Raw genomic sequence first — 288,358 nt, 5'->3', positions numbered from 1 at the left:
TTTTACAATAAAATCAGTGGTTTTCCACTGAATATTCATATTCACTTAGCAATACTTGTTGCACCTAAAATTCTAATGGTTCTTATATGCTAAATTTGCATTTTATTATTACATGTACCCATTAATGCAGCTTTTCTTGAAGAGTCAACCAGGTAAAAGTGCACAGGATAAAAATAGAGGATACAGGACTATAAACCGTTTCATGTTATTTGTCAGTTTTTAAATCAGAAAACTTGAAAGAAGTGATTTGTAGTTCTTTGCATCATGGCAAATGAGTTTTAAGTAGGTCAGATGGGTTTTCAGTATTAGGGGGTCTGTGTAGTGTGGTTTAACTGGCTGTAGAAGGGGGCGTGATTCATTATAAGTTCCACATGGCTTCCAAATATAACTGCTTTTTTTCTGTGAGAATCACTGCAAAAATAAGTTATTTAAAGTAGACTTAATAATAATAATATGTTATATTTTCCTGTATTGTCTTATATCAGTTTCTCCATATCCAGGAATAATAATTCTGTTTATTAATGATGTCTTTTTTATTGATTGAATTTGTAATCGATCATTATAGATGCATAAATGAAGTATCTTACTGAAGACCACATAAAATATAAAAAAGTTTCTCAATATCTGCATCAATATTTAGATATCATGAGTATACAGATGTGCCTCTGTATGAAATAGTCATGAACAAAGAGAAGGACATGTGGGGAAATAAGGAATTGTATTTACACTTGCCTGAAGAGCAACATACTTTTTAAGCTAATTTGCAATTTGTGGGGCAGTTCAAGAGCAGGAATGAACATTAGGAATAAGCTAGGAAGGGACATAGATATTTCAAAATAAAAAAAATATTTTTAAGAAGATATTTGATATTAAAATAATCCACAATATGAAGGTACTAGCGTAATATAATCTGATTTTTTCTATGTAATTTTTCTTATTTCAGTGGTACTAAATATTTAACTTGATAACATATTTTAAAAATATTTTTAAATGTTTTTTGTCAAGGGAGATGAAACAAATCTTAAGGGAATATAAATGACTCCCTGCCCATCTGGAAAGAAGGATGATATCATCTCTGTGGGTAATTTCACACTGAATTGGGTAGCTGAAGAAGGAAAGCAATGCCTCTGGGGATAACAATCCATAGGGAATGACTGCATAATTATTATATTTGGGTTTTAATAATTTTTTGTCTAATAAGTGGCTATGTCTCAAGTGGCTGTGGGCTTCATGTTGGAAACGTTAACTCAAGAAGGGAACCCCAAATTTCCTGTGGCCTAAGACTCTATGAACAACATTCAAGAACCAGTGGAGAGGAGAGGAGATCCCCATTGTTTGTATCATCATTTACAAATGGTCCCTGAGTTGCAACTTTATGAGTTCACATTATTTAAATACATTGCGCCAACTTCAGAAAGGCAATGGCCAATTCTTATAATTAGATATGAAACTGAAGACAAAGTGAAGGTTTTCAGATAAAATTAGATGGGATAGTGGAGAAAGATGGTGAGGAGAAAAGTTGATTTAAGTTATAAAATGCAAGTTGGTGAAGTTAGGAAAATGTTTTCTGGAGCTTCATGGTAAATTATAAATATTAACACTGTATTAGTTTGTTGAACAGTTTCCATGAATAAAAATATCCTTTGTCCTCAGTTCTTATCCTACTGTAGCATTCACCACGTCAAATACTTTTTATGAAAGATTTTTGGTGGTTTTATTATTTTTTAAAATACTGTAACCACTTACACAGTGATAAGGTTTTCAGAATGTTTACATATCTCAAAAAGTGTGTTGCAAAATACAACTCATTGGTATGTAAAAAGTCATTAGCCAGCTGTATACTGTTTTTATTTGGCTTCCCTTTTACATTTTATATTATTTTATTTTATTTGGGGCTCTGTGGGTTTTTTTATTTTTGACTTTTCTTTGCAATAGAGTGTATATTTGAATTATAGTGTATGCTAGCTGAGGACTAATTTAACTGCCAAATAATTTCCTATTTAATATTGTAATGATGGAATGAATATTTAATTGCAGGAATTCATGAAAAGACTTAATAAAATAAAATTTCTTTTGAAAAGGTATTTATAGCTGAGAGAAGAGCTGTTTTTTCCCAGTCTTAAAAAACAAAGTTGACTCTAAATCAAATTGGAGAAATATCCTGAGGTTCCTCACAGGCTCACACCCAACCTGTGATTTCCCATGATCTTACCTGAAAAGCTATTACCTATTTTCAAAATAAAGTAAGTGAGAAGTTGCAGAGTTGTTATTGTATATTCTAAATAAAACTAGATAGGTATTTACTATATTTAGGTAGGTTACCTAAGAGACTGTTTTTCAAGAATTATACTTAACCGCAGAATAAAAATGAGACTGGGATTTCCTGCAGTGTTAATAATAAGAATCACACTGATGAATAACCAATGTGATAACGCAACAATGACAGCAATAATAATGATAATAACGATGGTGATGTTTTTGATGATTTTGATAATACTAATGTAAAAATAAAGTATTTCTGAAACAAATCTCCAAACTCTAAATACCTCTGTTCATCTGGAAATTGCCACATAATTACAGTATTGTTTTCCCTTACCTCTGGAGAGCAGAGAAAAGGTCTAGAACTAGGTATCTTCTCCAGTAAGGTGCCAAAAGGAAGATATGTGCTACATGAGAGCCATCAGTGTGGAACTGGAGGAGGTGGCTGGAAGGAAACCAGGTGAAAGTCTCATCTGAACATCTGAAGGGAGTTCTGTCTTAGAGCAGTACTCTCACAAAATATAGTCATAGTTTGTAATTTTCATTTTATACAACAGCTTCCTCTGGAGAGGAAAATCTCTAGTAATATTAAATCACTTGAAGGGTAGGAAATTAGAGAGATCTATGTCCTCCACCCACTATTTCTAAGGCATTGCTGATTTCCTGTTCAAAGGTTAATGATAATGCTTACCAAGATGAGGATTTTTTTTTTTTTGGTCTTAGGACTATGAAAGGTTCACTGTCATCACCTACTGCAGAGTCTGTGTCTCAGAAAGAGTGCAGTTGCAACCTAACTTCAGAGAGGCTTTGTGATTACAGTTAACTTCCTGGAGGAGAGCATATTTTTCACAGAAAGGCTTGTCCCTCTAACACAGTACATTCAAAACAAAACTCATGCTGAACTCAATCTGTTAACTACAGCAAAATAAAAACATTACAGAAGGAAGAAATTAATCAGGTAAAGACCTCTCAAAGTGATCATGCAATTACATTTTGTAACCAATAGTGGTAATAGATCAAAAAGAAAAAAACAACGTCTGGGTCATTTTAACACATTTGTAAATGGATACATGCACATTTTACAAAGGTCACTAACGTACCTTCAGATCTTTCTGAGTGTCATTTAGCATTAAATAGGCAAAAAAATGGAACAGAGCTAGACTGCAATTTCCTCTTTGTAAATGCTTTTAAAAAGAATAAGAACTGTTATCTTGGATATCAGTCCTCAGATATTCCCTTAAAAAGCATTAATTATGAAATCTGAACAGTTTACAGACATGGAGATGTCCATCTGAAGCGTGTGTAAGCTCAAGCCTGGTGTTATCACCCTTAAATTTGAATTAATTCAAAACATGAAAGTAACTGAATGCATTTTGTTGGCCATTTATGTGCTTCCATTCATGAGACACCAGTTTACTTACTGCTTTTGTAGGCAGAAGCGAAACACTATGAAGAAAAGAAGTAGCTTTTACCCTATGTATGAATTCATCAACAATTTCTACTTGTAGGTTTTCCTATATTTTCAGCTTATAATTTACTTTATTGTCCTCTCACATCATTTCCTGCAGTGCTTTCATGCTGGATGATTGTCAGAATTCCTTCTGGAAAGACATAAGTCTAACTAAGAAAACAGAGCAATTATTCCTGCAGGCACTAAGAACCAGATGATGTCAGATTTCAGTCCTACCTACCTCAGTCTTCAGGCTTTCTTCCAGCATTACTTGTGTCCTAACATATGTTATGTATTGTGTGCTAGGAACATAGTGTCACAAAACCTGAAGTCATTTAACCACCTAGAAACTCTTCTAAGTGCTTTGCATTGTGGGCACAAGTCAATGCCCAGAAAAATTCACAGGTTTTTCACAGGTTTTTCTCAAAGGAAAATTGAACCCTAACACCTTTCACTGTTAGGAAAGAAATCTTAGCTATAAGGATTGTTGCTATACTTGTATTTATTATGCAGAGATAGTATGTGACAATTTAAAAAGAATAATGATAATCTAATTATTTCTCTTTTAGCATATTCTTATTATTATTATCATTATTGACATTCTGATATGATTTGTCAACAGATAAAAAATGAACAAGGATACAGGATAGAAGAAAGAGTAAAACCATTCCAACTGCTGTAGATAATACAGGAAATAATGACGTAGGCTGGGAAACAGAGAACTTCTAAAGGGGAGGATTAATATCCTGGAGAGATGTCATTCTCCTCTGCTACTCATCTTCACCTACCAACCACCTTTACAAAGGTATCATGAGCAGAAAGATCATATCTAAAGTCTTTCCACAATGACATTGTTTGATTTGTTAGCCAGAGAAACACATGTGAGGATAGGAGCAGGTCATGCACTTATTTCAAGTTATGCTGTTTAATGCAAGATCAGGGGCTAATTATTTTAGTATTATCTTCCATTATTCAGGCATGGCTAAAGCTCTGAACTCGGTATATAGATATTGCTAAGGGATAATACAAGGCAATTATGGCTGTAGCTTTCTCTCTCATAAACATAGCACAAAATCATATTCAAGAGGGTGTTAATTATACAGAATTAAAGCCCAAGATCACAGCAACAGGAGTATTTAGAGCATGTGCTTTCAGTCTCAAAGGACCTTGTATAACCCTACATAATTTACAGGCAACTTGGAGCACTTTAAGACAGGAATCTGCAAGTAATCCACCTTCCATTACTAGCTAGGCCTTCAAAGCTCATAAGAAGAAGGCTGGAGATGATGCCTGTTTTAACAATGTGCTGTGGATAACACACATATCTTTTCACCCATTATTTTAGCAGGAGCTGTGACTTCCGTCTGTATTTGGAGGTATCTTCTTGTCCTGGGGAAAAAAATAAAGAAGAAAAGGATTTATGAATATTTTACACTTAAATGTAAGATGTGGTTAAACACACTTTTTGTACATATCAGAGCTACTCTGCAAAGTTTCTCAGCCAGTATTTTCCTCACAACCAGCTGGTGCCAATACCTGTACAAGCATTCTTCTATGCCAGTTCCAGTGGCTCTCCTCCCTCAGCACTGATTCACGGTATTGTTGTGATACTGTTCTGTGTTTTTAACACATATGTTAGAACTTGTGTCTCAGCATAGCCAGTGAGCTGGTAGGCTAAATGAGAGCTCAGTGGCTTGTCCTTGTTATGCAATCCAAAGCAGATGAAATCTAGACCTCTAAAGTGCAGGTACTCCTGCTAAATTAGAAGTTCACAGTCACACAGTGGGGTGCACAGTAACTGAAAATGTGTATATTCATTACCATTATCAATTTTATTATTCATTACCATGAATAATAAATCTCCATGTTTGCCAAGTGACCTTGAAAGCTTCATGGATGCCACAGGGCTGCTGAGAAGTTGAAGCTGTCTGTGGAGGCCAGAACTATTTTTGGGCCTGCATTGAATTTTGAGAGCCTTTTGGTTAGAGCTCTGCAGAAACATTCATACATATATTATTTTTAATGCAATTTACCCATGGTAAATGATGGGGTTTAGATCAACACTAAAAAAACCAAACCAAAACATACTGAACTGAACCAAACCAAATCAAATTAAACCTAATTAAACTAAACTAAGCTAAACTAAAGAACAACAACAAAACTCAACCAGAAACAAAACAACCAAAAAATTCAAAAACTACTAAAAAAACAGAGAAATCCTTTGGACAGATTGGTGTGCAGATTTAATAATATAACTCAAGTTGTTTAAATAACTTGTTTTTTCCATTGTGAGAACAAGAGAAATTACCTTGGAATTGCTTCACTTTTAACAAAATATATTACTTTATGCAGAGAGGGGCTTAATTAATTCTTGATATTTTATGACTTTGTTAGTTTTCCTTATGTTCTGAGTTTCAGAATGCTATTTATTCCATTCCATTTGGATGAAAATAGAATGTCTCATCTTTTATTTTTACTTTCTCGTACTTCCTTTCCCTCTGGGCCTTTTCATTAGATTCACATATAATTCAGGAAGTCATAATTTGGTTAATGCATTACTTGATGAATAAACTTCAGACTCTAAATTTCATCTATCTGTAGTCATAACCTAAGGAACAATAAAAACTTAAGAGTGGTCACTTTCCAACAGGGGAGTGTAATACACAGACTCCAAAGATTCATAGAAAATAGAGTATTTGTAACTGGATACAAAATCTCACAATTCTAATTGTACTGGTCTACATAATATGTACCTTCTACAGCAACACGGTTGAATGTAGTACTATCCACAAGGATACTTTTGTCTACTTTTAGGAAACTGCATCTGTGAGAATTTTGGACATTTAAGCTGTAATTATGTTTTTAATTCACATTGCCTCAATTTCTTGATGTTAGCTATTGAATTTTTGTGGGTCTGTAAAAGACTGATTTATTTTCCTAAATCTCAAATATCACAAGAAAGTGGTGCTAAAAGAAATTCTTCATTTGTATGATGCTGCATTGCAACTTCGAATTATACATACTATACTTTTTGCTGTGCTATTCCCATTAAAGAAAAAAACACAGAAAGAAGAAACAAAAAGTTAATCATATCTGAATGGTAGATAAAACCTGGAAAGCTGTAGATAAAACAAGAGAACTTGAAAGATGATGATTCTCTGGCATTACTGTGATCAGGCATTAAATGGCTTTTACTCTGACTGCTCACCGAACATTTTGGTTTTTAAAATAAAAATTATAATTTCTATTTCTCTGATAAATTGTCTAGTTTGTGCACAAGCTATTTTGCTTATTCTATTTATAAACTGGGCCTTTTGACATTTATGATGGTTCAGGTTTTTAATACTAGGTATAGATGTTAATTTCTCCCTAGGAGAAATGAAACTAGGGATTTCATATTTTGTCATGCTTGGAATATTTACGTGCATATACATATTTAAATTGTATTTAAAAATATCACTTTTACTTGTCATTTTATTTTCAGGATATATGAATCAATTAACATGAAAATTTATTTGTTGTATATGATGGGGAAAACTTGTAAAGTGTATGTGCTTTGTTTTTTTAGACACAAAAAAAGACCTGAACAGTAAATCCTCAGTCTTTTATTATCATATAATTTAAGTGCTCCTGACACAGATGTTTCTATTTATAATTGAAAATTGAATTTAGCTTCAGATTTCCCAAGAGAATGTACACAATATTCAGACACTTGGAAAAAGACAAGTTGTGTTTTAAAGTAATTATAAAAAAGAAGCATAAACAATTAAAATACCCAAAACTTTGTTAAATTGTTTATGATTCTTTTAGACCTCTAATTGATGGCTGGCTCTCATTTAATGATGCAACTTGCTTACTAAGCAGAGGATTCCTTCTTTCAGGCTGAATAAAGATTCTAAAATGATATAGCAAATATAATTTGACTACAATAGATTCAATTGCTCATATTGTTCTTTTACTTTATTTAATTTAGCATCTTAATCCTGTTAGAGAGTTCTAATCAATACTGTTTCCTTTTGTATGACATAAGTTTCTTTCACTTTATGCTGAGGCCAGTAAAATCAACATTAAGCCTTCTGAATTGGAAGCTACCTTTTCCAACTCTCATTTATATTCTTTCCATAAATATCTAGTCTTTTGTTCTTAAATGGGACCACAACACAGAAGCAGTGTGGCCAGCAGGTTGAGGAAGATGATTTTGCTTTCACAAGACCTTGGCTGGAGTACTGCATCCAAATCTGTGCTCCTCAGCACAGAAAAGATGTGAGAGCGAGTTCACAAGAGAGCCTTAAAAATTATTAGAGAGCTGGAAAGTCTCTGAAAAAAGATTGAGTTGGGGTTGCTTAGCCTGGAGAAGAGAAAGCTCTGTGGAGACTATGCTGCAGGCTTTCAATATTTACAGGGGACTTAAAAAAAAATGTAAGCAGATTTTTTTTTTTACAGAGGCAAAGGTTTTAAACAGAAAGAGGGTAGGGTTTTAGAGGGTAGCATTTTATGAGGTATAAGGAAGAGATTATTTTGTGATGAGGATGATGAGACACTGAACTAAGTTACATAAAGAAATGGTGTGCACCCTATCCCTCAAAGTGTTCAAGGCCATGTTTGATAGGTTTTTGAGCAACATGATTTAGTGAAAGATATTTCTGCTCTTAGACGGGGGGTTGGACTGCATGATCTTTGAAGTCCCTTTCCAACTCAAACCGTTGTATGATCCAATGATCCTGTTCATTACTTCCTTGGGGTTATGCATGAAATGGCGCAGAAACTCTTTTCACCTTCACCTAATTAGTGAATCATAAACTAATGTAAAGTTGATGTCATCTTCCACTTCTGTCTTGGTGACTTGCATCAATCCTCAAAATGATATATGTGTTGCAATTCTTAATAAATGACTGTCTTTCTGGCATACTGCATTGTATGCCAATACTGAACAGCTGCAAAATGCCAAAGGACAATTACATACTTAAGTATAAAATTCACAATTGCTGCAAGTTACAAAGGCAAATTCTTACAGAAAACTCTGTCATAAGTTTTCAGTTAAAGGCAGATGAAGAGCTTAGTTCATTATTCTTAACAATTTTCTCCAACTGCTGGACCAGGAATATTACTATCTTTACTTCTATTTGACCTCCACGTAGACCATTAAGGTACATATATAATTCATAGGCTTTTTTTTCTAATCTTTTAATAATTGCTATGCTAAGATCACAGAAAGAAAAAATTAAAGGTGTTTTGTTGATTTGTTGCTCTTGATTTTCATAACTCACAATAATTTACAATTTAAGTACTTATGAAGTCCAGTTCTTTTTAGGTATTATTCACTTAACTTCCTTCATTTTTTCCCCATTTCATGTATTTCTAAAGCAGTTGTTAATAAAGCATGGACATAGCCCTGGTGAAATGTAGTCAGCATTCACCACTTGAAGATCTACTTAACTTACTATACAGAAAAGCATAATTTCCATTATGATCTGAAGATATTCTGTTTCAGTCTTTTCTTTTGAAGGTAGGATTTCATAGCAAGTCATTTTCAATATTTTTCTGCACTAAGAGTCTCCTTGAATTTTGTTTTGAACCCATTACTGCAGTGTCTCTTGGCAATATGGCCCATGAGCTGAAGAACTGAGAAATCATCTCACATGTAATAAGTGCTGAAGCTAGTCAAGGGTTTTGAATATTAATATCAAGGTCATTAAGTATCATTACAATCAAGTAAATCATCAGGAACTGAATAAAGCATTATTTTGAAATGTTTCCATAAGCTGTTTCTGTTTAATCACAGGTTATTATGTGCAGTAAGCCAAAGACTTTTCACACTTTATACAAATGATAAACTAAAGATATGTAATTCAATACAGAGTGAAATAAGATGTAACCATTTTGAAGGAGGGGACTGGTAAGTGGTTAACCAGTGGATCACTTCTAATGAAAACTGGTAAATTGTCTAGGATAATCCAAAAGAGCAAAGGAAACCTTTGTAATTTTATTACTATTCTCTTCTAAAGAACATCACTATCCCAGGGTCTTTTATTAAACTGACAAGCAGAGGAAGTAGATATTTGAAGAAAATGCTCTTTGATTACTGATACTTAGTCAATGTGTAATTATGAAGACTTTTATCTCAAAGATTCCTTCAATTCTTTCAAAGGTGCTTTCTTTCAAAGGTTTTTCAGTTTAAGCTTTGAAAGATGAGGGGTTTGAAAGTTCATAGATCATACACTGAATGAAATAAATTGCAGAGTAGAGGTTTTATTTCAGCTACTTCCAAAACATTTTAATGTATAAAATGAAAAAGAAAAACCAACAGCCAATCATATATATATATATAGAGAGAGAGAGTGAGGGAGAGAGAGAGAAAATAGAGGTACTTTAGACCTAAGGAGGTTCTTGCAGGTCAAAATATTAGCCTGTTTTTCCAGGTACATCTGGTGGTCTATTAATTACCCCCCCAAATTTTGAATTACTAATTAATTTTGAATTACTAATTAATTTTTTAATAACAAGCAATAAGAGTTAACTTTCTAGGTAAACTCTTTAAGCCTGCCTAAAGTGAGGGCTTCCTGAGAAAAATCAGTGAAGATGTAAGAACATTCAGGAAGACCCTGAAGAATTGTAATGAGTTTTAGCAGACCAGAGTTGAGAAAAATATGTAAGAGTGGTGATATTTTTCAGCATATACAAAATAACTATCACACTCTTGCTGTAGACAAGGAAGTCTTAGACATTTAAAACAGGAAATATCTTTAGTGCCCTCCCTTTCTGTGATAAATTTAAGATACTGCATTTTTTTCATTCATAATACTGACAATCTTCCTCATTTTCCTGTAATGAATCCATGACTGGATTGATCTATCTGCCAGGGCAAGAAATCTTAGGTGACAGGAATATTTCAGTAAATTTTATTTAACAGACTTTAGTCTTTTTATGAGGGTGCTAATGGGTCAAACAACGTTTCATTTAATTGCCTGTGATTTCTGCATTGCAGGTTTCTGGGAGGAAAAAATATCATTTTTTTGTCTGATATCACTTTTAATAAGGTTGGACCCAAAATGGAGATTAACTCCCACCTTTTGTTTGCCAAGGGCAGAATTTTAGCAATCTAAATGGCTGCTAAGAGTCATGCAGCTGATTTGGAAAAAAAAATGACAGTCTAATCACAAACTTGACTGCATGATGAACTTTTTTCTGACAGAACATTTGTCTCTGAACCAGGATCAAGGTGGCAAACGTACTACTGATGTCAGTCTCCCAAATACATTTTATATCTAATTTATATCAAGGATACATTTCTGATTATGTCCTTAGTCCATCATCTGCAGTTGTACAATTGGTGCTTGTCCCCCTTAATTAAATTTGGATTCTTTTAAATTTGATAAAATAACTTCCAATCTAGCACCAACCTGTGAGTAGTGCTAGATACAGTTCTTGAATGTGTACATCACAATGCATAATCATGCATTCCCTAAAATATCTGTATATATATACATGGTGTATTATCAAGGGTTTTTTTAGGAAAGGTAAATATTTTAGTAGAAAATTTCTCTTTGCTAGAATCTGAAAAGACAAATTGAATGGCAATATTGAGCATAATAACAAATTAATAAATGTCAGCATCCACAATACTAGGTGCTTTTGGAGCCATAAAACTTCTGCTAAAATTCATAACCCTTCTGAGACTCTCTCTAGTTTGAACTTTCAGAGTGCCCAATGACAGCTGTCATGAGTTAGAGATGCCCTAAATGAAGCAGTGCTTTTTTTTCTTTAAAAAATTTAAAATCTGCCTCATAATTTATTTCTTCTACTTCATGTATTTTATAACTAGCAAATGAAATCTCCTGTAAAGTTTTTACACACATTGTGTTAGAAATTTCAACAACTCCCCATTTCTGACAAGCCAACATCTACTCGTGTCTTTTGTCCCTTTGTAAGACTATCAGTTCCATCCTACATCCTCCTGAGACACAGAAATCCTACCTCAAAGTATGCATACAAGGTGGATGCCAATTGGCATGTCTTTATTTTGATCTTGTTCTCTATTCCAATATTATAGGATATTTTTCTTCTCCATCCCTCCCTCCCTTCCCCCCTACCCTTCACCACCAACCCCCTTCATTAGTGAGGATGCAGATGTTGTAGTCAATGTTGCAGTATTGGCCTCTCGACTTCTTTCCCAAGAAATCAAAGCTCATTTGCAGTCTGTCATGGTGCATAAATAGTCATAGGTGTATTATTTTACACTTAGTTAACACTGAATTTTACCTACTAATCATGTTTAGATCCTAAACCAAGGTGTGACATTTGCTCTGTTGCTTCATTTTCCTTCTTCTTTTCCATATAAAGTAGGGCTTATTACATATTATGAGCTGAGTTCCAGGTTGTCATGGTTGGACACTGGCCAAACAGCAGGCACCCACGAAAGTCACTCACTCATCCTCTCCTGCCACAGCTGGGCAAAGGAGAGACAAAAATTTAGTGAAGGCATCATAAGTTAAAGACTGGAGGAAAACACTCCAAGGGCAAAACAGGCTCAGCCTAGAGGTACAAAGGGAATTTATATTTATTACTAAAATCAGAAGAAGATAATGAGAAGTAAAATAAGCCCTTAAAATACATCCTTCCTTCCTCCCTCAGCCTCTCCTTCCTTCCCACTGACAGTGCAGGGAGACAGGGAGTGGGGATTTTGGTCAGTTCATCACCAAGACTTTCTTCCCATGTGAGACTGTGAGGTCCCTCCCACAGGAGGCAGTTCTCTGTGAACTCCTCCAGCATGGGTCCACTCTTACGAGCAGCAGTCCTGCCACACCTGCTGCAATGTGAATTCCCCCCACAGGCAAAACTGCTGAGCTGTGGGTCACTCTTCCATGGGGTGCAGTCCTCCAAAGGCAAGCTGCTCCAGCCTGGGACCAGGACCTCTCTCTCCCCCAGGTCTCCCACTGGATCACAGCCTCCTCCAGGCATCCACCTGCACATATGTGGGTACTCCCCCATGGGCTGCAGGTGGATCTCTGCATCCCCCGTGGATCCCCACAGGCTGTGGGTGCATCTCTGCATCCCCTGTGGAACCCCAGGGGCCATGGGTGGATCTCTGCATCTCCCGTGGATCCCCAGGGGTTGCAGGAGAACAGCTGCTTCACCATGGTCTCACCACGGCCTGCAGAGGAATCTCGACTTACTTAGTGGTTCCTAAGACTGTCAAAGGAAAAAAAATTCTCTGTAAGTTACCAACCAAGATGAGGCAACAAAAGAAACTCAAATCCAGAATCCATTCCAAACTGAAGGCAGTTAACACTTAAAAAGATTTAGAACTTACTATGGGGGACAAGAGGTAAGTGCATTTTGGACTGAGTAAATCTTATTGTGGAATGTTTAAGGGAAGGGATGAAGGCAGGGAAAAGGGGAGAACAAGGTGGATAAGGGAGGAACAAGTATGGGAAAAAACAGGGAAAATGAGATAAAAAGGTCCAGATATGTATAAACTGGCTCTGGAAAGTACACTTGAGTGAGAAATCTGCATCTGGTCTGTGCACTCTCTCTCATTTTCCTATCAAATTCTTGTCTTACCTTTCTTCTGTGTGGCTGCCCTCTCCATTCTGAGCATGTGTCAACACACTTGAACCTTGACATAGAAAGTAATAAAGAAGGTCTGAACTCTAGTTGCTGGAGTAGGACCATGAAATACCCTTGCCTGGAAGATCCATGTATCAGGAGCTGAGATACTGGGGGCTAGCTGCTAGATGGACTGTGTATCAAAGACCAGCTCCCGGAGAAGTACATGTGTGTCTTAGAGTGGACTTCATTTCTGACCATCTGGAGAGGAAAATCAAGACTACAGCATCTATCCTGTTTCTGTTTACGTAGATGCCTGTACGGGTTCTGTTCTCTGCCTCTGTCAGCTCTGTGGTCAGCTGTGCTATTGCAGTGTGTGTGTGTGTGTGTGTGTGTGTGTTTGGCTGGGCTCACCATTGCTGCTTGGTGGACTTGGACACATGGAACTACAACATTTGGCCAAGGACCAGTGAACATCCCTTTGCCCTCAGTCCCACAGGAGTTTGCAGCCTCTAAGATTTTCAACAGTTTTGTATTATTAATTATTCTACACACAATATAAAACTTCACTAAAAATAGTAAATTAATTGCTGTTTTGCAAGGCCAAATTATTTCACAATGTTATTTTAATCAGAATTAATATGTTAATTAAAGAACAGGAAGAAATGCTAAAAATGAGAAAATATTTTTAAATTACTGTACTGTTTCAGTATTATTTTGGTCAAATGGCAAAAATATAGGTAACAGGTTTCACAAACAGCATGGTTACCTATGAAGGTTGGAAGAGTTGGAAGGAGATACTAAAGTGAGAGTTATCCAGGGAAATTCAAAACAGTAAGAGAGAGATAACAAAAAGAGAGAGATGTAAAATGCAAGAGAGTCTACAAAATTAACTACGATAGTGAAAAAATTACAGCATACATATTCAAGAAGCTGCAGCAGAGTATAAGATATCAGCCAAAAAAGCCCATGGAACTTTGGGTTACAAATTAGGAGTAACACAACAGCTGAAGCACCACAAAGAAAGAGCGTTCCTCTCTGCACTGAGGAAAACATCCAATGTACAAGATTGAGCAGCTCCACATACAAAATGATCCCAAGAAACTGAATCAAATTTAGAGGGTAGAACAAGAAGTCTACAAAATTAACTACATATGATCTTTTTTTTAATCACTTATTCAGAACAGAATTTTTCCATAACTGTATTGTCAAATATCTATTTCCTATATACCTTGTTATTCCCAAGACAGTGTTCTCATCACGTGTGAGGAAAGAAAAGGATTATTACAAAATTAAATAGCTTTTACTGCAAAATGTATGGTCTTGTTAATAGGTCACTCTAGACATAAAAAGGTAGTTTTTCTGTCTCATCATATTTATAAACTACTCTAGTAAAAATATACCACTTGTATTTTCTGTTATTACAATTGCTATATCCTCCTATATGGGCAAGTATTTTATAGTACATATAAAGGATAAAAATGAAAGGAAGTGTCATAAGAAATTCCTTTAGATAATGTGTAGAGAATGTGGATGACCCATCCCTGTGAGTGTTCAAGGCCAGCTTGGATCGGGCTCTGGGTACTCTGGTCCAGGGGATGATGTCCCTGCCCACGGCAGAGGGCTTGAATTCAATGATCTTTAAACTCTCTTTAGATCCAAGCCATTCTATGATTCTATGACAAGAAAGAGGAAACAACATGGGGATTTGTGATGTTTGAGGGGAGTGTCAGTGGGATTATGTAAAACTTAGGTGGGTGAAGAGGATGGGGAGGAACAAGGGGACCTGGGGCAGGCATGGCTGTGTGTAGGAGGCTCTGGCTGTGTGCAGACTCTGGCCAGCCAGCAGGCTTGTCTGACCAGCCCTGAGCCTCATGTGCCCAGACTGGTCTGTCTTCTTCAATCCTGTGGTACCTCTCTGTGCTCCTCCTCACTCCTCCTCACATTCCCTTGTCAGTGCTGTAGGGGTGCAAGGCCAGCTGCTGGACAAAGTGTGAGTTGATTTGAATTCAGAGAGCAGCATCAGCTGAGGCTGCAGGTAACCTGGGCAGCTGGCATCAGCAGCCTGCAGTGAGCACGGGGAGTGGGGCTCTCCAGAGCACATCTGGAGCAGGGCAGCACACACAGCCTGAGACACTGCCTGGTGCTGCCCTGGTGTGCTGGGAGTGTCTGAATCATCTCAAAAACAGCTGGGGAGGGGTGGTCCATATGTGTTAATTGCAGCAAAGTCCATGCAAGATCTGATGATGAGCAGGAGGTGCCAGATCAGAGCTTGAGCACCAGGTAGGCAGAGAATCCTTCAGAACAAAATATGATGGTAGCTATTTTCTTGTTATTAGTTGCATCTATTTTCACTACCTTTGAAAATTATCATTTGAAAAAGTAGGAGTAAAAAACTTAGTCTATGTAAAACATTTATTCTAGCACTTGAGGGAAATTCATTCATCCCTTTGTTTTTCTTTAAGTTATTTATTACATGATTTATTAGGTTATATTTGAAATATTTTTAACATTAGTTGATTTCAAAAGCTCAAATACATTATTAATTTTAGTTTTTCGTTTCCTCAGGTAATTTTAGATATTTCAAAGTCAGTAAGCATCTTAGTGTATTCCCAAAGTCCCATCAGCTAGAATATTTTTCTAACATTATTTTACTCAAATTCTAGGCTTTACAGTGGAATTAATTTAAATTTCTAGCCAAAAACCAACCAAACAAAACCCCACAAAAAAAAAAAAAGAATCACAAAAAAAAAACCCCAATCAACCAAAGACCCCCCAAAGACCATTCAAGTTTATTCTAGAACAACTAGTAGAAATTTGCCCCGTTTGCAAAGTATTGGCAGCAATCACATCATAATCTTGCATTGTTTGAGTAAATCCCTGAATTCTCTGACTGAGCCTTTGCTCACATGAATCTATTCAATAACTGAGGTACTGAGAATTATAATTTAGTAGATTGTTAGAAACATCCCAATTTCAAGCACCAATAAATAAAACTTTGATCTGGTGAATTGTTCCTTTCTGAAGTTTTCATAATTCAGTAAAGAAACATATCCAAAGTCATATCTGTTTTCAGCCTGGCACAGGTTCCAAAACCAGAACTCCGCAGATGTGATTCCTTCTTATATTTCCTATTCTGACATTTTCTTCTATAAAGAATTACAACAGGAAACTAGAATATATATGTATTCCTTTCTGTATCAACTAATTTTGTTACTGGATTAAACAGACCTGGGTGCTTTTTGTCCATCTCTTATTTCTCCTCAGTCTATTCTTTCTGCAAAGGTTCACAGAGGTCTTGATTCCTACAACATGCACACATGTAAATAACTGTAAGTATATTAGTACAAGTAAAGGTCCTGTGCTTACCTAAGATTTTCTTTGTCCATGTACTTTCTGTTTTGGGGAAAAAAATGGATGGCTTAGAATGCAAGATATTGATCCAGAGGTGCATGAGATCTGAGGTACAGGCAAGATTGCTACTGAATATTTTTTTACTAAAGTAGATTTCTGTCTTGTACCTGGATTGAAAGTCCGATCATTTATCTGTGCTTTCTGAATTTATCTCAGAAATTAATCAAGATGAATACAGACATATCTTGACTCTGGAACAGGAAAGGTAAACAAATTTATTTTAATAGGCTTATGTCTGTGTCAATACAATTGTTAAATGCTTCTGAAATAGTTTTGTACTGAAGAAGTATAAGAACTGGGTTATTTAATTGCTGGCATTAGATTTCTAAAAAATTAGACAGTCAACTTAACCTTACTTAAAGAAAACATCATGAACTAAAAATTATTAAAGAAAAAGATCTCCAAGATTATATGCACATATTTTATGATGAGAAGAATAGGAATTAAGGCAGTTTACAATGATTAACATGTTTACCCTCCCAGGTTAGGATTACATTTTCAAAGGAAATTATGGGCATTTTAGCCTTTAGTATATTCTCCTAAACTATTCATAACAATTTCTGTATTCTCTAGTGTTCACATTCTTTATTGTCATGAACTCTATTTTTAATGGTTTTCTTATTCAAAACTCCTAAATTTAGTAACCAAAGCACACATTTTTTTATTGTTTGAAAAAAAACATATATAAAATGTTATGTTTAGCAGACTCTTTCAGTAGACTTCTTTAAATAACATCTGTTCAGCCACCATCTCAGAGAATAAATTGCTCCTCTCCTTTTCATTAACAAAAATAACTTCAGTAAAACTCCTTCATTTCTTGTGAACCTAGTATGTAAAGCTCATAATATATTTACATTTCATTTCATTCATATAATTAAAATGTTAATAAATTCTCGCTCAAAATAATCTGTCAGAGAAAGAAACATTGATTTAGTTTTCATGGAGCACTCTGTAAGCTGCTAATCTTCCATTTTAACAATAAAATAAAGAATATGCATTAGAAGGCTGAAATGTTGGTAGATTTATCCACTCACAAAAAGCTAAAGCACCTCCTGATGTGCATTTTAATAAGCTTTCCTATATGGCCTTTTGTTTTCCTTCCCTTATTACAATATCACATCTTTGAGGTACAACCAAATATGCTAATTAGTATGCTATCAATGCTATGGATAGCAGAAATACATAAAGAAAATAAATATTGAGCTTGAGGCATTATGATTTGATGTGTTTTCTTTAACAAAACAATAATGTGAAGAATTTACCAGACTGCTCTTGTTTTTCCTGTTTGGTAGTTGATTTTGAAAGGGTTATTTTTGTTGTTGTTGTTTTTTGGGTTTTTTTTTTTTTTTTTTTTTTCAATTGGTTCTAGTTCTGGATTTTTTTTTTCCTTGATTTAAAATTGTTCAGCTGAAGTTGTTGATGTCCAGATATGGGATTTTCATTTCCCAGAGACTCTAAAACTGACCACATGGTTAATTAAAAAAGGATAGGAAGTTAAAAAGGAAGCAGGGCTTGCTTTTAATAAAAAGAAGTGTACCAGGCTAAACAGAGGACAATGATGTGGACAAGAAGGAATAAAGGAGACAAGGCCATCAGACAAAGAGAGTGACTTTTAACTCCCACAGCAGATTCCAGTCTCAAAGTGAGGAAAATGTGAAGTTAACACTTCAACTTCATAGAAATAAGCAATTCACTAAAAAAAAAACAAAAAAAAAAACAGTAAAATTCTTAAACAAAGTAAGCGTAAGCATATTTTTTTTTCTATGCAATTTTATACTTAATGGGATTGGTCTTTATCTAGTCATATCAAGATCAAGGAATATTTAGATTTTACTCCTAGTCTCAGGATAGACATTTTCCAGTTTGTTCTTTTAATAAACTGTCTTACTGCAGGAGGAATATTGCAATCAGAAATACTGAAATGTGGGAAGTTATCCTCCTGCTTGGGCTGAAGACGTCAAGATAGTTTGTGTCTAGAAGTAGCACCAACTAAAGACTCTAGATGTAGTATCTAGTCTCTTTTGAGAATCAATATTGAGATTTTGTTTTGCTTAGCTTTTTCAGTCAGCATTTAGGATCAAGAAGTTTAAACAAAGAAAAGTAACTCAAAAATGCATCCAGTAGAAGGCTGTGACAAATAGGGAATTCTTTGTTGGTCTCAAAAAAAGAAAATTCGTTGCAATCCAGCTGCCTTATCTTCCAAGGAAAATTAATGTCTATTTATGTGTATTTTTATTTTCTGGGTGAAAATTTGTGTGGCAATATTTTGGCTTCCTGGGTTCGCAGATGGGAGTATCATCAGTGTTACAATTATCTTTCAAGATTTTTAGGGGCTATACTGAAAAAAGTAAGATAATTCCTTACAAGCAAAAAAAAACCAAAAACACACCCAGCACAAATTGGAGGACACGACAGAAATGCCACTTTTAAAAAATGCATTTCTAACCTAATTTCTGAAAGCAAGTCAGATTTCTGTCTGCTGATACTGGTGCTTGAGTAGTTAATCTCTGCAGCAATAAATCATAATTTAGACTATTTGTAACATAGTGGTCATTTGACCCTGTAGCGTGCTTTTTATTTGAACTTTATGATTCAGTACCCACTCAATTCCATTGTAAAATTTAGGTACATAGAAGAAAACAAATACTGTCTTTGTAAAAACATATAATTCTTTCTATGTAAATGTTATGCAATGTTCCTGCTATTCTTAGCTTATTTTTCAGGGAAAATATGCTAAGAACCAACATAAGTGTGGACTGCTCTGAGAATGTGGACATGAAGACCTTCACATTTCTAATTCTCTAGATATAACTGAGATGGCACTTCAGAAGAAAAAATAGTTGATTTTTTTTTTTTTTTACTTTTCTGCATTGCTGTTGTTTTCATGCTTATATTTTTTGCATTCTACAAGTTTTTTTTTCTTTACCTTGAGAGCGGCAAAATAAAAAAAGGCTTTTTCAACAATGATTTTCATTAGAAATTCCCAAACAAATTCTAAGATAGAATTTGTTTCATAAGCATACCAACCAAATTTGTGAATTAGTCCTGTCCAAGATTTTGCTTTTCTGTAAGTTTAGAAAGCAAAACAAACTTGGCATATTTTAGTGCTTTTTGCAATTTGCATGCTGGGTCCAACATCTCTATTTTTTTATTTAAGTTCTGCACGAGTTCTTGTCACTTCCAAAACAAATTATCCCTTAAGGCATGACAAAGGATTGATTACTTGCTTTTCTATTTTTCCCTTTAAAACTTTTTAAAGGAATTTTCTATGACATGCCATTCCTCCTTTAGTACCTCTCCCTGTACAATAAAGTATTTAGCCCCCATCCAGTGGAAAATGGAAATGGAAACCCCGATTTTCCCAAGGAAGGAAAGGGGGTCAGCAAACCCCTTCACATTCTATTTTCCTTACCAGTGACTGATGACTGACATTCCTTGGCCAAGAATGACTGAACTCCATTTCTCAGAATCATGCAGGTTGGAAGTGACTGGTCACAAAGCATCGTCCTTGATTGGCACGATTGCCACCCTTTAAAGATGACAGATTTCCAGTGTCATTATCCGGGCCACTCAGCTCTCTGAGTGGTCTACTCCAGGTCCCATCAACTTTTACAAGCTTGTGTCTTGTGATGTATTACTCGTAATTTTTTAAGTACTCCTTTTCTGTCAATAAATTAAGCCAATTTCCCCTGTCAAATCTGTTTTGCCAGTGACTGAGTTTGCAAGTGAGTGATTTTCCCCTGTCCTTACCTCAACCCACCAATCATTTGTTATATTTTCTCTCCCCTGCCCAGCTGAGGAGGGGAGTGATAGACTGGCTTGGGTGGGCACCTGGTGTCCAGCCAGGGTCAGCCCTTCACAGGTCACATGTTCTTCAACTTTAGCTTCTCTGTATTTGTTCTGAGGACACTTTCTGGATTTATGTGTTTCTTTCCTTCATCTTTTTACATCCTCTAGCAGTTTCCCTTAAATTTTGGGGTTTTTTAAGAACAGAGGGATATGATAGGATTCCTCTATAGAAAAGGGGTGAATTGTCTGAAGAACTAGGTACACGGCAATTTCTCTATAAGTACACAGTGTAAAAGATGGGAGGTTTTATTCTTGTGTTTGGGGGAGGGGGAGGAGAGTTCAGTGGGACTGCTTGTCTGATTGTTTCTGCTCAGAACTAAACCTGTACTGGATTTTTGGGTTTTTAAAAATAATATTCATTCATCATGACTTCAAAAAAAAAAACAAAACTCAATTTGTCTGAAGATTTTAGAAAAAATCTAGCCTAAAAAATGAACCTCAAATATGTTAATCTTAAACTATTTTAATTTCTTTTGAATCAATTTGTGCTTATGATACCTTTTTTTCTTCTTATCCTTGATTATTACTCATAGATTTATTCAACTGGGCTTTGAAATTATTTGCCTAGAAAGATATAATTTTGTTTTTTCTTTATGTGGTTTATCACATACATGATTTATGCTTCACTTTGATGATAGAAAGAAAGCCTTCACATAACAGAAGTGATTGTACAGTATTGCATTATTTTACTTGGAAAAAGGGATGTCATGACTGTTTATCAGCACACCCCCAAGAAACAGACTAACTTTTATGCCTCTCTTAAGGTTAGCAATACTGTGGATCTGCAAAGATTATTAATAAATTTACAATTGGCTTTAAATCTAAAAGTGCTTTATGTATCATACCTCACCATCGCTGTACCCATGGGAACAGGCTGATGATTTGGAGCAAATGGCTACCCATCTGAAAACATATTAATTGGTGAAAAAAAAAGAAAGCCTTACAGTCAAAATTCACTAAGATACAGTGTTATGAAACTTATTTATTTATATATGTCTACTTTCATTTACAAAACCTGTTCTTATTTAAAATCTAAAAAGAATAAGCAAAGCTTTGGATGACAATGGTTTTCAAAGAGTATTAATGTGTTTTTTAGTCTTGCAGCTACCAGATTGTCTTGAGTAAGTTGGACTGAAGCTGGGTGATATATGATATAAAATGATTGCAGGCTGGGAAATCACTGTCTGGAAAGAACCTGAATTCAAGAGACATTTTTATTTAGTAAAACACTGGGACTCATGCTTGAAAATTTATGCTGTGCTAAACTGAAATGGCCTAAGAATTTTCCCAGTGGTTACCCTAATCTATGTTCCAGTAAATTCCACTCTCCAAGGGCTAATAAACTGCAGCCTCCTGGTATTACTTGTTATATTAATTTAAAGTGTCAAGGTGTCTTGGTGTGAAGGACTCTATATGAAAAGATCATTAGTCGGCTTACATTCAGATAAAGAAGTATTGGTGTGCAATTCTCTTGACTAATAACTCAATATGTCTTCTGTGAAAAAGACTACATATTCTATGCAAGAAAGAAAAAAAAATAACAGGCTACCCTCGAAAAAATTAAAATTGACAAATGTTACTGCCATCAATTTCTTGACTCATATAAGCAAATTTTGTGGCTATTTTTCCTAAAATATGTATGTAAAAACAATAAAATATGTGATGTGTGATATGCTGCTCTTCCTTTACGATTTCAAAACAGGAGAAATTCAGGTTTGAAATAGAGTGAAGATTTTAAAAAAATGACAGCTATTAACCATGGCAGGTATATATTGTCACTGATGCATTATCAGACTGTGCTGGAACCCATACCAATGGTGAACTTAATATCATTAATAAATATCTTCTTCTGACCTATTCTCACTGAAGGAAGGTTTAATTCAGAAAAGTGTTTTACCTCTTATATAGATCAGAAAATGATGGTAAACACAGGTAAATCACGTATCAGCAGATAATAAAATGACTGTAGTTATATCTCAGAACACAGTATATATTCCATTGCTAGAGTCAATGAAAGGCTTGTTTCAAAAATTATATAGTAAATAGATACTTTTAAAAAAATGTTTAGCTTGTAATTATCACCCTGATTTAGCAGAGTCAAAAATATGTGAATAAAAAACAAAAAAAATCTCATTTGTAAAAATAAATTCCCTATCTCCAAACTATTATAAAAACATCTGTGTGTTATGTATGGTGGAGATGGCTTTAAAGATAAGAAAAGCAATGATAAAAATGAGGTCAGCGCACCCCATCAAAGTGGTAATCTTCACATAATGACTACAGTAACACATCATTATAATTTTAGGCATCGAGTGTTCAGAGTTCCCCATAGTCATTAGAAATTACAGTGTAATTGACTATTCCATATCTTTAGAAAGATATTAGTCTGACTCTTTAATAAAATCTGCATAAACAATATGGCTAAAATATCCTAAGCTGAATGTTGTGATTTTAAAAATTTGATCATAATTTATATAATAAAACACATGATTATTAATTATTCTTGTAAGAAAATATCAGTACAGCAAACTGGTGTATTGTTTAAACTAGAAAAGAAGCAATTCTGTCTCTGGAAAGAATTACTCTCTGTGTTATTCAGGTGTTTGCTTTTTCTGTTTTAAACATAAGCAATCAATGGGATTTGCCCTTTTTCAGAACCCTTTAAAGAACTCATTTTATAAATGGCGTCTGATAGAGGATAACATAAAAACCTATTACTTGCTACAGTTCACTTGCAGGTATTCTTCTGCCAAGCCATAATTTAAGAGTACAAAAAGAAATTATATGGAAGGTTTGCGTAAGACACTAGTGATAGCAGTCAGTTCCACTTGTGCATTTAGAAAGCTTCTTTCTATCCATTTTCCACTTAATTCATTGATGAATTTTTATTTTTACTCTTTCTAAGAATAAAATTCCATGTAAAATGGACATGTGCATTAATGTTCCTAGTCCCACAGCCTCACATCGGTGGCTGATTTAAGGACATGTTGCACTGTGTCTGGGGCTGATTCAGAATAAGAGGGAGGTTTAGTTCTGATTGCAGCTCAGAAACGTCACAGAGCAGTTGTTTTCCTGAGGTTTTTTTTACATGATGGGTTCAACAGTTTTATGACTACTGCTTATGAATTTCAAGCCTGTATAATTATCTACATGATATGGCTTATGAGATAGTATAACTGAAAGGGAAATTGGACTTTTCAAATTATGAACATATATCATAAAACCTGGGTTTGTTCCAAAGCCTAATGTAACCGGTGGAAGATTTTCAGTTTATTACAATCAGCTTTGGATGAGGCCTTCTCCTGTACTAATCGTTGAACTAAAGAAAGCAGTGGAATTCGGAAACTTCAAAATCTCTTCTAAATTAAAATACGTTTTGGAAATATGGTCTGACATCTGTTGTCACAGACTAATTTCATTCTTCTTCTTCCCTGTTGCCTGAGAAGTTTTCTACTTCCTTTTCATCTAAAAAATATCAGCTCTGTTCTCTAAGAATTTGGTTGTATTTCCTGCATTTCTCTTTTCTTGTGTTACAGAGTAAGTTGGTGGCTCTCTGTCCACTACATACAGTAGTAGTTAGGATTCAAAATAAAGGAATCACATCTACCTTGGTGAGACCATGTGTGATGAATTGACTCTGGCTGGATGTCAGGCGGTCACCAAAGCCACTATGTCACTCCCCTCCTCAGCTGGACAGGGAAGAGAAAATATAATGAAAGGCTCATGGGTCAAGATAAGGACAGGAACTCACTAGTTACTGTCACAGGCAAAACAGACTCAGCTTTGGGAAATTAGTTTAATTTAGTGTCACTCAAATCAGAGTAGGGAAATGAGAAATAAAGCCAAATCTTAAAAACACCTTCCACTGACCCATTTGTTCTCTTAGGCTTAACTTTACTGATGAATTCTCTAATTTCTTCCCACCAGCAGTGCAGGGGGCCAGGAAATGGGGGCTGAAGTCAGTTCATCACAAATTGCCTTTGCTGTGCCTTCCTCTTCAGGGGACAGACTCCTCACACTCTTTCCCTGGTCTGGTGTGGGGTCCCTTGCACATGAGGGAGTGGGAGGGAAAATTATAATAATAATTACTATATAATTAAACTCCAATAAATTCTTCAATGTTAGTCCTTTCCAGGGGCTGCCTTTTTCCACAAACTGCCCCAGCTTGTATCCTTTCACAGATTCACAAGACCTTCCAGCAAACCAGCTCCAGGTTCTCTCTCCATAGATCTACCAGTCCTGCCAGGAGTTTGTTTCAGTCTGTTGTAAATGCAAATAAAATCAAATAATTATATAGTGTGGCATAGTGCTATTTGTACAAATCCTGATTTGCACTACTATGCTAAACTACTAGGAGGTTTTTGTAGCTCAGCTGTACAATTAGTTGTGCACAAGTCCAAATACTTGTCTGCTAATCTAAAATCATTACTTCCAATTGTTAAAAGCTATCTGCCTGGTTCTTGGAGAAAACTTCTAAAATTCTGAGTTAATCTTGTGGGAAAACCATCGCCAGATATTATTCTATGAAGAATCAGTTTGAAGCTTTGCAGACAAAAGTATTTTAAAATAACAAGAGCAACAGAAACCATGTGATATTCAGAAATATGTTCCTTGTGGTTAGCAGAATAAATCTGTGACACATCTGGCTTTTGCAAAAGAAACTGTGAAGGTATATTTTAAAATAGCATGTAGAAATGACAGGTGTTTAAAAATAAGTTAACAAATTGTCTGGAGTGTCTACAACCAGTGAGTATCCACTGTTTTTTCCAGGAAATAAATAATATGAAGTAACTGTTAAGCTGTTTTTCTTCCTTCCTTCTTGTGCTATATGATTCCCAAGGAACATTCTGTTTATGTCAGAGAAAGAGTACTGGGGACACTGGATAATAATCTCATTTAGATGACCAAGATGAGGACATCAGTGTTTCTAAGTAGTCTATGGGGATCAGGTCCATGAAAAATTTACTTCATAGAATTGGTAAGGGCAGAGTTTAATTAATGTATTGAATGAATACATCTTCAGCTTCTGCTGTACCATAGTCTCTTCACAAGCAGGCAACAGGCAGGAAGTTGTTCTGTAGCCAGGGCATCACTATCAGCTAGTAATTGTCACTACAGTCTAAAATCAACAAATGGAATAAAAAGAGTGGAACATTTTATTCCAAAGAAGGAGACAGCAGTGATTTATTCTAGTGGTATGATAAACCTTGAAATCTGTTGTTAATTACTACACTACAGTACTTTTTGAGGAATACTGTTCATCAGAGAGCTTGTGAAATTCTATGCTTTCAAACAGTACAAGATAAAAAAACTCTTCTTTCACTACTGCTGTTTTGCTTTTTACTCTGTAACGCGTGCATGTCTACTCCTTAGTAATTTCCATGCTGACCTATTGAAAGTATTTTTATTTTATTAATACAAAGTTACTTAAAAGTCTCTATTGATAAATGATCCTAATTTCCTCACAGACTTGAATTTGCAAAATTGAAAAAAGAAACTGCAACATGTTAGTCAAAATAGTGTTAAATCCCAGATTATAAGAACATTAGAACATAATCTAAATTATATTTGCTTATTCTGTAGCAAAAAAATCTCAAAAAAGGGATATAGATTGAAGTTAAAAAAAAAAAAGAAAAATGGATCTCACTATATTTTTGGAGAGTAGGGATAAATACAGTTCACTTGTTCAGCCACGTCTAAATGTTCCTTTTTATAAGATACTCAAATACAATAGTTATGTTCACTCAAACAGAACTCACGTATACAGATCTGAACTTTTCTTGAAGGGGAAATGATTGATGATGTCTGCCACTACATGAAGGATGGGTAAGTCACTGTGAATGTTGCTTTATTGACAGTGTTTGAACCTTGACTGATCTCAGAGGAAAAACAATAGATGTATAATGTCACTTCATCACAAAAGGAGCTTTCAAGACACTTCATAAGTGATTTGTAACAATGTTTTATCACATGAATTTTTGATACTATTTTACTATTATTTATTTCTTGTATTCAAATGCAGATAACTTTAATAAAGCATTAATTAACCATTCATGTCAGTTGCTTAGAAAACTAAACTCTTTTGAAAACAATCATGTTATATGTTTTTTTTACATTGAACTTTTAATGTGTGCTTTGCAACAGTGACCACTACTAGGACTCAATTGCCTTTTACATTGAAGTTTCTTGATACAATTCTTACAATATGAAAAATGGATTAAAGTGACAATTACTTCATCTTATTTTTAGATTAATCTATTGCTTTGCCAGTGGTACAAATGTTGCCGAAATTAAAAAAAAAAAAAAAGACAATTTATTTTAACATAACCATGCTGATTTTTGCAGTATTAATTTAGCTTTTAGTCTGGACCAAAAAGACTGATTAGAAAGTTTCTTTTTAGCTAAGATCTTGGCTGTACAAAACTAATTAGCATATGGTGGGACTTCTAACAAAGTCATACCTTAAGTTCATGCCCTCCACCCAAGTTAAGTTTCATTTGAATCAAATCCTAAGCTGTTTCAATTTCTCTTATAATCTTTCCAAGGTCTGTTTGACTTTTTTTTGATCCATGAAGTGGACTCTAGCTGTCAGAAACTTATCTAAGACCAAGCCAGCCGGCTGTGAAACACAAGATGAGGTACTTCACTCACTGGTGGAGGAAGCAACCTTCTCAATGTTCTTGAGTGATTATCATCTCAACTGCATGTACAAACATTGAATGTGCAAGGCCAGATAATGCTCCATATCCTAAAACAGTATCTTGCACTTCTGAACCAGTAAAATGCTATTCTTAACACAGTCATTGCATTTAAAAATTCATCCAAAGAGCAAAAATTTAGTCTTTTTTTTTTTAAATTTTAATGGTTAGGATTTTTACTTTAGTCAGTCAGAATTAATTTTGATGAGGAGATACTTAGAATTTTGTCAAAAAGTTTTTTATTGCCTTACTTTGCAGTTCTTTGCACCAATGAGCATTGATCTCCATTTATTTTGGGTATCTAGTAGGCTTTTTTATTGAATAAGAATTTTGGCTTCAATTTTAAATGACATGTTCAGAAGATTTTGATCTTTTGATGCCACTAAAACATAATCTTCAGACAAAAATGCTTCAACTTATTTTAATTTACATTTGTTAAAGTTGTAGATCTCCACATCAGTCCTCCCCATCTAATCTCTGCCATAGTTTTGGCTCAGGACAATGAGTTCTGTCCCAGAGGGTACCTAGAAGAGGTATTATTATAGATAAATATTATTCTATACCTTTTTTCCCCTCATTGGGAAGAATGGTGAAAAGAAAAATGAAGTATGGTTTTTGAAAGCAGGTGACTGGCTCATTTCAGTAATGTAGATGTAACCAATAGGAGAAATTAGGACATTTATATTAAATTTAGATAAAATGTCATTAAATTGGTTTTGACCATGAAACAAGATAGTGACAGGTTTCACAGTGTGTGAGAATGATTTTGGGTTTTTTTGTTTGCTTTATGCTTCTTTTTTCTTGTTGTTTTTTCCTCCTTGTCAGACCTACGAATTCAAACTGACGTTAGAAAATTGGTCTATTTTGTCTCTTTTTTCCTGGACTCTCATCTGTAATAAGGATTTTTGAACCACAATCAAATGTAATATCAACAAAAATAACACCTACATGAAATAGAGTGAAATACAATGTTCTCTATAGCTGGGTTAGTACTTAAGTGTTAGTTGTTGTAAAAGCCTACTTTAGACATGAAAGTAGTCATGATTTGCCCAAAGAATAACTGATATGTTAAATAACAAGCTCCACACTGACAGCCACTTTTCTGACTATAACCACAGTTTTAGCAGTCCATTCCAACACTTTTGACAAAAAATTCACCTAGCAGATTGAGTTTAATAAGGCAAGAACATTCATTTTATTCTGAAAATATCACTTGCAGTGCCACCTGCATTCATATCAAGGTGGTAACAGAATTCTACCTCTGATACCTTTTCATTATATTTCATAGTACATAAAATATCTCAGAGGCAGCAAAGATTCTGTCAGATTCTCAGACATCAGTGTAGGTCACCAAAAAATCAACATGTTTATTAATACCCTTATGAAAAAGGCACAGTTTTTATCTTTGTACTTTCCTATCCCAGCCAAAATCCCTACATAGTCCCTGAGATGGAAGCAGTTGAGCAGCTACTCTGGGTGACCCAGGAAGCAGCATGAGCAAGACATCAGGTGGCTAACTAACTTACAGAACTTTTAGTTTGTGATGCCTTTCCTGTTTATTATGTGACAGGGGAGAACACCTGACACAGACCATTTTCCCTGATAGAAATGATCCTGCAGTGACACAGTTTTGGCATCCTTACTTTACTAACCCAGATTTATACCAAAGAAAAGGGAAGAAGTGCTGCACCATATATAATGTGAGGCAGGGTGCACAGTGCTTGTGACAGTTGGATTGTTCAACAGAAAATTCCTGTACCTGAGCAACAGCCAGAAGCACAGTTTCTCCACTGTGCCCTACATTCAGTGCAACCTATTTCTTCAGCTTGAATATGCACTGAGGGTTAGAAAAGTGCTGTTTAAAATTCATCATATGCTGAGAAGTTTTCCATGCTCTCAGCTTTCTAAAACACTGCAGGTTGCAAAGAAAATAATTCCCTCTTATAAGTGGTTTTCTGCCTCATTTGATGCATACAGGGTTTTAGAATGCTCACCTGAAAAACAGGTGCTTTTTTAAAGTGGCTGGCTTGCTGTGAGAGTACTGATACATAGCATTGAAGGGCTATGTTTCTGAAATGTCAACGCCAATTACGATAGACGTTTATAATGCTGATCTTCACTAAACATCTTTCAAACAATGATTTATAAATTTGTCCTTTTTTATCCCAAGTGTAAGAAATATTTTTAAATCCAAACTTTGTGTTTAGGATTTATTAGCATAATTCAAAATTCTAGAGTCAAAAATGCATTTTACTGAATTATAGAGCTGAATCTTATCTAGAGGTTCAATTGAAACAAAAAGTCTAAATGAAATTATTCTGTGGATTTCAGCACAAGTTTTTTTGAAACCGAGGAAAAATATATTATTCAGACTTTTAGAAGTGTCCATTTTCAGAATACAAAAAATCATCAGGAAGACATTGCAAAAATCTATGACATCCATTTCTCCTTTATCTGTCTAATTTCGGGCAATATTTTTCTTTACATTTTCAAATATTTTACATGAGAACAACTTAGCATGCTCAGCAACCTAAGAAAATAAAATAACCAAAAAAGGATTAAAAATTCAGATTCTGCTTCAATATGGCATGCCTTTCTATTATATTTAAATAATCAAGTTAACAATGTAGTAAGAAGCTACTATCTTAATTACAGCTTTCATTTTATCTTAATTCAAGAATACAAGGATGTTACACTTCTGTTGTTCTACATGAGATCTTTACAAAGCTCTGATGAAACTATGTTTCTCTAAGCAGATTATACAGCAACTCAAATAGCACATTAGGAATTCATATTTTCTAAATGCATGTAGACAAACTCCCACATATACAGAAAAGCATCATAAAGCCATGTCCTACTTAAATCTCCCTCTACTTTAATATATTTGCATAGGACTATATAATTATGTAGTTGTTAAATCTCAGTAATATCAAAATGAATTTATGAATATATATTTTCTCATTGTTAAGAATAAGTCAATGACTTAACTATTCCTAGATACATCACTTCTCCTTCTTTATCCTATCTGAATACCAGTATTTGAAGAGCTTTTTTTCCTGACTGTAGAACTATATCTGGTATATAGTAACACCTGGAACATTAAAAAAAAAGGAGGCTTTTAAATGCTTCAGGATTTATTTGTTCTTATGATTTCCAATCTATCTTGTCCTTTGATTTTGTCTCTCTACAAAGTTTTCTGAATTCCTATGAGTAGAATGTTAACATCTATGTATTTCAAATTCTAAGTCATAATGTCACAGAATCGTAGACTGCTTTACGTATGAAGGGACCTTCAAAAATAGTCTAGTCCAAACTCCATGCTATGAATAAGCAACATCTTTCAAAATTACATTGTTTGAGGCCTTGTCCAACATGATTCTGGACACTTCCAGGGATGAGACATCCAAATCTTCTCTGGGCAATCTGCTTCAGTGTCTCCCAACCGTCATTGTAAAAAAATTCATCCTTCCATCCAATATAATCTTTTTTTCCATTTTAACCAATGACTCTTGTTCTCTAGCTACGGGCCCTGGTAAAAATGCTCTCTTTATATTACTTATATTTAAATATTGAAAGGCTGCAGCAAGGTCTTCTTTTTCTTTTCCTGGATGAACAACCCTAGGTCTCTGAGCCTGTTCATAGGAGAGATGTTAGAGCCCTCTGATAATTTTTTTGTCATGCCTCTGGATTTGCTCCAACACATTCATGTCTTTCCTGTGCTGAGAATCCCAGAGCTGGACATGGTACTGCAGGCAGGGTTTCATAGGAGCAGCATAAAGAAGGAGAATCACCTTTCTTGACCTGCTGGCTACACTTTTGTTTGGATGCAGCCCAGTGTATGATTCCTAGGCTGCATGCACACATTGCTGGATCACATCCATTTTTTTTTTTATACATAAGGATGGCAAACATCAAGTCCTTCTCTTCTGGACTGGTTCCAATCCATTCTTCCTCCAGACTGTACTGATGTTAGGTTGACATGACCCAGGTGCAGGACCTTGCATTGGTCTTGTTGATATTCATGAGATCCATACAATCCCATTCCTCAAGCCTATTAAGGTCCATCTGGATGGTGTCCCTTCCCTCTAATATATCACCTGTACCATTCCTCTTGGTGTTATCCAACAACTTGATGAGAGTGCATTCAATCCCATTGTCTGTGCCATCAATGAAGATGTAAAATTGCTTTGGTATCCATACGGACTCTTGAGAGACACCAGTGATTACTGGTTCCCAGTAGAGCATTGAGTCATTGACTCATTGACTGTAATTCTTTGACTGTGACCATCCAGTCAGCTCGTTATCCATCTAACAGTATATCTATTAAACTCATAATATCTCCAATTTAGCATAAAGATTGTGATGGGAGACCATGCCAAAGGCCTTAAGAACTGACCATCAGTTGATCTTTCCTTCTTTACTGATGCAGTCACATTATCATAAGAAGGCCACCAGATTAGCCTGGCAGCACAACTCCACATTTGCCTTTGGTGAAGCCATGTTACTATCTTTACTCACTTCTCTATCTTTCATATGTTTCAATGTGACCTCCATGAGGATCTGTATCAGAAGAGGAAGTTGTTAGTTGTGAGATTCTAGAATTAGAGAAGTCTTGATAGGAAAGGAGACAAATAATTATAATTTGTTCTTAAGGTGTATGGTGATTACAGACAACTCTAGCCATTTAACTAGTGTGCTGCTTTAAAATCCAGATAGAAAATTAAATCCACTTAAGCTGCTCCTTCTTCCCCTCCCCACCCCTTCCAATGATGGAGGAACACTAGGAGATATTGTAAGTTGGAATCATAATTTATTGAAAAACCCTAATAACCTCAACAATATTAATAAAAGAGTATTCAAAAGAGAGTTTTACAAAAGGATATTCACTACCAAACAAACAAAACCACTTCTTAAAGACAGTGTCCAGCATGGTTTCCCAACAAAGGCAAAATGGCCACTGGCCCTGTGCTATGGCCACATGGTATTCAGGAAAACAAAAACAAAGTACCAGGGATGCTCTCCCTGGTCCCCCAGCCTGAAAACAACAGAAAGCAGGGACAAAACACAACCAGGAAATCTAGTTTATCCGAATGAGGAGCTGTGCTGCTGAAATGGCAACTCTGTGTGGTTCAATCCCTGCAGGCTCTCTCCCTGGACACAGCAACACTGTGGGAAAAGCAATGGTGGTCCAAATCCCACACACCCTCCAGAGCAAGACCAGCAAGCCCCCCACCCCCCCCCAAAAAAAAAAAAAAAAAAAAAAAAAAAAAAAGGCAAACTTGTGGTTTCTAGCCTTGGCTTTTTAACCTCAAATACCCCTGATGTAGGCAGTATTGAATACATTGTGCTAAAAGCTCCACCCCTTGTCTCTGTACCCAGGGCAACTAGCAAAGAATAATGAATTTAATTTACTCATGTAATAGTAGCCAGAAAGACAATTAAGACAGAGTTCCATTCCAATATGCACATATAGCATCCCTGAATACTGAGGGCAGACAATGTGTGGCCAGGCTTATGTCACAGAGACATAAGGGTGGCTGAAATAGTAATCCAAGAAAATTTCTTTAGATTTATTTCAGGTCCAACAGGAATACTGAAATGGTTACTAATTGATTTGTGTGAATAGCAGTACAACCACTGATAGCCAGCATGGATTTCTTAGGAACTCTAACAAATCTTTTGAAAAAAGGAAAACCAGTAAATCTAGAATTTATCTGACAAAGCCCAGATGATTCTAGGCTGCTTACCCAGTCAATAAAGAACTAAGAACTTGGAGGTCAAAGTGTCCAGTTCTGTATGTCAGACTTCAAAAAAGATAAAGATGTGATGATTTGTTGTTCAAAGTACAGCAGAGAGAATGATCAGAGGTTTATTATATACAGCCTATGAAAATAAAATTCATGAATTATGTGGCTTTAGTTTACAGATGGACACAGAAGGAAAAAAAATCAGATGACTACATAAACATGTAAAAGGTATTGTCATAAGCAAAGATTAAGAGAACAAAGAACAAGAGGTTTAATTTAAAGTCAGTGAGATTTATGTAATTTGAGAAAATCTTTCCAGTAAGAAGAGCAGTAGATTATTAAAGTGGATTGCCTAAGGAAAAGTTCTCATCATTTATGAAGAGGCTGCATAAATTTCTGTCATGTAACACATAGATATGTAAGTCTGTCCAGAAGCAGAAGACCAAAGTAGGTGATCTTCTGATGCGAGCCCTAGTACTCCATGTTTCTGTTTCTCTACTACTTAATGATGAAGCCAACTGTTCTGATAAAATGGTGTATTAAATTAGATATATTCCAATCCAGATTGAATTAGACATGTATATCTATAGAATGCTTTCAGTGGTAACACAGAGATCTGTTAAGCAAAATGAGCCACAGCCTCTGTCAAACTGAACTGAATCTCCACTATCCAGCACTAATCTGATTTAAAAGTCTGTTGCCTGCATTTTTGTCTCCCCCATCTCCTTTTATTTTATGAATTAAACTTTCACTGTAAGAAAACATTCCTGATTAAATTTCTGTGAGAGAAATTTTGATATAGACTGATCTCTGCTTCCTTTCTTAAAAATTTTATATGGGAAATTTCCTACCCATTTCTGTCTACAGGTTAATATAATCAAATTCTGCTGTTTGAGTTTTGAAAGAACATTTTTTTTGTGCACTTTTCTGAAGAAAAAATTGCATAGAAGATGAAAGAAAATATCCTGCTTATACCAAATGTCTATAAAATAGTATTCATCTTTAAAGATCTCTGAATTATTTAATATATGTGGCTCTAGTCTTGAAATTATTAATGCATTTCTTAAGCCCTGTACCTTGTGTTCAATAAGGCTAATCACACCTGTAATGTTAAAAATATGTTAATTTTAATTGAACTGAGATCTACCTGAACAGCTTTATGCCTATAGGTAAAACACTGAAAGTTACTTAATACTCCTTACACACATGCCACTATTTCAGTGGAGAGCTTGGATTTCTTACCACTGTGCCTCCCACATATCTTTGACTCTATTTGGACAACAAGAGGTAGACTCACTTTTATACAACAGACATCTCACCTTTTGTGTTTTTCCCAGCATTTTCTTCCCTTTTATGAAATTTCCCACATAATTTAACTGATGGGGTGCCAATATTTATGATCATAATATGATTATGACACTGTAAAGGTTTAAAAGGAAAATACTTATTCTTGAAAATGGTCAGAGAAAAAAAATAAGTAGTCTGCATGAGGTAAGACATTTCCATGATCAAGGGCAATAAGTGTTAGACTTTTGCCCTGAATTACCTGTAAAGAAGAAGATTTTTCATATGGCATTCATATCTGTTAGTTAAAAATAAAAAAAAAAATCAAAGTCTTTAAATATGAAAAACCTGGTTTTGAATGTTTGAAAAGCAACAATTATTATTTCTAATTTGTGAAAATAAACAAAATTTATCAGTGTTTTTTATCAAAACTTATTATAATTTTATAGGCAAATGCCAGAATTTGCAGTCACTACAAGACTGTGAATTAAACTATAGCTGCAATATTGTACTTTAAACACTGCTTACTTTGTCTGCTCTGATTCCTTCACATATATTCTACCACTTCCAAATTAGGGACATTAGCTCCTCTTTCCCTGGGGATGTCTTTAACATATTTTCAAAATTTCCCTTTACAATATATATCTGCTTGGAAGATGATAAGAACCTATTATTTTTGTCCAAACCAAATACTTGCACTATTAGAAGAAAAAAAACATACCTTACACCTGCCACTGAGTTCTTTGATATTGGAATGACAAAGTGTAGAACCATAAGGGCTTGTAAAATTTAAGGTTGCCTGGAGATTTTTACCTTTTCAGCAACAACCTATGAAAGGTTTCCTGACTTTTTTTCAAGGCAAAAGATATTAGCAAACCTCCAGAAGGTAAATAATATTACTTCCACTTTCTCTGCACTAAAAAAGTTTAGTTATTAATAAGGCATTCCTGAAAAGAAAAGATCTTCAGAATGGCAAAGTCTTTAGATTTCAACTAATATGAGTTTCCCTTGAAGGAAAAGAAGTAAAAAATATTTTAAATAATTTTTTTAATGATTAAAAATATTCTTGATCAGTAGCAGTATCCACATAAGATAAATACAATTTATATTTATTTACAATTGATTATATCTATATTACATTTTTTTATATTTATATTTATATATATTTAAAATATATTACAAATGCAATATATTTTATTAAAATGCAATAATTAAATATGTAAATTAATTTATCTCTTCAATTAACAAAGTATGACAGTTCAGAAACTAGTATTGCATTTACAGATAATTATTTTGAAGATTATATATTATTTTAGGAAACTCATGTTAAGATAACAATCAAAAATTATTCAGGATTGTGTAACAACATACATATAACCAATTTAGTTTTCCTTATTCAACTCCAGTAATAATTGACTCGTACTTCAGGAAAACCCCAAACAAATATATCTACTATTCATCATAATTTCTTAACAGGTATTCTGCAAAACAGGTAACACTAGTCAGAGTTTTCACCTTGTAATTTCAGAAACCTTTTCTACTGCCATTCAAACTGAAATTTGACCATCACAGGCTACTCAGAGGGAGTTGGGAGGAGTGAGGAAAAAGTAGTTAAATGACCTTGCGTTTAGCTGAGAGCACAAATTCATCAATCTTTTATTCCAAACATTGCTGTAGTTATCAACCACATAAACACAGCAAGACCATTGTGGAAGCAAGCCAGTGAATATCATATTTCCCACTCAAAGATATCACAATGTTATTATGTTCAGAAACTTGTAAAGTAAAAGCCAGTGTCAAAATACCCACTGAAGAGAAATGTACCATTTAGCCAAAATGGATGTGGCCAGGCTTTTCACCAACAGTTTCTCTGATTCTTTCTGAAACGGAGAAGTCTTTCTAATAACCCTACTTTGGACTTTAAGAATCATGGGTAGAAAAAACTCAATTTGTTCCAAATTATTGCTGGATACTCTTTTTTATAATAGAAATAAATCAGAACCTTCCATGGAAGTTCACTTCCAATACTGCAAATCTAGTGTTTTATTTGTGTTCCTAAAAAGGACAGATATTCTGTCCTTATCTTATTGTTAGATTCTATGAATGCCTCACCTTTTCCACTGAAGAATTATATTTATACCCTTTTTCTTGTGTATTTCATTATGTTTTATTTTATTTTACATCTAGGAGGTACAACTTAGGTCCCCCATGACCCTAAAGGCCATTTAGTTTTTAGGAGCTAGAGGCAGCACTGTTTCATCTCTCACTACTGAATATTTCAATTGTTGCTTAATTTTGTTTCTTCTGTTCCAGAAGAAAAGTAGCAAATCCTTACCAAGCATCCTTGAAATAATGAGAACACATTATTCAAAGCTTTGCTTTTCTACAGATACTAAATGCATCATTTTGGAAATTACCTAGCTGCATAATAAAAATGCTTAATTTTAATGGCTACCTATCTGTAGGTATCATAAAGTCTATAGTAAAACACACAGAGCCCATGACAGGTCTAAACTATCAGTAATTGCTACAAATGAATATGCTCTATTTTAGGGGTTAGGAATTTTATTAAATAGGGCTTAGATAAGCCTCAGCAAATTATTTATTAGGCAATAATCCTTAAAACACATTTACTTCTGCTGCTGGTTGACCAGTCATAGCCATTTAAAAAACCATTCATAATAAAATAAGTACAAGCATAAATGCTGCATAAACATCAACCAACCCATTTTAAATTAACATAATAATCTGCTTTAAATACTTTGATTCAATGATTATAGCAGTCCTTTACAAGAAAAGGAAGCCAGCCAGTGTTATTTTGTTTGATTTAATTTTGTATATGTACTTGTAGGTTTGTGGGGAAAATACTGAGATAAGGTCATGCAATGAACTTTCAAGTAAGAGATTTTAATGGGTGCATATTTTTACCCAAAATACATATATGTTAAACCTATTACAGGTTACTCTTCTGAAAAATATCGTGAAAGGAGGACATTTTCTTGGCTTCTAAGGGTTAGCTTTTCTCAACTTTCACATCATCACTGCAGACAGTGAATCCCCAACAACTTCATTTACCTGATAAGGAGCAGAGTACTACTATATTAACTATCTTCAGATCCAGCCAATTAGAAGACCCACTGAATTTACATTAAATGATAGAAAATGCCAGATGATGAAATATTTCTTAACACTTTTTGAAATCCTGAATTGTAACCATTTGGGTGGATATTTTACACAGATAAATTTGTTTCAAGTTTAAAATTTTTTTTTAATGTTATTCTAAATTTATTTTGTGGATCTGTTGTTGATGTTAACAGCTTTCTTTATTTTGCCTTTGAATTTTGAAACAGGGATTTGGATTTTTCCAGTGGATTTTTCCCTTCAGAAATTCATGAAGTTTTGTCTCTTAGTGTTTGCCACCATAAAATTCTCTAAAACTTAGTGCTTGTGCACATAATCATCTTTTGTGCTAAGAAAAATGAAGTAACTGACTTCCAGAAGAGAGCAAGGATGAACATATATAAGAAAGGTTGATCTTGGCTTAAACATGAAATAAAATTCAGGATTTAACTTCCCAATTGTTTCACAGTTCTTTGATTTTTTTCCAGTCATCACTGTGAGAAGAGTAATATGGGAAAACAGGAAGCAAGTATTCAAAAATTTTTTGCAAACAGGACAACTAAGAAATTGCAAAAGTGCATTTGATTTTAAAACCAAGCAAGCAAACCACAAGAACCTGCAAAACAAACCAACAAATACACAGACTTCTAATTCAGCAAATTGTGAATGAAGCTGAAGCTAATGCTTTTTTTCCTGAAAGATTAGCTTATGTTTTTTCAGGGACAAGGTGCTCTGAAATACTACAAAAACTTTTAAGAACCATACCGACTGCACTAGACAGGGTCATTTAGTCTTCTACAGTATACAGGAGATATTAAGTTTATAACCACAAGATGCCAAAAATATATAAGCATATGTTTCCTCTGTTGCTTTAGTTTTCCTTCAGACTTTGCAAAACATAATTAATAAAGTTATTGGTCTATAGATACTGAATAGAATTTTATGCATAAAATTGTAATACAAAGAGGAGACATAAAAACACTATAAAGGCATATCTTTCAAACTGAATAAAAACAAATAACAATAAACGCTTCATACATTTTGGAAAAAAGAAGAATGCATGACATGAGAAAGATAATCTAGGTACAATTCCAAAATAAAATTGAACAGTGTTTTTATTGGGACTAATGTGAAGAGAGAAAAAAAAAGTGACTGATTACAGGTGAAGTAGAAGGAAAAGAATGTCATATTTTCACAATATATTAAATGACAATATCCTGTCAGGATTTTGAATGAGAGGGCACTTGAATACTCAGGTTTCTGAGCTTGATAATATGAACGACTTGGAAACATTTTCTTGAAGACAGAATTATATATGTAAATGCATACAGGCATTTACAGGGTTTTACCTGTAAAATCCATTCTTAAAACCAAGTGTTTTAAGAATGGCAAATTATATTGCTGTAACATGGCATATTTCTTTAAATTGACTGTTTTTTGAAGTGAAATTAACTCAGAGTCATTAATCATGAATCTAGACTTAAGGAAAATTGGAGGTACAGAATATTTACTAGTTCATCTTGAAAAGAGTAGCTCATTAACACAGAGAAAACTTTTATTCATGCATTCATTGTTTAGAGAAGATTCCAACAGGTTTTGTGACTTTGTGTTACTCAAGGATCACTTTAGAGATGATTATGTTTAATTATTTTGCCTAACAAAATAACTAGGATCATGTTGGTGGAATTTGCTAATGGCACAAAATTGCAAGGGATCAAAGAGTAACATAAAGTGGATAACTGTGAGGAAAGAAGAAATCTGCTTTGTGAGAGTAAACAAATTTGGCTTCTGTAGCTTAATAAATAGAGGCTGAAAGGGAATACCTGATTTTCTTTGATGATAGAGAATGAGAAAATTTTGATGGAAGAAGGCATGAGTTCAGATGGAGACAGGTCAGAGCTTTCTCTTGTTATTGCTGGTTTATAAGATGTTGGAAACCTGAGACCAAAGAGAGGAAATTATCAAAGATATTAACAGAGATTTTCCTTTCTGCTGAAATTATGTTACAACCCTCCCCCGGGGTTGAATAATTGAGTTCCTTGTTAATAAATACCTTGAGGTGGATTACAGTGAAAAGAGCAATGTTGAAATATCTGGATACATGGATATCTAGACATATAGATACATATATAAATATAGCAGGTTTATTTTAGAACAATCTGGTTGCAACGTAAAGGAGGTATACAGGCATTTTGGTTATTATCTACAGAAATAATTTGGTTATTATCTACAGAAATATAGCAATATAAAATATAAAAATATCACTTAAGAAAAAAAGGTTAAGAGTAGATACCAGAAATATATCTCCATCCATAATGTTTCATCAGTGATGACACTCAATAGATGCAATTTGTGTCCATTGGTCACTGTCTTGATACTTCAGGAGAAAGACCCTGACACACAATGTTATGTGGCTCAAATCCAAGTGGAAATGCCTAGACACCTCCCCTGTAGGGAGGTTTTACACTGCCTGATGCAATGCTGTGGATCATGCACAATCTTCTGGTGGAAAGCACCAGAAATGAATCTGGGGTTGTTTCAAGAGTCTTTGATGGTTTATGACTTCTTCTAAGACATTATGGCTATATGTTCTGCTTAGCTGAGCCAGTTAGGCCTTATAAGAAGGGATATCTTCAGACTTACATGAAACCGCCTTGGGGATATGATAAAAAGCACCTCACAGGATTTGCTTCTTATCAGCCTTTTCTCTTATCTGGCCCAAAAGACAGCTTGTTGCTAAATAAAGGTCACTTTGTTGAGGTTATACTCTGGTGGTGGGTTCACATCCCTCGTTTTATGCAGATCAGGGGTTTTGCCACCACACACCCCAAAACCCTTCTGGATGTAGGGTGCAAACTTCACGTCAGCAAAATACCTTCTGCTTTTAAAACAGCAGATTATGTGAGTTGTTAACTGCAGCATTTCAGTCTCTCACACACTATCACCCCCCAACACTCATGTCCTTTCCTGTTGTATTAAATAATGCATAGCCCTGCCATTGTCCTTGTGATTTATGATATTGAAATTCAAAAGAGCTTCAAAGAACCTTTAGTTCTGTATCAAATAATAGGTCATGATAGAATCACTAAATTTTTCAGGTTGGAAAAGAGCTTTATGATCATCAAGTCCAATTATTAACACAGCACAGCCAAGTGCAGTACTAAGCCATGTCCCTAAGTGTGACATCTACAGAGACTTTAAATTCTTCCAGGGATAGTGACTCAACCAGTTCTCAAGGGAAGGCTGCTCCAATGTTTGACAACCTTTTCCATGAAGAAAATTTCCTGATAGCCAACCTAAACCTCATTGTGTGCAGCTTGAGGCCATTTCCTCTCATCCTGATGCTTGAGGCATGTAAAAAGAGGCTGACCCTCACCTTGCTACAACCATTTCAGGATGTAGACAGCAATAAAAATTCCCCTGGGCCTTTGTTACATTGCGCTCAGGCCACGTTGTCCCCATATCCCAGGACCCCTGTGACTCTGATCAGATAACCCTGGTCTCCTCCTTCCAGCCCCAACAGGGTTGGCGGAGAGCCAAGAAGCCCTCCCTGTCCAGAGCCTAGATAAACCCCTAACCCTTCCTCTTTGCCTCACTCGTTCCCCTGGACATCACAGAATAAAGAGAGCTGGACAACTACATCGGGGTAAGAGCCTCTTTTGGAAATCTTTGCTTATCTCCTGATATTCCTCCCCTCACAGCCTCGGATCTCTGGGCTAGCCTGATAATTTAGGGGCTGAGAGGGGGGAAATGTCAGGCCTTCTTTTCTCCAGGCTGAACAATCCCATCTCCCTCAGTCACTCCTCATAAGACTTTGCTCCAGACCCTTCTCCAGCTTCCTTGCCCTGAGGAGCCCCGATCCGGACACAGCGCTTCAGATGTGGCCTCACCAGGGCTGAGCAGAGAGGGAGGGTCATCTCCCCACCCCAGCTAGCCATAATCATTCTGATGAATCCCAGGATACTGCTTGTCCTTCTGGCCAAAAGGGCACACTGCTGGCTCACAGTCAGCTTGTCATCCACCAGGACTCCCAGGTCCTTCTCTGCAGAGCTGCTCTCTAGTAAGTGAGCCCCCAACCGGTACTGCTATTTGCGATTATTCCTCCTCACCTGCTGTATGTCTTTCAATGGTTTGTTTTCAAGCTTTTTTTTTTTTAAGTAATTATATTCTTACATAAGTATAGTCTGTGAATATACTATTAAGAAAATCCCTGCAAAGCTGTAGAATTAGATGTCTAAATCTTATAGTTAATTAATAATTAATTAATTTACATGTATTAGCTGAGACTTTAGTAAGTCTCTTAAGATTTTATCTGGGAACCTGCAGTACTTTTCACAGTCAAAAAAATTACCAAAACAAGAGAGGACCCTGCCTTTAGAACAAGGAAATGTTTTTGTAGCAAGCAAATTGTGCCTCTTATTTATTTAATTCCACCATGAGTTTAGAATCATCTGTAAGGAGGTCAACAGAGTTTTGCTAATGTTAGGTAGAGCACAAATGGAAAGTAGCTAGCTTTTCTAGCTGTTAGCATTATGACTAGAGTGCAGTGTGTTTTGTTTCAGTCACATGGATTGTCCATGAAGCACTCAGAAATCCAGGAGCAGGGCATGATCTCTAGCAGAACCATCTCTAGCATAAAAAGTGAGAAAACTCCCACCCATTTCTTTTTACCCCATTTTCTTATTCTTAACAGGCTAGACTTCCTGGTAGAACATGTTCCCCCATTCTGACTTGCTTTTAGGCTCAAGAAAAGAAAAGTTTGGTTTATTATCTTTATAATAATCTTGCAAGTTAAAAATGGAACTGTTGCAATTAATGCAAAACTACAATGTATTTTCCTAATTTAAAATAATTGTATGAAAAAAGATATTAATTTTTTTTAATGTTGACTTACTATAATGCCTGCATGTATTTTATTTATGTCTACATTGATACTTATATAAAACTCTTTTCTTTATTTTTTTTAAACAAAAGATGATGGCATGAAATTATGTATCAAAAAAAATGTTTTAATTTCTAAATTAGTATTATAGTTCTTCTACTAATGTCTATACAAGGTTTTATTCAGTTATTTACATGGAAGCTTCAGAAATCTTTTAGTCTGCCTGCCCTGTTGATGTAAGGTTGCCAAAAATCTCATGCTCCTTCTTGGAACGCAAGATGAAAAGGTGGTGCAGACATCTGAGCTGGCTCTGCCTTTCATCTGGAAACAGAATAGCCAGAATTCCTATTATGACTGATCTGATCCATTAAGGCTTCCACGAGAACCTGTGAAGAGGCTTATAATAATTATTTGGAATTACAGGTACATTGGATTAGGTCAGTAAAAGCTCATGGACATTCACAAGTATAATCCAAAGTGTTTCCAGATCCATATGTTTATGCCTAGGTGCATATTCAATGCTTAACAAAAGGCTATCAGGTCAGAAAAGTAATACCAAAGCACCTTCAGTTAATAAAGTTCTAAGATAAACCTGTTGCCACTAGAAGAAATTACTGTTTTTCATTGAATCAAGTAAAATAATGATTTGAAATTTTGTACAAAAATTACATGGGTATTAAATTCTCACTCAACATTAAAAACCATTACATTTCAGAGTGTAGGGGAAATTCAGTAGGAAAACAGAACAAGTTCTTGTGGTGTGGAACTGGATAAATCCAAACTATTTAGAAGAAAAATTGACATTTCAATAAGATAAAAAATATAGAAGAGATCTTCAGATATTATAAACATGATTAATTTATATTAGCTATATTCTGGAAATGTTTCAAACACTAATCAAAGATTGAGGGTTTATAAATATAGCAGAAGCCCTTCTTGACTGAGTATTGGTTGCTATGACCCATAGGGTCTACTTGATAAAACGATAAAGAAGTCACATAATTTGCGTTTTGTAATGTTTTATTAAATACACGTAATTCAGAGTTGTTGTGTTAGAATGCAACATTAAGAATGGCAACTGGATCCCCAGAAAAAAAAAAAAAAGTAGTTTTTCCAGATCTGTCTTTGCAGAAAACTACAGTGAAACATTATCATAATGTAGATTTCTTGAAAACTCCTCACAATAGGGAATTAGTTTCTGAAAGAATAACAGAATAGATAATGGAAACAAGATTATAGAGGAAGAATTGCATTATATTGTTTTACAGTTATCCCTTTCTTTTAATTTTGGCTTTCTTTTCCCCCTGCATCTAACTAACTAAATATTGACAGATTTAGCTTGTGACAAACTTCCCTACAGTGACTGTTTTTGTTGACAATACACCATTTTTTTCCTGGGGAAAAGTTTCTCATCCATTTGAAGCAAGAACTTTAACAAGAAATTAATCTTGTCATAGAAGTTTCCTTTGTATATTTCTGTTTGATTGCTAATACTGTACATATCAGTGAATCTATCCAAACTGTACCACAGTTAGTGTACTTCTCTTCTGTCCACCAAAAGTTTTCCCTTTTAGTGATCATTTAAGCTTGTGCTCATCTGCTTGATGATGAAGAGATGCAGTCCAGAGTCCTGAGAGTTTTAGATTATGTAGTTGCCAAGACACTCCCCATGATATTTGAAGTCATGGCAGTCAGGTGAAGTCCCAGCTGACTTCAAAAAGGGCAACATCGTACCCCATTTTAAAAAGGGTAGAAAGAAGAATCCTGGGAACTACCAACCTATCAGCATCACCTCTGTGCCTGGGAAGATCATGGAACTGGAATTATGATAAAGGCACATGGCGTACAGGGAGGTGCTTGGAGGCAGCCATCATGGTTTCACCAAGGGCAAGTCCTGTCTATCAATTTAGTGGCCACACAATGAAGTGATATCACTGGACAATGATTTCCAGTCATTTTCCTGGACTTTTTTAAAGCCTTTGACAGTCCCCCATAACATCCTCCTCTCTAAATTGAAAAAATATGGATTCAGTTGATGGACTGAGAGATGGATGAGAAAGGGGTTAGATGGTCACACCCAGAGAGTAGTGGTCAATGGCTCAGTCCTGATGGACATGAGTGAAAAGTGATATCCCTCAAGAGTCTGTACCAGTACCAGTGTTATTTAATAACTTAATTTATGACATAGATTATTTGAAAATTTGCAAATGAGACCAGCCTGAGTGGTGTGGTTGACACACCTGAAAAATCAGATGCTATCCAGAGAGAGCTGGACAAGCTTGGGAAGTGGACCCGTGGGAATCTCATGAGGTTTAACAAGTACAAGGTGCTGCACCTGGGTTAGGGCAACTCCTGGTATCAATAGAAGCTGAGGGGTGAACTGATTAAGGGAAGGACTTGGGGTGCTGGTGGATGAGAGACTGGACATGAGGCCAGCAATGTGCACTCGCAGCTCAGAAAAGAAGTTGTACCCCAAGCTGCACCCAAAGCAGTGTGGGCAGCAGGGTGAGGAAGGGGATTCTGTCCCTCTGCTCTGCTCTGCTCTGCTCTGCTCTGCTCTGCTCTGGTGAGAGCCCACCCACAGTGCTGCCTCCAAACCCGTGGTCCCCAGCACAGGGGATCATTTGGAGCAAGTTCAGAGGAGGCTACCAAGATGATTAGAGGGATGGAGCACCTCTCCTGTGACAAAAAGGCTAGGAGATTTCGGGTTTATCAGGCTGGAACAAGCTTTGTGGTGACCTAACTGTGGCCTTCTAGTACCTGAAAGGAGCCTACAAGAGAGAAGAAGGAGACTATTTACAGGGACGTAGTAACAGGACAAGGGGGAATGGCTTTAAACTGAGAGTAGGTTTAGTTTATACATTAGAAAAAAATTCTTTACTGGGAGGGACATGAGGAACTGAAACAGGTTGCTCACAGAAGTTGTGAATGTCTTATTTCTGGGATTGTTCAAGGCCAGGTTTGAGCAACCTGGATCAGTGAAAGATGTCCCTGTCCTTGGCAGGGGGCTGGAGCTAAATGATCTTTAAAGCCCCTTCCAACCTTACCCATTATATGATTCTATGATATAAGTCCTGACGTTCCCCCCTGCCTCACACAGCCCCCTGAATAAACAGGCTATCCCAGAGATCCGAGGCTGTGAGGGGAGGAATATCAGGAGATGGCAAAGGTTTCCAAAAGAGGCTCTTACCCCAGATATGTTGGTGCAGCTCTCTTTATTCTGTGGTGTCCTAGGGGAGTGCGGAGCAAAAGAGGACAAACAGGAAATGTCAGGGGTCTATATAGACTTTGGACAGGGTGGGCTTCCCTGGCTCTCTGCCAACCCCATTGGGGCAGGAAGGAGGGGTCCAGGGTTATCTTGATCAGAGTCACAGGGTCCCAGGGAAGGGGGCACAGAGTGCCCATGAGCTCACTGTAACAAAGGCCCTTTCTCTTGTTTTCAAAGAGTAATTAACTGTTCACATCCAAAGGAAAAATCCCACAAAATTGATGTCTTCACTATAAATTGTCCACATGCAGCCAAAAGAGAAGGAATACAGTGTGAAAATTCAGGGGGAATGAGTGGAGAAGTTGCAGAGAAGAGCTTTCCCAGAAAAACTTATTCCATTTACCATATCAAGGAAATTAGAAGGGCTTAGAAATAGTTTTTGTTTTCTTTCCTGTACAAATTACAAAGTTACTGCTGGAGTACGTGAAGTTATACTGGAGTATATGAGCTATCCATTTTGTAATATTAAAAAATACCATAAAGTACCTGTTTTGAATATTTTGCATAAGAAAAGATGGTGTGTACTCTTGAGTTAATTTTCACAAGGTATACAGAATATGAACCTTTTGGTGAATTTGAAAAATCTGATGTTTTCTTGAAAGTGCAATAACCTCAAGTACATCTCTAAACCCTTTAAAAGTCTCTTGAAGAATACAGGTGTCAAAAAATTGCATTTATATTGCATGTTTGAAGTTGTGTGAAATAGAGGCAATAGCAAATTGTTAAGTTGTTTTGCTTCTAGAGTAATTTTAGCTCCTTGAATGTATTGAAGCAACTGGAGATGATAAAAAACAAAAATAGCAGTGGCTACTATTCACAGATTTGCACTGCCCAATAAGACCTGGCCAGAAGAAAAATTGTGATAGTTATGAGGTCTCCTCTTAGCAAAAAATGGAGTTAAGAACTTTTGGCAAATTAGGTGAAGAAGAAATATAGGAGAATTGCCTAGGTACTGAATATTCTGTAGAGCTAAACTCAACAGCATGAATGAAGAAATTGTCCACTTTTGTTATTGCTTATCTAGGGAAACAAAGTTCATGTGTATGTTTTTTTGCATAAGGCACTTTATCAGTTTCTCCTATTAGATCAACCCTGCTAGATGCCAAATATTTCTAATCATTGTGAACAAAGAAGCAGTCATGTGCAGAGGGTAAGTTAAAATGGAAAACGACCGTGGATGTCTTCTGTGCACAATATGCCATGTTAGCAGTGACATCAAACTGTTACGGTAGCAATTGCCAGGTTTGTACTGTAAACTCCCATTAGCCAGAGATTGGTTTCCTTATCCTCTTATGTATATACCCTCTAGAGGAATAGCATCTTTAGGAGCCATAATAGGCACCTCTGTGAAAAAAAAAAAAAAAAAAAAAAAGAAAAAGAAAAAAGAAAAAAAAAGTTGTAAAACTGCAGCTGACCTGAATGTCTGTTCATGAGCCTGATCCAGTGTGAGTGTTTCACAGAGACCACCAGCTTCTCCTGCATCCATGTGATTAAGGAATCCAAGGTTCTTCTATTTTCAATTTTCACTCTTTCATACAGATCACTGTTTGATCTTCTCAAATATTGTCTTTCTCTATTTCATGTACTATTTGAGAGAGAAAGGATAGAATTTAAGATGTTATATTTTAGAATATGTTTGTTGGCAAGCAGGCAGATTTAAAGCCTCCTGGGTATGCTTAGAGGAATAGTTGGAGTGTTATATCCATGTTCTCTTTTTGGGACCCTCTAAAACTAGGATTGCTGACATAACATGAGACTTTAATTAAAAAAAGTCCTCTATTTGGCTCATCAAGAATAAAACATATGGCAATTATAATAAAGTTCTGTAGAAATTCTGTTCCTGGGCCTGTGAATCTGGTTATTGCCAGCAAAAATTAGGGCAAAATAAGTTTTGAATTTTTTAAAGAACAGTTTTCATCTGAGACTTAGATAAAACACCTGATTTTTACCGAAAAAAATCTAGTAATTTATTTACTCTTTCTTTGATAATTTTATACTATTTAGTATAATATATATATTTATACTAAATAATATAATATATATAATAATATATAGTAAATAAATAATATAATTATATATAGTATATTTTATATATATTTATATATTTAAATATACCATATATTTAATATTTATTTGTAGGATAAATTAAAACATGCATGCCATATCACAGAGTGGGAAACTCTTTAGTAAAGTTTGGTAACTAAACAACTCCTTTGTAATAACTTATAAATCTCATCCCAAAAGTTATAGAAAGAATTATTAACTGTAGCTTATCTTATCTTTCAGTGAAAAATAAAAAAATTGTGGGTCACTGCAGAAGGCTGAATGTATGTGGCATTATTATAATGTATTCTACTAGCTCCACATAACAGAAACAAAAAGCTGCAGAATTTTATATTTTGGGGAGGGGGTGGGGAGGAAATTGAAGCTGGAGAGCAAATATCTGCAAAAAGCATGAAGACTGGGAATGAGGTTTCAGAATAGGAATGAACTTTCAGAAGATGACTTATATGCAGACTTCCCTTTGGTGGGATTTACAGATGAGCACAGAATAGGAAGGCAAAATCAATCTGATTCCCAAAGAAAGCCCTACATAAAAATTACTATTTGTTCCAAAAAGAAAAGAAAGAGGTTGCAGGGGAGGGGTGAGAAGGGAAGCACGGTGCTATTCCTATCAATATCTCAAAAATAGGCTTTTATTCTTGATTGTACCTCATGTTGGTGTGAATAAAGAAAGCAAAAATCATCAAGGCAAAGATTTCAAGAAACAATCTACATCATTCAGCCTTCCTGTGAGTAGGAACATGGGCAGAATATTAAGAAGAAAAATGCTGTCATTAATAAGCTACAAGGAAGTACATGCATACAGAGTACTTCTACATTCACTGTCCAAACAGGTGGGTGGAAAAGCATAAGTTGAAATATTAAGGATCAAAGGATCTGACCATAGATGTTACTTAGGAAGTACAGTACTGAACAGAGGAGGAAGGAGAAGGGCATAGGAGGAGTGGTGGGGGTGAGAGTGTCAATTTTTTGAAGCTGTTACAGATAAATCAGCTCTTTGAAAACAAAACTGCTAATAACAGTGTGAAATGCCCAGCTGGATTTGTGGTGTGATGTGGGAACCCAGGGCACAGGGAATCTCTGTCTGCTCTGAGGAGTCCTGACCCCCAGGGAGGCAGTGCCTTTGACCTTCACCCATGGAGAGAGCTTCCAAGACTTGGAGATAGACTAGAATCTACCAGAGTGTGAAATAGATAATAGAGAATAGTGTAGTTTGTCACTGGGCAAGAAATTTGTTTTGGGGTTTTTAGTATGGATGTAGATAGGAAGCAAGATGGAGGATCTTGGGTGTTGTCTTGGGCTTCTTCATCTACTCCATTTTCTGCAGTGTTGGTGGCACAGAATAATTGGGTGAGGAAGGCCGCAATGCAGAGGTTATGTGGACAGACAAGGGATGAGTTATTGGTAGATAAGTGGAAATAAAGTATGTTTTAAGAGTTAATTGGATTAAACAACTTTAAAAGACCTTGAAACTGTACATCTTGTAGCATTTTACTTTTCCTGCATACTAAGTCTGGTGCAGAGGGTGTGCCAAAGTTTTTGATAACAATAAACAAGCTGATGACCGAAAAAGTTCCGTGTGTCTCTCTTTCCTGGAACAGAACTGTTACAGGACAGTTTCCCCCATCAGGGAAACCCCCTGTGGGGCCCAGCAAGAGGGACAAACACCCATAGAGTCCCTAAGATAATTGTTATGAAAAATCATATGCATTTTGAGCCTGGAAGAATGCATATGATGAAATGGCATAAATCACACCACAGCAAGCCACCGAAGTCCTCTGCTGTGAGAACATTTGGAGTTTATTAACTTGAACATGGGTTTCATTTGGTTCCTGTGTCTGACTCTAGACACAAAGGAAATACAGTCTTAAGAAGTAAAAAGCAAAAGAGCTTTTGGGCATAATTTGTTTGGAAGTACTTGGTTTGACAGCCTTAGGACCAGGAGCTATTTTGTAGCCACATAAACACCTCAGCAAAGTGTACAATAGCATGCCCTGAGAGGAGGAAGATGGATGCCTTCCTTTTCTTCCTGATTATTCATGTACCAAGGCAAACCATCACATTTTTAACAACATAGCTATCTGGAGAAAAATTCTGAAGATGTTTTTGAGATGAGTTCTTAGAACTCTGTTCTTTTTTACTTTCTGAAGGAGTAAAACTATTATTAAGCAACCTGGGTGCTTCAGGTTTTGGAAGAAAAAAATATGCAACCTTAAATGTGTTCCCTCTCTATATTACAGAAGGGATAGCCTTTTCCCCAGGAGAAATTATTTTCATTTGCATGCAATTACTCTCATACTTGTTTATGTTGCATGTTTTAAATGTTCACTCTGAAATCTGTATCAACAAGGAAATCATTCTGGATTCAATTAACGAGTGATCCCACACTGCTTGGAATATTGCCATATCTGGCCAAAAATATTACTATTGGCTAGATATACATAACTTAAGACTTTTTAAAGTAAAAAAAAAAAATGCTATTATATCTTATGGCTGAAATGATAAGCCTATTGTTAAAAATCTGGACTATTTCTTAGGTTTCTTCAATAGAGGCATTGATCTAGATTTAGGATTAAGCATTGTCGTTTGCTCTGTTGTGGTATGTCACTTAACCTTCTTTACACTCTTTTTCTTCAGTTCTCATAGAAGAAAATTCTCCTGAGAAAAGATGCCTTGGTATGGATCTTTGCTGATATTTGTACTTTTAATAGACTAAAAGGTGCTTTGCCTGCATTAGCACAGCTAATGACAGCTCAGGATCTTGGCTTGCTTTTTTGCTGCTTTCAACAGAAGTTCAAGACTTTATCCAAACTGTGTCTTCTCTTTTCTTATATTTCTAACAGTAATTTGATTTAATTAATTAGTTTATTTATCTATTTCAATATCTACTAAAATATTTAAATATTTACTATCTACATTCAGGAGAAGTCTAGTACTTTTGTGTTTGAACTATTGAGTGCAAAGGGAGGCAAAAGAAGCATTTGCTGTGGAAAGAAAAAAGTTTGTCTATTGAAGAGGATATGTCTGTTTCACACTTCTTTCATGACCCTGCTCAAATGAAGAGAAATAGATCCAAAAAGCAATTAATAATAATTCTGTGGGCTTTACTACCTCCTAGCCAAGATGGTGAGCAAAGACATGCAGGGTAAGTAACTCAGAGTTGTTGATCATTCATATGTAAAAGATACTGTAGTAGTGACTTGATGTTGTTTTATGTATTGTTGGTGAATGAAGCTCTAATGGGAAATATTTTATTTCTCTTCCTAATGGAGAAAAAAAATCAGATTTTGTGGCTGCTAAAAAGGACTTTTAGATAGACATTTTGTACTGAAAGGAGGCAGAAAGTGTATGAATAAAACAATGTTTTGTATGGATGTATTTTTAAGCTTCTACTTTTCATCTTAATGAAGAATAGGAAGGAACAATAGTGTGGTCAGTAATATTCATGTCATTAATTTAACACATTTAGGGGATAACTGTTACTTGAGATCAAGGAAGAAGTAACATATAGTAAAAATATATTGATTTCCTTTGGCCCTACTACAATGATATCCTATATGCCTGTTTAAATAACATCTTACATGTGTACCTATTGTACCTATTACATATGTCGTACAGAAATTCAATAATGAAATTTCTGTGATCGGTATTTAGCACACCTTATGATGAAATAAATTGTGCTTTAATGCATATTAATCTTATACTTCATAATGAGTTTCAAAAATATTAAGATATTAATATGGTAGGAAGACTTGAATGAGATTTACCTGTCAGAGTTTTCTGAATTTGTTTTGTTGTGGTATGGACTGGTTCTTCAAACAGTATAGAAAATCCTGCCTAGATTCCAATTGGGTTGTTTCTGGATTTTCTTTTCTACTAAGTTTGCAAATAGGAAACATGTCTCTGTAGTAAAACCAAGTACTTTAAGAATGTCAGAGCATCCATTGCCACTACAGACTCTTAATTTTAGGGTCTATCGATTGTAGGGAAACTTTGTACTTAAGCAGTATTTTAGTAATGAAAGTTTACTCCTCCTGATCTTTTTTTGTTATCTCAGGACTATGACATGAGCTAGCAGAGGCTCTTTAATGTCTCATTCCATAGTCATTTAGATGAGGAACCTTATGGTCTCAATTGGGAGATTGAGGTCATTAATTTTACTAACTATGGGCTATGTAGAAAAACAAAGTGCTGCAAACATAGAAGGAATTAGGAAAGAAAAAAGAATGAGTATCAGAGATAGTTTCTGCTGTTTAAATTTGGAAAATATCTTTGTGAACATAACTGAAGTTTATATTGTAATTTGTCTCTTTACTGCTGATAAGAACAGTGAAGTGGTATTAAAAAGACGGGAACATCAAAATTTTTTCCCTTCATTTTAATTTCAAAGACTCAATATACAGTCCTTGGTAAGGTATAACAGAAAGCACAGTCTTCTTTCTTAATGCTGCTAATATCAAAAATAGTTTGTGATATTTGTCATTATTCTTTTAGAACAAAAAGCAAATTAAACTACTGGGCATGTAAAAGTAACCTCTGAAAACTAAATATAATTTTATCACAAATTGTTTCAAAGGAGGAAGAATGAATGGTGAATAGCTTCATCCAGATAGCCTGTCACTTAGACTAAAACAAAAAAAGGAAACCCCTGCTTCCCAAAGCAACCAAACACAAATGGACACATCTTTTATTTTGCTATGCCTGAAATTGCTATACAAAAGGCAGTGTGGTGACTTCTGCTCTTAGCCGTGATCATGGCATCAAAACGTGTCATTGTGAGAAATTGGAAAAGCACACAAATTCCATCAAAGACTGAGTGGACACACACAATACAGAATGTGCTTGTTACAGAAAAAAATGTTTGACACATTATTTGTAAGATAAATGTAACCACAAGGCTGCCACCTGGTACCCTGCTTTTTAGTTTTATCTTTTTTTCTTTTTTGTCATCTCTTCAGATGCTGTATAGCTTCTTGTCATCTAAATTTGAACAGCTCTAAACACTGAAAGGAGTATATATATGTATCTATAAATATATATATAAACATAAGCTAACACACATGAAGAAGAGAGCTATAAGTGTGCTGCTAAGACAACGGCTTGTCGGCTGCACTAGGGCTGTCTAACACTCTTGTTCATTTATTACTTGGAGACTGTGCTGTAACAACACCAAGAATAACATATCAGGGATAGATAGTGGTGGTACCGATTGTTGTTGCCAGATACTCATTTACATTAAGCCAAGCCACAGTATAAGTTGTTCATGAATTCCAGGAAAATGGAATTCCATTTTCCTAAACCACCTAAAAACCACTAGGGTTTTGAAATGGCATTTAAGTACACATTACGCTAATATTTGTCTTTTATTTGTGCTGTACAACCAGAACATTTTTAGGTGTTGCCTGATATCCTGTTCCTTTCATCATTCATGTATTGAACATTCACTCCAAAATTATATATATGCTTGCAGTACTGAACTTGTATGACCATTCCCTAAGTTAGCTGTCAATTTTTTTAGACTGGATTGTAAAATCCGCCTTTCTGAAGATTGAGAGTGTAACAAAATGCTTGAAGCAATCAAATCCCTATTAAGAATAGTTTTCACTGCATCTTTACATCCTTTGGTCTGACACTATTTTGTTCTGTAACCTTGACATAGGTGTAAGTATCTTTTACTAGTAGTGCATCTGAGGTGTATCAGTACATTAAAAACATCTCAGAAAAGTGCCAGATGAAGGCACTTGTCACTCACTCACTGATGAAAGATTTTCTGAGATTAAAGCAGTGCTTAAGCAGCATCGCTGGAACCCTCTAGTCACATAGAATACAGCAGAAGGAAGTAGTGAAGTCTACTTTCTCTGCTGCCGTTGCTCTAGTTAGCAGTAAAAACAAAGTGACTGTAGCATGCTCAGTCTTCAAAATATTTTTTCAGTTTTATAAAAATGCATGAAAATATGTATTTCCAATGTATAGAAAGTCCTTAAAGAAAGCATTAGTGTATTGTTAGCATGAATAATCTTTATCTGCCTTATTGTACAGAACTGTATTGCATGGAAATTGTAGGGGAGAATAACACAGCACATAAATGTGCAGACACATTTGGGCCTTCAGTCATATTTGCCGGACATCACAAGTGTGACATATATGGTATGGAAAATTGATTAACAGAACTGTCACTATAGTCACTGTGATCAGTTTCTAGATGGAAGATGAACTGGACAGAGTTTGATATTATTTGGTATGTTTAGTGGAAAAAGATTAATAGAAATACTTACCAAGGGAAGCACTATCCACTGAGTGTATTGTATCATATCCTTTGCATTTTGATTCTGGATAGCCTTCCTGCCTGTAATAACTTCAAATATCATCTCCATGGTCCTATTAAATTTATTCCTGCTTTCTAGTGTTCTATGCACTTGGGAGGGTTGTGAAATTCACTTGGTGGCCAAGATATAGTTTAACTTGTTAGATTTTTGATAGGGCAGAAGGATGCCCTTATTGGGGCTTGGAGGGGCTTCTCCAAGGACTTTTCCTATCTTGTTGACACTCATCTGCCATGAATGTTATTCATTCTGAAGAGAAGGAAAGATTCTAACTGATTTGGCTGATATTTTATTTCCAAATTGATCCATTCAAGAGGATATGATTACTAAAGATTTCTTTCACAGTCAAATACCACTCATTTTAGAGTACAGCATGGGAATTTGGCCTGTGTCCTTAATATTTCTCCCTTTTGATGGGGAGGGGGAGGGTGGGGGGAAACCATAAACATGGCAAACCTGATTACACCAACATTGATATTTCTCATTAGAAAATGTGAAATACTTTCCACAGATAGTAATATCTAAATGGTGAAACTAAGAATTTCACTTTTTCCTACCCAAATGTTAGTATTTGAATCAGATATGGTGTTGTCATATTTTGATGTATAATGTGACTTACTATTCCTTAAATAGATACATAGTCTGCCTTCAGGGCTATATTTCACTCAAATCAGGTGTTATGTCAGGTGATTTCAAAAACAGTGAAACAGAGCTAGCAGAAAAAAAAAAGCAGGAAAAAAGCAGAAGAAAAAAAAATAAAAAAGCATCTGCTGCTCTGTTGTTTGGTGTTCTTTTTAACTTTTTTTTATATAATCATGCACTACTTTTTTTTTCCTCTGTAGTCACATGTATGAGAGAACTATTTCTTCCATAGAAAAGCAGTGGAAGCTGAAACACACTGTGGGAGAAGGGAGTGCTAGCCATCACTTTTATCACTCAGTTGCTCTGTGACCTGAGGTACCCTTGTTCTGTACCTTTAATCTGCTGAATGAAAACCCTTTAACAGTGGATGACAGCTGTTGTGTGCTTCATGCTTGCACTTAAACAGCGAGAAATGCCACACTTCCACTGCAGCTGTACAATCTGGTTATGGGCTTATTAAACAAAACACAACAAAGTGAAACAAAACAAAAAATGTTCAAAAAGCCTCTGAATGAACTGTCAGGAACTGATTATATTAAAAGGAGATGTTTTAATGGAAACCAAATTTAACTGTACTGGGAACTTCCATCAGAAGATTAAGTGATCCCTGAAAATATGAAACTGGAATTAATCTAGGGCTAGCTAGTCAGATGGTTAGGCAGTAGTAGGTGATGTCACCCTGGGAAACAGAGCAGAACATGCAGCTTTGGAAGTTTATTCCTAACAGTTTCTTCCTAAATTTGTTTACATCTGCCTTTAAATGACTGGTTTTGAAATTGCATAATAGCTTCAGGACAGATGTAACTTTTTATTCCCCCCATGTTACATGCACACAAATACAATCTTGCATGTCAGCTCAAATGGAAGTTCATTTATCAGTTATACTGACTTATTCAAAACACAAGTTTCTGGAGACACATTGAAACTGTGCAAAATTTGAGATATTCCCATTAGTAAGCAAAGAGACTCAAGTATGGAAGTTTCTGGACCTTTTTTAGATATTATCTTTTTTTACAGGTGTGTTAAATATCTGTCTAACAGATCTTAGTAAGTCTAAACAGGAAAGCACAGGCACCTGAGATAGAATAGGTCACCATCCTCCTTTTAAGTGTGCAACTGCCATTCTCAACCTTTTAATCTATGATTAGTCATCTAATTGTGCGTCCAAATTTAGTTGGTGCACTTTGCATGCATAATTAATTGATTTCCTGAAGATCTCTCCTAATTTTTAATTACTGCTGAAGCTAGCGTTAAATATGGAATGAGCCAGTCTGCACACCAATTTCTTTAGAAACTGGATGCAGACAGCTTGTGACAGGCATGAGTATTCGTGGAATACAGAAACTGGCTGCTGTCTGGGCTGGGATATGTGAACTTGACCACAGGTCCAGGTTAATTCACTTACTGTCGAACTGAAGCAAAGTCATTCTGTCTTAATTGGTAACAGAGGCATAGCTGGAATATTGGCATAGAAGAAAACATCACATTTAAAGGAATTCTTCTGAAGCTCTTGCCATTTACTGTAATTATATGAAAATGTAAAAGCATAATACCAAGTGATAGAAACCCTTATCTAGCCTGATGTTTGGTGCTGAAATCAGAAAATTTAGGACAGTCTATCTGCCTTACTGTGATGTGTATTTCCACACTTTGTTAATCAGATTAAATTCTCTGCATGCAATAATTGTCGGAGTAGCAATACCACTGAGACAAACAGGAGCTTTGCCCAAGTAGAAACTTAGGGATTTGGCCTACATCTTTTCTCTAACCCATGCTTCTTTTTGAATATGAAGAATTTTTCCTTTAGGTGTATATTCTAAAGCTTCACAGTTCAGTTACCATACACTGAAAACAGTCCTAAAACTAAAATAATGCTCTTAGTGAAAGAATATTTCATTTTGCTAACAAAAAGGTCATAACTTTGTTGAATATTTTGTCTATTAGCAACATCATATTTCATTGCCCTTTCTTCATCATCTAACAACAAATGGCTTTAGTAATAGCTTTGCTGCTGTGTTCCAATTTTCATCTTAAGCCTCTGTTTTGCTTCTATAGAGCAAATCTTTCCAAACCAAAAATGGAGGTCCCAGATCTATTTTTCTTTTGTTTTTCTTGCCTCGTTAAGTTAAACTCTTAGTGAGTAAATTACCTGGAATATGCTCCACTAGCCTTTTCCAAAGCAAAGGGGTCATGTTGGTTAAACACAAAAAAACAGGACTTGTTTATTTATTAACCTGTAACATTCAAAAGCATTTCAAAAAGTTGAACTGCACTAAACCTCCTGCATTGTAAAGGATACATGTTCAAATTCCAAGGAAGAAAAATATGGAAAAGGAACAACTAGTCCCATCCTCTACAGGAGAGCTGTAGGTATGGTTTAATACAGGTGATTACCAAGTGATTTACTTATATTCTATATTTCCAAGACTGTACTGGGATTTTACTGTTAGGCATTTTCTCACTGTAATAAATCATCAATTTTATTTTATTACCACTGTGTTGGCAGATGTTTTCAGTAGGGTCATAAAGGAACTAGAAAAATTTGTGTGCAAGAGATCAATAAATGGACGTGGAAAGGACCAGCCTGCAGTAACCCATCTAGATTGTCAAATACAACAGATAGAAATTTTGGGTAGGTACAAAGCCAGTGAAACACAGCAAGTGACCAAGGTCATATGTTTAAATGAGGTTTCCTCTTGCTACTGCCAGACATAAATATTTGGCCACAGAGACTATCAAGATGATCCAGTAAGGCATTTCCTGATTTTATGTCTAGGTTCTTCCTATTAATATGCCCAACATCAATTCTTCTGTCTTGAGTAACAAAATCTGATCTAGGTATTACATAAGGTATTAAAAGAATTTTCTTTAATTCTCCTTTCATGAATGCACTACATATGTTTGTCACTTAAACTTATCAAATATTAATACTTTGGGTTTTTTTAAGAAACTGTGAATATTTTTCAAACAAAAAATTTTGTAAGGACTGCAGGTTTTGTTTTGCTGCAGTTTTTTGATTTTATACCACATCAGGTCTTTGACTGAAAGAAAATTAACAGCTTTAAACTGAAAAATTATTCTGGTTTTTAGATGAATGTACAATCTTGATACAGTTAATTTCTGTTAATAGAGATGTAGCTATTAAATATTTCCTCCCACTCATCTCTTGTGCTGATATACATTCCTTTCACTCAGCACCTCGTTGTACCCTCTTCTGTCTTTAAAGAAAGTTATATCTATTCACATTTAATTATATTCTTGTAAAAGGAGTCAAACTTTTTAAAAAAGTTGAAAGTTCTTTGAGGCACTTTTGACCTCTTCAAACAATAAAATCTCCTTTGTCCTCTCATGGAGCTTCAAAACTGCGCCAACAAATATTAATATACTCTATACTCTTCAGTAATTAAATCCTTACTGAGGTGCACATTATTACACCTTCCTTTTTGATCTGTGTTTTGCTGATTATTTACTGTATTCAGCTCCCATATTTGTGCATTCACTTATGATTTAGGAGAAAACATATGTAGGGTACTTTGTGTTCTTATAACTATATTGATGAAATACATATCACATAAAAAAGCAGTATCTTGTACTGACAATTAGAAGTCTAACATTACAGCCAAGAATATTTACTGTGTTAAGACCTGCAGTGCAATTCTAACTGACATGAGAGTAAGAGTGTTAATATATCTAGAGGATATAATAATATTAATTTCATCTGCATGGTGTGAAAGCTTTTCCACATGTACAATAGATACAGCTATACTAATTTCATCATTGACTTTGGATATTTAACTTCAGCTGTGTAAGAATAGGGACTTGTCCAGATGTTTTATGCAACAGTGGGGTTTTGTGCTGTAGACAATAAAGTTTATCTTGCTGTCTTTTCTAATCTGCTTTCTTAAATTCCAGAGAAAATTCTAGTGTCATTTTTCACCTGAAATACATTCTACACCCAGTAGGATGGGGAATTTAAGTTGATGGGTTTATTTAGGTTTCCAATTAGTGCAATTATGAGATTTGGGATGTCTCTATGATGACCAAAAAGGAGATAATGCACCATATTTGTGCATAGCTATCATTGCTCCAATTTTTATGTACTTAACCCTTGTTCTGAGTTTGCAGAAAATCCTTCCGGACTGAGACCATGTCTGACTGATATTTCACTACACAGTGTAAAATGATGTCGGTTTTAGGAGGCTTTTAGAGAGTTAGCAATATTTTTAGTTAAAGTTTTCTTTGTAATGTCTTCTAATTTCTGGTTTTAGCATATAAATTCATTAGTGTAACATCATGAAACAGTTACTGAAGGAAAGTTTCAGAAACTAAATGCAAGATTTTCTTAACAGCTGCTGCTGGTTACACAACTCTGATTCTACTAAATTAGGACAAGATTATATGTCCTGCTAATAATGCATCTCCAACCAGCTCTTTCCACATAGATTGGACCACTAGTCATACACTGGTTGTGACAGGGTAAGGCATGAGGAGAAATTTAGTTGGGTACTTTCCATGTCTTACAGAGTTCTACAGTGCATTTCAATGATTTCTGAAGTCATACTCAGAAATCCTTCTAAAAGTTTCTGAAACAAGTTTACTTCTCCCCCTATAAACAGAGGTTTTATGTACTTAAGAAGAAATGCTGTATTGTACAATGGGATGACAAGTTTTTAAACCCCTGAAATTTCATACTAGTTATAAAATATAATTTTAGAATGAAGAATAATAGGCATCATGTGTCAAATTAGTATTATAAATAAAAATAAAGTTAAAAGCTGAAAGAAAAATACTGCCTTTGCTATAGTTACTCTTTGTGACCAATGTCAAACATATACCCACTGTTTGGGATGAAATTATTGTAACTCTTAGATTCTCACTCTTTTCAGACAATAAACATTAATTGTTTTTTTGTCTGGTTGCTTTTCTGCATTCATATCTTACCCTTAGTGAATAATCAAATTAATTGACACAGGCACAACACTAAGATTCAGAATTGTTAGATTATTTTACATTCAAAAATTGAAACAAAATTGGTGCAATTCTGAGTTTGTTTATGTATCCACACACACTCCTGCATATCTATAACATGTATATAATTGTTTTTAAATACATGACAATATCTCACAAAAAAACTATTCAAAATATTTTCTTTTGAATTTCCTACCTTAATATAAATAAAATATTAGATCTTTTCTTCTATGAGAAAGAACAATAAGAACAGTGACCATGAGTGTCCATCACATTACTGATACATAAAATATATAAACAAGTCTATATGTGTATGTGTATATGCATGCATATTTGCCCATATTTCTGCTTGTCCAACTTAGTAATACATAGAACACCTTAATGGGTAAAATCTGCTTGTTCTTAAGATAGCATCCTAAGGATCTCATTTTTGATCTGGGAGCTCCTTGTCATGATGTAATATGACTAGGTTCAATTTTTTTCCAAATAATGTTTGCCTTTACTTTTCACTATTTTATTAATTATTTTGAGGGCTGGGCAATATCAAGCCAGCCTGTGCCGAACCAATGTGACCAAGAGAGAATCATTTGCTCTAAAGAGCTAGCTTATAATGCAGTGACTAACAAACTTAGTATTTATTTCAGGGGCATGACCTTAAAGAAATCATTTCACTTCAAAAAATATGTTTCTGTGTACTTAAACTCATGGGTCATGGTGGTGGATTGACACTGACTCAAGGCTGCTGGCAAATTTAGGTTGATATTTCTGAACTGGGAATCAGAAACATGCTATGAATTCCCTAGTCCATTTGGCTAATTGAAAAGTCAGCATTTTATCTTCTGATACAGCTGTAAAATAGACAGAATAGAAACTGTCTTGTGTTTGCTTTTAATTTCTGCACATTCCAAACATTAGCAATGTCCTGTACACTTTGTGTAATTGGGAAGTATTGCAGTAAATGAGATTCCTTCATCAGTGGAAAACATCTATATTTGTCAAACAACTTTTGAAAGCTTCTGTTATGAAAGAAATGTAAATATTTTGGAGGATTTTATTTTTAATATAGTGTAAATACTTCTTCACACACAGTTGTATATGCTGAATGATCATGCACTGAGTACAACATTTTACTTTGTAGAGAAATATAGTACATCACTGATAATGAGGAAGCAACAAAAATGGAATTTTATTTTTTCTCAGTGTTTTAATGACATGCACTCTGCTTTCGTCTGAAATACTGGGGTACTAAAAAGGTTGAAATTCTCAATAGCTACTCATCTAAAAGGGTCATTCATATTTTTTTCAAGATTGAGATTCAATGATTAAATATATTTATTGGTTAAATCTGGACTCCAGGAGCACTAAGAGAAGGACAAAATTACAATATTTCCCATGGGTATATCTTGGCAGTGAAAGCCTGCAGTATCACAAATATAAGTTGAATATAGTAACAGTCATGAACCTTTCTCTGTAACTTCCTTAATTTTAAGTATCATGGCCACTTAGCAGACACCCATCACCAAAATTAAAGAAACGAAAAAAGAAGAATCATCACAGTATGTTGCTACAGAAGTCAGTGAAAAACAGTACTTTATAATTTTCTTCATTTGTGACAGTGATTAGCCACAGCAGGATCTACTGAATGGATCTGACCAATCTTCTTTTTCTTTTCCTTTGTCAATCCTCTATCTCAGCTTTTGGAAACTTCTGAGAAAGGAAGAGAGTATAGCTGAAAGTTAAAAGAGTAAACTTGTTTTGCCTGAACAATAATTATTCAATTACCCTTATCAGGTGAAATGAAAGACCTAGTGATCTGGGTACATATTTAGTTTTAGTGTCACCAAATCCCTATCATAAATATCAGTTGATCATCATTGCTTTAAATTTTTATAAAATGAGTGATTTCTATATTAAAAGTTTTTGCAACAGGTTTGAAATTTGGTGGTGAAAAATAATTAATTATATCCAGAATGAATAATAGTGTATCACAGATACTAATTTGCATATTCTTGTCCTTTTTTTTTTTTGAGTCCACAGATCTATTATATTTTTGACAGTCATAACAAAAGAACAAGTGACAATATTTGAAGTCTTATAATTATTCATGACTTAGGAAGAAGCAAGGCTTCTTTCTCAGTCTGCGTTCACAGGCCTGCCAAATCATGCCCTGCTAAATGATCAAATATTCCAGTCATACTTAGGGAACAATTTGATGTCTGCAAAAGTCAAAGGGAATCTTTCCACTACTCTTTGCATTAGCATGTTGGATGATAGAGTTTTTAGGATAGGGATTGTCTTTTAATTAGGTATAGACCATGCAAAGCAAATATGACCTCAATCTTGACTAATTAATACAGATACTTTTATCATAGAAAATACTAGCAGGTTTTCAATCCAGTGTGTGCCTATGTGAGGAAAAAAATATAATAAATAGCAGTTACTTAAAAAATTTCCATTTTTTCCTCCTCTTTTTTGGTGCTAGGTGAAACACCAATCTATTTTCCATTAAGTTGCCCTTGATACAGACTTTAACAGTGCCAATATCAGTTTAACAGATAATCCTACAGGATTTTGTCTGATACTATAACATTCTTGCTTCTTTGCTAATATGATTCCCACTGGTTATTTTCTAACAAAGGTTTGAATGAAACACAGTAGACAGGCTGTTCAAATAAAAGTATTTTGCAATGCTTCAGACTTGTAAGTAATCCATAGGTTTCCTATAGATTGGAGTTTGTTTACTGGCTAGCACCAAATGTTTACTGTAAGGTGTATTAGTTAGTTTGGTTTTTTCTTTTTTTCTTTTTTTTCCATACTCTGAGGAAGTATAACCTAACAAAAGAATATGCCTTTTGTCTGGAAGTCTGAATCTTTTTAGGTCAATTGATTCACATATATTGCTTACTGTGTGTTATTAGATTAGTCAGCTACTGACAAATGTAGCACAGATTCTAAATAAGATTATTTTTATATCACTATTTACAAATCTGAGTTCTCATCTGGGATTAGAGAGATTAGAAAACACAAACCATTAAAAAATCATGAAGATGTGTCAGTTTGTGGCAAATCAGTGAATCTGTTATCATCTTCAGTTATTTTGTCTGTGTTTAGAAAAGTTGCCTATGGCTGAAATTGCTCAGTAGAGGCAAAGAGTAGACACACATGGCACGTGCATGCCATGCGCAATGTTCAACATGCAAATTAGATTTTGGGTGCTGGCTGGATGTAGCTGGCCTCTAGCACAGCCTTTGGGTTTATGTCATCTGCACTGACAGACACAAATGCCCAGGGAGATACTCTGCCAGAAAGAAATACTCAGTGACCACTGCTCAAGCCCCTTCCACCTCCGACATATCCTTACAATGTCTGGTGTTGGCAAAATGTCAATGATTGCTTGCATTGAGAAAGTTCTGCCTGAAGATATCCTTCTATTCCCTTACATTGCCAAGTGAAGCAAGCTGTATTTGTGAGAGGCAAAGCCCGGATGGATTCAAAATGGTTTTGTGACAAGAATGCAATGTTCCTGTGCAAATTGAGTCAAGTCCAAAGGGATCCATAAATGGGAGGTTTTTGCCTTGCTCATTCACAGCTCAATGTATACAGGTAAACTGCTGTAAACTTTTGTTAGCAAAAATAAAATCTGCCACTTATAAAAAAGAATGCTAGTCTTGGTTAACAGAAAAACAGTAAACTGAAAACTGAGGAGCAGATGTGCTACCCATTCTATTGACCTTGCAATGATGTGGCAGCACCTCACAGAGTGGCAGGACCTGTAATAATCTCCTGAACAATCAGATCTGGTAAGACAGAGAACTTAGAAATTACCTTCTGAATACACCTTAAGAGCTGCTAGAATTCTATCAGCTCCCATCTGTAAACCTGATTCCTCCAAATCAAATGTGCAAGAAAACACACTTTTAAAAAATAATTTTCTGTGACCTTATCAAGCCACAAGTCACTTCATGTAACTCAAGTCTTCAGCTTGATTATTTTTTTTTTTTATTATTATTCCTCTAGATGCCTAAAACCCCAGCTATGCTGACTTCACTCTGCACATTAAATAGAACTAACAAAGTAGTACACTGAGATCTAGGACATCTCTCTCTTTATAGTTCCCTCAAATTATTTGATGATAATTCAGATCTATAACATAGAGTTAGTATCAGAGTGTCAGAGTTAATACAGAATTACCATATTCACTATTTTCTCCCAAACTGCAGAGGTCAATCCATGTGTTAAAAACAGCAGTAACAGCATGAATGCTAGATGTTGTTTTATATTTCAAGGAATCCAAGTTTAAGAAATTATTTATGTTAGTTATCATCTCTATCTATATCACTATCCAAAAGAGCAGGAGAAAAACTTTTTTACAGTATTGAACCAACAATTGTTCAAAATGTGTAGGAAAATTCATGCACACTCTGATAGCACTTGCCACAGTGCATTTCTTTCCTACCTTGCTACCCTGACTGACTTAGTCGAAGTAAAGGCAAAAACTTCAATTTTTTCCACTTTTGGTCCCAGTGAATGAACTTTTAAAGGTGTAAAATGTTTTGTGAGTTATGAAAAAACATGATAGAAATCCACCACCTTCTCTGAGGTCTTTTGATTCTACAGAATGATCAAGAGTTGCCAAGAGACAGCTGCTTTGTCCCTCCAAAAGATATTGGGCTGGTTGAGAACCAGAGCTTGTGAACATGAGGCTCTCCTAGCTGTCCAGAGACAGCTGCACCTACTCAGTCTTCCTGGTCAGGCAGTCTGTAGCAGACTCCCCCTGTAATGCCATCTGCCCCTGCCCTTCCTTTAAACCTCATCCATGAGGTCTCAGTCAGCTCCTCATCCATCCCCAGGTGCAGCCCCAGGGAGGTCACTGACAGAAAGGGTGACACGTCCTCTTTGTCTCCTCTTCCTGTCCTTTCTAAAAAGTATTCTTCCACACCAACACTTCAGTCATAGGAACTATCCCACAGCGTTTCCACAATGCCAAAAAGATTGAAGGTGGGGGCACATCTCTAATTTCCCCTCTTTTATTCTCCATCGCTGCAAAGAGGCATTTAAGGTGGGCTTCCAGTGAACCTGACTTACAGGCTGGAGTGGCTGGAATTCCTTTGTGCTGCTATGTAAGACAAAGAAACCAGTCAACCTCCCCTTTCCATTACTTGGTATGAATTTAACACAGTTTTAAGTCAAAGCAAGCCACAGACCCATAAAACTAATGTAACATATGGTTAAATAACTCTGCATAGCTACTTTTATTACATATAGGTATATAAGTTTTAAACACATATTGTGAACCAGTAAAAGCTAAGACCTGAGTGGACATCAGGAAGAAATTATCTCTACCAGAGAGTTTATATTCTAAATATCACACAAGAAGATGAAGGTTGAGAAGGATATGGCCTATAATTAAATGAACACTAAGCTGACAGACACAGTTTCATTTTTTAATTATGTTTGTTGTAGCTGCTTTTCTCTAGATAACTCATCCTGAGGAATTTTTTTACATAATTGCTGAAAATAATTAGCAGGAAAAAATCCACAGCAGATGTGGCTTTGAATGTTTTTGATAGATCCTGTCCAGGTCAGTGGAATATTTTGCCAGTGAGGACTGTGGTAGCACTAATGGAAGTCTACCTGAGCTCCAACTGATGATAATATTACCAGCAGACACACTGATAAATTAAAATGGGCACACCACAGCAGCAATCACTCAAAAAAAAAAAATCCTTAAAGTGAATTTCCTTTAATGGCTGGGAAGACAAATGGCTCACATTTTATCATTGGATTCCTCCTCTTTCAGAAAATTGCCAATAAACTTCCTGTTCTTAGCTCAAGATTTGGCAGTGTCTTGGATATAACAAATTTAACCCATTCAGTAACTTTGATGTGTTTGTTTATTTATGTCAGTTACTTGTACAAATTCTTCTTCTTCAGTCAACCAATATTACATATTTTCATATCTGAAATTAAGATAATTTATTTTTTAAATGGTTCACAAACTGAAGCAGTGTTTCTGAGGAAGTTGGAATCCTTTAAAATTGTAATTCAGAAGAGTTTTCCTGTACTGTAAGTACCTAAATTCACTAGGTACTTCCCATTTAGATGTAGGAATTTCTCTCTGCTTCTTCCAGACTGACTCTGCATGAACAGCCTGTACCTGACTCTTCCTAAACTCAGCCAGAACCCCAGAGAATTAGGTGTGGGCACACAGATAAATGTTACCAAATTTCTGTGGCTTATTGACCCACATCCCAGTGGCTAAGCTTGTGTGCTCTGTTAGCACTCTGATTTTCTTTTACTTAGAAAACTCTACCAACAGACACAGTTTGAGATATTATTCCCCCACACCAACTCTTTTTGCTCTTTTTCTGCTGCAGAAGACCATCCTTTGCAGTCAGTGTGGCAGAATAAATACTCCTTTTCTCCTACAGGTTAATTTAAACTCTCCACTGCTCATTTTATCTAGTCTGTTGCCTTATGATGAGTGGCTAACACATATGCAAACTTTTCTTCTGCTTATTTAATTTCAGGGAATTATGACCTCTGTCAGAGGTATGGCACTAAAGCTGGAGTTAGTTTCACAACTTGTCTGTAAATGCCTTTAGCTCTTTTTTAGCTCTTTCAATTACAAAGTAAAACACTGAAAATCTGCATTGCTCCACGTTTGGGATGGGCTAACAATGTGCTGATGAATAGCTGGCTCAGCTGACAGGCAGAAATTGACAGCGTTCTCACAGCTTGGGGTCCTTACACTCAGATCTGGTAAGTGGTTTGCTACTTGAAGCATTTCAAAGAATATTTATGTGTAACCATATCATCTTATAAAAACACTGCCAGAAACATTAATGCATCCAGAATTGCCTGGTAACTATGTAGTAGATCTTTTTGCTAAAGTATTCAGTGAGAGAAGTTTTGAGACTTGGATTCAATGCCTTTATCAGTCTGTGGACTTTCAAAAATATATTCTCAATAGACTGCAGCACAATAGATGCTGGTTTGGATAGAAAGCACTCTCCACATTCCAGCTGAAACTCTACCTTGGGTAGCAAAAAAAACCAGGATAATTTTGACTGGGAAAAGCATGAATAATATAACTCAGTGAGAAAAGCATTTGGAAATAGATATTACTACCTACTACTGAGATTGTGTTTTATGTAATTGTCTTGCAAATAGGAAAATCGTTCCAACACTACTGATCTTCTAATTGTCTCTTGTTGTAGTCCAAAAGTCGAGATTTTCTAACAGCTTCTAAGAATGATTTTTTCAGAAAATTTACTTGCTGTTTGAAGCTTGCAGCTCTAGTGTTCTTTTGAAGTTCACAGGTCTATGAGCAACGTCTTACAGACCACAAGTTGTCAAAGGAATTACCTGCAGAGCTATTATATTTGGTTTTGAACCTCCAGATCCTTAATATTGTGGCTCTAGATTAAAAGTTGTTGAAGAGAGCTGACTTGTGAATGAATGTAAGCTGTGACACATGCCTTAGGTATTTAGACACTGCATTTCATTTCTCTCTAATGATATTTCTGCTCTCCTTCCTGTGCTGTTCAAATGCAGTTAAAGATCCACATGTATATTGGTAAACTGATATCTTATACAGTGTTAGGCATATGATTTTCTGTAATCCTTAAATTATATTATAAATAATTCTTTCTAATATTAATCAGTCTGCATTGCACATTAAAATTGAGAAGGTTGCACTCAGCTTGTAAGAGCTTACTCCAAGATATTTTGTACCCATTATAATATAAAAGACAATAGAAGCAGGGATGGATTACTAGCCTTTGGTTAGCATAATCTTTTGTATCAATGAATGTTACCAACCACATTTGTCAAGATGAAATTAAGATTTCCATGGGTATGTAAGGGAAACTTCACTTTCTGTGTTTATTTAAGTGATACATGAAATTGCCCCAAAAGTGTTAATCTGAATCAAAATCTGACCAAACCCCTAAAAATCGGATTATTATATAGCACAGGGAACAATTAGATCTACTACTGAATGTTTTTGTTTGTCTGAGGTATAAGCTTTTTCAATGCTATTAATCATTTTAACTACCATAGCACTCAAGGAGCCTGATTACACTATACCTGTACGATGCCTAATTCAGAAGATACATGGGTTCATCCTGCAGAGGTGCAGACCTAAATGACAATAGGGATGTAAACTGTGGGCAGAGGGATTGTCTTGACTCACTACAGCTATAAATATCACCTCAGGCCTTGTGCTGTGTTGATTAGATGCTATGGTTTCTGCAAAAATTGCATGGGTGCAGCAAGGTTTCAATTGTTCAGAATATACTACAGAGAAATTCACTTTATATAATTTTGCATATATCCAAACATGTAAAATGAAAATAACCATTAAATTTATCCCACAATTAACTTACCTTTTTCTGAATGGTATTTTGAAGAATAAAGACACTACACTACAGAAATACTGGTATTGTGGTACTGTTAGATATTGATCGGAAGTTAATTAGGTCTTGTTTCAGATGAAAGCAAGAACCTCATTTTGAGTGATCATCAATGGAAAGAAAGGGTATGCAAAAACAGGAGTCAGTTTCCAGTTCAGAAAAACATTTTGTTAACTTAGGGGCAACCTTCATAAAACAAGTATTAAATTATTTAAATTATTATTCTCTTTTTCTTCTGGAAAAAAAATCAGCAATTGTTAAGGATGTAAGATCTTATTAAGGATCTCAATGAAAAGGCTAAATAATCGCAGGAAAAGTTTGCAAATGTTATCTCTAGTGAAAAATATCAGTGACAACCAGTTTTCTACAGATGTTAGGGAACATTCTTGTGAATCAATCTCTTTACAGAATAACTGTGTTAAAACTGAGAACATAGATCACACTTTAGGATGCAAGTTGCTTTTTTGTAACTCAAGAAAAAAAAAATTTAAAACATAATTAGTAACCAGGAGCATGAGTTCTCAGCTCACACAAAAACCAAGTTCAAATGTACTCCTTTTAAAAATAAAAGTGAGAGTTTGGAGTAAAATACAAGGATGACTCAGCCTGGAAAGACTGCTTTGTAGTAAGAGACTAACAAAAGAGAACCTAATTATTCAACAATAAGAAGGTAAGAAGATTGGCTAGTCATGATCTGTAAAGTATGTAAGCTGAAAGAAGAAGAAGGTATAGAGCCAAAGTGAAGTTCAGTTTTTTAAGACTACAAGCCAGGAATGCGACTTGGAGTGTAAGAATAATTAAGTATTACTCTTATTAACTCAGATATGTAGAATCTGCACAATAAGAAATATTTACATTTAAAGAACCCCAAACCACGTCATTCACTTTAGTTCAACAGTAGGTGAAAGGCTTCATAAAAAACAAAACAATAACAAAAAAACCCCACCAAAAACAAAAACAAAAAAAAACCCCATAAAATCTCCCCTCAAAAAACAAAAAGAAACCAAACCAAAAACCAAACCAATAAAGCACTTGGGCCAAATGATACAAAATATCTCAGTAGATAATTTTAATGGTATTTTTAAGCTTTGTGGACAAGATGGACCAGAGCCCATCAACTGCTTCCACTTTTCCAGAACTGAAATATTGTGTCTGTTAAAATCAATGTCTATACCTGCACCATATAGTTGAAGGTTGCATCTCAGAAGCTTTTTAGTACAAATTACCATATTTTGTTATCTTAAAAACATGAAATATGTGATCTCAAGGTGCTATTTTCTATGTCAGTGATATTTTGGGTTTAGACTTTTGTTAGAAGGAGAAAGTGACACTGAAAGTTTTAGTGAAAAACTGCAAGAATGCAATTAGAATGTACCTAAAAAGGCATGTATCATGATGTATATAATATCTTTGGGAAACTAGTGAGTATTAGTTCTCACAATACACTACTCTGAAATTGTCTCATTGACCATGCAGGTGAGACTCTACAGTGCATTTTTGATTTACCTGGAATGTAGCAGAGCCAGTAGTGCATTTAATAGCCAAGTAAGCATTTAATTTTATTGTAAATGAAAGATTTTGAATTTGAAAATATAGATGTGACTTTTCTGTGTTGTAATTTTGCTACTCTTTGTAATTTTTTGTTAAAATAGTTATCAATCAAGTTTCTCCTTCATGAGCAAACCCTAAGAGAATAAACCACATAGGAAACAAATTTCTTTATTGAAATTTAATAAGCATAATTTTGGGGATACTCAACTAGGAGACATTTATTATTTTACCCAAATATTAATTTTCTGCATGTTCATTTCAAAATAGTCTCTGGATTTTTCTTGTTTACTTGGTGGACTTGGTGAAGTCATTCTATTTGCTTTTAATTTGTTTTATGTCCTGCATTAGTTTGGCATTAATTTATTTTGTAATCCTTATTTGCTTGGAGTCTTACAAAGGACTATGTCTGCTGTGTGTTATCACCCTTGTACCCAGGAAGTGAACTCACCCAGTGACCTGAGTATGGGGTTCATTCTGGTCCACTGAAGATGAGCCTTTTGCACCATGAGGCTAGTGACACATAACATTACAGCTGCATAAAGTGTATTAGGACCATACTGGCTCATCCTTGCATGAAAAGAAATCTAAGTCCATTGATGCTGTGCAATTGGAATAAGAAGACCAAGCAGGAAATAGAGAAGGGTAAGGAGTCAATTTCTGTTCATGCAACTGTAGAAAGCCCCTCTTGTCCTGCATTAGGTTAGTATTTTCACTCACAGAACCAGCAACACTGAAAGAGATCTTCAGGATCATATTCAAAGAATCACAGAACATTCCGAGCTGCAAGGGATCCACAAGGACCATCAATTCCCACTGAATGGTCTATGCAAGGATTGAGACCCCAAATTTGGCATTATTAGCATCCATCTCTAACCACCTGAGCCAATCTCAGGGCTATCTAGGCACCCAGCACTACTAAAATACTCCCCAAACCATATCCCCAAGCGCCACATCCCAACACATCTTAAATACTTCTAGAGATGGTGACTCCACCACCTTCCTGGGCAACTTATTCCGATGCCCAACTACTCTTTCAGTGATTTTTTTTGTTTTCTGATATCTAATCTGAGCCTCCCCTGGTACAATTTAAGACCATTCTTCTTGTCCTTTCACTTGCGTTATGGCAGAAGAGACCAACCCTTACCTCACTACAGGCTTGTTTCAGGTAGAAAGCAATGAAAGTCTCCCCTGACCTTCTTCTTCTCCAGACTGAACACCCCTACTCCCTCAGTCACTCCACATAGGACATGTTTTCTAGATCCTTTACCAGCTTCATTGCCCTTCTGTGGACACACATCACCTCAATGACCTTTCTGAAGTGAGCAACCAAAACTGAACACAGGATTCAGGGTGTGGACTGATCAGTGCTCAGTACAGGCAGACAATCAATTCCCTAGTATTGCTGGCCATAGTCTGAGCAATTCCCAATACACTCTTCCCCAAGACAGTAGCTGTGTATGGAGCTGTTTTAACCCAAGGGTAGAACCCAGCACTTTGCCTTATTGAACCTCATACAGCTGTGCTTGGCCCATTGATTGTCCTGCCCAGATGCCTCCGCAGAGCCTTCTTACCCTCAAGCAAATCAACACTCCCACCTAACTTGGTGTTGCCTGCAAATTTACTGAGGATGAATATAATCCCATTATCCAAACCACTGATAAAGATATTAAACATGTCTGGCCAAAATTATGAGCCCTAGGGAACACTACTAGTGACCAGCTGCCAGCTGTATTTAGTTCCATTTAGCTAATACTGAATATGAATTGTTTGGAATGAATAAAAAAACCAAAGAAATAAAAGTGAGCTGCTCCCCCCTCCCTCTCCCTCCCCTCCTCTCCCTTCTTCATTTGGCAACTAAGCCCCACACAGCCCCACACAGCCATTCTCTAACTCCCCACTCAGGATGGGGGGAGAGATTCATAAAGATGAACAGGAGAAACTCATGGCTTGAGGTAAAGACAGCTTAATAGCTAAAACAAAAGCTGCACATGCAAGCAAAGAAAAGCAAGGAATTTACTCACCACTTCCCATGGGCAGGCAAGTGTTCAGTCAGGAAAGCCAGGCTTCATCACGCATAGTGATGACTTTGGAAGACAAACACTCCCCTTCCTTTTTCTTCCCCCCCCCAGTTTATATGCTGAGCATGATGCCATACAGTGTGGGAAATCCCTTTGGTGAGTTGGGGTCAGCACATTGTTCTCTCCTCTCTCAACTCCTTGTGTACCCCCAGCCTGCTCCCTGATGGGGTGGGATAAGGAGCAGAGAAGACCTTGATGCTCCACAAGTGCTGCTCAGCAATAACTAAAACATCCTTGGGTTATCAACATTGTTTCCAGCACAAAACTAAATCATGTCCCCATACTAGCTGCTATGAACAAATTAACTCTATCCCAGACAAAACCAGCAAAACAAGTAAAGTTTGGTTTATACTAGAATACAATGCGACCTTGTAAGAAGTGATGGTGTTGTATAGCAAGTGGAATTCTCTCTGAATGATTGCTCCTGGACTCCTGCTTGCAGTTATAAATATGCAGTGGATTGCTGCAGATAAGCCACAAATTCCAATTGTACATTTAGGTTTTTGAAAGTTGTAAGAGGAGAAATGTACATTCTGCTGTTCTGACCAAACGCCTTTTACTTACATACTTTGATCACAAATTTGTGTACAGTCTATGGTAAGTTTGGTTTTATTGCTGTGCTTTAGAATATTTAAGTCATAGTGGCAAATATTAATTGCAAACATTACAGATGATCCTTTGGTAACCTGTAACAAATTGCCTCCTCATAGTACAACACAGGTGGAAGATCATTATTCAGATTAACTAGCACACACTTTAATATCCTCCAAATTAATCTTATAAAATGCATGACATATTCATCAAAATAAAGACTGTCCTGCAAAATTTGGGACAGATGGCAGTGCAAGATGACATCTTTTCTAAATGTGTCAAAATATTCACTCATTCAAGCAATATGATTGGTTGCACATTGCGGGTGCATTATTAAAATAACAAAAGCAGTAAAATTCACTTGCATGAACACCTGCTGCTAGAGTGACTTAATATAACTAAGTCAAAACATATAATTAAGTAATATAAATATAATTACTTCACTGACAAATAAGTTAACAGTGGCTATTGCAATTCTTAAAACATTTTAAGTCAGTGAATTACACCTGTATTTAAACTTATAACATTTAAAACCAAAACATACCTTCCTAAATGATACTTAAGGAAGTACCCTTCCTACCTATAGCAAAATATAAGAACAGACACACAGCAGGCCTACTAGCTCTCTGCTAGATGAGATGGTATATATTCCTTTACCACTTGAAACACCAGAGTATAGAAGTGATTGATAAGCCAAATATCACAGAAAATTTATATTTGAGAATTCAAAGCACTATCTGTTCTCTATTGAGGATCTGACATGGGGCAGAAACAAAGATTCTAGAAAAGAGCTGCAGATTTTTTTTTTCTTAATTAAAAATCTTGAAAACTCTGCTTATGGAATCTAATATAAGTCTTCTGGAAGGAAATCTCATAAAGGTATGAATATGATTTTTATTTCAAATGAGGGCACGATCTTCAAGACCCCCTTGTTTTGTTCTCTGCTCTGTCCTCAGTGAAGTCAGGCAATGTTCACCTGTTCTTAATGCGTGGGCTTGCACTCCGGACCGTGCAAGTGCTGTTAACTGATTAAGCTAACATGCTGTGGATTGAAACAAGGTGTATCTGTGGAGGCATAAGCACATATTTGCTACACCACCCCCAGTCTGAAACTATATGCAGGAATGAACCACAGACTGTTTGTTGTAGCATGTGGTAACAACCACAGGGCCCCCACTTGACCATCACTTAGCCTAGTGGCTAGCTAACTAAAATATGACCATCAAATAACTGGCCTCCTTATGAAAAAAAAAATAGGAAATATGTTTAAAATTATTGGGCACAAGGCAAATGTCTGCTTTGCTGTTTTTTTTCTGCGAGGACAGGGAACAGGAACAAAATGCTTTACTGCTTGGTGTACAATTATACTGTCAGCTCCACGAAAACGCAGATGGGTGAAGATGGTAACAACAGGCTGGTACTGTAGAAACTGCTAGTAGAAAGGGTTAAAGACTGCACTTGCTGTACATGACCACGGAGCAGACAGACCGGCAGGGTGAATTGTGATCCTCCGGAGCACACGCACACAGACAGGGACACCTTCTGTCCTCCGTGCGCGCAGTGCCCACCTGTCCAGCGCCCCGGTGCCCGGCCCGGCTCGGCCGGCGCCGCTTCGCGCGGAGATGCGCCGCTCTTGGCGGGGGTCTGTGGATGGAGATGCGGTTTCTGTAGCGCTGGGCTGGCTGCGGGGAGCCATTGGCTGGCGGCTTTGTGAATTTCATTCAGTTTGGTCCAATAGCGGGAGGAGAGCGCCTGGTACAGCCTGGACCTCTCCCCCCCTCCTCTTCCCCCCCCCCCCACCACCCCCCATCTCCCTCTCGCTCCCAGCTCGCCTTGCCTTGCAGATCAGTCTCTCCGCGGCTCGGTCTTTCTGCATAGGCAATCACAGCTCCTACTTGCAGACTCAACTCCCTCTCGCACTGATTGCAATGAATTTTCTGCCTGAATGTAGGTCGCTTACAACCGAGAACACCAGTTTCCTTCAAATCCAGTGTTGTTGTCTTTCTTCTTGTTATTTTTAATTTTTCCCCCTTTTCGTGGTCGTTGCATTCCTTTGGAGAAGCCAATCGCATTGGATTCCAAAAAGGAGAGCAGGAACCGTATGTGAATAATCCTGGCTGCATGATAGCCCGAGAGGATTTCCTGAAAGATTCTGGCTGTGTAAAAAAGACCCCTATGCTTCTGCAGCTATTCCAGTGTTAAGGTAGGAGTACCGGATTTGCAGTTTGAGTGTTCATTTGCATTTTTTTTCCTGTTGTTTTTTTTTTTTTTTTTTTTTCTGTTCACCCCCCCCCCCCTTTTTTTTTTTTTTTTTCTCGGCGAGGGTGGGGGAAGAGAGGGAGAGGTGTTGCAGTTGGTACTCTGGCAAAGGGCGAGCAGTTTGCTGCAGTCGACTGTGCTTTTACTTTTCCCATCATGATAATGCGATACTTTCTTTTTGACATTTCCACCATCATACGCGATCTTCTTGTCACATATGCATATTTATGCAAATTTATTTCTTTTTTACCCACTTCGGTCCGTCCCTTATATACCCCTTGCACCATAATTTGTTTGGAGGCATTTTGCTGCAATCAGCTATTTGGAAAGGCTCTGAGGTTCTGTGTGAGATGTTTACAAAGTAGCTTTGCCGTACGGGGAAATAAACAGAAGAGTGTGGAGGAGAGGAGGGAAAAATATCTGCAGTACAGGCAGAGAAAGAAAGAGCGAAGCCACAGTTTCTTGCAAGCGCAAAGAGGGGCAGGAGCGGTACCTCATGCTCTGTGTGAGCCTGTGGTTTTCAGGGAAACACAAAACCAACACGTAGGGTTTTCGTTATCCACTTTCCTTGCCACCACCACAGCCACGAAAAAGCAAAAAGGGACGGGGACGGGGGGAGGGGGGACGACGACAAGGGAGGTGGCTGCTCGGAGGAAATCTCGGATCTTCTGGGATTAAGCGGTTCACCCGCTTTCGCTTAAACTATTCTGTGGTGGGTTTTCTTTCCTCCTCCCTTTCCCCCTTTTTTTCCCCCCTTTCTTTTCTCCTTCTCTTTTCTTTTTTTCCCTTCTTTATTTCCTTTCCGGGCACGGGTAAAATGCCCGCTTTTGTGATGGGCATGGGCTTCCGCACGTGATGGAGCGGGGACTGGCACTGGGGAGAGCCAGCGTGCGCGAACCGGTGGCGGGGGGCGGGGGGAAAAGAAAAGGAGAAAAAAAAAAAGAGACAAGCACCAAGCACCACCACCACCCCCCTCTCTTTCCCAGCTCGGCAGTAAATCGGCTTCTCTGCAAAGCTGGGGCGGGGGCGGGCGAGGCGGGGGCCGGCGTGCTTTGCCCCTTCGCCGCGGGAGAGGCCGCCGGCAGCCCCGCACCGCCGCGGGCAGCGGGGGCGGCCGCGCCGCAGCCGCGCTGACGGACGGGGCCGGAGCGGCCGCCGTTCCGCCCGCCCCCGCGCGCATCTCGCGGGCGCGCCGGGTCGGGGCGGGCAGGGCGCGCTCTGCGGAAGGGTGCGGGGCACGGGCAGCGGGAGCGGCTCGGGGCGGGTGTCCCGCCGCCGTGCCCGGAGCGGGGCTGTGGATAGATGGCGTCGCGGCCGGGAAACTTGGCCGGGTTGGGCGAGCGGCGTGAGGGGGGAGAGAAGTTTGCGGGGGCCGCGGCGGCAGAGGCGGGGCGCGGCCGCCAGGTGGCGGTGCGGGCCCTTCCAGCCGCGCGCCCGCCGCCCCCCGCGCCGCGGCGCCGCGCGCCCCCCGCGGGCCCGTCCCGCGCGCGCCGCCCGGAGCTGGGGCCATCAGCCGGCCCGGCCCGGGCGGCAGCGCCGGGGCCTGAGGGAGGGAGGGCGGAGACAGCCCGGGGAGAGCCCCCGGGGAGAGAGAGCCCCCGGGGAGAGCGAGCCCCCGGGGAGAGAGAGCCCCCGGGGAGAGAGAGCCCCCGGAGAGAGCCCCCGGAGGCGCTGCCAGGTGCGAGGGACTCGGCCGGGCGGGCAGCCAGGAGGGACGGCAGCACCTGAGCTGTGATTCACGGTGCCCGCGCCCGGCTGTCCGTCTGCAGCCTCCCTGGAGCTGCTGCCTTGCGTAGGGATGGCTGAAACGCGGCGGCCGAGTTGGGATGTTTGGTATTTGGAGAGAAAGCAACACCACCAGAAAAACCCAAAATATACCCCCCACACCACCATTGAAAACACCCCTTTAGCCTGATGTTTGATGAGTGCTGAAAGCAAGCACTGAAAAAATTCTAGTTTGGTTTTAAATGAAGAACGTTAAGGACGTACGTGCATGTGTTTAGGAGGTTAGAATTCAAAGCTTAATTGGAGGAATTTACAATTATACCAAAATGGAAATCCCTGCTATTCTTCTCTTCTCAAAACATAAAAACATCTGCTAATGCAGATCTCATATATTAAAGGGTAATATTTTCCTCATATCATGTGGGACAAAAATTTTTATTAGATGTATATATCCTCAGCACTAAAGAAATAAACTATTTGTCACCTTAAGGATCAATTATTTGCACTAGTTTTAAATCCTAGCTAAGAACACTTCTTTGCATTGTAAAAGTGAACTGATTTAATATGTCAAATGAACTCTCTATTTTATTTTCATTCTAATTACTCTGTATCCTATCTATTAATATCTGTGTCGACTTCTGTATAGGTAACCTTTATATATGTGCATTAAGGCAGGAAATTCCAAGTATTTTTTGCTTATATTGCTGAGTAGAGGGTTGCATGCATTGTCTTATGAATCATATTCCAATGAATCATTAAGATTTGAGAACCATAAAAACATGTCTTGCAGTTTCTGGTCACTCAAAACAGCAAAGTCTATGGTGGCATGTATTTTTCTCAGAATCATAGAAAAAGAAATTTAATTTTGACATATTTATATTTGCAAAATTATTAGTCCTTTGTTTATAAATACAGCTATTATTATCCTTTCTCTCTCTTCTCTATTCATATGCCAGTGTATCGTATAGATCCAATTTTTTTTGGTGGTTTGTGGCAAGTGCAACCTATTAATTTGTACCAAATACTAAAACTGAAATTCAGTTTGACATCCAAAATATCTTGGTCTTATATTCAATGAAAAATAAATAAAAAAAAAAATCCATTTAGCTCTGAATTAGCTTGCTTCTCAAGAGGACCAAGCTAATTCAGAGCTAATTTGAATTCTTTTTTTTTTTTTTTTTAAATTTTTCATTGAATCTAATGGTCCTTAGTTTTGATCTCTACTGGAATACATTCATATAGATAAGAAAATACATTTTCCTTCTTCTGTGTTTCTGGAGGAAATGATTACTCACCCACTATAGTTTTAAAATGCAGCGCTGTATCATGAAAATGTAGACTGTAAATCCAGAAATTCCCAATGTTTTTTTCTTGATCAGCAAAGCACAGTTATCAGTGTAATTTCTTTTAAAGTCATCACAATGCGAGCAAACAAAAACAAGCCTCATAGCGTGAACAGAACAGGCCAACTGGATTAAATTAGGACAAGTGATAAAACTGGTAGGTTTACTGGAGATGTCGTGCTAGCCTATATATTGTGTAGTTTTCCAAATACTTTAGCTAATCCCATGTTCTTGGGCAGATCATTCTCCTGAAAATGTTTACATTTGAGAAAAATGTCAATCCTAATAGCATCCTTCAGCTGGAGACCAAGAGGCAGAAAGAAAACCTATTTAACTGAAGCTTTGTATTAAAAATATTATATAGAAACAAGGATCTGTTTGGCCTTTTTTATTTTTTTAACAAAAGATTGATTCAAGCAACACTTACTAAATGCTACATAGAGGTTTGCACGTTTGTTTTTGACAGGTTCTCAATACAGCCTCCTCTTGGCCTTTCAAACATGCACACTGCTATTTGATGGCTGAATCACATAGTGTAAAGAACAGCTCCACCTGGGTAGGACAGGAATAAGCATCGTGCTATAACCAGCATATAATTTAGTCATTCTGTTGCTTGAAGACTTGTCATCAGGATTCAAGATCTCTTCTGCATGAGTAAATTGGTTAGTTTTGTGCACAGAATTACAAGGCTGGGAGTCTTTACAGAAATAAAAATCTAATAAAACATAAACAAAAGCTGCACAAATCAATGTAAGTATCTCATGTCCAGCTGCAGCTATCCTCTGTCACAGTTCAACTCAGGTGCTCTCAAGAAATGTTTGTAAAGCATTTATGCTGTGAGCCATTTTGATCCTCACATCTGACAAGGTTATGTACTCAACTATGTCACCTTTTAATGGTTCTCCACTTCTTATTGTATTTGTTTTACTAATCCCCAGATTGGATTTGAAAGAAAAATTAAAAAAACACCATTAAAAAAAATCCCCAAACACCAACAAGAAAAAACACTTTGCTGTCTAGTGGAGGAAGAGAAAGTTACAAGTTTTATTGTCAATACTCTTGGAAACTTTTTAGCAATGAGACAAGACACAATGGTAATAAACTTTTCTCAACTTGGATATAAGGGTAGAGAATAGAAAACTGGAAGATACAATTTTTAGACAGCAGTGGCTGAATTTAAAAAAGCAGGAAATTCTGGAAACGTTTCCAGGAAGCTCATCCCTCTTTAAGCTCATCCCCCCATGTAAACAAATGGGGATGAATTTTGACATTAAAAATAAGCTGTATGTGAAACAAGGTTGCTTTATGGCTTGGATGCATAGCTGACATAAGAGACTGAATAGAAGCAGCCCCTGTAGAACACTGGCTTATCCTGTGAGATCTGCAGTGGGGCTTTACCAGTGTCACAACTAATTCAAACCGAATGCATTACCACATGCTGGAACAATCCCTAGCTAGGAATGCTCAGATTTGTACTGTAATAATCTAAAAATAAATTGTAGTCACTGATGTCACAATGTATGATTCTTTCAGCTGTCTTCTGCACTGAGCCCACACACCACTCATTGTCATTTCAGTAAGTGGCAAGCTCTAGTGGAGGGTTAGGATTTTCCATGCTTGTCTATCTTCTGTTATTTATGTGCTGACTGAGATTTGAAACTTGATGGGGAGATAAGCTTTGAAAATGAGTGGCACTCTTACTGACTCTGGAGTTACTGTTACAATTTCATATATAGTATGACTATAAATAGAAATTTGTATTTACTTGTGTATGAATTTGTTTTGAAATAAATTAAAAATACTTTTGAGATTTAGTTACACAGATCATTAAGACTAAGCCCCTTCAATGTTTCACCATAATAGATGACACATGAAATAATGTTGGCATGATTTGATGGTAGCAAACTTCCATCTAGCAGTATTTTTCAGATTTGCATGTGTTCCATGCAGCAGACAAAATGAGATAGACCACTGCTTCTCTGTTCAGACAGTCCAGAGGGAAGACTTTTCCTTTGTCCTCCAGCTGGAGATAGTCATTGCCAATTAGGAGAGGTCTAGGACAGCCAGAAATGAAAGAGGACAATCATGAATAGGATTTCTGACCCAAAGTGTTAATTGAAGTGGTCTAATGGCTTGATTATTTTGCAAATTGCTGCTACTGTAGTGTCTGTGTGGGCTAAAGTCTCAGTACAGACCTGGAAGGAAGAGATTTTCAATCTCTGCAGTAGTGTTGCTGTCAGGTTAATAATGGCCTTTCCAGGACTGACCAGTGATCTTAGTCAGTGCCATCATGTGGTGATCTTGTGATATTGTTGTCAGACATAGCTGGGTTAGTGAGCAAGCTTCTTGAAGTGTTAACAACACTTTGGACCCTTAGCGAGAAGATATGCAGTTTAATGCCAACAATTCTTTCAATGATTTTTGAAAGAATTGTTTAGAGAAATAGCATGGAGAGGGCTCAAATAAATTAGTTATATTTTCTGTAACTGGATTTCTTTTACCAGAGTTTTAAACTCTGTTAGAAAGTAAGTTAACAGACTTCAATAAATCTCCTGCTTGGTATGTATTTTTGCTCCAAAACAGATTTTGAAGTAATTATCTCCAAATATCTATTTCTTCTATTCCAATAAACAAATACTATATTATTTATCACATTTTGACTTCTGATATATAAAAGCCTTACTTTGTATCAATCCAAATGTAATAAAACCAGGATAAAACTGATAGCCTCTTTTGAAATAAAAGAATTTTGAATCAAGTCAGATTTCTATTGTTTATTCATATATCTTTTTTTGTACTGATTTTTGTGGTACTGATTTTAGACTTAAATTTTGCATAAATCTTATGCTTGGAAGTAGATGTATCAGACAGTTTTTCTCCTCTTAAATAAAGTTTTTTGCAGACACTACAAAGAACTCTGCAGTTAAAAAGAACAGAGGCTTACTCAACAATTATCAGTAGTTTAATTATGCAACTAAAAATTCTTTCTCTAAAAATAAATAAGCTTTTCTTCCCCCCACCCCCCTCTTTATTTCTTTACTTACTTTACTCCAACATATATATAATTTCTACTTATATGTCACTTATCCATGAAATACCTCTTCTGCGTACTTGGTTATATGCAGAACAAATTACTTTGAAATCGTATAATATATATGTTTATTTCTTGAGATATGATTCTATCTTTTCTGGTCTATTGTGATTGTCTTCCAGACGTATCTTTTCAAATAAACAAAATTAATATTTTCTTTATGTAGAACGCCATATAAGATATAAGCCATATGCTTTCTAATGTACAATACATTGTTACTCATTTTCTTACAGGACATAGCATAAACCCTTAACATTAAAAGACATGTGCAACAGGACCAAGATAAATGGACCATTGACAGATTAGTGCAATGCAATGAGGTCTGTTGGATTCAGTGTAAAGATACCTGTTAAGTTCAAGAGGCTTTTGGTCAGGTTCTGGGAGAAAGTAGTATCTGGATAAAATTATATGGAGCATTTCCATAGAGCTGGCAATATCATATATAATGCTTAAAATTTTTCTTCCAACTTCCCATTAACTTCTGCTAATGAAATTGCCTTCAAACCTTTGTTTGAAAAATAAGAAAGCACAAGCTCTGAAAAATAATGCATCTTCATCCCTTCCTTGAAGAGCTTGCTATAATCATGGAAGATTATGCACACTAACAGAGTATGCTAGATGATACAGGACCATGTTTTCTCAACTCATGTTTTATTGGTGACTGTGTTTATAAAGACAAATTGTTATACAGTCCTGGTTCCATCTATGATTTCTTTCTGAAGTTTCTTGGATTTGCTTGTCAAAGGAACTAGGGGTGTGTCAGATAGGGTATTCACATCCAGTCTGTTCACCTTTTGATTCAATTATCCCATTAGCTGTGGTGGTACTCAGGTTTTTGCCAACTCTCCAAACTAGCATTTTAACACTGGTAGATAATTCTTCTGGATATTCAATAGCAATATTTTTGGATCATAGATTTCATTATTATTTTATAGGTGATTTGTGACAAAAAACAAGGGGCAAAAATCCTCTTCTGGATTCCAGAAGAACTATGCAAGAGGTGAAGCCCATGTAAATCTTTGGTACATCTGCCATTGACAAAACTCTCTCACATTTATTAATTGGTAGGAATGTACCTGGATGTCATGGGATGTCTTATGCAAAAAATAGAAAAAGATTATAGCAACAACTAGAGGAAGTAGCTAGTGAATTGTTGCTGTATGAAATTTACCCTTCACTCAAAGGTTCGATGACTTCAGGAAAGCAGTCATCAATCATAGTGTTTCTTCTCAGTCAGATATGTAGTCACTGATTGGTTTGCTATAGTTTCCAAAAACAAATATATCTCTACCAATAATGTAATTATTATTATTATTATGTCTGCCTATGCTGTTTTATATCATCTACATGAAAGCAAAGATAAGTTCTCAGTACACAATGGCGTGAGGGGAAGTAGAACTTCCTGCAAATTATACACAGCTGGACAGATGAGCTGTGGTGCCTGAGGCTGTGAATTTGTATTAACACAGCCAGCAGTAGGTCTGCTTCCTGAATTAGAAATGTTCAGTGTGTGTAGTTTTCAAATGTGCAGGTGGTGAATTTGGGGACAGATGATGTAGATCCAGTGGTTTTCACAGATTAAATAATAGCAGTTGGCATAACTGGAAATTAGTCATGGAGCCTCGTGAGAGAGCTAGCGTGTTAATTTCATGCTCACTGTGATAATACTTGATTTAGTTCAGGTACACAAGTTACAGTGCAGGTGGACTTACTGCTTAAATCTAGAGTCTAGCAGCTATTAAGAAAATACATTGCTTTGTTTAATCCTACATTTATTATGTCTTTCTTTTTGGCAAGATCTTGTAGTTAAGTGTGAATTCCATTTTTTGAAGACAAATGCTTCTTGTTTCTATTGGTTTGATATCTACATAGAGATGTTTCAAATACAGCATGTTAGGACTGTGGAATGCAGGCCACCTGGCACCTTAAAACAAAAACAAAACCACCAAACTTGTTCCATTACTCTTACACCAAGTTGTTATGGTCATAGAGAGGCATGGAAGCAGAAGCAAAAGTTCCTCCCTAGAAGAGTTGGCTGACCTTCTCTTGTGCTGTAGAGTAGCAAATGTATATATCCTTGTAACTTTCAATCTGCATTTTCTTTTTCCTGTTGGTTTAGGAAATAAGATGTTCTAGTGAATTTTCCTCTTGTCCAAATCTGTCTTGTCTATAAAAGTTTTAGCTTGAGAAAGCTGAAATTAGAGCATATAGTTAGAATATTTTATTTTCTCTTTCTTAATTTTCTGCAAATTTTTGTTGTTGTTTGTTTTTCTTTTTCTGTAACTTTTTAATTTGTCTTAGCATCCCAGAGCCTGTGAAATGTTTTCCACTCATGACATGATAAAGGTGTAATACTGGTCAATATGATGACCAATAAAGTGGAAGCTCCACTAATTCTTGGGTGTTTTGCATTAGCAGTTCTCTTATTCTGAGTTTGAGTGTCTTTTTGTGAAGGTTTTCTTGTTCTGGCCATGAAAATTATATTAGCTATGTAGAACTTACACTAGCAATGCTGTAGAAAGGTCAGGAGATGGGAGCAGTTGTAATAGTGCCAGTGTGTTGAATTCTCTTAGCTATTAAATACATAAGATTGGAAGGCTAAATAAGCCTTGCATTTTATATATAAATAAATGATCACTGGGTAACAACACTTCACAGAAACATCCTTCTGTGGTAGATTTTATTTTCTGATTGCCCCTGGAGAGTGGTCATTTGGTCAGGCTTGATACTTCACTGCTTCCTGAAATCAGTTAGAGATGGTTTATTCAAGAGGAAACAAAATGTGTAAATAGGACAAGATTCTGTCTGGAGCCTGAGACATCAATGAAATGATGGAGAAATGGCAGTTCCATTTTGGGAGACAATTAATGGGTTTCTTAACAGCAGTGATAGCACTTATAACACCACTTCTAGCTCTTAAGGCCTGAAAGCTAAGCACTAAGCATATTAATGTCTAAAATGTGGAGATTGCATATTCCAGTTCTTACCTTCTCTGTGAAAGGTAAGGATGCTTCCTAAATGACCTAACCTGTCCCTCTCTTACTCATCATCCCCAGCATGTTGGGGTGTTTTCCTTCTCTTGCTTATTACTGCCTCAAGAGGCCCATTCTAGTCAGAGTCTGTAAACAGGCACTGAGTTGCAGACAGATGACCAGTTTCAAAAGAAGGTTATAACAGGATTTTCTTCCACAGAAAATGAGCACGATGACACACAGGGATAGTAGACACACAAGAGCATAGAGAATACAGTAGTAGTAGGAATGGCAGTTCACATACTGTGTTCCATACTTTAGAGAATTTAAACCAGCAGGATATAAATCAAGTTGGATTTACAACAGGAGCTGATGCTTCTGAACATGAGCGTTTGGTTTAGTTTGAGGGGGTAAAATGTACCTTGACCTTACTGGGCAAGGTAAAAGTACAATTTTTAGTATCATCATCCCTCAGTAGAAATCTAGATCTTACACTTTGAAATTGAGTCTGTTTTCTTCTGAATAGTATTTTAAATTTTTTGTCCTAATAAAGCATTTATATAAAGTAGTTATTGCTATGATCATTGAATATATTTTTAGTTAGGAATGTTTGCTTATCTGTTTTTTTTTTTAAGCTATTTGTCCCAAGAATCAGGAAAACTCATCTTTTTTGTTTCACTTAAAATACTTTGGATTTTGGAGTGTTTGATTGTTTTGCTCTGTTTTGTTGAGGTTTTTTGTGGGAGGTCAGTGTGGGTTTGTTTGTTTGGGGTTTTTTATTTGTTTATTTTTGTTCTCATGTATTTTTTAATTTTTTTTTGTCCATGTGCTTTTGCTTTTTTCCCCCTCATATGCTAAATTTTACTATTAACTTGCAGTTTCTCAGAGAAGTGAGTTTTGCAGAGAAGTGCATGAAGAATGTGAAGAAATTTACCCAGGGTTATATAAAGGCAGGTTTAACAAATTGTGGGTTTTAATGGTTCTGTCACTGGTACATGGGGGTGAGGGAAAGAAAATTAAAGTAAAATGCCTTCATCCTACTCATATACATCACTTAAAGATATTAAAGTAATAGTTGATAAAGACCATGCAGTTGGTGCTTAACCATTATTTTACATCTAAGATATATTCCATAGTTACAAAACTTTTTTCTGTTCACATTTTAAAACAGAATTTATATACTTTGCTTAGCTCAAAACTTGCTAAGAAATATAGCAGATGGAAGAAAGCAGATTTTCCTCAGAGGTTGAAGAGTGCTAGCCTTTCATGTTCTTAACAAGCAACCTTCCCCTATTTATATAAATGAACATATTGCATACAACAGCAATTTTGAGAGCAATTTTTCTTTGCTTACTGTGAACTGTATAGTTAAAAGATTACAAGCATGACTATAACCTCATTAACACTGTTTTTGTATTGGTTTGTACCACTGCTTTCAATGACACTATGCCTAATATCTGAGTGTCTAAAAGTATTTACTGCTTAAAAAAGGATAGGCAGGTTCTAGGATTTCCTCCTCCTTTTGCAGCTAATATCTCATCACTTAATGTATTGATTTGGCAGAGGTCTCTTTTCAGCTAAGAAGAACTTGTTCCCTGTGGAGTAAATTGTTTACCAGACAGCTATATGTGTTTGCCTTAGCAAATCTGAGTGAAATGGTCCATCACAAATTCATGTAACTGCATTAACCTTCTTGACATTGTGACTCTGAAAAGTTAAGATGAGGATAGAGGTGAATGACAGGAGATGGTGAAAATGAACATAATGCACATATTACTGTATGGGAATAGGCTTAGAACTTAAGCGATTTGTAGATATAAATTTATCTTTTAAATTTATTTGTCCCCTTTAGATGATTCTTGTTAAACAGGAAGAGTATGTTTTATCAGAATTTTAGTTCTTAATTCACATTAATTTCTAGTATGTACTCAGATTTTATGTTTAGACAGGCAGAAGTTGAAGGTACAGAAGGAAGAAAATGGATGGAAAAACTTAATCACAACATTTTTTATTACTTTACACCAATTTCTTTTTCTGCTCTGACATGTACCAGGATTGATTATTTATAGTACATACTTTCTATGAATAAATAAGCACTGAATTTTCTATAAGAAGATATCTCAGACTAGAACTAGTTTTCTAGAGAAGATTAATAAAAATATACCTGAAGAATTCAACTTTCTAGAACAATATATTGCCTTTATTTGTAAAAACATAAAAAATATTCCACTAAAAAAATTGGATGAAGAATCTACACTTTGCCAGACTGTTACATACTGTCCAGAGTCTTTCATATATGTTCAGAATAGTTTGGGGGAGGGCAGAAAGAAACAAAGAAATTAATTTATTATTTATTTTTGTTTCTTTTTTCTTTCTTTGTTTAGATTTTATTTGCCTAATGTACTGTATGAGACAAAATGGATTTCAGATTATCTAGACTGATAACCTGCAACAGTGCTCAATCTTAATTCAGAAATGCATAAAATGGCTACTTTACGGAAGGGGAGGAGAAGGTGAAGATTTATGTCTAGCCCAAATATAGAATCAGAATACAGCTCCAGCACTCAGACAGGGAAATATTTCTGGGTTCTCTGACCTGGATGTAACTGAAGTCATGCCAGGAATCACTCTTGCTTATTCACAGTGATTTTGAAAGCAGTAATTTCATGGACTGCCATGATGTGGCATGTACAGAACAACCAGGGGATCAGGCACAGCCAACGTGGGTTTAGGAAAGGTAGTTCCTGCTTGACCAATGTGATCTCCTTTGATGACCAGGTTACCTGCCTAGTGGATGAGGGAAATGCTGTTGTCTGCCTGGATTTCAGTAAAGCCTTTGACACCATCTCCCCCAGCGTTCTCCCAGAGGAACTGGCAACCCATGTCTTGAACAGGTGCACTCTTGGCTGGGATGAAAAATGGCTGGATGGCTGGGTCCAGAGAGGGGTGGTGGGTGGAGTTACCCTGAGACGTCAGCTAGCCACAAGTGGTGTTCTCGAGGGCTCAGTGCTGGGGCCAGTCCTATTTTATATCTTTATTAATGATCAAGTGCATTCTTAAAAGTTTGCAGAGGACAGCAGGTTGTATTGGAAGTTTGATCTTCTGGAGGGTAGGAAGGCTCTGCAGAGGGATCTGGACAGCATGAATCGATGGGGCAATGCCAGCTGTATGAGGTGCAGTAAGGTGAATTTCCACATCCCGCACTTCAGTCATAACAACCCCATGTAGGTTTTCAGCCCAGAAACATGGGAAAGAATTTTCATTCTAGATTTTCATATGTATTATTACACAAAGGGTGTTCATTTCAATTGAAGTATGGTAATTTTTAGGTTCAAGTGTTGCATGTCTATGCACTACATATGAGGCTTTTGTACTGTAAAGTCTACAAAACAAAAGGTAAGGAAAGGTGAAGCAGGAGGGTGGACAAAAGAGGAGCCATTCTGACTGTATTGATGGTACTTCCCATAAGTACCTACCATAAAACAAACACTATTGGGATTTGCAATTGCACGGCTGTCATAATAAAAACACAAGACCTAATGTGTGACTACATCAAGAGAAAAAGAAAAATGATGTTATGGAGGGCTCGGGAAAACACTGCTTCAGTGGCTTAGATGATAGCTTACAGGGCTGTGAATTGCAGACCCTTGACATTACTGAGGTTGAGATACTAATTTACTCAAGGCAAAACATGATTTAACAGCATTTATGAATGAAAAATTTGTATTGGATCACTTAAACTTAACATCAGAGATATAAAAATGAGGATCATGTAGGCGTAACTTAGAACTTTTGCCTGGATACTTTCTTTTTCTCAAAAAGGAAGAGTATAGAGAATTCTAAGGGTATTTTTGTTTGTCTTTATCTTGCTTTAGGTAAAGACATAGTGTATCAGTAAATACCTTCATTTTTAAACTATATAATGATATTTTAAAGCAAAACCCCATAATTTATGTTTTACTATATTCATCAAAGTGGAGCAAATACTTTTTTGTACGCTGTTTGGAAGTTCTAGGTGACTTTGTATCCCTTTATAACTTCTATTATTCCATAATGGATTCTTTGGAAGGAAGGATGTCCTCTCTTCCTAAGACTACATAATTTATCAAACAGTAATTGCCATGGTGCATTTAGATGTACTATGACTTTGTAAATCATCACAAGAATTGCCTGATATCCACATTACCCAATGCCTCAAGGTATTCCAAAATACAAAATCTAGCCACAGGCATTAACAACACACACAGTGATTGCTGTCATATTTTGGTGCTGTTCCCAGAAATGCCACATTCAGAAGGTTGTACTTTGAGGAATGATGCTGCATAATCAGCTGGCTAAATTCATTAGAAGCTGAGGTACCACAACAGGGAGTACAATGTTATCCTTGATGCTCTTGGCTTTTGTGGTGGCAAACAGCAGTACCCACAGAATTTTTTGATCTGGTTAACAACTGATTCATTCTTTCAAACTATTCCCAACACTGGCAAGTTGGTTTTTTTTTTTTTTTTTTCACCACATCTTTTAGATTAGCTTCAGCTTTCTTTCCTGAGAAAGCGCTGAAAAAAGGCAGAAGTTCCTCAACAGTCCAGGTAACTACTTTGGACAATGAGATCAGCTGTTCAGTGGCTGAATGTCAGGTTTATTATTCTAAGGGCTTGGCTGATACAAACTGAAGAGGTTTAGAAATTGTGACTGTTAATTCTGGACTGTTCTGCTGTAAGAAATAGGGAAAACCACCACCCTCCTCCCCTCCACCCAAAAGAAAAAAACAACTAAACCCCTTCTTTTACCATATGCCTAAATCATTAGGGGTTGATGAAAAATCCTTACAGGGTTGCTGTTCTGTTTCCCAGTGTGAAATGTATATGTTCATTAAGGCCATGTTTAAAGTTTTTTGTCAAATGTCTACTGAATATATTGCACAAACTAGAAGAGCTAGAGAGGAAGGCATTTTAGTTTTAGTCCATATATTCTATATAATCAATTCATATTCACATGTACTGAGCTTTATGACAAAAGTTTCACACATTTTTTCCACAGCTGGTTCAATGAAGACAGTTTTGGTGAGGCACAAACAACCTCTGTATTTCAGTGATATTTCTACTAGTAGATGAGCATCTTTCTCTCAAAGATGTCTTTATCTTTGGACTCTATCTGTCTGCCAGAGCTTTTTACTTCTTGTTAGTATATATACACACCTGTCTGAGACACCCATATTATTGGTGAAAGAAAGGTCCCTTACAATTTATTCCTTTATTGTTATTTCTGTTTACGTAAAATTACAGGTCTTTTTTAAAGGTAAAGGACTCCTCTTTTCATGGCTTACAGTTCTTAATGTTTGAATACCTGTGTCATTCTCAAACACATTTTCCTTACGAAGCTGTGGGATTGTTGGATGTCTGATATGCTTGAGTGCCACTGATAGTCTAGAATATAGCCTTAATTTTAGGTTATTACTGTACCTATCAGAGCCTTGAATCATTAGACTGTATTCCTTTCTGAACTTTTGCATGCTAGCACATTTGTCAGGTTTTCATGGGTTATTGGTGTCAAAAAATTTCATTGTTCTATCCAACATTGTCATTCAATGGTTTTAGGTGTATGTAAAAAATATCAACTACTCATTTTTGATGTATGCAAATTGTTACGTATGAAAGAAATGGAGTATTTTATATGCTAATGACCTCCAAGTACATTCTGTGTGAGACATCCTTTTGAAGAAATGTGTGGAGGAGTTTTACAGGATTTTCAATTATTCTGAATGTAAAAGGGGTGAAAAAAATACAAGGGGTATATAATCTATTTGAAATAATTATAATAGATATGTTTTACTGTGGCTGAGTTTAAGGTCTCAGACTGTCATCTCTTATTGCTTTGGATGTTTTGATAAGCAGAAAAAAGTGGAGATGTGCCTGATTTTTTTGGGACTGGTGAAATGCAATGTAGAACTTTTAAAGGTCTAAGTTCACAATATAATCACTGGAAACTTCATATGTATTTCAGAAGGAAAAACTCCACATGTTGCCTGCTTAAATATATTTAACACAAAACATAAAATTTAAACTTCCAAGAGCAGCAACAAAACCAGCAGCTTTCATTTCTAGCTAACACTGAATATTTTAAAACCCCTACTCTTTTCGGAATTATGAATTGCAGTATAAAAATTTGGAAGCAGAAGACTAGCTTCATTATTTATAATAATAGGTGACCACATTATATAATTCTAATGACCAATAATTCTGTTTCAATATTTTCCTGAAGTATACCAGTGAAGGGAATAGTTAATATAGTGGTTGCAGCAGCATAGGTCTCTCCATTCAGAAGCAACTTTTAATATTTCTCACATGGAAAGGCTAAAGAATAAGACATATATGAATTTATTTTTTTAAATTCAAACTCATGTTAAAAAACATTTTTCAAATGAAAAATTTTCAGGTTCTAATAAAAATAGAATTTGTGCATGTATATGTTCATGTGTTCTTCAACTTGTGTCAATATTTGGTGCTTTTTATTGTCCAAAAAAGACTGCATGTGTCCACTTGATAATCTTGATGGCCTTAATGTAGACCTTTTTTTTAATTAATGGTTTTTAAAAAATGAAAAAAATGCAAACTCAAATTATTTTAAAAATGAAAAAGAGGTCACCTGTAATGTTATTTTATTGTGAACAACTCTCACTTGAATACCCTCTATGGGAGGGTTTTTTGAGGGCATCCATTGCAGATGGATTCTTGAGTGGAATACTAGCATTTTTTCATGCACCAGCAAGTAGATAGTGATAATCCCTGTTCACAGTTGGAAGTGCTTACATGGCAAGAATCTAATTTCAAAACCTTATGAGCTGTGTTTTCTACAAAGATTTTTTTCTTGATATTTTAACTTCATTTTCAAGTCCTGAGACTATTAGTAAAAAAAATAAAAAAATAACTAATTCAAAGTTAAAAACTCTACCTAAAAACTCCTGTAAGTGTTAAGAGCTGTATTTAAAAACAACAAGCATTTGCTCTGATATCCTGTTGTTTACTGAGGAAATATAAAAATTAAATTATTAACTAAAATCAGATGATAACTACAACTCAACAGGTATTTATCACTTAGCTATCTATGAGTCTCAATTGCATTTTAGACATATGAATAGGAAAAAAAAGGAGAAAGAATTGCAAACTGCAATGCTTTTAAGTGTTTGCGATTAAAATGATATATTATGGGAAGATTTAGTATATTTGTAGAAACTTCAAATTTTTACTTGCATTCAGAATACCTTTGTTAGCATATTTACCTGTGGTTGGAAAATTTTTTATACATTAGGGAAATATTGATGTAAAATAACATACACAACATTTAGAGTTTGCAGTACTGGAAAAACACAAGGATTTTATTGCTGCATGGGTTTGAGTTATTTTTCAAAACTTTTGAAGATCAGGCCTCTTAGGTGGTTCCTGGTGTGATCTTACACTTTGTCATTATCCTTCCAGCTTCTAACTTCTGCACACGTGTTTTTCAGGAGTCTGTGTGTACTCAGAGAAGTGTTTGTACAAATATTTTAAAGCACTGTGCAGCAACTCCAAGTTACTGGATCAGTGCATGTCCTCACAGTGCCATGATAGGACTGTTCAGCCCTCCAGAGGCTGGTGCTTTGCTCAGGCAGAAAGTCCTCTGGGACCTGAACCATGGTCTTTGCAGAGGACTACAATGCAGTATGTGACCTGCCAGTTTGGTCAGCGTTAGCTTTGTTTCACTGTGAGACTCAGGGTGTATCAGCACTTCCTAGAGATTTTTGAGGTAAAATTTGTTTTGTGGTTTGCAAAGTGACAGCAATTTTGTGTTTGTAGAAGAGATTTTTAAAATACGTTTTGCTTTAATGCTCTGCTTGGACCTTGTGATAGTTATTGCTGTCACAACCATGCTCTGATTTATAAGTTTCCAGTAGCACCTACCAGCTATTGTCAGAATTGCCTCCCAAAATTATGTGTCCAATAGACTGCAGTCAAGTATGAGACAGCAAGTATGAGACTTGGATATGTGGACTGACTTCTGCAGTTTACTGATCTCGTGAGAACTTTTATTGACTTCAAAGGGCTGGATCAATCTCTTAGCTTCTGCTCAAAGCAACTGTAGCCTTTCTTCAATTTTTAATACTGAATAGTAAAAGTCCAACATATTCATAGCACATTCACTCATGAATATCTTTATTCTTCCAAGTAACAGCAGGGTAGAGAAAAGAAATTGACTTCTCAACCAGATAAATGGAAAGAGTAGAGATATTGTACACATGACAATCATAAATTTGGGGTTGTTATGACCTGTAATCAACAGCATATGATATAACCTATTGCTATTGCAGGCAGGAGATCTAAAGATGACTGACAGCCTAGAGCAAGTAAGATCTAGTTGAAAACAGAATGTTCTAAATACAGAACAATGACTCTATATATAGCCCTATAGTGAGAGAAATCTTTTCATTTCTTCTTCCGATAGAAGACAAGAGATGATTTATTTGACTTTTGGGAAGATTTAGAATCTTCGGCAAATATTCCAAGACACTGAAGACATTTTAGGCAACTTATTAAGTTCATGTAACGGAGTTTAAATAAATTTACCAACATATTGATTTCCTTCAATGGGGAAATGTGAAGGTTCTTATTATTATTGTGCTTGTTATTTGCTTGCTTAAGTAATTATTCTACAATGTCCACTGCTAATTTCAGATTATTCTAAATACAATAGATTCAGTTAGTACATGGAGTGGTTGATTAACTGAGGATTGAGATAATCCATTGTCATGCATTAATGCTTCTCTTGTGGGTATTCCAGTGACCTCTCATAACTCTTAACCTTTATCTAACATTTGGTACATGGTTCATGCAGCACAATAAAACTATAATGAATGGTTAAGTTGTAATTAATGAATTTTAATTTCTTGCATTTGACTCAATTCTTAATAGAAGACCAAAACTTTTACAATATCAAATACATTTACCACACCTTCTGTAAAACACATTAAGTCAAAATTTTAGGACTCAATGTGGCCTATTGCTGTTTGAGCTACAGGACTTCACACCATTCAGCTGACAATAAAGTAATCTGGTAGTGAAGAGGGAGGTTGTACTGCAGGCACCATGCCCCAGTTGTAGAGGGAACTTAGTTTAGTTTTCTGTCCAGAAAAATCCATGAAAACTCGTGTCACTGCCTCTTTTGTTTCTAGAGATCAGGAATTTGGTTGATCATGAGGTTCCTCTCAAGTCAAGATCCTTCTCTTGAAGGCTTCTTGTGCACTCCCAACATAATAGTAATGCTGGTAGTTGCTGCCATCATTGTTGTTCCATCACATTTTATCCCTAAAAAAGGAAACACATTTTAAAATATTTGCCTTTTTTATATATTTTGATTTTGGTAAACTGCCAAAACTTCCCTGAGAAGGGAAAACTGATAGTTTTAAGTGCAGCCTGGAAACGCCAGAATTGAATTTAATTAGAGGAAGAAAGGTTTCCAGTGGAAGACTTTTCTCCTCATTGGATTTGAGGGAAGAGGAATTGGAACCTTAGGTGTAAGTTCTCTGCAATTTTTTCTTGTTGCTCATTGTTACCAAAGTAAATTCTAGCTGTATTTAGACTGTAAACCTGGGGCAAGATTTGAAAAAAACTGGGGCAGACTCAGCTAAAGACTCAGAATGAGCCATGATCAGGAGCAGCTTGGTAGTTACTTTCATGCCTCTCTTTCTGTTTACTCCTTCTTAGAGTTATTTTATCACACCACATACACAAAAAGGGAGAGAATTGTGTTTTTATTAGAAGGCTTTGTGATGTAGACAACAGTGGGAATTAAGGCAATAGAGCAATTAAGCTGCAAGCCCAGAGGGGCTCTCATGAACCATGTGCAAGTCTTGTGGGTCTCAGATGTGTTTATGTATATGATTGTGGTTGCCAAATAGAAACTTAAGTATTTTTCTCTTCTTCTCAAAGAGGCTAAAAGAGGTTGAAGGTTGTCTACATCCCATTTCATATCACTACATTTTTTGTGGTGCTGGAAGAAGATGGAGTTGTTTCTTTTCTGTTGTTCTGACTCTGTGGCTTTCCATTGGTAGGCAGGTGATTCTGTATGAAGATTTAAACCAATTAGGAAAAACTTAAAATTTCTTCCCTTGTCTCTTGAGGTTAGAATACCAGCTGGGGATATAGAACTGCAGCAATCCTCATTCTACTTGACTTGAATCAGGCTTTTGCTCAGTTTTCACAAAAGGTACTCACTTGACATATCAGAGATTATAGTTCAAGCTGTTCTTTAGTTGCTAATATTAAATGACGCTGCTCCATAAGGAGCAATAATGATCTGCGTAATTGATGAAGTGATTCACTGGCATGAATTAGACATAACCAAACACTGAACATCTGCTATAACCTTTGCAACTGGAGCCTAGCTTGAGTCAGTCATTCTCGTGGCATATTCCATCTTTCTTGAAAAAAATTATATGTATTTACAGAAGAACAGAATAACTGACTGAGGTTTGAAGGAACCTGAGAAGATAATTTTCTTAAATCCTATGGTCAAGCAGAGACACCTAAAACTGATTGTCCAGAACAGTGTCCAGACAATATTTGAGTATCTCCAAGGAGGGGGATCCTACAGCCTTTCAGTGACCTGTGTCAGTGTTTGATCAGCCTCACAACTGAAAAGCATTTCCTGATATTCAGAGGAAATTTCCTGTATTTGTTTGTGGTCATTGCTTCTGGTCCAGTTACTGAGCCCCATTTAACACCTGAAATTTTGAACTGAGAAAAGATGAGGTTTATATAGAATTCTGTTTAATCAATATTTGAATGCTTCTAATCACACTGATTGTTTTTAGAAATCATCATATCAGATTGCTGTTGTACTTTGGGTTTGTTTCTCCCTTCTTCCCAGCTTCATCACAAGTTGCTTCTTGTGAAAATACTGCTCATTCTTTTTCACCAATCATTTTGAGACTAGTAAGAGGTTGGAAAAACACATTTCTTGCAGCTTAAATGGGTTCTTGCAGCTTGTGGGTTTTAGTCCATAGGTCAGTGTAGAATGTGGTTGTTTCTGCCCCCAGCTTCTGATCACAATCTCTACAAAGCTCTCAATACCACTTAGAATAAACAAATCATCAAGTACATTCTGGAAAGAGAAGAGACAGTGACAGGAAAGGAGATATAATATCAGGGTAAACAAAAGGGTAAATGTCTAAATGATATGAGGCTATAGTCCAGTGATGACACTTCTGTACAATCATTGTGGTTTGGACATTTATTTTTACCTGATGATATAATGCAAAATGCAGAATGATTGAACCTAATTGTTCTTTCTTTATATGTTTTCTACTAGGATGATAGCCATTCTTACTTCATTTGTGACTGCTAAATTTTAAGACATGTTTTGTGTTAAAATTTCAGTAGTGTAATCTCAAAATTTAGCAAGGTTTGTAAAGAGAGTTACCTCCACTCTGTGGAGTATGTAATTTTGAGTACTTAGAATTAAGAAGTTTAATGCTTAGATGTATTTCAAAGGTATTAGTCTGGGCAGAGAAACAGGAAATAAAGGAATGTTATAAAAAATCAGTGGCAACTAGTTTTCTTTCTTAAGAGATTGTGTGAGTTTATTCTGCTGCAGTGTTTGGTGTGGGTTTATCTTCATGTATTTTTTTCAAACCACATAGTTGTCATGATGGTGACTGAGGAAAGATATATTATGGGCTTAGAAGATGCAGATTTTGGTGATTATGTTATAGATGGAGTGATATCTGCTGGAAGAAGGATATGCTCGTCATTTGTCTGTCATTGTAGGTCCAGTCACTGTTGGTTTTTTTTGCCATGTGAACATTTCAGTCACATTGCTAACACTATGTCATGGCATCACAGGGTGCAGAAATGTTAGAGGCTCTGCATGGACAGCAGCAGGGCAGGGGCTGTCAGCCAGGACCTGCCCCCGCCCTGGTCAGGAGCAGGACAGCCAAGAGCACTGGGGCAGCTTCAGCCCCAGGCATCGGGAACCTCTCTGGTGGGCTGGGGCCAGGCTGGGCCATCGGCCGGTTTAGTGAGGTTGGTTTAGTGAGGCCGGCTTAGTGAGGCCATGTCCGGGCAGGGCTGTGGGAGCTGTGTCCGGCTCAGTGGCACAGCTGCTGTGTCCAGGCAGGGCTGTGGGGAGCTAGGGAGCAGCTCTGCTCTGGCACCTCCAGGCTGGAGCTGATGGGGGTCCAGAGTCCTGGGCAGGTCAGGACTGGTGACATCCTCAGGGATGTTCTGCGCTGAAAGTGTTTATTCTGGAGAGGCAGTTGGGTCACATTCTATGAAATGTCTTACTGACATTTCACTAATTAGGCTGACATTAGGCTAATTCAGGAGAACTGGTAAACACCATGGAGGTTAAAATGAGTAAGAGCTCAGTTTTCAAGAGAAGAAACTCTCAGAACCTTTGTTGCTTTCAGTCGGGCCCTTGTACTTTGTATCCTTGGCAACTTCCAGTTACATCAACACTGAATGGAGTGTGTGAAAACCAGCTCACTGGCATAACCAGAAATGACAATTATCTGACACATCATTTATAGAAAGGTAAAAACATTTCCACTTACGAGAGTGTTTTCATGTATGAGATTTTTATTTAATGAATTTTTAGTTATTCCAGTCTTTCTGGCTGTGAAAATTTTAGAACTTTTTCCTGAATCACGAGGGTTTTAAAAAAATCATAAAGGTGAAAGGTATATTTACTAGTTTGCTCATACATATAGAGGCATATATCATTTCATCAAAGGTAATTGCTTTACTAGTAATAACTGAAATGACAGAGATAATTAACATTACCTCGAGCAGAGCAAGTGTCTTGCTGTAATAGCTATTTAAGTGCCTTTTCATACATTTCTTGCTGTTAATTTCACAAACAAAAATAATATTAAAAGGCTCAAGGAAACTTATATATTTACCTGAAGTGAGGACCACAAGATGATCTGAACTCCATGCCACTGGGTGGATTATTCTGTCTCCTATTCATCCTATACCCTATCTGCAATCTCTGAATGCTGTACCTTGACAAGTTTAAGGGCTATTATGTGGAACTCTTGCTGTTCCATCTGATCTTTACTTTCAATATGTCTCAGCATGGTCTTGAAGCTCTCTCTGAATTTTGTTTCTTTGACTTCAGTTTTGTCCTTAGTATTTTTTTTTTTAATTCAGATTTATCTTTTCCACTCTGCTTTCCACTGTCTTTCTCCTTTAGCTGTAGCTCGTTCTCCTTTTCCTCCTCCTCCTTAATCTTAGTCTTGGCCTTTCTCTTATCCATGGTTTGAGATTCAACCTTTTCTTTTGACACAGGGCTGGCACTCTCCCCTTCTTTTTGACCTTAGACTTAACATTTCTTATGTCCTCAGGTTTTTCTGTGCCTTGTTCTACATGCTTTTTTTGGCATTGTTACTTTCTTAGAGTTCCCCTGAGGGGATTTATCATTCCATTTGCCATTCAGAATTTCTTAACATGACAAATTACTCTCTTCTGCATCCTCAGCATTTCTCTGGTCTCTGTTGCTGTTTTAGGTCTAGGCTTTATGAGTCTAATTCTTCCTGACTTCTCATAGCAGTTTGCAAATTCTTCAGAAGATTTGTTTTGTTTTGATTCAAAGTGAATCTAAAGTCTTTCTTTCCAGCCTGCTTGTTGTATTTTGGGGTTGGTTTGGTTTTGGTTTTTTTTAGTTGTTTTATCCTTGCTTTGTTATTTTTTTATCCTCAGCATGGTTTACTTTTTTTTCTTGCAAGTTTTCAGGTTTTGATTTGTAGAATTAATTATTAATTGTTTGGAACCTTATTGCGCCAATATTGTCATCCTTTTGTCCTTTGTTTTGTAATGAAATGTGTATCATATTGTATCCAAATATTTATCTTAATTTATTCTCCTCAGAAGGAGGAATTTTTAATCTTTTTCTCTACTGTATCACACAGGATATCTTATTTTTTCATAGATGGTTCAGGATGTTTCTGATGTAGCCCACATGAGAAATTAATCTGTATTGCCAGTTGTATTAACAAAAATTCATATCCAAATAATTTTGAATGCAAGATGATTTCTCAAGAAATGTTAGTACTTTATGGGAAGAATAAGCATCACTGCAAATTCACAACACTTGTTTCTAGCTGCCATCATGCCTTACACACACCTTAATTTCTCCTCACCATCTGCATCCTGTGGAGGGGGCCTCAGCCTTTCCATTTCTGTGTTACTGCTCCTTCGCTGTTGCAGTTGTATCTTTGGTAGCAGCCCATTTCCTCTGAAGAGCAGTCTCTGTTTATTATTTGTTTTAGGTTGTTCTGCTTATTTCCTCTGGTCATCTTTGGTCTCTGCTAGACTTTTTCCTGCCCTTAGACCTTGCCAAGATTCATACATTCCAAATATTTCTTTTTCTTGTAGTTTCTTTTTGAAACCAACCACCTGTTTTGTGGGATATTTTAGTTATTTGTGCCTGAAGATACTGTCCTTCACCTCTGGCTTCACAGGAGTGTCAGTCTTTTCTCCCTGCTTTCTCTGACTATTGCTACTACAAGGGTATCCTCAGGCAGAAATCAAGACTAGAGGTACAGAAACGTTCAGAGGTTCAATTATTTAAAACACAAATAGATGAGCAGGGAATCGTGAGGTATGTATGTCAGAGGTAGAAAGAAGAAACACAGGTTTCACATCTCTTTCTGATCTGCTTGAAGACAAGGACTGTAACGCAGAATATGTACATTGAGAGAGAGTGTGTAGATGAGAGGCTTCCTATCTTCTGATGTAGTGCTTTTGATTAAAGTTGCAAAATGGGTCTGCAAAATGGGAGATTTTTTTCTGGATGAATTTCCTCCCTTTAGGCAAAGAAAGAGTTACTGCCTATTCGGCAAAGGAAAATTACATTTCACTGCCTTTGCATTGTTTGATACTTAATTATATTTAGTCCAAGTAAAGAAATTAAGATACTATCACTCATTTCTTGGATAAATCAAAATCATCTTTAGCTCAGCTGGTATAGTTGAAGTGTGGGTTGTTAGTTTTCTAACTTGAAACCCACGCTCTTTGACTCATGAAGATTATAAATCTACAATTCAGGATGCCTTTTTTCCCCACTAAAATACAAAGGAAGCCTATGGTCAAATTTAGGTATTTTGCTTGCATATACTTTAATCAGTTTAAAAAATTTATTTCATTTGCATATCTCCGGTATACCTATTGCTGTTCTGTCTCTGTCTCCTGCTGTGAGATCTACCTCTAGCTAGCTTTCCTCTTCTGAACAGAGCCATCCTCCCAAACTGTCCAGGTAATAAAGTTGAAATAATATCATCTGCTTACTTGCTATTTTGACTTCCGGACTATTGATTCTGAGGGACTATCACAGAATTGCCTGCATGCATTTAACCATGCATTTAGCACGTGCTGTGATTCTTGGGGTGTCTTGCCCAGGACCAGGAGTTGGACTTGATGATTCTGATGGGTCCCTTCCAACTCAGCATATTCTATCACGCATTGTTTAATCACTGATTTTCTTTTTATAGATAAAAAGACCCAAAAATGTAATTGCTGTGAAATATGTCACTAGTTATGATTTTTTTTTTTCCAATTTAACAGTGAGGAGAGCTTATTGTGAAAATTTTCAAAAGAAAGAACTTGTCATGAAACTGAATTGAAAATGAAATGAGTATAAACACTGTAAAGGTTACAGGTTTAAAGATGTGTTTAAAGATGCTAAAATTGAATTCAAAAGGGTGCATTTTCTTAAAGGGGCTTCATAAATCTAACTGCTTAAACAGAACTTAATTACAATAGTCCAGTAATTGTGTTGAATAAATTTGAGCATCAAATACTAAAAAAATGTTTCTAGCTTATATTTAGGTATTGCCAGAAGTTGTCAGGGGTTTTGGGAATAGCTGGAGATAATAAGTCATCATGTTCAAAACAGAAAAGATTTTTTTTTTATGAGATAGAGATTTTATTTCTCAAGTAGACTAAGATAACTGTACATAGTGACAGAATGTCAGTATTACTGGGTTCTTGTTGTATCACCTATAAAATCATAGACAGTTGTGATAATTCTTAGAAATTATTCAAATAAGTAAACTTAAACTAGATAACTTTAAAACTAGGGCCAGTATAGCATCTTCAGATTTAAGTTACAAATGCATCTGTGGAATGGTAAGCAAATCTGTAATAGTTTTTAGAAAAATATGCTTAGAGGGACTGCCAAGTTCCCATAATATTTCTGTTAAAATTTTGTAATTATGAGGAAATCAGTTGTCACAGATATGAAAACAAATTAGTTCTTTAAAAAAGAAAAAAGTTTGTAGACAATGCCTCTATTTTGTCTTAGACTGAAGTGCTAGTCTTTTAGTGTGTGCCTATGGTTCCTGATAGAAAGGAAGTGCAGTGACTGTTGTAGTTATAAAGTCTAAATATGATCTTTAAAGGGACATTGTGGTTTACTGAAATATATAAATTTTGAATTATAACCCTAGTCGTCTACAATCAAATTCAGCCTTCCAAGGACAAATAGAAGACAGTGTAAGATAATATGAAGGTGAAAAGGATAAGCACATAGGTACAGAGCTAAACTTGGAAAACCTAGTTCCACTAATAGTACCTTCTTCATTTTTTTTGCTTTAAAGATGGAGACTTGGTACTATGTTTGGTACTAGTTTGGTACTATGGAGAGACAGAAAATGTGATCCCTGTGTTTACCAGTAAATTTGAGTTCTCCTCTCTTCTCTCTTCTCTCTTCTATTTTCTCTTCCTGTAGCAGTAATTAAGCTATAAAGAATGCTGAAATAAAGAAATGCAGGTTTAAATAACTGAGAAGGGAAGCTGTGTTAGCCTTAGTGGCTTTCACTGCCATTGACAGCCATTCCTTAAATGATTCCTTATTTCTTATATCCTAGGTTTAATCACATACTACTGTTGGAGAATTGGAATGGCTGTCAGTCTACGTGAGCAGTGAAATCTCCACTAAAAGTGCCACTGTCATATGGAGAGATTTAAGGCATTACCATAGCTTGGGATAAAGATTGTCCTAAACTTCAACATCTGATTCCTCAATGGGTGTGTATCAAAAGCCACAGTGTTGCCAGCCTCCCCCTGCAGCAAGTGTCCAGATGGAGACTTTGACAGTTTAGCTAGGGTGTTTCACACATTCCTTATTCATAAGAAATTCTGATTTTTTTCATATTTCAGAATTTCTTCTTTTCAGATATGTGTTCACATAGCCATCCACTGGTACTTATTTCCAACTTATAAAGATAATCTTTGTGTTTACACAGAATTGAGGCCTGTGTTTGCAGCTGTTAAAATAAATTGCACTTAGAGGGAATGGTTTGGTTGTAGAGAGTCAAACCATTCATGAGGAAGTATTCACTGTGATTAAAATTGCAGAATGTGTAATCTGTGTGTTGATCAACCTAATGAAAAAAGAATAAATGACAAGAAGAGCCTTTAAGATCAATACAGAGAAAAATAGAGTGTATATTTCCCCTGAAAAATGTGAGGGGATAAGTAAATCTCATAAAGTCTGCTGGCTTTGGAGGGAAGAGAAGTATTTAAGGTATTAAAGTCTAAAATATTAAAATTACCTGGAATACTTTTCTTAACACTGTTAAGGTTTGTGTTTTAAATCACAGTGTCTCAAGATACTCTTGACAGAACAGACTGTTTGTAAATACTGGAATTTAATCTATCTAAATAGTAAATCTAACATGGATAGATTATTCAGAGTCTATCCATTGAAATGTCATTTGAATTATAAACTATAGTTTTCAATTACACATAGGAAAGAATATAAAATAGTAAAATGGCTTTAAAATGTGATTATTTATATTTAAATTAAATTGAATATATTTGTATGTATTTGGCTATTGAAATTTTATATTGTTCTATGCATAATATATGTTTAGAGAAATATTTAAATCCAAAGTGTTTTGTCATGATTTCTTCTGTCTCTTGGATTTCAAAGTATATACTTACCGTAGCAGGTTCTCGAAAATGTACACTTTTTTTGGTATACAGATTTAAACACAATTCTGTCTTTGTAGCAGATCAATCTGCAAATAAAAAAATATTGCTAATATTTTTTATGATAGAACTCAATACAATATGCTTAATGCATTGATTGTGTGGTTATTAATATTGTGATTTCTCTTTCTGTAATCTTCAAAACTAGCATTACAGGTGATTTACTAAGCAACTGCTTTTTTATCATTTTTGATTCATACATATGTATTTCTTTGCTTCATTTACTGAAGAGTACTATGTATTTTGTCCTAACAGGAAAAATTTCTGCTGTAACTTAAATGACATCATGCTGCCTCCTGTGGGGGAATGCTGAAGCCACCTCAAAAATACAACACAGTGGTAAGTACTAAAAGTATGTTCATAACAATTCCTTTTTTCATAAGAATATGTGAAAGAAAGATAGCAAGTCTCTGTGTCTGGTGTTCTTGAATGTGTTTGAAATATCTTTGCAATATATCCATTTAAAATGTTTGTTTACCCTGTGTTCATCCAGTGAGACATGGAATACAGAAAATTCTAAGCATTAGCACTATGGGCTTACTTATGATAAGCATGAATTGTTATGATTTTTCAGCTCTATAAGTATTGAATGATACCAATAAGTTTGTAGTTAAAAGACATAAGATTAATTGTGGTTATTGTGACACTGCTACTCAGTAAGGTTTGGGGGTTCCAGGCCACAGTGTACCAGATAGAGCTGACTGGCTTTGGTTTGCAAGACAAGGTTGGGTTCCAGAGTTCTTATGGGGCTGTATTTAAAAAAAGGCTTGGTTTCTGTTTCATACTGTTACAATAAAGATCTATTTTTCCTCTCAGTTGTTACCAAAATATGAGAGAACATATTTTAATATATAGCATGTACACAGATAACACATATATATGTGTATATATATGCACACAGATGTATAAATATTCTGTTTATATCAATATGAAATATGTGACAAGGGTTTAATTTAGAAATCTATGCACAGAATATATTCTATTTATAAAACACCTTAATCTAATTACCATTCTTTCATACTGTGACTGTCACACTGATTAATGAGAAGAGAATGAGATGTACAAGTGACCAGAATAATTTCTCTGATACAAATATTTCCTTTTCACTTTATATTATCCATGAACTTTGAAGCAGATGTGACTTTTTCTGTAATCATTGCACCAGCTGTAGTACAATGATGTTTCCATTTCACATTGACACTGGGACCTAAATTCAAGGAGAAGGAATAATAACCTATCTGATGTGATAACAAAGTTGAGAATAAGCAATAATTCAAAGTGTGACAGGTTAGTTATGAAAATCGAGGGTACCATTATATGAAGTGTAAAATTCAGATAAAGAAAATAACAGCTTTGAAAATTCCTGTAATTTTTGCATCACTGAACCATGTTTATTCCAATTTGTAAGAATTTACATGTAATTGAATAAAAAATATTTTGTGAACAGGGGTCTGTTTAATAGTTTAGCATCTACACTGATTGTGATAATAGTTGAACTCTTAGGAGTTATATAGTGAATAGTACAATATGCATGAGTGCTATACACAGAATTCAATCACTTACTCTACTTCAGAGAACTCATGATTTTTTTTTCAGTAATGAGGCAAGCAGCTGATATAAAGAATACAAGGCTCATATAAAGCTGAAGTTAAAGTTGAAATAATAACATAATTTCTTTGGAACTAACAATTTGTGGCACATTTACCTTGTCTGGCACTAGAATAAGCCACAGCCATGCTCCAAAAAGGGAAATTCTCATCTCTAGATCTATCACAGGATACTGAAATAGAACACAGAAGCTGGGGAGAGGATTTTGAAAGGGAAACTGAGGGATGGAGAAGGTATTTTAGTTTTCTCTGTTTTCTCAGCATTTTGTTTGTTCTTCATAACGCACAGCAGGAAAGTCAGAGAAGAGAGGAAGAAAATGAAGCAAACAAAATTAAAACAGAAAAGTGAGAAAAGTCTATTAATGTCTGGCTTTTAACACACACTGCAAGTTAGTGGACATCAGAAGCCAGCTGTGCCTTTCGAAAATTTCCTTGTTCATGCCAGGTGATAATTGGACTATACATTAAAAAAAAAAAAAGAAAAAGAAGAGATTAGAAAATGAAGTTATAAATCAGCATAAAATTTATTTCTGCTTCTCTGCCTGCTAAATTTTTGAAGTAGCCACAAATATTTGTGTTCAACTCCTAACCCTGAGGTACTCCAAAATACACAACAGAAATACAGAAATATTTGTTAATTTCTTATTTTGTCTAGAAAAGGTTTGTATTGAGAATTTTCTCAGGAGAAAAATATAAATGGATCTGAAGGCCTTCAGAATAATTAATAATCCAAGTCAAACTAACCTTGAAGTTGTATTTTCAGCAGAAAATAGGGATCCATTTAGATAAACAGAAGAACAAAAAAAAGTGTAAAAGATAACTAGGGATGATAGCTTGGACAGATTCTAACTATGACTTTGGCTATATTGTACTCTTATATTTAAGAGAAATACAGAAAGAAATCCCTACATCTTGAACACTTTAACTGCTTACTTGCTATCTTTCTCATCCATAATTCCAGGATAAGATTCTTCAACATTAGAAACCCATGATTTTTTTCAAGAACAGAAAACATCAGTTTATGTTTGGACTATGTGATGTGTGTTTCCTGGCAATGTACCATACAGTATTAAAAACTGAAGCAAAAAAAATGGCCCGTGATTTGTCCTCAAATTTTGATTGTGAGTTTAAATGGTGGGATTTCATTCTAGAATCCCAACCTGACAGCTGAATGTGCAGATGGAGCCCTGTGGTAGTCTGTGAAGCGCTGTGTCGTTCCTTTGATGTAGCCACATAATGTCATATTCTTGATCATGTTCTCAGACTGATCAAACCTTCTGTCTTGTATCATTTATGGTGACAAATGTGAAAGAAGAATAAAGCCTTTATATTAGAAGGCAGGAATAAACTATTCCAGTTTAAGTCTTGGGAGTTTTAGGAAACAGATCAACTCTATTCTCTGAGGAAAATCAGGGCACAATACAATTCTCTTTCTTAGAGCTGTCAGCTCTCCTCAGCTTACTTTTCAGCTCTTGGGACTCAGATAAGAATTTTTGCCTTCTTCTTGTCAGGGTTTATGGCTGTACATGAAAGTACTCTTAGCTGAGCCGTCCGGCTTCTGGTTAAGCAGTGTCTTCAACTCCTCCAGTTTTCCTTTTAGGCTCTCACTGATTTTATACTCCTAGGGGGAAGAAAAATGCTCCCCCACATTTCTTCTGTCTTGGTGAAATATCTGCAAAATTTTAGCATGGAAATCCATCAGTTATGTAGGCTCCTAAGACCTGTGTTATGATACTTAGGCTCTGCTGACATTAATAGTGTGCATTCTTCCTATCAATTCTCTTAATTTTGAAACACAAGTGATAAGCAGGAGCAACTAATGAATTTACCAGTTGAACCCAGACTGGTAATCTGGTTATGTCAATTAATTGAGGCTGATGCTCAACATTTCAGTAAGTTTCCAAATTGGAAACTGCATCTTCTTAAAAGAATTCCAATAGTGTAAATTGAATTTGACACCTACTGTTTGGAAATTTAATGAGAATTTGTCTAGATTTTGTTGTAGGATGTTCCACAGCTCTTTATGCATTTAGAAATTTGTTTCCAGGGAGAGTACTCTGAAATCTTAAATCCAGTGTTGTTAACTATTCCTCAGGTGATCAAGAAAAAATAAATTACATGGCATCATCTGCTTTGCTGTGAGATTTTACTGGTAAATCTAATCTTAACAAATCCGTTACATCACTGATATTATGGTATGTTTTCCATTAAAGGTAGAGACCTACTGTGAATAGTGGAATCAAAATCAAATCAAAAATAGTGGATTCTCTGATGAATATAAATAATTCCTTGCTTCCATTTGAATTCAAAATGATGTATTTTTTTTTATTCCACTATTTAGTTATGTATTTCAGTATGACTGACCTAAAGTATCTAAAAGTAGGTAAACTCTAATGATCTCCACCAATATGTGAATTTCTTAAGAACCCAAGTGAGAAATGTAAATATGAAGCATTTTTCAAATATTACTCAAATATGAAATAGCAAACACCAAAACTTTCCAGGTCATTAAATTTACTTCCAGGTGGCAGTGTAATTGAATAATTTTAATGCTTCTACCTAAGTTCATTAGCTTTTTTAAAACTTTGAGAGGCTAGTTAAACAATTTTATAAAAATATAAGTCACAATTGTCTTAAATCTTTAGGACTCATGCATTGCTCTTATCTAAGTAATGCTTCCAGAAATATAATTAATTTTGTAGAAAATTAATTTGAACAGAACATTATACAAAATGTTGTAAAACAGTAACAGAGAATGGTTAAAGTGTGATTTCAATGTTATACAGATTTCATGGATAATGGGAGTTCACTGAATCATGACATCATGAGAAATAAGTAAACGTGAAATAAAAAATAATCACACTGTTTTGCACAGACAGTTCATTTAAAGTTTAGTCATGTTCAATTCAAATAACTGGAGTGCAAATGTTACTATCTCAGTGTTTAAACTTGAAAATGTTTTATCACTGTGACTAATATAATTTAAATCTACTGTACTGAACAACAGATAATGATGTTATATCTATTACATATATTTTTACAGGGATATCTTAACTCTTAGAAGTTCATAATAACTCAGTTTTGTTGGTTTTCTGTTTATTTCAGTGCAAATAAATTACAGGCAAGAAGTATTCCTCCTCCTGTCAAGGTTCAAAACATATCTTCATTTTTAACCACAAACCACAGTTTGTTTTGTTTGGACAACTCAGTAGTTGATGAAAAAGGAAGATGATCTGTATCTGTTAATAAATATTCCCTTTACCTGTTGTTCAGAAGTTACCTCCCTCAGTTTTCATATAAAAGGAATGGCTCTGTGTAACAGCAAAATCTTATGTCCTCCTGGTATCTCCATGACTTAATTTGAGCTCTGCACCCTGAAGTTTCTTTTAGAAGCAACTGACAGAAGATGGTTTCTGGGATCATCAAGGGATCATCTGGGGTCTCCAGCTTCTGTAACATGGGACAATGATATCATACAATGCTTTTTATATAGGTTGTAATCTAGGTTTTAAAATCAAGGGCTACATTGATTGCTGGTGGAAGCCAGTAATGAATGATGTCTCTCAAAGATTCATACTGGGACAATGCTATTAAATATCTTCATCAGTAACAAAGACAATAGGATTAAATGCACCCTCGGCAAGTCTGTGGATGAATGGTGCAACTGATTCACTCGAGGGAAGAAATGCCATCGGGGTACCTCACATGGCTGGAGGAGTGGGTCTATGAATCTTAATGAAGTTCAGCAAGACCAGTATAAGGTCCTGCACCTGTGTCATGGCAATATCCATTACCATTAGGGGCTGGATGGTGAATGGATTAAAAGTAGCTTTTTCAAAGAAAGACTTGGAGGAACTAGTGGCTGAGAAATTGCTAATGAGTGAACAATGTGTGCTTGCAGCCCAGAAATCCAACTGTATCCTGGGCTGCAACAAAGTAGGTGGCCAACATGTTTGAGGGAGGTAATTCTGCCCCTTTATTCTGCTCTGGTGAAGCTCCACCTTGAAATGCTTCATCCAGCTCTGAAGTCCTCAACATAAGAAAGACACAGACACGTTAGAGTGGGTCCAAAGGATGGCCACATAGGTGATCAGAGGACTGGAGCACCTTGCCTGTGAAACAGACTGAGACAATTGGATTTGTTCTGCCTAGAGGAGGCTCTTATGAGACCTTACTGCCACCTTTCAATATATAGAAAAGGAGAGATAAGAAATGTGCAGACTTTTTATCAGGGCCTGTAGTGGCTGGGACCAAAGTGGATTGGCTTTAAACTAAAAGAGCACAGATTTAGAGGGGCTGTAAGGAAGAAGTTCTTTATTGTGAAGGATGGGGAGACACAGGAACAGATTTCCCAGAAAAGTTGTGGGTGCCACATCCCTGGAAGTGCTCAAGGGCAGGTTGAGTGGTTTTGAGCAAGCTGATGATCTAGTGTGTGGTATCCCTGCTCATGGCAGGGATGTTGGAACTAGATAGTCTTAAAAGCAAACCAAAACCATTTTATGATATTTCTGTATAATATCATACAGTGATTGTCTATGCATGTTTTAAAACATGCAAGATTATTAAGGTAAATGGCTGAATATACAAATAATGGATTGATTTTAGCACTCATGTAGCATTAAAGGCACCTCAGCATCAGAACTGGAATTTGGAGATAAAGTAGAAAACCAGTAATAATGGAACCACATTCTGGGTGTTTTTGGTGGTTTATTTTTTGTTTGTTTTTGTTTGTGTGCTTTGTCTGTTTTTGACTTTTGCTGATTTTTAAGGAAATTATATCACACTGAAACTCTTCCAAGTAATGCCCTCAGCATAGCAATTTGCAGCTGATTTCATGGTTGTGTGTCCTTGCCATAGTTTGAGATTGTTTATCAAACAGCACATCAGAAGAATTAAGGTTTTTGGTTCTTTCAGACAGATTTAGTTTTTTAAAAATAGGCTTTTTGAACAGTTTTAGGAAAGAAAACTTCCAGCACCACTCCAAAGGGCCTGGATATCCCATACATTCTATGTAATATCTGCTAAAATACTGAATTATTTCCATTCTGTGCTAAATGCGAGTAATCCACCACAATTATGCTAATCACTGCCCTGAAAACAAATTGATACAGCTGTTGAGTGACTAGGGAAGATGATGGCATATTTCTTTCTTTTTTGAAAGAAAAAAATAAAATGTTTTTGCCAGCAGGAAGCCAAACTGCTTGTAGAAATTACTTAGAATTGAAAATCACTATTTGATTCTGAAGGTAAATATGTTTGTTTGTATATATGAATATAAAATACATTTAGCTTTAATTGCATGCCAATTTAGACCCAGATAGCTGGTATTCTACAGAATTGTTTTGGACCATGATTTTGTTTTTATTTTCTATTGATGCTGTGCAAAAAATATATATGTATATACACAGTCATAGTGTTTTCTATTGGATCTTAAGTATGGAAGCTGAAAGTATCTAAACCACTCTTTCTACCAGGTTTATTATCAACACCCTCCACATATTTCCTTTCATATATACTGGTTTTCATTCAATGTTTCTTTTCCAGCAAAAAAAGCCATAGAAAGGGAACACAACACAAATATGGTAATATTGCTATCCACAACTTAAAAAAACTTCAGAATATCTGAGTGCTGGTGAAACTACTCAGGCTAAGTAGAATCAGATTCTGTCAGCTTTCATGATAGGTTCTATAGCTTATGAAGATATATTAAGTAGTACTCTTCTCTTTTGCACGTGGTTGCAGCTGTATTAATAGCCTTTCTGTGCTCCACAGCATGAACATGGATTTAAAGCTTACACAACTATTCACAGAATGTTAGAAAATACAGCCTGAAGTTTTATGTTTCAATGTGACTTCAGGAAATATCTGACAAAAATTGGTGCCTAATTATAATTTTAAAAAGCTTCATTTTTTCTTTGTGTAAGAAATCAATAACCTGCAACCAAATAGCTATTAAAATTGTGGTTTGCCTCTCTGTAGTGGAAACAAAGCTCTTTTGTCTGAAACTAAATCACACATTTAATTCTAATGCAGTCAATGGAGTTAATTATAGTGAAAAATTGTGTTGCTTCTATCACTTGAGTCTTTTTGCTTGGCTTTAAAGGTATGTAAGTAATCTTTCATATGCTCTGTACCATTGTGACTGCTGTTACTGGTAGAAAAGCATAATGAATTTGATTCACAAAGATGTGATACAAATCCTTAAAAACTAAGAATAATGAGGTGCAGTCTATTCTTTTATTAAACAATGTCACCAAAACAGGCTGCAGATATCCCTCCTTGAGCAGAGGAGTTGGACCACATGAACTCCAGAGGTGTCCTTCCAACTTCAACCAATCTACGAACTTGTGATCTTCATTTAAAAACAAATAAATTTTTATTTCCATGGATTTAAAATAACAGTATGACCCTTTCACTTTCATTATATGGAAGTATTAAAAAGAATGGAAAAAACTCAAATCAGTTATGTTACAAGTTTAAATAATTATGCTGTCACTTGAAAAGTTAGGTGAGGAATAATTAGAGACTTAGCATTTCTATTGTTAATGCAGTTCTGTGTAAAGAAAGAAAGTTATAAGAAATATACTATAATTGACCTAATGAAACAGAAGTAAATATTTTAAAGACTACTGAAATAATTTTTATTTCATATTTTTATAAAGTATGAGTGAAATACAACTCATTGAATGCCATGGTGTGAGGCTACAATACAAAGTCCAAACAATGGCAGAACTAGAATCTGTTTTCATTAGAAGTCATCAAAACTAAAATGTATAACCAGTAAGGTAATAAGCTACATAAGGGCACAAGAAACTCACATCTGGTATATCCAGTGTCAAACGTATATTAATTTGAGATCAAAATTCATTAAAGCATATGTATCTGAAAAACAAAGCTTTTATGATAGTGCAGTAATTAACCAATCAGAGTTTATTAATAAACAAAGTAGAAGAATCAATAGATGAGCTTGACAAAGAAAATGGATGTATTAGAATTTCACCAATCAAAATTGAAGCTGGAATAGAGAAGTCACAGCAATTACACTAACAGGTCACTCTCTTGGCAGCTTGTCTTTTGGGATATGGATTTTCAGTGCTATTAAATATTAGTTTAATATTAGTGCAACTTTCTCTGAGCTTTTTGAAATTTAAATATTACCACAGTATGCTATGAAGATAATTTTTAAAAAAGGAGTTAGAGTTATCAAAACTTGTGTTGACATTTATTTAAAAATAAATTGGATCTCATTTGGTACAGAGTTATTTTTTCTGTGAAAAAATATCTCATGAGAAACTTAATTCCTTAGCTGAAGATTTTTTCCCTACAGCTGTTCATGGTTTATTATTTGAACACTGTTTGCGGGAAATCATCAAAATCAGAAAAAAAAAAAATAGTTCAGTTTCATTTTTGTTTGAAACACGAACTACGTCATCAATATTGCCAGAATATGACAGCAGTATCTATCAGTTTGTATTACTGGCAGTGTAGCTCCCATGTCCAGAAATGCAATCATCTTGGTGCAAGACTTCAGGAAAGATAATTGTTGCAAATATGCTGAAATTCAGGGCCAGAGAAATAATGAATCATGACTCCTGGAGGGTTATCTTCAATACCTGTAGAACACAGTATTAAATTCCAAAAAAAGTGCTTAGCACCTTGCCAAGGTGATAGCTGTATCATCTTTTTGAGGAGCAGCAGCTATCTAAATAAAGGCAAAAAAGAGATTTGATTTGCTTTTTCTGAGAATCAATAAGAATATTATACTATTAGGAAAGACATATGTACACTTTCCCACCATTTAAAAATAATTATATACAGCTGCAAGCAAGACCTTTAGATGATGGATCTTCTTCTCTCATGCCAAAGAAGGCATTATGTATGGAATTATTTTGAAGAATAAAGTGTAAGTCAGATCACACAGGAATTACTGAAATATCTCCAATATGAGGTAGAATAATCTCTCTATCAAAGGGATTTAATTGTCTGCCCTGACCTCCATCTGTTCTATTAATTGACTGCATTAGTGTGTGGTAGATATTTTTGGTTGGTATTATGTTTTATTAGTGAGATTTCTTAAGATGATATAATAGAAGCACACAGGAAGCTCTAACTCCTGCCATGTGACAAGGTATATTTTTTCTCAATTCTGACCTAAATCAGTTGACCAAGGGCAGGAAAAAAATAAATCAGTCCTTCCTAGTCAACCTGGTAGCTACAAATTGTTTTCTGGTTTTTGGTTTTTTTTTTTTATTTTTTGTTTCAATATCATCCCATATAGATATGATACAGGAAAGAAAATTAAAAAAAAAACCAACAAAACAAAACAAAACAAAACAAAACAAAACAAAATAAGTAAAGAAAACCAGCAACCCTTTACAAAATAAATGAAATAAATTCCTTCTATGCATAAAAATCAATTTTATATTGATGGATTTGATGGGCATATTACTTTTCCTTTATACAAAAAGAAGCTAAAAACAAATGACCAGGAAGAAGAAAGGAGTCACAAGGAAGAATTATGATTTGTAGAAAAGAATATGCTAGTGTTCTAGCATGTTCTTTTCTCCAAAAGAGGAAAGAGAAAGATTTGTGAATTAGAAAAGAACTGAGAGGGCTATGTGCAAAAGAGGAAAAGTATAGAAGGTACTTTTCTAAGAGGACATTTTGAAGCAGGGAAGAAAAAGAGTAAGATGGGTCTTGAAAAGGTACCATGGCAAATGTTTTGTCATGGAATCCTATTGTTAAAAAATATTTCTCATCATATTTTAAAATGCCCATGTAGTTTTGCAGTCTTGTGAAAGCAGGTGCTAAATAATATTATAATAATAACAATAGCAATAATATTATATGGGTCTTGTTAGAAAGTCATTCATAAATGGTACTCATTGCTACCAAAAAATAATGGGAAACATGTTTTTTAAGAATAAATAATCCAAATATTTCTAACATAATACTCATTTCCTACAAGCCTATCAATTCTATGTTGGTAAAGGCTAAAATTAGGTGAAGATGGCAAAAATGGATAAACTTGTTCTCTGAGATATGATTTTACACTAGGGAAGATTAATTGCAACAGTTTTTAAAATTACTTGAAGGTGGCTATGGGAATAACAATATTAATGATAACAATAATAAAAACAGCACGAGAAAGGAAAATTAATTTAATGGTATGTTAGAAAATATCTGAATTTTAGTCTTAACCTTGTTTACTGAATTTCCTCCCGATGGATGCCTCCTCATCTTCAATAAACTATCAGCACAATTAATGATAGAACAGACAAAAGCTGTTAAGAAACTCACAGCAGAATAAGCTCTTCCTGATTTTAGTCAGGACAATTTTGTTCATGTATGAAACAAACAGGAAAGTTACAAGGCTCATAACTCTGTGGTTATAAAATAATTCTGTATATATTTTTAAGAAGTGAAAGAAGGAATCATCTTGATACAGCTCAGTTAGGACAGTTAGCTGTCTAATCTAGGCTGATAACTTGGGCTTTTTCAACACAATCTTCAGGATGCTTTCACAGTGGTTGACTTCAACTAATATTTAATGTTAAATACCTATGTTGTAGTAGGAAGAACTGCTGCCTGAAGTGTATACTTCTGATATAGACAGAATATCTGACTTTTTCATATACAGTTTGGGAAACAAACATGAGGTTTAGTATTTGTTTCCAAGGTAGAAAAGGTACCTATACATTTTGCTAAGCAAATATGGAAATTGGAGTGAAAGGATGAACAGGAGAAGAAATGGTACCTTCTGTGTTTTTTGTTGGCTTCCATTTCCTACTCAGATACAACGCTACACATTGCAAAACAAATATATTACATTAGATTTCTGAAAACCTTTGATGCAAGAAAATATAATTAACTACATGTGAGATGGCTTTGCAATTTCCCATGTAGCAGAATTATAAGGATTGCCATACAGAAACTTTTGGGAATTTTTTTTCTAAAAGAAAACATCACATATTGTTCTGATATTTCTGTTGGAATTGTTAAAAGACCATGAAAGATGATTTGATTTTTATCATTTGGGAGTGTGGGATTTGAAATGGAGGACCTCTTTTACTGAACAAAAAACTGCCAGCAAAAGATTTGATATCTTTTCCAAGCTTAGCTTTCCTTCGTTTTTGGCATGCTAATCAGTGGTGAGGAAAGATATCTCTGGTTCTGACCAAGAGGTTATATCTTAGTCAATAAAATGGTCCATGTCACATAACATAGCAGAGCTTGCATTTCTATAATGAAAATCTTTCTTACTAAAAAGGAAAAAAAACCAACCAACCAACCAACCAAACAAACAAAAAAAACAACAGCTGTCTGTTAAAGAACACCTCTGGCCTGTCCTACTCCCTGTTTATGCCTGTGCATTGGCTGGTAGGTATGGATACTGGGGCAGGACAGTGTTGGAGTTCACACTCTAGCCCTGTCTACTTTACTGCTTAGATCCTGAATTTCAGTGCTTACTGCATTGGCCTGAAAACAGCTTAAGATATGGATCCATAGTGGGACTTTTGTATGGGAACATTATGCTTAGCTTCTAGGAGTCCATAGTATGTAATGTGATTCACAGTTCCCAGTACTTATGTCAGCTAGAAAGTTAAGAATTTTATCCTTTATTATTGAATTCAGTGTAGACAGGACAGTAAGCAGAGTATATGCCAGAGTCTCTCTGCTAGGCTGGCTTTTAAACTGTGTTTGCAGGGAAGAAGGGAAGGCAGCAGGCAGCACAGTAATGGTTTCTTTAATGTTGTCTGAAATCATAGAATAATATAATATTTTTAGTTGGAAAAGACTTCTATGATTACTCACTGCCACACTGACTACTAAACCATGTCCCTAAATGTTGCATCCACATGCCTTGCATATGTCTCTGGGCATGGGGATTCCATCACTTCTGTGGGCAGCCTGTTCCAGTGCTTAACAACTGTCTTGGTGAAAAAAAAAAATTCCTAATATTTGAGCTAAACTTCCCCTGCTCCAACTTGAGGCCATTTCCACTTATTTTATTCCTTGTTATTTGGAAGAAGAGACTGCTGACCACCTTGCTAGAACATCCTTTCAGGTATTTGTAGAGAGCAATAAGCTACTACAAACCCCTAAGCTTCCTTTTCTCCAGGCAAAATAACCCCAGGTCCCTCAGCCACTTTTCCTATGACTTGTGCTCCAGCCCCTTCACCAGCTTCATTGATCTAGAAACACTGATCTAGTGAAGGATTCTAGCGATACTATTTTTCACAATATTTTGTGGAGACTTATTTTGCTGAGACATGTTCTCTCACCTCTTAAATATAAGGAGTTCAAGACAGCATTTAGCAGGTGAAAGCCCACTAAGTTAGGAGGAGAACCTTACAGGAAGAGAGGCTGGAGGACACTCTTCCTTGTGCTGGTAAAGTTGTCCACTTTCAAATAAATAAAGAAAACATCAGGGGAAAATTTACTTGATGAATCAATTTGATGACATAAAAGCATAGTAAAGATACTCTCCAGTCACAATTTTTATTTTATGAAATAATTCTCCTATAAACTGCATAAAGCTTCCTTGAAAGTGAGAATACCTGCCCAAGAAAATTTGTATTTTATGGGAATCCAGTGTTAGAGTTTTCTCATAGTCAAAGGGTAAGACTTCAGAGTGAAGTCTTTTGGTCCAGGCAGAATGCTTCACAGAGTCCTCATAGCTATCCCAGCCTAATATGGAAAGCTAATGTTTGTCACTTGGAAGAGGGAACGATAGGTTTAGATTTCCTCAGGTTAATGAGGGTAGCCACTCAACTTCCCCATTTCCAGAATGAATGTATAATTGTGACATTTTCATATGAATGAAGGCAGTATCACCACCTGGTAACTGAACCAGGTAACGCAATGAAAATGTCCTGCCTGTGTCTCCTGTGTAATTAAGTCCTAAGAATTTGTATAGTAAAGAGGTAACTTTTTTTGGCCATAAAATGTGTTAATGGTGTGTGTGCGCTTGGGTGTGTTCACATGCCCAGCTGGTTTAAATTGCTTTTCCCACCCTGTTCCTGGTTATTGTAACATTTTTAATGTCTCCTCTTCTGAGACTAGAATGCCTAGAGGGAGATATCAAATTCTAATCATTAAATAGCCTCAAGAGATCAAATTGCATATCAATCAGTCCCTTAGACAATTTCTCAGTTGGTTCAGACAAGTTTTCATTTTATTCATCCTTGACAAGGACTCACACTTCAGTTCAATGGAGAAGACAAGAAAGAGAGGACTGAGACCTGTGAGTTTCTTTGTATAGTATTTCGACAAAACCTCTTAGACTTCCTTAAGAATTTTTCTTTTCAGTAATTTGATCTTTCTTACAAGAGAGTAGTTAAGACTCATTCCATGATACAAATGCTTTTCTTTTGAGGTCTTGAAGTGGTAGTGAGTAATTAACTTCAATTTTTTTGAGGGATTATTCAATTTACGAGGGTCTACTCTGTAAACCTAATGTATCAAATACTGATTTTTGTGTGCATGTATTATTTTTTTTTTTCAAATCCATAAATTAGTGGTTTGCTCCAGGCATAAGAGATTTTAGTCTTCAGGAATTTTTGCCTGAAAGAAACTCAGGGCTGAACATTCTGTTTCAGATAATAATCTTTTTATTTTTGTAGTAACACATCTAAATTTATGGAAAGAGAGGTACATAAAAGAAATGAAGAGAAACCCAGAGTGTGTTACATTTCTTGTACAAGGTTATATCAGAGTAAAAGCTGGAAAGGATGCTATCGGTTGTGCTAGACTGTACTGATGCTATTTTTTGTACATTTCTCTAGAATATGTTCTACAAATGTAGTATTTTCTTAAGACTTCACAGCTGCAATTAGACCACAATTTAGTAGCTACTGTCATGAGAAACTTAAATTCAGATCACAATTGAGCTGAATGGAACACACCTGTAATTTTTGGATTACTTATTGCAGGCTTATGTTTGTAAGGAGTTTATGCCATGTTTTTCCCTTCTAATATTGAAATCTTATGTTTATTTGCCATCTTCATCCTTGTATCCTAAGAAGCAGCGAGTATCCTGAACTTTGTTTAACCACTGAAATTCTTCTATACTTACATGTAATACTAATTGAAATTACTCTTCAAAAGGTCAATGAGATAAGGACAACTGTCTTAACTGAGCATTCCCAGTTAGTCTTGGGTCCTTCTGGCTATACAGTTTTTTAATAATTTTGAATACAGAAAATATAAGGTAAAACATATCTGTGTTTGTTCAACAACCTCCTCTTATAATGAGATCAAAACAGCTGATTTTTTGAGAATTCTGAGGTTAATTTTTTGGTTTTTTGTTTTTTGGTTTTTTTTTTTGTTTTGTTTTGTTTTGTTTTTTGCTTGGAAAGGAGTGATGATCACATGCTTTCTTTTTCTCTGCTTGCTTTTCAAAATGTTTTCATTATTGAGAGAATTGACATTTTCAAAAACATTGTAGGGACCACACAGCTTTTTCTTGTAATCCCATTGTTCTTTTTTATAGTGTGTGAGATTTAGATATTCAGAATAAGAGTGGTAGCTCCAGGCAAGAAACAATAATATGAAATAAATGTGTTCCCATTTTCTGAAAAGTAAATGATGATTGTAGTTTTTAACTGTCCAAGCCTATCTGAGCCTATTTCTTTCACTTGGGGAAATTCATAGAAGGGTAAATGTAACATGTTCTTTAAAAAAAAACCCAAGCCTGTTTAATTCAATGTTAGCATGTAATTTAGCCTGTTTAATTCAATGTTAGCATGTAATTTGTATAGCTCTTCAGGCTTTATTTCCATATTAAGATTTTTTTTAAAAGATCTTCCTTTGTCTTCCATGACTTCTAATCATACTACAAAGACCAACTTCAAGGTCAATCATGATGTTTGTATATCTAGCATTTATTTTCAGTTTAATCAAGGGTACATCTTAATTCTTAAATTTGTATCACTTTCTTTTCAGTTTAAAATTTAAATCTTGAAGAAGTTTTTCACTGTGAATTAACAAATTATAATTCCCAACTAAATAATTTGTGATTCTGTGAGACATTATTCAGGTACTCACCCCTAGTGAAGATTATAATGCTAAGTTAGTGAAATGACCAAAAGTACAGGGAATCATGTAAACTCTCATCAGGCTGTACAAAGACACTGAACCATGTGTCAGAGAACTCTTCTGCTTTATTGTACAGTTGTGTTCTTAACTGTGGCAACCAGTTAAAACAAAGAGGAAGAAAGAGAGGAGAAAGTGTGAGGGGGCACAATCTGTATGCCTCTAATTTAAATTAGGCTTTTTGCATGTTTTTGCACCCCTGCACAGCCAGCCCTTCCCCAGGAAGTGAGCTGGGGTGAAGGGGACTGAGCTCAAGTCTCAAGGCAGAGCAGGGAGTTAGCTCAGGGCAGCACTGCCCCACCCCTCCTCTGGTCACCTTTCCTGTAGCAATGCTCAGAATGTTTGAGATAAAATGTGCTTCGATCAGGTCCTCTACAGTTAGGATTATTAGAAGTCTAGATTTTGGGGTTTTTTTACTTTGTTTTGAGGGTGTTTTGTGTCTTTGTTGCATGTTAGTTTGAAGCCAGACACTGTAGTTGCAGTTCTGAGATTCAAAAATATCTTATGATTGGCCAGTTTTTGTAAATAAACTTCCTACCAATTTTCTAAGTCTAAATGGTGCACATTATTTAATGATTCATGTTCCTCTGTGTTGTTCACTATTATTTGTCTGATATTCCTGAATAATTTTATAGGATAAGGAAAAATGAAGCTTAGCTCATTTCAGTGTATCAAGAAATTTCTAGAAGCTCAGAAAAAATCCCTAAAGAAGTTACAGCTGTTTTGTGTTGTTCGTTTAATATGAAATATAGTAGATAAACCCAGTATGCATTTACTGATATTTGGGAAAACTGTTCTTTTGTTATTCAATGCACATTTAAATACAGTGACTTTTCAGAGGGTGTAGTACTGATTATGAGGTAGAGGTGTATTTAAACCTGCTTTGGGAAGAGCTTTTACAGAAGACAGCAGTGTGATTAGTTTTCTGCAAATATTTCAAATTATATGGACATATTGCTAAAAATTAATATTGTAGTCATGTTCAAAAATTTCTATGCCTTGGATAGTTCTTATTTACAGTATCATGCAACAACATAATTATAGAGATTTATATATGTTACAATATGATAATATTCTAATTGCTTATGTTTGAAAACAATCAACCAAACACACACAGACATAAGACAAAACAACAAATAAAACCCAAAAAGCAAGCCATATATATCCATTAATAATTTTCAAAATTACTTATTTCAAGGGGACAAAGGGAATAGAAAGAAGAAAAACAGTTCATGTTCTTGGTAAATGAAGTATTTTTTGAACCTCTATATTCTGTGAAATGCATTAAATACTTAGCAAAATATCAGTATGAGGAGAATCTATTATGAATTATGAATTTTATGAATTACATAGTTTGTCTGTTTTTTTCTACTGACTAGCTGGTTGCCCTTTCATTTCAGCTAATCAAGCTCACTGTATGCTTTCAGAATGTCTGTCTAATGAAAGGGATGTGAGTCTTTAACCCTGACTCTCTGCTGAGGTCAGACCTGTGTACATGCCCAAAACCCCCTTGTGAATACGAGCAGAAGGGAGGGCCAGAGAATAAAAGTGGTTAGTGACTGAGAGCTGGGGTGTACTGTTCTGCACTAGCTGTATTAGATAAAGCCTGAGAAAGCTAGGATATCTGTGGAGTCTTCATTTTCCTATGTTCATATAATTTATATTTCTGTTTTCTTGTAACTGGTCATGACCTGAACAAGAGGATCAATAAAAACTTGAAGTCACTTTAGTTTTCTATTCTACGCTGGAGCAAAGATGATTCTAAGCCATGTCTTCTATTTCCCTAGCAGCTACAGAATAAGCGTAGACTACTGACAATCTTCTCAAGTTGAAAAGGTGGCAACTGCAGATCCTGGAAACCATCGGTTTAGCCCTGAAGGCCTGATTCATAGACTATTTAAGCATCTCTAAGAGTGTCTTGGGGCACAGATTTATAAACAAGTGGTATTTCCAGGCACACATCCATGTTAACTTCAATCTGCATTTTCTTCAAAGGCCATAAATGTCTCATTAGCCTCAAATTACACTCCTCTGCCAATAACAAAATCATTGCATGTGGTTGTATATGATTTCAGATCTTCCTTGACTTCCCTGTGTGGTATGCTGCCAGAAGTTGTCATTTTGAACTGAATATTCTGACTTGCATTGATTATTTTCGATTGTTTGAATGAGTGATACTTCCAACTAGGAATTTTTTGCAAGCAGTTTGTATGCATTTTTCTAACACTTGAAGCAGTAAATAAAAAATGGAAAAAGTACAACACTATTAGTGATAATAAATAAAGGCATGACAAGTACATGCCTTCCTGAAGATTCAGTACATAAAGGCATATTTAATAGCTGACTGTATACATATAATTGAACATCAAACCAGTTTTGATATATCTAAAACCCTTTCTAGAATGTTTACAGTTTTTTATTTAAGATTAATCCCTAATTGAAATCTGTGACTCTCTATTTACATCTTCCAACATTTTTAATGATGTATCTAACATCATATTATAGTCGTTAAAGTTCAAAGGCAGCATGTCTTTTTCCTTACCTCTCAATATTATTAATGAAAATTATTTTATTTTCTTTGTCTGTGTATGAGAATGTATGCATTTCATGTGAAACTAACCTTAGGATAATGGTAATTAGTCTAGTAATGTTGATAAACTGAAATGTGTGATATTTTCTGCCTAATTTTCTTGCCTAAACAAGATATTTTTACTTTCCTTGCCTCAGTCTGGTTCTTTGCATCAGTATAATACCAAAACCAATTGTCCTTAGGATGCACAGCTCCCAGAGCTGGAAGCTGGGGAAGTATGGAGAGCTGAATGAAGCCCCCTTAATCCAGGAGGAAATGGTTAGTGATCTGTTACTTATAGCAAATTAGATACACAAAAGTCTGTGGGCTCAGATGGGATACACCTGAGGAAGCTGGTGGACGAGCTTATCAGACTGCTTTAAACCACCTAACAGCAGTCCTGCTTAACTGGAGAAGGTCAGGTTGATGGAAAATTAGTGAATGTAATGCCTATCCACGAGAAGGGTCAGAAGGATGACCCAGGGAGCTACAGGCAGGTCAGCCTGATCTCAGAACTGGGGAAGGTCATGGAACAGATCATCCTGAGTGCCATCACCTGCTATGTGCAAGACAGCCAGTGAATCAGGCCCAGATGATACTCACAAATGGCTTAACAAAAGGCAGATCCTATTTTACTAACTTGATCTCTTTCTGTCATAAAGTAACCTGGCTGGTGGATGACGGAAAGGCTGTGGATTTTGTTTATCCAGACTTCTTTAAAACACTGGATACTGTCTCCCACAGCATTCTCCTGGGGAAACTGGCTGTTCATGGCTTGGATGGATGCAGTCTTCACTGGGTGAAAAACTGGCAGGATAATCAGGTCCAGAGAGTGGTGCTGAAATTGGGGTTAAATCCAGTCAGCAGCTGGTCACCAGTGCTGTTCCCTAGGGCTCATTATTGGGGCCAGTTTAATGTTTCTGTCAATGATTTGGATGAGGGGATTGTGTGCATCCTCAATTCAGTTCACAGATGATACTAAACTGGATGGGAGCATTGATCTGCTGGAGTGTAGGAAGGCTCTGCAAAAGGAACTTTACAGCCTGGATTGACTGAGACAAGTTCTCTGAGGATTGATATGGCCAAGGGTCCTGCAGTTGGGTTGCAAAAACTCCATGCAATGCTCCAAGCTTGGGGAACAGTGTCTTGAGAGCTGCTCAGCTGAAGGGGACTTGGGGGTGCTGTTTGATAACTGGCTGGATATGAGCCAGCATGTATCCAGGTGGCCAAGAGAGCCATACTATTTAGTACATCACATTTTTTTACAATTGCACATTATCTCTGCTGTATCAACTGAGGATTTCCTTCATGTTGTCGTTTTTGGTTCTGTCCCTGCTGGCAATGTGTTCACTCCTGCTTATTTGTCATTCTCATTTTCTTTTCATGTTTTGTTTCCTCTTTTTTTGCTTGCTGTTTGCCCAGAATTTTTTTCCTTTATCCATCTTTCATCATCTGGATCACTGTGTTTCCTTCCACCTTGTCAATTCCCTCAGTGCTATATTCCAAATTTCTTAGAATGTCATTACAAACTTCTGCAGTGTGGATGTCAAGGGAATAAGATCTGTTGTTCCTCCCTAAGCACAGATTAAATCCTCAGTTGGATATAACTGGAAAATCTGATTTGTGCTGCATGATCAGTAAAGTGTGCCAAAGTCAGGATGGGACAGAGCAAGAGGAATGCTACTCAAAAGCAATCACCTGCTGCTGATTTTTATAGTTAAAGATGGTAGCAAAAATCAGAAGGGAAAGTGACACTTGAGGAGGAATTTCGAATGACCCATTGCTGGCTGACCACTCTGAGTGCCAGGGAGCAGCTGAAGTGGAGCTGTCCATGGGAGAGGATGGCCCAGGAGCTGTGGGCACTGCACTGGTGGCAGGGCTGAACTTCTAAGGCTCCCTATTGAGTGTGGGCTGAGAACTCTCAGAACTCTGCCACCACCCAATAATCGTGAGGCCAGGCAGGGTGAGGAGTCAGGTCCAAGGTCTACTTGGGGACCCAAGATCCAGGCTGGGCATGGGGTTGGGCATAGGGCTTCCTGCAGCATGAGGGACTGATGGCCCTGGTGCTGCCCTTGGGGACATGAAAATTAGAACTGCTAATGATTTGTCCTTCAGAAATGGTGCTCAAATTGTAACTCCTAACGAAAATGTCAGAAGAAATTTTGGTCCATCACATGTAATATGTATCTGGTTTTATCTGGCCTCTGGTGTTTCAATAGCTTTGTGGCAAGAGTGCTAAAATGAAATAATTCCAGATTGAAAATTCTTCCAAAATGAAGAATTCCAGAAGTTTTGAGAGAATAAAATATCATCCAAATTATTTTCCACGTCTGAGTCCTGACTGAAAAAAGGACCTGCTTGTCTACTTATATATAATTTTTATATATACATATATGTTCATCCTACCAGTTATAAGGTATCAGTGTCAGTTTCCTGTAATAAGGAGGTTTTTATGTGTGGAATTTTTTACCTGTGGAATTGTTTGTGCTTTTGAGTTGAGTAATGGGTAAAAAGGAAATCTTTAATTTCTTTGGGCATGTAGAATGTTGATGTGTGTTCATTTGTATACTTGTAATGGTTAGCATATACATGCAAGTGACTTGTATTTAATTTAAAAATTACAGAATTATTATATGAATTGCCTTCTGTTTAAAAACAAAAGTAAGAGAATGCAAGCAGGTAATGTTACATAGTTGTAGCACTATGAAGTCCAAAAGCTGACTTAAGAGATTGTAGCATAGTTTTTTTTTTCCTTTTAGTTTTCCATTGTACTGTCAGACATAGAAAAAAGATATGAAAGTCAATGAATTTGTATCTCATTTTGACTGTTCTCATACTTGGTTTGAACTAATTATTTATTGCATTCATTGGAATTTCTGAATTAGATGGAGGTAAATTAGGTTGTCATACACAAAAGAAATCATGTCTGTGAAAAATATTCTGTAGTTGTCAACTCATACCAAGAAGAGATTATCCAATGCAGGAAACATAAGTAATGAATGGTTCCTGTGGGAGTGCAAATACGCTTAAAAAGAAGATTCTCTTTATTTAGGGAAAAAATATCCTCAAGCTAGCACTTGAATGTGATAGTCTTCCTGAAATCAGAAGTGTTTGGGCTGTGGTTTGGTTTGGAAGCATATAGAGAAGCAGAAACATTTGTTTGAAATAACCTTGTGGCTTCAAGTTTACTTCTCTTAACTTACATACCTCTGGAAACACATGGCTAACCAGAGTGTCTAAAGTTCATAAGTTTGTATGCCTTGGCATGGAAGTAGTGTGTGAATATAATTTTTGGCTTTTTAAGATTTTTTTTTTTAAGGTTTATGCCAACATAAATTTGTCTGTTGATTTGAATTGCTCGCTTTCTTTTGGCCGCAGGCTGACTGAGCGGGCTGGACTTCACTGAAAGGAGCCATTTCACTGGGCCAGTGGAATAACTGCGGATCTCTCACCACTCTACTTGTTGGGAAGTGCTGTGTGTTGCCAGGATTAATTCAACACTGAAGTCTGGGATGGGCCTTAGGGGCAAACATTCCCTTGTTTCTTCTGACATTGGGATTTGTCTACAGCCAGTCAGCTGAGGCATCTACCACACATCAGCTTTTGGTTTTTTGTTGCCTGAACAAAGATACATTTTCCTTCACTTCATCTCCTTTTGACTACTGTTTTATTAGTTTTCACTTTCCTTGACTGAATAATTTCTCCTGGCTGTGGAAAAAAGAGCCCTGCTGATGTTGATTTAAATAATGTCGAAACCAATGGGACTCCTATGGCTGCCTTTGATCTTCACACCAGTGTGTGTCATGTTGAATTCTAACTTCCTCCTGTGGATAACTGCACTGGCTATAAGATTTACTCTCATTGATGGCCAAGCACAATACCCAGTTGTTACTACAAATTATGGCAAAATACGTGGTTTAAGAACACCTTTGCCTAATGAGATCCTTGGTCCAGTGGAGCAGTACTTGGGTGTTCCTTATGCCTCTCCTCCGACTGGAGAAAGGCGATTTCAGCCCCCGGAGCCACCCTCGTCTTGGACAGGCGTCCGCAACGCCACACAGTTTGCTGCCGTCTGCCCGCAGTACCTGGATGAGAGGTCACTGCTCAACGATATGCTGCCAGTCTGGTTTACAGCCAATCTGGATACTGTGGTGACATATGTTCAAGATCAAAATGAAGACTGTCTGTATTTGAATATCTATGTGCCCACAGAGGATGGTAAGTACCCTGAGACCCACGCTGCCGTGTGCTCACCGGTTCAACATATGAGGAATGTCCAGGTCTTCAAAGCATCTTACTGAGTTTCATCCATGTTTTTTTTGGGGAAATGGATAATGCCTCTGAATATGCATTATTAGTAATACTTTGTAGATTGAACATGCTTGCATAGATTCTCTCTTACTTTTCAGTGCAACACCAACCTACAGTTTGATTGCAAGTAGTGGCCAGGGTATGTCAGCCAGACTTAAGTTTACATCTAAAAGAGAGCTGAGAATCATTCACAAGAGTAGAAAGGGGAAATAAACACTAACCTGAAGAAATATTATCATTTTTCCATGCATGAGTTGTATAAATATATTGTTACGTGCTAATTTTTAAAGCAGAATTTACCTAATGTTTTTTTCTTTATTTTATCATAAAATTTCTGGGTCTACCATTAACTCTGCTTGATTTTAATAGACAATAGAAAATTATTACAGTAATTCTGTCAGCAAGGACTTTTTTAGGATTTTTGTCTGTAAAACTTTTCAGTCAAGCTTATTTTTCTTCATTCACTAAATTTAAAATGAAGTCAAGGTGATTTATTATGCAGATTGGAACAGGTGGCTTTAAACTTTCATCTCTTGTGCAATACTTTCTCAAGAGAGCTACTTTGAACCACTTTCTATAGACAAAAATGATGAACACAAGTAGTAATATAGAACTCTTTGGATATTTACGTGATCTCAATCTTAAAAATTGTAGCTGCATGTCATGATGAATGTATCTTTGGTCGTTTTGCAAAGTATTGCTTCCTACAGGCAATAAAACCTGTTTTCATTGGGCCCCAAACAAGTTAGGTCTATTATTTCACAAGGAAATAAAAATAGTACTAGCACTTATATTTAATATTCCACTTAAAACTAGTGCTTTCTGCTAATTGAAATGCAGTTAGGGATGAATAACATGTCAGATTTCTCCCAGATATGCAAATCCCTTCACTTTTGCTGAGCGTTTGATTTACACAACCAAGGCATTGTTATTTCTCAGTAACCATACTCTAAATATGCAAATTTTCTACTTTGATTATTATAATCCTTCTGCCTTGATTGGCTTCTTTACTCAGAATTTCCAAGCTGCCTGCCAGCAATAAACATACCACCTTCTTTTCCTGTTCTCATCAGCTGAAGCAAGAGCTTGAAAGCTAAGAATAAAGGGGTAAGGTTTGGGAATACTGGGAGCTTTGCAAAAGTAAATACTACCAAGGTGCTTAAAGGAAAAGTGCTGTGAAAGGAAAGCTGTGTTTATGGGGGCTCTGTGTGCATGCGTGTGTGTGCATGTGTGTGTGTGTCTGTGTGTGTGCCTCGGTGTGTAGACAAAGGAACAGGCCTTTACAACTCAGTTCTTCCACTCTTACAGCCTCATTGGACTCCTTACTCCTTGGATAATGACATAGATAATTTTTTCCCAAATTTGTTTATGTTCTGGATTTTAGCCTTCATACTTTAATCACTGGGGTAAGCTTGCCCTGAGAAAGCATTCTGGGTTAAGATTTTATTTGTTCTCACTGAAGGAACATCAGCTCTGATAACTCAGTCTTATTTTAGAATCCAGTTTTAATAAATAATATATTCCTCCAATCTAATAATAAGAAGTTTCATTTATTAATTAGGGGATACAGGAAATTAGACATGGGAAAATATATGTGAATGTCTAGGAAAAGAATATTTAATATCAAATGAAAAATAGTAAAATATTGTGAGCTGAATGACTAGCAATCTATAACACTCATCTTGCTATAATAGCTAATGACATTTGCATTTAGATTTAAAGTAGAATGGAATGATAAATTTAATTTCACATTCTGTAGACCTTTTTGTTTACTTTTGTTTACTTTTGTCTACTTTGTTAACTTTTGCAAATTCATGATTTTCTCTTCCTGGTTTTAGATTTTCTTTAAATAGCTTGTAAATGGCATCAAGTTGCTTTTATCTCTCCTGTTGAAAGGAGATATAAAAACACACGCATAAAAATATGTAGCTGAATACCGAGAAGACAAGGTTTGTGTTAATGAGGAGCTGAAGGTAAGGTTGCTCCTCTACAATTTGAAAAGCAATTTTAAAGATTCCATTGGGGAACAAGAAGCTTAAGAATGAATAAATTAAGTACATAATGTTTTAATTGTATGCTGTATATCAGCATATAATATAATAATATATATTAATTGTCACTAATTACTAAATCTCAGAGGCTTTTTTTGGTGAGGAATATATGTGATCTTCTGACCATAAAGATGCTTAACAGGAACTGACCTACAAATCAGATGCTCTAAGTTAGTGTGTCTCCAAATCACTCCAAACAGTCTTAAATAGGAGTGCATACAATCTGATTAAAGATGTTATGCTTCATTATATGAGTCCTAGTTGGCAAAAATAATCCACGTTGTTATGGAAACAGACCATGAAATTAGTTTTTGAAGCAAGATTTCAAAGTGAGTGACTTTGAATTAAATTTAGATTTTCAATTCTTTCTTCAGTATAAATTGATTTAACAGAGCTTTGATACTGTTTTCTAGAAGAAAAGGTGGCTGGAATCATCCAAACCTAATAAATGCTTGGATTATGAAACTTACTCAGAATATTTTTTTCATGTTTTTTTACCTTTGGAGAAAAGAATAGAGCAACAACTAATGAATTATCTGCAGTCATTTGCAGTGCTTAGTTCAAAGCAATTCTAGTGAATAATTAATCAAAATGAAGGTCAGGTTTGGGGATTTTTTTTCATTGTTTTGTTTTCTTGCAGTTCTTTTTCAGTATATAGCATTACCTGTTTCTTATTATTTTTGTGGTTTGGCCAAAGAGAACCAAATTTTGATCATGTACTTTCAATAAAGGGTTGACTAATAAATGCACATACCCCTCCATCTGATTTCAGAATTGCTATCCTTCCATGATAAACTAATGGGAATAAGAGTAGAATACAGTCACTTTAACAAGGTAGATAAGTTTAGTTAGTTTCAATGAAGAGTTTGAAATTATACTGCTTTTGTTTGAAGAAGTACCAGGAAATTAAATAACATATAAATCTATAGTTCCTTAAGATATTTGGAGCTTCTAGGTTAGGAAATTAAAATAACTGCTACACAGTCTGTGTCTGTATTAATCCTAGCCTTTCTTTAGACTCAAAAAATTCTGTATTTCAAATGTCAGATAGCAGGAGTATCCTATCAGAATTTCCTGTGTTAAAATGTCTTTACAAAGCAAAAACTATCTTCCTATTTATAGGCTCTTTTTTCACTTTAGGTGAAAATATTATTTATCATAGAAGTCAATATACATACCTAGAAGAATAACACTGCAATTCTGTCTTGTAAATTTTTATTCTTTTGCTGTTTTTCACTAGACAAGTATTTTTTGGTGACCCTTTCCTTACAGTAATACTTCTATTTCAGAGTATCTAAGGTAGCTGGAGATTTTCACAGTTTGTTTCCTTTTGCCCTTGGAAGGAAAAAAATTGCACCCACTGTGATCCATTGAGATTTTTTAATTTTTGGTCTTAACTATAAATAATATTGCAGTTAATTTAAAGACACACAATACAAGCAATAAAGAGAAAATCTAAGAAAATTATTTTATTTTATATGTCAAACCTATACTAATAATAAATTACTCAGAACTGAAGCAAATAAAATATTTATAGTGAAGCTATCATTTTATCTAGTTAGTTTCTAAACACTTGGCTTGATCTGCAGCATTATTTTTGTGGGTCTATATTGTCTAGGCTGCTTTTTCAGTTACTATGAACTGTAATTTTCCACAAGAATACTTGAATGTCAGTTTTGAGGAGGTCATCTAGGGAGATGATATTGAGGACAGTGTGTTTATTATAACTTCAGTCTGAATATGGGTTTATCTGCAGTGGAAATGCTAGATTGAAGAGGACACAGACTGTTAATCGGCTGTGCTTAATCCTTGGCCTTTATCATTTGAATCTGTGGATTCTGAAGGAGATTGCTATCTCCTATCATAACCAGGGGAAAAAAGTATAACAAGGAAAAAAAAAAAAGCAGAAAAGACCCTTAATTTGTATTTCTTTCATTATAAACTTCGAAATTATATTAATAGTAAAGCAAGATTAAAAAAAAATCAATACAGCAAAAAAGAACAAAACCCAACAAGAACAAATTATTTTATGTTTGTCTAAAACCTGTTATGTTCAGATCAAAAGTAAGCATATATACTTTTTAACTTTTTTGGCATATGTATAGAGTGTAAAGTGGCATATGTATAGAGTGTATAGAGCTCCTTATCTACTATGTATTTGTTATAGATTAACTTAATGAAGTATTTTAGTATCTTAGTGTTTCTTGCTTGTGAGCTCGTTTCATTTACCTCAGAATAAATGCAGCTGAAGTGACAACAAAAGTGGGAGACCATGACACTTATAAGTGAGGAGGTGATCATTTTTTGTTAGGTTATGGGAACTGAGGTGTGCCTAGGATTAGTGGTATATTTAACTCTGGACAACCAGGAAGAAGTAAAGTCTGGTGCATAGAGATCAACTATATTCCTTCTCTGGGTACTGATTGACTAAATATACCTGCAGCTCTTGACTCTGGTCTGTTTGACTAAGAAATAACAAAATGAAAAATTTGAGCACAGCTGATCAAGAAGACAGGCCTCAGACTGTCTGTTTTGCCTATTATGAAACAAATAATTGCTGCTTAATATATAATTGTTTACAGCTTTCTTCTTGCCATTGCTGTTGAGTGCAATGTCTTTAACTTGGAAAAAGTGGTTTTATCAAAATTATCCTAATAAAACATAATTGATAAAAATTGGGTTTTTCTTCCCTTTTCTTTGAGGCAAAGAAAAAATAGTGTAAAGATTAGTCTCTTCATGTTAATGACATAGAATAAAAAAGTAAGCTAATCAATGGCCTCTTTGTTACTATGACAAATAAGGGGTCATATGTAAAAATAGGGTCATACATAAAAATAGTTTCACAGTGGGCAAGATAGTTGCAATATGCACAGCATCATTTTTGTTGAATTATTAGAAGGTGATGCTAATAATAACAGTTAACTTGTAATTTCCAAATAAACTTAATTTTCTATACAATATATTCTCCCAAACTGTGTGTAGTTTTAGGTTTCAGTATATGTATATCAGACATTTTCAGGTAATCTTAAAATTTGATTTGTCCTATTATCTCTTCACAACTTTTGTAAGTATAAGTAGCTACTTAAAAAATCAAAGCAAGGATTTATGTATATAACTTTAAGTAATTAAGAGTCAAATATCTCTTGTATATATATCTACTGTTTATATTGTTTCTCAAAATCATTACTACATATTTTTTAAAGTAAGTTATAATTTCTGTATTTGGCATAGGAACATAGAGATTTACTTATGATTTTTGAAGTACTTTTAGGAGCAAATTAAATACATTTATTTACTTCTAAAAGTATTTTAAATCTGTTTTAAGTCATACTTTGGACTTCTATAGATAATAATATTTAAACAGTTTCATATTGCAAATAATGATCTTCTGAAAAAAAAAACCCACAGGAGTATAACCAAACTTTGTTTTCAGTTTCAGTATTGTCATAGGTTTTGTTGGTGACTGGTTTGGTTTACTGGTTTATTTTTAACCCCCACCCATTCAGTCAATTGTGTACTCTGGAAAACAAAAAATTAATTATTAAAATTTTATTATGTAAATGCATTTCAGCTTATAAAAATGCATATAAAAATTACACAAAATAAGACATATCCTATTGTAAAATGATTGTATTTCTTTCCAGGGTGAGAGAGATCCATAATAGATAACAATTACAATACAAAATGGCAATGTTGGAATTATTGCATATAGTACCAGTTGAACATAAACATACTTTTTAGGATCAGAGAGAAAATTGCTTTCCATTGTGAAAGATAAACTCCCTGTTGTGTCAGACTGCCTCAAGCCAATTCTTTCACTGTTAGGGTCCAATATATCCCCTCCTCCTAATCCAGAAATATTGTGGCATCTGTGAGAAAGGAGGAGGCATATGTCTGGCTGTTCTCTGCCTACCAGGATAAAGCTGTGGGTAATCCAGACCCTCATTTTACATTCTTGCTTTTAACAGTCACAAATACCTTCTGACACCAAAGAACAGGACTCTAATCTAGATGAAATAAAGTTCTTAAATCCTTAGAGATAAATTCAGATTTAGTTGCTAATTTCAAAACGCTGTCCTTTCCCCCAGGAGCTGCCCATTCCACAGGCACTTTACAGGATTGCACCCAAATGGCCTTCTCAGGAACTGATATGCAGTGAAGCCTAGCAAGAAGACTTAGCATTCAATATGACTTTAGTTAATCCCAACAGGATTTTTGGCACTGTTTCCTAGAGCCTCATCATTACCTCATATTGAAAAACCTGCTAGAGTGGAGGGAATGTTCTTTAAAACATGATGAATTAACACTTCTTGTGCAAAGGCAAATTAATGTTATCCTTTTAGTTAAAGAGCAGTGCCTTTGGAATTGTAGAGGCTGTGCCATTTGGCTTAGTGACACAGAAGAAAAAGCCTCTAGTCATGAGATAGACCCACATGAGATCAGATTTTACTTCATTTTGTCCACTGACTCCCACTTGTCTATTCAGGGTGCTTTTTGTTTTGGTTTGGATTTTTTTTTTCCTGTGTATTTGCTTGGGCTTTCTTTTCTGTCTTGTTCTTCTGTTTTCTTACTTTGTTTTGTTTTTAAATGCAGCTTTCATCTTCACTTCTGAAAAACATGTCTTTGTAAGCTGCTGCTGTTCTCTGTGTGTCTTGCTTGCTGTCAAAACACAAATCAATGTGATACCTGCTAACATTGAGGCAGTGCCTGTGTCCTGGAGCAGTGAGTGGGTCCTTGGCAGGCTTCTGAGTGGTGAATAGTGCAGAATATGTGGAGTCAGATTTGATCAGTGTCATGGCCACATCATTTGTATTAGCTTTGATTTCCTGTTAAGACTTTGTGATCTCATTGGTCTTCTTTCAAGTATTTTTTGCATTGGTCTGAAAGTTTTGAAAGGTGTCTTTTCATTCAAATTTGATTAGGTTGCCTTTAATTTGTACATTAATTGGAGGCTCAAACAAAACTGACACTTGCTGAATAGCTCAGCTAAATCACAGGGCTCATAAATCAGTCACATCTGTGAAAATGTTTCAAGGAATTGTATCCACATAAATGTGAGTAGAAACTACCCCATCATAGGTAGTTGGTCAACTGGGAAAATTTACAATTCTTTCCTGCAAATGTTTAGGTATCTGCAAAATAAATTAACACAAGTTTTAAATAAAGCAAATACTCAGTATTTCCTCCTCAGGATTCCTGAAAAATATTTGGATAAATGAAACAAAAACAAAAATTTCTCCTGAATGTGACAGTTTTTTGCACAGTACTTTGGTTTGCCATTGTTTTTAGACGGAAAAAAAATATTTCTGGCCTTTATTCAGTGTTTCTTGCTTAACATTCCAGATAAAATTCTCAGAATGTCATATAATCGATTACGTATGCTTACATTTTCAGATAGTATTAGTTGAATGTAATAGTTGTAATCCAAATAGAACAAAGGAAAAAAAAGGGAAAAAAAGAAAGTTAATGATAGCAAATTTCATTTGTGTTTGTGATATCATCTGAAGGAATATGGAAGAATTTATGTTCTTGGGGTTTAAGGCTTTTTTTAATCTGGACCTTGCTCTTGGTACCCAAAGTGACAAACAATAAGAAATAATTATTATGGAACCGTGAAAATGAACTAATGCTTATAGCTATCTGGTACTGATATGTTAAAAATCCATTATAATAGAAGGGAATTTCTTCTTTTACAGCTCTTGCTGTAGGCAAACTTTTAGTGAAGAATAAATTTACTTGTGATGCTAAACCAATTTCCTACACTATATATATAGGGAATTTTAATTAGAAATATATTTCTGGTGCATCATTCCAAAATGCTTATAATTGCTGGGTTGATGTTAAATAGATTTTTCATTGACAGGGTGTGACATGTTTAATCTAATGGAGGGAAATTGCTTTGTGCAGATTCAAATGACTATTCAATTAGTCACTGGTAATGTTTACAAGCCATCATAGCTGGAAATCATGGATACATTGTCTGTTTTGTTAAATATGCAGCAGGGCAAATGAAACCCAATCCAAATACATACACTTCATCCTCTTTCAAATAAATTGGTATCAAATTATCTTTTATGTAGTATTTTTAGGGTGGCCCGGAAATTAAAAAAAATCATTCTGCATTTGTAATACTGCCCCCATAGTAGTGCTTTTGCTGGCTTTTCATGCTTGTTTCAGACACCAGAGGGAGCAAAAGTTTCCAGCAAACTAATTTTTTTTCTGTCCCTGGGAATCACTGAAAGAGACACAAATCATGCTGGTGAATGCAGTAGTAAAACACGCAAATAGGTGCTGGATTTTACTGTTTAAACAGATAGGAACGGATCTGATTCCACCTTTCCCAAGCTTAAAGTTAATAAAATTGACAGTGTTGATTCTGGGGTTGTGGACTGATTAATTTATACAAGGAATAGAACTTTTCCAAGCAAAACATGCACTCACACTGACAAATTTAAGCAAAACTATTTTTTTAAATTGTAAAATAATAAATGTTTGGGTAATAAGCATACTGGAAATGCACCAGTTTTTTAATTGAATAATACTTGCAAAGCATTCAATGGCAGAGCAGATTCCAAAGTAGAGAATTTGATCTGTTTGGTACAAACATTCCTGCTTAAAGAAGGTTTGATTTGGTCCTTCCATTTCAAAACCAAAATATAAAGAAAGAATAATTTTTTTTTAATGAATGCCATTTTCTTTCCATCTTCTGTTTTATAGTTATACAGCTCAAACATGTAAATTGCCAAATGATTTTTGCCTCCTTCTATTTCACTGAGATAAAAATGTTAAAGCATCTTTCAAGTTTTTTCTATAACTTTGTTGGAATTAACAATATGTAAGCTGTATTATATCATACAAATTACACAAATGCTGGAGGGCTTCCCCTCCAAAATATCTTGCTTTCAGTTTCATAATGTATCTGATTCAAACAGACTGTTGTTTTTATGGTGTTAAGGATTTGAGGTGCTTTTCTCATCTACCTAAACCATAGACCTTGTTCTGCCTTCAGAGATTAGATGCAAGAGGCTGAGTTGCAATTGATGTCTAGGGTGGATCCTTGGGAGCTAGATTAAATCAGATTTTTACTGTGATGATGCATAAAACCATCCCTATGGATTAACTGCTATGCCTTGTCACTAACAATTGCCTGAAAGTATAGCTAAGTTGAAGAAAGTGACACAGACATTGCACAAAAGGAGCAGCTCTGTACTACAATCTCTCAGTGGGAATACTTCAGTGAAAACAAATTGAAAAAATAACTGATGACAAATAAATGCACTATGTGAACTTAAAGAGTGGGATAAGTTTCTAGAAGTCATACTGTACACTATATTCTTACTTTCATTCTGACAGGGTTATCTATAATATCCATAATTCAGTGTTATTCCTAGAAGTAAACTGTAGTAGAGGGATTAAATAGGTTAATTTTTCTTTTTAGCATTTTCACAATGAACTGCTGAGAGATGTTCAAGCTTTATTTCTTCTTTATCCAATTTCCCTTGTAACCGCTTCCTTTTCCTGCTTTGGCCACTATCATTTTATAAATGAATCCCTTTGCTCACTGTACAAAGTAATACTATAGTATTATAGTAAGTGCAAATTCAGTTTCTATTTCCAAAAATGGTGTTATTTGGATATTCTTCTTTATCCAGGGCATGGCTTGGACTCTATGATCTTTAAGGTCTCTTCCAACCTAGTCATTCTGTGCAATCTATTTTTTTATCAAAGTTACAAGAAGCAGCAGTAGGTGAGAAAACAGCAGCTACAATTTTAAATAATTTTAGGAACGGTAGCTATGTATATATTAGATATGCAGTGGATGTGAAAGTATCAGGCAAAGAGACAAAGCCTGATTCTCTTTCATGTGTTAGTTCTCTACTGGACTCCTTCAGTGCGTTGCTCAGCTATGCTTGCCAAGCTGCATTTGGCCTATAGGATAGTTCATGGGGATCTTAATGCACCCTGCTGTAGTAAGCTGGGGTTTGCTTTAATTTACTTGTTGTTGTTTACGGTTGTTTTCATTTTTCATTTTTAGCTGAATATTTCTTCCTCAAATTTTAGTTGTCATCATGAAGTGTTCACCCCACATCCCATGTATAAATATGCCCAGAAAGTGTTCCAGCTATTGCAAGAATCAAAGGGAAGGATGATGTTCAGATACTGACTTTTGAGGGTTTTCTTAAGTGTCTGTTCTTTAAATGCAATGTACAGTTTTGTATAAAAGTTCCTGAGCATCTAGGAAGGCCATGAAAGATTTCCATCATGTAACATTTATCTCGCTTTAGTTCAAGCAGAAATTTTCAGGTTTCATCACCTTTGAAAGTGCAGCCTGTAATGATTAAGTTAATTTTCTATTTTCTTAAATAAATGAAGAATTTATAAGTAATTTCTAAGTTATTATAAGTTTAGAAAGTATCAGTATGCATCACATTTTTTAAAATGTTATGGAATTAATAGGTTATTTCATGTTTGAGTGCTACTTCTGGATTTGTTGCTTCATAATACTGTATCAAACTTCTAAAAGCAGGCTACTTTACAATGCTTGTTTTGCATATCTAATACAGTAAATCAAAATGGCTTAGAGTTGGGATTATTGACTTGATTCTTTTAAATTCTAATATATAGCTTTTGGGTTTGATTTTCTATATTAATGTTCTTTTTCTTCTTGTGATCTTTTTCTTATTTTGTCTCAACACAAATTATAAGATAGACACTGTTAGTTCCTAAAACCAGTTATAAAACAGTTATTTCTGCATTAAAGGCAGACCTGGTTAAGGCATTTTTTCCTTCATTATGTACTAAGCAAAAGGGTTATTTTAGCACAAGTAACTTAATTTTTTTGAGTGACTTTTCTGTTTTGTGTTTCTTTTGCGAGCCTAAATTGGAACTACAAACACCTACCACTTTACGTACCAATTTCTCCATTTCTTGTACAGATTTATTACAAGGCTTTTTGTTTAATACAGAAGAGATGTGAAGTAAAATTGCCTTTTTGTTTTGTTTTTTAATGTATTACCAAAACCACTGTATTGCTTATATACACTGGCACTGAGGCATTCTGAGGTCTAATGGTGAGAGACATGAGATCAATCATTGGTTGCCTTTGTGCCTTGGTTTTCCATTTAGAAAATTAGTACCACTTTTTTTTTTCCCTCTGATTACAATTAGAAACAACTTCAAGAAGGGAATGCCTCTGGGTAACAAAAAGCTCAAGTTACTTCCCATATACTTATAACCTAAAAAAACTGTATCCCTTTTTTCTGTGTGTGCATAGCTTTTTTTAGGATCTGTCTTACTTGCCTTGGTAATCCATTTACTGGCTGAACTTTGCATGTCATTGCATTGTATTGTGACCTCCAAGCAAAACTCTGAAAAGTCTAAAGGGCAATAGATTTTGGGGCCATTGTACCACAATGAAATTAAGTAATTGGGTAAAGAGATTTAAAACTAATGCATCTAGAAATTGATGTGGGTCATGTACTGGTAGAAGATTGAAGCCTTGCTCTCAAAGTTTGCATTTAATTCTTTACTCTCAATATTCACAGAGTAGTTAGAAATCAGACAGCAGATAGAAGTTTTCCAAGAGTTAAAAGGAAAGGGAAATAAAGAAATAAGACTTCTGACAGAAGAAGATCCCAAGGCATTGAAATACTGAAAGATGGGGGAAACTTTGTGACTGGGTAAGGCATATAAATTCTCAGTGTAATCCGTTTAAACTCAGAAGAGATCAGCAACATTTCTGAGGAATGAAAAAGGGTTGTTACTAATACATGATACAGAGTTAATAGGTTTCTCATAAAGTTTACTGAAAGCAAGAACTCAGAAGTGGATTTTAGTAGAAAGTATGTTCTTTGCAGATGCAATAAATGGCTTGGAATGTTTCTGTGTGTCCTTTAATTTTCTTCATTATCTCCCAACTAATAAAGAAATTACTTTTGAGTACAATATTAAGTGTTTGCTCTAATAAATCTGCCAGATGGCAATGATCTAGCTGGCATAACTCTTATAAACCATTCTGAAATGAAAATGTTACATGACCTATAAGCCCCCTCCTGAGAAGAGACCTAATGGGATATGTACTTTTACACTGGGTCCAGAACTCTGGGAGCACCAGATGCATTCTTTATGCACAGACCTTGTTTACTGCCATTTTCAGTCTTCTAAGACCCTAACCCATATTGAGTTTTTGTACTTTCTTGTAGCTGCTAAACTATGCTTGAGGGAGCAATGAACTACCTTTGTTTTCAGAGTTTAATTCTTCAAAGACGTTGTATTTTGCATGCAGCACACTTACTTTCCATTGAAATAGAATACTTTGGGTTTGTACATAATCCAGGAGGTGGTTATTAAAAATATCCCACCTTTCTCCAGTTCCCATTACCTTAATAAAGCATTTGGCTGTGTATTCCATAGCTTTATTGCTCTGATCAGTTAGCTGTAACCTTGTCTGTAACCTTGACATGCTTCACAGTTTAAATGGTTCCATGGAGTACATGTCCCCTTACTACTGGCAAGTGCATTTCTTCAGCTTCCCCACAACTTATAAAGACTGAAAAAAATTCAAACAGAATTGAGACATTGCAGTATAAGAGATAGTTCCATGAATTGACTATGCACTTTCTTAGTCTATTATAAATGCCCTGGCTTTTAACCTAGGTGTGAAAAACATTAATGGAGGATGCTTTAGATAATGGATTTTATCCAAGTTAGTACCGAGTCTAAGGCACACACACTAGGAGCAGCCAGTTTATCTAACGTGCTGTAATGGTAATGATTCACACCCTGAGAATTTAACCATGTGTCAGCTTTAGTAATCAAGATGACATATGAATATGTAATTGGTAATTTTATGCTAGCCGTGTCCGTAGACAATGAAACAGAATACAGGTGAAACAGAATAAAACAGCGAGGGCTAGTATCCCTGTATGTTCATGACCATAAAACAACATATTGGTCATGTTGATCACCACCCCCATGGGACATATTTATATGCAAATGAGAAGATTTTCTGGGATTATTTTCAATCAATAATATGATTTTAGTAATTTCGAAATTACTACCTGTGATTTGCTATGTTCTTCATGGAAATTTTAGTCTTGCATTTATTAGCACTTCTTTTTTAGCAACACAAAGCATGACATATTCTTGCAGGCTTAATGCCACTCAAATACAGCCTATGATAATTTCTGAAGTTTCTGAACAGATAGATTTAAAAGACTTACATATTGTTTTCCAAAAAAATATGTTGGCTTGCCTGTAGCCCAGGAATTATATACACCCTTGGGGATTTTTCATGAACAGCTAAAATGCACTAACCTCTTTGCCTGATAATTGCTTTGAAAATTATATTCATATTTGATTGACATTTCCTGCAAAATTGCCTGTATACAGCGATAATTTGCATTTCACTTCAGTAGTCTCTGCTGCACAATAGGATAGCATAGATAAGCTCTCAGGTAAGAGAGATAAGGGAAAACTCTACATTTTTACTGAACAGCTACATTTCTTAGATAAAGCCACTGACTAAAAATGAGTAGAGGAAAATAAAATGCTCCTTTATTCTCTTACAAGGCTGTCAGTGCTTCAGCTTGGAGGAAAGTATTTTAAGGAAGCTGGTAGACTTCATAAGTCTGCACCTAAAGGAAAGCTTCTGTTGAGCACAGCAGCCCTCATGGGAGGAGTTGTAAGCTCTATTAGATATATAAGCATTGTATTTGTTTTCTTAAGGCCAGCAGACAGTAAGTGGAGTCCTGCGCAGTCTGCTGTCAGAACATCCAGTAAAGGAATAGCTGATGGCAGCCAAGTCACACAGTGTGTCCAAGTTAAATACTTGGGCTTAATGATGGAGAAAGCTGCTTTGGGGAGCAATCCAAAGCTCTAGCAATGTGGGAAAATGCTAACAGTTAGCAAATGGTTGCAACAATACATTTCTCTAATTTGAACCTCACTGAGCAGGATTGATTTGCTAGACAAGGTTGCCGAAGGAGGAATCAGCAGTGACAGCAAAAAAAGCAATTTTCACCATTACAGGGAAGCCTGGCCTGAATTCCTACCAGAACAAAGAGTACACAGGGAGCATCATTAATCCTCTCTGGTGAGACTGGACCGTGGAAAAGTAGATCTAAGCTGCTAAAGAAAGCCTACATTTCCCCAGAAATAACAGTACAGATACTAGAGGACAAGTGGATAAAACCGTTGTGATAGGATACAGACATTTCATTATGACCTTTCCTACTTTTTTTTTTTTTCTCCTAAGTAGCACAGCATCTTCACTATTTTTTAGCTATGCTCCCTTTACTATATCTATCTACTTTTTTTTCTGCAATAAAGGTACTTTTCTGAATCAACGCTTAGCTTTTTATTTTCCCCTTTTTGGACTTTTATTCACAGGTCTGAGTAGGCACATTTGGTAGTTTTTATTTTATCTTTTAATGTAGGCTAAAAGCAGTCCTTTGTTTAGACATAAGTATATTCATTTTATCTAGAAAAGTAATAATCTATGCTATGATGAGACTGAGATATTTTCTTACAGTTTTATATGCACAGTGGTTAGTTTTGAATCAAGCTGTATGATAAGACAACATTTCCTTGTAAAGAATTTTGTCGTACTTAGAAAATGTAAATAAACTGTAATCAGTAAAAAATGTGTTTTTGCTTTAGGTCAAATTTATTTGTTTCATGAACAGTTGAAATGGGCTTTTACATAAGGAAACACTCAATATGTACTATATCCTGAGTGTATAAACACACCCACATGCCTACACACACATGCATGCATACATATGTTTGTATATACATACACACATATATACATACAAATAAATAATGCCTCTTTGTCAAATTTCTTCTTATCTAGTGCATTCTTTAGTAACCTGAGATTAAAATCTTTAAGGGAAGTTGCAACTTGATTCATTATTAGAGCAGAATTTCCATTTGAGAGAATATCATAACTCCTTTGATTCATGAAATCTAAGTAGTTCACAGAATCAGAGGATGTTTGAGATTGGAAAGGACCTCTGAAAATCTTCTAGTCTAACTCTGTTGCTAAAGCAGGCTCACCTAGAGCAGGTTGCACAGGACTATGTCCAGGTGGGTTTTGAGATAACACAACTCCACATCCAGAGAAAGAGACACCACTGGGAGTCCTGCTCCAGTGCTCTGTCACCCTCACAGTAATGAATAGATTCAAGGGAGTCTATGTCCATTTGCATTCAAATGTATAAATGGCAGTTTTTAATGACCCTTTATGGCCAAGATGGTTAGAAAATTCTTGTGTTCTGCAGTTTTAAGCATCTTGCATATTCTCTCATGGATTTTTCATTCTCATTCTTTTCCTGTTGTGGTATTATGCAGGATATACCACAGTAGTTTGCCTTCACTGATATCTCATATGAACTTTATTATAGAAACATTAGTAACTCCTGGAGTTTTGAGAAGCTTTGTGTTACATATTTGCTATTGGACATTATTTTCCTCAATTAATTAGTTTCTTTTCCAGAATTTCTGATTGAACCATTTGAAAATAATATTGCTGGATTTTCTTGAACACAGTGGATGCCTGTTGCACATCAGTAGCTACCCAGTCATCCTTTTCTGTACTAACAATCCAGAATTAATGTTAGTTTTTGGGAAAAAAAAAAAAAAGACTTATCAAGGGTTTTGATTATCCCTTTTGATTGACTAGTTACCCGTTGCCCAATTATAGTACTGCATTTACTGTAGTTTTCAGTATCAGCTTGTGCCCTTGAGATTCCACTGGGCTGCTAAAGAACACTTATGCCTTTGTAAAATTAGTTAACATTAATAACCTTAGTAATTATTTGTTTATTTCTTTCTTTTACCTCCATTTCTTCAAGCACAGGCATGTAAGTAACTGTAAATAAATACTGAGAAGTAAACTGCAAGTGTCGTTTCACTGCTGGGAATTTCTTTGCTATAAGAAAGAAACTCCACTCCTTGATCTGGCTCACTAAAATCAAACTTATGTTCTTTTGCTGTAGATAAATATTCATCCTTTAGATAAATAGATTATTTCTGTCTTTAGAGTTGTCAGCTCAGCATATTCATGAACAATAAATAGGTTTAAACTTCTAAATTAGCAGACTAAAATACTCAAAGCCTGCAGCTCAGCATTCAAGTTGCATGAGAGTTTTAGCCATTCTTTATGAATGCTTTTCTATAATTATTTTATTCATACATTTTTAAAGAGCTCTTCAGAATATATATATATATATATATACACTCCTCCCCTCAATTATTTTCTGTTTAAACTACACAACATATAATGTTGATAATTATCTATTTTGTTGACAACTGTATGTCTAATTTTAGCTTCAGAATTAGCAGGATAAAATTCAGTAGAAAGTCCTTGTATTAAGAATGTACATTGCCAATAATTAGTAAATTAGTAGCCATGTGACTTGGCAGATTTATGTTCCAGTTTTATATACTTGGAATCTATTGCATTTTTAAGCATATTTTTTTTCTTTTTCTATTGAACAAGAGCAGTGCATCTAAAAAAGAGGAAGTGGATAGTATAATTTCTTTACTGCCAACAGCTGTTATGTGGACCACAAAGGCTAAATTCTGTGAGCAAAACACTATTGCCATTGTGTATAAAATGAAAAATACAGAAGAAAATAATAAAAAAGTTTTCATAATACAAGTTAGAACTTTCAAATTAGTTCTGTGAAATCACCATATCTTAATTTGTATATATTAACAGATGTAACTAATGAGAACAGACAAATGTGTTTTCTTTGTTTTCTCTGGCCCCTACACTGGATCTCTCAGATATTTAATGATATGAGAGCTCTTGCGTAAATATGAATCATTTGAGTACCAAAAACCAAAACACCTTGTTTCTTAGACATTTATATATTTGGACTCCTACTCAATCTCTCTGACTCCTTGCCTTTCACAATGTTCCCATATCTTTTCATGTCCTGCATGGCAATTCAAAGCAGCAAGGGATGATTTAATTTTGGGTAGTCCTGACTTAAACACCAGCTGGGCTAGGCTGGTTAATATGGTCATGCTGATACGGCTGCTAATTGTTGCAGTGGTGAATGTAGAGTTCCTTAGTCAATACTTGCTTTCCTCAGAGGGAATATTAGTTACTTGCTGAAAGAGGTGTTATTTGTAAAGAATAACATATGTAATCTAGTATTAAAGAGCACTGGGAAATCGTCAATTATGCATGTAACACAAGGTAGTATTGATTACCACTAATAAGTGAGAGCGGCAGAACTCTCGTGGACTAAATTTACTCTCTATCTGTGATTTAAGAACAAAACAATCGCATGAATAACAACATTAAGATACAGAATAGAGCTGAAAGGACTTATTTTCTCATGTATGACTTTAATTAAAGCAACAAAGTAAAAGCTTTTGCATAGAAAATAATTTCAATGGTGAAATTACAGTAAGAAAATACGTCTTCCTGTATGAAATATTTACTGTGATCTAAGGATAAATTCTTACTAAAAATTGAACTTTGCTTACTATTACCTATTTTGGTAAAAGAAATAGTACGCCTAATGTTTTATTATTATGTTGGTTTTGACCCAACTGAACACAACAGTAATTCCAATGAGGCAATAATTGGAATTTTTTGAAATTTTTTTCAGGATCTTTTTGAAAAGAGAGATTATTTTTTTAGCGAGCATCCAGTTTGAAAGCAAACCAGCAATCAAACAAACAAGCCATTGCAGGGATACCTGCTTTCTTCAAGGCTTAGTATGGTAACTTTGTATAAATATTCAACTCTAATATGACAGGCATTTCCACAGAACTGAATGCTAGTCGAAGCTGGATGAAGCAGGACACTGTAGATTTCTAAGAGCCTGTAATGAATGTGTGTCCTTCATGCATGTGTGGCCTGTGTGCCTTTCTGTTTAATTGTATCCAACCAGCAGTGCAATTTGACTTTTTTGTTGTTACCCAAGAATATATATCCGAAAGCGTCAACATTAGAAACAACAGCCCACACGATGCTGGCACATGGCATCCATCCTAGACAGGTAGAGCTGGCTGTGGTGGAGAGCCTCAGGGCAGCAGAGGTGGGTGTAGCTCAGAGCAGGAGCCAGGGATGTGCACCCCCCTGTGAGCCTTTCCCCACGGAGCTCCCTGCAGGACCATTCCACAGGAACCGCCCCGTGCCAGTGCTGTGGGAGGGTGTAATTACAGCAAGAGATGGTGAGGCCACTGTGGCTGTCACTGAGGAATAGTAAAAGAGCATGGCATTTGGGATTTCAGTGAGCTGAACCTGTCTGAAAGTAATACAGACAGATAAATAGCAAATAATGCAGATAAATAATGTTTACGCTGAGCAAAAAGAATGGAACAGTACAGATGAGGAGTATTCAAGTATTGTGGCTTATACTTCCATGGTGAATTTTCAGTAATTTTCATCTACTTTAGCTGAGTTTTCTAAAACAAACTGTGTAAGTATATTTTTGTGTGTATTTTACATTTTTGCATATATTTTATGTTCCATATATATTTGTGTATGTATAAATATATATATATACTTATCTTTGAAGAGATTTCAAGTAAAGGGCTATTTAAAATAGAGTTTATCAATTTGTATTGCTAATAGAATTGGAATTCTAAGTTATAGTGCCAATTTAGGCTTATGAATTATACTTCTGTAGGAGTCAATTTTTGTAACAATGAAGCTTGCTTTTACAAGCCAAAGAGAACAATAATCTTTAATTTTTTTCTTGTCCATAATGATTGGAAAAAAAGAATAATAAAATAATATTTCATTCAATAATGAAATAAGTCAAATACTAGCTTAATTTTTTGTACATAATAATAACTGACAGTGTTGGAGATTCATTAGAAACAGTTCATTTGGTGTACAGATACTCATTTGAACTAGTGCTGCCTTTGATCTCAGTTGTACCTGACAAAGACACCATGCATTGATTCATTAAATTGTGAAAACATTATTAAATTTCTAATAACAATATAAGAATAATTTTAATAATAATTACATAATAATGTAATAGTGCTACTATTTCTACTAATAATAATATAATAACAAAAAGAATTTTTATCCTGTAGTAATTAAAACAAAATTATATGTTTGTTTGGTAGAAAATTTAACTTCATTTTTTTAAAGAGGCTTCATTTAGACTAATACATATTGTTGCCATTTATCAGGCCTAATTAGATTAAGAAAGAAGAATGTGATAGATTTTTTCTGCTTCCTGTCATCAAAAAGCCTTTCTAGTTCTAGCCTAGGGATATCTGTATGCTGCTACTTCATACATGGCAGACAACCTCTTAGGGAGCATGGAAGCTGTTTCTTTTTTCCCCATATTTGAAACTTCTGTGTTCTTTTGAAAGCTAATTTGCGTTTTAGTATTTTAGGTATTTTTTTTCCATTTTCTGTCTAGTCATTGCTTTACCACTTGTTAATGTAATATATAGGTTTGGTTGTTTTTCTTTTAAGTAATAAACTGGACAGTGGAAATAGCAGAAACTGTTTACAAGGGAAATGTAGATACACATACTGAAATTAAACTACTTAGTGAGGGCTCATAAGTCCTTCCTGGCACTTATAGCACTAGTGCCCATTGAAGCTTTTTTTTTTTTTTGTGTTTTTTTGTTTGGGGTTTTTTGTTTGTTTGTTTTTTAAGGTTTAGAAAGTCAGTAGTTTTGTGTATATTACTCAGGCTAATTTCTCTGCTCCATAATTATCTGTTTTATTTCTAGCATTGCAGAATAAATATTTAGCTCTGTGAGTAATTACGTTGATTTCAGGGTATTCCTAGTAATTTAATATGTAGTATATGGGAAAAGAGCAGAAATCTCACTTTGAGTTCAATAAGGGTTTAAACCATCTTCACAATGAATGAGACATGGACATGTGCAAAGAAACCCTATGAAATGGTTAAGGATTGTGCAACCTGATTCCTGGAGTTGGAGCTACCTCTAGTAGTCACTTTTCATAAAATAATTTTTTACAGGTTTTCCAGTTCATTTGTATGTTCTCATGCATGGCTTTATGCACTCATGCATGGTTTCCTGACTTTTATTGCTCTTCTGACTCTTTCTGATGCCTTTGACCATTGGATCATGAATATACCATGAATATATACCATAATATACCATGAATATAATGAATATATAAAACTGTGGAAATATTCCTCTATGACCACTTATCTGAAGCTTGCTCAAATGACTGCCTTTCTTTTTCCTCTACTGTTTTCAACACGTTATTGGTTTCCTGTCCAATTCCTGCCTTCCAGGCAATACAACTACTTTATATGATATCAGATATAACCAGATTATTCAATCATGTGTGCTGTGTATAGAATTTGATTAAGTTGCCCAGGATTTTCAAAAGCAAACTTGACAGCAACTTTTGGCCCTATAGCCATCACACATTTTCCAGAATGAATTCTCAAAGGAACAGGATAGAAACTAGGGAATTTTAATGTGGTCCAAGGCAACTAGGGAAAAAAGGGATGTAGTAAAAAAAACATGTATCTTCTTCTTTGTACCTAATAAGACCTAATAACTTAGGTCTTACTGAAGGTTTAATGAAACATAGCTAATATTTTTTTAAATTTCCTGAGCTGTTAATTAAGCTCCTCTTAATCTAACATGCTGTCTGTTTTCAGCATATTCTCTTCCAGTCATGTATGACAACTTTAGAAAGGGATTTTAATGCTGGAACTTTCAAAAGCTTCTTCTTATTTATTTATTTATTTATTAATATAAAGTCTTGACATTGATTTTTTGGACCAAGTTTTGCTGTTATAGAAACCTCTTCAGAATCAGTCCCTAACATATAACTTTGGTATATTTATAGGTATCCCACTTATTTAAATGGATTATCAGAAGCCATGAGTTATCACATGTTACTTTCTTCATGTAAAAATTCAGTATTTTTCTTTCAAATTTCAGGTCGACTTGAGATACTAGTTCTCCATTAAACTCATGCTTTCCTTCGTATCATTTCCAGGTTTACATTTGCAGCATGTGTGTAAGCAATGGAACAAGCAGAACCTGTATATATGCTTATGGTCTGTCATTCTAGCAATGTTTTTAGAACACATATGACAGTCACCCTAAAAGGACTTACAGCAAAGCTCACATTATATTTCATCCTATTGAGAATAAAGCAAGGATTAAATAACCTGTTTCCCTCTCTGCTACCTTTTGGCCCTTTTAGAACTTTTAGGATCCACAAGCATACATTTATGTGCACATACAATCAAATCCATTCCAAAAAAGAGCAGATACTAAATATAATGAGGGTTGAGAAGGCAAGTTGTTAATGTGCTAATTTTTTCCTTTTCTTGTTCATTTTTCCTAAGCTGCCAGAGGCCTACATTTTCCCCAATACTGCCTTGTTTCAGCAAATGAATCAACAAAATAGTCATCATCTCACTCCATCTACACAAAATTATAATGGTATTTTGTGTGGAAACAAGATATATTGTTTCATAAAGCTATTGAATGTAATCTCTAACTGTGTTAAAGTCAGTGGTTGCTTTTGCTGCTTATATGAAGATGCATTTCTACAAGGGCAATAAACAATATGATTATTATGTTTTAAATAGGGGTTAGGACTTCAGTATAACAGCAGTGAAAATAGTGACAAAGCAATGATTTAAGATAAATCATGGTGTAAAGTGTATATATAGAGTATTCAAAATAGTAAATCATGTTACACAAAAAATATGTAATGGGCTCAAAACTACACAAGACTGGAACTTTTAAAGGCATTATTAGATTCTACATGGACCTGCTCAACAATTTAAGTACTTCAGTTTCAATTAAAATAGACTTTGAGGTTAGTTTACAAATACATGAATGTGACTATGAACAAGTGTATTTAAAGCTGTGTATCAGTAAAAAAAAACCCAAACCACATACTTATCTACTTACAAATTATTTTTTTATGCCCGGGTGCATCATTTTGCCAAAGATTTCTCTTGTGTGTGACAAAACTGCTGAAGTTTTCATTCTCCTGAAACACTCCACTTATTCCTTAATAGCAGAAGCCTGATTATTTTAACTTAGTTTGTCATGTTATGAATCCTTGTTCCTTGGGTGCAGGAAGAACATAGTGCTTGTCACTAAGGTGGTAGAAAATTACAGAATAAATTATCTTACTGATTATAAGGAAATGTAGATGGCTTATTTAGCATAAGCCTTAGAGCGAATTCATCCATAAACCTAAACTCTTCCCTTAAAGGCTTTACATAATCTGCAAAGGAAGCTTTTTCAGTTTACTTAATGTTTATGGGATTTTGACGTGATTCAGGGTTGCTTAGGAACATTCTTGCTTTAAAAAAAATGAGCCTTTGCTGGATTCAGTGATATGAATATTTATTTATGGCTAGATTGTGCCTTAGGCAAAACCTGGAGTGAAAGCTGATTCATAATTAGCATTGTCCCAGAAGGAGTCCTGGAAGATATTGTGCCTTAGGAACAACCTTCAAGCTCAGTCTCCTTTTTCTCACGTCCTGCTTCAGGGATTCAGTTATTTTAACAAAGCAGCATTAAAAATTGAATGCTGCTCAAACACAGCATCTAAAGATTATATTCTCCATGTAAACCTACCTGTATTAATACAATCACTCTGCCTACACCTCTGTATTGGTTTTGTTTTTGTTTTCCTTTAGAATGGGTCATTTAAGATTGTAATGCTTTACTCTTATTCCGCTTGCAGTAGAACTGCCTCTAGTTTGATCTGATTTCAGAGAGGCCATATGTCTGATACATGTATAGACTTTTCTGAAGTATTTGGATCAAGATTCCATTCCAGAAATGTCTTTCTCTTCTGTCATTTATAGTTAATCACTTTGACTGTATTGTGTTCTGATTCCAAGCACTTAATTAGTATTATTTTACTATAGGGAAATTTAATTTGTCTTTAAAGGTGAAAGACTAGGTAGAATATGAAAATAAGTGAGATTAAATGCTTCTTTTGAAATTTGGAGTTAATAATTTTGAGAAACAGTTGTATTGAGCGCCTTCATTGGCATCTGTGGTTCTTGCTTTCTGATGGCATAATACCACTCTGCTTTCTAACCTCACTCTTAGAGATTGAATTAGTGTTTATCTCTCTCCAGTAAATTCCTAATCCTTCCTTCTCTGCCAGTCACTTCTCACCTGCTTAAGTATTTCAGAGGAGCAGATGAATCCTCTTCTTACTGCATCTGTGCCAGCAAAGAAAGTCACTGCCTGCCACCCTCCAGTACAACAATTTCTGCCTCTGCTTGTGAAGCTAGTCAAATGATTGTCTCCTAACCTATTTCAGTCAGAGTGTTTTAGCTTTATCAGTTTAAAGAGTCATTCTTTGTTAACTTGACACATTTTTGTCTGAGATGAGCTCTGAAGAAATCACATGTGCAGTTGAATTATCTTCTAGCAAGAAGACAGTAATAAGCAGATGACAGAAAGGGTGGGATTAGTCAAGAAATGGTAAATGTTTTCATGACTATAACTACCAATGGAAGAGAATGCATCTTCACATCTAAATTGAATACCAACCTTAAAAATTTATTTCAATTGCATTCAGTTCTTTGACAGAAATTGATATTATCTGTTTTTGTCTATGTGTGTGTTTGAGCAAGCTGTGTGTGCAAGATGGAGAGCAGAGTGGAAAATCACCAGGAGTCTGTATACTCCTATTGCAAAGATCGACGGAATGGCAGAAATGTTAATCAAACATAAAAACGACAGTGAAAATGTAAAGTTTCCAGCAGATACAATTTGACATAATTTATGCTCAAATCTTACAGGAGAAAAAGCAGAAGTGTAGTATATGACATCATACTCTCCTTGCCAGTTTTTTTGCATCCTATGCTTATGGTTATTTCTCCATCTAAACATAAATATTAAGGAGTTTAGGATTAATAAAAAATTAGCAGTTTTCTGAGTATGCTGCAAGTATGCTGATTATCTTTCCTATGTATAAGCATTTAGAAAAAAGAGTGTTTTCCAGGGCATAGTGTAAAAAAAACAAGTAGGAAATAAGAAACTTACTGTGGCCTTTGACAAAGAAAATCTTCAACCATGCATTTAAATATCTATCATATTTTCAAAATGAGAGTACTAGTAAAAATTTCCCTGACGCTTCTGCTTAAGCTTTAGGAACTAGCATTAAGGCTAGACTAAGAAAAGAAAGGAAAGAATAAGGTGAGACAAAGATTAGACTTGTTTGGCTTTTGTCTTAAATAACTAGGCAATTTATGGTTGGTATGTAATATTTGGCACTAATCACAGTTACTTCTGCTGTTCCAGCTATTTGAATATTCTGCTGGGCACCAGCTCCACTATCAACCACAGTTTAGCTGCTGCATGTGCATTGGAGACACTGACAATGACACTGTTCTGATTCCTTCAGCAGCCTGGTTCTGCATAGAAATTGTTGCTAAAACCTCAACTGAAGCCTGGTTTGGGGTAGTACAAGAGCACAGCATTCATACAATGTAGGAAAAGCTTACCCTTAAGTCCTGCCTTAAAGTTCAACATTCCATAAAAAAACCCAAAAAAAAGGCGCCCTTTCCCCACCACAAAAGCACAACCCCCGTCTGAATACTTGGATGTATTTTATATTTAAAGAGGAAATTTGCTTATAGTGAGAGTGATCCATCTGGTATTTTTCCCCTGTTACTTGCTCCTAAGTTTACTATATAATATATTCATGTGGGTGGCTTTTCATATCATCATCAGACCAAGCCTTCCTGCATGTTTTACACATTTGTCTTTCTTATATTTAGGATGCTTTTTAGTTCTGTTTTCCTTCCTGCATTTTCTTAAGCCGAGAATGTTTCTATTCATGACCAACCATAAATACCACAGAAATAAAATAATTTTGATTAACTCAAGCAAACCTCTCTTGGCCATGGTGATCATGTGGACAGGCTGAAAAAGTGCTGACTGAATGCGATGTGTGCATTGCATTGCGACGGGTTACATCACTAGTCCTAACATGATGTAACCCAACGCAGCATGATGTAAGCGTCGTGATACATTGGAGATTTAAAGAAACATCAGCATTCTCTTTTCCTCTGCTCATTTTTAGGAATGTACTGTCATTCATGGTCAAGCAGTTAAGAACCAATCCCTCTTGTGAGTCTATGAATTCTCATGTCTTACATTATTCTTATTCTTATTCTTATTCTTATTCTTATTCTTATTCTTATTCTTATTCTTATTCTTATTCTTATTCATTATCTTATCCTTAGTTATAATAATATTTTCCCTTCTAATTACAAGCAATGGAGCCTCAATCCTTAAAAGAGATGTTTTTTTTTTAATTCTTTGTGTATATATATAGGTACAGTTGCTCTCTGTCAGCTATCATAGATTTCTGATGAAAATTTAGAAGAAAAGTAGTCAAGCTGTGTTTAAAAATCTTTCACAGGTCTGAAGGGTAAAAATTATTTATTCCTATTTTAAAACTGTGTAGCCAAACCACAGGTTGAAACACATTTGATTTGTACTGCAAGTTGCATGTGGGAAGCTGTGCCAGGCTCATGGCTTTTTAGAAAAAATTATTTCTCTTAAAACTGGGTGCATTTTTTGCAGCATCACTGCAGCTCTGAATCAGTTCAGCCTGTCCTCTGTATGGATGTTAGAGTGATTTGTCTTGTGACAATGGCTTCCTATTCCCATTGCTGCTTTCAGGACAGACTTTTGTACATTCCTCTTATTAGTGTCCATTCTGAAACTAAGTTAGCAGGCATATGTACTGCAAATTTTAATTAACCTTAGAAACTGAAATGAAATTCTTTTATGCACTTGTGTACAAGTAATTGTATGATTGGCTTTGATGCTTTGCGAAAGTCTATTTTAAGAAAAATATGAAGCATGTGTAATTTTCTAAGGATGAAGAGAGGCCCTCATTTTATCCCCTAATAGGATATTCCTTTTATGACCACAAAGATGAAACCAGTGTGATCAAATAATATAGGAAACTTTAAAGGTTGAATAAAATCAACAAGAACACAACCAACCCTTTTGGAAGCTTAATTCTAGGATTCTCTGACCCTTTTGTGAAAACTAGGGACAGTAACTAGTCTTCCTTTGATACTAATATCAACTTAGCATGTGCTTTTGATCCTTATATCAATTTAGCATTTCACTGCTACCACATCTTAAATAATTATGTTGTTATAAAAGTTAATTTTCTCCACAACACAATTAAAAACTGAGGTTGAAAGTGTATTAGGACTACACAAAATATTTTTATTTTGTTTCTTTTTTTCAAACTGTCAGTCCTTTCATGCATCAGAGTAAGGAATCCTGATCGTGGAAGGGACTTCTTTATGAACTGAAGTTCACTGTGATTTCTTGCCAGAGAGTGTGGTGATTCATCTATCCCAAGAAACACACAATTTACCATCTCTGCCCCATAACTTTTATTGTGAACACAAATCAGTACTTATCTCAGTTAAATGAGACGTAACTGTGTGTTTTGCCTTTGAGTTGTTGGTGCCAGCTATATGCTGTAGCATACTTAAATGCTAATAAATATTTGGCATTTTATTGTATTATGTCTTTGTCACTTTTTTAAAGCATTTATTGGTTTTGAGTTGTTAACAATTAATGGCTTTTAAATATATTCAATTCTTTAAAGGAATTCAACACTGTTTTCACAGAAAAGTTGGCTTACTTCAAACATGACTTCTGTAAAGAAACAACTCAACAATCTTATAGTTCTTGTTATTTTTTCTGATCTCTAGATGTAATTTAGGGCTCTAACAGAATCTCTTCACATACAAAATAATTTTTGTCTTCCAGAAATATAGAGTACTGATGGAAGACTTTCTGCTATATGCTGTGTAAAAAAGAATCTGGATGTAAATATATAATTCCTGATAAAACTTGTTATGCCTGGTTATTATACATCGATGGACAATATTTCTATATTTTCAGAATAATTTAGTGCTGTGCTTTGATATTCTGGGTGTTGCATTTGGCATTTTTTTAAGGTTCTTATGGCTATGACTAGAGTAATGCCCAAGCATTTTTCTCTGAAAGTTATGGATAATTTGGAATCTAACAATCATGTATCTGGCTCCAGTTATTCCTTCCACTGTACATGACTATTAGTTTTTAAACATACTACTTTAGAAGTATGTCCAGCTCTGTGTTGTTTACTTTTTATTCAGAAAGTAAAAAAGAGAAAGAAGTACACCTTGTATGCAACTCTCTCAAATTGTCTCATTGCTTATCTCCACAGACTGCAAAGTAAATAGCTCATATTTCACAGGCATGTAGGTTGTGTAACTTCAGTTAAAAAACATAGCTCCTTAAGTTTAAAAAACATAGGTCCCTCATTTCCCTAGATTTATAAATTATCATTGAACATATTAATATTTTTTCTAGCCTTGGCTCATGTAGTTTCTGTGCCTGGCAAATTGTACAATATGATAATTCATCCTCTTTTCCAGATCATTGACAGAATATTAAACAACCTCAGATTAATATACAGAATATTTTACTAGACCATTAATCTTTTGCTAGCTTGAAAATTGACCTCTGGTTACAATATAACATACCCTGTGTATTTTGTTTTTAATGCATGACATTACCTCTTTCTCTGTAAATAATTATGTTCTCAATATCTCATGGAAAACATTTTATGAAATGGGTTTTTTTTTGAAAATACAAGTAAATTTTATCAACTTCTTTTTTTAATCAATGTTTCTAGCAGATAAAAGAATGGTACTTCTTTAAATAGAGCTATAGATTATTTTCTGTGTATGCATATAAATGCTCTATGATGCTTCTAATTAATGTTTTCCTACAGTAACTTTTTGATTTTAATATGTATACTATATACTCTTACTAATCTCTTATAGTAATTTATTTTAATTAGTCATTGAAGCAGTTCACTGACAAATCAATAATTTTATTCTCAATCTCTTTTTGGGAATAACATACTGTTTTGTAATTAATGCATCTAGGGATATAGGTGGTAGTAATTATTATTCTGACAGTTCAGTTTATCAAAATGAGGCCTTAACTCTCTTTTATACATCTTTAATTCCTGACTAAGAGAAATGAATATTGTCTTGTTGCTGCTTGTAAAACTAGACACCTAGAGAAGAAAAAGAGAGTAGAACAAGGTGATGTTAACAAGAATTGAGTCAGAGAAACTGCAATAGCATTCAATTATTACTGAATGCTGAAAGATGGAGAATAACTGAAGAGAGGTTGAGATTGAATTAATTTTAATATTCTAGGGTGTTGTCATGGTAAATCCCAGCCAGCTCATTCTCATGCTCACTCTTTCCTCCTGCAGTGGGATGGAGGATTGTATTGAAAGGGTAAAAGTAAGAAAATTCAAAGGTTGAGATAAAGAGTTTAACAGATAAAGCAAAAGCTGTGCACACAGGGAAAGCAAAACAAGGGATTCATTCACCGTTTTCCATGTGCGGGCAGTTGTTCAGCCATCTCCAGGAAAGCTGGGATCTATCACGTGTAACAGTGCCTTTGGAAGACAAATGTCACCACTGACCATCCCCCTGCCTTCCTCCTTCATGCCCTGCTTTATACGCTGAGTATGAAGCCATGTTGTGGGGGATATCCCTTGGGTCAGTTGGGTCTCTGTCCCTCGCTGTGTCTCCTCCCAGCTCCTTGTGCACCCCTGGCCCCCACGCTGGTGGAGTAGGGTGGGGCGAGACACAGAAAAGCCCTTGAGCATGCAAGCTGTGCTCAGCAACAGCTCAAACATCCCTGCGTTACTAGCACTGTTTCCAGCACAAATCCAAAACATAACCCATGAAAGCTACTGGAAAGAAAATTATCTCTACCCCAACCAAAACAAGCAGAGGTAGTAAACTAGATATTGTGGGTAGTTAATCATGATCCTAGGGTAAAGTTAATGGACAAATTAAAACATAATGACACAAAAAAATGAGGGGGGAGAAGACAAATCAAAGTCGTGTGAGGAAAATATAAGAACATCAGTTTAGAAAGCTGTAAAGAAAAATAATGGTGTCAGAGGATGCAAAAACACTCAAAGGAAAGAAGGAAGATTTAGAAGAAAATAACTTGTCAGAGGATGTTGGTTTCTTGGTGTGAAAATCTGAGAGCTACTCTTGAGAGAGGGAACATTATCAATTACTTTAATGCTCTTGTTTTTACCCTACTGCTGATATTAATGAATTTGAAATCTCTTTTCAAAGGCAATAGTCTGAATCACAAATTAAGGGTTGTTACTGGAATTGCTGCTTTTTACAAAAATCTGTAATAAGCTTCAAAGGGAAATTTTTGTAGAGACCTGTGAAATGAGATACTAAAATGAAATGCAGTAAAGTCAATGTGGGACAGAGAAGGGCAGTGCACTTTGATCATGAGGAAAATTATATCACCAGAGTTAAAATATGGATGACAGCAGGAGTTTATTTTGAAATGCTAAAATGTAGAATGTTTGCACAGAACTCTATATGCTATTTTGCAGAATATTCCATAATAGATTTGTTGCAAGAATTATTAAACTTTTTCTAAACCTATTGTGTCATAGATTTTAGAAAACATGCAAAATAAAGCCACAGCCTTCAGTAATGGTGAACGTGCTTGGTTTTATGCAGCCATAATTTAGATTGGCTTTCTGGGCTGCAAGTTTACACTGACATCTAATGTCCAATATTTTCACCCCCCCATAATTCCAAAATCTTTCTCTGCAGGACTGCTTCTTAATCCATTCTTCACCAGTCTCTACTGATGCTGGAATGTCCAGACCCAGGTGCAGAACCTTGCACTTGGTCTTGCTGAATTTCATGCAGATCACACTGGCTGACTGTTCCAGCCTGCCAAGGTCCCTCTGACTGGCAACCCTTCTCTTCCATGTGTCAGCTGTACCACACAGCTTGGTGCTGTCCACAAACTTGCTGATGGTCCACTCAATCCCACTGTGTCATTGATAGTACTGGTACTAACACAGACCCTTGAGGGACACCATGGATTACTGGTTTCCACTTGGACTATTAGCTGTTGACTTTTTTAGCAGCCATGGAGTCAGTTCCTAATCCATCTAAATATCCCTTCCATCAAATGTTTATCTCCCCAGTTTATCAGCAAGATTGTTATAGGGAACCACACAAGAGACCTTTCAGAAGCAGAGAGAGATGACATAGCTTTTCCCTTATCCCATAATAATTGTGGAAGGACACTGGATTAGTCAGACATAATGTACTGATGGTTTTTCCTTTCTCCACTTTCTATGGCCAATTTTATCAGGGTTTACTGGTAAGAAGTAGGAAATTACCCACAGTGATGCCTGAAAAGCAAAACACAGTGCAAAGGAAATTGTCAGATTTTTCCTCTGTTGCTAAAGGATCCAGGCATGAAAGCCTAAAAAGAGTGTGAGAACTTGGCAAATGGCAGACACACATGTACAACCACATTCACGTACAGTGGAACAAATGGAATTTGCCTTTTGGCAGCTGTCCACCTGAGGAACAACTACTACAAAAATCACCTTTCACATGGTACTTTTGTTCCTTTCAAATTATGCCTCAGGAGAAAAATAGTTGGCAGAGACTGAGTGTCCTTTAGAGGGGAGGGGAGGGGAGGGGAGAGTTTCAAGGCACAGGTAAATTCATCTGCTACACCCCGTGATGTTTGTCAGGAGACTTTGACATTGGAGAGGAGGTTTGGTTGGTGCCAAGAGGAAACCCTGACAGATTTGATCACAGCAATCTGTTTTTGCTGTGTTTGTTCATCTGACACCTTCTTCTTGTTGCCATTATTGGTAGGAAAGTTGGCTGTGGTGCCAGTTCTGGTTTGTTCATGTAAGCGTATTGCAGTCCTGGTATGACTGGCAGAGTAACAACAGCATACAGGCAGGTATAATTTGGACTGATGTTGTGCCAATTTTACCTTCAGAAAACCTCATTAAATCCCTTTGTCGGTGACCTTTAACAGACTCGAGCACTGTGTTTTATTTTCCTGAGCAAAACTGCCAATTATAGTTAATTTCCTCAAAGAGGTGGTAGGTGTTTTAAATTGTAAATTGCACTGATTGAGAAAAGGAAACATTCAGCCCTCTTCTTCAGTTGAATACAAATACAGAACATTTTTTTTTTTCTGTAAGACTTGAAGGTGCATATGGCAACAAATAACATCAGCACATCTATAATAATATTGCTTAAATAAATCAAAAGAAGAAAAACTTGACCTGTTCCTTTCACAAGAACTACTTATATTTAGTCAAAGATGACAGCAATTCAATTTCTCAGTAGTTGCATACATAAACTGTATTATTTCACATCTAATTCCATGTAGTTCATATATAATTCTTATAAAATGCAAAATTTAACTTGCCTTTCTTCAGATGGAATAGAAAATCTTATTATACAATATTGATATTATATCATTCCATTATCTTGTGTTGTATCAAATGGCACTTGCCATGTAGTATTTACATCAAAAAGGGTTTTTTATTACTTGCTTCAAATTTCCTACATCTGTCAGATAATTGTAATTGACAAGCCACTGTTATTCCTTTCTAAATTTTGAATAAAGCATGAGCCCCAACACTGAAAGTACAAAATGTGAATTATGCCTGGAATATTGCAAAATGGAAAGCCAAAATGAGATGCTGGAGTTCTTATCCAGTTTGTTCAATAGATAAAAGGTTTTTCCACCATCACAGATATATAATGCATACATTATTCAAAACCAACTGATATTTTCAAATAATGGAGTTTTGATGGATCAGATACTAGTGAGCTCAATGCTGTGTTGCTAAATTTTGAATTTAAATCACGATTCTTACCACCAGTTTTGAAGTTAGCTTAATATAATTAATAATTATATAGCATGCTTGAATCAAAATGGTCTGTGTTCTTCTTTAGTATTATAGATAAAATATCATAGCTTCATAATATACCCAAAACTAATGCTTGAAAGCGGTTAAAGTGTAAATAATATGGAATGCTACAGGTTTTGTCTGTGCTTTCCCCTTCCTCATCCCTCTTCCCTAAAATCTTTCTGTGAAAACAAAAACATCATGCCAAGCTGATATTGGTATATATATGAAAAAATTTATTGCCAGTTGTTTGGGATAAGGACACTAATTTCTGTTTGGAAAAGTCACATACATCTTCAGCACTGAGTAATAATGAATAAAATATTTATATGAACTTAATATTCAATGTTCTATCTTTTCCTACACATCTGTTATTCAATTCTAGTGAAACCATACTATTTTGGGAAGTATTAGAATAATTAAATATTAATATTTCTCATTGTAAAGCTTTTTATCATATACAACTTAGATCTGATTTTCCCAGAAATAGCTATATTACATTCTATTCAGTATTTTAAATTTATACTCTTTTTATTCGCAACTTAGTTATTTGGTAATCTAATTGTTTATTATTAATCCCAGTAAGATTTACTCCATTATTGTTTGTAGATGAATATATCATTAAAATGTAATAGAGAAAATAACCTGAAACCATGGCTATATGCCAAAATCAAACAAAAGTAACCTATCAAAAAAAAACCCAAAACCCAAAAAAGCTTTTCTCTCAATTGGATGTCTCATATGGACCTTCTATTTACCTGCAACTAAGACTCAAGATTTCCAAATATAAACTAAGGTGTCAAAGATCCAGTAAACATCAAAATATGGTGCCAAAATATCATCTATCATAATTGGATAAAATTAGAGTTTCATAGGATCTACTGGCATAACAAACACAATTACTTTCTGAATTCTCCAACGGCAACCACAAACTGAACTAGTCTTCAAAATGAAGAATTAAATAGCTGCATCAATTAATTAGATGTATTCTTAAGTTGATTATTCAGTTCACAGCTTCCAGTGGTGCCTACAAATGCCCAAAGGGAGAATTTGCACAAATAATTTCACCAAAAGCAGAGTGTGTGCTTGCTGTGTTCAGTTGTCTGCAGAGAAGGTTCATTCACAGTCATTTTAAATGGCACACAGGAACTTAAGCGTATTTGAAAGCAATCACCCTTTAGTAATGGGTAGTATTAAGTCAACATCAGTGAATTCTTTCTGCACATTCAACTTGTCTACATTAAGTAGAATGTAGTTGCTTCTAGGCTTGGGAATTTTGACAAATAATAAATGTTAATTTATCTTCTAATTTAGAAGTCATATACATTATTGGAACTCAGTTGCAGTGTACTCATAATTCCAAAAATTTTTCCTTTCTGCAGCTAATTGTACTCAGCTCTTGTCTTACTCTCACTGACTTGACAGTGCATCATTAATATTTGTAGTGGGATTTACAGATCCTACCAGTATATGGCCATGCTCCTCTGGGTTCTTGTGCACTAGCAGAGCAAGGAACTGAGAAGTCCTTGACTTAGGGCAAGCATTACTCAGTAACAGCTAAAACATCAGTGTATTATCAACAAAATTCTCATACTAAATTCAAAATACCACACTATACAAGTTACTGTGAAGAAAATTATTTCTATCCCAGCTGAATCTAGGACACAGCTTTACTACATTCACGCTTTCACAAGTGCATCACTTCAGCAGAGAAATGTCAGCTATTTGAGGTCACTCCTATGCTTTCATATTGACAGTGTTTCAGCTAATGCACAGAATAATATGTGCTTATTTTGTAATTAATTTAACTATATGATAGTTTTATGGTTTTCATTAGTCTTCCATTATTGAATCAGTAAGCATTGCAGGCTTAGTCCAATTTTCCATCAAATAAAGCAGATTCTGTTACACTGGAATTGCAAGAGATACTCCTTTTATCTGTTAGAGGTCAGTGAAAGGATAGGCTTCACAATGCCCTCTTTCTTTTGAGCCACTATGGATTGTTTTGTCAAAGCAATGTACTATATTTAGAAGATGGTAAGTTCTAGTTATGGTGTAACTTGCATGACAAAAACCCTTATAAAAACTATTAATGAATTGATGTGGTTACCTCATTTCTATATTAGTTATGACTCCTCTGAAATAATAATAATTTTACTAATACTAATGTGAATGAAAACATTATGTTAACTGTTAATTCAATAGCTTTAAAAATTATTATTCTTGGTAATTTTTATTCAGAGCAATTTTAGGAAGTACGAAATTTGCTAAAATGAACTAACAGGGTCAAAATAAAAATTTTAGTATTTTATAAATTCTTTTCCAGAATTAATAAATACAATCTAAGTAAATGCAAATATTTTTGGAAAAAGTAATAACATTTAGGTGTGTTTCTTTCAGTAACCATACCATGTGTACATTATAAGTGTCAGTGTTTATCTTCAACATAGAACTTTTTTTAACAATCTTCTTAAAACACAAAACCACATTCTTCAGTTTCCAAAAATGAAGTATATAGGAAAACATAGAAGTATAGTGGAAAAACCTTTTTATGTAACCAAAACCTATAGGCAACATAGAGTACAGAGCTGAGGAATAAAATAATTCCATATTTTTTATGCAACCTCTTTTTCAACCTCAGAATTTTTATTTTTCAACAGATTTTTTTATTTGTTCTCTGAAATTATTTGAAAAGGCTTGTGAAACAGCATTTTATTTTTGATTTAATCCTCGCTAATGCATGGAACACAAAACTGTAGGGATTTCAGCTGATCTTTCCTACAGTCCATCCAATGATGAATATCAAACAAAATTGTCCTTTAATTCTCTTTTCTTGAAAAGAAACATTTCCTTTTTACAACAACAGTATACAACAATATCTATGTGTTTTCTCTGGACTCCCAATAATTTTTTTGTGTGTTGCAGCCGTAGTGATTAAGAGCATGAATTCAATTATTTTGCATGTTCCTTAGTTGCTGCTTTACTGAGCTAGCACTTGCAACCCAAATGGTTTTGTTTGTTGTTATTAATGGCATTAGAATAATGGCTACTTTAATCACTTTCTTCTGCTATTCAGAGATAATATAGGAATTAAAACTAAATACATTTCATTCAGACAAATTTAAGCAAATTTCTGAGCTTTCATTGAATTTCACATTCAAAACTACCTAGAACAGCAGGAATATAAATCTTTACATTGTTAAGGAAAGAGATTGAAGGCATCTAATTTATGGCTAAAGACTGCACTGAAATAATTAAGTATGGGTGTTTGCTGGAGTTATGCACATCATTGATGTATTATAACTCAATTTAAACATGATTAGGGAAGGGAGTGCCAGAAGATAAAACTGGTTTCTTTCTGGAAGCTGATTATCTGTACAGAGCTTTTCAATGTGCATTTATGTGTACATATTTTCTTACATGTGTTCACCCACGCACAGTTACGCACTAATGTTGCAATTATTCCATAAAGAGTTAAGAATAATAGTTATTTAAATTTAGTCAATATGAATATATTTTTCTTTCTCTGATTAATGAACAGACTTTCAAACAACTCACTCAAACAACAGTTATGATCTTTCCTAACATAGGGAATCCACAGTCATTTCTATGTCATTTTAACAAGCTGAAATTCTAGATTATAATTTTCCTCCACTCTATTTAAAGTGTCAAATGCCTCATTTGATCTTTCTTAAGCTGCCAAATTAGAATTTCTTGTTACAACTATAAAGGTATCTGGAGACCCTTGGCCATAGGGATGAGCCATGTACAGTCTTAGGGCAACCAAACTGTGCCAGTGATGGAACCCTTTTTTTGGACATGAAATTACTTGAGTCTTGCACATTAGGTGAGAATCAAAGCAAAGTTTTCCAACCAGTCTTAGGAGAAGTGCTGAAATTAAATTTTGCTGTACTAATGCTCTCTTGAGACTGCAATGAACTGTTGACTTGACCTAATTGTAAAATTATAATACTTTTCATGGGATAGGAAAACAAGACCTTTAGAGTTCTATTAAAATAATAGAAATGTATAAATAAGATGTATCACTGAGATAATGACTATTAAATCCTGTATTAATCTGGTTTGAGCTGGAAATTTCCAGAAGGTTAAGCATGTGCTATGTGGAACAGAGAGGTCATACAACTGATGTGTTGTGTGATTTCTGAAAACTGAGCCCTTTTTCAAATTTAAATGGGGTCAAAAGGTATGTGACAGATGGAGCAATTGCACAGAAAATGCAAAGAAATGGCATCAGCTTAAGCAGTTGTGGATGATTTTTTGCAGCCATTAGAGGCTTCAGAGTGAATACCTAATATGCAAGCCTGGTAAACTGCATGCATGGGACCTGCCTATATTACATATATGTGATTCATATTATCTAAATGTAGGAAGACGTAGCATAAATTGTCAGCACAAGTGGGGCAACTTACAAAACCAGAAAATTTGCTTCTGAATGAGTTTTTTGTTCATTATACAAAGGAAATGTGAGCCAGAGGACATGCTTACAGCAGGGTGACTTCTTCATTTTTGATAGATTTGTGCATGAATATTCTGGGAATGCAAAGTGACTGTACATCCGTAGATAAATTAAATCAACCACTTTTTAATAGTTTCAAAATCAAAACCTTTTAGAGATGTTTGCTGACTCAATGTTTACAACTTCATTGCTAGCAGTGCTTCTTACAGGGGAGAAAAAGTAGCCCACATGAAACCCTTCTTTGTTATGACCATATTGTCTGCAGGTTTATACACATGTGTGTGGTGTGTATATATACGTGTGTGAGTGTGTGTGTGTGTGTGCGTGTGTGTGTGCGTGTGTGAAAAAGAAGCAATTTCTGGCAGACAAAAATCCCCTGAAAAGAGGTTTGACAAAGTTCAGTAATACATTTCACCATGCTCTTTTCACTCAGCAGTGAATTGTAGGACAAATGGAAAGAGGTCACCTGGCCTTTAATATATGCATTACAAAGTTACATGTTTTTCTAATAATTGTTATTGACAGTAAGATATTTTTATAAAATACAATGAACCTTTATACAAATGTATTCTTTAGTAGATTTATGCTATCTACAGTATATTCAGCATATGCAATTAAGTGGTTCCTAGCCTTGACCATTTGGGAAAAAAAATTCCCATCCTGTTTATATTTTGAAACATTTTTCTGTTACTTTTCAGTATCATTAAAAGTGAAATACAAACTTTAAAAACAGGGAATTCTGGTCAAACACCAGGTTAGTCAGTAGAGATACTCAAGGAATTCAGTTTTTAATGCACTAGATCATTACTACTACTGCTGGATCCTGGGTTGCTGTTGAAATTTACCATCCATGTTTTATGTGAGATGAATGAATAAACAGTTCTTAGACTGCAGAAGGGCCAAATATAATAGAGTGATTATGTTCTTTTGGTGTATGGGAACTGAAGGTTAAAATTGCTACTCCTGTGATTTGGGATAAGGAGAATATGAGATATGGGGAAAAAATTGGTCCAACCCTGAACACACAAAAGAAGCCCCCAAGCAGAGGGAAGTGTTGGTCTGTGGGACAATCAGCTGTTGCAGGGAGGCAAATTTTTTTGAGCAATGGGAGTTTCTGAGTTATGATTCTATTCAGTCTCTGACATTAGTGCAACCTTAAACTAAACTTAGAGGCATAGCGACTTTTTTATCTTATGACAGGGATTACCATCTTTTTTTAGAAGTTTAAGAACAAATGAATTGACATTTTTAATAAAAAAACCCATAACATTGGTTTGGTTGGAAATTTCAAATTTTTACTCTCTGTGTGAGACAGTCTGAGGAGAACAGACGTCATTGTTTGTTGGAATGATTTCAGTAGCTCCAAAACCACCTAAAATACTTAAAAGCATTGCTTAGAAAAATTATATGAATCTTTCGAAAATAAAAGCTTCCTGAAGCATACTATTTCACACTAATAGTATCACCTACATGGCTTGTATCAGCAATAGTGTGGCCAGCAGGGCCAGGGCAGTGATGGTCCCCCTGTACTCAGCACTGTGAGGCTGCACCCTAAATCCTGCGCTCATTTCTGGGTCCCTCACTGCAAGGGGAACATTGAGGCACTGGAGTGCTCTGTTGTTGGAGGACAGAAGGGGTGGAGAAGCATCTGGCCACAAGTCTGAGGAGCAGCTGAGGAAGCTGGAGTTGTTTAATTTGAAGAATATGAAGCTCAGGGGACATTTTATCACTCTCTACAACTACGTGAAAGAAGTTTTTAGCCAACCTGAGTTTGGTCTCTTTTTCCAAGTAACAAGGCATAGGGTGAGAGAAAATGGCTTCAAGTTTCACCAGTGGGAGCTTAAACTGGATATGGGAAAAAATTCTTTCTGGAAAGGATGGTCAGGTATTAAAACAATCTGTCCAGGGAAGTTGTTGAGTCACCATCCTGGAGGTATTTAAAAGATGGAGATATGGCACTTAGGGCCACAGTTGGATATGATGATCTTTTTCAGCCATAACAATTACATAACGATTTTATGGCTGGTATGCATAATATGAAAAAATTCAATGTGATAGGAGTACAGAACCTGGTTTGAGAATTCATTGATGTACTTCATTTTACCAGATCTCAGAAGGAATATAAAATCCTCTCAAACCCAAGAACTTAGTCACAAAAGTGTTTTCCAGTTGCCAATAGGAAAATGTTGCTTCACAGCATGTAGGAGAAACAGCATTCCCACTCACATTGCAAATAAATACATACTAAGTTATAGTAGTTTCTTCTGGAAATGGATTACAACATGATATTTTACATCTTTGAAGAACATAAAAAAGGAATAAGGGGAGTTTCAAATATTACAGATAACCTTGTGTCACATACCTTGTTGGGTGATACAACTAATAGCATGCTGTGAACACATTTTCCAAATTCTCATTACACTTGCCAGTGTCACACCTGGAAGCACATTAAAAAGAAAATCCTTGCAATATGTTATTGATATGTGTATTGAAGAGTTTGGCATGAGATAGTACCCAAACTAAAATGTTCTGGGACACAACTACTTCTTTCACTCAAAAATACTTAAAATAGGGATTACAGTCCTAATAATTGTACACACAGTTTTTGTCTATAAATACTGCATATACAGGGTCACACTGATTTTGATATTTTTTAATTCATAGGAATAAAAAATATGTAGTACTTGATTTTATATTTGCCATATTATGATAATATTTTTTATCAAACAATTAAAAGACTACTTTCCTGGGGAAACGAGTATTGAAATTTGTTATGTACATTCAAACTTATGTCTATATGTATTCATTTCCTACAAATATCTATTTCTCATGAATATTTTACATGAATCAAAAATAGTTCAAGGGCAAGGATGAGTACCTAGTTTATTGAAATACAAAATTAACTTTATTTGTGCATCACCTGAGAAAGTATTGTACATTCATTGGGCTAGAAGTAATTTGGAACAATATTGAATAAAAGGACAAAACACAGAGGGTGGCTGAGATTATGAGCCTGTATCTATTACTTCTGGAAGAACATAGAGATAGGAGAACATCTATATTTCATTGACAGAGACATTTTACCTAGTTAATTTTGTACTGGATATATATAATGAATCCACTGGTGTACTGCATGAACAATATCTTTTGTACAACAGCATCAAAGCTGGAGACTTTATGTGGAAATAGAGTATCAGTTACTACTTTTCACATTTTCGCTCACTAATCATCATCACTGCATACATAGTGGCAGTGCTTCCAGAAAATGCTTGTAGAAAATGTGTATCAGGAAGACAAATAAATTAGCACATTGATCCCAAAACTGTATATATTAAAAAATCTTAAATACTTTAGTAATAATAAAGACATTCTCTCTTGCAATCATGGACTAAGATTTAACTGAAGCCTTGGATTTTGAGGGATATAAATATAGTTAACAGTAGAATTTAAATAGGAAAATTAAAAGAGTAAATAATATTTATTTAAATATGATTTACCTGTTACAAATTTAAACTTCATACATAAACAAGTTAAAGTATACTGTTCTTTTTCAGCATGTATTGAAAAGACACTTCAAAATAAAGAAAATTCAAGACAATAATGATTAGCATGCTTATTTTTATTTCTTTTGTAGCTGTGTTAATTTCTAAGCTAAATTATACATAGAGTTTCCTATTCATGTTTCACTCCTTATTAAGTAACTGTTTCCATTACACAGGGCTACTTGCTATGGGAGTAAGCACAGTATAATGGAATGCTAGGTGCAAGGATAGCTTGGTGTATTTTTATCTTTTTAGTTAGAAAACAGAAGTATTGCCCAAGGATGAGGATTTTGAAAATTATGCTTATTTCCTCTTACTTCCATAAGCACAGACTGTGACATGTATGAGCATAAATGTTTATGTGTGTGTGCGTGCCTGTGTGTGTGTGCATGTGTGCAACTCAAAAGTATTTTAAGAAAGCACACTGAATACAAATTAAAATACATTCTTCACTAAGTCTCCTAATAAAGAAATGCAAGTTCCTTGTTATGGTAAGTAAATGTTTTCAGTCAATTTCTAGGTTTTTCTAAAGAGCATGAGATGTGGTATGTTTTCAGCCAAGGCTGGTTTTGGACCAATTTCATTAATAAAGATTGAATCAATTTTATTTAACTTTTGTTTACAGCCTTGTTTTAAATATCTTTTTGCTCATATGGGAAGCAAGATTAAATTCTAAGTTGATCTTTATAATTTGTCTGGGTCAAATCAAGTTGTGTAAAACTCAAATGATCATTTTATTTGCATTGTTTCCATCCAAAATTCAGGTTGTGGCTATTTCTTAATAAATTTTAATGAGGATGAACAAAATGTTAAGTTATTGAAGAAAGTAACTCAAGGCATTATGCCCTCAGAGTTACAGAACAGAATTTTAAAAATTGCATTTCTTATGTAAAAACATAACTTTGTAATTTTTAACATATTTTTGTTTGTATTATTCTTTTTTAATAGCACATTAATTTGCTTTTTTTTTAAGAAATCACTTTTAACTGAAGTACTGCATTGTCACAGAATATGATACATTTTTCCAAATATTTTCAATTTGTTCTTCTTGACATTTTATGTTTATGTGCAGTTTGCATCTTTTTTTGTTTTTCAATTTCAAAAGTAACAGATTTTGATATTTTTGTTACATTTTTTGTACTAGTGGTTTTTTATTTTTGAGAACCTGCTGGTTTTGAATTCTCTTTTTTCCCTTTATTCTCCTCCTCAATATGATCCCAGGAGCCAACACAAAGAAAAGCGCAGATGATATAACCAGTAATGATCGTGGTGAAGATGAAGGTATTTTTTGTTTTTTCAAAGCCTGACCCTGATGCATGAACATAAACTTTTCAATTTTTGTTATAATAAGAATGATTATTGTTATTATTATTGCTGTTATTTCAACATGATTTTTAGTCCCTTATTTGCAGAAGCACACATCAGTGTGCTTCTTTATTTTCTTCTTTAGAATTTGCTTTGATTGTTTTTCTTTTTAAAATCTAAATTAGCATATAGATGACTGCAGTTCCTCCATGACATAGGTGTAAAATTTATTCCTAAATATATGTGAAATGAGTAACATAAATGTTATTTGAAGCCACATATTTTTTTTCCCTCTATTCTTTCTTAGACTGAGAAAATTGAATTTTAAAACATGCATGTGCTCTTTTCCTTCCTACACATTTTGTATATTCACTTGTTTGAAATTCATGAAAAAACTCACATATATCCTTCCTTTCACTTCCACTGTTTCCCCAGTGCACATGCTGTACATTGATACAGTTGAATTGTGCTTTGTCTTTGCGATTTTTATTTACTTATTTATATTTTTTTTTTCTCACAGGATGTGGTTTATTTCAGGACACAAAAATAAAGGAAGCTGTTGATGTTGTTTTATTGTTTTTTTCCTGTAATCAGCTAGCCTCTGAGACACATTCATTCTGACTCTGACCACATTCCCACTGAAAACAGTAACAATCATTTTCATTGACTTCTTTCAAAGTTGGACTGGGTTTTCTGAAAGAAAATTCTAAAAAGTTCACAGTGAGGTACCCCAAAAAAGTTTTAGATGGAAATGATTTTTTTTTCTTCTCTTGATGCAACAAATCTATTTAGGATGCTTCAAAATAAAAGTCATGAAATCTTCCTCTATTCTCATCCTTCTTTTTTATTAAAGTTACATTGTCAGTTTACATGCATTTGCCAAATTAAGAAAAACAAATTTCACATTAAATGAGAAGAAAAAATCCTGGGTAGTTCATTAGTCTGGCTTCAAAGAAACATGTTTATTAATCCTCTCAGGCTTGGCCAATCCAAAATATTATTCCATGTCTTTTTTCTTGTTTTTTTTTCCCATCTGACAAAATTTCAAATGACTTTGAAACATATGTCCTCTTTATTTCCCTTAGAATCATGCACACCACAGTGAGGATACTATCACCTCTTTTCCTGGGAGTTCAGGTCTATTGTAGCTACTCTGTCTGTATATAAAATACTATAATAAAAACCTCAGGTCTTTCATCCACACTGGTTGCCCTCTACTCCATCACCTTCACTGTTGAATTGCACCTTTATTACACCTTTTTTACAACACAGAAATACTGTGCAGAGTACTCTAAAATTACTCTGTTGCTTTCTGATTATCACCTTCCTATTTCTGTGCAACTTATGCTTTTTCCAAATGATGGTATTATCATTTCTATACCAAATTCTGAAGTTAATTTTAAAGTAAAGGACAAATAACAGGCAAAACCAAAATTGCTTTAAAAATAAAGATAAATACTAGATTATGAGCATATTATCATTCAATCTTTTTTAAAATTTATAAAATGTTAGAATTTCATGATTAACAAAGGTATCCACTTTAGATCTAAGCATATAAAGTATTGAGTTAATTTCCTTTATGTTGAAAATAATAATGTTTCCATTAAAGAGGAAGGGGAAACCTTCATTGACTTCATCAGTGAACAATTCAACTCTGAGGTAGAATAAGGTAATAAGAAAAGATTAAATGCAAAAAAAAACGTGCCATGAGACTTTGTGGAGAGAAGGGAAGCAACACAAATAATTATGTTAAATAATTGCTGCTTTCAGGTTTTTTGATATCTTAGCTGTGCCTTCAGAGAAGAAGCACTTTTATGTACTTCGTTGAAAATGCTGTCAATAAAAAAAAAAAATTGATCTACTTGAATGCACCTCATTGCTTTAAATGATCTGTTCAATTGCTGTCCTACTCTTATAGTCACAACAATTCAAAAGATCTTATCACAAAAGATACTCTAATTAGTTCCACATATATAAAACACTTACTATCTGATACCTCATAGATGATCACATTTTTTATCTCAGTATTTCCTAATCAACCTGAGGGGAGGGAAGATGTTTGGAAGCTTTCAAAATGTAGATCCCTCACCTGTAGGTATTTATATCAGCTTTTTCTTTGTCTACCTCCCTTCTCCACTCTTCAGTACATGCCTATCCAAAAGATTTTTTCAAAAGCTGGTTGAATAATCAGAAGCTCTGCTTTTCCATGTATAATATGCTATATAGTTGAAAGAAGTGCTCTGATTCATAAATTACTTATAGAAGATTTGTATATCTAATGGTAGCTTGCTGAATTACCTTCTACTTTATAAAGGAGCTTAAACTCTCTTCACACTGTTTTTGTAGAGAACATAAGTTGCAGATTTAGTTATTCTGAATCATCACTGGCATCAAGAGCCAAACTTTTTAGATTAACCTGCTCCCAAATATACCCCAATCACTGATTTGCGCATCTGTATAGCTCACTTTTACATATGTAATATCAATTTAATTTAACTTTATTTTATAACTTTTAAAAATTTGTCAATTTCATTTCACATTCTTTTAAAGACCCAGCTGTTTATAATTTTAAAAGTAGTCAGGAATTTTCTACCTATACAAAAGATCAGCAATAATATTAACTCAAGGTTGTTCTTTGAGGCTTAGCTGCTACCTCCAGGAAATGTGCAACACAAAAGACATATTTAGATTTAAATACAAAAAAATGTGGGCCATAAATTCACATAAATCCTCTCTATTAACTCCTAGGCTGTTTAAAAGAAGGAACAGTCTACTATGTTTTCCTCTACCAGAACAGTTAGGTTTTTTTTTGCTTTTATATCTTACTGAAATATTTGGAACATAATTTCAATAATTATGTCCCATGAGAAATGGGAAAGTATGGATCATTACTATAATTTTATTATTAGATGCACAGATATTTCTAAATTGGTATATATTTGAATCTGCGTATTTTAACAAAACCAAGACTTTTTCACTATTTAGTTTTTTAGGCTTTAAGACATTTCTATTTAAATTAAATTTCCTGTAATACTGAATGCATTTGAAGTGAGACCATTTTAGAGGAAATAGTATTTGAAATTTTAAATTATAAATATTAGGCTTGTAGGATGGTTCTGAACTGTGTAAGCTAATGGATATAGGAGTGGTAACACTGAAAACATAGCAAATAATTAAGACTATTGCAAGAACTGTTAAAAATTGCTAATGCCATTTTCCTTATGTTTTTATTACTTTATTGTGTTTTCCTTACTTGAATTTTTTCAGACATTCACGATCAAAACAGCAAGAAACCTGTTATGGTCTACATCCATGGTGGATCTTACATGGAGGGTACTGGAAATATGATTGATGGCAGCATTCTCGCAAGTTATGGAAATGTCATTGTTGTCACTATCAATTACAGACTGGGGGTTTTAGGTAAGTGACTCTTTTCTCCATAAAAATATTTGCACATAAATATTTGATTGCTGAATTTTTCTGCTGATCAGTAATAGATATTTGGCTCAGTTTTGATTTTAATACAGAACAATCTCAATGATGGATTTTGAATTCTATCCATTTTTTATGGAAACTGGGCTAAACTCCATTATTTCTGATGCTTTCAGCTTATAAAGAAATAGACTGGAAATGTATAATGTTTTGATAACTGATATATTTTTCTTAAATAATTTCTAATCCATGTTTTAAAAAAAAGAAGAAAGTCAATCAAGAATGAGTCCTCACAGTGTTAAAAGAGTTGGCAATGGCAAGAAGAAGGAAAGTGTTACTATTTACCTGTATTTACTAATTTTGTGTGCAAATTGGTTTTTGAGATTCATACAAAAAAATTAAAAATTAAAAATTACACTGATGGAATTTGTGTTGTGGGTTATAGGCAATCAAGGAGTTTTAAGGAATACAGTGACATTATCTTCAAAAAGATAAGAAACTCCATAATCATGGTGCATAGCATGATTTGTCTTTTGTCCAAAATAAGGTTTATTTATTTTTTGAGGTTCTGCTTTTCCATAGAAAAAATAAAATCGAAAAAAGGGCAGAAAATGGAAGACATAAGAAATATTTGTTATTTTAGTGAAAGAGCCTATAGTTTGTATAGAATAGAATACAAAATGCTCAAATGTTCATATTTCTGGAATTTTGGATACACAAGGTAAGGTACAATAATTTTGTTTGTGTGTCTTTTTACAAGGACTTTTGATCTTCCTTTTTGTAATAGCAAAGCTGAACTATTTTCGTGGTAGGTACTGTTTTGGAACACAAAAGTTTTCTATTGCTGAGTTATCTGTTCATGCTGTTCTTGTTTTTCAACAACTTTATAACTCTTCTGAGTACTGAGAATTTTGTTTCTTGTCCCTGATTTTCAGTATTCATTAAATACAAAAGAGTATTTTTTTTCTATGATAGAAAGAGATCTAAAATTAAAGCCATAACTATAAAAATATATCTTGATATATTTATGCATTCAGTCTTGGTATTCAGAAACACCCAAACAAACAAAAAAAATCTGACAAACAAAGTAAACCAGCCAAACAAAAAACAACAACAAAAACAAACAAAAAACCAAACAAACAAAAGGACGAAAAAATAAGACACAAGAAAACAAATTACTGTTTTGGTTGTTGTCAAATAACATGTATACCCAGAATATTGGTAGTTATTTATCTGTAAAAAAGGTTATTTAATGCACCTCTTTAAAAATTTTTCTTTTGGTTTCTTAAAACTAACATTGTTGAAGGATACAGATGAATGTAATCCATTATTGGTTTAAAATGCTTCATTGCTCCTCTGTATTTTATAAATCTAAAGGGAAAAGTGTAATATTTGCATTGGTGAACTCATATTTTATGCATTTATATTGAAAACAAACAAAATAGAAGAAAGATTCAGAATGTTTTTTTTTTTTTAATTGTGCCATTCAGGAAAAAGGAAAGAAACAGGGACATTTATATGAGAAACAGAAAAATAATAATAGTCAGGATTTTAAATGGATTAGGAAAAATACATCTGTGTATTGACATTAAATATTGCTTCTCAACAGTGGCAAATGTAACTTTCAAGACACTATGGAATTTATTCTTTATTACAAAAGTCTATGTTTGAATTAGAAAAACAGAAGATATTAAAAAAATGTGTACACTTTTTAAATCAGAAGAATTCTGTTTTATGAACATATTTACATTTTTATCTTCCTGGTGAAATGTAAATGTGATCATTGAGAGCTCATTAGGACATTGGAAGATATTAGGTGAATTCCATGTATTTTTGACTTGCTTCATGAGTTATAAAAAAGGAAAAAGAAAACACAATTTTTCTTTCAGAAAAACAGCCACGTGTAAAACAAACATGGCTATTCATAAGACTTAGCAAAGTATGACATACAGTTTGAATACTAACACTGTTTGTATCCCTTTCTTCTAGTCTGGGTTACTGAAGGTCATATTTCTGTGAATCTGGTGTGTTTCAATGGTGTTTGATTTGTAAGTGCATACGCAAAGTCACATACTAACCTGTTGTTAATGACAGAGATTCTGTTGCTATTATCTCATCCTGTAATGAAGCAATATACATCAAATTGATCACAGTGCTGAATTGCTCAAGATGCTAAATTTCTCTGGAAAATTCACTGGAATGGGCATGAATACTGGATCATATACTCTCCATAAATGTTAGTACTGTTCTTGAGGCACATTAAATTATTTTTCTTTCAGTCTATGGTGTGTCGTTAATAGCAGTAGATAGAAAAGTATTAGGACCACACAGATAACCACTGGATGATCTTAGACAAATCACAGGACCAAGAAATGGTTTGGGTTCAAAAGGACCTTCCAAGACCATCCAGTCCAACACTGATGCAATGGGAGGGGACATCAGTTACATCAGTTTGCTCAAAGCTCGATCCAACCTGACCTTGAACACTTCCAGCGATGAAGCATCCACAACTTCTCTAGTCAACCTGCTCCATATGGTGGAAGTTGGCTTAGTGTCTGCATCTTTTATTTCCTTCAAGACTTTTTATTGGATCCCGTGGACTTCTGTATGCTCAGGTTCCTTAGGTGATTTAAAAACTGATTTACTACAATGGTGGAGACTTAAATCCCCCAATCTCTGCCTGAAAATTTGGGGAGTTGACAGATATAGGAAGAGAGATTACCAGTGAAAACTGAGGAGAAAAAAAAAAAGTTTTAGTACCTCAAACTTCTCCATTGCATTTTTTAATAGTTCTCTTGCCTTATTTATTGTGGGAAGTACATTTTCCTTTTCTAAACAGAATATCTGTAAAAGCCTTTCTAGCCAGTCTTCATATTCCTTGCCAAGCTCCAGCTGTGCTTTAACTTTTCTAATCCCATCCCTACATATCTGGACAGCATCTTTATCATCTTCCTAGGATATAGGTCCCTGGTTGCACTTCCCCAAAGTATGGCTACAAACAAGAAGTTAAAAATTATGGTCTAGAGTAAATGAAAAACAGACGTCTGAGTCAGAAAAGACCCTTTTTAAATGTAGATGTAACATCATGACTTTCAGGGTTATAAAACATTTTAACAGAATCATAGAGACAAATATTTTCATGTCTATGTTTTCTCTTTGCATATAGGTAAAATATAAGCCATTGTGCACTGAACAATATTTATTTGTAATTCCGAAAATACTTCCTGTCTTAGAGGACTGCAGAGATGCTCTGGAAATAGTTTCCTCATCTCTCTTTCTTTCTAAGTAGCACCATGACAAAAGAGCAGACAGATAGGCCCAAGACTTCCCAACTTTTTAATTATCTCTGTCTTTCATTCTGTTCTAGAATTTTCTATACTTCTAGATCCCCAAGAATGCATGCAGCAATAATATGAGTTGTTGTTATTTAGAAGGCCATATTTTCCCTTCAAGTATAAATATGCATTTATCAAAATACATTCCACGAATAAGATACTTTTGCGACAATAAAATAAAAATAAAAATAAACATTTTCTTATTGTAGTGGTCCCTGTTTGAGGGGTGACCATTACAGTGACCACTACACTACTTATTGTAGTGGTCACTGCTTGAGGGGTGCTGTGGTACTGAGTTTAATTATTTGTGTACTTCAAGGCTTGTGAGGATCCTGCCTCTGCCCATCTAGGCAGTTTCTGTTTTCACTCATACCTCACCACAGTGAGGACTGAAGATGCTACTGGAGCAGGAGGAAACTGCTAAGTTATCCCAGTGTGAGGCAGTGCTCCTGTATACTGAAAAATTCAATACTGTAAAACACAGAAGTACTAAATGCCATGGTGGTCCCCAGTCCTCACTACATACTTTGATCATTGTGTAACTTGTTATTATACATATAAATTTTTCAAAAACTGAGTTGAATTTTCAAAATTCCAAAGCTATTTGGAGAGTTATCTATCAAAAATAATAGAAAATTATGAGACTGGGAGGGAAAATAGATATCCTAATTAAAAGTATGTTATACTGTTACAAAAAATGGACTGGTTTGAATGACCTGACTCACTCAGTCTAGATAGTGTTCAATTCCTCTTTATTATCTATATTCTTAGTCTTTGTGGATATGCTTTTAGAAGTAGCAACATCTTTCCAACACAGCTATAAGCACTCTTTTAGTGCCTTTTTCAGGATTATATTGGCAGGAAAAATACTAAAGAGGGATTTATGTTCAGTGTTGCTTTACAGAGACATGACCTGAATCATCTGTCTCATGGTGAGATTTCCATGTGCAGAATCTCTGTTCAGATTGTATAACAGCGGAAAGTAAACCTGAAAACACCCTCTCTAAAAAAAAAAATCCAAATTCAAAACAAAACCTTTGTGCCTCTGGATAGCCCTTCTCCACATCCAGTGTGTGTGATTCCACTAGTACAGGAGACATAAGGTGGTCTCCTGGTAGAAAAGGCCAGAGCTAATAAAACATGGGAATGACCCAGGAGCTGGAGTGTGCTAAGTAAATAGATTTCATGCTTACAAAGAAAGGAGGTTTATTTAGACTCATTTATGCTACTGTGACTGTTTCTATTTTTGAAGCCAATACAAGCTTCTCTACATTGCCTCACTCACATCTCTAAGATTCATGCAGAGTTCCTGACCAGTTTGGTCTCTCATGTTTCTTCTCAGTTGGCTAACAATTTGTTAGCTAATGTTAATTTTCATACTACTCTTTTCTCACTACTATTAACATATTTTTGTAAACATTGCAAATATAATCTTTAATTGTTTTATTTTTGCTTTTGGTAAAATTTCCTTTTATATTATATTTTAATTATATTATCACAGTCACAGAAATTGTTTGTGCAAATGCAGCTCATAAGCTCTATCCATATACCATTTGATTTAGACTCTTCCATTTCAAATATCAGAAGCAACAAATGCTTAAGTAACAGTGTCATCAGAAGCTATGTGTAGACTCATAGAGCTTCTAAAATGAGGTATATGTTTGTTGAAATGTAATTGTCAAAAATGGAATTTAGCAAGAAACTTTTGGTAGAGAGTTCCTTTTAGCTAAATGCAACAAAATCCAGGCATGATGGATTGACCCAGTTGACTATGACAGTAGAGCATGGTCTTATAAAATCATTTTTTGTCATAACCTAGATATTAAAACAGATCCAAAAGCTTCAAGACAGTGTAAAAGGACCCTTTGGTCTTGATCCCTGAGCCAGTTACTAACCCAGTGCATGCTGTGTTTACCCAGTTGTGTGCAGGACATGTTATCCAGAAAGATACTGTGAGAGACAAGCTTTTAACACTATTATGAAGATTCTGGCTGACTAAAAGAAATGCATATCAAATCTATCATTTTGTAAGAGATGATATTTTACGCAGAATTTAGAAGAGAAAAAAGAAAAAAGGAAAAGTGTAATTTAATCTAACCACCCCTTGGAAATTAGCCTGTTAACATCATCAGAATGGCAATATTGTGTGTATAAGGTCATAAGTTTTTCAAAAGGAGACAGGGGAGCATCTTGCAGTGGTTAAGATGAATGAGTTCACCAGCTCTTAGAAGGATAGCACAAAACAAATACATTTTTCCTGAATTATTTTATACCTCCCACATAATTTCTTGCAATTAGAGCCTGGCAGACACTGAAGAATCAAAATACCTTTACTGCCTTACAATACATGTTCACACAGTATATGAATATACAGTATAGAGAGCTAAAGCCATGTTTCCAGGGTGGTATTGGAGTTTCCATTTTAGAACAGATGGATTTTTTTTTGCTTTAATATCTCCAAATGCCTCTGTAAAATATCTGAAAATATTAAATGAATAAAGCTTTCTGGTGATGGATGTTAAGTGCATTCTTCAATAGATATCTGCAGGTAAAGGTTAGCAGCTGAGGAAGGCTATTCATTTTCATCTTTTCACTCCTGCTTTCTAATTGAAAATTATGATTTCCATTTAGGAAATCAAAATAATGTGTCCTTTTGGATTTCATTGGTGTCAAGTCTCCTGTGATAGCACTTGTTCATTTAAAGCTCATATTGATTAGAAGAAAGCATAGCAGTACTGGGTGCAATATAATTACTGTTGAAAAAGTGAGAAGGACAAAATTATTTAAGGATTTTCCATTTTTCTGCTCCCCAGTTTCACACCATCTGTGGCTTGTATGTATGTTTCCTAAAACTAACTATCCCATCTGGGAAAAGGTAAAATAAATTAATACTTCTGGAGAATTTTAGAGACAAGAATAAAACTAGAAGGTACCTAACTTTACACTCATACAATCATAATTTGCATACAGTAAGATCATAGCCATGTAAAAAAACAAAACCAATTTCTGTAAATATAATGAATACATTTGCGTTTTCATTTCTGCTAGAAATGTTAAATCAATGTTTAACATTTACTCAAGTGTGTGACTCCTTTTGAAACAATTTAGGTATGATTTTTCACATTTCACTTTTGTTCCATGTAGAACAAGTTGTCTTAGTGTAAATATTTGAAATGAGTAATAAAATGAATTTTCAAGTGCTCCTTGAAAATGTTTCCATATTTTATTAGCAAGTAGGTACCTAACTGCATTATATCTCTGTTATAATCTCATCTGTAATGACTAGTTATGTTTCTATCAGAAGATATTTTGGTCAAATAAGAAGGTAATAAATAATACATTGATTTACAGATATTGTCTATCCCACAACCAAGTATCACATTGAGACTAATTAATCATGAGAAAAACTGCACACCTTTATTCTTTCAGTGGGATTGCATTATTCCCCAGCAAGATATAATCAGTGAAAATTTTATTCTGTTGAGAATTTTTCAGGGTGAAATACTGCCATTAAAACTTCATGGTTTTGATACAGATGATTTAGCTACTGTAAATTTCTAAGAGATTTTGCTGTAAAGCACCTTAACTTTATAATATTCCTTTTACCGGAAAATATTGAGAGAATTCCTGTTTCTTGGACAGAGGGGAAACAAACCAAACCAGCAACCAAAAAAAATCCCACACTTTCTGCATGTCATTTTTATGTTACTGTTAAACATACATTCTGCTCTTGTTTTTAATCAAGGACTTGGATTAGTCCTTGATAAAAATACAAAGAATTCAATTCTGAATATCCTTGAATAAAGGGTAGCTTACAGATGTTGTATTCCCAAAATAGAAGAGAGAAAAAGCTATGACTCATAAGGTCCTAATTTCATCTTTACTTTTCCCTTGCTCTCGGGAGAAATTACATTGCTTCAATTGATGACTTCTCAAAGATGCAAAAGATTTCTCTTTTCTGCTAATGTGGATTGCAGAGTGGTAAAAAAAAAAAAAAAATCTGTTTTTTCATAGCAATAGAGTGACAGGAGAATAATTGCTTTTTTCTGTATAACCACAACCAGCAGCTTATGGCAATTTGTATTTGCTTATATATATGCACATGGTCTCTACAATGCTAGACTCAAGATTGTTTCTTTCTGAAATGGTCTTATCTTCATTTTCGAATGCTGTTAATCTGTTTTTAAAGAAAGAATATTTCAATCACTTATCTTGGTGCATGGAAGTTTCTGCTGTTTTCAGAATGTCAAAATTTAAATTAATTGGTTATTTTGTGGGGGAAAAAAAAGGAGGCCTTGATGAAAAATCTTCTCCCTTATGCATTTGAGCCCTAACATCAGCTTTGGTACCATCCTCTGGATGGATTCAAGGGCTTTCACATTCTTAAATCATGGGGCCCAGAACTGTACTGAAGGTGAGGCTGAATGAGGTGGGATGACTGTCTGGTTTGAGCAGCTGGTGATGCACTCCAGGATGGGGTTTGTCCTCTTGGCTGCCTGGGCACCCTGCTGACTCCTGCTTAGCCTACTGCTGACCAGCATCCCCGCATCCCTTTCTGCAGGGCTGCACTCCAGCTGCTCCTCTCCCAGTATATGCGTGTGGTTTTTTCCTGTGATTTTAGTCAAGGCTCAATTGAAATGCAAGTTAATTTTACTGAGACCTTTATAGTGCCTACTGAAGCCAGCTAGTCATGCCTGTGGCTGATAAGAGAGAATAAAATCCAGCCAGACTTCGACTTTTCAATACTTATCAGTAAGTTTTCAGTAAGTTTTATCTCTTAGGCAATTTAAAAATCTAAAAAAACCCCCTTATTTAATAATTTATCTTCATAAGCAATATTTTTTTATTTAAAATGTTTGTCCCCTTTATGACCTTCATGGCAGATATGTACATGGACAACACTGAAAATAAAATATTCCAGAGATTTACTTCAAAGAGAGTCTTCTGAAAATAGTAACTTTATGAGGAAAGTAAAAATCCATTGTGCATACCTGCTAAAATAACAAAGACCTTGAACTATTATTTCTTCTTCATAACTGTATGCAATATATTCAGTAAACTGTGGGACACATTTTTCTGACATTCATGATTAAATCCTCCTGCTGTTTAAATCAGTAGGACTTTTGTCTTTCAATTTAAGGTTTCCAGTTTTCACCTTCAGATTGTCTTCCTTAAAATGCAATATCTTCTCTTATTGCAGAGTAGGTCTTCCTTTCATTTTAATAACTTGAATCTGAAATAATTTGCAAAGATCATAAGAGGAAGCAAATCACTCCAACAAAGAGTCTCAGTCTGGTAATCAGTTAGCTATATAGCTGAATCATTGAGGACAAATTGCTTGCATCTTGGTATCTGCCAAAAGATAGTACCTAAAAAAGACTATATTAAAATTCTCTTATCTGGAAAAACTTTCTATGTCATCTCAATGAAGAGAAATTTCATTTAGGAACATAAAAAGACCAGTCATCACAGAAATTCTAACTTGGTGACATTTTTCCACCTCCACATTTTAATTTTTTCTCTGAAGATAGTACTCAGAATGTATGACTTCGATATACCCTGCCTAAGAGAAATGAAATTGATGTCTTAGAGAAATAATATATAGAGAGGTACTACTTTAGAAATTAATTCTAATGAATCACCTATGCATTTTTCTATTTATAAGAGGAAGTAAATAGAAGACAAGGTCGGAAAAAGTCCTATAATAGACTCATAGAGTGGCTTGGGTTGGAAAGCACTATAAAGGTCATTTAATTCCAACCCCCATGCCACAGACAGGGGCACCGTCCACTAGGCCAGGTTCCTCAGAGCCAGATCTAACCTGGCCTTGAACACTGCCAGGGAAGGGGCATTCATGGCTTCTCCAGGCAACATGTTCCAGTTCCTCACCACCCCCAGTAAAGAATTTTTTCTAGTATCTAATCTAAAGCTGCTTGAAACCATTCCCACCCACCCTGTCACTTCATGCTCTTGTAACAATCCCTCTGTCTCTTTCCTGTGGGACACAGGTCACTACAAAGCCTTCCCTTTCCCAGGATGAATAATCCAAATTCTCCTGATAGGAGAGGTGCTCCATACCTCTAATGAATTTAGCAGCCCTCCTCTGGATTAACTCCAAAAGGTCAACGTCCTTCCTGTGCTGGGGATTCCAGGGGGAGTCTCACCAGAGACCAGAGTATAGGGACAAAACACATCCTCTTAGATAAAGCTGTTCATTTACTGAGCTTCCTCACAGAGAAATGTGTATACTCATGTTGAAAATAAACAGAAGTAGTGAGGTAGCAAAAGGCAATAACTTCATAGACATTCAGAATATCAATGGTGAATTCAAGAATACAAGTGTCATTCTGTAATAAGTAATGACTATTTGAAAACAGCTGCTGCAGAAACCTTCTACATGATCGACACAAAAGCTATGGACACAGTCAATTCCCTTTAGAAAAAAGGATTTCATTATGTTGTCATGGTTTCATCAAGCCCTGCTCGGCCACTCACTCATTCCTGTACGTGTAAGATCAGGGAGAAAACCAGAAGGATAAAATCCAGAAAACTCATGGGTTGAGATGAAGACATTTTAGTAGTAAAAGCAAAAGCCACATATACAAACAAAGCAAAAGAAGAATTAATTTGGTGTTTCCCATGGACAGGCAGATGTTCAACCATCTCCAGGAGATCAGGGAGCCATCACAAGTTACAGTTATTTGAGAAGACAAGCACCATAATTCCAAATGTCCTCTCTGTTGAAAAAACAAATCCAACTTTTTTATATCTCTTGTGATCCTAAATTTTAACATCTTTTAAATTTTTATCTTTTACAATAAGATAATATTGCTAAGCAGAATGTATGGCATGCAGATACAATGATTATTAAAATACTGGCCTTTAAAACAATGGGATCCTAAAAGCCAAGATAACAGAGAAGGGAAGAACTATTGAGTAGAATGTTAATTTCTTCCTATGTTACTTTTACACTTTTTTTTAATATATATTTTGCACAGTTCCCTAATTTTTTCTACAGTGGAAATAAGGTCAAACATTTCTAAGAACAGCCGTTACAAGAAATTTCTTGCATAGATGTTTCCCTTGGGCAGCGACTCTTTTCAGTCCTGTAAAATAGGAAATTTACTCATTAAAGTAGCACTTTCAATATTGAAGCCTCTAAGACTAGTGCAAAAATAACTTTTTTTTATCCTGTAAGACCAAGAAATTACTGAATGCCAACAAGTATTCCCTATTTGGAATCATCCACACTTATGAGTACTTAAGGAACATATTTAACACTATTCATTGTCTAGCTCAGGAGAAAAAAACTCCACAATATGGTTGCTCCATCCTGAAGTAGAAAAGTGAGGTCTTATGTAAAGCCATAACTCCTGATTCTCAATTCTGCCAAGAACAGTAATTTAAAATAGTAATTGTTCTTTTTTTTCCATATTCTTTTTATTGTTGTTATATTCTGATTTAATTAGAAGTTATATCTCAGTAGTGACTTTATGAGGAAATTTCAGATCATATGAAGTGTTTACTGACTTTGAAACCCCTGCAAAATCTTTTACCCCTGAATTTTTTCTTCTCCCATTTCCCTTTTAATGATAGATTAGGGCACAGGATAGGGAACTGGGGTAACTGGCCTTAGACTGTCCAATGAGTAAATCAGAGATAAAGTTCCTTCTTTTAACCTATTCTAGCAAACATGCAACTCTGGACTGAGAAAGCATTTCACAAATGTGACTGAAAGCAGTTTCTGCAGATCATAGTTGTAGGCTCCAGAAAACTCATCCATTTTACCTATGGCTCCATTAGGACTGTAATATGCAAGACAACAGGAATGGTGTTTCACAGTCTGAAGTTTAGAAATAACATGAAAGGAATAGATCAGGGCCCCATTCTTAGATGCTTACAAATAAATAATAGATTTCTAAAAATAAACATGATAGCATCAGAAACTGTGCACGCCATGTTCTGTGGTCATCAGGTTCTTTTATCATCTGCTTCTCATATCACTTTTTTCTGAAAGATACTGCTGTAACTTTGTCATATTTCTCATAATGTCTTCTTGTGGTGTCAGGTAGGTTGTGCATACCGCTGAAAAGATGCTTAGTCAAATGCAATCAAAATGATCAAGAGTGTAAAGCTTGTAAAAAATGAAAAGACATCCTTGAAACAGTTTGATTTTTTTTTTCCTGTGGACCTGCCTATGCCTTAAGGTTTTCAATGTAATACTCAGACTATGTTAAATAGTAGATATACCAGTTGCAGTGCAAAACAGAAAAGAAGATTTAAAAGGTCCAGTATTTTCATCCACGACCTCTTCTTGGTGTATTCTATCTCCTCTGCCACATAAAGTAGTAATCTTTGACCCATTGATGCAGGGACATGAAATGTCATATTTCCTGAAGTTGATTGCTTTCATGTATTCCTCCTATTTATGCCATGGATCTTTGTTCTTCCTGGAAACCCAGGAATCACATTCAAATCCTCTTAGTCAGAGGTGACTGTTTTGTATGTATGAGCATCAGACGTGTCTTGCATGCTGCCGAAGGATGAAAGGGCTGAAGGTTACCTCTGACACGGTTTCAAGGTCTGATTGCACATTGTGCCATAATAATTTTCTGAGGCTCGTTGTGTATTTTGCACATGGACTGGCTGGACAGTTAAGTTCAAAGGGATGATTGGCTTCTAAAAATAGGAGAACTACAAATAAAATAGGAAAGAGCAAAACTGAATGTCAGCAGCAGATAAAACACTCAGATGCCATGTAAAGAAAAAGCAGACACAACCAAGTCTGAACTAGATAATCACCATGAGGAATTGAGGCAGAATTAGGTGATAGGCTCAAGATGAAAGGACCTCTAATTTTTAGAGTAGTTATTAAGTATTTAATTATTTTAAAGTTATTTTTGAATATCGTGCCCTGTGAGTGACTACACAAATTGTGTCCTGTTGTTGGAGATTTTTTTTTTTTTTGGTTTTTAATTGATTAATTATTTAAAGCTCTAGTGCTTTTATATGACAGAGGCTGAGCAATAGGAATATATCTGAATGAAAGCTGTAAGTGTACATTGAAGGGAAGGCTTTCAATCTGTGACAGAGGCATTGTGCATGTGGCTGTCATTAAGGCAACAACTAACCTGCCCAGTAAAAGACAAGCTCATGTGTTTACAAAATAGTCTGATCTGGAAAATATAGTCTGTGCCAAGGACAAAGACACCATTAAAAAATAGTATTTACTTTCAAAACAGCTTTCTAAAAGGAAAGAATAAATAAATAAATAACAACACATTATTTGTGCATATATTTTCTTCTTTATTAACTTAGCTAAAATCATGCCTGTACTAGACTTTAGTTATGTTTGAGAAAATTCCTTATTTTTCATAGTCTAATCACAGTGTTATAAATGCTACTTATCTTTTCCTTTAAATGATCTCTTTTGAAATCCCCTGAACATTTTTTCAGATAAGAATATTCCAACTTTACTAATAGTGTAAATCTAGTTTTTTTGTAAGCAAGTTCTAGGCTTTGCATGAATGTGGAAAATGGAATTTTTAAATATACCTCTCAGCAGTAATATTTTTTCTTAAGTGATTCTAATTCTTATCTACCCAATGTTTTGGACTCAAATTTTGCATCTTTATTTCTTGGCCTACCTTCTGTACACAGATAAGTATGTAAATTTTAACAAATACCATGATAATTATTGTGGAATAGACTGAAATAGCATACAGTTATTTCCTCATAGAAAAGAAAATCCTGACAAAGACCTTAAAAAACAATACAATGCTTCTAAAGATCAGTGTCTGCTGCAGGGAGAATCACCACCTTCCTCACTGGTAATAACAAGTAGACTTACTGATGTAAACCATTTCTATATACTGCATGGTGTATAAAAGATAAGTGTGTTTACATATTTTAATCATTTTTAAATTCATTCTAAGCACATTCTGAATAGTTCTTCATTTTTTGCCACTTTTTCTTCTGAATTGCTAGTGTTTTTTGGTTTTTTTCCCAGTAAATGTTAACACAAAGTTGAAGGATCAAACTGTGCACGTTAAGTTTTTGGTGAAGAAGTAGGGATTTCAGCGGTTACTTTAGAAGACAGAATAGACAAACAAAAACTATTGCAGCTGTGTTTATACCAAGCCCTGACTATTCAAAGTAGTGGCTTGTTAAACTTGAATAAGAACTTGATGCATGCTTGTTTGTTCATTAATGTCTTTGTGATCAAATTGAAGAGAACTGCATTTAAATACACTGAAAAAATGCCCTTCTCAAAATCTATATTTAATTTATGTGTTGAATTGATACATTAGATTCTTGTCTAATGATTTTTGATCCTTATTTACTGAGTGCAGATGATATCCTAAAATCTAATCTGAGCCTTCAAACACAGAAAAAACTACATTAAATAGGAACCAGTGAGAAAACTGCTATATAAACAAAAAGAGAAAAGTTGATTATTTCATCTTCTTCAGTGCTGTGAATACTGACTATGGCTGTTAGAATACTATAGCTTAAAAAGAAAGAAGTAATGTGACATGTTTCTTATAATTTTCCTTCATGTAGAAGAAAATATATTTTATCCCTTTTCTTTGCCCTGAAGAATATAGTCTGTTGTGTATCCAAGATGCTTTATTCACATAGATAACCCCATGAGCTAATCTCCATGCTAGCCAAGAAGAGTGAAGGATTGGACATAACCCACTGAGTGGAACTAACTGCAGAAGTGTAGAATCCAAGGAGAAGTGCATGTTAAAGATACTTAATGGCACCTTGTTATTTCAAATAAAGGAGACAGTGGGAGGGAATGAACTATGGCTGAGGCCTTGGGTCTCCCAGCTGAAGTCAGGTCCAAGACTACATGGAAGAGGTTGCTGACAGGACAGAGGACATGTAAGTTATAGAGGGTTCCTGTGCCCTTAAATGGCTGCTGAGTAAATAGAAAAACTCTGAAACACAATTTTTGAAAATTTTTACTTTCTCTGTGGATATATCTAAGGTTCCACTAGAAAGTCTTTCTATTCTTTATGTCTCCCAAAGGGATGAAGTATGAACAATAGTAGTCCCATAAAATTAGAGCAGTTGGTCTTTCCATGAACACCAATCATGATTCATTTTGAAATCCCCTTTATGGCTTTCAGCAACTTTATAGCCAGGGGCTGACAACAAAACAGAAAGGGTGTGAAGTAAACAGAAATCTTTTCTCAGCAGGCTCTCTAAGCAGTAAGCATTTAGCAAGGAAAAGAGACTCCTTTAGGGAGTGCCCCACAGCAGGAGCCTAGTTCGGGTGAAGTTCTCTTTAGGAGAGGCTTTAAATCCCACTGACTGTACTAGGAAAACAAGAAAAACTATGTTTTTTACAGAAATACTTATATTTAGTTAATTCACTTAAAAAGAAACCAAGCACCTTTATTTTTAAAAAATTCTTTAAAAGAAAACTTAATATTTTATTTCTTTGAGGCTCTTTTCATTCTTTTGATTGGGTTTTTTAGTGGGTTTATTTTGGTTTTTGTTTGTTTGTTTGTTGTTTGTTTTTGTGAGAGCTAAGAATTGTTAAAGCAGGGGAGAAGGATTATGGGATCTAAAACTGCAGTGAAAGAAAATTATAACATTTATATAGGCCTGTATATTTCTCTTGCAGATATGCTGGGCACAAACCGCAAAAGAATGGAGGCAGCAGAGAATATAGTGAAATAATTGCAGAAAAATATTTAAAATTAGTAACTGGAAGCAAAATTCCTGTCCAAACAATAATGACTTAGTCTGAAATACACTGAACTTCTGAGATGGTATTATATTATTTTATTTATTTTAAATAATAAAAAATGTCAACAGCTCTACAACATGTTAATCAAAAAGAAAAGAACAGTGCAGCACAGAAGTTGGAACCAACTGTTGGGCTTGGTGGGGCCCAAGAAATGTTTAGTATTGTAGATAAAAAAAATATACATAAGGAAATTTTTTCCCTTTTTCTCTCCAAGGGTGTTTCAAAGTCAGCTGTGTCAGAGGAAGTGACTAGATAATCTACACATAAAGATACAAAACTTTTCAAAATGATTGGCTCAATAACCAAACAAATTAATTTGACACTTGATTCTGTAAGGTGCTGAGCAGTTGGCTCTGATTCATCAAAAAGTCTCCTGCCTACTTCAGTCTCATTATGACCTCTGTCCATTAAAATTGTGCTGGGAATTCATTGTTAGAAAAAAAAGGAAAAAAACCCCAAACCTAAACAACTTCTAAACCCACAGATGTGATTACAGAATATTAATTTATCCAGAGAAGCATTTTAGTATTTTGTAAAGATTTACTTTTAATCCCTGCAAGGGGTTGCTGCAAATTTGAGTTGAAACAATTTTTCAATTCACTTTTTTTTTTTTTTAAATGTAGGAAGGAAGATATTTTTTTGTCCTTGCAGGCTCCCTTTTTTTAGCTGTTGTTATCAGAAATTGGCTTGCTCTTATGTAATATTTTTGAAAGATCATTAAAAAGTTACACAGTATCTATGCATTTTCATTGTTTTATTGAAACATATAAACATTAAATGCAAAATCTTTAATGATGTATTCTTTGATACTCTGATTTAGAATATTTGTCTGGTTCAAGTCTATATAAACTCATGATAGGAAAGGGTCAAAAAGGAAGGGTTAAGTCTCTAAAGGTTAAGTAGCACTAAATAAAATAATATATTTATATTTTCAGTGCTTGGGAACATGAGAGATTATAGGAAAAACAGAAACTGAAAAATATACTGAGTAGGGAAAACACTGAATAATATAACCACCTCCAACCCGAGCAAGCTTAAACTCACAGCAGGTGCTTTTCTTACTGCAAACAAGACAGGTTGTGAGAAAGAACATATGGAAAGAATCACCACAGAAGCTAAGATTAATTGGAGGTTGAGGGGATGGGTGGAATGTCACCTCCTTACCTACCTGCTGCACTGAGATACAATACAGGCAGGTTTTGTATAATGATCTAAGAATCTAAATCTCTTGGGAGACCTCAGAAGCCAGGCAATGTCAGACCTATAACTAGCTTGTTTTTGACCTGGTCGTTGTGGTCGATAATAGTGTAATGGTTACAGTACTTACTTCAGAAGAGTGAAACTGGGGTCATCACCTGTGCTGAACATTGTGGAAAAGGTAACCAGCAATTCTTTGCTTAGGTGTGTTTCTTATCTTTTCTATCCTAAATTTCAGCCTACTCTTTCTTTTCTCATATTGTCAGACCACATGTTTTCTCAGCTTGATGAAATGAAACAGTGGAGAGTCCTGTGCAAGTTTATTGTGTCTTGGTGGATAGGACACTTCTGGAAACACGGTGTTACCTTTTCATTGTCTCAAAACAGCTGCTTTGTTTTACTTCATTTACTTCTACCTTGGACTGAAGTAAATAACATTCCTTGGTATTTCCTATACTTGGTGATTAAGGCTCATATCTGACATGAGTACACTGAATCACCTTTCAGAATCTAGGAAAATGGCCTAAGATATTAAATTTAACAAAGAAGATTACACTTCCAGTCCTTGGAAGTGATTTTCAACCAGAACGAATAGTAATTGGTTGTTAAATAATTTGTTAAATATTTGTTCAATAATGGAAGTAACAGACTACCTGCCCAAAGTTTAAATAAGAAAGCATGAGAATTAAATGGAAAATAAATTCTCAGAGCCTTTTAATTCTGACAGAACATCTGGTAATTTATACTACATGTGATTCTCAAAATGACCAATTTTCAAATCTTTTTTTAAATGTTCCTGTTTAAAAATATATTTACTGAAATATCTAATGATGCTAGCTGGATCTGCAAGCTTGAATTGTTGACACTGGGATACTTTCTACATGAAGTATATGTCACCTCTTGACGACTTGAGAGGTGAAGTCTAGTTGGGAGCTCTTCTCATTGAGTAGACTGGCAACTTACACAACTTGGATATCTAACTATATGTTGTGTATCCTCTCCTCATAGCAGAGGTAGGTAAAATTAATCTGATTAATTTTAAACAATGATTTAAGAAGTGGGCAAAGTCTTAGAGCTGCCTTCTTCTCTGAACTCACTGCAAATAAAATCTTGGCAGCTCAGAGGGAGATGAATACCTGGGGAGAGCAGTAGAGGTCATCTACCTTGACTTCTGAAGGGCTTTTGACATTGTCTGCCATTGCATCCTCATAGGTAAGTTCAAGAAGTGTGAGTTAGATGAGTGGACAGTGAGGTGGATTGAGGACTGCTCCAGGTGAACCTGCTTAAGCCAAAGGGGTTGGCCTAGATGATCTCCAGAGATACTTTTGTATCCTCACCATTCTGTGATTCTGTGATGTTAAGGATACGTCCTTGTATTCACAAATAATATTCCACTTAAATATTTGGACATTCTTTAAAATCACATTTTTCTTTACTGATTTTGACTGAAAAATTATTTGAAGTTGTAGTATCATGGAAAGTTAAGTTCACAAAGCGTTTTCCTGAGTCTAATCTAGTGTCTCTTTACAACATTTGTGGTGTTTTGGAGTTATTTTCGGGGACTTTTTTGCATACTTTTTAATAATTGAAACTTTAGTAGTAATAGTGTTCTACAAGTTTGTTTATTCTTTTTCAGTCCTGTCATTTCAATGTGAATTAACATTAACAATGTTATTCTTTTGTTTTAGTACAGTCAAATACATCCTATAAAACTGTTTGTGGTTTCATTTTGGTTTTTTATTTTAATGAGACTTTTAAGAATATGTAGTTTATATGAAAGCAGCAGCAGAAGGTGAGGTATGCATAGCATTATTAAAATTCTAGCGAAAGATTTATATTGTTACTATCAGTTGTGAAAATATATTTAACATATTTAAGAACCATTGACTTTTCTAAAACAATGTCGTCTATACTGCTGCCACTAGTATAAATGTATTTTTTAGCATAACTCTACCATCTTCAGGAAACAAGAGGAAAAACAAAGAAAAAAGAAAAAAACAAAACCCACAAAACCAGTCTTCAAAGCTTCTAGGAACTGATGATCTAAAAAACTGATTTTTCAGTCAGATAATAGCTTAAGAAGAAAAACATGTTCGAAGCTTGTCTGTCATTGATTCAAAACATGACCTCAGTTCTAGTGAATTTTTGTTTCCTGGAGGGTTTTTAAAAATTAAGGAAGTGAAAAATAGCAGTACTTTAAAAAGAAATTAACATAAATTTAAAAACACCCTGACCTTTTTAATTAGAAGGAATTGAAAACAGTTAAAATTATATCAACTGTCTCTTAAGAATTCTCACAGAAACTTATTAAGAAATTCATAATGATAGTAGATAAAACTGATTATTTAAAAGTGTAATCAGTATGTTTATTAAAAAAGAGAGTATTTTTATAATGCCAAATTGAATTAAAAGATAAAATCAGGCTTGTTAAAAGCTGTTAAAAAAAGAGTTAAAAAAATCCCCTTTTCTAGCACTGTGACTTTCAAGTAATGGCATCCAACAATTTGACTCAAAGTTCAAGTAATGGTAGAGCTATTTGAACTAGGAAGACCTTACTCCAGACAACTCCAAAAGACCTGAAATGTTTAGGGTATTACAATTTGTGTGTAATTAAATTCAAAGCAAAGTCTTGTCCCTGGAAATGATAGCTCTTTTCAGCTTCTTTGTAGGTGTAACAACCAAGACAAGGGTAACTAAAGATTGTTGGTGACTCAGGTGAGTTTCTTGGGATACAGGAAGGAGGTATTACTTGCTACTGTTAAAATATTATTTCAGACTTGTTATCTCTTATTCTGGGGGCTTAGACAGATTTTTTTTTGTTCTGTTTTGTTGTTTTTTTTTCACCCTCGCAAAATATGCAAACAGTAAAAAAAAACTTTGTAAGTTATATTAAAGTTGTCCTTTTAATACTTGCTAATCTAGTAAGCACTAGTTAAATGGCGTTCCCAAGAACACATCTTGTTTTACAACAGTCATCCAATATCCTTATATGCCTGCTCAACTTTGTATTCTTCCCTGAGTTAATTAAAGGAATAGTTTTAGCAAGAACTGTAGATATATTGGAGATAAAAATGACATTACCTCATCAAACACCAAATAGAAGTGTCATAGAGTGGCACACAGTGATGTCACTTAAAATGCAAGACATGCTGAATAAAAGGAATCACAATTCCCAGAGGGGGCAAAGTACACCATATTTAATGGGAACACTGCACACCAATTCTGAAACATGGAGAAGACCTGACAGCACTAACAGCTTTGACAGCAGAAGATGAGTCTCCAGCATATGACATCTGACCTTAGAAAAAAATAAAAGTTTATTTCCCTAGTTATTAAATGCAAAGAATGGAAAGGACTTGTCAGAATGAGATGACTGAGTCACTATTTCCTTCAGCATGACCAAATCTGGGGCAGAATATGACAAGAATATGTGCATATCTAGAGGTGGCAATTTATATTATTACATGTCAAATAATATTATAATAGAAAAACAGTATATTAAATAATGTGATAAAATTTCATATGCTTTTAAAACAACAAATTAAAATGAGGTTATTTTTCGCATGACCACACTAGCAGCTATGTCTTATTCACCTAATGGTCTTTTATGAAGTTGGATTTATAGCAATAAAACCAATGAACAAGAGAACTCTTTGTATAGTAGAGGAGAATATCTTCATTGTCATTGAAAGTTCCTGAAAAGATATCTAAAGGCAATAAGACAAAATAATAAAAATATGTATCTAAGACATTATTTTCCTATTTTGTCATGAATATGTAGCAATTTTCAATTTGTCATTGAGATGTTACATGCCTGACTTTCAGATTACATTAGGTATTTCAGTGTAAATCACCTCAAAAATACTTTTGTGTAAAAAATATTTTAATTATTAAATTCAATTGATACATAAGATATTAGAGTAGCTCATCAAAAGAGAAGGGAATGAAGAATCTGAATAAAAAATGAAAAGTGGACTAAAAAAGGGTTGGGAACAAGTTTGTTTACTTTGTGGCTAGTTTAACAGCTTGTATTCTATATAAAGTAGGTTGTACTTGTTTTTCATTTCTATAATAACTATCTTCCCTAGACAAACAAAATCTTTTATCTTGTAGCTTATTTTTACATCCTTTTTTCACATCAGAAACCAGTAGGACATCATACTGTCCTTTGTAAAGGTTGGGCATGAAGAGAACTGAATTTACATTTTTTTTTAATTAAATAAATAAAGTGCACATAGATATTCTGTGATACTACTGGAATGAACAAATTTATATGGTTATTTTCAATATCCAGGGATAGAATACAGACAATTCCTAAGATAATATCAACTTAAAAATTAATTTTAGTAAAATAAAAGGAAATATGATAACTTTGTTGTAGAGAAATTCAGTTCTGAGCCTTTTTCTTATTTCTGGCTAAATAATAATTTTCCCACAAAAATGCAAGGATGCAGTTTACACAGCAGAAGTATTCAGTTATAGTAAAGATTCAAATGCTAATTAATATTTGATTTCAAAATTGTATTGTAATAAATTAAAAAATTTCTCATAATTTACCTCTATTGATAGTATTTGGGGTGATGGTTTTGTTTTCTTACATAGGATTCTATTTAAGGAATAATTTTGAGACTTGTGTTGATTGGCCTACTTAGGCTTCAAATTTTATTTATGGGAGAATGCATCAGCCACAGCAATGTACACAAATCTGTTTCACAGCTAAAAATGTGCATGAGTGGATTTTAAGTACTTTAATTCCTAGATAGAAATATAATCCAGTGGTTTAGACATCTGAGCTGCTTAGAACATTTTCTGTTTATTCCATTCTCTTGCTCTGGTGAGTCTCCTTTATTGCTTCCTGCCTCTTGCATTCCTGATTGTTCAGCTTAGTGTCAGTAGGAAAGCAAATTCTATTAGAAGGATTTTTTCTAGAATGCTCTTTGGCCTAATGTTTGGGACACTCTTCAGTACTGTAGGGAAATGACATTTCAGTTCCTATATGGTTGAGCAGAACTGAGAATCAGAGAAAGAGAGCTTATATTTTATTTTCTGACACACATGTCAGCTTCCATTGATGACTACAGAAGCTCATGCAATGGATTACAGACAATGGAAATATAAGGATGGAATTCAGTCTATTCAACATGTGTCCATTATATATTCCATGGCTCCACTCAGAAAGACAATTTAGTGAAATGACTTGCATTTTCTTGGAAATATCAGGAAATTGAAGAAATCCAATATTTATAATACATTCAATTTATATGCTAGAGATGGGTTTGTGCCTGGGTTTTATTTAGTGGTTTGTGGGTTTTTTGGTAAGATTATTGTGAACTCTATGTGAATATAGACTGACTCAACTATTTCCACCAACTCTACCCCAGCTGACCTTTTTTTTTTTTTTTTTTTTTTTTTTGCATTAGTACTCCATTACTTTGGCACTGGAATACTGGATTTTTGCAAAAGGAACAACATTCTCTGCCAAAGTAAAATAAAACAACTAGGCTGATGTAGGTGAAATATTACCTCTTTACATCAGCAGAAAATTTGGCCAAATTTTCAGTCATTTATGTTACAAACTTTATTAATGCAAGGTTCTCAATTTATCATATGATGAACTAAAGCCCCAGTACAGTTAGTAATTATAATAGCCACTAATTTACCCACACAGAGTGTTGGTCTGAGGCTTTGAATCCATTAATACCTGCTGGCAATATTCAGCAAAATGGTGCTTCCCAGTAGAGGGATTTCCCACCAGAGCAGTTTGTCAGTGCAGTGACTCTGTACAGTCAGCGACTCTGCAGCCTCCATTTTTACATAAAATGAAATGTTGCATGATTCTCCCCCTCAGAAACATTGCTAAGCATTCACAAAGTCTTTGTGCCATCTATAAGTTCTTTAAGAATATGTGAACAGGAATCATGAGGAATTTCTATTTTATTTTTCAAAATTATGGAACTTTCCTATACAAAATCAAATGAAATATACCCATTGAAATAAGTCAGAATTTAAACTTTAAATTTCCCTTAAGCTTAAAGTGGATGTGTATTCATTTCTAAGAAAATGTTGCTCCTCATTCATTAAAATAAAACATTAAGCACTATCAAGAAGAAATCTTGAGCTTACATACTCATTTTCACACCCGTTTTCCATTTTTATTGCACAGAATTGTTGCAGTTTTAAGTGTGATTTTCAAATATGACTTATGGGGATTTATTATTCATCTCATCTTTTGGACAATGTACCTACTCAAAACAGTTTGATTAATTTACTCTTGTGATAATTGAGAAAAAAAAAATGACACAATATAATAAAATGATCAAATAAACTACTTGAAAACTGAAAATTGTTCTTCGGCCTGTGACATGAAAAACAATGCAGGATTAGAGTAACATCTAAAGAGGATATATAGGTATTACTTCCCCCCCACATCTCCTGGAATATTTTACATAAAGAAATCTTTCACTGATTGTTCTAATACATAAAATGCCTTCATAACCATATCAAAATATTCTAAGTGTCTAAGTCAAATAAACTGCATGATTTTGTATAAACATCATGGGTAAAATCCTGACCGGACAGAAAACAACGAAATGTTTCTATGTACTAAATAAAACCTACTTAAAATTTACTGAAGTTATATTTACTTAGTATCTACTGAAATAGTGCCATTGCTACTATTGGTAATGCTATATATATTAATATATATATTTAAACTAGTATTTTGGTGCTAGATACACAGATTTCCATTATCACAAAAAATTGAATTTACCATCTTAAAGATGAAAGATTCATGCACAGCACATTCTAGCTATTCTAGAAATGCAGGCAAACATTCTAGAAAGGCAGGAAAACATATTGATATTTCTCACAAACACTAAGAATCATTAAATTCTACTGATCTTCAGAGATGTAAGTGCCGTAAATGCTACTATTTTTATATTTTTGTGAGTTTTGAAAGTGCAAATTTTTTTTCCATGTAAACTTTATAAAGATTGCTGTATGAGTTCCTCTAATAATTCAGTCAGATATTTGTTCATCTTTTAGATTATCTATTTTCCAAGACCAAAATTCTTATTTCTTTTTGTGCTTTGTATCCTTCTATATAAGACTTTGACTCACAATATTCTTAGGAATGACAGACAATATCATGTTTAGTAGTTACTACAGAACTGATTGAGAATCTTTTGAAAAAGTGGAGGGATTTTTTCTTCTTTAGTTTCTCTAAGCAGGAATTTTCTTGTTGGTTTTGGAGGGTGGTTTTTTTTCTTGAGAGTTTTTTTGTTTGTGTTTCAGAGTAATTTTTATCTGTTTGTTTTGGTTAGTTGGTTTGGATTTTTTCTGGGTTTTGTGTGTATATTTTTTTTCCCCTTTGGGATTTGGATGGGATATTTTTGGGGTGGGGGGACTGGTGTTTTGGTTTTTTTGGGGGGGTGTTATTTTTTTTTCTGTAATCCTAGTATGTAGACTGAATATATGCTAAGGAATACAGCTAGCCATTGATGGTGTCAGGTATTTGTGGTCCCTTTAGGTAGCACTTGCCTTTAGGATTAATTAAATTTTATTCCTGTGGGACTTCAGAAATGATACCTGACCCTGTTAGAACATGCACAGTCACACTGCGTTAGGCTTTCTCTCTCCTAAAATCTTGTTTTAGACAGGCAGTCACAGGCTAATGAAAGGAGGATAGCACATGGTGAAAGGAGTAATGGATGATAATTTATTTGAAGAGATGTCATTCTTAGGAGGGTATTCTGGTGGCAAGAAGTAAGAAATAGACAAAGGAACATAGCTGAAGGGAAAGTGCTAAAGAAAGGACAGGCAAGAGAAATGATAATGGGGCAGAAAAATTACAAAAATATGGACAAATCTCATTCAAAAACTGCTTAAAATTTACATCCCCCTAATTTCGTTTCTATATACCTGCTTCTACTAGTCTGAGTTCTTTATTGTCTTTGCTCTCCTGGAACAAGCATAGGACCAAGGACAAAGTCATCCAATGTTTTTATATCTGAGGAGAGCATTAGTAGCTTGCCAAAAGAGAATGTCAGTGGGAGAAGGGGCTCTAGGCAGTGTAGACTTTGGTTTGGTTCCTTGTGCTCTGACCAGTTTTAACTAGTCCTTATCTTCAGTCTTTTCTCTGTGTGCAATGTCTTGTTTGTAGACTCACCATTATTATCATGCCTAAATAGCACAGGAATGTAATGAAAGTATGGAAAGGTGAGCTAGCTACTGCATATTGCCAAACTAAACAAAAAAACAAAGTGTATTTCTGTTTTGATACAAATGGCTTATCAATTTTTTCAGTGTTATATTAAATCTTTGCTAAATCTTTGCTAATCTATTTCTAAAACATGCCTTTTACAAAAACTCAGTGCTGCTTGCATATAACAATACTTGACAAAGAAAGAAAGAACAAGATTCTATTTTGTAAACACATTACAAAAAAGCAAGAGATGAAGAAAGATAAATTACAGAGAATCACACAGGATTTGCTGAGTTGGGAGGGACCCACAAGAATCATGGAGGTCAACTCCTGGCCCTGCACAGGGCCACCTAAAAAATCAGACCATGTGCCCGAGAATGTTGCCAAATGCCTCTTGAACTCTGTGAGGCTTGGTGCTGTGTCCACTTCCCTGAGGAGCCTGTACCAGTGCCCAAACATCCTCTGGGTGAAGAACCTTATTCTGATATCCAAACTGAACCTCCCTTGACACAACTTCAGGCCATTCCCTTGGATCCTGTCACAGATCACCACAGAGAAGAGATCAGTGCCTGCCCCTCTGCTAGCCCTCACAAGGATGCTGTAGCTGCAGTGAGCTCTCCCCTCAGTCTCCTCTCTTCTGGGCTGAATGGAGTAAGTGACCTCAGCTTCTCTTCATACGGCTTCCTTTCAAGGCCTTTCACCATCCTTGCTGCCCTCCTTTGGACACTGTCTTAATAGTTTAATATCTTCCTTTTATTGCAGCACCCAAAACTATCCCAGCATCGAGATGAGGCTGCCCCAGTTCAGTGCAGGGCAGAGTAGGACAATCCCCTCCCTTGCCCAGCTGGACATGCTGTGCTTGATGCCCCCCGGGACATGTTTGCCTCCCCTGGCTGCCAGGGCACTGCTGATTCATATTTAACTTTCTATTGATCAGGACCCCCAGGTCCCTTTCTGCAGCATTGCTCTTTAGCATCTCTGGCTGTACATCCAGGGCTGCCCCCTCCCAAGTGCACTTCCCTTCTTGAACTTTTTATGGTTGGTGATTGCCCAGCTCTCTAATTTGCTAAGGAGTCTCTGCAGGGCCTCCCTCCCTGCCTTTGAGAGGGTCAACAGCTCCTCCTAGGTACTGCCTGTGAACTTAGTATCCCTTCAAGTCTGGCATCCAAGTCATGATGGACACAGGGCTGAGGATGGAGCCTGTGGAACCCTGCTAGGGACAGGTCACCAGTCTGTCACCCCATTCACTGTAACACTTTGTGCCTGACCTGTGGGCCAGTTGCTCACCCATCGCATGATGCATTTATTGAGACAGGGAAAGATACAAATTCTTTGTTCTTCTAACAGTAAGACTTGTACCTTTTTTCACTTATGAATGATTTAATAAGTTTAAGTCTTTCTCATATATTTTTTTCTTCTCTATTTAAAAGAATTTCCTCAAAGAGTTACAAGTAATTAATTTTTATAAGATATTAAGTACACAGTTAAAGAAGCTGAAAGACTTTGTTATTTTTCTTATTTGAATACATTTATTCAGAAAAAATTTATAGGAGGCTTCTAAGAGTCTCCTGTGGAAAAACAAGTTCAGAAAGATAATACAAGAATATCTCTCCCACCACAGGTTTAAATTTATTAAATTCATTGAATCATTGCTTTGTGTACCAATTTCATAATCTAGGTTTGTGTAACAATTTCACTGTGAAAGCACAATACCACAGTGAATCAGAGGGTATTGGTAAATCTTTGTTTTCTGTGAAAGTCAGTTAAATATAGAAATAATCTGACCATGAGTATTTGTGAGGGATTAGGTAGCAAATAAGGTGGGAATTGAAATAAGCATTTTTACCAGAGAAAATAAGTAAAGCAAGAACAAATTACTTCTAAGCTTAAAGACCTCTAATAGTGAATATGGAATAGCCATCCAAATATCATTATTGTTAAGTGTGTATACTACTGTTTTCTAATTAAGTATGTATACTACTATTCTCACTATATATACACTATATATAGTGTATTTACTATATTCTAGTAGAGAATAGTATTCTCTTCTATTCTCTAGTCTTCTTCAGTTAAGACTCAAACGAGAAATGTTGCTGGTAATGACCTGTGTACGTAGTATAAATAATTTTTTAGCAACAGTCTCAGAAAATCATCTATTTCTCACAGTAAAAATTATTTCCAGGTTTGAAATGCATGAATGAATTGTTTGGACAAATCTGTATTCCCGTCTTCAGAAGTGAGACAATTTGTATCGATATAAGAGTAAATCTAAACTGAAGGTAAAAAACCCCAACTGTAAAGGAATAGCCCCACTCCCATTTCAGCTTTATATATACACATGTATATAGAAATTAAAAGTTCCAGTCCTTCAGCTATATTGTCCAATACAGGAGTCTGTGAGAGCTCTGAAGATCCTGTAAAAAACTCATTGTATAACTTCTATGTTTATAACTGCAGATGCTCATACAGCATTCATTCTACCATCAGCTTCAGAAATTTTAAGATTCTAGCAGCAATCCCTTGCTGTTAACTGCAGCACAGAAGAACTAAAACAAAGGCTCTTATCACATCTAAAAAAAATGGGCAGAGCTGTCATTAGGCAATCTTCATTGACTGACTACAAGAAAAAACTAGATAATAAGATTCAGTGAGGTTTTTAACCTTATTAAAGTTAGATGAAGAGGAATTCTATTCTTAAAATCTTCCCTGAAGTTTCTAAGTTTGGTTAAGCTCTTAATGCCTTTGTTTGAGCTTTGGTAGACACATCATTTTCATCACTCTGAGCACTTTGAGGCCCACTGAAGAGAAGAGAATTCAGCTCTCTATCCTCATTACTTGCTGCTCTGTGTCTGTTCAGACCATATGCATAAAAAAAGTCATAAGCACAAAAGTATGGTAAAAATTTGAAAAAAGGCAACAATTGAAGACATAACATTTTCAATCTGTTACTTTCTATGTTAAAAATGCTGGAAATAAAAATTACTTTACAAAATGACTGGGAACACATTAAAACCATGTTAAAAGATTTAACTGACTTATATTTTTTCAATATTCAGGGCAAGGAAATACTTTTACAGTCTTTATGGGGCTTTGAACTGACACTGACATTTTGATGCATGATGTTTAGCTTTTTTGACTCCTGTATCTTCTATTAAGAGCTGAAGAGACATTTAAAATATTTAGTGCTCTACCTAATGCCATAGAATGATCTGTTAAAGCTCTAATTTCATCTTTTAATGGAATACTCCTGTGCTAATAATATGATAATTCTTTATCAATAGATAAGTCTATGTAGTCCCCATGCATAGGTCATATTACCAATACTTATGATCCTTAATTGTTTTAATTAACAGTTTTAAATGAAACTCTCATTTGTTTTAAGGAAGTTTATCCTGAATGAAAACTACTGCATGTTATTTTGTTTATTATATCCAAGTCTTCTTGAGTCAATGGGCATCTTTGTAGGGACTTGCATGGATGTGGGATTTATGCCATTGAAGAGCACCCTTTCAGTGAATCTTGAGATAATGGGGCTCACTTCCAAAGATTTGCAGACTTAGGCTTGATCTTGGATTTATTTGCAAAAGGATATAAGGATCCAAAGTTCAGTTTTGTTGTGTTGCACGGTTATATCTCATTGCTTTTTCTGTAATACAGGGATGATTACAGTTTCTCTCAAAAATTGCTCAACTTATCTGTCTGAATTCTAGGGGCAAAAATTAAAGCAGGTAAGTATTTATATTAATGGCTAACTGCTATTTTTGAAATCCCTATTCAGGTACAACCTAATCCTTTAAGAAGCAAGATCTCTTTCAGTTCTCTATAAAAAGCTATTCATAGAGAGGGTTTCCCAGATCATTTTAGTAATACTCGGAAACTAGTCTTTCATGGGAATAACTAGGAGGGAGAGAGAGAGAGACAGAGAGAGCAAGAGAGAGGTTAAAAAACATACATGAAAAGCCACTAAAAGCTGTCCAATGACAGTGCCTATTGCCTCAAAGTCCAGTCTGTAGTATCTCATCTATTCTTGACTTCTAAAGCCTCTTGAGAGCAAAAGCAAATGAAATTATGATGGTTAAAATTATACATTTTGTAATTTAAGTCATGTTTCAATATTGCTGTGGATGAGAGGAAGTTCTGTTATATTCTCCCCTTTGCCCATAACTCAGATCTGGAATATAAATAATTTATTGTTTTTTACCACTCATGAGGAGTAGTTTTGCAAGAATTTTTCCTTGGAATTTTGAGTGATATAGTCCTTATCTATAATGGGTCTCTACAAAACTCTCATTGTGTTGTTAATTATACTTTTGCATGATGTGTTTATTTTTATGTATCTTGTCAGAGTTTGCTTCCAAATTGTTGATTTCATACTGACCTTCCCATTGACTCCCCTCTGTTTAGCGCTGATCATGGCAACTTAGTAATATCACAAATGTCTTTATATCAAATGTAAAATGCATCTTATATAAGAGATAATACATATTATATATATCTTACTGTATTCTGTATTTGTATATTATGATTGCAGTATTTCTTTGGAATTTTCATTTAATACTAACATTAATTTTTATGAACTTTCAAGTTTGAGTCATTTTCTCAGGAATAATTCTCCTTCTTTAATTCCTGTGATCTTATTTACCTACCTGTGAAACTTTTTAGACTGGCAAAGTTTACTCTGAAAGGAATGTCATGCTGTGGTTCTTCTCCTGAGGTCTGATAGATTTAGTTACTGCTGGACACAGACTTAGTTTCTGCAGACACTGAAAATGCTGGTTAAAAAAATAAATTCTTTTTTCTCTGTTCTTCATTCCATGACATGTCTCTACATCCCTTGGTTCTTTGAAAGATTTGAAATCGAGTTTAACATACAGATTTGAACCATTTTTTTCCAAGTGATTTACATTTGTAGTCTAGCTGTCTTTATAATTGTGCCTTGTTTAAATTAAATTATTATTTTTATATTTTAAGTTTCGTTTCTTAAAAAATCTACTAGCAAAGGGTAAATTTCTGTGTAAAATATTTTTATTTGCCTCAGTGGCAAGAGGAACATATAAATATGAACATGCATAGCATATCAATAATATCTTTATTAATTCTGGTATATTCATGGCTCAGTAGCAACATGGAATGTGTTACAGTGTTTCTACTAATAAAAATTACTGATTTGAAAGCAATATGGGCTTCTATCCCCCTCCCCCCATCACCGTGTTAAAAACCTAGTCTATTAATTTTTCTCTTTTTTTTTTCTCAGAATATGATTAATGCTTTATAAAAATTGAGTCATCATTAGAAGAAAGTAATCCTCAACTACACTTGAACTACCCAGAATCCCTGTAGAGGACACCAGGGAAACTAGGTTAGCTGTAGTATGCATTCAGTGGAAATCATAGGCAGAGCTAATATCCACTTTGTTATGAAATCTAAAATTTTCCTTCTAGATGGAATTGCTGTTTTTTTTGGTTGCTGTAATGAAAAGGCAACATCTCTCAGAGATTTTGAGATAAGCACAGCTTCTTACAGAATTATTAATAATGGCATAAGGTAAGGCAGCTGCACTGCAATCCTAAACAAGGACAAGATGAATGAATAAACTATTCTGTTTTGTTGCATAGGTGATTAGAAGTTGCCATATGAAAATCACTGTTTTATTATAGACCAGGAGCAGTACCCATTCACAACATTGTGATCATCTGCCTCTTTTTCTGGAAGTGAAACTGAATACATTCCAGTGGTTTGCTTCTGGTACAATCAATGGTAGAAGGGAAGGGAAGAGAAGGGAATTTTGGTCAGGAAAAATATAGCTTAAAAATTAAATAGTTGCATATTAATAGAAAAACTGAATGGAAAGAAGAATTATTTCTTGTAAGAAAAGAAGCTTCCATCTATGTATGAAATTGAAATGCTTAATGAAAGGGTCAAATCTGATGAGGGATTTTTTATGCTATAACTTTGCTTAGTGCTGCTATTCTAATTCTCACTCTAAGGATATTCCCCAGTAACTGATGGTGGTGAGTTCATAGTTGGCTATATCATCCAGTAGTTGTACACAGGGCTGTATATGTACTTTTTAATGGGTCCGCAGTAATTTAAAATTAATCATCTCTTGGTCCCAGACTAGAATATAAACTTCACTTACCTTCTTTATTGGTGAATTGAAAGATAATCTATATGTGTTGAAAATGTGATAGTATAGTCATAACATCTTCAAAGTTGCCTTTCAGTAGGCAGAGGTGTTTTTTTATTAAATAAAATAATTCCTCACATAGATTTTATGCTACTAGATCTGTTCTTAGAGGGGTTCTATCAACCTCATGTGCTTACCTTTAGATTAAAGTATCAACAGTACTTGCTCCTTTAAAAAAAAACCTTCCATGTTTATATCTCATTTGAATTTGTCTCAGTTTATCTTACTGCCTTTTGGTTGTTGTTTCTGAGACTTTTCCTTGCCAAACAAGTGAGATTTTGTCATCATAAATGAATTTTTACATTGAAATTAAGTTCTATATCAATCTTTTTGCAAAACCTCAGCAGAATTGCATTCCAAAATCTAAAGAATGGACTCTCATTATGTGTGTATGCCTTAAATGTAGCAGATACTTGTTACCCTTAAGATTAAAGAGACACCTAAAGATCTAACTCATCTCTCTACACTGACAATATTTGAAACTAAGAGAGATGAATCCTATTTTTTTTTTTGTTCTAAAATTCTGCTTTTTTGGCTCATTCTTCATCCACACTGTTAATCTCTAAAAATAAAAACCTCAGAATGGATTACAATGTTCCTCATAGGGATGAAGTCATCTCTCTTTTCTTGCAAGCTGCTTCCTCCTTAAATATCCAAAGATAGCATCAATTTATAACACTGGAATCTTCTCCTCAGTTGCTCTAAAAAAAAACCCCAGTCCCTTGGGGTTTTCTAGTCATTGATTTGTAGGTTACTGCCCATGGCTCCTCTCACATTCATATAACATTCCAAAGCTATGGCTTCCATTCCACGCTCCTGTGTAAATCTGTGCTTTGCTCTGGATAAATAATTTTTGTATGAAGGAAAAAGAGTAGAATATTAAGTATATTTGTAGCTTTCTGCCTCAGTGCTTTAACCCCTTTAGATCAGTCATCTGTTTTATCATCTGTGATTTTCTATTTACTTTCATTGATGTGCAACATGCTAAATTAGAACTGTAAGCCATATTCTTCTTTATTGCATTATTAATTCTAAAAGTGGCTTTTTATGCCTTGGGTTTTCAGTTTCTCTACTCAAGTTTGTTCATTTGCAAAATAAGGGTAATTTTATTTTTTTACTTTCAGAGGCAGGGCACCAAAAAAGTAACATTATATGAAACAAAAAACAAAACCGAACAAAAATAAGCAAACAAAACCCCAATCAAACAAACAAAAAAACCAAAACATTGGGAAGGTATAAGAGGTGAAGAGAAGGCAGGATGGAGTGAAATAAAAGTAATCACAGAAATTGCTCTGTAGACCTACAGTCAGCAAATGTTACTTTGACTAGAGAGCATTTATACACAGCTGTATGTTTCTGCCACACCCTTTCCATCAGCTCTTTTTCCAGAAGAGCAGAGCAGTAAGGATTCATGCTCTTGTACTTACTGCAGCCTTAATTATCTGAGCAATAACAGAAGAAACACTGACATAAAACTCTGGTAATTTAAGACAAAATCCCTTGATATTAATCTGTCAGAAAAAATCTGTTGGGATTTTTTTTAGTCCGATTTCATACAATCTATTTCACTTGATATGGAATCAGTCTTGGGTTCTAAAATTTGGTGTAAACAGGGTTTTTTTTACATCCAAATTATTAAATTAGAAATGTGAGCCTGGAAGTACAAGTCAACTTGACACTCAGATTTCTGTCCCTCTGCATAGCTCAAAACTTCTGTTAAATGGAATGGATATGACCTAAAGTTTAAGACCTTAGAAGCAATAATAATAGTGCACAAACAAGGAAGTAAAATTCTCAGATCATCCTTTGTAAAATGAAGAGCTTTGTATCCATCTATTTTCTCATTGCAATTAAGATTGTGTATATTGAGATTTGTGCTTTTTAGGGGGTATTTTGAATGCCTGTGGGTTTGTGTGTTTGTGAATGTGCATGCTAAATATTTCAGAACAAGTAATTAATTAATTAATAATAAGCTGAACTTCTGTCCAGGGGGTTGAATATTTTCCTGATTTCTAGTCTTCATTCTCAGACACTATGTTTGGTATCAAACTAAACACAAAAAATATATCTGCACTGATGTTGTGCCCCTAAAGCCCTTTCTCAAGAGGCTATTGATGTGATTAAAAATCTTGAATAAAAATAGAGGAAAAAAAATTAAAAACTGTGAATGGGCTGAATGACCCACTTAGAAACATATTTGGTGACCTGCCATGAAATAGTTAGAGAATTAAAAAGGCACCATTAAAAATTCTGCATCCTGTTGGGATCGCTGATATCTTCAGTAAGAATATCAGTACAAAGACTTGTTGTAACAAACAGACAAATAGTGCTTGTGAGTCATTGCTTTGATTCCAAAGTAGCACGCAAGAAAAATTGTCTCTGTTCATAGTGCAACAAATTCAGCAAATGGTGACAACTCACCAGTTTACATAAAAGAACACACTAGCCAGGATAAGTTAAAAGTTTCTTTAATTGTTATGTAAAATACCAATTGCCACTACATATTTTACTTCTATTTATGTATTCTGTATATATTTGCATTGCAAAAGCAAAGTCCTCTGTCTATTACAAAGTGTGTGGATCTAAAACAAGCTTTCTAAAAATAATCTGAAAATTATTTTTAAAGAGCACATTCTATGGTAAGCAGTGCTGGAAATCCTTTTTGGAGAGTTTGATTTAGATGTTTGCAGAGATGTTGGGGTGCTTATTTGGTAACACTGCCTATTGGTTACTTGTGTTTGATTAGATGTTGAATCCAAACACTGTATCTATGGTTCTTGCAGATGTCTGACTTCATATTTAGCGTCTATTCTACAAAAAATAGTATTTATTAGTAAGGCAGCCAGTGGAGAAAGATAGGCAGCTCTGGAGACCATAAGAAAGACTGGCTTTTCCTTAGTCAAGTTTTTGCTAATTAAGAGAAAGCAACCATCTTACAGGAAGCAGACACTGCTGGGAGCCTTCCCCTTAGGCTTGCATTCAGAAGCAGGCAGTGTAAAACACAGCTATTTCTCATCTTACCTTCATAGTATTGATAGCAGATGTAGAAACCTATTTTACAAACTTACTCATCCCCAAAAGAGATATTCCAACTGAGGATAGAATTTATCTTTCTGGTGAACTGGGGTGACTTCAGACAGGCTAGAAAAATCATGAGGCCATAAGACAAAGAGGCAAAAGGAAGCTGTGTGCATGAGTAATTGAAAACTTTCAGAGAAGGGAAAATAATAAAAACTAATCAAATAATTTAATTTTATTTTTGTTTCATTTACATAATTATCTAAATTCCCATGGGAAAAAAGACAACCAAAATTATGAGACAGCCCAGTAAGTAGATTCTGCAACTTTCTCCCATTTAGCAATTTGTTTTTGTTACATTTCCTTTTCTAGCAAGAAATATCACTTAGTGGGTTGAAATTTTTGACAAAAGATAGATTTTTACTTTTCAGTTAGTATTTAATGAGCACTAAATACACACACACATACACACACAATGTGTACTTGTGTGCTTATATATTTATAAAAATTCCACTGGTGACCAATATGTAGGTAAACATAGGGGAAAAAAGTACTGCTCAAATTAAAAAGAAGAGAGGGAATTACAATTCCTGTGTAATAACCATAAGTCAGGAAGTTCTGCAAACATATGAAAAAATGTATTAATGTATTAATTTTCACCTTATCATAGCTATTTTAAATAAGAACAGATTTGGAGAAAGAGTATTTCTTTAAAATGATAAATTTTAAATTGGAAAACATAACTTTAGATAAATGTGTGAGTTGCATGGATGAAAAATGCAAGATGGTTTGCGTCATATTTATGTCCAAATAAAACCAGACCAGTAAGTAGAGCTAGAAATGTTGATTGCAATAGTTCATTGTCTTCTTTATACCAAAAGTCTAGTGAATGGACACAATAATCCATTTAAGAAAGAGCTGGAGAAATGCTTTGAATGTAAAAGTAAGACCATAACATCCTGCTGGAGTTGTAGGTATCTTCAATAAGAATGTTTTTATTGTCACAAGCAATGGTAAGAAAAAAAGAGCAAAGAAGTTTAAGGAAAATACTCGAATAAAGAATTATTTTAAGCTGTGATTGCTTTGTTTGTTCATGTGTATTAGTTATATAAAGTAGCCTTCTGATCTGTATCTAGGCAACACAAAATTGCTCCATTTTAATAGAAAGGTATGAACGTAAATAATAATTTTAATAGGCACATACTGCAGAAGAAATAAATTACTGGTTTACCCTTCTGTAAAAGATAAAGAGAAGCAAAAATTGCATTTTTTGAATAAAGGGTCAACAATAACTAGACTTAATAAAAACTTTCAACAAAGTACAAGTTTAAATAAGAATAAGTGCTTTAATTTTGTTTCTAATGATGTAACTTGAAGAAACTTGTACACAATCACCCTCACTTTTGCTTTTCTTCACTGGGAGGAATAATTTCATTCCTATCAATGCTTTACCTAGACAGATGAGAAACAGTGACTTCTGGGAATGCAAATATGAAAATGAATTCCCTGCGCTTTTATACCCCCTCAGTTTATTTAATACTTCACAGCACTGTATTGTATTTCTTGTCAGTGTTCTTTAGAAGCAGGATAGAATGAAATGGAACAAAAAATGTTGTTTCTGGTCATTACTAGATATTCTTCCTTCTGCTGAACATTAATCTAGGGACAGACATCATGCAGCAGAAGTGCTTTTAATGTGGTTAATATTTTTTTTTGTTAACTCTCAGAGGACTGAGAGTCTTAATTTTAGGATTATGTTCTTGAATACATGATAATAGAGAGAAATATGAAGTATAAAGATGTAGAAACCAGCCTAAAGAGCTTAGCCAAAACTGCAAAATATGAATTCCTAGCCCTCAGAAATGGTTTCTAAAGAAGTGATTATTTCTATTACATTCACTTGTTGAAAATAATAAATAGAAAATTATTGTTTTTTCTAATACTATTTTGAAACATTCAAAACATGAATATTTAGCAGTGTCTAAATTCTTTTTCTCCACAATAGCATCTGTTTCATAACCAGAAGAATTTAGGAGGAAGACAACAATATCCATATACTCAGCATTTACATTTCATAAAATAAGATCCATGTGTGCAAATCTAGACGCAATTTGGGCTTTTCTGTATATTTAATACATCTTTTAGAACTGTCTCTCTTAATCTTTTGCTATGTTAAACAATTTCAAAGCATCCAAATCGTTCTAGGAAATAAATAGTTTTGGCTTTATAAACAAATTAAATCAAAGCTTTTCAGGCATCTTAGATACATCTGCTGTGAAGAATCATTTCAGAAGATCTGTCTTTTCACACTGGAGTAACCAAAGTATGGATACATTACTAGTTTATAAAATTCATCCATATTTTCTTTTGCTGCAGATTGATTTCTTTCTTCAACATTTATGCCTTCTACTGCTGGTTGGTAATTATCAATTTCTTACAACTACTTTGCTAGAATTTGAGCCCTGAGACCTCTTAGCTTTGCTTGTTTTGTAGAGGATCTCAGTTGCCTTCCAACACATTGAAGTTCATTTGGAGTAGAAATTAGCAGAGACACAATTTTTAGTAGTGATACATTGAGTGGGGGTGAAATGAGTGTTTGCTGCTCTAATGCATGTCAGCTAATGCCAGGAGAGCTGGACTGATCCCACAGGAATAAGATTCACCTGGGAGATTTTGATAATATGTTTCATTTTCTTAAAAGAAGGGGTAGTACAAATTACCAAAGCATGGGAACTGCTGTCACAACCTCACTCAGCCCTGACAGACAGCAGCAGTTTGTGCAGCCATCCCTCTGACCTGCACTGCTTCCCAAGTGGGTTCTCTGTAATTTCCATCTTTCTTGTACTGTCTTTAGAGTAGTAACTGATCACCTTCTTCCCTGCTCTTTCAACACCACCTTGATGGATTGGAAAATGAGTCCTTTCTGGCACCCTTCTGTGGGTGCCTGCTTTGCATCCCCAATGGCCCATATCAGGAGGAGCTGAGGTGGTGCTTGTTGTGTCCTTAAAGATAATTCCGATTAAACTTCTCCTGTCTTGTGAAGAGTGATTACTTAGTGGCCTGATCAAAGCAAGACTGTGACTCAATGTTTTAATTTGGCTTCTAGAAAAGGTGGTGTGTTTTTTCTTTTTTTTCTTTCTCTCCTGTCACTATCTATAAGAGAAGATTTTCTGGAGACTAATCTTTACAAAAGTTCGCCCCTATGAGTAGGGTCTTTCTACAGTTCATGTATCTGTCTGAGAGGCCAAATTATTGATAATGTGAATATTTTATAGCAACTGATTAAGGACTGAAGTACTTTGCTTTTGAAATATGTTGTTTTGAATATGACACCAGTAAACATTGGGGAGATGAGATGGAGGGCATCCCCAAAAATCATATCTGACACTTGGGAATTGTCACTTCATAATTTCCAGTGGGCTCTCAGAAATCACCAAAACTGAATATATCCTGGAGAAAAAATTAAGAGCCAGAGCACTGTTTGAAGATACTTAGAAATCCCAAAAATGTTTCTAAAGAAAATTCTAGCTTAGTCTCTCTATTCAAGTATTCCTTATTCAAGTTTTCTCACATGGTCTGCAAATCAATACATGCATATGTAAACAAAAACAGTGTAATAACTGAAACCATCACTATTATCTGAATAAAGTGCATCCTGAGGTTCATAAAAAAAAACCCAAATAAATAAAAATAATAATAGTAATTCATTAGTGTTAACCTTTATATTGATTTAGTGCTATAAAACATATATTAGTAATCAGAGAAGCACAGAAGAAAACACCAAAACCCAAACCCAAGAATAAATATATTAGTGAGGAAAATCTCACATTAGCTAGGACATTCAATTAAACAAATCTAATCAACATTTCCTTTTCTAAGTTATGAATGTAATAATTGAAAATCGGATTCCTCCCTAAGGGCCATAAGTAATTCTATTAGGAAGCTGTTATATACCACTTTAGAAAGTTTGTGTGATGCCTATGAAATGGTAGCTATAGTACCACAAACTCAGCTATCAACAAGTGACTCATCAAAATGTCCAAAATTTAAATGTTAGTTCTTTCATCTTATTTTAAAGAATAAGTTTTGACTCCCCTGTTATTACAACTTTTAAAATCAAATTACATCTCCAATGACATGAAAAATAACATACAAAGAGAAATATACTGCCAGAAAATAAAAAGTGAACAATGAATAGGACAGTCTCCCATTAGGACCACATTTCACAGAATAGTGCTCATTTCCACTTGCTAATATATTTTAATGGCTATATTGTTATTTATGTATTATATTTTTATGTTTGTTATTTATGCATTTATATGCTATCATTGAGAATAAACCTAACTGAATGCCTTGCAAAATCTCCAATTGACTAACAATTGCACAGTAAAATCTTTTAAATTATCAGATTTTGGCCAAAACTGGTACAAAAAAGAAAAAAAAAATTTCACCTGTTATGATAATGGCTTAGGACAAGAATAATCATGACCTTCCAAATTTATTCAGAGCTTTATAGAAAGCATATGATATAATGTGCTAAAGACAATCAAGTAACTGCATGTTTTCATTGATTGGAGCATAACATATTATTATATTCAATGGTTTTTTTCTCAAGGTGAAGGAATGTCCCAGATTACAAAAAAACCTGTCTAACTTATGACTCCACTTTATCAAAGTCTTCTGGCAAACATCATAGTTATATGTGTTTTGCTGGTGTTTCTCTGGAGTTGCTTAAACTTAGAATAGTCAAAGCATACTTTAAAATATCCTGATCTCTGTTTAAACAATTGGACTACTGAGGCTATGAAAGCAATAAAAAGGGGGTTATATATGTAACTGAGAAGAGGAAGCAACACAACCCTGTGAGGTTAACTCATTATATCTTGCAACAGAAAATGGTGCCTAAGAGGGCGAGGATTGTCCATGGCACAGCAGCGAGACCCCTGCTAATAATGATCACTTGTTAAGCACCACCCTTTTCCCTGTGGTCAGTCCTTGTAGAAGTCTGCTCTCTCTTTTCCAACTGGTTCATGATGCCTAGTAGGCATGTAGTTTTGCTAAATGCTGCATTCTTGCTTTTTCCTACTTTTTTCACACCACCTGGAATACTCTGCCTAGTTCTGGGGCTTCCAGCCTAAGGAGGACATGGATCTGTCTGAAAAAGTCCAGAGAAGGGCCATGAAGATGACTGGAGAGCTGAAGTACCTCTCCTATAAAGACTGATTGAGAGTTAAAGTTATTCAGCCTGGACAGATGAAGGCTCTAAGACCCTGTAGCAGCCTTTTAGTACCTAAAGGAGCTAAAAGAAATTGGATAGGAACTTTCACAAGGTGTCATGATAGAGCGGGGGGTAATGGCTTTAAAAAGAAAGAAGAGAAATTCAGCAGAAATTCCCTGCTGTAAGTGTGCTGAAGCACTGGAGCAGAGTAAACCCAGTGTTTGTCCAGAGAAGCTGTGGATGTGACCACCTCTGAAAGTGTTCAAGGCCACATTGGATGCGGCCACGTTGAGCAGCCTGGTCTAATGGGTGCTGGTGGTAGGGGGCTAGAAATTGTATTTGTCTTAAAAGTAACACTGCATGAAAGCAACAAAATATGTTGGGCAACTCCTTTTCTTAAATACTGAAGAAAAAAATTACTTCATGAAGTTCTGAACATTAACATCATTACTCCTTTCTTTCTCATTTTCACAGTGGCTTGTAAGCGCTTGGGTTTTGACAGCATTGTATTAATGCAATAATATGGTCAGCTTGGTCAACTGGTGTTTTTCCTACAAAGAAAAAATTACACTTATGATCCCATAACCCTTTTATTTGAAAGATTCTAACCTTTTGAAGCTGGTAATGAAAGACGAAAATCCCCTTGTTGTTGTTAAAGCTGGTGCTTGCCATTTATGTCATGCAGGTTAAATTTCCTGTCATTTTTTGGGGTAATCCTAATGTCTTTTTATGTCTTTAAAATATGTAAAGTTTCTGTGTCTTATTTCTCTTTTAGGGATATACAGCTACAGATGTTGTCTCTGCATCATAATATTGATTGTTTAATTTAAAAAAATCAAAAGTATGTTCATTTAGGCTTAGTTTCATGTAAGTTTCATCTATATTTTATAATGAAAATACTATCATTTTTAGCTTTTATAGACCTACAGCACACCTCTTCTGGATGAGACAGGCACTTCTACAAAGTGACCAGATGCTTTTGTTGCATTTTTCTCAACCTGGAAATGAAACTCAATATAATTTTAGTAAGGAGTTATAATAAAAGGGGATCTTTATTTGATGGCCTTCAGGAGCAGTTATGGAAAGCAGTTATGGATGTCCACAAAAGCCCACCCCTACAGGGATGAGTACACATGTATAGGTTTTAGGAAATTAGCATAAATGATAAAAAGCACCAATTAGGAGGACAAGTAGTGATGCAATTCCCCCCAAGTCAAGCCCCTTCTCTGGAGTTCCCCCTTCAGCACTGCCTGTGCTCTGTCCATGAGAATGGATCTCCAAGAGTTGTTCTCGGCCTTGGTTCCCAGGTAGAACCAAGATAGCACTGGGACCTTGTGCCTCCTGGGCTTGGAGCTCTGGGATTTGTTTTGTCTTTCTGCTGTGGGAAAGGACATGGAAAAGTACTGGGAAAAGTAGCTACTAATAAAATAGCTGACAAAGTTAAAAATATATGTGGAAAAATACAGAAAGCATATAAAAGAAAAAAGGTGAAATTCAAAAGTTATCACTTTAGAAGTGGAGATTGTGCCATACCTGTAGAATACCGTACTGGGACAGGTGGGAATTAAGGTTCTTAAAGCAGGAATTAAGGACTGAATTAAGGTTCTTCAGAGCAGCCCATATGATGCTGTGGTTTGTGTCTATAGCTAACGTAGTGTTGGTAACAGACTGATATTGTGGTTGTTGCTGAACTGTGCTTTCACAGGTCCAAGGTTTTTTATTTTTCCCATGCTACCCAGAGACAATAAGTTGGAGGGTGACAAGAGATTGGGAGGGTGAGCAAGAACCAGGACAGTGGACCCACATTGACCAAGCAGATGTCCCATGCTGTATCATCACACAGGGGACACAATACCAGAGGAAGAAGTGGGGTGGGTCTGACTTCCAAGTAGGTGTTGTTTAGAGACTGGCAAGGCTTCAAGCTGCTTTTGGGAGGTGTCAAATGTTGTCCTTTCCTTTAGTTACTTTTTTCTCTGTTTCTTTCACGTATTGTGCTTTGTCTCAATCTTCAATTTTTTTTGTGCTTTTTTTTTTTGTATTTCCTCATCTGAGAAGAAAGTGTGTAATTCATTACTGCTTCATAGGTAGTCATGGCATATTTTTCTTGTTAAATGCCTTTGCATTTGACCATCTCAATCAGTAATTATGAAATATTTTCAAATCATAGGCTGATGACATGAGATATTTATGAGTCTCTCCTGTAACACACACACTTTTTTCCTGGCAATAATATTCCCAGAACAATTAATTGATTTTTGTTTGGTATATTTTGCTGTTAATCAAGCTGTTAATAATGTATTCAACAGTAATCTTTTTTACTGAACCTGCTATTTTATCGATTCTGTGTTATGTAATGGCAGCTTTAACTTGTGAATATTTGATTAATTGGTAGGCAAGAAAACAGTAGATCAGTGAATGTGTTCTGAAATGTTTGATGCTCTCATCGTTATTTACCATATTTTTTTTTTAAATCTATGTTCTTAATGATTGGCAAAAGCTTCTTCAGTGACACTTCCTATAGAGTTAAGTGCTACTCATCATGAATAATTACAATAGAATTGAATGGTGTGAATATCTTAAATCGCTAATATTTTAGATAACATTCATTGGCCTAACCTCATTGCACAATAGCTTCAGAGCATTTTGCAATGAACAAGGGAATTTTAAGAGCAGTTTAAGTTTAATGTACTAATTTCAATTAGATTTCTTAAAAACATTTCATTGTGGAATATCATAATGGCTTGAAAAAAGGAAACTGTTGATCTCCCTGGTGTTCTGATAAATTTATGTTAAGAAGCTTTTCACTGTTTAGAAATATGCATAAAAGTAGGTTTTAAATCTTGTTAAAATGTACCCTGTTGGGTTTTTTTTTATTCTTTTACTGCTAAGTGTTCTTATGCACATTTATTATCCAGAATATTTTCATAAGACTTCTATATATTTAAGATTGGATGTTTTCCCGAATTGTAAAAAATTAGATTTTAGATTTCAGTACTGAATCTATATAGAAACAAAGAATATTCTCACCTCATCATCTCTGACCTATTCCTTTGCACTGCATGTAGTAATGAGATGTTCTTTCTAAACAAACAGATTTATGTTTTATCATCCCAATAGAAGTAATTGAAAAGAATCCATCAAGGCAGAATCAGAAGATACTGTTTCCTTAAGCCAAGCTAGAAAATTGAATTAAAAGCACCACTGTCTTTATATTTTAACATAATCTATACACTCATATAAAAACTATAAGCTGAGTTATCTTCACTGCTTGTTTCTCTTCACTTACCATAAACTGTATTAAAATTTAAATGAGTGTTATGTGCTGCTGGATATGGTAAATAGCCATAGCATGCAGAAATTCCCTTTTGTGACCGCTGCTTCAGAATCACACACTATCCTACTTCTCAAGTTTCTGAATATTAAAACATTTGTTTTGGCAGAGCACCTGCAAATTTCAAACCAATTTGCAGTAGGAGGAAAGGCATTGTTGTTTTGTTTTCAGGATGAAGACTCTGTGTAACATTATTTCTGCACAGACCCATACATAGCGAGTTGACAGTCCTCTCATTTGTTTTAGAATCTAGGTAGAAATTTCAGGTGCAGCCATGATGCTTACTCAGCTTTGCATAGGGCAGTCATGCTGCAAGAGTTTTGGTTTTTTTCTGCTAAACCTGTGCCAAGGACACCATCACTCTATCTTGCATCCCACCAGCTTTTCAGTAATGTTTAGATCATACAGTTGATAGAAAAAAACAAAAAAAAATATATAGTTATATTGATTCCAACCAAGTTGTCATCCAGCCAAACATCCTGCCTTCAAACACTTTTGGAGATGTTTGGGAATGGTTAGAGAAGGGCAAGCACAGGACAAACATGATAATTCCGTCTGATGCTTCTGTATTCTCCAACTATTTATATTTCAGGAACTTTCTGAACCAACTGTAGTCTTTATGTTCTCAATAATCCCCAATAAACTTTACTTTGAATTTGAACTGGTCCACTTTCACAGTACTAAATAGGATAAGGACAGACATAATCAATTAGAAAATATGAAGGTTCTACTTGCCATTTGCTCTTTGCTTTGAAAAGGCCCTACTCTGTTATGTAAACAAAAAAGACATGATTGTACTGTGAAGCACAGTCTCCAGTATCTTATTTGTATTGCTTATGTCATAGTTCTGATCAGTTGCTGTACAAGTCAATCTTTGTATGCCACCTTACAAACAAACTGCAGTAGGCTATTGGACAGCAGTCATGAAAAGGCATAAAGACAAAAGAAATGTGAACTCAGAAAATGCAGCAGAGCCTTAAAAAAGAGGACTTAAATAGATCAGAATGCACTAATTTGTTGATCTTCTACAGATTTCCTGGTGATTAATCTCTCATTGTGACATCTTGGCTGTTTAATGTCTCTTAATAAGTTTGGCATTATTTTTTGTCTGAGAGCTGTGTCTCAGAAATGAAACATTTTGTTTTTAAGTAAACCTGTGAAGGGCAGAAGTTGAAATAAAAGTACTTCATTTAAAAAGAAAAGTGTGTTTAATTTCAAGATATACCTTTAGAATTTATTGTAGTACCTAGTAAAATTAATGATAAAATCAAGTTTAATTTTTCATTATTTATATTTTCTCTTCTTAAATAGAAAAAAAATCTAATACAATTGATTGAATTTCTGACTTATTTACATCTGAGAGTCAGTGAAGTTTACCAGTACCAAAATGCATTTGTAAGTTTTGATACTATTTTGAGCCAGTGATATAATACCAGCTTTCACCAAGGCGACCTTGTCTGTTTCCACTGGGAAACAGTCCCTCAACTTGGGGCTTGGAAGGGAGGGAGAGAGAGGAGAAAAGGCACAAACCAGTAGATGAACATTCACAGTTGAAATTTAGGCTTTCAGACAGCTATCAAATTGATTTGATATGTATTAGGCCCATGGGGCCAAAATATGAAGATAAAAAATGGACTTTTCCTGCAGTGATGTAATATTGGGTATTATTGCATGTAAAATGTAAAAGGGAGGTTGTGTAATTTTTTTTTTTTTAAATAATTTAAAAAGAATGAGAATGTAAGTTATATAAAGTTTAAAAATGAAAACTACTACAAGATTGCAGTTATCTTGGTGATTGTATTTATCTCTAAGGGGGAAGTCATAGTTCTCAGATGATAATTTGCAATCTTTAACATAATGGTGTTTAGGCACTTTTCTCCATTGTCTTTATTTGTTCCTAAATCTGCGTATGTTAAATTGAAGTCCTGTGGTTGGGAAAATATGATTTTGATCTTGACCATGTTTACAATAGTGTTTTAATTCAGATAAGAGCGTGTTTCCACAGAAAACCTCAGCACTGTCACCACTCCGTACACTGTGTTTCATGTTGCAGAGAATTTCTTACAGCTTGGGCCCTTCCAGGTGAGCCTCAGCTGGAAGATGTCCTGTCCCTTATGCACTGTATCCATGAGAAGTCATTCCTTCAGCCCATAGACCAGAAAATATCTTGGTCATGGTAAAATAAAGTACAAGAAATGTGTGCAGTGGGCAGGCGGCCCACTCGTTCTCTTCAGATTGACTCTCAAAGATCTGCCAGCTGTACTAGGGATGTGTAGGGATGGCTTCCGACCACTAGGCAAGGCTGGAGCTGAGCAAAAGTAAACTCTCTGGGTGGGTTTTATGGATATTGTTCTCTTCTACTTGTCCCTGTGGGTCTTTGCATAACATTTTGGTAGTAACGGGGAAATATCACTGCTAGTATGTTGAGGCTTAGTATCTCAGTAAGATTTTTGTAACATATGGGAAAACCAACCATAAAGATAGAACTAGGGATTTCTTTTTGTCTAAATGAGATCTAAAGGAGCCTCATGTGTAGCTTTATGTCTTCGCTTTGTTATCAAAACTGTGCAAGTGACAGCATGTAGCTCTTGAGTACATGCATTTTTAAAAGTTGTAGAAAAAGAAAATTCCCAGCAATTTCTATTTGTAATCTTTTTCTCCTTGACTATTTCTATCTAGTAGCTTAAAAATAAAGAATATTTCTTGAATGCTTTCCTTCACAGAGTTAGAGAAAAATAACAACTGTTATTTCAGGAACTTCAGTTTAAAGAAGCATTTTTTTCCTCTTCACCAAAGTAATATAGAAAAAAAGCAAAAACTCTTAGTGTTGTGTATTTCTGGACAAATAGTTACTATTTGCCTGAATTTCTTCAAATAGCTTTGAAAAAGTACTTTGATCTGATACTCAGAGCATGAAAGAAAATATATCCTCGGCAAGGAAAAACAGATTTATGAATTCAGTTTGTGTAATGTGGGGCTGACTCTTTGCCATGGTTATCAGTTTTTAAATTAAGAAAATTTGTTCTTGCAATTAATGAGAATAAAGAGACAACTGTGGAAACAAAAAAAAAAATCATCTTTTGAACCTTAGATATTCATTGACTGCAGTTTTATCAAGTTCACCTTTTAGAACATTTGGTAAGAATTCAAAATTAAGATGTTCAAACAGGTCTAGTTTGATGCTGCTAGTAGAACTAAAACAGGTTTAGGCTCTGAATATTAATTACCATTCTGCTTTAAAGGTTGCAACACTCTCTTTATCCAATGGATGTCATCGTTCTGATTGAATAAAGCCTTAATGATAGAGTATTATAGAATATTGCAGTGAGCTACAGCAACAAAGCCATCAAGTTGGTTATTCTTTCTTTGACAGGCTTACAAAGAAAATAAAGATATGAAAAAAAGAGGAAAAACACATCTGTTAAAAAATAAATTGAGAAAATTATGGATTAAGTGTATTTTTTTTCCATTTCAAAGAGAAAAAAAAAAGTTACTGCCATTCTTATGGCTGTGCTTTACATTAGTAGTGACTTTTTAAATAAAAATCTTTTTCATGTTATTTAGCAATATTGATATGATTTGTATTCTGCTTCCTCTGTTACATGAAGACCTTCCATTATGTGTATTTTCATTTTTCTTATAAACAGAAAAATTATTACAGTCAGTGCAAAGAGATCTGTTCCCCTTTGCCAAAACCTGGGAAATTTACTGCAAAGTCGTTTTTCCACTTGGGACCTAAGACTCACTATCCAGCCAGGAGCATGGAGGTTTTGTTACAGCAGGCTCATGTGGTTTATGATAACAGACTCTTTCATTTCCAACTGCACCAGACCATAGATCTCCTGAGTCCTGGGTCCCCCTTCTAGCAAATTTTTCTCAGCTGATAATTAGCTGGAAAAAAGCTGCCAAGTGATGTTCTTGTTTTGTCTTTGACAGCTGTCACAGATGCCTGAATTTGTAATGTCTATCTGAAAACTTCCATATGCTATAAGGTATTTCTAATAGACTTCTGACTTTGCAGTTGTCTAACAGGCAAAGGTCTGTGGGAGTTAAAGAGAGGACTGTGAGTCATGGCTCAATGTGGTAATTTGGACATAGCACAAGGTCTTAACTGTGAATAATAGGCAGCAGGGATAACTGTAATGTTTCACCTTAGCTGGTTTCAAAAAACAGAAATTAATCTCAGTCCTAATCTTATGGGCATTTTGTTCTCACTTGCAAGACAAGCAGCAAACATGTCATGCTTTTTTTCTAGAATCTGATAACCACAGTTCAGGAACAAAACACAGCAGCACAGGTTTTCCTGCAATTTCTAAAGAGGAAGACAAGACCTGATTTGTTCAGATAAAATCTCCCCACAAAGGCTATATTGCTATGGATTTACCTGCTATCTTCCTAATAAATATCCTCTGTGAAATTGAAGTGTATTTTTTTCTAGGCTTTTCATGTTCCTTTTACTATTTACTTCAGCCTTCTTTTTTCTGTTTCTGAATACATTTATCCATATCACAAGTACAGAAATTTAAAGAGCTATGTAGTTCAGAAGTATTTAAATTAATGTGTTAGGGAGTGTTGTTTTCAGTCATAGACTGGCTATCTCACATCTTTGCCCAAAAATTATTTCCTAGGATTTTGTACCTGACTCACATCCAGTTATAAAATCTTTGAAATCATCTTTCTGTATTGTTGCATTGTTACAGAAATATTTCAATAAGGAAATAGTGATTCTTCATAAATGGGATCTCTGAAGTAGGGAAAAACAAATTCAAGCTAAACAACACACAGAATGAGTTTCTCTGTTTGCTCAGGAGACATTTAACTAGGACTGTGACCTTTAAAAAGAAGAAAAAAAAAAGCACAGAACATGAAAAGATGGAAATGTGAATATGTAGATACCCTGTAGCTAACTCTGTATCTGGTGAACTAAAATTATGGGGTTTTGCCTTATAGGTTTTTTAAGTACTGGGGACCAAGCTGCAAAAGGCAATTATGGATTGCTTGACCAAATCCAAGCTTTACGTTGGATTGAAGAAAATATTGGATCTTTTGGAGGAGACCCGAAGAGAGTTACTATTTTTGGATCTGGGGCAGGAGCTTCCTGTGTCAGTCTCCTGACACTCTCCCACTATTCAGAAGGTAATAATCCTCCAGGCAAAGTACTTTTTTTTTTTTTAATGTTAAAATGTAGTGAAAGTGCCAAATGAGGTAGGCTGAATTAGAATTACATGAGGTTCTGTAATTTTTGTAAAATACCTACTAGAAAGGATTCTGGATTTGTATTAGTCAACATAAATATGTTTATAAGGAAAACTAAATGCTAATACAGCATAAATCTCATGCAACAAATGCCATGAGCGATATACTTTTTCTAGCTTTATGAACAGATTCCACTGGCTCTCCTATCAAAGAATTTGCTCTAATTAAAATGGAAAAGAGCAATGACCTTTTTCATTTTTTGTACACTCTTGGCTGCACTTCCAACATATATATAGATGCTTTCCTTACTTAATAAAAACATAACTAAGCCTTATTAAAAACTGTGTTTAACTCCCCACAACTACTGTGTGATCTCACACAGTGTTCTTCAGATTTTGGTGAGCTGTGAAATTTCTACCCTTAGCACCTCACACTCCAAAAAACCCAAATCCAAACTCCAAGAATGTACAGCACCAGTACTGAACTATAAATATTCCCCGTGATTAGACCAAATCTACAAAGACTTGATAAAATATAACACCAAAATAGCTATTGTATTTATTAATCCATGTCATTTCTGTCACATTAAAACAGACAGAAATTTGTAACAGATAAACCATAGTCAGAAGGTATAGCAGGGAGGCTGGAAAACACACCTAATTTTGAAATACATAGAATTATGCTTGACAATTCAGTCTATTGATACAAATAAGATTTCAGTGAATAACTGTTGAGCAAGCCATGCCAAAATTAAGCACATGGAACCATTAAAAACCTAACTGATTAAAAACTGAAATGTTGTGTGTGTGCATTCAGTAATCATCTTCAAAGGTATATCAACAAAAACCCCACATGCTTTTCTAGCTGTTACTGTCTTTTGCATTTTGAGAACTTGACAGTAGAAACCATGTGCAGAAGACGCCCAAGTATTTTAGTTTAAATATTAAATAGGCCATTTTAGTGGTCTTACAAGAAAAAAAAACACAGATGGAGCAGATTCACCAGTAAGCTCCCCTTGCCTTTCAGGGCTTTAAACAAAGAAGCTTGATTGGATGTTTATATTAGTGTACCTAAAACACTCAGAAAGAACCATTGAATATCATTTACTCTCTTGCAAAATGATTTAAATATATTTTAATTCAACATATAGGCAGGGTTACACACACACACACACACACACACACACACGCAAAATTCAACATACAGGCGGTGCTAATATATACACACAATAATAATTAATAAATTAAATGCTAAATAAAAAATATCAGAGTAGAAGATTCAGAAGTATGAAATTGCTCTTATTAGAGCAGATTTTTTCAAGTTAGTATGGTGCATGGTTTTGTGAAGAAAATGAGAATGTGTCATTTTCATTTGACCTTTAAACTACTGAAAGGCGCATTTATGAGTGTCATTTACATGGCAAAGAGCATATGATTGCCTTTAGCTGCCAGTCCTTCAAAGAAATTTTCACAGGACTACCAATGTGGTAAAGCCAGAGGACTTCCATCAAAGACAAGAAAACTGCAGTACAGTAATGAGCTTTATTCTTGGAGCAGTAACCTGAAAGCTTCATGCTTTTTGTGCGTGAGCATCAAGAACGTGAAAGATTTTAATTAGTAGTCTATTCTACAAACAAAAAAAGGGAGCAGTGAGTAGAATCTATGGAAATTGATTCAAAATTTCATTGTATACATCCTTTACGGATTCTATAATCAAAGCTTTGTTTCCTTAGTAAGAAATACTTTTTACTTTTTTTATATATATATATATATATATATATTTAGTATCTAATTGGATCTGTATTTAAACAATTTGCACCTGCAGGTTTGTTCCAAAAGGCAATCATACAGAGTGGAACAGCCCTGTCCAGCTGGGCAGTGAACTATCAGCCTGCCAAATACACTCGGATATTGGCAGATAAAGTGGGCTGCGACATGCTGGATACCACTGATTTGGTTGAATGTCTGCGGAATAAGAATTACAAAGAACTCATTCAACAGACTATCACTCCAGCCACGTACCACATTGCCTTTGGGCCTGTGATAGATGGAGACGTGATTCCAGATGACCCTCAGATTCTAATGGAACAAGGGGAATTCCTTAACTATGATATAATGCTGGGTGTGAATCAAGGGGAAGGTTTAAAATTTGTGGATGGCATTGTAGACAATGAAGACGGTGTTTCTCCCAATGATTTTGACTTTTCTGTCTCCAATTTTGTGGACAATCTATATGGTTATCCAGAAGGGAAAGACACACTGCGAGAGACCATTAAATTCATGTACACTGACTGGGCAGACAAAGAAAATCCCGAAACACGACGGAAGACCCTGGTTGCTCTTTTTACAGACCACCAATGGGTTGCTCCAGCTGTTGCCACAGCTGACCTGCATGCCCAGTATGGATCTCCAACATATTTCTATGCATTTTATCACCATTGCCAAAGTGAAATGAAACCCAGCTGGGCTGATTCAGCTCATGGTGATGAAGTCCCTTATGTGTTTGGGATTCCTATGATTGGTCCCACAGAACTGTTCAACTGCAACTTTTCCAAGAATGATGTCATGCTCAGTGCAGTGGTTATGACATACTGGACTAACTTTGCCAAAACTGGGTAAGTGTGACCCCTAGCATTCATTTTGTTGATAGCATATTTCTAAAATAGCCAGTATCACGTTCCAGTGGCCTCAAAATCTGATTTTGAAGTAATAGTATAGAAATATTTGTGTAAAGATATGAGGTAAATGAGACTTATTAATATTTAATATATTAATAATTAGTGTGTTCCCTCAAACTATTTTATTTTAGTAGCTCAATGAGAATAAAAACACACTGTATTTTTGGTTCAAAAAATAGGACAATTACTAAGACAAAAAGCATGTCTCAGAGAAAAGGTGGTTCACTAAGATACTGAAAAATCAGAGGCAACATGTCTGCTACTTGAAGAAGGAACTGTCAGGCAGATAGAACTTATCTGCTACAAAAGAAAGGAAGTTCTTGTTTTTCAGCGACCTTCACAGGGATGAGGACTCAGGGAGGAATTAGAACAGAAAGGCAGACACTGGAAATTTTTTTTTCCCTCTGAGGGCTATAATGGCAATAATAAGTACTTGACTGGAATGAAGAAGAGATTCAGATATAAATTTTGCTTTGAGAAAGTTAAAAATTAAATTAATTCTGCTTACAAAACAAAATAAAGACATCAATATTTTGATGAAATAGAGTTGTAAACACCAAGGAAACAACCCTCAAAACAGCTTAATTTGTGAGCAATATTAATAAATTCTGTTCCCTTCCTATGGCATTCCTTTAAAGAGTATTGCAGTGTTTTACTTCCGCAGGAAGGGCTTTTTTTGTTAACCTTGAGTCTTCAGTACTGAATTAAAACAAAGATACTTGTGGCACAAAGGGGCTGTAAATCTTTCCACTGAATGTTTAACAGCAGGATTGGGCTCTGGAAACTGCAGCTTTATTGCTCTGCAGTGAACAGTGTGCAGCTATATTAGAAAAACTCAGATGCCTATTGTGAAACACTCAGAGGCTTTAGCTGCCCTTGTAGCCTTCCATGAATCTAAATGGTGGTCAAGAGAGAGAGATTTTGCAGTCTTAACAAGAACCTCAGGCATAAATTGATTAAAAACCAATCAAATGCTTCAGGTTAATGCACAAGGAAAAAAAAATCTTTTGTTGTACTGCATATAGCCAAACAGGAACAAAAGCATGCAGAAACCCTGGAGTTCAGCTATAAAAATGAATGAACTGTGCAATATTTAGATGTATTTGGCAACAAGAACCTATCAGTACTGGGATGGGCAAACTTTGTGATGAAATCTTGGTTTATGGACAGACTATGCTGCATGATGGCTGTACCAAATGCTCAGAGATGATGATAACATCAGTTTGTCTTTATTTTGGTAGATGAAATACCATTTATACATAGAGAACTTCAGATCCTTAGCAATATACCTCATTGGAATTATTATGGAGATGAAAGATTTCCATGGTCTCACTATTGTTTACAATTACTTTATTACTATTCCCTGTAGATTAAGAAGTTGTATTTAAGCAGTTTTTGAGGCTCACAGGAGCTTCTCACAGTCCCAGCTGCCATCATTACTCATAATTTCAAGCACTTTCCAGCTGTTGCTACTTGAAAACTAATTTCAGTAGGCTATACACAGTTCTCTAGCTATAAAGCCATCATCATACCATATCTAAAGGCAAAAGCAGGTGCTTTGGGAGAGCCATTAGTCACTTCTAAGATTTTCCTGTTGCTGATGAGACAGGAATAGGGTATATATTCAATTACAGAGGCACTCCCTTACAGGCAGTCTGAAAGATGTATCATTAGAAATGGCCTCTAGCTGTAAAATTTCAGTTTTCAAAAGAAAGGAAAAGAGCAACACAATGCATATTATCTTGATGGGGTCTTTTTTTGTTTGGGTGAACAATGATTAATTGTTCTGCATCATACAAGAGAATACTTGGAGGCAAATAATATTTTAAGGTTATATTTGTTCTGCACCTCTGGTTCCTCAAACAGAAAGGCAAAGATTGTAGCACCTCACACCTAGAGCAATGGGATTGTAGCACCTCAAACCTAGAGCAACGAGGTCTCTGGGCCAACTGTTCTCCACATTGCTCACTCACTTGCAATCTGGAATCGCTGCACCCACTCAGGTACTTCAACTCTCAAGATTAGTGATATAGTTCAAAACATTATTGCTGAAGGCTCTGCTTTGGGTTTTTTTTCCCCCATCCTATTTTTAATTGATAATTTCCCATCCTTATTATGATAGTACTTATCAAGATAAGTATTTGTATTTGTATTTGTACTCATGGCAACACATTAAAAAATGTTTTAACAGAAAGATTTTGTTATTTTGCATTTCCCTGTAGGCAAGCTTTGAACATTAGAACTGCAGATATATTTATTTATTTTTGATGTGTTTGAGACTTTTCCAGTCTCTATGACTCTCCCACAGAGGTGGCATCCAGGTACTTATTGTGAGATTATAGCTCAGATGATGCATCATTCAGATGGACTTTGCTAGGCTGTTAATGACAGGCCATCCGTTGCTAAAAAGTACACACTGTTTAATGGGCCTACTGCCAAGGCTGGGTTTGTAGGGCAGGTCAATCTTGTAAAATCAGTAGGTGAAAGACACAGCACAGGGCACAGTGCTTTTATTCTGTTTAACTTGGAAGTTGGTTACTGAAGCTAGCAAATAGGAGGTGACAAAGTGCTTAATGGCAGACAGTTTGTGCTTAAAATTAATCCCTTGAAGCTGCATTTTGCTAATCCTCTACCTATGACTTTTTTTGATGATGATGATTATTATTAAGCTGTTTTCATTTCATTCAGCCTTCTCAAAACTGTGTTTCCAACACACCTTAGAAATAGGCAAACAATTTATTACAGGGTAAGTTTGAGATACTACATTTGGCATACAAAAATTACATGAAAACACAATTTTGAATTCCTCAATGCACAGAATTATATGTAAGAGCTTCATTAAGAAGTGCACTTGGAGCTTCAGTCTGCTGCCAGTAGTGGCATCCTAACTGTAATGGTAATTTTTTATGCCAAGTTGTGTTTGTTAGGCCCATGTTACCTCCTTTATAGACACATGAGCAGGGGAAGAGTGAACAGCATGAGGCCAGTACTTCATAGATACTCTGCGAGCTATGCTCTTGTGAAGGATTAGGAGTTTCACACAGTAGATACAAAGCCATGCTCTCATTACAGGCATTACTAGGTTTCTAAAAACTGCTCTGTTTTTGAGGAATTGCAGTACTCTACTTTTTCTCCTATTCATCCTGCTCTACCTGTGTTGATATTGGGAAAGATAAATGTCTAGAGGATATATCCGTGTTTGCTCTGTATTTCAGGTAAATACTCCAGAATTATTTTGCTACCACTGATTCTGAAGTACAAACCTGAGTTATTAAGGATGTCTGTGTTTTGTATGTAGTTTGGTTCTCTAATAGAAGACCTGATTAAACTTGCAATTATTAAAGTGTAGTTTCAAATCAATTCTTAGGCAACTCTTTTATGAGGTTGTTATTTCTCTTTGATGTTTTTGTCTGCAGAAATAACTGTCTCCAATGGCAAATCTGTGTTAGTCAAACAAAATAGTGTAGTTATGGTTTGTGTTCCTTAGCTGTTAGTCCTTAGCTGACAGGGAGCATGGCAACAGTGGGACCCAGCGATAATTGAGGAGAGAAGGTAAGGGAAAACATGCCTGTGTACTAGTCCTTCAAGCAGGAACAGCTGTGGCATTATTTGTATTGTGACAGCATAAAAAGAATCAACAGAAGAATGAAAAAATTCAGTTTTTCTCCCTTCCATATTTTTTATCATACAGAGAAAAGCGTACTACTGAAAAAAAATAAAGTATCTAGGGGCTTTTCAGAGTGTTGAAGACAAAGATTATGTAACTATGAAGACATTTTGCTCTCCAGTGAAGAAAGAGAAGAACACAAAATTTAAGACATTTCAAATACATTAACAGTTCCATTGTCCTGACCAATAGTCAACGCTACGGCAGAAGTAGTTAGAGCACAAATGATGTTTCACCATCTTATAAGGAATTTAGGATATGAGAAAACTTCTTAATTCACTATTCTTCCCATGAAAATATAATCAGCTATGAAATACCCAGTTCCTTCATTTAACATCCAGGTCAGCTACTAATCTACCTTGTGAACAGGAGTGCGTGCTGCTCTTCAGTTAACATCCATTGCACGCATATTTAATTTATATTACCTAAGAAAAAATTGATGTTTTGATTTTACATCTCTAGTTCATGAGGTGTGAATTGAATGACAATATACAAAAACATCTTAAGTTGTGCAAAATTAGTGGAAACTGAAAGTAGGAGGAAAAAAATGACAGGTGAAATAGGATTATTCTGCACATTAACAAAAATATACCTTAGAGAGGATATGTTCTGTCATATGGAAAAAATTTCAGGCATTTAATAATGGAGACATTTTTTGATGGATAAACTATCTGAATTATAAAGGTGGCAAAAATAAGTAATGAGCTAGCAAAATAAATAACAATAATCATCAATCTTGTTATAGTTGTCAGATGAAGAAGAGAAAAAGCCTCCCTATCATCTGGCAAATGGGGAAACAAAAAATCTCCTCCCTATGAGAGCCAATACTGTAAGAAGTACAGAACTGGAAATATATTGTTCAGATTATACTGTTATCATCATTATTCCAGTGGGTTTTTAAAAGAAGGTTTCCTGGCAGTCTTTGCTATGAAATTACACACTTGAGCCACAAAAACATCTAGAAACACAAAGGAATTGTGAGAGTCTTAAAGAGGCAAGGGAAAAATTGAAATGAAAGTAACAGATCAAGAATTTTGTTGAACAGATGATTTGATAGGAGAAATGATTGTCTGTACATTTATGTTTTATGCCTATCAATAAAATTGGAAAATGGCTCATAGTAGGATAAGCTGCCCAACTACTCCAGGAAAAACTTAGCAAGTTAGTTGTAACTTCATGAATTTTCTGCAGTGTACATAGCAGAATGGCCAAGGAAATTAAAAATGCTATTGTTTATATCTACTGAATATTTCTGGCAAATGATCATTAATCTATAAAACCAAGATCCAAGGCCATTATTATATTTTTTTTTAGGACTGGACTTAGTTATTACTGTTTCTAGTAAAAAAAAAAAAAACCCAATATAATTTAGATATCAGTCTTCCAAATTCAGAGAGGCTATTCAGACAATTTTATTCATTTTTTTAAGTGATCAACCCTAGAGTTGATGCCAATGGCAGAGCTCTGATATCCTCAGCAAGGAAATTACTTTTCTGTAGGAATGGCCGATTATTTTCTGTTACAATGGACAACTTCATGCCCACACAGAGCCATAAACAAGTATTCAAATACAAGCCCAGGCTCATGTAATGTTTATTTTCTCTCTTGTGTTTGGAGGAGGCAGCAGCATAATTGGCTGCTCCCAATAAATATATTTAAAAAGGACAGATGGAAGTAGAGGATGGAAGAGAGGAAAAAGGAGACTGATATTTACTTGTTTTGTAGATTTTTTTGTAGGGGAAGGGAATCAAAGGACACAAAATGGGTAAGGTTGGAAGGAACCACAGTGAGATGCTAATTTAAAAAAATGTTGTTCACTAAAATAATCATCAGCTATGATGATAATAATTTTTATAGGACCACTAAAAATTTAAAAAATGCATATCCAACATGGCTCCTTCTTAAAGTGGTTGCTCGACTTCTTCATCTCCTATGCTGTGTATCAACTGCAATTTGTTTACAAGGGCTAACTTAAAGAATCAGTTCTCTCTAGTATCATTCTCAGAGCCTTTTGGGATGTGAATCAGAACAGCAAGGGGGGGATGACACAAAATTTTGTGCCAGAACTCTTGCAGTATTTTGAGTTTCTGAGAAGAAAAATATTTTGTGTTTGAATAACCTTGTTGATTTTTAATTTGCTTTAGAATTTATATTTTGAACCTCAAAAGTTTTTTTCAAAGTAGGTATACTGAATTGGACCAATATCTTTGTGTTTAGATTTTCCAGAGCTTTCAGTTTGTTCTTTAATAATAAAAGAAATAGCTTTATTTCCTTCTTCAGTTCATGTTAGAATCCCTCAAAGCAACAGTATACAACTGTTTTTGTACTGCTTGCAAGGGACTATTACTTCTTTAATTTGAACTGGGATGAACAATTAGAAATAAATTATCTGGTTTTTTTATGAACAAACACAATTTGTCTAACTGTTGAAGGAGCGAAAGAGAGAGATAGGGGGAGGGAGGGAGAAACAGAAAAAAATAAGAAAAGAAAAAAAAAGAAAGAAAGAGAGAGAAAGAAAAGGTAACATTTCAGAACCCCTACTAGGTTGTATTTTTTATAACTTATTGAAATGGGAAGGATGAGATATATTTAAATATTAAAAAAACCCCAAAAAACCAGCAAACTAAAACACCCCCCAAAACCCCAAATACTAAAACCACAAGCATAAGTAAGCCAAAATACCAAAATTATGTGGAAAAATAATTATTTTCTCTCAAAAAAAGTAAGATACCTTCTTTCAGGTAACAAAGAATACAGGAATCATAAGATTATTACAGTCAAATTACTTGTCTCATTTAAGAACTAAGAAATAGCTCTTTATGTACAGCAAAGGAATGCTAAAATAGGCTGTTAGATTTATGGGCTTTTGAAAATGGAAAAAGAAAAAACATGTTTTAAAATCTGTAGGGATGGAGTTTGGTATTCCCAGAATATATGTAACTGTATATTGGAGGAAAAGGAAAATATTAGCATTGTTTTCACAGGAAATAAACCAATGCATATAAATGAATAAAAAGGAGAATGAAAAGTTCTGAGCAATGCACGAGAAATAAGTAATGTACTCTCAGTATAATACATCACAAAGCCACAGAAAGCAATCATTGCTAGAAATGACAATTCAAATTAATGAGCAACATACTATTCAACTTAGTATTAGTAATTTTAACTTTTTGTAGTTTTTCATGCTATTTATTTAAATTTTACTGAAATTATTAGGATATGCATACATTAATCACATCTAAATACTCTTTGTGGCATTGGTTTGTCTTCATTTGGAACCTGTAAGAAAAAAAATATATATTTGTCTAACCAATTTTGAAATTATCTCTAACTTGTGTAGTATTCTTATCTTACTACTACTGAAGTACTTTACAACTGGTTGATCTCAGCTAAAATATTTCTCATCTCAGTTAAGGGCCATTGTCCTTTGGCCACCAAACCCAGTACTTCATAGCAATGATCATATGGAATGTTCAAATAGTCATCTGCAAGTGGAAATGATGGAAAGATTTGTGACAAAAAGGTAGTTCAAAGATTTTTTTTTTCCCTAGCAGATACTTAAATGCAGGAGGACTAGTAGCTCAGCAAATGAAAACAAGAAAAATTGTTTCCAAGTACATGTATTAGCCCTGATACTTCAGGTTTTGAAGAGGTTTTTTTCCTTGCAATATACACAGCTAGCATAATTTTGTGTGTTCACAAGGACTTCCAATATTGTCATGGGGCATAGATGCCCATATTTACTACATACAGCAGTGGAAGTAGTGGTACTTTAAATGAGAAAGTTAGTGTCAAACCTGGAGGAGGGTTGAACCTACACATTAACTACAGGAAGAGGTAGTTGGTACTTCTCTAAGATGGTATGTCTCTAAGACACACTCCTGGAGAATAATACTGAATCACAGTGCTTCAGATGACCTTTTGGGAACTGAAACACTATGATTTCTGCATTTTTTTCATGTAAAAAAAATATTGTAGTATCTGAGATGCTCTGTACAGTAAGTAATTTCCTTTGATTATTTATTAACAGAGGTTACTCAGGGAGGGTTTTTAGCTTCTGCCTTTAGGTTACTGTAAGTATTGGATAAACAAATAACTGTGAGATTGAGAGGGTTTCATGTTTGTTTGCTTTTGTTTTGTTGTAGGTTTTTTGTAGGAATCTTAATGACTGTAATATTGTCTGTTTTAATTTTTTTTTTAGAGATCCAAACCAGCCTGTTCCACAAGACACAAAATTCATCCACACAAAACCCAACCGGTTTGAAGAAGTAGCCTGGTCCAAATACAATCCAAAAGACCAACTTTATTTACATATTGGCCTGAAACCCCGAGTTCGTGATCACTATCGAGCAACGAAGGTTGCTTTCTGGTTGGAGCTCGTACCACACCTTCACAACCTGAACGAAATATTTCAGTATGTTTCCACAACAACTAAAGTCCCCCCTCCTGACATGACCTCATTTCCCTATGTGACCCGGCGTTCTCCTGGGAAATTATGGCCAGCCACCAAACGCCCAGCAATGACACCTGCCAACAATCCCAAACATTCGAAAGACACCCATAAAACAGCTCCAGAGGATACAACAGTTCTGATAGAAAACAAAAGGGATTACTCCACAGAGCTGAGCGTCACCATTGCTGTGGGGGCCTCCTTGCTGTTCCTCAATATTTTAGCTTTTGCTGCATTATATTACAAGAAGGACAAACGGCGTCATGAGACTCACAGGCGCCCCAGCCCGCAGAGGAACACCACCAACGACATAGCACACATACAAAATGAAGAGATCATGTCCTTGCAGATGAAGCAGCTAGAACACGACCACGAGTGTGAATCGCTGCAGGCCCACGACACACTGAGACTCACCTGTCCTCCTGACTACACTCTCACTTTGAGAAGGTCCCCAGATGACATCCCGCTAATGACACCCAACACCATAACCATGATTCCAAATACATTAACAGGAATGCAGCCTTTGCATACTTTCAACACCTTCAGTGGAGGACAAAACAGTACAAATTTGCCCCATGGACATTCGACCACTAGGGTATAGCTCAGCCCTTCCCCATCTACCCTCACAAGCCACTTGGAAGAAAGAAAAAAGAAAAAAAAATGAAAAAAAGAAGAAGAAAAAGTAATATACCATCCATTGAACACCTTGTCAAAATCTACAGTAAAAATAAGTAAAAGAGAAGGACAGTCATTATTTTCTTACTGATCCTTCCCACAGAAACTCACTGATGTTAAAAATCAACTACAAACCCTGTGAAATGTGAAAAGTGTACATTGCTGTTACAATACTGCTTTAAGATCTCAGCCACTTTGATTGAAAGTTGAGGCCAGAAGAAGTAATTTAAAATGGTGTTGTAAGTGTAACAAGCAAAGCAGAGTCTTCTGGAACAGAGCCAGTGACTGTACAGGTGTTTTGTTTTGGTTTTTTTTAAATAAATAAAATTATAAAAAAGATTCTTTATGTGCCATACCATGGCCGTTGATAAAACAAAGACATCACCATGGGCTTTTACCCAGCATATGAAGCTGTAATTCAGATGGGGGAAATAGAATTTTATTATTAAAAACAAAAATTAAAAAAAAAAAAAGAGGAGGACTGACTATGCAGTAAAATACGTATAGTTCTGTGCAAAGAGATGACTTGCCAGCCTGAACTATATTTAAAGAAACTTTGTAAAAATGTACATAGCTGTGAGTTTAAAACAAAAGAAGAAGCAGCTTTTATTGATGTTTTCAGTTTGAAAAGAGCTTTTAGAAAGATTGTGCATTCGATTGTGATCTATGTGTATATACATTAGTCATATGACCTCTGTTTCCTCCAAGACCAAAGGAGGAATTTCTTCTTAATTACTAGTGGTTAACAAAAACCATGAGTTTTTTCTAACATGTTTCATTTATATGAGGCCATGGTGTCATGCAGAGGATACAGTTGTCTGTGTGACCTGCGTATTTCTCTTACAGGTTACACTAGTGCATGTTAAAGTATTCATAGGAGATTGTTGTTCTTTTCTGAAACATTTTTTCTATAATTTAATTTTGTGTTAGCCTTTGTTAAATTCCAACACAGCGATGGATTGGAAAACAAAGAGAAAAAACTATAAAAGAAAATAATTACTATTTTAAGCTTGTTGAACTGAACCAAGGAACATCCAATAATATATATTTGGAGTCCAGTTTGTAGTTCTTGGTTATTGTGATACATTAGGAAGAGTTTTGTGCCCTGACAAAAACAATGAAAGCCTGTGTTTTGGTCAGTCTTCTTCAAGGAAAACTAGCTCTATACTCACCAGCAGTTGCAGTGGAATCCCAGCTGAGAAAGCACCTCCTCAGCATTGCTAAACAAAATAAAACTACAATTTGAGAGTTGGGAAATGCAGGGTTGGTTGGCTGGCTGTTTTTCAAACTGTTCAGAGTGATGAGTGTGTAAAGAACTTCTCAGCCAAGCATCTTGTTTTGGGCTTGAGCGTGTACCTGTCAGAAAATTCTTATTTGCTGATTCATTGCACTCAGTCCCACAGTCAGTGAGCATTATGGAGAGAGAAGCAGAGAAATCCTCAGCTGTTCTGCATTTGAATAAAACTGAAAATCCCAGAGAGCATCACTCTTGGGAAAGGCAAAATTATTAGCTTGTTATTCCCTTCTGCCTTTCCTTCACTAGAAAAACAGGGGCCAAGCAGAGCTATCAAAGTAACTTTGCAGTTTGATTCAAACAAATTATTTGAATGTGAAAAGCTAGAAAATAGTTTTTGCAGATGAAGATTGCTTTATATTTTGTCTTTGAAAGTTACTCCATCATTGAGAGATAGTAACCAAAGATCTTTGAAGAAATTGGTCTGCACTTGAACGTGACTATCCCAGATGTATTTTCTATTATTAATTCACAGCTAAACTGCATCAATATCATATGTCCCATAATGATTAACACAAGATGCCTTGTACCTCTTGCTTTCCACACTTTTCGTTTTCTAATAAAATACCTTGAAATAGTCATCCCTACAAATAAAATCAAAGACAAGGTGATTCACTGAGGTCTATTCATCTGCACAACTCTTTGTTGTAGCAGGCAGTAAAGCAAATTCTGAAGGAAAAATAATAAAAAATAAATAAAAAATTAATGACATGATAAAAATGCAACATGTGGCTGATATAATCCTTTATCTGCAGTAAATGTGCTATAAATCTGACCTGGGAGCTCAGGTTGGAATGTGATGAAGCAGCAACCCCAAAGAACAACTAGTAGGAAATGGAAAACTGTTTTGTTTTTTTCACTGATCCATCACATAATATATTATTGCTGACTCTATACCAGGCCATTTCCACCAGCTATGTAATGCCGCAGCTGAGATGCAGCAGTTTATAACTCTTTAAAAAGGTTTAAAAAAAAAGTAAAAAAAAAAAAAGTGAAAAAAAAGGTAATGATGCGTGGCATCATAATCAGTTGGGTATGTTTGTAATGTGAATTACAGTATTTGTTTAGTACTTCCAATTGTCTTCTGCTAGCAATATGTACAGTACTGTGTCAGGCTTGTGACATTTGGGTAAAAAAAGTTCCTGTAAGTGAATGATTTTAGCTTTTAAAAGTAATTACAATCAAGTTGATTTAATAATTTGATACATCTGGACTGATGTATGATTTATAGAGGGAACAGATTTATAGGGTCTTCATAGAATTCTATAATAATGATATCAAAATATACTTTGAAACTGTAAAAGAAAAACAAAAGTACTTTCCCAGGCTTATATTCTTGTCCTTAAGAGGCACACAGGGTTCAATGGTTTCTTCTGTTATTGTTTTGCAATTTTTTTGTTTTTTTGCCTTAAGTAATGATAGAAGATATATATGGCTGGACACATATGTATAAACTTTTCAGCAGCATTTTTAATAATAAAATATCACGGTATTTTCTAATGCTTTGTGCAAATAATTACGTGTTCATCCTTTTGTGTAGAAAGTCTTTCAGAGGTGTGTTTTCTGCCCCATCTCCATTTCATTATCTACTATAAACAATGCCTTGATACTCAGTATAAAAATATTAAAGTAACAGAGGTTGCACTTTTAAGTTAGCATTGAGTTTTCATGGCTTTTGTAGTTCTATAAGCCTGCCAGTAAAAGGAAAGCCACTCAGACAATGAAGCTTTAAAAAAATAAGCTCCATATATTTATTACCTGTATGCACTGCAATTCCCATTGAAGTAATTGTTTAATTGTTTTGTTAGTATTTCCTGAGGCACTGAAAAAAAAGCTTGGGTAAGCAGTTTCTCATATTAGTGTATAGCTTAACAGCTGAAAAATGTGAAAAGATATCTTCCAAGTTATGAATCAAAATAATGCAGATAAATCTGTCAAGCTGCACAAGTCACTACTTCATTTTTATATTTTAAGTTTAGGTAAACAATGGGTTTTGTTAGAAAAAATTATGTAAAATTAGCCACATATATTACACATGCATTTAAGGTATTTACATATATTGCAAGGATGTTAATATTCTTCCTTTAAAGGCTGAGAAAGTAAATAATTTGTTTTTTTATTAAATCAGATTCTGTTTATCAAGCAGGTTTCCTTTCACTGGAAAGGTATGTAGACACTGTAGTAATTTGAATTGGGTAATATTTTCTTTCTGTAACTATTATGCTGAATAGAGGTACTAACAATAATATTTGATTAATTTTGAGCATATTAGTGAAGAGTATTTGCAAAAATCAAAATCTTAATTATTCATATCAAAATTTTGATATGAAGAATCAAGCTTCTGAGATAGAAACATGCACCTACTGACCTAATCAAGCAGCTTGAATTTTGAATATTGAACTTGTGTATAATGCTTTTGCAAATAAACTGCAGATTTAGAGATTTTCAGCAAATATGTTTAATTACAGGCACACTTCAAAATTCCACATCTTGGTCTGAGCTAATTCACACACACAAAGAGGGGTACCAATTGTGTCATTTCTGTGAATTATTCCCCTTAAATTTCTGGGTGAACTAAATAAATTTGCTTATTTTCAGCTAATCAGTTTCACATTTAAAAAAGATAACATCTTCAGAACTTTGTTCATGCTAACTTAATACTGTGTAATTTTATTCCTTTACTGCCTGAAATATAAATATGCAGATAGTTCCTATTTTGGTTTTGCTAAGAGTATTACAATTTAATGGTATTTAATATCATAGAAAAATCATATGAAATAATACCATGACAACTATGTGCTTGTTTCAGACTTGTGATTTTACATTTGTATTATTTAATTATTATCAACTGTTTCTCATCTTTTCATCTACAGTTGTTTGAAATCACAAACCTCATCAACCTGAATGTCTCCAGAGGCCATTAGCAGCTGATGAAAACTGGGATTTTTTATCCCACTAGAAATTATGATATTGTAAATTTAATATCATAACATTTCCAAAGCTTCTCAATCCATCAAATTAGCCTGAAAAGTAAGATATTAAATTAAATTAAATTAAATTAAAAATGAAGAAGGGTTTTGGAAATGTCTAAACATCTTTTTTCAGCTGTAGCATAATAAATATTTTACTTTCAGATGAAGATTTGATTCAAGCCATTTTGTTTGGTGTGCCACACGTGGGCACTAAGCTACTCACTGTGTCTTCTAAAAGTTATGTTTTAAGGAAATTATGCTTTCTTAGTCTTTTGTAGCCTATCCAAATTATTTCATCCAATTTTTACTAATGTAAAGAAATTCAGACCACTCAGATTTAGACACAATCCAGTCACAAAGTCCGAACCAGAGAAGGAGTTTTGTCATAAACCAAGTAAACCTAAGACACACTAGTAAAGACAATATGCAGTAATATCTCAATAATCCAAATGTAAAGTAAGCATCTCATAAATAAGGTACTTTCCATTGTTAGGAAACAAGTGAAAGTTTACAAATATTTTTGTAATATCTACATTTTCCTAATTTCATTTTCCACCCCTTCTCTACATAAAAAAACAAAACCTTTTCAGACAGTACTTTCTGGAATATCCACATACATAAATGAAGAATGAAATACATGACCTCTTTTTGTTTTCTCTTCTACATAAAAATCCTCAAGTGCTGAAAGCATAAAATATTCTTCCTCCAGTGCCTTTTATCAGGGCTTCTAAGTTATCTGGGTGATTCAAAGTAGTCCCATTTCACAGGCTCCAAGTTTAAATAAAGGGAAAAGCTAGACAAAGGACTGACTTAGACTACACAGCACAGTTGTATTTCTCTCCAAGAGCCAAAAATGTGGCCCAAAAACAGAAGAGAGTTTTATCTATGTTTTATTTTTAAAATACTGCATTTATAGAGACCACTTTTTTCAATATTTTGGTGTATGATATCTTGCTTTTTGCTGTACCTAACTCAAAGCCCTCACTCATTTCATGTCCTGTCATATCTTTTATCCCTTCTTGCATCAGATACTATCCGAGAGATGCAGATAAGTTTTCATGTGTGGTTTTTTTCTGTCACAACATTTAAGTTTGTTTTCAGACGTGTTTAATTCTGTTCTGTATGACTGTGAGAGAGCATTTTCATCTGAGATTTTCCTTGCTGCTTTTAGTGTTTAAGAACCTCTATTGAAGGGGTATTTACATGACAGTATTCCTCATCCTTGAAATGCATCGATCCCTGTGACTGCATTTTGTGCCAGGCTAACAGCTTTGCTTTGACACAGTGTATGTCTTAGTGGGAAGTGCCAGCTTGCAGCCAGCTCTCCTGTTACCCTGCAGCTTTTATTATTGTTATTATTCACTGCTGCCATTTGTTTCTTTTCTACACCGATCTTTAATCAAAGGTAAATTAAGTTAGTATGTCATTCTATTCCACAGCAAGATTTCTCAAACCCAGAATGTTCATAATTCTTGTTTAGATATACCTAATTACACTGCTCCACCAAAACATTAAAACCTTTCTAAGCTATTGTGTTTCCTGATTCTACCATCAATACACACTAACAGGGGGCTGGCACAGTCAGCCTTGTATGACAAGAATTCATGATATACTGGCTTCCACTTGGTGGGGACTTGTTTCACATACAAAGGAAAATAAATACAATTAACATTTTCATGCATCAAAATTTCATTACACCATGTCAAAGGTGAGCAAGACCCAAGGAAAAATTCAGAGAAAATGCACTAGTGATTATTTTGTATAGGCAACAATTTGCAGGTTGAACTGCATGAGTGCTTTGTACACTTCAGTCAATGGATATCTCACTTCAGAAACAAGACTAGTATTTGAGGATTTCAGGAAATGAAGATGGTATTGCAAAAGTATTTTTAATGGTGTTTCTGCTTTCAAAATACCGACCAGAAACAGCAAGGAAACTCCAGGAAAGGTGTTTTAAAATAAATAGGAATAAAATTCAAATTGTTTCTAAATGAATTTGACAGGAAGAAATATGATACTATATGATATGAAATGACCTTAAAATAACATGATGGATTGCTGCTGCGTGAAGGGACAACAGAAAAACGAAAATTATCTCAACGGATAGATTTTTACAGGGACAAGTCAAATTAAATCATTGCAGAAAATGAGACTATAATAGAATTTTGAACAGAGATTTTGTGTCATAATAGAATACCATATGGATTTAGATATGCAGAACCTAATCTACAGTGCTTATCTGGGTATTGAGAAATATAAAATTAGATCCCAAGATGCCCTACTTTAACCAGGAGACAGTGCTGCCATTGTAGATAACACAGCAAAGTGAAATGTGCACATTTCTCAGGGAATGATGTAAGATAAAGTACCAGACTCAAAAAACAGGGAAGAATGACAGTACAAGCCAGGTGCACATCCTGCCTGGATAACCACCCTCCATGTGGGCCCAACAGAGGGATTATGTTTCAAATCTGCTTTTTTCTTCATTTTCCCAGGTGGGGGTCCATGGAGAAAATGTCCCTGAAATATACTCTTTTCCACTAACCACTGGCCCTTGAGCTCTCAAAAAGCTCCAACAACTGATGTGTTAGAGGTCCCTCTAAGCTGGAACTGGGACTGAGAAAGAAGAAATATGAATAGTTTGCTTATTATTAGTCTTTTTTTTTCTCTTCTTGGTGGAGGACTATCAGAAAGAGTTAAGAGATGAAAAGTGATGTGCAGATAATTTACCCCAGTACTCAGAGAAGGTCCAGCCAAGCACCTTACTCAGTTTTCAGTTGACTGGGGAAAAAGCAATGGAGGCACTCAAGGAGCAGTGGTCCATGAGGAAGTTTCTGGAGATGGGCAACAGTCAGCTGCTGAGTTGATTTGTGAGATTTGAAAGTCTTTTTCACCCATTATAATGGCTTCATTAAAAAATATCTATGCTGCTTCCCAGACTGTGAATACTGCACCATTAATATAGCAGAAAATCAGTAAGGATGTGATTAAAAATTAATCAAATAAAAATTTAATTATCAAAACTAAAGCTTCAGTATGTGTGAAAGAACTAATACCCAGCATTGTGTAATCCTCTCATCTGACTGCAGATGTTTTACTATGCCTCCAAATCAGACACAACAGAGATTTCTGGTGGAGACATGAGAATAAATCATCATGTGTATATTCACAAAGGTAGAAAGTGGAATTCCATTTGCAACAGCTCCATAAATTGCTGCTTCGATAAATATTAAGTTTGAAGTTACTTACCTTTTGTTGTTGAGTTTTTAGAATGTGAGGTAAGGTATACCAAGGGCACATGTAACAGCTGCTAGGAGCTCTCAGACCTGCAGCACACAGCAAGACAAAAATTAAGACATAAGTTGTTGGAACTTTGGACAGCTGAGACCAGGTTTCTGTTAGGAACCTGGTCCTCTTCAGCTGCTGCTGCTAACCTCCATCCAGATCTTACATGTAATGAAGGGTTTTCTTCTGAATAACTGTTTCTTCTTCTAGGAGGCTGCCAAGTAACTAGGGACTAACATAGACTGAAAACAAACATTACCCCTCAGGGTGGTGGTAAAATGTCAGTGATTGCACTGATCTCTAGAGCAGGTTTACAAACTTCCTTGGCTCTCAGTAGTTTATTAATAGGTGACCAGACAGAAATAGAGAAGTCTTCAATATGTACCATGTGAGAAATGACACCAACCACAAAACAGAAATCTGTTAGTAAGATCACTGTGATATAGAAGCACTTCAGCAATTTCCAAAAATTCTTGAGAATCTGGCATGTAACAAATAATTTGGAGAGTGTAGGTAATGCTGGAGGAATAGGTGAACACTTTTTATTGTTGCACAGATGTGTGTGTTTGTACTAAACTTATTATAATTCTTCATTTTGAATTCAAGCTCTGATCTCAGTTTTGTTTATCACCTGGAATTATTTGGTTTTATAATTTTCTGGATAGTTATGGAGTTTATGCATTCTGAATTTGTAGAGTTCTCCTGTCATCTTGCTTTCTTTAAAAATACAGTAATTTACAATGGGAAAATGAATACTTTTCAGTTATCTCAATGATTGCCTGAAAGAGACTGTGTGTTTGAGCATACAGCTTTTTACAATTGTCCAAATCTGCAATTCTGACTATAAATAATTGGAAATTTAGCAGTTGTTTTCAGAGCAGTTTCTTCATTAAGCCTTGAAATGTTAAAAAAATATCATAGCAATATAATTTTGTAGCATACATAATTTGGGGAAATAAGATTTTTGGTAGCTATACCATCTCAATTGTTTTAATAAGCAATATGATGATTGGTGTGAAAATACATAACCTTTTTAGGAATTTCTGCTAATGTTTGAGTCTAGATGTCTACATATTTATGTTTGGGATGTACTTCTACATTCATCTATATATGAAGGTCTATTTATTACATATCTATGCTTATTATATGCATCCTGACTGCCAGTTTTCAGAGTCAGATTATAAAATCTATTTTAAATTATTTACAATTCATAGAATACAAAAAATATTAATGTTTTACAAGTATTTCGTATTGTAATCTCTTTTTTTCATGTATTTACATAAGCTTTTGCTTTGAAGATCCACACACAAATGCAACTGAGGGAAAGATGAGAAGATAACTTGTCTATTTAAACTCACTTGGTGAAAATAACTTCCCACCTGCAAAAATTCTGTGGCAGAATGTAGACCTCAGCTGTTCCTCAGAAAAAAAAGAAGAAATCCCATTAATCTGTAAAAAATGAAGTTACAGAAATGTAAGTAAAAGCAAGTTATGCATAATGGACAAAGGTGAGTCAAGAGGATGGCAGGAGCTGCAGAAGAATTGTGGCTGTTACCAAGGACACATGAGGAGGAGCCAGAAAACGGTTTGAGGCTGGATAAACTGAACTCAGAAAAATATAAACCAGAAACCAGGAAAATAAGCAGAAAATCCATAATACTGAGAATAAAAAATCAGAAAATAGTGCACAGGACAAAGATACAATGCTAGACTGCCAAGCTGTGTTTACATTAGTACTTTTGTTTCGTTCAGGAATGTACTTCTAAAGAAAATACACCAATCCCCATTTATTAAACTTTCCTCACAAACTGAACTTTGTTGTGCTTTGCAAGCGATCTTGGAGCAGGTGAGATGGATTCCTTTTGCAGGCATCGCTGAAAGATGCGATCCAGTAATGCAACCCATGCCTCCAAGCAAACTGATGACGTGAGGAGGAAAACATTTGGGGTGTGACACTTCACCACAGCCCTGGCATCAGCCCTTGCCCATCCTCTCTTGAACAGGATAGCAATTTAGCAATATGGCCTCTGGCATAAAAACAGCAGTCTTTTCCCACCACAGCAAGGCTCGTTGATCCTGTTGTCTAAGTTCAGTTTGTGGTGCAGTGCTTTTGGTTCCAGTCCCAAAATGCATACTAAACTGCCAAGTTTTGAAACCATTTACAAAACACTTGCTCATTTTTTCAATTCTGTTCACAACTATAAAAAAGAGAAAGGGCAGGTCCCACTTTTGACTTTGTAGATTATATTGATAAAATGATATTTCTTTTTTAGATAAAGGAAGCTTGCACTTGATACTAAAAATAATTCTGCTACTGGTAGTTTAAGGATTCAGCAACACAACGAAATTTACTTTTGACCACCTAAAAATCTGTAATAATTTCAAAAGTGTTTTAGTGGAGAATATATACCCCTGGTATTATGGTATATCTTCCTAACACTGATCTAAAATGCCAAATACTTGAAGATGTTCAGAGTGAATATATCCAACAATATTAAAAAATAAATAAACAACCCAAAACAAACAAAATAACTTCATATTTTCAAAGGGGTTTTATCTTTTGAGTGCCCCATTTGATTTTAATCCTTTTGCACTGTGAAATCTAGGCACTGAATAATAATAATTTACAAATACTAATTTATTTGAAAATATTATTAAACTCAGTTTGGCAATTAATTTAATTACAAAACAAGGGACAATTAATTAGTAATTTCAGTGTGATTTCATGGTTCTTCCCTTCTTATACCCTCTAAATAACTATTACAGCCATACATTTGCCACAGCAGTAGATTTGTCACTGCACACTGCAAAAGAACAGACAGATATATATCTGGTTTCTTTTCTTTACCAGACATAGTGAAGATTTTGGTGTCAAAGCTAGGTTTTTTACTATTTAGTCTTGGCTATTACAGTTAAAAGACCCAGTGTTAACTAGGAAAGGGACACAATATCCTTTTCATACTTCCATGATTGTTCTGTTATCACATCGAGAGAACTCATATCATCATGTACTGCAATGCCAAAATTTTGAAGTTTTCTCAATTTACATTTAGAAATTTAGGCGATGCCTAAATTTTGAAGTTTTCTCAATTTGAAGGCATGTAGGAACATATCTCTTTCATTCCACAAGTGAAATAGTAAAAGATTCTTTGAACAAAAAAACAAAACAAACAAAAAACCCCAACCCAAAATGTTTACACCTTTATGGGGGACAAATCTATAGAAGGCACGCTAATCTCAGAGAAAATAAAATTTTCACCTAATACTGAGTCTGATCCACATCACCACATCACATATGGTAGCCAGCAGTATAAAACAGGTTTTCTACGGACTACAGGAGTACAAATCAACAGAATCCTTTTAGGAATACAATGGCTGAAAGTGTGATTTACATAAAGTAAATTTACAGTAAGCAACAAAATTAAACAGATGTACTAACACCAAGTATAAATTAAAGAGTGATGGGATAGAGAATGGAGAGTATCAGGGCAGTTCTGCCACTCTGGAGTTATTCAGCTGTTTAGCAGAAAAGGAAGAACAGGGTAGTGAAAGGATGTGAAAGATTCTTAGGGAGAAGAGACACCTATGGAGGAGGTAGGAGCAGAAGAGGTATAGCACTGAGCTCAGAGAAAGAGGTGTAGAAAACATGAAGGACTGTGGTCTAAAGTTGGTAAATTCAGAGATAGAGCTAATGTGGAAACTCAGAGGGCAAGACTGACTTGATGTTTAAGTAAAGAATTATTTTTCAGTAACAGAAATCAAGTGACTTATGAAGATGTCCAATATCTTATTTCACTGTAAGCAATCAAAATTATATACTTGCAGAAAGTGAAGAAAATCACATTCATGTCCAGCTCTGATTGGAACATGAAGTTGAATCTTTAAAGGCTAGAGTCTTTAAGATATATAAGTGCATATAGAGTGGGACAAGAACCACACTGTCTGGCTGTTTTTAAGTAAATTTATATACACAGTGGTTTTCCCTGGCACCACTTAGAAAGTGTGATCAATAATGCACAGACTTCATCTAGAAGACCACTCTGAGTGTGCATGGTCTTCAGCAGAACAAGATAGGCCTGGAGCCTTTCTTGATGATTAGCATACTCAGTGAATCCATTTCTAGTAGTTCATTACACCAATAGTAATTGAAATGGCAATGAGAATTTTGGGAGAGAAACCAAATACAGAAGATAAGGTTGTGGACTGCTTGTATCAAGTATTTCAGAAGCAGCATTCTGTAAGCCCAGTATTTGTGCTGAGACTTCACAATGGAAAAGCAGCTGCTATTGGGACAGGGGGTAAAGATAGAAAAGAACTATGAAATAAAATCTCAGAATAGGTGAAAGCAGGGTTTACATTTACAGGGGTACAATAACAGTCATGCACCACAAAGCAGAATAATGAAATAGCATATGAGACATCATGATGGAGATAACTATTAGAAAATAGTAGCTCCAAAAAGAAGAGAAAATTAGAAATAAATAGAACAGCAGCAGATAAACCATGGAGCTGAAAAAGTTCCTTCATTCTTTCTCTTACATTTAGGTACAAATGCTGTACAAATGTTACATAGAATTGTGTGACCTCTTTGTAATAAAACTATATAATATGTATGTAGTAACTATAAAACTAATGGTCAGTAGAGGCTGGTGAAGAGCAAATATTGTGAGAAGGTGCAAATGCAATAATACTGTGCAAAATGTATGCACATACACACTGTTTTGATTCTTTCTTCTTATTTCTTCTGGTAACACATGGGCTTTAGTGGCATATGGGTGAGGTTGGTGAATCCACAAGGGCACAGTTTTCTACTGAATAGGTGAGTGACTGTAAGCAGAAGATGTAAAAAAAAATTTGTTTTCTCTAAAAAAATAAGGTACTGTGTTCTGCTCAGAGTTATTCTTCTAAACATATGGAATACTTTAATGTGTTATTATCACAGTCTCATTGTTTTTCTAAGTTGTAGGGTATTAAAATACCTTCTATATTAAGTATTACTGAAAGCCAGCTATTCCAGCCCCCATTTTTTTTTTTCACCCATTTTGCTATGCTATGTATCTAGTATTTGTTTGCTCTCCCTTTCTTCCTTTCCCTTTGTGCATACACATATAGGTATGAATTTTAATCTAGCCTTGGGTTAGCCAGAACGAGCATGGATGTGAACACAAGGACACATCCAGGGGCAGTCTGGACATAATATACACGACTTGGAGTGAACTGGCTTGCTCATTTTCTTGCCACCACTACTGTAAGATGCCTATTAAAGGTGCTCCTTGGCCAAGTGCACAGGTCATATGCCTATGTCTGTCAAAGGTTGTCTTGGACACAGTGTGTAGTTGAGAAAATTCTTCCATTTGCCCTCAAAGAGGATAAAAGCCATAATTCTTTAAACTGAACTACCTTTAGAATACCTGACCTTTGTTACGACCTCCTTCTTTTTATATTGCATTTAAATATGTGCTTCATAATTAGATACAATTTACTTGGAAATACTGCAAGCATTCACATAAAAATTAACTCTTGAAGGAAATTAAGTGTAGGAAACATTTTCCTTTGTTTACTCAGTCACTATACGTTTCCTCATACTAGCTCAAATGAGCAAATAACTTTTAGATATAAAGCTTGGAAGAGCTATGTTCTTATTTGTAACTTTGAAATAAACATTGCGTTCTTTTCAAAGAACAAAGCTCTAATTTCCCCAATTCTTTAATCACAGATGTGCATATTGGTCTAAATATCTTCCCTCTAAAACCAATAGAAATATTTCCATTGAATTCCACAGTGTGAATCAAGAACTATATCCATGCTTTCTCAAAAAAAGATAAATGTGCTTTTTTCATTTCTTAATGGAGGGGGTATTTTTTGTGTTTTTTCTTCTCTGTTAGAAGCTAAAAAAAAAAAAAATGCTGGTATCATACTCATAATACATTCCAACTTTAGCTTACTCCTAGCAAGAAATTTACAGTTAGGAAGTCTTTACCATTAATTTGGAGGATCTAGTTGCATCTGTCTAAAACGCACTTGTCAGTCAAATTTTTAATAAAACTAGTAAGAAAATTTGTTTAAAATAATAAGAATTCACTAGAAGTGGTACTCATATGAAGTTTCTTAATTAAGGCATGTAATAGCTGGAGTCATAATTTGTCACTGAAAATTGGGAACAATGTTGATTATTACAAAATAACACACAGTTTGGAGAGCACTTTACTAGACAAAGTTCTATAGAAATACCACATTCAGAAAAAGAAATTAAGCCTCAGGCAAAATCTTATTTTTCAAAGAGTTCTTTAGACTTCTTTAGACATCTTTCCTGACACAAAAGAATAATATATTCCAGGGTTAACAAAACTTCTGTTTGTGTTTTTTGTTTGACTTTTTTTCTGTATTTTTTCAAATATTTCATATTTCTGTAAGAAAGATTTCCTATTTATACAAAAAATATCTTTGTTGGGTAAATTTTCATAATCCTCACTTTTTCTAATTTATAATAAATTAGAGTGACTAAAATGTCAGGGAAGTTATAAAAAACATAAGATTAGGCAAAATTGAAATTGAATGTAACTTTAAATTTTAATATAAGTCTGCTTCTGTCAGTGTGTATATTTTGCCACTTAGGTTCTTTTCACATATAAATAACATATAGTTGTTTGTAAGAATTTCCTATAATGGAAGGGGGAATGATAAAATGATTGAACTTTTACTACACTAGAAATTTTCCATTGAATTGTATTCATATTGAAATTTTCAGTATATTATTTTTCCAGAAATAAACCAATAAAACTTGGTTATCTTTGAAAGATATAACATCAGCATGACCTTGATTTTTTATACTTTTTAAAATCAGAGCTCTATTTTTTAAACAACATGAGATAGCATAAAGATATAACATAAAGACCAAAATAAGTGAACTAGAAATTTGTTCAATTTACCCTATGGATTTTATGTAAATCATGCTCATTTGGCCCAAAGAATTCATCTACATTAATTAAACAGTAAAATTATGTACCAAGGCAACAGAATCACTTAACTCATAATATGATATTAACAAACCTATGCTATACAATGACCTATAGACAAACGCATTCTTAATAGCTTCAATACAACTCAAAGAAGAATAAAGAAAAAAAATACATAAAGTAGTTGGTGTATCTCATCAAATTGTAGTTAAAAATTAATTTATAAATGGACAAAAGAAGAAAAATCACGTATGACATGGTATTAATCTGAGGGTTAAATATTTGTTGTCTTCAAAGTGAGTAAGACAATTAAAAAATATTTAAAACAGCAATAAATCACAGTCAATGAAACAAGAACTTGATTCTTACATATTGGTGACACATCTAAAAAAAATAATTGCCCTCATTAACTAAAGAATATTTACATTTTTGCCTATTACATGACAGAAGAGGTTGAAAGGTGGGTTTAATTTGATATGGACATTTATGCCACACTAGCAGTTAATACAGAAGTAGAACAGAAGGAGCAGCCTGTCTGTGCAAGGGCACTGAGACTTTTCTAGTTGTGACATTGAAATAGAATAAAGCACTCCACTGAATTAAATGGAGGTTTGCCTGTTTATTGCAGACAAAGATTTGTCACAGCGAGTCTTCCTTTCATATATTTACTAGATATAATTTTTCTTTTTTTATCTATTTACTGTTAATGAAGAATAGAATTGCTTATATTTTGTGCTATGAAACAATAGAGTGAATAATTGAAAATTCCCAACTTCCCATAGTACTGCAATTCTCAGAGCAGTTTTTCATTCTATTTCAGCAGTGAGAGATAATTTTAGTGAGGAATGTATATTGATGTATATTAACCTATAAAACAACATGGAGCTCAATTGTCAAATGCATAGCTGTTGACAAGTAGTTTTTTTCTTCCATTTCTTTCATGGTACAAAGTAAGCGTAACCAGACATATAAAAAATTTGCCACATATTTATTCTCTTCAATTAGCAGCATGTCTGGGGAATTTTTTCACTGTTACATGGCTATTCTGCTATGTTGTAACTGCCACCATGCATGATACTGTAATGGAGACTTTTTATCCGGTTAGGTTATGTTTTGTTTTTTTCTGACTTTTTTTCTTAAGAGGGCTGTTTTACAAGTTGTTATTTGAGTGCTATTTCAGCAACTTTTCAGTGAATTTTCACTCTTTAAAATAATTTTATTTTAGGAGTAAAACACATCATCTCTTCTCCAAGCCCTTCATTTGCCTTGGTATATGGTTTCAAATTAGATTTCCAGCAAAATATAAAATCACAGCAGGAAAGAAAAAAAAAATCATGGTATTTATCATATCAAACTATAGATATCTGCTAAATAATCATCCATTCTCCAAGCAACCTGCTTTGAGAGTAGAAGGAAATAAGTATATGTATCTGAATAGAAGTAATCACTCTGTTCTCCAGTCCTCTGCATCTAAGGTTCAAGTCTTATAGTCCTCAAGACTTAGAGTTCTGCCTCAAAGCAGAGTCTTTCCTAAAAAAACACTCATACTCTGCTTTTTAGGGAGAAGTATATTCTACTTGACTCTTTGCTACAGACTGCTCCTGCAGACTTCAGAAAATCACAAGATCATAGAAAGGTTGAAATTATCTTGGCTTGGTTAATCTGGCACCTCCAGTCTTTAAAGAAAAAACAAAGGCTTCATGGTAATATTTCCCCTTTTCCATCCTACTGAGAAGGCTTTAGTTTGGAAACAAATCAGAATTAATTCCCATTTGGGACCTACAAGATGTTTTGAGAATATCAGGTCTCCTGGATTTATTAAACTTTTGAAAGGAGAAATAAGAAAGACTGCCTGGCTTGCCTTTAGGGTCATGTTCTTTTCAGTAGAATACAGAAACACATAGGCATGCAAAGGAGGTAGAAAAATTTGTTTGTTTCTGTGGAAATCTCTTTCAGTTTTTTTCTTTTACTTCATCTTCCCCAGAAGGAAGGATATCAAGCTACTTTACTTGTATGTGCTAAATGATGGCATTTCTACACTTTGAGACAGACACTACCTGATAGCTGTGTGGAAAAAAAAAATAAAACACAAAGAAAAAGCAATAGGAGTGAAAGAAAACATGAATTTCAGTGTATTTCTCTTGATTTGTATCCATCATCTTTCTCAGTCGTGTACTATAGGTTATTTCAGGATTTGTTCCATTACCTATAAAGGATCTCACTTTCCTCTCCAAACCTTGTTTTAGTGTCTCTGAAGGAAACTGATGACCATTTTTCTCTCAAAGAGTTTTTCAATTACCTGAACAAATAAATTCTACACTGTGTCACCCTGCTGCTATTTTTTACTAAGGCCAGGTTCATTGGCAGATAAAATTTGGGAAAGCAGTGCTGTGACCTATAGTTCTCAAAGTTTGTCCTGTGCTTCTTCCTTAAGAATTTACAGTGACTATTTCTTATGTTACTACTAGAGTCTCCTACAAGTCAGAGATATATTAGCTGTAATTTTTAGCATGGAATTGAGTTTTCTTGGACCATTAAAACTTTTATTTTAAGATAAGGCCAGTAACGAAACAACGCCATGCAATCTAACCCTATTATTAAACTGTATATTTTTTTTAATCCCCAAAGAGCTCATTGTCCTTATTACAGGACTTATAAAGTTATGAAAATTGTGAAAGAAACAAATAAAAGCATTTCTGTATCTACTGCATGCTATTCATTTTCTTCCCCTTCAAATTAGCTATGCCAGCAAGTTTTGGTCTCGTGTGCTGTGTTACATTTCAAAATTTGCTAAATTTTTGCACTGCCCTGACACTAATAGCTGGGCAGATAAGTTGTGATGGTAAAATAAGAACAGCAACAAGAGCTTTATTCTTTCAATTGATGAATGCTATTCATCCTGTGACCTATCGTTCCCCATATTTGAACAAGTCAAAAAAGTCTTCACAACCTCATGTCATCATTTACTCATGAGAAGCATGGTAAATGGGATGAGAAGCTGTCATTTTAGATAATGTGAAACTTGTTTTCTTTTTCATCTCCATGCCTCTCAGCTTCTTAACTTTCTCTAAGGGTAATCTTAAACCACCCTTTTTATATCAGACTTGCATATCTGCAAGTGATGTTGATTTACTTTTTTGAAAATAATGCCAGAATAGTATCAAGTAAATCTCTATTATTCAATTTGTTATTGTTGAAAACCTAAAATATGTAAAAAGCAAGTAGCACTTTTGGAGTATACTGATTTTACAGGTGTAGAACTGAAACTTTAATATATAAAAATAAACTGAAATTTTAATATATTTTTTCAGCAGAAGAAACAAAAACCATTAAATGTTCATTAAGCATTGTTTTAGTAATATGTAGCATACTTAAAACACCCCAATACTGTATGTTGTAGTTCCTTTTTTCATCCTGTTAAATATATATTTTCATAGTAAATTTCCTAACACAGCACATTGTTTTAATTTAATAATAGATCATGTTCTGAGTCATTCTTGTTTCTAATCTTTGTGTAAAAACATATTTCTGGGAAATAAGCATTTGAAAACATGCAACTTCTTCCAGAGTATTAATATTTTTAAATCTATTTTAGCAGACATTAATTTTTCGTACTGTCATTTACTTTAGGGAACAGTCTGTCATGTATCTCCAAAAAATGTCCAAAATTAGGCTCACTTTGTCCTGATTCATACATGCACTTTTTTTTCACAATGATCAGGCATTTAATGAGCTTTTTATGGAAGGGACTGTCAATCTTTCAAACCTGTTTCCATTCCAGTAAGCCCTTCCCACTCCATTTGGCTAGTCATACTTGCAGTAACATTAATTTCTGTGTAATTTTGTTTATCCCCAGCAGACAGGTGGTGGAATGAGTTCATCATCTGAAAGTCAATGTTCCATGTTTTCAATAAAACTTCCAACCAACATGCATAGATGTGCTGTGTGGCTGAGATGAGCATTCAGATATACTGTAGGCAAGGATGATAACAAACCATTTTAAAGCACTTATATTTATAAATTCATGGAATGGTGCCTTGGAATGGATGGAACTGTGACTTTTTGAATGTATTTTTGCCAAAATGAAACTATTTGGAAACATACTTTTCTGGCAAAATCTTTTTGTGTTTGTCTTACACTGACTTCTCCTTCATATCCCCATTTCCACAAATGGGTTCCTCTTAATTTATATTTTTTCACACAGAAACCAGACTAAGCTTCTACATTGCTTTGTGACTATTGTGGATCAAAAACCTCTAGTTGTAATAAGGATAAGGTGAAATAAAAATAAAGCCTTCATGAGTGAAGAAAAGTGAATTTTAGACGCAAAAATGGAAACAGAATCAGCTGGGCTGGTTAAACATGATAGGAATGTCTTGAAGTCAAACATGGTGAAAATCCTCACTAGAGCAGTTTCTGCTTCCTCCATGTCCTAGTAAAGAGTCCTTGAAAGATGTGCTTCTCTGGAGCAGGCAAACAGCTGTACCTCCTTTTCATTTACTAAAAGAGATTTCAGGAAAAGGACAATGTATTTTCCAGCCATGTGGCATGTTCATTCTGGAAGTGTGAAGGTTTCCAATATATCTTGTCCTACATACTTCATCCTCATGGGCACAGAGGTATATTAAGTATCAAGAAGCATTAAGCAGAAATATTGAGGAAATAGAATCCAATCATGTATTTCTGTGATCAGCTATGCAAGGCTCATTTTGACCGTGTTGCAAGTTCTGCAAACATCCTCTGAGAACAATGGCAAAAGGGAGGGAAATTCTCCTTGAGATTCAGATACTTAAATATGGATGCTTGTAATATTTGGCTCCACAGTACACTGTAGGATGCATGCCTAGTTTATTGTCTAGGACATAGCTGCAATTACAGAAACAGCATATTCCTCCTAAATAAGCCCACTGCTCACTTGAGAGGCTTTTTTAGCCTTCAGTGATAGTATTGCATATGCCTTTGAATATAACATTTACAGAGCCATTTTCCCTGTAAATATGTGCTCCAAAAGCTTGGCTCTAAGTCTCATCCCTGATGTCTATGATGATATGGAGCTACCATATGAGAACACACCCAGTATTTCCAATCTTTTACAGTAAATTGCTAGTCCTAGTGCTGTCTTAGCAAAATACCTTAAAATAGGTGAGATCTTATATATCAAAGTAACTTGGGGACAATAAATTTATATATTACTAGTTCATTGATATTTGATTTCTTTTTTATTCTCTATTATTTTTAATTCCCAAGAAATATTTATTTATTCTTGTTTAATCCCTGTGTTCCATTGCTTCTCCTTTAATTCTGTGTCTTCACCTAATTAACTCTCACATTTATTAATTTCTTTCCTGGGCTTGAACAATTTAATTTTATAAGCACTTCAAAAATCAGAGTAAGAACTTTGAGCAGATTGCTTAATTATGAGAGTAGGTAATTTGTCATTATGTAGAAATTCATACATAGTAAGTGATCTTTAACTTTTAAAAATTTCATATGAAGATTACAGAATGAAAGATATTTTCCTTTTTGGTAATTATTCTTACACTGGTCTGAAATTAGTTATATGGAGGACTTAAATAATGCATTTGATGCTTGTTTGTATTAAAGATTTTCTAAAACCAGTAGTATGCCACAGGTCCCTTAGTACTTTATCTCTTCATCTGATACACTCTGAAATCAGAACTATTTATCAGAGTCTTAGCTTGAAAAGAGACAATATCTATAAGGATGTTCCAAGTCAGTTCATAAACTTCACAGTGTCTTTTTTATAGCCCTTGGGAAATACCTTGTCAAACGTCTAACCTAAATCTGGATAACAAATGACAAACAGTGTTTTGACTTTTTTTCGAGTTTTTACTTCGTAGTTGACTGATTTTAATTTTACAGGGAGATTATGATATGGTCCTAGGCATCCAGATATCAACTCTCTGTTCTTGCATCTTTCAAAGGGGCAATGTATGAGTGCAGTTACCAAGGAAAAAAGTGGCAGAGGTGACTTTAAGTCATAAAAAGACTTTACTCCTGTAATTAACCAGTTACAAGCCTTGATGTTTTCCTAGACAAAAACATGGGGAGTGCTAGAGTTCTAAACTAGAAAAGAATACTTATTTCAACTATAGTCCAACATTAAAGGTATATAAATTACAAAGCTATACAGACTTCTGTGGTCTGAAGACCAGACTGTGGATGCCTGTGTGTATATCTCACTGTAATTCATGGGAATATTTAAATACTCATCTTTGAAATATCTGTTCAATGGCTCTGACTCAAAAAATGTGTTGTTGAAAATCCAGCTGGAGTACAAGTCACTGTGCCTCCAATTATCCTCTCATCTCCTGGGTTCTTCCATCTTGCTTGTTGCATAGACTGATCCATTTTATCTGAAAAAATCTTGAATGAGCACAGTTAACAACCTGAGGTATTAGTTAAGGCAAAAGTCTATGCATGCTTCCTTTCAAAATGTGGGATGATTCAGTAACAGCTTTGGAAATCAATAGTCATAAGAATAGGAATCTCTAAGGGAAGAGACTACAGTGAAAGAAGGACAAACCCCCACCTCAAATCAAGTTATCTCCACTATGGAAACAAATCTCTATATCCCAATTTGATAATGCAATTTAGTATGAAGAGTTCATAATATATTCTTCTGTAAACTATTTATTTTCTAAATACAAAATCTGGAGAGACTGAAACAATTCATCAACAGATTCAGAAAAAAAAAATGAGGGTTTCAAAGTTAAATGCTGCTTATCTTTTTTAATATATTTTTCTGTTTAAAACTTTTTAAATTACTAAAAAGTAATGGTGTTCTTTCCCCTGATACAATGAGAATTGTATGCAGGGGAAATACAATGCTTTGTTTAATCTTTGCTGTTTCTGTAAAAATTAGCACAGATATGTTTCTGATTATACCACTTTTACCTCTTTTATTCCTAATTAAAAAATTCAGTGGCACAACCAAAGAATCAGTTTCTTGTACAGCCCTACTTAGGATTCTAAGTCCCATTGAGTTTCAATGGGTCTTTGTGTTTGATACTGTCCCACTGAAGTCAATGTGTGCAGGATGAATCCCTTTATCCCTCATACACTTTGCAAATGCATGAGTCACACTCCATGCAGCCAGGGAAGTGAGGCCATCAGCCAGAATCCTCAGGACTGAAGCCAACACTGCTTTGTTGATCTGCTCGTAGGAAGAGCCATTGAAGAATGCAAATTAGTCTTTGCCCTTTGCCTAAATGAAAAGCACTACTTAATATTTCTAGATGCCTCAATTCCAGACAAAAAAACCAAAAATGCTCCTACATTCTAATTTCCCAGACTATGTTTTATAATAACTGCAAAACCACTTCAGTAAAAGTACTGCTTAGTTTTTGCTAGAATATTTTGCAGCTAATAAAAAAAATCTTATTTTTTATTTATGGCAGCTTTGATTAATATAAATTTATATAAAGATTTCATTGGTTCCCCATTAGTATTTAATAATTCTTGATAAATAAAATGCATATACAAAAAACACCCCAACCACCCAAACAAACAAACTAAAATAAAACAAAAAAAATCTATGAATGTATTAGGCTTAAAATTTATGATAGTACTTGACAAAACCTAGTTATACTGACTGGTGTAATTACTGTACTTATGAAAGTATTACTGAAAACAAGTGAAATAATGTTACTGCTCATCTCCTTCCAGATACTTTCATACTCTCCATGTACAGTCAAAATATATAGAAGACATTTGAAAACCAAAAACTTTGCCTTTAAAAATTATATTGCCACAGATAGTGCTACTGTACATGTACTTACCAATTAAAAAACCCTAGCAGCAGAAATTATGAGACCAAACTTGTGTAATGAAAATTAATAAATAAAGAAGTACGTGGCTTTATTGTACAAGGTTTCATTTCCCAATGAACAAGGCAGGAGCATTTTCCCATAATGCGCATCTCCAGTGCTCCATGGAGCATTTTCCTTGACTCTGTTGGATCAAAAATGAGCCTTTTAGTTACAGAGGAGCATTGTATTCAGTGTTTAGAATTATTCCAGCTCTGAACTGGATTAACTGGTCCACAGGTTCTTTAGGCAGACCACCAGAATGCAGATGACAATGTGTATAATGGAACATTCTGAAATTATTTCCAGTCCAGATATATTTTCTTGTCCCTTCACACTTATGAACAACAAAAGGGAGAGCTTCAAGCCTGCTGGCAAGTTAGCAAGTTCCTTGCAATAATCATGAGTGCCAAATAATGATGAGGCTACATTGACATCTTGCTCCTGCATTTAGAATTGCCTGCTTCTCAAAGCTAATTATTTATTTCTTCCAGATCTATAAAGCTGCTGAATCACAGACTCTTGTAATCAAATACTTCATCAATCCCTTTAAGCCAATTAAAGATATAAAATTAAATGAAAAGTAAAGGAAGAGACTGAGAAAGTTCAGTTTTGTCTACATTTTCAATTCAATTTAATAATGTGTATAGCTGCATATACTAGAACACATGCTCAGCATTTTACAGGAAGACAAGAGGCTGATGCCATGAGGACTTTACCTTCTAAGTGCCACTCTTCTGCTCTTTCTTCATAGAATAAGGAGAGTAGAATTAAATTAATTCTGACTTGCAAATTGAACCAGACAGCCCTTCATTTTTTGCCATAACTCATCTTTTCTTTGACCACTGACTCCCCAGGGGCTGAGAGAAGGATCACCATGCCTGACACTAAGGAGACAGCTAAAGACACTGCATGACAACCCTCCCTTGGGGTAGGTACATTAATATTGTCAGTGCTTCTTTAAATTCATTTCCCCTTGTTATTAAAAAACTTCTTTTTGAGTAAGAGGCATGTAGAAAAACAGTTTTCAAGATGCTTTTGACAGCATGGTTACCATTGAGAGACTGTGAGTAAAATGAGCCATACAAAGGCTCTGAAATGGTCAATACCATTTCATCATGAACCTCTGTGGCAGGGTGGGTGATTGTTGTATAGGGATATTTTGACATGTGGGATAGTGCCAAAATTACAGATTCTGTATGTTACTGTACAAGTGAGTTGGAGAAAATATGGAGCAACATTTATCATTGAATAAAAGACCACACCTGTGTTAAATAGTAGTTTTTACATAGAATTCTATCTTGCTAGTGATTTGGTTTCAGTGAAAGATAGGAATAAAGGAAAAATTTTCAATTTCTCTTATTCATCCTTCTAGGATTCATGCAAATGTGATCAAGATATTTAAAATCATGCATAAAGAAGGTTACAAAATTAATTAACTGAGGCAGAGCAACATTTACTAAATTGTAACACTATTTTCTGGTTGCCAAATTGCTCTTGGAGAAGATTCTATTAAATCTAATAGAAGATGTCTGATAGAAGGAAGGAATAATGGAAAGCATTCCCAGCCAGTGTGATTTCTTTAGCCCTTCTTGGCACTATAGCAATAAATTACTTGGTTCAGATAGAGGGGAGTTTGGTGCATTGTCTTGTCTGCACTACAAATTCCTAGGCAAAGACTTTTTTTCTACTGCTCCTTCATTAGGATTTCCTGACAACAGAGAAAAAAAATCTTGAACCAGAAGCTGAGTTATGGTAACACTTATATTGTTTGCTTGCCACAGCACACATTGTGCAGTATTTATTCTAAACACTTAAATTCCTTGTCCAGTGTAATTTTAGAACTGTAAGTAAAACCACATCAGTCAGGCTTATTCTGGCAGATGTTAAACAGAACTCATCTGAGAAAATAAACCACAAAAAAAAAAAAAAAAAAAAAAAAAAAAAAAAGAAACTGGAACTTAAATGATTGTCTTCGTTTTTTCATTTCCAGCTGTATCAGAGACTGCAAAAATACACTATTAAATGGTGAAGTCTGTGTCAGAAGTAAAATTATTTGTACAAAATATAAACATTAATTGATAGACCAATGTAGTAGAAAAGTATTTTCTAAATCTTCCATTGAAATGTGTATTTGGTGTTTTGTTATTTGAGGATATTTTTGTGTTTATTTGTTTGGTTTTATGACTTCTGTTTTATGTCCAGAAAACAAGAACAAACATAAAATATGCTTATATAAAAAAATCAGATCTATTTATCTTCCTAATTAAATACCCATTTTAAAACTGAAATAGAGATATTATAACCCAACTATGGTTTATGAAAAAAAGTGGGTGGAAGGAGAACTGGAAGAGAATTCTAGTGCTTTCTTTATTAAAATTATAAGATAAAAGTTGAGCTTGCAAATTCCATATATGTCTAATCAGTAAATACCATGCATGAGGAAACTTTTTCATAATAACAAATTAATGAACATTCATTCTTTACAGAAATAGAGCAATGGAGGATGGTCTCAATTTCTTTACAGTATGCAAAAGACTGATCTGAATTGAAAACATGCTGTGTTTTGTCCTAGAGTCCTTGTACTGGATTCCCTGATTGGGATCCTGGTTGCTACCTCTGTAGGAATTCCATGCAAACTCAGAAACCAGATAATAAAGCATACGTAGAGACCAGGAGTCTGAAAGTGGTGGTGGTATTCACCTGGACTTATAGACCTTGTCCATAGTATATCTGTAAAACTTTGAAAGAAATTCAACAACATTGTGTATGCCAAGTGGCTCTGTTCAAAAAGGAAATACTAAAGACACTAGAAAGGAAAGAAATAAAATAACAATCATTTAAAATAACACAAGAAGTTTTCAGAATTTCAATCAAACTTGACACATTTTAAAAATAAGTTTTTGAGAAAATTAGATTAACTTCAGGCTATTATACAACATATTTTGCAAGAGCCATTAAAAAAAGAGAAATATTAACTGCTTAAGAGATTTGCAACAGAGGTTACTTTGAACCAAAAAATGAACAGTATGAAAACAAAACACTGTATCTGGTTATTATCCACATGCCTGGAAGTAAATCACAGTATCTCCTAATGAACCCATTATTTATAATTTATTGATAGAGGAAAAAAAAATACTTGCATAAATATTTGAGAAATTCTTTGAGACAGTAATCAATCCATGTTATATTAAACAAATTCAAAGGGCATCCTCTTGTCTAGAAGTACTTAAGCAATTTGTGGTGGTATGTAATTGTGCTCCTTCTGATGAAGGATGCATCTCTGATTAACTGAATGGGTGAATTAGTGCTCCAAGGGGAAAGGCACATAAAATGTCCCTTTGAAACAACCTGAAAATAACTGAATAAATTGTAGTTTTAGTTATATTAATGAAAGTTTGAGGGAACAGTGCAGATAGAATCACCAAGATCCTACAATGCAGGTTTGCAGACACTATTTGAAAAAATCCTTCATAATTCCGTAAGGCACAGGACCATTTTCTTATGATCAACAGACTGTTGAGACCTATCATTTTTTTTCAGAGTACCATTTGCCTCATAATAGCAAGGCTTATGACTTTATCTGCTACAGAAAAAACTAAAACAAAATGAAGTAAAGAAAGGTCAAGTAACAATCCTCTAACACATTTGTCTTGAGCATGAAGGTTTTCATCCATTTGTGTAGCAAAGCAAAATATTCTGCCATGGAAACCTATTGTCCATTAGCCTGTCTGTATAAGCAAAGTTTGCAAGATATGATTTCTCCTATGAAAGCTTCTTCATTCGGCATTTGTTTCAGTTAACTCTTCAGTTTTATTAAATTTTGAGTTTGTTTTCTTTAATATATTTACTTGGACTTGTGCACAGAATGACAAATAACAAATGAAGTTCTGACAGCAGTAGTCACAGTTAAACCTCCCACTCACAATTACATGACATATTCTGAGTTTTGTAAGTTTTCCTCATGCCACCTCTGGCACTGTACAATCTATAGTTTTGTCTCCCTTTTTATCTTGCCTTGAGTCTTGGAAGAACTTCCACTGCAATACCTCTCACCATTAGCCAAATGAAACCACCAGTTTTAGCAAAAAAGCAAGAACACTAACATCAGTAAAAGATGTAGAGACTAATTTAATGCATAAGAATTTTAACTTCATTGAGTTTTTTAAAATAACAATTATATATCTACTAATGATTCCTGAATTAGAGTATTTCAATTATAGTAACAGTAAATTTGTGGCTTTGCATAAATACAGAGATTGTTTCTTTGCTAAAAACCAAGATTTTGATCTTAGCCTACACAACTTTCAGGATCCCACCTGTGAACCATGTTGTTAAATGTAAAATGTACAAATGCAAGATTTTGGGATGGATCTAACTTGGCAGTTCTCGCCTACCACTCCAAAGTATGTTATAGGAATTTCTCTTTAATTATAATGATTAGATGTTTTCTGTGCTAAGGGAAAAAAAAAAAAACACCAAAAAAAAAAAACCAAACCCAAAGCCCAACACTAGATTCACCCTCCCAAGGTAACTAAGCAACCCTCCTCCCAAATTCCTCCTTCCTTACAGAAAAACTCTTGTGTCTAGAAAGCCGATGACTATCTGATCCCTCATGTTTAGCAAGCTGACTGAGGTCTAATTTCCTGTTAATTTATGCCAAGGGACTTGCTGAATGACATCTAAAAGCAACCAGATTTCTACAAACTGGTTTTGTAGTAGACAATAAATATGCCCTTTCCTTACTTTAAAGTATTTTATCTTCTCAAATGTATTGGATATTTATTTAAGCTGAAATGCTCAAGTCCCTTTTAATATTTATCTTTACAAACTTAATTGATTTGTAGTTTGCTTTGGTCCTTGGTCAGGAAAAGGTCTCATTACAGAATCATTTTAGTCACAAAATTTTCACTTCTTGTCAAAGAATTCCATACTATACTACTTTGTGTTCTCTTAGAGATTGACTTGTGTGAATAAAAATTTGACTGTTTAAACCTTTTACTAATTAAGAGATATTTTAATGTTATTTAGCTCTAATTGAAATTCCCTTCTCTAACAAAATATATTCTTAATCAGTAGATTATACATAGCAAAGCTATTTATTGATATTATAATGACATATCATTCATCATGTATTAGAAATTGATTTTTTAACAAAATAGCATAATTTATTAGTCACTGCAGAAGTAGCAACAATTTTTATCCCCACTGCTCCCATAGTTTAGTAGATTTTCAACAGGAAGGGGTAATACTGGCACAACTCAGACACTGTATTTATTTTATTGGTGTTTGCTTTTATATTGTTATCTGTTATTATGATGATAACTGAGATATTATCTATATGTCTCCCTAGAATTTTATAATTCCCCAATAAGTAATCAGATTTTACCTTTAAAACCTCAGCTCATTCCTTCTACAGTTAAACTGTCCCATTCTTCAAACGACATTACCTTTAAAAGACATTCCAGGTGTTAAAAATTTAAAACCAATTTCAATAAGCATGTATTTCTCTGTATGCAAGGAATTTTTGATATGGATGTACATTCTTAGTGGCAAAAGAATATAAAATTATTGAGAGAAAAGCTAATGATAATTGCTACTACTTAAAAGAAAACATTAATTTTTCAAAATGCTAGTACCCTTTAGAAATCTAAAGGAAAACCAAAACACCCTCACAAAAAGAGCTGCCTAAAATTCCTAGAAGGCAACATTTTCATAAACATTTTCTGTTCCAGGTGAAAAATGTAAACATTTGTATTCTACGTAACTGACAATATTCATGAACAGAAAAATCTTTCTGGGATCAATGCTTTCAGAAGCAGAATGCTTAAAACCCATCAGGCACTCTAGTAAACAAGAAAACAGAGTTTCTCAGGGCAGAATGAATAAATGTAGCCTGGAAAGAGTAGAATTGCGGGAATTTTATATGGCAACTGATCCCTAGAGTTCTTATTTTTCTTTTTTCTTGAAGTGACAGTTGTGCCATGTGCAGCCATGAAGTACAAACCAGAAAATTCAAGTATCTTTGAAGGAAGATATTGGGGTTTTTAGATTATTTCTGGTGTCTCAGAAATCTTTATAACAGGTAAGTGAGAAGTTTCAGAAGCAAAAGATGAAAGATATGTTTAAGGCCTTACAGTTAAGTTGAATGTTAGCTTGCAGCTCAGCTTGATGATACTACTTACCCCTGTGTAACGGGTTGTGAAATAAAACCTCAGAATATCTATGGATAAAAGCTTAATTATTACAAGTTATACATCTTATCTTAAAATTGATTTAAAAGAAGATTATTAGCTCAATTTAAGGTGAATTTGGGAGACAATTTCTTAATGAAATTATTTAGGATTCAAGATCATGGAAATAATCAAATTAATTTAATTATGAAAAACGGCATAAATATAGCAAAAGAAAAATGTCAAGATGTACAAAAATGTGAAATCAAAAAGCTGATGATCTTTGTGCAAACAATGGAAAAAGAATTGGATGACATGAACCAAGAATGTAATAATATCATAAAAAAATAATCCTAAAGAACACTTGTCTTGAACTTGGATGAGGAAAAGTTCCCCAGAATGGATACAGATGATATCCAACCTGAAAGCTACCTCTCAGATTTTACCATGTTATCTTCATGACCTCAGCCTCCCATTCTTTACCGTGGCTTTTCTGTCCTATTACCTTTGCCAAATCTAGCCCCTTTTTCTAACGAGATACATTAGTGAACCTCTTTGTCCCTCACACTTAGTCTTAATTTCTATATTGGTGTCCTGGCTCCTGCAGAGACCTTAATCTCTTAATGACTGATACAAAAAGAGTTCCTGCAATCCTAGAATACATGATGTTCAATGAGACAGAGCCTCAGGGTGTTTTTTGTTGCAGTTCAGTGAGTCTCTGCTGAGACATTTTTGGAAGCATATAATCTAGCTAGATTTTTCTATTTTAATTTGCAACAGACCTTCCATATATTCTTGCTGAATTTCAGGTAACTACATAGAGAGAATGGAAAAACTTTGTAATATAATGCCCTTATCTGTGCTGCTACTCATCCTGGAAATCAAGATCTGGAGTCAGATAGTACCATGCATCCTGAATATCATAGATTGAAGAGAAAATATATTCACTTCTTGACTTCTTTTGTGAATAGTAAAACCTTGCCCCAACATGCTCACTGTCAGTGTCTGGTGGGTTATTTTCTAGAAGGCATTTTTGCTTAAATAGTTCATACTGGTCAAGTTGAAGGACTTTATAGAAATGTAACAGGTTTAACTGAATTCTGGAACTACAGAAAAGATAAAATGCTGTCATAAGGAAATATATTGTCTTTCTTTAAATCAAGGGATCCTAGTTCATCCTCAAGATAAGCATGGACAACAGAGAGGGAGCAAATAAGTCTCAGACCAGGCATAAAAAGGATACTTTAAAGACTAAACAGAACAAGGAATAGAGAGAGGAGGCACGGAGCTCTGCTTCAAGCAAGAAAAGAGTAGAGCCTGTTCCGCCGAATACTTTAAAGATATCAATCACAGTTCTTCACTCCTGTTTAGACATAGGCCATATCAAGTAAACACTACCCGTTTCACCCCTTAGATGTGTTCCCTTGGATTTTAAGACAAGAATGTGCATTCACTTTACTATGTCTTTTTAGTACATTATGCCCCATGCTCAAGAGCTGTCCTTGAACTAATGTACATATAAATCTTGAAAAGATTTGGCTGTGAAAAATCCACAGTCCTCTTCCTTGGGATGAAAATCAGATAAATTCAATGTGGTATCAGTGTGAATGATGTCTTCTAGGATAACAGAGGAATAGTAGGAGAAAAACAGGTGCTCACTATACCTATTTGTGTTGGCTATTTATGACTGCATGTCAAAATGTGCAGAAGGTTGATGTTTAGAAGTTACTTAGAAGAAAACCTACTGCTGCTGAGAATCTATCACAATAGATGATCAACAGGCTTCATGGACCTGCTAGTGATAATGTTTCCACAAATGACTGAGCACAGTGAGAGGTTAAAGCACAAAGTGAAATAGCCTTAATTACAACCATGAGTGAAGACTGGAATATGGAAAGAACAGATGGAGGTACTTGAGGAGCAAGCATAGATAAGGAAGAAAAGTTGACTTTAGACCCAAACAAGACACATTTAGACCCAAAAGCCCCTCACATGCCCTGCATTCTGGTGGGGTATTTTCAAGGTATGGTATCTCCAACTTCAGAAAGTTGTCCTTCAGAAAGTTGCTGGTTTTGCTCTATTGCAGTTAGGTGGTATTAGATGGTAGTGTTTTCATATTCAGTGAAATGCACAGGTTAGTATGTGATTTCCTTAGGAACAGTTTTGTGTCCTTGAATTTTCAGGTAGTTGTCTAATCCTCATTAGCCCTTTTATCCTCTCACTACTATTTTGGAATTTTAGTGGCTTATTTTCATGGTACATCCTTGTTATTTTTTGAGTGGGTGCTTAGAAAATAGATGTTCCATGTGACTTCTTCCATCTGTACATGTTTTTCTAAAAAAACAGCAGATTGCTTTGATGGTGATATTGAGGGGGAAAAAATCATCTGCTAGTAACATTATTTTTTGTTCCATGTTCTCCAATATGATTTTCTTCTAGCTGTTCAAAGACAGACAAACAGCTTCTGACAAACAACTCTTTCATCTCTAGTCCTTCATATTTTTATACTTTAAAAATTATATAGAATCTCATTTGGTTTTAAAAAAATTATCATTGTGATAACCTTTTTGAGTTTTTCCCCTCAAATAATGCCACATGCCCATTTTTAGATGAAAGCTATTTACAGCTTTTTAGTGAACAAAGCATTAGGGAAAAAAAGTGCAAAATATTCTAAAATAATCTGAATAATCAACTTAATTGGTTTTCAATGATCCATGAAACAGATGAATTATTCAGTCTTCACAGCAAATTTAACCTCTTCAGATTCAGATAAGATAAATACTCTCCAAAAGTACAGGATCAAATCTATTTCAAAAGCATGAGGATCATGGAATTATTATTGAATTTCCATTGCATGGTAAGATGTGTCAAGAATGTAAATGTTGAAAAATACTGAAAACCCCCCAACTTTTTTCCTCTCTTATTCCAGATCCAGAAGCTTATAACTAATTTTTTTTATGATTTTGAAGATTTTGAAAATCTACTGTAAAATTGGGAAGAGTACTTTCAATCTGTATTATCTAAAACAAAGCTCAATTTCACAGAACCTTAGGGAAGAAAGTGAAAAATATTTTCATTTTACTTTGTAGTTATTTAGTGTGAAGGGGCTAAAGGACAATGTATGGCCACATTTATACCACTGCATTTTGATATAACATTATGGAGTTCTAAACTCCAGTACTAGCAAGGCAACGATCTTAGAGGCTTCCTGTCTAGAAAACAGACTAGATCTCTGGAAAGAAATCCAGATAGCTCAAAAAATGAACCTCTGTTTTGTTTAGAGAAAAAAGTGTGTTTTATAGGATTGGTTTTGAGTTTTGTGAGGTTTGCATTTCACATTAAGTGAAACCACATCAATAAATAAAAGATGTAACCTTATATAGGAGGTTAAGAGACCAGTGACAACAGAAATGTCTGAAGAAATTACTCTCTTCCTTGTGGAGTTTGTTCCTGAAAGTTCATGCTCAGCAGAGGAAGAAAAGCACACCTCTGAATAAAAATCTATTGACTGTAGAATTCATGAAAGAAATACCTACATAGCCCATAATTCTCAGTAAGTGAGAATTTCAGAAAAATCTTCCTACTCTTCAGTCTCTAACCACTAGACAGAATGCAAGATATGACTCTTCTCTACTAGTACTTTTGAAAATAAAACAACTGAGTTGGTACGTTTCAACCTTGTAATGGCAAGGACAATTCTAGTCCAATGTATTCTTTCACCTTTGTGTGAACCAGTCTAAATTCAGTGACCCTTAAAGCAAAACACAAAAGTTGCACTTGTAAAAAATGTAATGGAAGCTACAACATTTACTAATTATTATAAACTGGCTTATATCTGTCTTCACATATAAATGTCTCAAAAAAAACTTTTATATTTATTGATGGAAGGTTTCATCTCCCACTTTATTTCCGACAACTACAGTGAAACTGTATCAAAGTTTTTAGACTCTCGGAAGAAAGACTTTTTAAAAGCAGTTTCTCTTATCTTAGATGTTCACATTACAGTAGATGAACTTTTGGGTTTTTACCCAAAAGTGACTTTACTATATCTTAAAAGCCATCTCAAGCAAAACAGTAACACTGTATGTTTATGTTTGGTTCTACCATTTCAAAGTATTACCCCTTTTGCTAAAGGGTCAGAATTGTACATTGTTGTTTTAAGACAGTGAAATATTGATGGGTCTGGTTGAGAAAAACATGAACTGGGCTCCTTGCTTATCTTGCACCTGGCTCAAGCAAAGCCTAACAATGGAATTATGTCTTAAGGAAAACAGAGGTCCCACAGCCTGATGTTCCAGTGAGGCCCAGAAGAACCTTGTACCCGTGTACCAGCTGACAGCCTCACTCCCTTCACCCTGTAAAATAAACCTTATTATAGATCTGCTTCATTAAGGAGGTAAGCATATGTACAAAGACCCACTGATGAAGGACAGAGAGCCTTTATTGCCTTCTCAGTACTAGGAGAAGGACCAAAGTGTTTATTTGAGAGATCAAAGAGTGTAGTCTCCCTTGTAGACTACAAATTCTGAGTGAGAATCTCATTAAGCCCCATTAACACATTAAATTACACACCCATTGGGATACGAAGGAGAACATGGGACCTATAATGCATGTATGACCAAAGTTACCAAGCCCCACCAATATGTCATTCCTCCTTGTCCTTGAACCAGCCAATATTTATAGCATAAAAGAGGGGCTTGAGAAAAAGTTGGAGGAGAACACCTCTGCCCTCTGTGAACAGTTAGTGAGCTGTGCCTCTTGTCTTTTCCTGAAGGGTTGCCTTTACGTGAGCTTTGCACCTCCAACTGTGTTGGAACATGTTAGAATCTGAAATGCAGGGGATTCTCAGAATTTTTGGCCTCTAAATCAAAGCTTATAATTAAACACAGGCTTTAATCTGAGACCTTGGAAAAGGCTTCCAAACTTAGGTGCTAGAAGCGAGAATGTGGATTTCTAGTTTAAAGAGAGACACATTAAGCTAAGTAGAAGAAAGTTTAGAGTTTTAAAGTGTAGAACTGTAGGTTTGTGCATCATAACATGATTAGCTAAGAAAGCTTACACTGTGGCATAAGTCCATAAGACAAAATATTTAAGGATTGGGTCAAAAGCATAAATATCTTTGTTGGAAGTGTTTTATTAGTTAATAAATCCTTAAAAGGTCTCTTAACTAGAGGTTTGTGACCTTCTGAGCCATGCAGTGAAGATGTGAGCCAAACTCACCCTGTCTACGCAGAAGATAAGAAAAATAAATCACACCATCTAAAGCAATATTCATTTATTTATATATTTATACACACACATATCTATCTATTTAGCTATCTATCTGTCTTGATACTAGATTGCTCTATTATACTCTCCCAGCACATACAAATACATACTAATACTCTGCAGTTAGTGCATTTATCACGGACAATCCTGAACCTGCTTTTCTATTGCTTCAATGAAATCTATTGTGTGGGAACCATGTAAATCCTCATTGAATTCAAGCATGCCCACAGTACTGGGTTGGTTTGAACTCAACCAGACTTGTAGTGCTTAATTAGCTATAAAAAAAATTAACCTCAGCCACACCCAGCCTCTCTTGTCTTAGAGGATCAGCTGTAATCCAAGGGGGCTTATTTTCTGCTAAATACCTATACACTTAGCAAAACACTGCTGAAATTAGAGCTTTGCTTTTTCTCACATTTTTTAATGTACTTTTGAATACCATATATTTGTCAGTATCTTGAAAAATACTCATATCCTATCTTAAAACTAAAAAAGGAAATCTAGCTGTTAGCACTTTTGTCTTGTCTCTCTACCAAATGCCATATTGTTTCCTACCTGACATGAGACCATCCTCAGCCTGTGTACCTTTAAATAGCACAAATAATTAGTTATCTTTTTGCTGCCTTCAGAGACAAGTTCAATACCTGGCATATTTTTTCTGTTCTTTTTGCCATCTCCCATATGGTCTTCTGCTCATTCGTTGTGCCATTAAGTAGTATTGCTATTGAAATATGGACATTTTCTAGTATTGTCTTCTCACAAGGTCAGTTTGAGGGAAAATTACTTAATATAATATGTATGACAATGTCATTCCTAGCTGCATTAAAGAAATAGCAGTCCTATTCCAGACTTGCCATAATGGTAAATAAGTCTGACAAAAATAGCACTGAAATCTGCATACTTCTGCTATTTTGCCATAGTCATCTCTGACCAAGGATCTCACAGAGACAGCAACAGTTAATGAAAATTCTGTGTAATTATTATTTCTGCAAATAAGATACTTCTATCTTGAAAGAAAGTTAAATGTGTAAGCAGATTTTCACTAGCCTTCCAGGCTTTGGTACACAACAAGTTAATCATGCCTAAGGTCTTTTACCATTCTTCATGCAATACCTCTCCTCTCCTCTTAGACTGACAGGCTAGAAGCACAAACCAGACTGGAAAGTCACAGCACAGATGGCACTGAAGACTGAAAGCTGTACTGGAACCACAACCAACTACACATATAGATGGGGACTATAAAATATAGTTTTGGGATATAAAAACTGGGACAATTTGTCTTGAAATCTGCAGCAAAAGATATGTTCTCTTGTGTTAATTTTGTAGGAATTGCCAGTATAATTTACAGATGGCCAGACAGGATTAATCAGATGGAACAAGCTTGAATTTGTCTGTAGGTATGTAGGTTCTTATAGGTCTTACATAGACAATGGCCAGTAAATTCAGGAAGCATAGGCCATGAATATTTTTTTTAGCATAAAACTAAGAAAAAAAAAAGGAAGAAATATTCAAAAATTATTCTGAGACAACTGAGTTGGGCAGAGAAAAATATAATTGCTTTGAAACTTGGACCTCCAATTTTACTCATATAAAGAGAAAAATATATAACATATATTTAGGGTTTTGTTTCTGAGTTTCCAAAAAAAGTAAATTTTAGAGGCTGGTTTAGTACAATTTTTTCCTGCAAGAGAATGGAAGGAGGCATTGTTAGGCATTTTTTTTTCTCATCATTCTACATGTTGATGCAGTTAGGAACAGGCAGAGATTTAAGGTTACAAGAGACGGTAAATTTTACCCTGCAAGGTAAAGATTATTACATGAGGAAAAGGCAATGGATGGTGTCTGTCCAGACCTCAGTAAGCAGTCTGACAACTGTCTCCCATAGCATTGTTATGGAGCAACTGTCTGCTTATGCTTAGATGGGTGAACACTTTGCTGCATGAAAACCTGTCTGTCTGTCTGAGCCCAGAGGGTGGTGGTGAATGCAACTGAATCCAATAAGCAGCCAGTCACTGGTAGTGTTCCACAGGGCTCAGTACTGGGGCTGGGCCTGTTTAACACCTTTATTGATTATTAAATGAGTAAGCTCAGATCATTGGAATAAATGTCAAACAGCAAACTCCCAATAAGTTTGCAGGTGACACCAGCTTAGGTGGGAGTGTTGATCTTCAAGGCTCTTCAGGCTGCATCAATGGGCTGAAATCAACTGCATGAAGTTCAGGGCAAAGTGCTGGGTCCTTCACATAGGTCACACCAACCCCAGGCAGCACTACAGGCTTGGGGTAGAGTGGTTTGAGAGATGCTCAGCAGGGCTCTCAGGTGATCAAGAAGGCCAATGGCATCCTGGCCTGTATCAAGAATAATGTGCCAGCAGGATTAGGGAAGTGATAATGCCCCTGTTCTTAGCACCAGCGAGGCCTCACTGAAATGCATGTTCGGTTTTGGGCCCTCACTACAAAGACATTAAGGTGCTGGAGCATGTCCAGAGAAGGGCAACAGAGCTGGTGAAGGGTCCAGAAGGCATGTCTTATAAGGAAGGATTGGGGTACCTGGGGCTGTCTACTGTGGAAAAAAAGAGGCTCAGAGGAGGCCTCATGCTCTCTACAACTACCTGCAAGGAGCTAGTTACAGAAAGTTGATCTCTTATGCCATGTCTTAAGTGAAAGAATGAGAGTAAATGGCCCTAAATTGGACCAGGAAATGTTTATATTAGATATTAGAAAAAAAAACCCACTGAAAAAAAATGGTCAGGCATTGCAATCAATTGCCCTGGGAGGTGGTGGAGTCACTGGAAGTGATTGACAGCTGTCTGGATGTGGCACATGGGGATATTGTTTAGGGGTGATTATGGTGGTGCAGATCTGATCATTGGACTAGTTGATCTTGAGGGTCTTTTGTAAACTTGATGATGTTTTTGTTTCTGTGTCCAAATATTTCATCAATCATACTTTAATAAAATACAATACATTTTTAAATGTGTTGATACATTTTAACGGGATTTTTCTTTCTAACATAAACTTAAAGCATTAATCAAAATGACTCAATTTAAATTCTTAATTTAGCATACAGCAGAATTTTTGTCTAAATGAGATTCTCTATTCATACAGCTATTTTAAAAAAGGCTTTGGCTAGATTTATATTTCAAATAAAGCTTAATTGGAGTGTAATTTACTAATTTAATCAAAGATCATTAATTTAGATATAGCTTTTTGAAATATTGCAGACATGTAACTGAATAGATTTCTGATACTTATTTAAAAACAGCCTTTCATGCAGGCTATTTTGATATCCTAAGTGTTTATTATATTCTCTGGTTTGAATTTAAAAAAAAGTTATTTCTCATCCATTTTTCAAAGAATTCTTTAGAAACTACTACTTTACTCTCATTCATGATTGTAGCTGGATTGAACACACCTTAGTGCATTCAAGACTTGCATAAAAGAATAGAAAGTATTTGGACAATCTTAAAATTACTACCATTTTAGTCACCTGTATTCTCAAGTTAATACATCAGACAAATACCAATTTTAATGTCCTGACATAAACCAGAAAGGTTTTAAATGAATCTTTAATGTTTATTTTTAAAATACAGATGAGACTTTTGTGAGCTAGAGAGAACATAAAATACTTCACATTTCATCAGTGGTAAAGGAGCACAGTTAAAAAAGACATACATATTTCCTGTTACTTCCTTAATCAATGGATTGTCTCACTTTAATTTGTATGTAGAGAAATTAATTGGTTATCAAATATAAACTAGAATTATGCATATCTATTATGCATAAATATTCAAAACAGAAATAAAAAGATGTGTGTTCATATATGTACTTTTATTTGTTCAGCAGATGTTTGCCTCAATTTTGTTCTTTGGCCTGGTGAGAAAACTAAATTATAGCAGAATATTGCATCTCTAAGACTGTAATTCTATGTTAAAAAAATTCTAAATATCAACTAATATGAATAAGTTTTTTAATTCTAAATTGAGATATTAGAACATCTAAGCATCAGTGTTGTAAATTTTTTTTTGTTGCATAGAGCCACCATTCAAAAAACATGGTGAAATTGAATAAAATATGCTTTACAAATAAATTAATTACTCTGCACTGAAAGAGGACACTTACAATAACAGGAGCCAACAGTCTTTGCACATTGGCACTAACAAGTTAAATCATTCAGACATAATGATGGGATTGTATCCTTCAGAGAGAAAATGGAAACACCACAATAGGCCATTGAAAAACCCTATTGAGCAAACAACATTGATTGAAAGCATGAACAGGATGTTGACACTGTTAAAAAAGAGACAAATGTCATACTGTAATACAGAGAATGTTAAAGTTTCATTATTATTTCAGTAATTCATCCATACATTAAGTACTGCAAGTAACATTTTAAAGTGGTATTGCAGAACAAGGCAAAATTTAGACAATAAATCAAATTTTCATTGGTGAGGAGGATGGAGTAAAGGATTTTATTCAGTGAAATTATGGAAGGGCTTAGATTATTTGATTTGGAGAAGGAAGGAGATTAAATGTGATAGTATAACATTAGAGTAAGGCTAATAGAACTGCAGGATCAATTGTGTCAAATCTCTTTATCTGATGCTAACTTAATAATACTTTATTAGTTTTCAATAGTGGTTCATAGAACATTTACAGCACTGAATGATGAAAAACAAAATCTGTGTTTGACATTCTGTAAAAAAAGAATGTATGAATGTACATGAAATGGAATGAGAATTAACATTTATCTTGACTGGATTCTCGTCAGCATAGACAGTTACACAGAAAGAAGTGATGATCGACATAATTTCTATTTCTATTATTTTGTAAAAAATGCATACTAGCAAATTGATACAACAAAGAAGTCTCATGGCAAATTTCTCTTCTCATGTCAGCTGATGTAAAATCAGGTGAAGATTTGATAAAATTCCCTCCCTTTTAAATTAAAGATCAGCCACACTGCTATCTGACCTTGGTTCTTCCCTTTCTTATTTGGAAACTTTTTCCATAAGAATATGAGCACTTGAAAGTGTTGTCTTGCAAGAAATAAAAACGATATTTTGAATATTTTTCTTCTCCCAACATTTACTAAAGGAAGCCTCATGAAATATGTCACCTACTAGATTTGCTTCATTGATTATGAATGTAAGAGTGAACTCCAGATTATCCTGTTTGAAGTACTGCGGTGGTGTGTCTTTAATTTGATATTTTTTTAATATCTGTTTCCCCCCACCCCCATCCCTAATCTCCTCCTCTCCCCAGTGTCAGTCTTCCCTAGCTCTCCCCTAACCCCCTCATCTCCAAGTTGCCAATCCTCCCTTTCCCTGCCCCTTTCCCTGGAACCTTCCCTGTCATTCATCCTAGCCCCCTCCTCAGCTTCCAGACCATTCCCTGTCTATTTAGTGAGGCTCAACACTCTATTGATCCATTTGTACTATTCCACTCCCTTGTTTCTTCTGCTAAGATTGTGATGGGTTAATTCTGCCCTAAACTCCTCCCCTACTATTCCCTTAGTGGTTACTGTTCCTACACCCGTCCTCCTGAGTTCTTGTATAAAACCTTTGCCCCCCCTCTCAAGGGGGTCTTGGGGCTTGCTGAATAAAACCATCCCGTTCACCCCCCAAGTCCCGTGTCGCCTTCGTCTGTCCCCGCGCGCCACGAACTGAACTGCAGAGCTTGCAGGGGGAAGCGGCCGCCCGTTCTCTTCCCTCACCGCCCAGCCTGGCACGGCTCGGAGTGCCGCGGCGAGAGGAGCGCATGCCGCGCCAACAAAGTACCTCAAAGTTGTGGGCTAGCAAGCACATGTATTCTATTTTGATATATTCCATGTGTAATTTTTTCATTTGTTGAAATAGCAGCAGTTTTTGTTTAATATAGTTCCATCTATTAAAAATGGAATGAAATTGGCTTAATTTCTAAAACCAGAAGAGTTATGTAATATGGTATAAATATACAGCAGCCTGCCTCCTCTCCACTAGGTGTCTGAGTGAATAGATAAGCTCTGTAGTGTCTACAGAAAAGCACATGCATTCAGGTAGTCAGTTGTAATTTCATACTGATGGATTTTGTACACTATTACCAATGCATGCCATAAGGGTGTGCGGGAGGACACTGGCTGGTCCTTTGAGCATATCCAGCCAAAGACTTTCTTAATGGACAAGGACATTTTCAGTGGAAAAAAGTAATGGAAAAAACAATAAGCAAGAAGTATAACCATGCAGAAGCACAAGACTGGCCAAGAGATGGAAAGAGTCAGTGAACAGAACAAATCTGGTAAGATGCATTAATTAGTAAGGATAGAGTGTGGAAATTATTATTTTTTTGGTATTATCTTACTAACAACCTTATCAGTTTAGGAGCATGTGGTAAACAAGGGGAGCAAACACAAAGAAACATAAAACCTGACGATGATACTTGTGACCTCCACGAGTGTTTTTGCCTGTGTGCATGTGTGCCTGCACTTGTGAGCTGCTGTCTCTAACAGCCAAAGAAGAGGAGATGGGAGGTGGCTGGCTGCACTTGTGTCTGATGTGATCCCTGTCCCCTGATCATTGCCTGAGTCTGAAGGCAATGCCTTGTCTGTCAGTCTGTGTGACTAATTGTGTCAATATCTTTGGTAAATCTGTGTGTGTTCATAATTGTGTCCCTGTTGCTGGGATATATACTCAGCTTCGATACTGGTTGAAACTGCAAAGGAAGTGGCATCCATGTCTCCAGAATGGGCAGAGATGCTGGGTCCTTGGACACCAGGCTGGGCTCCAGAACTGGGCCAGAGCTGGCAGATCCTGGGCTACTGAGGAAGGATATGTGACTTTAGAACTTACCTTTAGAAGATCATGAGCCATGCCCTACCATCATACCTCAGCAGATGCCATAGAGGAAATACTTCAGAAAAATAGTATTTCTTAACTTTTATCAAAGTAAATTTGTTTTCTTTGTGTTTTTGTGTTTTAGACTTCTCCTGTACTGCTATGAGATAAATGCTTCTATAATCATTAAAACATTCTTATATTCATTTGGATTTGGTTTCAACTGTGGGGAATTTAGTACCTGCAGAATGCAGGTCACCTACTGCAAGGTTGGTGACTTGTTTTCTAGTTGAACGCATTTCCTATCCACTTCACTAGATTTTGTAGTGGTTTTCACCTATTTTCACCAGCCTATATACAAAGTCAAAGGACTGGCTCTGCCTTGGAAGTGACCATTAAGTGTGCTTCATGTTTGCAGAGTATCCTCTAAAGAAATTTGTAGACACTAATATGCATGTTGCATCCAATTTAATAACATTTTTTAGTATTTTGAAATTAAATTTAGTCTTTTTAGTAGATGTCAATTTAAAAAGAGTATGATTTGCTCTCCACTGAATAGAAAGTTACCAAAGCTGTATACTTCTATTTGTTTATTTAGTAATTTAGTTATTCCATTGCTCGTGTGAAGATCTAATTCAAAAGGATTTTTCCTTTGTGAGCAGTAAAGATGCCTGCCTATTAGTGCACCAAATAACTACCCAGCTTTATTTCAGAAGCGACATTTCATCTTTTCCCCTCAGGTGTTATTTCCATTTCTGTGTCAAGAACATCTCATCATGACATTTTGAGGACTAAATTTATTTCTGAAACTGCTCCAGCATAGCTCACCTAATTGTGTCCTATTGAGAACAATAAGTTTCTTCTAGAAGATATTAAAAAAAAAGAGGAAAAGTGTTAGGATTCCTATGATGGAAAAAGGCTACTTATGAAGGAAAGGGTTTCTTATAAAGGAAACAGTTGTTTAGGTAGTTTGTCATGAACTGACTGCATAGCAAGAACACCTTTTTCCATCTAGATAAACATCTGGTTTTCTCCAATCAGAGCAGGCATCTGGATATGACAGCCAACTGCAAATGAAAACAATGGGATACAGTTTATATGTTTGCTGTAAGACTGCTTTTAGAAGCATTTTAGGAGGCATTTTTCTGTGGCAGTAGCTCTCTGGCCACAGAGTAGCACACAACTTTGACAGGCATTGTCCTGGTGAAGGCTGTGAGAAGATCAGAGAACAGAATGATAGACAATTCTTATCTTCATTTGCTGCTCCTGTTGTGAACATGTGGAATCTGTTATGGAGATTTGTTTACCAAAGGATGGTTTCTTAATTGGCCAATGGTGATGGTGTTTGGATTCAAGGACCAATTGCGTCCACCTATATCATGACTGTCTGTAAGGGCAATGGGTTTCTTAATAAATATAGTATAATAAAGTGTTTGATCAGCCTTCTGAGAATCATGGAGTCAGTGCTAATTATTACCCAGCTGGGGGCATGCAGAAACATTTTTCTACCTGGAATCCTAATTCTTACTATGATTTCTTAGGCTGGAACACCAGTCTGGGTCATCTTTTCTCAGGATCAAACCAAAACAGTCACTAATTTCTTCTATAGTCACATCCTTTCCTTTTAAGAGAAATGGGATTGTCATTCATCTCTTAACTTTGCTTTGTAGCAATATTCATTTATCCTATTGGAATCACATTCTCTTGGCTGAACTGTGCTATGCTCCAAAAGAAGGAGATGGATGGGACCACAAAGCCATGGAATGATGATGATTTGGGTCTTACACTCATAGATTTCTCATGAAAGAGAATAATAATCATAGAAATAGAGGAGTAAATATTACTTGGCAATCCATTTCAGTCACTATTTATTTTTTAAATTTTTCTCCTAATACCTTTAGAAACTGTGAAATGTCTGTTTTCCTTTAGCATCTTCATAAAAAAAATTTATATATATTGAGCTAATTAGACCCCTTATTTGAAAAGAAAACTGTCCATGAAAACAGCTCTGTTGCTTCTCTTTCGACCGCCACTTTGCTCTCGGGGGTCACTCGCTGCTGTCCCCCGTCCCTCCCCGGCCCCCCGGGACCCTCCGGCTAGCTGTCCCCTCCAGGGGCCGGGGTTTTCTGCGGTCCCGCTGCCCTGGGCTCACCAGGCAGCGGCTGGGTTAGCACGGTCCGAGCTGCGGCGCTGCCTCAGTCGCCGCTAGGATTCGGGATAAAGAGACCCAGAGAGACCAATGGTATGCTTGTCCAGATAGATTGTATTGCCTGAACCATAGCAGGGACCAAAGACCCTGGACTATTGCCCAGATACAGTTTTATACAGCAAAATTAAGAGATAAGGACTAAACAATAGAGACAGTGTTCAGCTAAGGCACATCAGAACCACCCCAGGGGCCAGGTCCAATGGGAACTGCTCAGGGGTGGGGAGAAGGGGGTCTACAGAGGAATGCTGAAGCGGGACTTTCCCAAAACAGTGGAGCATACATAAATGTATCTTTTACCTCAGTTTCCCATTCCCAAGGCCTTTCTAAAACAATGAGGCATACATGAATGTATCCTTTTCCTCAGTTTACCATTCCCAAGGCCTTTCTAAAACCTTCCTCCACGCTACCATGCCAGCATGATAACCGCACAGCTCTAGGCACTGATTACCAGTATGGGTAGATCTTTAATTATTGTTCCTTAAGTGCAAATATTTGTACTGGAAATTTCTAATTTACCCTCTACAGCAAGAGATTAAAAAGAAGCTTTTTTGTGGAATGTGGGAAAAAGGAAAAAATTAGACCAATGTAAATGGCCAATATGAATGTGGCTCCAGTTGAAACCAGACTGGAATTACACCTACATTATCCAGGTTACATCCCAGGAGATGCTGTTCTGACTTGTTTTCTTTTTTGCTTTTGTTGGAATTTTTAAATTATCTAAGAACTAGATTTTGCAAATGTTTTATGTTAAATGAATCAATATAACCTGCAAACATAGGATGTCATATTTTCAGAAGGTGATTGGGTAATTAGAACTTTTGTCATTTTATGCTAAAGCATAAAATTTAACAATTTATTTCACCAAGAGGATTTACTATTCTGCACAGATAGGTATGTCTTTGAAGCAGATGAGGGCAAAGATTCCCTGAAGGAAATTTATAAGCCACTGAGTATCCTTTGAAGAGACAGAATAAGCTATATAATATAGGTCAACAAAAGACATAAATCCCAAGATAATCTAAAAAAATTCTCTGGCTCTCCATGTTAGGATTTATTCTCAGGTTGGTCTTCAATTCAAGAGTACAAGAATTCTTACTAATATAGGAAACCAACCTAAGTACTGTAGCCTTTTGATGTCTCATATTAGCCCAAATTGAAAGGCTTAATAAAATTTGTCTTCTTAAGTGGTTCTGTGCATAAAAATCAACTCTCTACATGGAAATGAATACATTATTTTCTTTCTTCAATCCCTTGGAGGAAAAAAAAAAAGGAAAAGAAACCAAAGAACTAATCAACCCATTCAAAAGGGATAAACTTGTCTATCCCTTATGTTTGAGGTCATAAGAACAGACAAAAAGTTGCCCAAGTATTCAGACCTTGGTTTGTTTTTTTGCCTGTTAAGAATTTATATTTCTTTTAGAACTCACTGTATAAGATATTCAAAGCTTTCTATAGGAGATAGCCAAATATTTTTATATGAAGACTGCATTTAAACTTACACAGTCTGGACTGTGTTATATCTTATTTGAGTTGCTCTGCTCTGAGCTATTAATTTATGTTTAACAACACTGAGAAAGCTTTCAGAACTGTGAGAAAATAGAAATATCAAGAGGTGGTCTGAGCACTTTGTAAAGACAATATAAAAATGTTAGGATTTTGTAAAGATGTTCAGTGTCACAAAGTCTGGTAATATAAATTAAAATAATTTTCCTTTGTTTGAGTTTGTGGCCCATGTAAGACAGATTGTACAGTAAAGTGAAAGGCTAAACTTCATTTTACTCAATCTCCTAAAACAACAGTAATTTCTCAAGGTAGTAAGTTAACATAAAATAGCAGCTGAAAAACTCTGTATGACATTGGACTCTAAGTATAAGAAAATGTGAGAGGATTGATATTGCTTTTATGAAAGTGAAATAAGTATTAATAAATGTATTCCTTCTACTGAGTAGATCACCCATATTCCAGTGGTGCCAAGGGTTTTTTCCTATTCATAAACTCAGCTATATTCAGTTTCTCTTTATGGATACATTTCTAAAGATCATTATTCAGCCACAGTCTTAACCATGCATTAAAGCATACAAATGATCTATTGAAGCATTCTTCTGAGAAACTCTGTTTTCATTCTGAAATGTGCTTTCTCTACATACTTTTCATATGCCCTCTCTAGAGGGCACAACCTGTCAATATTTCACACTGCTGCTAGATTTAATGCATTAACTCTACCAAATAGTTCTGAACAATTTGGTAGACAGCACTGCATTCTCATGGATCTGATAGGGATTCCAGTCCAACTGTTGCTACCATGCTGGCATGGTAGTGTGGAGGAAGGGTTTTAGAAAGGCCTTGGGAATGGGAAACTGAGGAAAAGATACATTTATGTATGCCCCATTGTTTCGGGAAAGTTTTGCTTCAGCATTCCTCTGTAAATCCCCTTCTCCCCACCCCTGAGCAGTTCCCATTGGACCTGGCCCCTGGGGTGGTTCTGATGTGCCCAGGCTGAACACTGTCTCTATTGTTTAGACCTTATCTCTTAATTTTGCTGTATAAAACTTTATCTGGGCAGTAGCCCAGGGTCTTTGGTCCCTGCAACCATCCAGGCAATACAATCTCTCTGGACTGCACACCACTGACCTCTCTGCGTCTCTTTATCTTGATCCCTTACGGCGGCCGAGGCACCATCACCGCTCAGACCATGCCAACCCAGACGCTGCCTGGTGAGCCCAGGGCAGCGGGACCATGACAAAACCCCGGCCCCCAGAGGGGACAGCTAGCTGGAGGGTCCCGGGGGGCCGGGGAGGGACGGGGGACAGCAGCGAGTGACCCCCGAAAGCCGCATCCAACTTCTGTTCTTTCCTTGCACAAAACTGCGCTTCATGACTTTCAACAAGAATCACTCCTTCCTACTAGAAGCGGTTTCAGTACTTGCTGTTTACAAACTCTGTGCTTGCCACTGCAATGACTGGAGGAATGTAACGAGCTTCTGGCATCGTATGGTGCCACCAGGCACTCTGTAAAGGGAGTTACAGCAAGTTGCTCAAGAAGACAACATTATTATCTCAGAGATTTTGTTTGCCTGTAAAAAAAAATCCAATCAGGTTCATGAAGGAAACAAATCTACTTTGCAATGAATCATTGGCTAAATGAATGAACAAAGCAATACCCTAAATTATGTGCCACAATCTTATAATAATAGAGTCATTCTGGAAACAGTTGTTTTGAGTCCCTCATGGGTGCTGGCAGTTCCAGCAGTGAGTAACATACTTGAATAAAGTGGAAGCCCTGCTGAAGGGTCTCCCTTATGCTGTTGGTGTGTCCCTGAATATGTCAACCAAAGCACCCTCCGATGCAGCAGGACTGCTCAGGGAGGGGCACCCCTGATGGGACACCGACAGACTGGTTGGGAACAGGGCCTTGGCTTTCCTGGGACACCAACAGGCAAATCAAACACTAAGGTCTGAGGGAATCTCCCACACTGAAGGTTAAGGAAATCTCCCCTTTCCATATGACAAAAAATACTATTTAGTATTATTAAATAAATCCTTGACCAATCCACTCTGAACCGAACATCTTACCTTCAAACCGTGCGTATGTAGAAATTGTTAGTACTTTGTAAATTTCTAATACTGAAATATACCCAATGAATTAAAAATTACTCAAATTTAGCATTTGTCTCCTTATCTCACAAAAAAAAAAAAAAAGTAAGTAAGTTCAATGGAAATCTTTGTTTACTATTGCAAATATACTAGAAATTTATCTTTTTTCCTCTAGTGCACATGAATTTTGCAAAGGAATATGCACAAATTTAAAATAATCTGAAAGTAATTCCTCACAAAAAATGGGGCCCAGACAGTTTTGATTAGAGGAGGTAAAATGATTAAACAATGACAACACCATGAAGCATTAGTAGTCAATGTGTTTTTGAAAAAACATATGAAAACATGATTTTTATACAGCTTTAGACATTCACGAAGAAAAATCGGAAATAAAGAGAGCTTTGACATATAAAATACTCCACTTGCTGTCATTCTTTTATAAACTTGTTCTTTTTCTTTTCAAATTTTGCTACAGCTCTCTTTCAGATATGTGATTTTTTTTTTTCTGACTTCTAACTATTCTACAGAAATCTTCCTCTGAGCCCTGAAATCCACTAAAGGTCAAGTTTGTTGTCTTCTAATTCATACAGAGTGTGGCAAAAATACTGCTAAACTCCAACATTTGAAGATCAGGTCTGAAGTAAATAGATATGAAATAGATATTCTTCCTCAGCAGGAGAATGAAAAAATATGTTTAAAATACTGGAAAGCTGATTCAATCTCTTACATCAGAGAATGAATCTCATTTTGTGGGGTGTCTCATTAGGGAAAACCTATGTCACATAAGAACATATACAAAGCAGCAAAATGTTAAACAGTTAGAATCAGAATCACTAATTAGGTAAGATATACATGTATTTCTCTAGAGTACAGAGGTATGAGAAACTAGAATTAAATTAAAATCAGGTAATTCCCTTTGTATTAGAGAGTTCCCTCTGATTCCACATGTGGCAGATTGAGGCCATCTACCTGCTGTTTAGGAAAGCATCCAAATAAAAAAAAAAGGAGTTATGGTTGGCTCTTTTTGTATTTCAGCAGCTAAGAACATTTCATCACTGCTAGAGTAGGATTTGCATGAGGATTAACTCTTTCCACTGAGTTCAGTGACCATTCCAAAGAGCTCCTGAAAAAGCACAAAGGCATTGTCGTCTTGTCTATTATTTGATAAGGAAGGAACCATTATCAAGACAAGAGCATTTTATTTTAGGTATCATGTTCTACTTCTTTGTAATTACTTCAAAGAATCTTAACACAAAACTTTTAATGTACTGAAGTGAGAGGAAACAAGAATTCCAGGCATATTTTAAAAATTAAGCAACACTTCAAATTTTAATGTCTATGTTAAAAACTTTTTGTAATATCTTTAGACCATATTATTAGAATAAAGAAGCAAAGGCAGAAAATAACAGAGAAAATGAACCCTTACCACTCTCACCATAGCTGGATCTAAACTGAAATGTAATTTGGAGACTTTTGAACTTTGTTTGGTCCTTAATTTGGAGATTATTACAACATTATCCTTAAAATTTTGAAATAAAGTTCATAATGCACATTCGGCTTGAAGAAAACTTTTGCTAGGAACTCTCCATGTATATCTTTTGATATACACTGTTCTGCATCTGCTATCACGTATATATCTGTTTATAGTTTTATGGTTGCTTGGGAGAGAAAATATGTATTGTCTTATCCCTTTCATTTTTATCTTTCATTCACCTTTTTATTTTTTTTCTAATCTAATTCAGTAATTGTTTAAAAATTAATTGACAGACTAGTGATGGGAGACTAACTTTCTAGTATTGCTCTTTGTGAAACATAGTTGCTATGGAGGCTGAAATAGGATAGTCACAGAGCAGCTATTTGACACCATACTGCACTAGTTAGTGTTCTCCACATAATCAGAAAGTAATTAGCTTGAAGCATGAAGCATGAGCACTGCTGATGGCATGGCTTTGTTATATGGATTTATTTTGTTTAATTTTTATTGTGTCTTCCTTGTATTTAAATTAAAGGGGATAGACACATCTATACATACAAAACAGTAAATTACAATGGTGCTGGACAACTGAGTTAAAGAAAAAGTATAATTTTTTCACTTAGTACAAAAATATTTACAGGACCTAAAATAATGACAATGATTAGCAGTCCAAGACATTAAAAATGGTCTTGTTTGGTTTCTGAAGGTGCTTTTACACTTGTTTTCTTTATTCCTTGCTAATACTGCATCCAGAAGCCTGTGGTTTATCTTTCTTAAGTTCATTTGGAGCTTCCCCTGAGACCTTTCTTCCTTTTCTGCTTCCCTTTCTGTTTTTATCTGTGTAGGCCTGCCCTCTTTACTGAATTTAGCCTGAGAACAGCTTCCTCTCTTTCCAAGTGTGTCCCTCAGGTAAAGTTTTGTTTCTACCCATCATAGTTACTTGGTCTTAGCCTTGAACAATATCTTTTTTATCTGAACTAACTTCTGCTGTTGTTTTTGCTGTTAAATCTCATACCTTCACTGTATAGGCACAGATGTGAAATGGCTGCTTCCAAAGTATTTATTCTTCCCAATGTTCTTTCTTTGAGCATTTTGGTGAAACCAAACAAATGAGTAGTGAGATTCTAGCATTAAGAGTAGTATTCAGGCTGAATTTCCCAATCTGATCCTTATCAGGTCAGAATAAAGTTTAAGATTTTCATCCCTTCCTGAGCTACTCATGTTATTTTGAAAGATCCAGATGCATACATTTCATCCATATTTTATTCAGAATCAGTGTTCTTTTCTTGGAGTACTATTTCCCCCTCCCCTCAAAATGGCTTGGATTTTCTTTTGAATATCCTTTTATCTTATACTTTATGTCTTACATGGAAAAACTTTTGATCTATTTTCAAGGGCATTCTAGGACAATAGTACTGCTCAGAGAGAAGCACAAATTTTTAAGGTTCTCATTTAGTTTTATGTAATGGCACCTATGAATATAATGAACATATACCAAGTGCATTTGCATGTAAGATATATACCCATGTGTAAAGTTAAAGGCATCTGTGTATATACCAGAATACAGATATACATGTTCATGAATATACATACTAAGTTATACAGTTTGTATTTTAGACATATTTAAAAACAAAACCAAATTACTTTTAATAGATTTTTGTATGCTCCTAGAGATAGAAACAAGCACAAATATATGCATGAATAGAAGATAAACCCTGTCTTGAAAACACTGCATGTTATCCAAAACACAGTAACACCTACTTAAATGTTTCTTCTTCCACTTGAGATTCAGATAACTGTTTCTTAGAGTACAATTATTTTTCCTCTCTTTCAAAGAAAAATACAGCTCATTAGCCTAATGCTCTGTGGAAGTCCACTTCAACCCTCCATTTAGTCTGGCTGATAGAAGCTGAAGTAGATTTTAAGCAGTTTACTACCAGGTATGATATTTGGGTAACTTCACATTTATTGAAGAAATTATTAAAAGAAAACATGGTGACACAGCCTATAAATTCCTGAACCAAAAGAATATATCATGGACTGTTGATATTTGAGATATGTACTGGAATCGATTCTAATAACAGAAGTCTTCATCCTTTACACATCAGTAAACAAGAAAAGGTCAAGTATGGCTTGAAGAAACACTTCATATTCAGCTCCAAATTCCTCTTGTTTATCTTCTTAATCTAAATTCCTTTGTGAAATTACAAATGATAGTTCTTCTAGCTAAAATAATTATGATAATAATATCAGTCTATTCTGCTGTTCAATACAAGAATACTCTTGCTGCTTCCCTAAAAAGTTAAACATCTCAGAGAAAAGTGAATATTTTTCTGTTTGTATTTTGTGTAGTCTACAAAGTACCATGCAAGATGTATAATGGCTTTGACATTGTTATTTGGAGGATACACTCATGAAGAAACAGACATAGAAGTGTTCTTTGACTGACCTGTGACCACCCTTGAGGAGCTGGAAGTTCAACATGGCTGGGTGCAATGTGCTGCACCAATGTGCTGCACCCCGATCAGGGAAATTTCCTGTCCTGATTTCAGCTGGGAAATAATTTCTTTTCTTCTTAGTAGCTGATACAGTGCTGTGGGTTTTTTTGTATTCATACGAGAAACTGATATTTTGTTCCAGAGAGTGCTTGTCCTAAATCAAGCACTTTTCAGTTTGCCATGCTCTGTCAGTGAGGAGTTGCACATAAAGGTGGGAGGGACCAAGGTCAGTACAGGTGACATGAAGTGGCCAGAGGGATATTCAATACCATAGAATGTCATTCTCAGCATATTAACTGGGGGAGTTGACTGTGAGAGGTTGACTGCTGCTTGGGAATGAGCTGGGAATTGGATTTTTGGTAAGCAGCAGCGATTATGCATGACTTGTTCCTCTTGGAAAAAATTACTCTCTCTGCCCCTGTAACTGCAATTATTATTCTTATAAACACTATTATTAGCATATGTATTATTATGTTAGTGTTTTGTTTCATTTTTTATTTTGTTTTCAAAAAAATCATAGGAAGATCATATCCTTGTTTTTAATAAGCTAAAGATGAATTTTACCCATATACTTCCACTTCCACATAGAAGATGTTTCACCAGTAAGGTGTGAGCAACTGAATATCTATACGGCAGTTCTGGAAGATCTCTTACACTTAGGAGCCTTTGGAAATTCTCAGAACCTAAACAATCTTTTAAAACTAGCATTTGCCATCACAGGCAGTTCCAAAATTCCTTTAGCTGCCCTTCATCCATTCAAAAATAATGTTAAGCTAGAAAAATACAAAATACATAGAATATTATAAATACAAAAGGTCAGTCATAAAAGGAAAAAAAAAAAACTTATGTGAAGCAATTGACAATTAGAAAATAAAGAAAAGTAATTCAATTTCTCCCTGAATTTTGTATCTGAATGTTGCATCATGGTGCATTAGAAATGTCAAAAATAAAGAAATATTCCTTTCCTTGCAGCACTGCCATCTGAGCGGAATAGATTAAGGTTTGTGTGTGGTAAAGTTATTAAATGTAGCATTTGATCTTTGTACCTTATAGGATTAAGTAAAAAATATTCAACAATGTAAAACTCACAAGAAAGACTTGTACAAGATATCCATTGGTCTCTTATAAAGAGAAGAGTTCCAGAGACATTTACCACAGAGCTTTAACAAGTCTAATACAGAGATAAATGCTGTTAGATTCCCATTATCTACTAGCTATATACCTATTAAATATAGTGAAGATAAAGCACTTGTGTAGATCAGTGCTCTTCAAATATGGTTTACAAGATATAACATGCCTAGAGGCCTTTAGGTGTTCACCATATAATCCATTATCTCCCATAGTACACATCTGAACGCAGAGTCAGAATAGGTTGTCATTCTTAGTGACAACAGTACTGCTACACAGCATGATCAAAAGGGATTGGCATGAAAAATGATGTCTAAGATTACCTTCAGAGTTAGAAGGAATTAGGTAAGAGACAATGTACACATTTTAGAATGGTGTGTTCACTGATTCAACAACAAATACACAACTACACACACGCTGAATTTCACTTACTACTAATCTAATTATTATGCCTCAGCTTTTGTTTGGTGTGGACAGCTGGCTGCCTCTCCTTTACCAAGACACTATTGAATATGTAATATATGCTGTCTGGACCTCCTTGGGAAACTACTCTCAAGGATAAAGAAACAGAACAGAGTTGGCGGGTTATTTAAAGTACACTCTTTTAAGACCTTGGGTACTCTTTGATTACCCCATGTAAGAAATCGGGGAGGGAATGCAAGAGACCAGCATGGTTGACCCCCTGGACAAACTAAAGTATATGAAGGAAATGCACAGGCAAGGGAACCAGAGATATGCATTCTAGAAAAAAATACTGGGGTTCAGTGCAATTATGTAGGGATGGGATCAGCAAAGTTAAAATATGCTGGAGTAGAATTTAGCAGAAAATGTGAAGATTTATAAGATAAGTTTCTACAAATATATTTCTCAGTAAAGGAAGATGTATTTTTCATAATAATTAAGACAAAAGACTAGTGAAAACAAGCATGGGGAAGACTTTTCCCCTGGCAATGTCTTCTCTTAAGTACTTTAACCACAAGGCAGAGACTGGGGGAACAAAGGCCTTTTCATTGAGGAAGATCATATTTGAGGCCACCTGAGGAACCTGGACATACAAAAGACCATGTGGCCCAATAAGATCCAATATTTAAAGCAGTCAGTTCCTCTAAACTGATGAACAAATATATTTTAATATAGCATATATTTTAATTCTCTGACATTTACTTTCCTAGCAATTCCAGTAAATACCTCTTTAAAGGTTCAAGGGTAATAATTCTGAATAAAATGAAAAGTTATAATTCACCACTCTCTATAGTGTTTGTCCATTAATCTTCCTTGTATTAATAGGGATGAAACAAAAAACTCTTCATTGATTCTAATGGCAAAAGTCCTTTTGAAGGAGATCTGTATGTAAGCTGGTAATAATTTTGACAAAGAACCCAAGCAGTAATATATTATATATAATGAACCCAAAAGAACACAAGTGAAAATATATTATAAAGTTTATTAGATTAGTATAAACATCTATGTTTATAAAAATTTGAGAGCATCAGTCTTGTTGGCATTCTAAAATTCTCCTCTGGGACAGATTTCCTCAGATCCCATGTTTCAGCATATTTTTGATCTCTTCAGAAGCTAACCTTTTCATATAGATCACATCTTTAAGAGTTCCTATTTGAGAATTTGCCATCACATCATCTGGTCACACTACCATTACTTCGGAGTCAGATCTGGAAACCCTTTGCTGCAAACAAGATCAGTGGAATAAGTGAGACAAAGCATTAATGTATGATCCTGTCATTTGCTACAGAGACGCATTCTCTCTCTGTGACTTCAAATATCAGTGCTTGCTGTAGCAATTTACCTAACTGCATATTTTATTCTAGTTATACTGGGCCACTTGCTGACACCACTGCATTAACTGAGCCTTTGATTTCTATTTTAAGTTATTAAGATTTTTTATAGAAAACAAGTCATGTTTTTGAAAATTGCTTCCCCTTTCCTTCCTTAATATAGGACCATCTGTATTTATGAATGCACTCTGGAGCATTTATTCACTTTAAATACAGAAAGCCGTAGCATAATTATATTTGTAGATTAACTAGAGTAGCTTCTGCTACTTTTCCTTGTCTGTTCATAATGATATAATACAGAACAGGCAGAGCAGGAAGAATATAGATTTTGGACATTTTTCAGCAATAAAATAGTACTTGTTTTTATTTTGTGTTTCAGTTCTTCTCAGAACATTTGCTTATTGGCTATTTTAATGTTACCACTTAAGTATAATTGAATTTCAAATATATATTTATACACACACACATATATATATATATATATATATTTATATATTATGAGCATAAGCCTCTTTCATTTAATCTATCACATACATATATATATATATATAGCTATATAGTTATAATGCTATAAAATATTTTAAGTTTAATAAATAATTGTAACAAAATGCACACAAAATGCACACTTCAACATGGACAAAATTTGACAAATAGCACACCTTTTTAAAATGCCTATTGTGGTTTATAATATCATGATACTTGCATCTGTGATTTTCAAAATAACAACACAATTTTAAAGACTTAGTAATGAGTAGTAGGAAGTAGCTTATTTTCACTGCTAGTACTGCATGATCAGAGAATGCTGTATGTCCTAACCAATATGTGACTCTTTTATTTGCAAAAATGTGGGAGTAAGGTGCTTGTGAGAATAAGATGGGAGATTAATTTAAAACAAATGCAGAAAGTGAAGTATAGAAACTTAATTTTAGAGGAAATTTATCCATGTTTAACATTGCACCACTCTTCCCTAAATATTTATTCACATAAACCCTAAGTAATTCAGGCTAAAAATACTTCAGAGAATTCTTAACAGATGACACAAACAGAATAGAACTTCCTGGTTTTAAATACTTTTTGAAGAATGAAAAAGAGAAAATATTATGAAAAAGTATTCTGGGTAAACTATATGTATAAATAGCAAAAGACATGCATTTGTGTTCTCCTTTTTTTTTCAGTAGGTCTTAAAAACAAATTCATCTTTGGACTTAAGGTCCAATTAAAATGTCACAGAGTCATGGGGTGAAGCTTACCCTAAAGCACTTCCCTGACAAAAAGACCTTGACTACATCTGACCAGCTCGAACTGACTAGATCAATGTTGATGATCTGTAAAACAAAGACACATCAGAAAAATGTTACAATACATAACATCACATTTTGGTAATAAATTTGAGAAAGAAAATGGGAGGAAGAAAAAAAAAAAAAAAAAAAACAGTTGACAACTACTCCTTGGCTTTAGATACTGAGACTGAGAAAGTCAAAGGGATTGTCCAGAGGGGCCATGACTAGAAAAGCCTTTTCAGCTTTCGGCCAAAAGTCTAATACAGAAAGTAAAAAATATTTTTAAAGCAAGTCCTTTGTGGGGGGCAGAAACATGTCCCTGTTCACAGTACAGCTAGCAGAGTCTGTAGAGGACATAATATAAATGAGGCTGGACTCCCAGCTGGGCTAGGCACACCCAGGGGTGGGAGTGAGCTGCCTGCTGCCCAGGGAGCTAGGAGACAGGGAGATAGGGGCAGTGGAGCCACCTGTTGTATGTACAGGGCACAATATACCACTGATAGTTTTATAGCTTTGTCATGGGAATAGGACAAAGTAAACGTAGAAGTGAGAGGAAACTGAAGAAAGAATGAAATTTTCTCCTTAATGTCTTAAACTAAGACAATAATGTACGTAAATACTACAGAAACCTCATATCTCAAGGCTCTGAATAATCCTTCCTTTAAAGGTTAAAGTGTAGAAAAGGAGAATACAGTTATGCAATAATTTCTACATCTTCCTTTGAAGCAATTATACACCCCAGTATCAGAAAATAAACTGGATCAGCTATTGATGCAGGGCAGATCTTCTATTCTAATATTATCATGCCATGAATATATACAGCTGAATATCCCACCAGCCATATTACAGGATTTTATTTCAGATTTTTAGTAAGTGTCTTCTGTGTCTCAATGCCCAGGACAAGAGTCATTAGAACAGGCATTGCAGGAATACAGTATCACTGACCTTAAAATGAAAATCGTGCTTTTAGGAAGAAATATTTCAAGGTTTTCAAACATTCTTGATAAAATTTTGTAGAGCAATAAGCTTTTCAAAAAGATCTTTGAAGGCTGAGTCTGCTAAATTTTGGGTTTAAGCTATGTGTAGTATACATTCTTGATTGATACAGTCATGATGTTTCTCCCCTTAAAATTAAAAAAAAACAACCAAAAAAACCACCCAAAACCCCCCAAAATTACCCTACATTAAGAATCTTTGTTATTGTCTAGTTTCTTCTGAGCTTCTCCCATATAGATTAATTGGAATGGTGGTATTCAGTTACATTTTTTATGTAGAAATTATGTACCAGCAATATATGTGAATTTTAACTGCCTAAGATCTTCTAATTGTCAGTAAAAATGAAATCAGTGCTATCAAACTTGCACCCAAACTCTGCTAGAAGAGCAACTGGAGCATTTCAGATGGTATTTCTCAGGTCCCATGCCACATCTGCCCATCCTTGGCCAATGCAGGTGACATTTAGTATCTGCAGAGCTGAGTCCTATCCCTATTGACTGAAATGTTTCATAGATCTCCATTCTCCTTCCTGGGGCATCACTTCTTTGCTTGAACATGGAAGTCCAGGCAGTGTCTTGAAGAGTACAATAACAGAGGATTACAGAGAAAATCTTCACTTTGGGGAATGGGTGTCTTGTGCTAAATAAAAAAAAAGTAATATCCCATATTCTTGCAATTGCAATAAATAAAAGTGAATTTTAGCTGTTGTGCACCATATGACAAATGCCTTACATTATTATATTTTTCTACTCTTTTAGTCATATGACATAAGATCTAGTCTTAATTCACATCTCACATTTCAAAATACAGATATTTATAAACAAGTAGTTCCACCTTCTTTCCAGTTCTTTATAGTTACTAGACATGGGTAAGAATAGATGCACCACTTTCATAAATAAGAGTTTTAAATACAAGGAACAAGAAATCATCCTGCTTTTCAGTTTGTTTTTGTTTTTTTTTTTTTTTTTTTTTTGTTGTTGCTCTTTTGGCTTGGTTTTTATTTTGGGTTTTTTTGTTTTATTTAGGGGGTGTTTGGTTTATTTTGTTTTGTTTATAAGACAAGTTTTTTAATATTGTAACTATTTTTAAATCTTCTTTATATCATTGATCTAACCTTTATATACAGAAAATGTACTGGTTAAATGAGCAACTTCAGTTATGAACACCTCTTTTGATAGCGCACTCAACATCAAAGTTAAAGATCCATTTTCTGCCCATGAACAAGTAACCTTTCCATATAACCAAAAAACGACTGAATTTTCTGCCCTATATATCTTGAGACTTCATTTGAATCTTACAAATTACTCTGACTCTGACCTTTACATGCAAGATAAGTCAAATGTGGTGACATTATCAAAATCTGTATTTTATTATTCTTATATTCATAATTTCTTAACAATGTAAAGAATATTTTGTCATCTTTTTTCTTCAGTTGCAAATAAAATTTTATTTCATTTGACTTTTCAAACAATTATTAAATCTCTACAAGACATGTCTGTGAAGAAAATATGTTTTAAATATTTTTTCAACTGTTTTATATTTCTACTTCACTATACAAACACTGTTCCCAAGTAGCAGATGTTACTGTGGATTTTTTTATCTGAATTTCACATATTGAATGGTAGAGAAACAGTGCAAATCTCACTAATTTAATATTTTATTACATAAATATTTTATTAGATATGCATTTAAAAAATGGAAGCTGAATTTTGTAATTTCCTGACAGATAAGATTTTAGGTGCCCTGATTTCTTAGTAAAAAGAACATTCAAGTTATAGAAGAATATTAATCAATTCCTAAAATGACAAGAGTGACTTGGGACATCTGAAAGACTGAAGAACAGAAATATTTCAATTCAAGTACATATGTCAGCAATTTTGAAAAGATTTCCAAGATCATATAAGAAGTGTATTCATAAAATTTGTTATCTGTCATATTAGGATTTTTTTCCTTTGCTCTTCCTTGAACATGTACATACTCGATCCAATGTAAGTGGAGGTCACCAACTAGTCGTTCTTTTATGTCAAAGAAGCAGAGTGAAAAATTAACATTCTTTTATCAGTATTTTATTTTCTTGTCTGGTCTAGTCAGTTCTCCTCATTGCCTTGTATACAGAAATAAATAGTGAGAAGGAAATTGGATGAATTGATTTTTTTGTTTAGTATCAGGATTAGACACTCTGTATGCCCTACCTAATCTAATTTCATTTTAAATGCCAATCATGAAATTTTCTATGAAAGAAAATGAATTAATGGTCTTTAGAATACTTTAGTGAAGTGAGAAAATAATATAAATACTACTGTAATCATTATAAAATTGATTTCCTTATTTTTGCTCTTTCACTTTTACTCTGTTTATACAAATTCTAGTTTAACTCAAATTTTAAAGAGTATTCTTCATAGATAACAAAATGTATAGGTTTTTTCTTACATTCATGAGGGATTTTTTGGCAAATGCAAGTTCAGTTATATAGGAAAGTTTCTTAAAAATTCAAAGACATTCAGTTAAAAATAATGAAAGAAGAAAACTTTAAGCTAAAAATTCATTTAACACAAACATAGCAGGCTTTGGCCTCTGCTATGATGAGTAAATATGATGAATAAAACTTTAAATACTTTGATATTTACATTTTGAATATACACTTTAATGCATTATATTAGGCAGCTCTTCTTTATGATTAAAATCTCTCTCCTTTAGGAAAGGTACACTGTGCCATGCACACATAATGGGTGTGTGCATTAAGGAAATCCAAATCTCAAAGATTCTGTTTTCATAGAATGGTTAAGATTGGAAAAGACTTCTGAGATCATCAAGTCCAAGCATCAAGCAGGCACCACCAGCATATTCATTAAAACATGTCCTCGGGTGCCTTACCCCTATGCTTTTTGGATATTTCCAAGGCTGATGACTCCCCCACTTTCCTGGGCAGTATTTTCCAATGTTTTACAACCCTTTCTATGAGATATAAAAAATTCCTAATATCTAATCTGAACTGCCTCTGATCTGCAACTCAAGGCCATTTCCTCTCAAACTGTCACTTTTTCACTGGGGGAAGAGACTGACACCTAACTCACTACAACCTCCTTTCAGAGAAGAGCGTGTGATGAGATCTGTTCACAGCCTTTTACTCCATGATAAACATCTCTGTCTCCCTCAGTTGTTCCAGACAACAGCTCCATTTCTCTTCTCTGGACATGCTCCAGCACCTCAATGTCTTTGTTGCAGTGAGGAGCTCAAAACTGAACACAGGACTCCAGGTGTGGCCTCACCAGTGCCAGGTACAGAGGGATGAAAACTGCCCTAGTCCTGCTGGCCAAAATATTCTTGAGAGAAGCCAAGATGCCATTGACCCTTTTGTCTACATGTTGGCTCATGTTGATCAGCTCCCCCAGGTCCTTTTCCATGGCAGCTTTCCACCCATCCTGCCCCAGCCTGTAGCACTGCCTGGTGTTGTAGCCACTTCTGTGTGACCATGACACAGACTCAGACCGACAGGGAATCTGAATCCTTTATTCAAAGAAACAAGCTGGTTTTATACACTTTGGCAAGGCACAGTATCTCCTTACATGGTAATTCTCACTATGTGACTTAGCCTATGTTGCCATGTCAGCAACACACTTTCCGAATGTCCTTCTATGGAGTGATCATGTGCTGTTCACCCGTCTGTCAGCTTCTGGCAGGCTCCTCTCCATAGGGCTCTGCCATGTGGCACCTACTCCCCCAAGGTCAGGTGGAGAAAGCCTCTCTGTGCCACCCTGTGCTCCTTTGTGCCACCCTGTGCTCCTTTGTGCCACCATGGTGTTCTGCAGGCACGTGCCACAGCCCATAGGTCAACTCCATCCCATCTCTTCCCACAGTCACCCAAGTGTGGGCCTTGACACTTTGCCTTATTGAACCTCATACTGCTGGCAAATCTTGAAAACAGTGAAAGGTTTAGGTTTTGGAATGGATTGAGTTTTTTTCTTTTTGGTATAATGGATTTTTTTTTTTAATTCAGGGAATTTTTTTTGGGGGGGGTTGGTTTGGGTTTTTTCACGTAGAGGAATTGTTTTTATTTCATGGGCTTGTATAATCTGATTAATATATTCCCATAAATTGTTTGCCTATTAATCTTGTTATAGGAGACTTCTATTCTAACCATGACTCACAAAATTTACCTTTCATCTTTGTGAATGACTATTTCCAAACTAAATATTTATTTCAGAGAATGTGAGGGATTAAAATTTTCTCTTTAGATTTATTTTGATGAAATAAAGTACAATTGAATAGTTTTTCATGCTGCTATCACCCAAACCTCACCACTATCAAATATTTTTCTTACAAAATTCTGTTTGTGACAAAAATAAGGTTATCATCTAAGTTTGCCTTTGGAAGCGGTCTGATGTTGGATCAAGAGTCATGATAATGAGAAGAAATTAACACATATCTGCATGAGCCCAAAAGATCAGGATGTATTGTGAGGAATCAATTAAATTTTGATTTTTGTTTGATTTTGATTTTTGATTTTTGATTTTTGACTGGAGATATGTGGTGGAGGGGCTGCACACATGCCACATCCAGTATGCAGGTAGGAGAAGAGGCAGGAAAACCCTGTCTCTAGGGAGACTTTGCCTGATGGCCATTTCACATCCCACATGGAATAGGCAGTCAGTAGGAGACCACTGAGGACACTGTGCCCTCTAGAAAGGTTCTCCAGTTGGATAGCAAAAAGGTCTCCACCAATGGGCTGCAGTCACAGTTTGGCTGGCCTAAAGTCTGCTCACAGTGAGCACACCTTAGGAGGAGTTGGGAGGTATAAAAGTAACTGTGTCACAAGCTGCTGGGCTTTTGCCCTCACTGGAAGCTTTTAGCTTGCTCTCACTTGCTCACTTGCTCATCCTCTTGCTGGATGATACTGGACACCTGGCTGGACAGCTGCTGACCCCCTCTGAGCCTCCTGCCTAGCCTGTGTCCTGCCCTACCACTTCATCTCTCTCGCCTGTTCCAGTCTTCACCTGCTCTGCCTCCCTGCATTCCTGCCCAACCTCCTACCTGCTTCATCCCTGCCTGCCTTGTTCCTGCCTAGGCCACCTGCTTCCAACCTCGCTTTTCTGATCCAACCCACCACTGTGATCTCTGCGACCCTG

The 288,358-nt window shown here is 35.1% G+C and overlaps 1 protein-coding gene across 5 annotated transcripts; it reads left to right on the top strand.

Moving 5' to 3' along the window:
• Nucleotides 1-73,954: 73,954 nt before the first annotated feature.
• Nucleotides 73,955-230,483, top strand: NLGN4X (neuroligin 4 X-linked). 5 transcript variants are annotated; one of them, XM_085583990.1, is made up of 9 exons: nucleotides 73,955-74,354; nucleotides 100,442-100,601; nucleotides 101,823-101,906; nucleotides 123,219-124,058; nucleotides 165,240-165,299; nucleotides 168,591-168,743; nucleotides 215,959-216,144; nucleotides 218,029-218,818; nucleotides 226,750-230,483. In XM_085583990.1, the coding sequence occupies exons 4-9, from the start codon at nucleotides 123,587-123,589 to the stop codon at nucleotides 227,597-227,599; spliced, it is 2,511 nt and encodes an 836-aa protein (XP_085440116.1). In that variant the 5' UTR covers nucleotides 73,955-74,354; nucleotides 100,442-100,601; nucleotides 101,823-101,906; nucleotides 123,219-123,586; the 3' UTR covers nucleotides 227,600-230,483. The 5 variants fall into 5 exon arrangements, with proteins under 5 accessions (XP_085440116.1, XP_021387675.1, XP_021387677.1 ...); XM_021532000.4 differs by lacking the exon at nucleotides 100,442-100,601; XM_077781586.2 differs by lacking the exons at nucleotides 73,955-74,354; nucleotides 100,442-100,601 and adding an exon at nucleotides 75,099-75,122.
• Nucleotides 230,484-288,358: the final 57,875 nt, after the last annotated feature.

The sequence above is a fragment of the Lonchura striata genome, chromosome 1, assembly GCF_050655825.1.
Source record: "Lonchura striata isolate lonStrDom1 chromosome 1, ASM5065582v1, whole genome shotgun sequence".
Lineage (NCBI taxonomy): Eukaryota > Metazoa > Chordata > Aves > Passeriformes > Estrildidae > Lonchura > Lonchura striata.
The sequence above is the reverse complement of the archived record's forward strand: the minus strand, read 5'-3'. Positions and strand labels throughout refer to the sequence as shown.

Bases quoted from the DNA above. Each gene is read 5' to 3' on its own strand.
- NLGN4X (XM_021532000.4), top strand. From the start codon at position 123,587: ATGTCGAAACCAATGGGACTCCTATGGCTGCCTTTGATCTTCACACCA. The intron at 124,059-165,239 runs GTAAGTACCCTG...ATATGATCCCAG, and splicing joins CTATGTGCCCACAGAGGATG to GAGCCAACACAAAGAAAAGC. The intron at 165,300-168,590 runs GTATTTTTTGTT...GAATTTTTTCAG, and splicing joins TGATCGTGGTGAAGATGAAG to ACATTCACGATCAAAACAGC.